Source organism: Panicum virgatum, chromosome 7N (genome assembly GCF_016808335.1).
Source record: "Panicum virgatum strain AP13 chromosome 7N, P.virgatum_v5, whole genome shotgun sequence".
NCBI lineage: Eukaryota > Viridiplantae > Streptophyta > Magnoliopsida > Poales > Poaceae > Panicum > Panicum virgatum.
This window is the reverse complement of record NC_053151.1, coordinates 40,471,524-40,752,839: the sequence shown is the minus strand read 5'-3', so window position 1 is coordinate 40,752,839 and position 281,316 is coordinate 40,471,524. Positions and strand designations below refer to the sequence as shown.

Genomic DNA, 281,316 nt, shown 5'->3' with positions numbered 1-281,316 from the left:
CCTACTCGCTAGCTCGAGTAGGTTTTGGATATCTTTTCGACATTTACGTCTTGGGCAACCCGATGGGGTTCGTACCTAATAGTTCTGTCTTAAGGATTACTCCAGTCCGTGTTTAGGACACCCTACTCGCTAGCTCGAGTAGGTTTTGGATATCTTTTCGACATTTACGTCTTGGACAACCCGACGGGGTTCGTACCTAATAGTTCTGTCTTAAGAATTACTCCAGTCCTTGGTTAAAGGACACCCTACTCGCTAGCTCGAGTAGGTTTTGGATATCCTCTCGACATTTATGTCTTGGGCAACTCGACGGGGTTCGTACCTAACAGTTCTGTCTCAAGGATTACTCCAGTCCTTGGTTAAAGGACACCCTACTCGCCGGCTCGAGTAGGTTTTGGATACTCCTTCGGCATTTTCGTCTTGGGCAACTCGACGGGGTTCGTACCCAATAGACTTGCCCAAAGAGTTACTCCAGTCCTCGGGTAGGACACCTTACTCGCCCTGCTCGAGTAAGTTTGGGATATTCCTAGAATATTTAGGTCTTGGTTAACTCGATGGAGTTCAATCCTAATAGTCTTACTTTAGAAATCAATCCAGTCCATGTATAGGACATACTACTCGATAAGATCGAGTACTCCGGGATATTTTCACAACAGTTGTATACTATCTGGGTGACCAAGCAAGGTCTATCATAACTGGTCAACTACGAAAATCCCTCAAGGAGTACGAATAAGTTCTTGATACTCTAAAATAGGCTGACAAGAGCCCCCTATTCACCTATCTATCAAGGAACATCTTTTCGCTCCAAAATACTCGATAAGAATTCTACCCCCGATTGGACAACAAAGTCTATATGAGTTTCGCTTTAACAAAGCATTTCCTTTAAAAAGAAAATTTTCTTTAAGCTACGACTTTTTGACACTTTTTTAAGTGCTTTTCCCACTTGGTTAATCCTGCGGGATTCAATCCTAACCGGTCAGCACTAGAATTCTGATTCAAAATCACACAAACTCGACCCCATTCGAGAATACCTTACCTCCTAAGGCATCTACGGATATAATTCCTCGTATCTACTATCATAACTGAGTAGGCGCGATGCGTCCAACACTCAGGACCTTCGAGTATAACTACTCGACACTTTAAAGGATTTCGCAATCCTACCACAGAATAAGTACTTAAACATCACACAAATATCTAATATTTGTCCAATAGTACTTCCGGCCCACATGCCAAATCAATTACATTCAAAGTTTAAGGAGACTCAGGCTACCTCAGGGACTCCACAATCTGGTTGGCCACCATGGAAGTTTCTTCCAAATACTGACTGAATTGTTCTTCAGTACAATCAGCTTTGGCGCCCTTCCCAAGTGCATCCAGACGAGTGGTTGGCCAATAAGATTTCACCAACCCGAGTACATGACCCACGTACTGACGGGTGGTTGTGGAGACATACCTTTCAAAGGCCTCGGGTACTTTACGAAGTTTTCCCGCCAGTGAGAGCGGTTCGTCTTTGTTCCCTTCCGGGATATCCATAACCTCGGCTATTTCTTGGGCAGCATCCCTGACTTCCCACAGCGCGACAAGCTCTTGTTGCATTGAGTCTCGGGACTCTGACAGCTCTTTCAGCTGCTTCATGACTCCCACCATCTCCTGATCACAACTCTCCTTGATCTTTTTGAGCTTTTCAATCTCATCTGTGTTTCGGTACATAAGAATCTTTACATCCAGTACAAAGATTTCCTGAATCTTTAAAGATTTTGCACAAGCTATGTACTCGATTAAAAGAAAATCTTATAAACACCAAATAGATCAACTAGTCAAACGCATAGTATATGCTAAAGACTAACCTTTCTTGGTTTGGGATAGCTTCTTTAGCTTCCCCTAGAGAGCAGTCTTCTCGAACGAGAGCGTCTTCACCCTCTCTCTCAGAGCATTCAACTCTGTATCTGTAACACCCTAGGTGTCTGCACAGTAGTTGTGTATATTTTATATGCATCATGTGCTTGAATTGCATGAAAAAGGACCTTTTTGTAAATATAAAGGTTATATGTGTAATTATGATTTTATGCAAGGTCCTTTCTATAGTTATTTTTGAATATAGCTTTTGTGGAGGGTGTTTTTGCAAAATTTCAGTGCATTTATTGCATGGCATCAAATTTTGCTTTTAAGTCTATATTTGAAGTGAATTTGCTTTGAAAAAGACAAAATTCCTAGAATTCAAAATCCCTCTTATGTTTTTAATTTTAGCTCTTGAATCTTTGGTCAAATAATTTTTTGCACAACATCAAAGTTGTAGATCTTGAAAAGTTGAACAACTTTCATGTTGGGCACTTTTTCATTTGAGCCCTATTTTAAAAGTTATCGCTGGTTTATAGACTAGTCCCTGGAATTTTCAGAAATTGCAAATGGATCCTTTTCCCCTTCCCCAGCTCCCTGCTCTGTTTCACGCCACCGCCGGGCAGGGCACCGACGCCGGCGCCGTGGAGAGCCTTCCCGGCCACCTTTTGCTTCGTGCTGGCGCCCACGCGTTGCTCCGGAGCTCTTCCCCCTCCTGTTGCCTCGCGCTGGAGCCCCCCCGGCCGTGCCACGCGCGCCGCCGAGCCCAGAAACGTCCGCGCCGCTGCCACCTCGTCGTCGCGGTGGAGAGCCCGCTGCAGAGGCCGCCGCCCTCCCCTCGCGCGTGCCCGAGCACTACAAATACCCCAGAAACCGATTCCTATCGCCCTTTTGCTCTCTCCTCGCTCCCACCCCGAACGCCGGCAAGGTTGACGCCGCCGCGGAGCCGCCTCACCGTAGCTCCTCCGCCCGCACTGACCCCCTAGCAAGCTCCGCTGTGAGCCCGCGCAACTCCCAGACCGCTTTCCCTCGCCCAACCCTCACCGGAGCACCCTCGCCGTCGGTTGCCTCCGCCGCCGACCCGCCCTGCTCCGTCGAGCCGCCGCCTCCGAGCCCCTCCCCGCACCCCAAGACCACCCTGTGGTGCGCCTTGAACCCGTGAAACTCCCACACCCCTTCACCCTCGCCGCCGGTGAGCCCCTCGCCGGGAAACGGCCGGTCAACCACCGCCTCCCCTCTCTGACCCGGCCCAGGGACCTCGGGTTGAAAGGAAAGAAAACCCAGGGGGTTATTTGAATAGGCCTAGACTCAGTTGAATAGTGCCACCAAGGACTCCTTTGTAATTTTTGCAGTGAACTTTGAAATTCCATAGAAATTCGTAGAAAATTCGTAAAATAGAAAAACTTGATGTTTTGGAATCCTTGAGAGTAGCTCTTTGCAGTAGAACCATAATATGGTAGGTGTTTGTTACAAGTTTTTGCTGTGTAATTAGTTTTGTGTCACTAGGTAAATAAAGACTAGTTACTTAATCTTTTTCTTATCTGATGATTGAAAGCTTGTCTTGCTCTGAAATTTTTATGGTAGTTTACACATATGACACTAGTGTTGTTATAAAAATTTCGTGCTCAGTTCTCATGTGTAGCTTTTTATTTGTTTTAATCCTTGTTTAGTAGACTTTATTTATGTTAAATAGTTTCTATTCTTGTTAAATCCTAAAAATATTCCTGAGTGTTCATCTGGAGTATCTTAGCTTGTACAGGAAGTTTGAGCTTCAGTTCATGGCTAGATCAGGAGCTAAAAATATATCTTTCTAATCTGTTGTCTATTTTGTTTATTTTCTCATAATTATTTCTGTGTAGATAAAATCATGAAAAATTCACAGTAGCTAAATAATCCCTGTGTAGACCTGTTGTTAAATTTTTCTAGGTGTTGTCTGAATGAGTGATTTGTTGTGAATAAATGGCTACATATTTTGGCATGATTTTTACAGGGTAGCTTAATCTGTTCATGTTCTGTTTAGGGTAAATTTTGATAAATTTATTTTTGTTTGTCCTTTGAGTTGTTTATTTATTTGCAAACCATGACTTACTTGTTATAGGAAATCACCCCCACGTGTTTTTGAAGTTAGTAAACTTCATTTGTGCTGTTGATCATGATGCCTTGTGTAGTTAGATTTGTTGTTTAACTACTCTATAAACGATTGCCCATGTGTGTTTATAATTCTGTTCTTGCATTACATATAGATACGACTACTTTGTCGGACGGGACGTACGAGCTGATCCCGGAGTCTGACGGAGGTGATCTCGAAGCTCAGGTGAACGCCGCTGAACTAACTGAAGCCCCGAACCAAAGTTCGGAAGAGCCTAGAACTGAAATAGTTAGCGACTACCGAGAAGGCAAGCCCCGGACATAACCTATATTTCAATTTATTATTACGTACTGTTATTTACTTGTGCATTTATAGTTCTTAGGATTTGAATTGAAACCCTAGATGCATGATCCTAGGAACCTATGTACTGAACACTAGAACTGAGTTCGACTACTTGCTAAGCTTATAGGACCGGTAAAAGTCGAGTGATTGCCTGTCACTCACGAGCTTTATAGGAATTGTTTGTTTACTTTCTGTTATCAATGTAAGGACGACAGACGGGGTTGTGTTCGATAACATGATCTTATGTGAGACCCCGTCTGTGTTGATGAACTTGTTAAGGTCGCGGTGTGTGGTAGCGGTGGTTAAGTTTTTGAAAGTACTAGCCACATGCCGTAAATATGGTACGCGGCAAGCCTAGTAGCCGATTGGACCGGGGAGTGGACATACCTCCCACTCTCTCTTAGGGATAGGTTTTATTTTATGTTGCGCAACACTACGACTTATAGGGACAAGGTTCAGCCTTGGAGCCCTGTAGTCGGGGAGAGTGGCACTATCCACAAGCCGGAAAGAAAGGTCAACGGTTGTTTGGAAACGACCCAACGGTGTTCCAAACGTGTGTGTTAGGTTTGTCTGGCCAGGTTGAATTTCGATTCAGAATCGTCCGCCTCTCACGATGAAATGAGACTGCTTGATCCCTTTGCCACACAGAGTAATAAGAGCAACAATATTATTTATCAATCTTGATGTTTGCTTAGTTTTCTACTATGATTGGATAGTAGTTGCTTACATAGAATGGTTAATCAACTAGAATCTTGAAAGCTAAAACTTGAAAGTAAGGACATACTCTTTATTGCTTTTCAGCAAAAGGAAAACCAGAGCCAAACAGAACCTTGCATAGTCTAGCTACAGTGGGTTAAGTAGACCCGTGGTCGGTTAAGTCTTGCTGAGTATTAAATACTCAGCCTTGCTATTGAAACCCTTTTTCAGGTATGAGTTTTGAGGATCAGATCGCTAGCTTGACCTATCCATGCTCTTTGCCTCCTGGCTGGTCCGTAGAGTGGGACACGTCTTCGACTGGCAATGACTATGACGAGTGATGCCATGCTTGGGCTAGCCTGGTATCCTTTTGCGACGTGTTGTAGCCATCGTGTTTTATCTTCCGCTGTCTAAACTCTGAACTTATAGTTATGTCTTGTATAACTGCTTTACTACGTTTGGTTTTGTAATAATGGTTTGAACTGGTTTGTAATCACTACTGAAACTGCCTGTGTTGTAAAATTTGTGGTTGTAATATCTCTGGACTCGCCTTCGTGCGGGGTATGCTTGTTCGATCCGAGAACCGGTGGTTGCATCGGGACGTTACCCGATAGACTAAGAATTGTTCCGTTTGAAGTGCGTTTGGGCTGGTGTTGCCTTTATGGTGATGGCCTGCGCACTTGAGCCGGGATAATTTAGGCGGTTCTGCCACAGTATCGTCCTGGGCTTGGCCACTCTCCCACCCCAGTGCTTTCTGCAAAAATAAAAAAGATCAGTATATTACTCGATCTACACTAAAGTATTCGAAGTATTCGACTACTTACCTCCAGTAGCTTGAAAGCAAGCTCCACCTTCCCGATAAGACCTGGGAAGTACTCGCCCGCACTTCAGACACAACCCTTTTGGGCACATCTTCAATCTTCCCTACAGTATTCCCTGTATTTTGGGAATCTAGAGGAACAATATGCTACTTAATTAAATTAAGAGCAGAGAAAAGATACTTTTTTAATACAAGATGGCATAAGTTTACCTGCAGGGGTTTCCTCAGGCAGCTTATCGTTGCCTCCCTCAGGAAGCTTCTCACCATCATCCTCCTCCTCTGGAAGTTTGTCGCTTCCACCATCCTCTGGGAGCTTCTCATCATTCCTCTCGGTGTCCGGCAATGGAGAATCACGAAGCATGGAATTCACTATGTCTTCAGTCTCATGAGCACTCATATCAGGAGTACTCGGAGGCTTCTCCATCGCCGATTTGGGGGCTGAGTCGTCCTCAGCATCTTTTCCCAAGACCGTATTGCTGAAAAGAAAAAGTAGTTATAAACTACTTGATATATAGGCAAATCCTACAATTACAAGTTTCGAGGAACTTACGTAGGAGCTCTTTTCAGAGCTAGCCTCTTGATGCCAAATTTGCGGGCAGGCTTCACAATTAGGGCCTGCTTACCCGCATCACCGGCTTTATCTATATTGGAACTACTCGCCGGATGAGTAGTCCCAGTCCCCTTTGACGAGTCCATTATAGTGCAAGGGACGGTTTGTCCCACCATAGCATCATCCCCAGATGCTGAGGTCCGTGGCATCTTAGCCACCGGACTTAAAAAGAAAAATTCAAATCACAACTAGCAAATCGAAGACGAAAGTACTCGATTGCAATTAACTAACCACTTACCTGTCGCTAGCAGTTTGGGAGGAGCTACGACGCTTCCTCACCACTGACCGAGCACCCTTTGAGTGCCCGGTCTGGGTATCTGTACTTGGAGTAGGGCTTAGCTCCCTGTCACTCCTCTCCTTAGCCGCCTCTTCGTCTGCACAACCAAGGATAGACATCAGCACTGTTCATATGCAAATCCATATAAACATATTAGAACTTGGTTGATAGATTGAAAAGCGCATGGAAGGATATAAGGGCGAACAAATGCCTGGCGGTGAAGGACTACTCTTAAAGCGCTCCACATCCTCCTACAGAAAGCAAATTCTATCAGAATCACACTAAGGTAAAGTACTCGATTACTATACATCGACTACTCTTATCTGGTACCTGCTTCGGAGGATTCGCGGCTGAAAATGTTTTAGGAACAAAAGGAACTTTCTTTACATCCCTTTGCAGTTGCTGAACTCAACTAAATACCTCCTCATCCGAGATCTCTTCCTCCCAGTATCTTGATGAGTCAGATGTTCTCTAATACTGGAAACCAAGTGTTTCCCGAGCCTGCAGCGGCTGGATTCTTCTCTTCAACTAGTCGAACATGACTGCTTCTCCAGTCACATTCTTTTGCCTAAGGTTGGCAATGCGCGTGAGTAGCTCAGGAATTTGGCTCGGTTCCTTATTCCATTCAGGCCACTGAATCGGAGGGCTTGGAGTAATCGATGGGACACTTTCCCATTGGTTTTCTACATAGAACCACCTAGGTTTCCAGTCGATTACTTTATTGCTAAGCTTATAGGGGTTGTAAACTTTGTCTTTCCCCTGTCTAAACTGAAGACCCGCACCGCCAACTACATCTAAAACGTAGGAATCTGGCTGCGGTTTCAAGTGGAAAAAGAATTGAAAGAGCTCAAAATGGGGCTCGATGCCCGAAAAAGCTTCGCAGAAATGTACGAAGATTGAAATGTGAACAAAGGAATTGGGGGTCAAGTGATGAAGCTGGATCCTGTAATAGCACAGGAGCCCAGAAATGAAAAAAGAACAAAGAAACCCCAATTCCCATTCTAGATAAGATGCAAAAGCAACAATTTCCCCCGTATTTTCATACGGATGATCTTTGCCCAAGGCAGGACGCCATTGGACAACAGATCTGGGAACCAAAAGACCAGCCGAAACTAAAGTTTCTAGGTCAGCTTCGGAGCACTTACTTGTGTTCCATCCTTCTTCATGGGCTGGCTCTGCAGCCGCACCCTTCCCCTTGCTTGACTTCTTGGGTGCCATTCGAAAATCCACAGAACGATTCACGCGCATACACTAACGGAAATCCTAAGGCGAAGTTGAGAAGCAAGGAGAAGCAAGAAATGTAGATATGGGGGCTGGAAGGCAAGAACACATCTAACAACGAAAGTGAATGGCAGCCGGTGGGGTAAAACCAAGTTACCGTTTCATTTTATAATGGCGGTGGTAGCAAAGTAAAAACACCCAACAGGCCAACAGTCCATTGCAAATCGTGGAAAAAATGGGATTTTCTGAGACATTCCTTTTTCTAAGATTACATTCTGAAAAAAAAACACTCACATCTCTAGTCAACTACTCGACTATTCTTTTCCTCGACTGAGATTACATTCCAGAACAAGGAAAAGTACTCGACACAGTACAACTACTCGATATTACAACTTGAATACTTTTTCTTAACTAACTTTACAACGACTCGGGTCTACATGCACACTTCTTGGCTTCCTGAGATGCCTGCTGCAGCTAGATTGGCCCAAGGCCGTGACAAAGTACAAATTTGTTATTCCCACTAAGGGAATAATGATATTCGTATACTGGGAGAAAAGTTTCAAGAGTATGGAGGCATATTACAGTAATCGCCTCGCAAGTCCTCTTGTAGCATCTTGCGGAGAAATTTCTCCTTTTTCCAGAATATGTTATGACAAGATTAAGCTTTCCTGCTAGAGATGTCAGTTCTTGGGCACCCAGAAACAGGTAACCCCAAAAGAACGACATATATACCTACAACCAGTCCACAGAGAACTTGCCTCATTGGAAGATGCAAGTACATGATGTCCAGAATGGATCCGATGAGGGCATGGGAGTGGTAGAATGAGGTAGCAGGGACTTTTCTTGTCACTCGCAAGTTCTCTTCTAGCATCTTTTGCTGGAAAGAATTACACAAACTTCAGGAGGGCGAGAGCAAGAACACCAAGGATAAGCCATAGTTGCTACACGTTGGTGCTTCTGGCAAGGGCCTCTTTCCCCCTTTTTATAGTCACAAGGGACACTATTGGAAGACAACCCATGACGCTATAGTTGCAACATTCACGGATGCATTCAAGGACGCAATAATGTAGATTCTCCATACAGTAACGTCCCACGTGAGCACACAGTAAATAGCCGTAAATCCCGGGTTTTATGTCTGAAGTTATTTTGGGTGCAATCAGCATGTCGAGGAAAAGGACATCTTGGTAAGGATTGTCCAAATGATAACTCTTCTAAATAAAAATTGGTCAACAATGTACTTCCATACTGTAGGAGGCCTTCAAATGGTGTTGGTGCCGGTAGGATGATGAGTTCATCAATTACTCGCCCAAGAGCCATTTGGGTTCCCAAATCTTTGTTGACTAACCTCCGTGGACCCAATGTGGCTTGGGTACCAAAATGTGCTTGAAAGAATCAACAGGTACTCAAAGATGCATTGAGGACTTGGCAAACCTAAGAAAAGCTTCACTCCAACATCATTGTCCAAAAGATCATCTAGAAAATCGCCAAGTTCAACTCAAACCGATCCATCAATCCAATGCATCTCCGGTAACAAGTATCTTCTTCCTAGCTAATCAAGTTCCAATATCTGAAATTGCTTAGTGTGGTTTCAAATAGAAGAATTGTTTAGCATCCTTTGTAAATTCGGGTTATCTATGCAAATATCAATTGTGATGCTCTTAACAAGCTCTGTGGTGGAGCTAGTGCTTTAGTAACATTATAGGAGAATCTACAAGTGTTGAAGACTCAAGAAATGTTAAGAATTCATGGATTACACTAAGTCAAGAAAGTTTGGTAAACCCGGAAGTTCCGAATTTTACAACCCGGAAGTTCTGGATTTCTAAAGAAATCACAGTCGAGGAATATCTGCAGAAAGACATTGGTCTTGACTTGACTTTTAGGACTGTGAGCTCATTCTTGAATTACTCAATGTTTTAGATACAATCTTTGATTAAATTTGACCAGGATATGAAATGAGTCTCCTCAAATGTCATTATTGATCACAAGTGCATATCTCAAGAATTCTATCCTTGATGCACTTATTTAGGGGAGCTTATTTCATATTTTGTGTCTTGCCACTAACCTTGCTTTCAAGTCTTCATGCGTATAGAAAGACATATATAAATGTTAGGAAGGACCATTTGCTTTATCATGAGTTTGCCACTTGACTTCAAGGTCACCAATCCAACTTAAAAAAGGTGTATCTAAACTCAGAATTGGATTGATTATCGCTTTGTGTGGCTGCTCTCCATAATATGGCTTAAGTTCCTCATTTGGTCTTAATTGGTCAAAAGGTGCACATGTACTTGTCTTCCATATATATGTGTGCATTATTCACCTTTGAGGAACTTAGTCCATGTTATGAGGCTTTACTGCTTGGCGACTCATTGCCTTCCACATTTCAAGAGTCATCAAGCACAAGGCTAGGGCTTGTACTACTAATGTGATTTACTTGGACTTCTAAGTTTTTCATGATTAATCGAAAGAAAATAGTTCAAGTTATATTTATGATGATTATGTGCAAGCCATGCATGTGAGATCCTTCTCTTGTGAAGGACATGAAATCTAAAGGGCCAAGGTATGTTTTTATTTGGGTCAAGTATTTAGAATTTGCATCTAGGCCCTCTACATGCTAGTGTGTGCATGTTTTGTATCAAGTAATTCCAAGTCATTTAGTGTACCTTTAGATATTTGGTTGATACCTTCTTTTAAGTTGACTTAGTGTCAAGAGAACTAAAATATTGTGAGGTATGAGCCAAATATGCTAAGAACGGTGCTTGACTTGAGTTACTAGATACATGAGTGTTATAGGATAGATCTTTCGAAAACCAACTAGTATGCTAGGTGTGTGCTTTTTGGAAAACTCTTGGTTCTTGGTCTTTGTGACCATGTGAAGTTGCCTTGTGGTTATAGTTACTCTTGTTTGATTGTTGGCTAACCACAAGCAACAAGACTCTCTCAAGTTCATAGGATCTATTCCAATCTCATCTCAAGGGCTATACCTTTGGAAATGCTATCCCTCATCAAATTCAAGCCTAGGTTCCTATTTTCAAATGGATATCTAAGACAAAGGAACCAAAATATCGAAATCCTTCTCTTGTCAAGGTCCTCTCATCTAGAAATCAAACTCTATCAACACCTTTTGAGATATTTTTGCCCAAATGTGAAAAAGTCTGGATTCTCTGAGTTTCAGCTCGGATACTCTGGATTTTTGTCCGGATTCTCTAGAGTTTACCCAGGTACAGCAGTAAACCCGAAAGTTCCGCGTTTGTATCCCGGAAATTCTGGATTTAGTGGGTAAAAATATTCACCACCAAAGTTCTGAGAAATTTCCATTGATAAAAGGGTTCCAAAAATATTATGGATGTCTAAGAAGTTGGAACTCACATTATCTCGGGCAAATACACTCAAAATCAAGCCAAGTCAGTGGGGTTAAGTGAAACCCGGAAGTTCCGGTTTCCAAACCCGGAAGTTCCGGATTTCAACCAGTATTTCCCTATTCAACCCGTGACTTATCCTTTCACCCCTCATTCTCTCTCCTACTCACTGCCCGACACAAACACTGTTCGGGAGAGGCAATTTTGGGGCGATTCGGCGATTTGATCAAGGATTCCAAGGATTGAAGGGCGGCTCTTGGTGATTCCAATCCAGAGGTTCCGGATCCACCCTCCGGAATCGATTTCAAACCCTTCCCACCATGAGCAACGGTACAAAATCAATCTTTTTGCCCGATCTCTTTACCTAGGATTGATCTGTTCGATTCCTTTGGTAGAACATCTACATTTAGACCATAGATGATACCCCCAGCAAAATATTCAAGTTTCCATGGTCGTATTAGGATCTGTCACATTCTAGGGTTTTCTGGGCAAATCCGGAAGTTCCGGATTTCATACCCGGAAGTTCCGAATTCATCCAGAGAGCTGAAAACCAGTTTTGTCATTCTCAGTTTCATTTGCTCAAAATCACTCCTGTACTAAATTCAAAGTTCCTCCATTGTTCATAGATAACTCAGATGAGGAAAGGTTTGTGTTAAGGAGAAGGAGCAAAAATCCAAATGTCCCTATGAGAACTAGAAGCTCTTTGAGGCAGTATCCAAGAGGGATTTTACACATTGCAGATGAGCCTGAAATTCAAGAAGAGAACAACACATCTAGTGATGATGGGGAGGAAAGTGATCCAAACTATCAGGAATCACCTCCCCATGGGACAAAAAAAAAGTGGTAGGCAAATGAGGGGCAGCAGCAGCAGTGGTGGCCATGGAGTTGGCAGTGGTAGTGCTCAACCCGATGAAGAAGAGGAAGAGGAACAAGAGGTACAGCAGTCCGGTCAGCCACTCTTTGTGACTGGAGTAATGTTGAGAAAGCCAAGTGTTCCCCATGATTATATCATGATTGATTATATGAAGAGGGGGATGACAGACAAAGTAAGAAAAGAAAAATTGAAGAATCCCTTGCGTGCTAAGAAACGAAGAAGTGTTGATTATAGATTTCAAACCAAGTTCCATCAAGACTTCTATGTGAGTGCAATATACAAAGTGGCACGCTCTCAATTTATGGATTGGCCGAAACTTGAGAGTATGGATGTAACACCCCGTGTGTTATTTACCTATAATTAGAATTAATCATGTGGTTAACATCATCGTAAGCACCATCAAGGCTTAATGGAGCATCATGTGTATGTGAGTTTTTATTTGAAATTTAAATTGATGCTTGTTTGAGTGAATGCTTGTGAAGAAAGTTTAAAATTTTCTACACAACTTGGCCCCCAAAACTTTTATTCAAATACTAGATTTCAAATGTTGATTTAAAAATATTTTTGCAAAATTTTGTGACTTCTCAACTGAGACACAAAATTCTAGGAATTTCCAAAAGTAGTCTCATTGTTCTTTTTGTTGCGACCAAATTTCAAAAGCTTTTCGAGTGATTCTTGATGCATTGTGTTCTTGTGGATTTTATCTATTTCCTGTAAAAATTTGGTGAATTTTTGAACCCAGGAACATCTCCGTTTTGAATTTCAAACTTGTTTTCTTTTTTTCTCCTCGCCCGGGCCCACCCGTCAGCCTCCTCCTCTCCTCTTCCCTGCTCTGCTTCGGCGCGCCGCTCGCGTCGCCACGCCGTCGGCCAACCTCGCGTTACGCTCCGGCCATCCTCGCGAGCCGTGTCGTCCTCTCGCTCTCTCCTCGCCTTAAAGACCAGCCCGGGCTTATCCTCCGCGAACCCCCTCAAACCCTAGCTCCCAAACCGCCATGGCCACGCCACCCCGAGCTCTGTCGCCGCCGCGGTTCGCCGTCTCCGGCGAGTGCCGCCTCGATTCCTCGCATAGGAAGCTTCCACTCGTCGTCCTCCTTCAATTCCCCTCCTCACTCGGCCCCTTCCCTCACCGCGCAGCGCCGCCGCCGCTCGCCTCGGTCCGCCGCCGCCCAACGCCGTTGCGCCGCCCGTCCGTCACTGCTTCCCGTCTGCGCCGCCGTCGGTGAGGTTCACTGCCTCCTCCTCTTCGCCGTGCGCGCCTTCCCCGGCCTGCTCCGGCCTCGCCTCGCCGCGCCGCCTCGCGCCGCCGCCGCCATGTCCACGCCCACGCGCGGGTCAAGGCGCGTGCCTTGCTTTGACCCAGCTGGGTGGGCCGCTGGCCCATGGGCCCCACCTGTCGGCCTCAGGGCTCGCTGGCTGTGGGTGCTTCTAGCAATTTTGCTAGGATTTGTGATATTTATTTTGCCTGCAAACTTGAAAAATGTGTAGAAAAATCGTACTGATCTCGGAAAAATGCGAAACTTGTTTTGTTGGATTCGTATCGCTGAGATCTACTTAGGAAAAATGTTGTTTTGTATGTTTCACTGCTGTTTGTTAGGGTTTTAGTGTGTTTCCGTTTAATCTATTTGAAAACGGTTTAGGGTAGAACTTCTTGCTGGAACGTGATAAAATGGCAAAACCCGTTTTGTTAGCCCTGAGTTCATGCCTAGTTTCTATGATATTTTTTTCTTAGATTTGTTTAGATAAATTTGCATGTCTTTTCCGTTTTATCTTATTTTGAATTGCTGAAAACTAATATATTTATGATTATTTATAGCAAAAATATTTAACCTACTAGCTATTCAATGTTTTTATGAGGTATTGTTTTAATCATGGATAATGACTGTTTAAGCTTGTTTATTTAATATCTGCATTTCTGGATGTTCAAAAATTATGAAATTTATGCAGTAGTGTACTCTTCGCATGCTTAGTGCACCGTGAAAATTTGGTGCCCAGAAGTTATGTGCATATTTGTAAATATGTTTTTGTTCTGTTTGTCTTGCTAGGGTTAAAATTAAATGTTTTCTGTTGTCAATAAATGTTGGCAAAATATTGTTGCACGCCTTGTCAATAACTCATCATGCTGGTAAATTTTGGTTACCAGTTTTAGGCGGCAAGTCATGACTCTTGATAATTAAATAATTTGTCCTAATTATTCTTTCTTACTTTATATCCTTGCATAGCCTTTTTTGAGCAAGCTAGTAATGCTTTTTGTAGGAAACACTTCAGGCTAAAATACTTGAATGAACTCTCATGTTGTAGCACCAACCCAGTTTGCCTTTTGAGTGTGTATGTGGTGCTTGCTCGATAAATGATTGCCCAGTCATGTCTTTCCTTTAATTGCATTGCAATTGCATCATTGCATATCATCTAGGTACGCTAAATGTGCGACACGTGGAACCGTAGGGCAATGTTGAAGCCGAGCCAGAAGATGGTCCACGGATGGACCAATCCAGAAGACGGAAGGACCGACTGGAGTGCATGCTTGGACTGGGATGATGTCAAGCCGGTGCAAGGCTACAAGCTAATTAATTGACCTTGTGTCAAACCAAGGCAAGCCCCGGAGCATAACCCCTAATTTGAGTATTCAATGTTTATTTAAGTATTTGTGCATTTACGTTTTTAGGAGTTGTATGGAACCCTAGTATGCATGTTTCTCCCTAGGTACCTATGAGTCTATACTAGTATACAGGTGTCGTTAGTATTGCCATGCTTAACTAGGATCCGGTAGAAGTCGAGTGATTGCTGTCACTCGCGAGCTATAGGTTTCTGTTACTTATGGCAACGTGGCTTGAGAATGAATCAATGAGAAAAGAGAAATGGAGACAGGGCGGAGATGATTTTGGTTTTGGATATGGAATGGAGGGAAAGTAAGCCTCCGCCTGTGTCGATTGAGGACCGTACCGTTGTTGGCCCTGTTGACCGAGTTTGAACAGTACTAACCACATGCCGGAAGTAGGAGGTAGTCGAAACCGGTATGCTAATTACCTGATTTGCAACGATACTTTGAATCGCGACCTGCTACTCTGGGAGTGGAATGATGGCGGATGTTGGAGTGTATGTCGCCTCCTGGTTCTCTGGGAGTTCGCTGTGAGGGGCCCTTCACCCGGGTTTTGGTAGGCGTGAATCAGACGTCGGGGTAATGATGGGAACAGTTGACGCGTGTGGCCCGGCGTGGTTTGCATGTGTCGTGTGAGTTAGATCCACCTTGCAAGGTTAAATCGGATCGATTCGCCGTCTCTCTCGGTTAAGAGAACCTTGGTCACTGCGTCACAACGTAGTAAAAGATTGAATTGAGATTGGAAAGTTGAGATTATGAGATATGACTGTGGTACTCTAAAAAGATAATGTGATCAACCATGCGTGCTCTAGATATTCAGACAAACCTAGTTGGTATTTGTATGATAAATTTGAGCTAAAATATTAAAAGTAAGGATCCACTATTAGTAGCTTTTCAGCAAAACAAACCCAGAGCCAAAAGCCTGCAAGTCTAGGAGTCGGCTAAGTATATACCATAGCCGGGTAAGCCTTGCTGAGTATTAGTATACTCAGGGTTTGTTGTTACCCTGTTTTCAGGTATTTATTGTTGGTGGAAGCTGACCAAGATTCACGTCGGTGGGCTCGATGTGACATCCTCCCGACTTCGTAGATCTCGTGGTTTTCAAACTGAACTTCCTTTCTAAATTTCCGCTGCACTTTTAACTCTGATAACTTTTATTTAAACTTAATTGTAATACTTTGCTTTGTAAACTTAATTTTGAGAACTTTAGTCTGCTTGTAATCATCTGTGCTCGCCTTCGGGTGAGACTTCCGGTGTTTTCGATCCTTAACCCAGCAGGCTGCCGGATTACACCGTTTTAAGTGCGCGGTGGCTTGATTAATACTTAAAATAATAGTTAGCGCACTTAAACCGGTTTAATTTGGGCGGTTCTGCTACAGCTGGTATCAGAGGAGAAACGCACTGGGGATGATTACTTGTATGCTTAATTAAGTTTAAAACTAACTTTTTGGCTTGCAAAATGTTCGGTTTCGAAAGTTTGACGCTAGTTGCGCTAAGGAATGAGATAGATAGCTCGTATGCCCTATCTAGGTTTTATTAGTTATGGTGGCATCTATATATCTATTTTATTCCAGCACTTCCAGCATTTACTTTTTGTTAAACCTTACTTTTGTGCACAACTGTTATTCTGTAACGACGCACCTACGCTGAGGTAAGCAAGGTGAGCATTCTTGGTAGTCCTATAGATTAGCTCACGTGTTTCATACGTGTGCAGGTCCCGTATGATGAGCATACGAGGAGGTGATAAGGTTCAATTCAAACAAGCCTGTCGCTATCTGCCGCCTGATATGGAGTGCGGATTTCCTACCATGTGATTGTAATCACGGCCATCTCGTAAGGCAATGTTACGAGGTGAAGACCTGTTATGTGGTTAGACATAACCGTGTACCTTGGGACACGTGTACCCTTGGGTGTTCCGTAAGGCGATTTGTACGGGAAGTGAATACGTTGCCCCGGTAACGTATGAAGCGCTGCCCATTCAGCGTCGAACGTTTGGGTGCCATCTCTATAGTGGATGGTAATGTATGTGTGAATATGTGGGAAACTGCATATGCGTTACCTGTGTGGCGTAGGACACATGGGGACCGTTCGTGTGTGCTGGCACGAAGGGTCCAGAAATGGAATTGTATATCTCTTTATATCTTGTGTTTGTCTGCAGGTACACTAACCACGTTACGTAAACTTTGAACGTAAGAACGACTAGTATATATAGGGAAAGTACGTATCTGTGCCACCGGTTGTCCCCGTATGCCTAGTTATTGGCAATTGTTTCATGAGGAACGATAGAACGTGCATGCATCATAACATATCTTGAGTTTGTGTGAGTGTCATGCTTGTTGCGTTGGTTTACCGAAATGTGTTGCTTGCACCTAATTCTCCACCTAGATTTTGTATTGTTAGAAGTAAGACCCATGCAATCTGCTAGTCTGACCTTGGTTGAGAAGATCTTCCTCAGTGGCTTTGGATCATGTGAGAACCTTGCCAGTAAATCTTAACTTGTCATTCTAATCAACGTCTTGATCCATGTCTTGGACCTATTCCAACAAAACCACTGTTACTTTCCGTGGCTAAGCCTTGATTTTGCCAACAAAGTCCTTCAATCCATCATTCAACGACCGGCCTATCATCGGTGTCGTAATCTATATTGTTGGCTATTTTGATTCTAACACCGGAACATTGTACATTCCATTCTTGCTCAGTAGTTTTGGATAAATTAAAAAGGTTCATGGCAAAATAACTTTTTGAATATAGTCATTGCAACAATCATGCATCACATCCTTTCACATCATTGGTCACTGCATATTGTTGCATCGTCGGGAATCCATAGACGGACCAACGGGTGTGCGTTCGAGTACAGTTTCGGGTGGTCTTCGGTTTCCATAACCTATCATATCGCTGTTGGCACTATTGGATTGCTACTTTTGATTTCTTGTGGTGGTGTTTAATCACATAACCCTGATGCCGCGACGGAACCTAGGGCCTCATGTGTGCTGCAGCCACATGATTGAGCCACTAGGAGCGCGCTGGTGTCTAGGTATGTGTGACATAACTCACTGCGATCCCTTTTTATGCAATCTTACTAGTGTCCTATCTGTTGATCCTTCCTCGAGGGTATAGAGCTAACAAGGTATTCGTCACGAGAGAACAGTTACGGGGTATGAATCATGTGCATCATCAACTCATGCATGTGCGCATCATGCTTATGCATCTCATACATGCATACATCAAGAGCATTGTCATCCTTGCATCATGGTGTATGCATCATTGGGCTAGCATCATGGCAATTGCATTGTGTCATATGCATCATTTCGCTCGTGCATGGAACACTCCATCCTTGTGTTGCACCATCATCGCAATTATACATCTCAACAGTGCATCATGGTCATGGTTATATATCGAGCATTGCACTCTGAGTTGGAGCATTTTGTCATTATCCCTTGATTGCATCGATATAAATGGGCATGTTTTGCAACTAGCATCATGCAAATCATTCAGGTAATAAACTCTGAGCAGGGAGGTTCCAAACACCACTCGTAAATCAATCTCTCATACTATTCTCACTTGCTATCCATAAGTCTTGTGATAAATGTAGCCGACATTTGTCGTCCTCATGTTGTGATCTTAGCACTATGAGAACTTGATCACCTTGTCTCATCATTATTCTTTGTTTGGTTTGATCTTTCCCTTCTTGATCGGAAAACCTTACATCACTCAGTTGTCCAATCTAGTTGAAGGGTCGTGTACAAATCGAGTTCGGTGTTTTCTTAAAAGTATCATCGTCATCAGGAGCCGTCCCTGGCTGCACACAAGGAGGAAGTTCCTCTCGCCTTAGTGGCAAAATCCTAGTTCTGGAATGCGTTCGTAATCTTTTGAGTTCCATAAATGACCCTGATCAAGGTTTGCAACTAGAAAATCTTATATGCAGTGCTAGTTACGGTTGTTTGTGCTGCAAAAATCCAGTATCTATGCATCGTGTAGACCTTTTGTTGACCCGACAACCTAGTTAAGTTTTCTCAAATACTCATCTATATCTGTAGTAGGCTCATGTGCCTACTGGTCAAATCCTACCAAACAATCATGGTTGAACCTCTCTGTCGCTTATTCTAAAGAGGATCTAGTGCAAGGTTAATCTCTTTTTGTGCCTTGGCCTCAAAATCTTTCCCTCATAAATCATGTCATTGCTTTATCAGCCAAGTCTCTAAATGGTGTATCGGTTTGTTCCATAGGTCCTGTTTGTTTTCCTTATAATTTCCGCAAGACTATGAAGGTTCATTGGGCTTGATCTCGTATTGCTGGCCAACTGGACCGCATCTCATATTGGTTGTCAATCTGGCGATCTCTTGTTGGACCCAACTATATGTGAAGCTAAAGCAAGAGTCTTATGCCCTGTAGCTTTTGGCGTTTAAATTTTTGTTGCTATCATGTCATAACTGGATCACCTCTTTGCTATCCCTATTTTTTTTCGTAATGTCCGTCCATGCATGATCTATCGATGCTACATGGGAATTTTCATTGGTGGTATCTCTGTAAGGGTGTCATGAATAACGACTGACGGTGTTGCAATGAAACCCAGAGCCTCCTCTGAGCAATCGACAAGTGGTTGTGCTATTTGGCATGCGCTGGTATCGAGAATGATAGTCATGATCCCTTATGCACCTACATCGGTGTGCTATCTACTCGTGAGCCATACTCACATCTATTTCTATTGTCTGTCTGGAGATCTATATATCGGACCCCAAATCGAGTAAGTCCTTCTTCCGAAGTTGCGAAGAGGATAATCTTAGAAGGAAATGGTAATGGGTGTAAATGTCAGAAGACTGCAAGAGGTGGTAGACAAGGGATCCTAGTTAATCTGCCGAGATGATCAGGCAGCATATGCCATCACCGTTGGAGCAAGAGGGCATATAATGCGTAAAGTTGGAGAAGTTACCAGTCGGACAAAATCGTGGGAGATATCGAGTTTCTTACACTTTGCTTCTTATACTTTCTTTAAGTTCTCAAACCTTATCTGCAACGACTTCTACAATCAACATCGATCTTCTCTGATGTGACTGTTTCCTGCCACTTTTGGTGGTTGATCTGTTCCTTTATCCTTGGAAGTCTTTCGTTCTGAATCTCGGGACAAGATTCTTTTAAGGGGGTAGGGTTGTAACACCCCGTGTGTTATTTACCAGTAATTAGGATTAATCATGTGGTTAACATCATCGTAAGCACCATCAAGGCTTAATGGAGCATCATGTGTATGTGAGTTTTTATTTGAAATTTAAATTGATGCTTGTTTGAGTGAATGCTTGTGAAGAAAGTTTAAAATTTTCTACACAACTTGGCCCCCAAAACTTTTATTCAAATACTAGATTTCAAATGTTGATTTAAAAATATTTTTGCAGAATTTTGTGAATTTTCAACTGAGACACAAAATTCTAGGAATTTCCAAAAGTAGTCTCTTTGTTCTTTTGTTGCGACCAAATTTCAAAAGCTTTTCGAGTGATTCTTGATGCATTGTGTTCTTGTGGATTTTATCTATTTCCTGTAAAAATTTGGTGAATTTTTGAACCCAGGAACATCTCCGTTTTGAATTTCAAACTTGTTTTCTTTTTTTCTCCTCGCCCGGGCCCACCCGTTAGCCTCCTCCTCTCCTCTTCCCTGCTCTGCTTCGGCGCGCCGCTCGCGTCGCCACGCCGCCGGCCAACCTCGCGCCACGCTCCGGCCATCCTCGCGAGCCGTGTCGTCCTCTCGCTCTCTCCTCGCCTTAAAGACCAGCCCGGCCTTATCCTCCGCGAACCCCCTCAAACCCTAGCTCCCAAACCGCCATGGCCACGCCACCCCGAGCTCTGTCGCCGCCGCGGTTCGCCGTCTCCGGCGAGCGCTGCCTCGATTCCTCGCATAGGAAGCTTCCACTCGTCGTCCTCCTTCAATTCCCCTCCTCACTCGGCCCCTTCCCTCACCGCGCAGCGCCGCCGCCGCTCGCCTCGGTCCGCCGCCGCCCAACGCCGTTGCGCCGCCCGTCCGTCACTGCTTCCCGTCTGCGCCGCCGTCGGTGAGGTTCACTGCCTCCTCCTCTTCGCCGTGCGCGCCTTCCCCGGCCTGCTCCGGCCTCGCCTCGCCGCGCCGCCTCGCGCCGCCGCCGCCATGTCCACGCCCACGCGCGGGTCAAGGCGCGTGCCTTGCTTTGACCCAGCTGGGTGGGCCGCTGGCCCATGGGCCCCACCTGTCGGCCTCAGGGCTCGCTGGCTGTGGGTGCTTCTAGCAATTTTGCTAGGATTTGTGATATTTATTTTGCCTGCAAACTTGAAAAATGTGTAGAAAAATCGTACTGATCTCGGAAAAATGCGAAACTTGTTTTGTTGGATTCAGTATCGCTGAGATCTACTTAGGAAAAATGTTGTTTTGTATGTTTCACTGCTGTTTGTTAGGGTTTTAGTGTGTTTCCGTTTAATCTATTTGAAAACGGTTTAGGGTAGAACTTCTTGCTGGAACGTGATAAAATGGCAAAACCCGTTTTGTTAGCCCTGAGTTCATGCCTAGTTTCTATGATATTTTTTTCTTAGATTTGTTTAGATAAATTTGCATGTCTTTTCCGTTTTATCTTATTTTGAATTGCTGAAAACTAATATATTTATGATTATTTATAGCAAAAATATTTAACCTACTAGCTATTCAATGTTTTTATGATGTATTGTTTTAATCATGGATAATGACTGTTTAAGCTTGTTTATTTAATATCTGCATTTCTGGATGTTCAAAAATTATGAAATTTATGCAGTAGTGTACTCTTCGCATGCTTAGTGCACCGTGAAAATTTGGTGCCCAGAAGTTATGTGCATATTTGTAAATATGTTTTTGTTCTGTTTGTCTTGCTAGGGTTAAAATTAAATGTTTTCTGTTGTCAATAAATGTTGGCAAAATATTGTTGCACGCCTTGTCAATAACTCATCATGCTGGTAAATTTTGGTTACCAGTTTTAGGCGGCAAGTCATGAATCTTGATAATTAAATAATTTGTCCTAATTATTCTTTCTTACTTTATATCCTTGCATAGCCTTTTTTGAGCAAGCTAGTAATGCTTTTTGTAGGAAACACTTCAGGCTAAAATACTTGAATGAACTCTCATGTTGTAGCACCAACCCAGTTTGCCTGTTGAGTGTGTATGTGGTGCTTGCTCGATAAATGATTGCCCAAGTCATGTCTTTCCTTTAATTGCATTGCAATTGCATCATTGCATATCATCTAGGTACGCTAAATGTGCGACACGTGGAACCGTAGGGCAATGTTGAAGCCGAGCCAGAAGATGGTCCACAGATGGACCAATCCAGAAGACGGAAGGACCGACTGGAGTGCATGCTTGGACTGGGATGATGTCAAGCCGGTGCAAGGCTACAAGCTAACTTAATTGACCTTGTGTCAAACCAAGGCAAGCCCCGGAGCATAACCCCTAATTTGAGTATTCAATGTTTATTTAAGTATTTGTGCATTTACGTTTTTAGGAGTTGTATGGAACCCTAGTATGCATGTTTCTCCCTAGGTACCTATGAGTCTATACTAGTATACAGGTGTTGTTAGTATTGCCATGCTTAACTAGGATCCGGTAGAAGTCGAGTGATTGCTGTCACTCGCGAGCTATAGGTTTCTGTTACTTATGGCAACGTGGCTAGAGAATGAATCAATGAGAAAAGAGAAATGGAGACCGGGCGGAGGTGATTTTAGTTTTGGATATGGAATGGAGGGAAAGTAAGCCTCTGCCTGTGTCGATTGAGGACCGTACCGTTGTTGGCCCTGTTGACCGAGTTTGAACAGTACTAACCACATGCCGGAAGTAGGAGGTAGTCGAAACCGGTAAGCTAATTACCTGATTTGCAACGATACTTTGAATCGCGACCTGCTACTCTGGGAGTGGAATGATGGCGGGTGTTGGAGTGTATGTCGCCTCCGGGTTCTCTGGGAGTTCGCTGTGAGGGGCCCTTCACCCGGGTTTTGGTAGGCGTGAATCAGACGTCGGGGTAATGATGGGAACAGTTGACGCGTGTGGCCCGGCGTGGTTTGCATGTGTCGTGTGAGTTAGATCCACCTTGCAAGGTTAAATCGGATCGATTCGCCGTCTCTCTCGGTTAAGAGAACCTTGGTCACTGCGTCACAACGTAGTAAAAGATTGAATTGAGATTGGAAAGTTGAGATTATGAGATATGACTGTGGTACTCTAAAAAGATAATGTGATCAACCATGCGTGCTCTAGATATTCAGACAAACCTAGTTGGTATTTGTATGATAAATTTGAGCTAAAATATTAAAAGTAAGGATCCACTATTAGTAGCTTTTCAGCAAAACAAACCCAGAGCCAAAAGCCTGCATGTCTAGGAGTCGGCTAAGTATATACCATAGCCGGGTAAGCCTTGCTGAGTATTAGTATACTCAGGGTTTGTTGTTACCCTGTTTTCAAGTACTTATTGTTGGTGGAAGCTGACCAAGATTCACGTCGGTGGGCTCGATGTGACATCCTCCCGACTTCGTAGATCTCGTGATTTTCAAACTGAACTTCCTTTCTAAATTTCCGCTGCACTTTTAACTCTGATAACTTTTATTTAAACTTAATTGTAATACTTTGCTTTGTAAACTTAATTTTGAGAACTTTAGTCTGCTTGTAATCATCTGTGCTCGCCTTCGGGTGAGACTTCCAGTGTTTTAGATCCTTAACCCAGCAGGCTGCCGGATTACACCGTTTTAAGTGCGCGGTGGCTTGATTAATACTTAAAATAATAGTTAGTGCACTTAAGCCGGTTTAATTTGGGCGGTTCTGCTACAATGGAGATCCAATCTTTAATGAGATCATTAGTGCATGCAAGGCTAATCACATATATAAAATCATGGCATTTCAATATGATTGGAATATTGAAGTGATTGCCCAATTTTATACCACTTGCTATTTTGAGACACGTGATGATATGAGATGGGTCCATTGGATGACAGAGGGCAAATGATATAAAATTAATTATGTTGATTTTGCAGCCATGTTTGGATTTGGGAGAGCTGATGCAGAAAGAGTTAGAATTCATCTTAGCTCACCTCTACCCAAAGAAGAAATGAAGAACATGTACTTGCCTGGCAGGGAGTCAGAGTTTGGGAGGGCTAAAGGGCTAATTCCATTCTATGCATATCTTAACAAGTTCTTTAGGAAGACACTTGCTCCTAGAGAGGGTGATGCTCACAACATATCATCATATGGAAAGAATTTGCTATTTGCTTTAACTCCTAGTGAGCCGGAGTTCAGTGTGTTTGATTACATATGGGAGGAAATCAAGTCCATTTCTGAATCCCCTCAAAAGACCAACAAAAGATTTGAGTGTGATTACATACATCCTCCTGTTGATGTCAAGAAGGATTCACACCCCAGACCCACTCTTGCTGAAATTATGGCATCTAGAGAGCAAGCTGCAGCTCAAGGTGAAGATGATGCAGCCCCACATGCTACTACACACACTCCTAGTGCACCATATGCAACTACTCGCTCCTATTCTAGGCATGGTGGCTCTAGAGCTCAAAATTGGGAAAAGACTCCCTCTCCAATTAGAAAAATGGTCAATCTAATTTTTGGAATGTGCAAGTCCACAAATGATGTGGTGCACAAGGAGAGGGAAAGGAGGAAGAAAGACACCTTGAGGCTCAAGAAAATGCGAGAGGCAATATTGCCAAATGATCCTCCCTCACCCATTGGCTCAGAAGGACAGTAAAGTGAGCCTGAAACTATGGAGCAAATGAATGCTAGATATCAGCAAGAAAATTATTGGGGGCAGCTCTATGGTAGTGGGACAACTTCTTATGTTAATCCTACCTTTGTGGACCCCTCGACTGCTCCTTTCGTGCCACATGCAGCTCAGTTTCCACCTCCACCTCCTCCATATGTTGCACCATCCTATGGATTCGATGCTTTTGGTGCTTGGATGTTTGACCAATATGTTGGTGATGCCGGCCAAGAATCTAGTGGGCAAGGTGGAAGACAAGACGATGAGGATGATGATCAGCAGTAGAAGCTCCAGAAGAACTCCCCGGAGACCCTTCTTGGTGATGGATGACAAAGGGGGAGAGATTGTCGAGATTAAAGTTTCCACTCAGATTTCAGAGTTTCTGGTCAGGCAAACCCGGAGGTTCCGGGTTTCCAAATCCGGAAGTTCCGAATTTAGGTGTGGGATGCCACATGCCATGTAATAAATTCGTCTTAGCTCATGTGGACTTGAGAACAAATTGTAATGTGTGCTATTGTGTGGTGAACCATGTTTAGATGCCTTAAATTAAGATGTGATGCTTGTTAGTGTGATAAAAATAAAATGTGTTGAAATGGTGATTTGTTGTTTTCAGGCCAGTTCTGCCTGGCAAATCCGGAGGTTCCGGGTTTGGGCAGACAGAACTGACTTGCTTCTGTTATCTTGCTGTTGTGTGAGATACTTGTCATGTGCATCAGTTATTATATGTTCACACATGTATTTTGCACTCCACGGATGCTAAGATTTAGGGGGAGCTCTTTGGTTTCTTGTGAATATGTGCAAAAGGGCATTTGAGGCCAAATTGGTTCAATTCCATTCAATACACATAGTAAGGGGGAGCTCATACTAAATCTGAGAATTCAAAACTTCAATTGATTATATTTTTTTAAGCTTTAATCGGTGTTGTCATCAATCACCAAAAAGGGGAGATTGAAAGTGGATCTAGGCCCCTAGTGTGTTTTGGTGGATTGATTGACACCACGATTAAAGGACTAACCATCTTGTTGAGTATATGAGCAGAAATTGATTATCATATTCATTATATATATGTGATGTAATGTATCAATGTTCAAGACAAGGGCTCATGTGACAAGATAAATGCTATGACATGATCTAGTATGATTATGATAACAAGTAATGAGTTTTGTGTGAATTGGGATATGTGTTATTGATGAAGAATTCAATCCCATATCTAAATGAATCTTGTTGAAGTATGTGGTACTCAAAATGACAAGTCAAGATATTGTGAATGAGACAAGGTTGTATGCTTAGGCATAGTCTCACATTTAGAGAAACTTGTCATAAAAAATGCATAAGATATTTGATGATCAAGCAAGTACGAAAGAAATGATTTTCATTATAATGGCAAAATCAATGTGAGTTCAAGAGGGCTCTTGAGAATAAATGGATGGGATCGAAAGGCGAGTTTCTAGAGGCTATGTAAGCAATGGCTTGGCATGAGCAAGGAAATCGATAATGATCAAATCCAAAAACTCCAAGAGACAAGGAGAATTTCACATTGAGAAGCATCATTCATTAGAGAAGAAAAATAGTTTGAGAATCAAAATGGATTTCATTGTTGAAGAAAAATAGCTTGAGAATCAAAATGGATTTCATTGTTGAGGTTAATGTGATATAAGCATATATAAAGCTATATGTGATGCAAGGATGTAGAGTTGGAATTCAGAAATGTGTTTCTAGGTACTATGCTTGGAGAAGGGCAATTGTAGTTGTGCCGAGAAACCAATGCTAGGGTGACGAAACGTTCTTTGGATTCAACTTGAAGAATCTTGGTCATGTATGGTGTTTATATTGGCAAGTATCAATCTTTCTAGAATGTTATTGTGAAGAGGGTGACTTGAACTAGTAGTGGATTTCATTCTAAGATAAAGGTTCAATGTCACTAGCTTAAGGAAGATATGCTCAAAGTAAAGAAGCCAAGTTGGATGCAATCCTCAGATTGTGATTGATCAACGCATGACATAAGATGAAAATGAGAAGCTCAAGAAGTTGAAATGTAATTTATCTTTGATCTTGAGTTTAGGTATGCCGTACAATCAAGAGGGATGCATCACAATGGTCTTTGGTTTAGTCTCAGTGCTCAAATAATCCAAGTGAGTTGTGAGAGACACAAAAGGCCTCAAGTGCACATTTGACTGTTCTGCCATTGCAAATCCGGAGTTCCGGGTTTGCAATCCGGAAGTTCCGGATTTGGCACACATGGCACTAATGGCTAGTTGGTTTGAAAACCCGGAGGTTCCGGGTTATAGAATCCGGAAGTTCTGGGTTCTAACTGTCACATAACGGCTAGTTTTATTGGGACTGACTATTTATACCCCTTAGCCCCTCTTTGGTAGGCTGCTGTTCCAGGCATTAGTCTGTGGATTGCTGGTCGTCCCAAGAAACTTGGTAGTCATAGTTGAGCTCTCCCTAATATATTTTTGTGAGATTGTGTGATTAGAGTATATCCTTGTGTTGGCTTGAGAGAGTGAATGCTTGAGAGCACTAGAGAGCACAGCAAACCTTGAGCACTTGAGTTTAGTCGAGATTTGTGTGATTCGCATTTGTTAATCTTGGAGGTGAAGCCTTCTAGACAGCTAGGTGTCGCCGGCTACTCCGAAGATTGTGGTGAGCAACGGCAAGTTTGTTGCAGTATCGATCTTGTGCCACGAGGACGTATGGTTATATAGTGAAAGGAGGAGATAGCTTGACCTTGGGGTCGATATAACCTACTCAACAGAGACTAGGATTCACACGTGGGTGCACGGGGTGAATCTGAACTTCGGTTAAACAAATCGTTGTGTTCATTGCATTTACATTTGTTTTGTGGATTTGAGGAGCTCTCCATTAGACACTTGTGTCTTGGAGAGTTTGTTGTTTTGTGTGTGCAGGATCTGTGTGAACCTGCTCAAGGAACTTCACTGAGCAGACTCTATAATTGGGGTTTGAATTTATATTTATTTACTGGCACTACTTTTATTATGTTCACTCTATTCTGAGTGAACTCAGAATTTTCAGATTTTTAACAAATCCGGAAGTTTCGAGTTCACTCCGGATTTGGAACCCGGAAGTTCCGAGTTTGACAGACAGTGAATTTTATCCGCTGCATTTGAGTGAAAATTTATAGGTGTGTCTATTCACCCCCTTAGGCGGCATTATGGTCCTTTCATCTCTATTCATCACAAAAAAACAAAGAGTATTTTAGGAATTTTACATTTAGCATTGATTTGCGTGTTTGGTTTTAAAATTGTATTTATTTTGGGACAAGCCGAGTATTTCCCTTAGAATAATGCCAGAACATTCTAAGGGCATGTTTGGGACCGTGACCCACAAAATCGCGAGGCTTATAAGCCATAAGCGAGCCAGAGCACGCTTCTGCGATTTTGCCGCGCGTAGTTCAATGTTCCGTGTTTTGCTGCGACGGCGGCGGGAAGAAGCGCGTTAGACGCAACCCGTTCGGCGGGATTGTTCTGCTTCTTCTGCTCAAAAACATCGCGGACACCGAACCAAACAGGCCCTAAGTCCAAATGGCCATCTGGTCTCGCCTCCAAACTGGCCCCCATTCTCTTCCCTCCAGCCAGCCGCGATGCTCCCTCCGGTCACCATCCCTGCCCATCCGCCTCCGCCGTCGAAGTCCACGACAACCTCCAGCCCGGAGCAGCAGCAGGAGCCGCCGCCGCCGCCGCCGCCTGCTCCTCCTTCCGGCGTTGAGTCCGAGGCGCCGCCGAAGAGGCGGAAGGTGGAGGAGGTGGGGTTTCAACGCTCGCCGTACTACACGATCAGAGAAACCGTCGCAAATCTCCGCGGCTGCTTCCTTCAGGTCCCCACTCAAAACCCTAACGTCCTGAGTTCCATTCAACGATAGCAGCAGCAGTAGCCGCTAGCTAGCTAGCACGATCATATTCTTAATTCAGCGCATGTAGGAACTAGGAATGTTTATGCTTGCGATGTTTCAGGGTCGAGCAGTAGAGGACTGGAGGTTATATTGTGCTTGTGAATGAAATTGCGGAATATCCTGTCGACGCTTGAACTGAAATTTCTGTGCTGAGGTGCATGATTCATACTAGTCCTTAGGCGGGTGCTCTTTGTTGTTGAATTTAATGGTCTGATGACAAGTACGTGCTGATACAAAATGGAAATTGAAGCTCACGGGATGGATGTGGTTTTAAGTTATCAGGCTGGTTCACCATGTTTAACGTGCTGGAATGTTTTTGTCTGCCATGTTTCAAGATATAGCACTGGTGATAGTATTGTGCCTCTGAATGGAGTTATGTGAGTTTCTATTGATTCTTGAACAGAAAACTGTTTGCTGAGTTCATAATAGTTTTTTGGGTGGCGTTTTCCTAAAAGTGAAAAATTATGGTATGATGGGGACAAAGTACATACTGAAAAAAAACTGAAGTAAGAGTTCAAGAAATGGATGTGGTGTGGGTCTGCTAAGTAATCAGGTTAGCGTCTGTGTGCCTTTCAATGTTGATATGTGGTATTGTGCTACAAACTTTTTTTAAGAAATATATTAGTGCCTTTTGCCAATAAGAATATCTGATATATCTAATGATTTTTTGCTTGTCATGTCATTGGTTATGAGTAAAACATTAATCAGTTCTAAAATTGATGTGTGTAAATTGTAATGAAGGTTTGCCAAGGAACAGAGTCCCAAAAGAAAGATGCTGCTGTTGAGATCTTGAAAGGTAAGTGATTGACTGTAGACATTCGCCTGCGAATGTTCAAGGCCGGGATTTTCCTTAATCTAAAAAAAGTGTGATTGGTCCATCGTACTGGAACAATATGTGGAATTTCCCAGTGTATTTTAGTGATCATGTTCTGCACTAAAGATAGGGTTATGGAAGAAGATTTTGAACCTTAACCATTTTCTGTAGTCTATCATCATTTTATAGAAAACCATATTTCTCTGTGTGGGTAGTAACATAATTATGGCAGCCTCAGGCGCTATGGCAGTTTTCAGTTCTTCTCAAATGTGTGCAGGCAAATATGCAATCCTCAGTGTGGTTAACCCATCCGAGACTATTAGTATGTTACATTTGATTTCTTATCTACCATGTAAAATATATTATTGCTTTCGAAAGCCAGCCACCTGAGTAACTGTGTTTCTCACATTTATTGTATTTTGCATTTGGTACGTATGGAGTTCTTTAATTATGTGATCTACTCAGCAGCAGCGATCATTTGAAACGAGCTGGTATGTATTGTAACCTAAATGCAAAAGAAAGAATATAACTCTGTATTAAATAATCAGTTAAGGGAAATACACAAATCAGAAGCTTCCTTTTGAAATGCATATGTAAAGGCCAGCAATAATGCCCCTTGTCTTGCGATCTATGTATACCTCTTTGATTATCTGGGTCGTATATTTGAGTGATTTTACACATGGTTTTTTTTCCCATACATATGTGTGCATACAAATTCTTGAGATAATTAAATTTAACTTGTCTGCCTTGTGCTCTTCTTTTGTCTTACAGAGATGAAAGATGTCATGGAATTATCCAAGAAAGCACGGCTTGAACTTTCCTCTGCTGCTGAGCCTGTGAAATCGTGCGACCAACCTGCAGCCAGAGCTCCCGAGGATAAGCCTGCTGGAAATGTTCCATCTGCAGAGAAGAGTCAAGTTCCTCGAACAAGCCTGGCTGGAAATTTCGTGCACAGTACAGGTGGGGATGTACCGATGAAGCCTGATAACTCAGACACTGCACCACATAAATTGCTAGTGGAGACGAAAAAGAGGCTCAGACCAAGTAAGACAACATATCATACAGTGCAGCAGGGTGGACTCCCGCAAGGGTCTTATGTCATCGGTGGATCTCCCATTGGCTGGAATTTTCTCATGTGGCCTGGATGCAAAGCAGTCTACTACGGTTTGACCAAAGCAGAGTGGTTGGTCCGTCGATCTGCAAGATGAAGTTCCATCCTCCTGTCCCAGCAATCTAACCGCTACTTTCATCTTAGATCTTCAGAGGATAACATAGTAGCTGATGCTGTGATTATAAGTAGTAGTATAGAACTGAATAGTACATGACACTGCAGGAAGCTAACCTCTTGAACCAGATCATGGCGAGGTACTGAGATGTATCGGCACTCGGCATCGATACCCTTTTGGAATGTTTTTCTTTTGCTGCACATCAATGCAATCAGATGTACAGAGAATTTTGGTTGTAAACTGAAGGAGCCAAGTGGCCATGACATAGTTTCCGCTCAGAAGTGGATATGAGGAAGAACTTAAGCATATGACAGCGCATTATATGTTCCCTTTTTGTTAATGCGACTCCCTGCTCTATGTGATTATGTTTCCTCCATTTCTGTATCTTGCTAATCATGCTTAACCTGTTGACCGTATTATGAAAGCTTGTGCTGCAGCTGCAGGCTTGTACTGTTCAAGTGCAGCAATGCCACTGCATGAGTTTTTCTTTCTGATTTTTCTGAGAGGAAGGTTATCTACTTCGGCTTGCATCAAACGTTTAATTGCAAAAACACTGAAAAATTTATGTAATTTCGAACCATTGAGAACCTGCATGCTTCTCCTTCTTAAAATATATAGCAGTGCTCTCGCAATCCCTTCAAAAAAAAACTGAAAATTTCAGGATAAACAGGAAACCTTCGCTCCCCTTGTCAAAGAAGACAGGGGGACCAAAGCCCACCTCGGGCTTCAATTCTCGCGCTGCTCGGTGTTGACGGAAGCAACGCTTTTCGGGCAAGGAAACGGTCCGGCAGCGTCCCAGCTCACGATTGGGCCCTCGCAGCATCTGCCAAAACAAGAAGCCCAGTGGCGCCATGCGGAGGTTCCAGAGACATCTGAGCCGCGACGACGTCAGGCTTCTTTAACCCGGGCGCAGGCGAAAAACGCCTATTTAACCGTGCGCCCGGCTCAACCCCCGTCTCCTCCCTGCTTCCCATTTCCACCCAACGCGAGCCAAAAGCCTCGCTGCCCCCACGCCGCCCCTCCTCGCCCCGGAGGCGACCCCCGGCGTTCCCCGCTGCAACCGGCAGCCGTGCCGCGGTTCTGATCTCCCGCCGCCTCCGCCCCGTGCCTGTCCCGGCCTCGGGCGCCACTGCCGCTCCCGCGGACGGCCCGGACCGCACCGCCCCTCGGCGACTTCTGATCCAGCCGCGTCGCGCGACAGCTCGCCGGGCTAGTCCGATCCCCGCGGCCGCCGCGGGACGAGGCGTCTCCGCTCCCCGAGGTGAGGTCCCGAAACGGTGGCTCGAATTCCGTTGGTCCCGATGGTTGCTTTGCCGCCGGGGCGTTCCAGATTCGCCCCGCGGTCCGCAACGAAACCCTAGATGCGCCATTCCTTGCGTCGCGTCTGGGGAGGGATTTGAGTGATTAGATGCCTGGGCTATGGTTTGAGCCCCTTCGCACAGGAATTTTAGGGTCAACCGATGCCGCTTCGATCTGTATTTGGTCCCAATTGGATGCTTGGCCGTTTCAACTTGGGCATTGTCAGAAAGATTCATGGCGATCTCTGCAAACTTATGGAAGTTGTATTTCTCATATTCAGGGGATTCGGGGATTTTGAGGCTGATACGACGGGATCCTGGTGATAATGAGGGGCTACGAATACGAGACCAATGTAAGCTCTACTTTTTACACTTCATTTGTTAAGTCTCGACCACTTATGATCCTTAAAAACGCTATAAATCACAGTTCAAGTAGTGTGGCATGGGAATGTTGGGTTAGTTAACTGAATGGAGAAAAACTGAGGTTGTTAAGTCTCATTTGTGATTTGCTCTGAGGTGGAAAGTAGTAATTGTAATAAAACAAAAAGGGGAACCATAGTATTGAAAATCTTGAAAAATCTGTGCAAATGATGATAATTATCATGCAGGGTTACCATCGAGCAGTGGAGGATGAATATGAAGATGAGTATTATGATCAAGATGAGTACGAGGAGGATGGTTCAGGTGTTGGGGATGAGTATGTTGAGGAGGAAGAACCTCTAGAGGGACAGAAGGAGATCCTTGAGTTGAGAGAACGGCTAAAGGAGCAGATAAGAAGAAAGGCAAAGGCTGCTGCGGCCACCGCAGCTGGCCGTTCTTCTTCTTCACATGATAGAGTTCCTCTAACCAGGGATAACAAGTAAGTTTTATGTAACTATTTAACATTCATCAGCAGCATTTTCTTCTTTGTTTTTTTTCATTAAAAACACACTCTTTGAGTGCATGTCATCCTGAAAATTCAGACTTGCATGGTATATAGTTGTTCCCTTCTGAAATGTCTCCTATCACAGAACTGAAAGTTTCCATATACTATTGATCATTATACTCTTTTGTGAGTTGCATGCCACTGGGGAAATTCATGTTTCACTTAGCTATTATTTGTTTTTGTAGTGTGGTTGTGATGTTGGTGAACCCATTTTCATGGCATGCACCAATCAATATTTGATGAATAAGGGGGACCTTTAGACACACTATGCATATCCATATCCTACCTTACTGTTGTTGTATGGTGTTCTTCTATGTGTATAATATCTTTTTTTTTGTGTAGATTTGGCTCTTTCTTTGGACCATCTAAGCCGGTGATTTCTCGACGAGTGATTGAAGAAAGAAAGTCATTGAAAGAACTGCATAGCACAGTCTCAAGAGATCCAAGGCCTTCTGTAGTACATGTAGTATAATGCCCATTCATGTAATTCTGATTAGGTGCTGAAACAACATTAAATGACCATTTTTTTTCCTTTTGTAGAGGGATATGCCATCCTCCTCTAAAGTTCAAAATAGAGTAAATGGACATCAGCATAAACCAAAGATAGTTAATGAGGTATAAATAATTTATATTCACGGCATTGTTTGCATGTTTGCTACACTGAGCCTGAAATAATGTATTCACAACATAGCAGCTGCAATTTGCAGGTAAAGAAGAAGGCTGAAGCTCTTAAGGATAACCGGGATTATTCATTTCTACTCTCAGATGATGCTGACCTTTCGTCCTCTCCAAAGGAGAAACCTTCAGCTAGATCTTCCTTGTCTCAAAAGGCTGGTAAGAAAAGTTTGAACTTTAATTTCATTAAACAAGGTCTACCCTGTTTCTGTGACAGGGAATGCTGATTGTTGGTTTCTTGATATTGAAGACCGCGAGGTGATGCATTCAGCCGCAAAGAGCAAGGCACCAACAAGTCAATCTGCACGGCTATCAAATGGATATGGATCTAAGAACACATTGTCAACCCAAAGACATGCTGAAGGTAGGGTAGATTCCACAAGAAAGGAGGCTTTCTCAAATAGGGAAAGGGTGGTTTCACGTGACAGTGAGAGGATGCATGGTATTGTTAGAAATGGATCCAACCAGGCAAGTACTAGCAAAATTACAAGCCAAAAGCTTCCAACCAAGGGTCCTATTGCTAATAGGCATCTCTCAAAGGATTTGAATGATCCAGCTCTGAGGAAGGGCAGTGTAGCCTCGAGGCATGAGATTGACAGGCCAAAATCCTCGCAAAGTCAGAGGATGCAGTCAGCTGTTCAGAGACCACAGCTTTCTTCCCATGGTCAGAGGCCACATCAATCGGTGCAGCAGAGGCCACAACCGTCATTGCCGAATAGAAGACCACAGCAGGTGTCGCAGGGTCGGAAGCCACAACAATCATTGCAGAGTCAAAAGACGCAGCAGTCATTGCAGAGTCAAAGACCGCAGCAGTCTTTACATGTTCAGAAATTGCAATCTTCACAAACTCACAGACCTCAGTTGCAAAATAACAGGTCTCAGTCTATGCAAGGGCAAAGGCCTCTTTCTTCGCAGGGTCAATACTCGGAGCAAAGAAGAGTTCAGGCAAATGATAGAGTAAAACAAGTAGAAAGGCAAATTCGACCTCCTTCGAAACCCATGGTAATATTTATTTGCAGGAAACAAATGGTTACGTCTGTTTTATGTTTAATGCTATGCTACACATATTTCTTCTATATGTATGAACACTTATTTGGCCAGGGTAGCTGATGTTTGTCATTTGTTTCTTTATTTTGTCTATCTCCGCAGCCATCTCGGCCTATCTCTTCCAATGGAATACGTGATGATCATGCAAAGAGAAAGCAAGTGGCGAAAAGAAGATTTGATGAAGATGAAGATGAAGATGAGGAGAACCCTTTTGCCATTATCAGAAATATGTTCGGGTATTGTCCTTGATAAAGTTCTTTCATATTGTTCGTTTGGGTCAGTTATATTGAGTGTCACCCTCTATAAAAGTATGTTTTACTAAACATGGTTGTCAAACTGAGCAAACCAAGCATTATTTGACAGCAATGGCTGTTCCAAACATTGCTTAAAGATAATTGGATTCTAATTTTTGGCTTTGACTGCAGGTATGATCCTAGAAAATATGTTGGCAGAGATGAGGATGATAGTGACATGGAAGCAGATTTTGCTACTATAGAGAGGGAAGAGAAAAGAAGGTATTGATTTTCTGTCTTAGTTTATCCAGTCGTACAAATTGAAGAAAAGTGTAACATGGTTATTTCTGTGGCAAACTGGCAATATATCGAATATGGTTGTATGCTTTATGCTTAAATTTTGCACTGCCAGCACAGATGATTAAAGATAATTTTTGGTATCATAGTGAGCCATTAGGTGGTTCTGTGGGCTCAACCGTCATCTATTCGATTACATGCTAGGGTTATTCCTGTGCAGTGTGTACTCACGGACTAGACACACTTATGGCATATGCATTGTTACGCATTCCTTGAGGTTTCCCTGGCTGAACGTCCTCTTTCTTGTATCTGATTTCAATTTTGATTGATATTGCTTCCTTTTCAGTGCAAGGATTGCTAGGCAGGAGGACGATGAGCAACTCCGCCTGATTGAGGAGGAAGAGAGACATGAGCAGGAGAGGAAGAGGCGAAAGATGGCGGCACGGGGTCGATAGTAACCGAGAGTGGCTCCTATACACTTCACCTTTGGACATCACTCGGAGGCCTTGTCGCCTGAAGACAAGCCATGGTCAATCAGACCGCCACTTGGCGGGCAATTCTGATGGACTGGTGCGTTGCAAACAACAACCTCAAGCGTTGCCGTGAGGATTCACAGGAAACAAATCAATCAAGAAAACCGGCAGGTGAGCAACGCAGGGCGTCTTGGCAAAATGTTAGTCGTAGTGGTTCCTGAACCTGACATGGACCTTATCTAAACTCAGCGTCCCATCGAATTGGACTGCATGATTTCTTCTGACCACACTGATTCATCTTGTGAGCCTCCAAAGGATGCCTAATTCAAATTGTTGAATTTGTTTGGGTGTAGCAGTTGTGTAATAAACGATATGTTCCAATTCAAATACAAATTTTGCACATCAGGTCAGCCGAGCATTTGCTTTTCTGGCAGCCTACTCTGGAGATGAGGGGAATGAGGGTGCTGCCTCTGGTGTCTCCCGGTCTGGTCGAGAGCCAATCAGATGCTTCGAGCTGTTTCCTTTGCGGAACGCCTCCGGGACTCGAATACGGAGACCTGCAGGCTACATTGATGAGCGACGGAGGTGTTAAGAGTTGTTGTTCGTCTCCAATAAGGTTTGGCTGACGACAGCAAGGAAGCTGCAGAATAAAAAGGTCACGGCCCGATAAGGACTCCCGACGTATCTCTCCTGCCGTCGTCAACCTCGAAGCCTCACGTACGGGTCACGAGTCGAGTCGCCGACATGGCAGGCGTAGTGGAGAGACCGAGCGGAGGGGGAGACGACGCGGAAGGCAACTACCCGGTGGGGTTCCGGTTCAAGCCGACGCTCCGGGAGCTCGTGGAGTTCTACCTCCTCCCCAAGCTGCTGGACAAGCCGACCGTGCCCAACGACGCCGTCATCGAGGCGGACGCGTACGAGTGCCACCCGGAGATACTCACCAGTAAGCATCTATCACCTGACCTGACCCCCACTGCTAATCCTCGGCCGTCCTCCTCCTAGTCCAGCAATGCAGCACCTGCGTACACTTTCACACTTTGCCTATGGGATATTGTGCTGATCACACGGCGCGTACTACGCAGGAAGGTACGAGGAGAGGGGCGCGGACGACAACTGGTACTTCCTGTCGCCGAGGAACCGCAGGTACCCCGGAGGGGACAGGCCGTCGCGGCGCACGGCCGACAACCGCGGCCGGTGGAAGCCGTCGACGGGCCAGTCGAAGCCGGGGGCCAAGGCGAACAAGGGTCCCAGGAAGAACCTCAGCGTCGGCGCGATCGAGTTCACCGAGAACACCCTCGCCTACTACGTGGGCGAGGCCAAGAACGAGAACGAGACCAAGACCAAGTGGCTGATGCACGAGCTGACCGTCCCGGAGCTCGACAAGGAGAAAGCTCCCGAGAGCGCGGCCGCTGAACAGCCCAGAGACAACATGCTGGTCAGTTCTCTCGGGGACGAGTCTAGTACTCTACTTTACACTTCTGCAATTTTGAAGTTCTCTTTCCCCGGTCTTTCAAAATAAAAGAGTTTGGGTTTTCTTTCTCCCCTTCAAATTTCTTGTTTGCATCTAATGGATGTCTTGACTTGAGACTAGCTTTATCCTTGCAGTTGAACAGGTACGTCATGTGTAGGATTTACAAGAGCCCGTTGAAAAAATGGAGAGAGGCCGAGGACGAGGAGGGCAGCACCAGCTCCGCCTCCGCCCCCGCGTGCGACGAGCCGGCGCCAACTTCGTTGCAGCCCGGGCCGGCGCCGGAGACCGTCGCGGAGACATCCTCGGCGCGGGCGACGTCGAGCAAGAGCGCGGGCAAGAGGCAAGCCGTGGAGCAGCCGAGCGGGCACGCCGCCAACGCGCCGAACAAGCGGGCTTCGTCCCAGCGGAGGATGCCAGTAATGCCACCGGGACCGCCACGGCCCACGACGCACGCGAACGGCGGCGGCATGCGAGTGCCGCCGGCCGGAGCCGGAGCAGCAGGCTACTACCACAGCGTACCAGGGCTGCCCCCGCTGCTGCAATGGCCGCCGCCGCCGATGTACAACAGCATGCAGGGACCAGTGCAGCTGCAGCGGCCGCCGTTGACGTACGTGCCCAACGGGCAGAGGCCGCCGGTGTTGAGGTTATGCCCGCCGCACCGGGCCGCCGCTGCAGCCGCCCCCAACTCTGTTGGTCGGACGGTGATGATGCGTCCACCGAACCTAGCAGCCAGCCAGCCGAACCGGCCGCCGCCGCCCTTCCCGCGCCCACCACCAGGGCAGCAGCTGCGGTCGCAGCAGCAGATGGAGGACATGAAAGCGCACGAAGAGCGAGTGCTGTGGCAGCTGCTAGCTGAACTGAAATCACCGCGAGGCAGCGCGTCTTTCGCAGGGCAGCAACATGTCAGGCCGACGGCGTCCACGCAGCCAGCATGCTTCGACGAGAGTGCCAATCTCCGTCATCCTGCGGGAGCAGAAGCCATGGTCCCTCGCACCCAGTTTCCTGCGCCTCACAACTTCTACCCTTGCAGCGGCTTCAAGCAGCAGCAGCAGCAATCTAGTAGTCCGGCGGCTATCCCAGCTGCCACTGTCCCTCCTGGCGCCGCTGGGCCAGTTAATGTAGAGGCGACGCCGGCGGCTGCCGACGCGCCCGGTAAGCTGTCGGTGCCAGGAGATGCGAACGAAGAAAGCGCCAAGGGAGACTGCTACGGCTATGGCAATCAACTTTTTGAAGATTTCTTCGCCGATTTGGCCCCTCTGAAGAATTGAAGATATTGGGGATGTCTATATCACATCCGGACTTTTTTTTTCCTTCTCCAATTTTTTTTTTTTGAAAATGCTATGTATCCCCTCAAATAAAGCCAGATTTGAGGCTTTGCGCGTCGCTCAGATGTCTCCACTTATCTTCCTCTGTATCCTTTCTTTAAAAAGAATATTTCATTCTAGTCACCAATATTCTCTATACTATTCTCAGTTTTCCACACCCATCATGCTCTGTATCTCTATATACCACCTGCTACGGAACCCACGCACGCGTCTGTTTTTTCTCTTTTTTAATTTCACTTGACACCCTCCCCTCTCCATTCTCTCTCTCCCCGTCCTCTCCTCCGCCGGGCCCTCCCCTCCCTTCCTCTCCCTCTTCGGCGGATGCCCCTCTCCGGCGGGGGGCCCCTCCCCTGCTCGATGGGCTGCTGCGGCCGCGGGGCGCGCAGGCGGGCGGAGACCGCGGTGCGCGGCCGGGCGAGAAAGCCGGGCAAGTGGGTCCGACCTCAAGCTCCCTCCTCCCTCCGCAGCGAGTAGATCTGACCTCGAGCTTCGCCAGCGTCGAGCTCGGCAGCCTGGAGCTCCGCCGGTGTCGAGCTCCGCCGCGCCGAGCTTGGGCGGATCTGGGCATGAGCTCGAACTCGAGCGGTTCTGCTCTCTCTCTCTCCCGCCGCTTCCGTTCGACGGCGCAAGGCGCCGTCGGCCGGGCAGTTGGAATGGCGCGGGCCCACGCCACAGCCGCGCGTAGTGGATGTTCGCTACATGCGCTAGATTTGGCGTGCGCGAGCTCCTAAGCTACGATAGCGGGAGCGGTACCGGAGACCGCTGCCTCGTTTTCCTCTATGCGCGTACTGGAGGAACGTTTAGCATTCCCCAGTGCGAACAGCCTCATGCGCTCAGCTCACGGTCGCTTGCACGTGCTCGTGCTCGTGCCAAGTGCCAACTGCCGACACACATGCGCTCAGCTCACGGTCGCTTGCACGTGCTCGTGCTCGTGCCAACTGCCGACACACATGCGCTCAGCTCACGGTCGCTTGCACGTGCTCGTGCCAACTGCCGACACAGTGGCTCAAGGTAGATGATTGTAGTTGTAGCTTCCAAACTAAAAGGAGCCTGTACAGTGTCTCATAGAAGGTTGTTGTTCTTGAAACTGTTCGACGGCGAGCAACAGAAACATGCACGCCCTGTAGCAGAAAGAGAATCGTGCAGGCAACTGCCTTTTCGCGCTCCCGTCCAGACGCAAACGCCCCGCGGCCTGGCTGGCTTGCGCGGCACAGGTCGGCCGCTGGGCCGAGTCTGATCTGACGCCGACGGGGCAGGGCACCGGCGGCGGCGGCGGGCGGAGGATAGCGCGCGGCTGCCTGCGCCCGGGACGATCCGGACGGAGCCACCCTGGAGTTTCCCGGTGTCCCCTGCTGCGCAAGACGCCACCAAAGATATCACGTCGCAGCCGCCGTGATCGGCCGGAACTCCGCCTCGGCCCCTTGGCGCTTTCCATCAGCGATCACCTCGCCGTCATCGTTTTGTCTGTCTCGGGAAACGGCTCTCGATCCGACCGAGCAGCACGTGACAACAAGGCTCGGAGCAGAGATCGCGAGGCGTGCCCAGTGGAATCGCCGGGAGCCACGGGAGAAATCGAGGCACGCGGCGGGAGCGTGTGTGGGGTGGGGGCAAGGGCAGCGACGGGCGACGGCGACAATCTCCCGTTCCGTAGCGAAGCCGGCGCGCGGCGGCGGCGGTTGACCGGCGGAACGCCGGGCCAAACGCAAACGCGACAGCGCAACGTTCATGATCATGATGATGCTGATGATGTCGAAGGATTGTACTCGGTGATTGGTGGTGATGCACTTTTGCAGTCACTTTCCCTGAGGTCCAAGTCCGAGACTACTCCAAACCTACTCCGTCGATCTTTCACGGAGCCATGGCGTCTGCAACTGCAGCAGTGCACTGTGCACACAAAGTCAGCTTACATTCCCTTACGACGAGTCGCTCGGACGATAGCGAACATTACTAGATCGTGCTCATCTCAAAGCAAGAACGACTAATAATTCAGATTCCCCAAATGATGAACAATTATGCGATAGATAGAAGCAGATCAGAAGCACAGCAAGGGATGAGCTTGTTTTCTAGCTAGAACTGTACGTCATCGGTTGCGTGGCCACTTCCCTGACCTGTTCCGTTTGAGCCTGCGCTGCAGAGGATCACACCGGCCGGCCGTCGTTCGTCACCGATGACGAACGCGGGCCGCCTGCGCCGTCGCTGCCGAGCTACGATGAGGTTTCTATGAAGAAAAAGAAAGGACGCGCACCCCTTGGAACAAGGGATCCGTTTGGTTTGTCCCTAGAAAATCCAGAAAGCACTTTGACCACTTATTAGGGGTGTTATATAAAGATAATTTACAAAACCAACTTCAGAACCCCTGCGCTAGAAATCCTGAAGAATCTAACGAGGTCTCTGATCGCGTAATTAGAGAATAGTTACTGTAGCATCACTGTAACCAATCATGATTAATTACTGCTATTAGATTCGTCGCGAAAATTTACACTCATTTCTAAAAGATTTTGCAAATAGACTTCATTCTAAACTTAATACATAGAAAATTCCCCGTTATAGAAACTCTACAACGGAAACCAAACAGGACCAAGATCCCAGCGGAGCTGAAGCCACCATGACAGCGAGCCATGCACTACTTGGTCTGATTTGTCAACCTGAATGCTACGGATTGGTCACTCACTCACTCGAGAGTCGAGATCGAGCATTGTTCAAGAGTTATCCCCTGCGATCCGGTGACGATATTTCCGATGGAAATTGCAGCTGCAGCCGCATCCCGAAGGTTGGCTTCCAGAAATGCTGCGGCGTGTGTCTATATATAGCCCATCGGTCTACAAAAATTCTACGCCACTGGAACTGGAAGTACACCTGCACTGCACATACAGATAGTCTGAACTCCGACAGGCCCCCCATGGCAGTTGACGCGCTGGAATCGGTTGCCGTGGTGGCCGTGCCGTTCCCGGCGCAGGGCCACCTGAACCAGCTGCTCCACCTGTCGCTGCTGCTCGCATCGCGGGGGCTCGCCGTGCACTACGCGGCGCCGCCGCCGCACGTCCGCCAGGCGCGCGAGCGCGTCCACGGCTGGGACCCCAGGGCCCTCGGCTCCATCGAGTTCCACGACCTCGACGTCCCGGCGTACGACTCCCCGGCCCCGGACCCGGTGGCGGCCTCGCCGTTCCCGAACCACCTCATGCCCATGTTCGAGGTCTTCGCGACCGCGGCGCGCGCCCCGCTCGCGGCGCTCCTCGGGCGCCTGTCCACCACCTACCGCCGCGTGGCCGTCGTGTACGACCGCCTCAACGCCTTCGCCGCCACGGAGGCGGCGCGGCTGGGCAACGGCGAGGCGTTCGGGCTGCAGTGCGTGGCCATGTCGTACAACGTCGGCTGGCTGGACCCGGGGCACCGGCTCCTGAGTGACTACGGCCTCCAGTTCCTCCCCGTCGACGCCTGCATGTCTAAGGAGTTCGTGGATTTCATCCTCCAGGTGGAGCAGGACGAGCAGGGCGCGCCCATCGCCGGCGTGGTCATGAACACGTGCCGCGTCCTGGAGGGCGAGTTCATCGACGTGGTTGCCGCGCAGCCGCCGTTCCAGGGCCAGAGGCTTTTCGGGGTCGGGCCGCTGAACCCACTGCTCGACGCGGACGCCCGGACGCCGGGGCGGGCACGACACGCGTGCCTGGAGTGGCTCGACGAGCAGCCGCCGGCGTCCGTGCTCTACGTCTCCTTCGGCACGACGTCGTATCTCCACGCCGAGCAAGTCGCCGAGCTTGCGGCGGCGCTTAAGGGCAGCAAGCAACGGTTCATCTGGGTCCTCCGCGACGCCGACAGCGCCAACATATTCGCCGAGTCCGGCGAGAGCCGGCACGCCAAGTTCCTGTCCGAGTTCACCAAGGAAACCGAGGGGGCGGGGCTGGTGATCACCGAGTGGGCGCCGCAGCTGGAGATCCTGGCGCACGGCGCGACGGCGGCGTTCTTGAGCCACTGCGGATGGAACTCGACCATGGAGAGCCTGAGCCACGGGAAGCCGGTGCTCGCGTGGCCCATGCACTCCGACCAGCCATGGGACTCGGAGCTTCTGTGCAAGTACCTCAAGGCCGGCCTCCTCGTGAGGCCCTGGGAGAAGCACGGTGACATCGTGCCGGCAGAGGCCATCCAGAAGGTCATCGAGGAGGCAATGCTGTCAGACAGCGGGATGGCGGTGCGGCAACGGGCCAAGGAGCTAGGGGAGGAGCTCCGCGCTTCGGTTGCGCACGGTGGGAATTCGCGCAAGGATCTCGATGACTTCATAGCGTACATCGCGAGGTGAATGTGTGACCTTCGACGCATGTGGGGGCAACAACTTCACATAGGGTGGTTTGAACAGCCCAAGGGATTTTCAAATATCTTACTACTATTTGGAGAGACTTCTTTTGAAGCCTTCACGTGAAGCCTCCGGCTTCTTTCTAGGCCTTCATGTAAAATCACATAGGATTCTATGTGGATGCTTTAGAAAAAGAGAAATTCTAGCGGTGGATTCTAGGTGGACGTCAATCAATAATGGTAATCATCATTAATAATAATAGCATTTGAGTTTACTTTGTTTTATACAATTAACCACCTGTGCTATTATAAAGAATTAGTCTAAGATCACCCCCTATATCTATATCTTAGTTACCCACATCTGTTATTATAGAAAAAATAGATCTGGCATGATTTAGATCATATATCAATATTTTAATTATCCACATCTACCCTTACAGAAAAAAATTACATCCAACCTAATTTAGATCTTTCAAAAATTTAAGTTTATAAAATAGTACCAGTTATATATCTACCCTAAATATCCTTCTTAATCTCTTCTCCTTATTTATCAAAGAATCTATTCCAAAAAACTCATCAAAAAATATATATACATCTGTCTATGTACTGTCGTCCTTCCCAAAAAAAAATTGAGCAACATGCTATGGTTCTGGCCTAGATGATTGACACTAAAATAGAGCTGGGCTTACTAGCATATTAGTCATGATTGTGATGTTTACAAATTAAAATATATTTACTCATAAAAGAGTCAAAAATATATTTAAATTCTATCTATTTTGGTGTCTAAATAAAACTATATTTGTGTATCCCTTCATTCCGAATTATGTCATTTCAGTTTGTTCTAAGGTTTACTTTTCTATATGTTTGATCAAATTCATAGAAAAAATTTCATAAATATTATTAAACTAGGTTCACCGTATAAACTAAAATATATCTTGGGATATATGTTTCCATAAACTTAATCAAACTTAGGTGATTTTTCTTTAGAATAAAAATAAAATAAACTATAATTTAAAATAGAGGAACTTTAAATTACTTGCCTCTTGTTGCACGATCCACTATACAACATTTATAAGATGTAGTGGTTAACATGAACCTTTTTGTGACTTGTGACTTGTCAGTGGCGGTTTCTAACGAATCCTGAGCTGACCCATCAACATTCTTCCATCTCAACCTTTATTTCCATCATCATGTTAAAGTGTTTTCAGCTTGCTCCCTTCTTGTGGATTCTTGTCCTACTTCTCTTTGCTTTTAATCATATGCTTATTGGACTAATCCACTTCCCACACTGTCCCCTAGCATCCACCCTTCCTAATCCAGGGCCCATGGACTCAGGTCAAATGTATGCCCCCAATATCGTGGCCCATACCCTAATGGCGTCCCTAGCCTTCAACGATCCCCGCCAATGGTGAGCATTATCACAAGAGGTGATGATCCGGAGTTCCAGAGTACGAATTCGACATATGGTGAGAACCGAAATTCAAATATATTGTTGGTAGCATATTTAGTTCTTTGGCGTGTCCAATCTTTTTGGACAGTTTTTTCTACGGAGTTAATATTGATATGGGCAGTGAAGATCTGGAATGACTATATATCGCGCGTGTGATGATTCAAGGATCCATCGCCTAAAGCTGATTAGTGGACCGACGAGATTGATTTCCGCCCAATAACATTTTTGATGGTAGCATGTAGCAAGCAGGTTTGCTATCCATATCCATATATATGTGCATGTGTGGTACATACTTAGAGTATATACGGACGCATGCATCCATGCATGATGCAAATTTACTATGAATTATTTGTTTTTATTCTTCTTTTTTCCTTCCTTTTTCTTTCTTATTATTTTGTTGCTTGTAGTTTTTATTTTTTCTTTCGTCTTCTACTGTGCATGAAGGCTGGTCATTGTCAGTGTACTATTTTTATTTTTCCTTTCTCCTTCTCTCTTCCTCTATCTCCTATTTCTTATTCCTTTTCATATAACCAATGAAAATCTTTCATTTTTTCTTCCATTATTTGTTTTCTCTCTTTAAACATATTTTTCTTCTATTTTATTTTTTGCCTTTTATTTTCAGCTTTCTTCCTTTGTATTTTCGGTTGACATTTTTTGGATTATATTTTTTATTTTTTTCCTTCATTTATTTTGTATCCTAATTTGTTGTGTGAGCTCATATGATTCATTTTTAAATTTATTTTTTCTAAATTTAATATAAAATTATATGTTTAAGCACTACAACACTTAGTATGTTTTATTAGTAGTTAGTATATTTTTTTCACAAGCATATTTAGCATCTCGATCCATTCCAAATTTGATATTACTTAGTATATTCTTTTCACATGAAGATTTATTTCTTTGTATTGTAGATTTATAAATTTATGTTATTATATATATATACATATTTGATTGTATTGTAGATGTATTTATCTTCATGTAAAATTATTTTTCTGCATGTAACCAATTTGTCTGCAACTCTAAATTATCTATTCATTTTTCAGATTAAATTATTCCATACTTTGACTCATTTGTTCGTGATATTCATTTATCATTACTATTCTATATAATCAAATGTTCACGATGTTTAATGTTTTGTTCGTTGTACATTATTATTTGTATGTTATGTTTAAATATTTTATTCGTAAAAATAATTATTTGTTCCCCTTATTCAGAATTAATTATTCTGTATTAAAAAATATTGTTTGAAAAATATCGTGCAAATATAGTCAAGTGTGGTTTTGTTTTGAAGATCTTGCCATAAAAAAGATAATGATGTAATTCAAATCTAATTTGGATACCTGTTTAGTAGTTATAGTTTTTTGTTTTGGATTTTGCATGCATATGGAATGACATCATGATCATTGTTTTTTCTGCATGCATGCATTCAATCTCTCCCTTTCAGTAGCTGCTAACCTCTGCAAACAGTCCGTGTCACTATATTACTAGGTTTACACCCCATCTAATCGGTTAAATTAATATTTTCAGGTGATGGTTGATGGAATTGTGGCCTACGGTGACATATAGCCACGCCCATGACGAACCCCACGGTCCACAGATTTTACGCTCTGTTTAGTTCGCGAAAAGTTTTAAATTTTAGTACTTAGTAATTTTGTTGTTATTTGGTAATTAATGTTTAATTATGAATTAATTAGACTTAAAATTTTTATCTCGTGCTAATCAGTTAAACCAGTTATTTTTCTCAACTGCATTTAATGCTCCATGTATGTGTCCAAAGATTCGATGTGATAGATACTGTAGAAATTTTTTTGGAAACTAAACAGGACCTTAGTCCGAAAAATCCTACTCCTGCAGATCTTCCTTGCAGAAAGATCATTGGACAACAGCACAAAAATTGGACCGTTCGTTTGTCTTTATGGGTGGGTGTGGCGCTTGAAAGTTTGTCTACGACCACAATGATACTCCAAAAAGTGAAGAGTTTGCTGTCTTATCGCTTCCTCTGTTCACTGCTGCTGGACAGTAAAGTTCAGATCTTCAGAATATCAGACGTGTTGGCTGGCTATTGCCAATTGGCAAAGATGTGGTAATCGCAGGGGAATCTTCTTCCGCCATGTCGATGAATGGCTCACCGCCGAATGCTGTGTACTACGGGCCTTTTGGCACGGCTCTGTCCGGACGGGCTCCGGCTTCTTGCTACAGTAATAAGCACTGTGCTCCACTGTAGATTGAAGCGGGGGCTCCGGCTCCTTGCTACAGCCAACGCGGGGGGGTTGAAGCCGCCAAAGCCACAAATGTCTGGCTTCTCCGGCTTCAGTGAACAGTGTCTACAGTACTTCAACAGTGCGGGAGCCGGAGCTGGCCTGAGCCGTGCCAAACGAGGCCTACATATACCCTGCCACTCTTCTGCTCATCTGCACGACAGAGCAACACACAAAGACAATGATGGCGGAAGGTAGCGGAGTGGACCCAGTCGCCGTGGTGGCGGTGCCGTTCCCGGCGCAGGGCCACCTGAACCAGCTCCTGCACCTGTCGCTGCGGCTCGCGTCGCGGGGCCTGCCCGTGCACTACGCGGCGCCCGCGGCGCAGGTCCGCCAGGCCCGGGAGCGCGTGCAGGGCTGGGACGAGGCCGCCCTCGGCTCCGTCGAGTTCCACGAGCTCGGCATCTCCGAGTACGCCTGCCCGCCGCCCGACCCCGCCGCACCGTCGCCGTTCCCCTCGCACCTCATGCCGCTGTTCGAGGCCTACACCGCCGGCGCGCACGCCCCGCTCGCGGCCCTCCCCGCCAGGCTCTCCGCCTCCCACCGCCGCGTCGTCGTCGTGCACGACCGGATCAACGCGTACGCCGGCGAGGAGGCCGCGCGGCTGCCCAACGGCGAGGAGTTCGGGCTGCACTGCCTGGCCGCGTCGATGCTGGTCGGCGAGATGGACGCTGGGCTCCGGCTCCTGCGCGAGCGCGGCCTGGTGTTCCACGCCGCCGGCGCGTGCGCACCGAGGGAGTTCTTGGAGTACGTCGTCAACCGCGCGAGGCCGTCGAGAGAGATCACGCCTGGCGCGGGCATCCTCGGGAACACATGCCGCCCGCTTGAGGGCGAGTTCATGGACATCGTTGCTGACCACCTGGCCGCCGACGGCAAGAGGTGTTTCGCCGTCGGGCCGTTAAATCCACTGCTCCACGGGGACGCGCGGAAGCAGAGCAAGCCGCGGCACGAGAGCCTGGACTGGCTGGACAAGCAGCCGCCGGCGTCGGTCCTCTACGTGTCCTTCGGCACAACATCGACGCTGCGGACGGAGCAGGTCGCAGAGCTTGCAGCCGCTCTGCGTGACTGCAACCAGCGGTTCATCTGGGTGCTGCGCGACGCCGACCGCGGCAACGAATCCGCGGACCACGATGAGAAGCACAGCAGGCACGCGGAGCTGCTGCCCATGTTCACAGAGCAGACGCAAGGGAGGGGCCTGGTGATCACCGGGTGGGCGCCGCAGCTTGAGATCCTCGCGCACGACGCCACGGCGGCGTTTATGAGCCACTGCGGCTGGAACTCGACCGTGGAGAGCTTAAGCCACGGGAAGCCTATACTGGCGTGGCCCATGCACGGCGACCAGCCATGGGACGCAGAGCTGGTGTGCAACTACCTCAGGGCCGGCATCCTCGTTCGCCCCTGGGAGAAGCACAGTGAGGTGACTCCGGCAGAGGCCATCAGGCAAGTCATCGAGGCTGCCATGCTTTCTGACGAAGGAATGGCTGTGCAGCAGCGAGCAAAGGTGCTCGGAGAGGCCGTCCGTGCTTCCCTGGCTGACGGTGGTTCATCGCGCAAACACCTGGATGATTTCATTGCTCATATCACAAAGTAATTAATTGGTAGTTTTCATAGATAAAAGATAAATCGGTCTCTATATTCATCTGGTGGATATATACAGCTATGGTTACTAGAGTTCATAAATCCTAAACCTCAAATGAGAACACTAAAACACAAGAAAGAAAATTCTAAAACAAAAACAATAAGAAAATTAGAAGATTAAACTTCAATTTTCTTCGCTCCTATTTCATCCTCGCATAGTCTTTACGCAACACCAAATTGATGCCATTGAAAAATCAATTGGTAGTTCAAAGAAATTAAATTTTATCAAATATTTAAAACCTTTACCGCAGGTTTTTACTGCTAGGCGGCCGATTCATGTAGTAACAGTCTCATCTGCTCAACTTGTTCAGGTATAAACTAGGCAATTGTACCCGTGGATTGCTATGGATAAAATTAGTAGAAGTATCGGATATGTACTATTGGTGCATGTGCGTTAATACAAGGATCTACGTGATCGAGTCATGGATGAAGATGGTTGGTCTCTCAAATATGGGATGAACTAAGATCCACCTGTCAATAATACGAGACGGATCAAACTAAACGGACCAAACCAAAAATTTAAGTCGAAAATGTTGCTCACTTTAGATTTAGAAATAAGTATAGGTATAGATCATGGCAGAATTTCCAATAGAAACAGCTGAGCATATTTGGTTTCCTTGCTCAATCCTCACTAAGCCAAGACAAAATGGTCAGGAGTCCGGCGTACCTAGCCAGGGCATGCGAGCTCATCCTAGAGATGGCCACGCAGACACTGGCGCACTGCGCACTGCCCACTGCCCACCGCCCTTCTCCAGCGTGTTGACATGTAAAATTGGCACATTCAGCTTTGCTGGATAATTTGGGCAAACCGATCATACCGTTATGAAAATCGGTCAAATCGATATGAAGGATATTGCCAAATCATAAATTGGCCTGCACCATTGTGTAGATCTCATCGAGATGATTGAAATGCACTCGACGATTGAAATACATATATAGAATATTCAATTTAGAGTCTGGATGAGGAAGTTATGCCTCTAGAATAACATGCACCTTGATCAGACCGGTCAAGCCGATACAGGGACAGTCAGACTGGTTGGAGGACCGGTCAAATCAGTCCAAACAGCCCAATCCGAGTTAGGAGTTGTATTTTGATACGAGATTTGTGAAGGTTTTGACTCCTAATGGATACAGACATCCCCACCCTTATATATATATGAAAGGCCACGGCTGATTGAGGGTATCCCAATCGAATCAATACATTTACCCTACTTTTTATCTCCAAATCCTAGCTTTTCCAACCTCATCTGCTGTTCTTCATGCGTCTCCGCGGCGTTTGAAGGCGTTCTGAGTGACCAACCGACTTAGCCGATTTTAGAGCAACTCTAGTTCCACTAGCTCTGATGAGATCCTTCCTGAGCTCTTGGATCTAGGTTTTTGTGGCGTCTCTATTCCAACCGGTCTGCAGCACCGGTCTGACCAGCATGCACAGGATCTTGCTGGTGAGGATCGTTTGCGATTCGCCCATGCTAGCTTTTTGTGTGTTGACCAGATTTGTGTTAATACAACCATAGTGTCGCGGCATATCTGGACAAGCGTGCAAGGCTAGGACGACTGACGAGGCCACCTCGGCTCCAACGAGTTCCACGAGCTCGGCATCTTCGGGTATAGACCTGATCATGGGCCACCCGACCCGATAAAATTGATCCAACCCGACCGAACAAAAACTGACCCGACCCGACCCGACCCGATCAAGTGATGGATCGGGTACGGACTAAAATATTTGACCCGAAACTCAAAAAAAAACCGATCCAACCCGAAAATTACACACAAAAATATGGGCCAATCCGACCCAACCCAACTCGACCATGTCATGGGTCAGGCATGGGCCAATATTTTTTGACCCGAATTCCAAAGTGATCCAACCCGAACCAGATCCGACCCGACAGATGATCAGGTCTATTCGGGTATGCCTGCTCACCGCCCGACCCCACCACTCCATCGCCGTTTCCCTCGCACCTCATACCCCTGTTCGAGGCCAACACTGCCGGGACGGGCGCCAGGATCGTGACGCTCCTCGCCAGGTTCATTGACGAAGCTAGAGTAAAATGAAGAGGGTGCTCCGTCCGAGTGGCGGTGGCAGCCTGCCGAGCCAAAGCTAGCTCAGCTCACCCCATCCTGCCCCTCTCTTCCCTCTGCCCTCCTCCTCCGAGCCCCAAACTAAAGTCGCGAAGGCTGCCTCGCCGTCGGTCGCTGGGGCCAGATCCGGCTTCCCCCACACCAGATCTGGAGTTCCCCGGTGTGGATCCTGCCATCCTCGGCAAGGATCGTTGGTGATATGTGCCGCGCTGAAGTCCGGTACGGAGCCGCAACTGCAGTCGCCGGAGATGGTGTTGCTGGTTTCGGCGCACGTCTTGGTCGAAGCCATCGGTGGTGGCTGACGTGTTTCTACCTTGGTGGTGAGCCATGCCAACATGTGGGTGCTATGCCAACAGTTGCCGAGGCAGTCACTACGGCTGGTGGTGGGCCGTGCCCTCGCTGCCTGGTTGCCGCTCGATGTGTTGGGCGCTGCTGCCCCACTGGTCGTGCTTATTTTTTTTAGTGCTAGGCAAATGTAGCCGAGAACCGAATCAAAATGACCAAGAACCGGGACCAAGAAAATTTTATTATAGTTTCGTTTCATGTTCTAAGGAATTGAAATTACTCGATTTCTTCATTCTTAGGCTCGGTTAACTGAAGAACTGAGCCCATACCAAATTTAGCTCAGTTAAGCCCAATATAATAGGCCCGAATACAAACCCTAGTAACCTGTAACCCCCTGAGCCAGTGCCCGCTGCATCCCCCCATCCCTTGAGCGCCCACGCCTCGACAGACAACACATCGCGACCACTCCGGCACGTGTCGGTGTCCAGACCCGGGGGGCCTGGCACTAACTAGTAAAGATGCTGCGTGTTCCAATCCTAGATGGTTGATGCAAGAGGTAACACAGTAACGCACGGGTTTATCCTGGTTCCGGCCGCGAAGCCATACGTCCAGCAGGGGTGTGCGAGTGCACTGTATTATCTTGCACCGAAGTGTCTATAGTAGGGGGTAAAAGCGAGGCGAGAGAGGGAGGGAAGCTCCCAAGTCTCTGCTAAGTGATTGAGGCAAGTGCCAATATTGGGAGAGCGAATGGGTGAAACGAAAGGAGTTGGTCGTATGAGTGTGGATGTGTGTCCCTAGATGAAGGTGCCCATCTCCTCCTTTTATAGACACAAGGAGGGGCGGGGTACATGTACGAGGAGGTCAGAAGTCGTCGGCTTCTCCCCGAATCGGGGGTGTGCAGTGGTCGATCTCTGTCGGAAGTACACTGTGTCGCACTGGAGGGCATGGCGCCGAGTGTGGCAGTCGTCCTGGATGGATCCCTGATCTTGCGGAGATCACGCCGGCGTCCTGATAGCTCCTGTGGGCGTCGTGGTGGTCGCTGTGGAGGGTACCATCCTCCATGCATGACGTGGCAGGGCGCCGAGGGCCCTGCGGGCGGGAGTCTTGCTCCGGTCAAGACCTGAGCCACGTTCGAGGGTCGCGCCCATGCCGGTCGAGGGTTCTGCAGCAGAGAAAGTATGAGGAGTAGGCAGCACAGTGGTAGGAGCAGTGCCAGGCACGTCTGCACAGGGCGTCGCAGGTTCCCACAGTGTTGCGACAGTGCCGGGGGTGGCGGAGCAGTGACCGGAGTTGGCGGACGGGACTCCGGTCACAGCTGCTGTGCGGCATGGTGGCCTGACGCCGTCTGACCCGTGCTCTGCGGTGGAGTGGTTGGCATTTAATGCCCCTGTCATTTGTGCAGGTGAGCAGATGGGTTACTAGTTCCGTCTGCCAAGGGGTGGCCTCGAGCGAGACGGAGTTAGCTCGCCCTCGAGGGTAGGTCCGCTACCCTCGAGCGAGGCGGAGCTGCGGTGCGCTGTCGAGGGCCTCGGCGGGGAGGCCTCGAGCGAAGCGCAGATTGCTTCGCGGGTTCGAGGGGGCCTCGGATGGGCTGTACCACGGAGCGGGGCTGTGGGCTAAGTGCGAATTGGGCCCTTTCGGGATCTGGAGAGGATCTGAGCTTGGAAGAGTTGGAGGAACTCCATGGTATCCCGGTGTAGAGCGACGATAGAGTTGTCATCATTGGCGACTTCTTTCTCTCCAGGATCGCCGTCGAGTAGTCCTTCTTTCCCTTCAAATCGGAGGAAGACTGTCGCCTTGGTTCGCCATGACCGTAGAATACGGCGTGGCGGTAGGCATTGCAGGCCCGTTTGCCCAATTGTGTTTTGCGTTTTCGAGGGCGGTTTAGACCCTAATTAGAGTGCTCCTGATTATGGTATCCGACAGTAGCCCCCGAGCCTTTGTAGGGATGAGCATCAGCCCTGCAGAGGCTTGATCCCACGAAGCTGCGGCTCGGATACTGTCCGTGGGGGTTTAGTTCCTCGAATGTGCAAAGTTTCCTCCATGTGTGAAGCTAGAGGAGTTTAGTTCTGGATCGGAGTTCGCCGACAGAGAAACGGCGGTAGGGCGCACGGCATACCTCAAGCACCATGGCGTCGCCACTGGGAGGGTTTGGGCTGGTTTGTGGAGCACGATAGACACGAGGAGAAGGCAGAGGCCCGATCCCTCAAAGCGGTGACTCGGATGCGAGATTGTGGGTTTTGATCCCCGAATGCGTGAAGCTTCCTCCGCGGGGGAGCATCAGCGCACCCGCGGACGTAGCCCCCGAGGCCTTGGAGGAGTGCTAGCACTCGTCCAAGGGCTATAGACGTTGCATTGCATAGTTGATCGGGTGGGGCGACCGCTCAGCTTTCCTTTCAGCCGGCCTCGGCATTCTTTTCAGCCGGCTTCGGTGTTCTTTGAGCTGGTAAGACGGCCTCGGCCCTATTTGGACCAGCCCGAATGACTTACTGAGCTACAAGGGGGGGTTTGTTCGTCACCCGGAACTTTCACGATCGGCGGCAGCCGATTTATCCAGGGATGCGGCCTTAGCCGTGGCGTGCGAGGAGCCCCCAAGCCCTGGCCTATGTGAAGGCATTCAGGGGAACCTTCGACTTAGTGTTACGACCCTCGTCGCCCTTCCGCAGGGAGGAGGGGTGATGAAGCGTCCCCTCATACGAGGTGACTTGAATGTGATACAAATACCAGTCCCATGAGACTGATACACATTTATTACATCAGATGGTACATCACCGTACAATCCTCCGAGGAGGTGGACACTCGAGACAGACAATAACAAGAAGTAAAAAGGCTATGGTGATACACCAAAGCATGACCCACATGGGATCCAGCTCGGGCACAGAGTATCGTGCCAGCGGAAGCATCCTGAACATGGCTAACACCACAGGCAAAGTTGGGGTTCGGACGCAACCTCTACTCGATGTCTTCAACAGCGTAGTCCGGATCTTCCTTTGAAGAAAACCACAAATATATATCGGATGAGTACAAAAGTACTCAACAAGTCCAACCCCATCCACGGAGGGGGTAACACAGATATGCGCAGGATAAATCAAGGATAGGGCTGAGGTTTATTTGCGGTAAAGCTAGATTTTACACATGCCGGGGTTTAGTTTTGAAAAATGTTTTCTTAAAGCAGTTTCTCACTTAACCGAATAATGAGTGGGGTTGATCCTACACAAAGGATCCAAGTTTAAATGATACCAGACTCCCCATCCGCAGTAGCTCACGGCACAACTATCGGACACCTTTCCAAAACAAATCACACCGTGAAAACATCCCTCCCAAGAGTCTAGTTGTGTGACCAAACTGTAACCCGCTCAATACCGTGAGCACGACTATTCGAATAGGTTTTAAACTCTGTAGAGGTGTGCAACTTTACCCACAAGTGGGGTATCACAGCACGATCACCTTAGTGTCGATGCAGATCCCATCAAAGCCATTATCCGCCTTAGCTAGATCAGACTAGCCAACACGGGCTCCACCAAGGGGCCATTGACCTGACACCGAGGTTTAACCGGGGCATAAGTCACCATGACCTTATCCCTTCTCCTTGGTCACCCGTTGCTCTCAGCTCTCCTGATGGCTATCAGACTAACTAGTGGGATTTATGCTAAGCCGTTGCCACATACAACGGTCGAGTGGTTTACACGATAGTTGAGTCAGGCAAGATGACACATCAACTCGGTTCTTAATTGTGACAGGATGGCTATCTCCCAACCTCCTTGCTCTACCACAATGGTACGAGCCTCCAACGCATGACAATCCACCCAGGGAATGCCATTCATCCATCCCATCTTAACATTTTATTCTTTATAACCCAATCTCCCTTTTCTCAATACTCACGCATTTTCCTTTTTATAAAGCATGTTGCAACCATTTTAGAGTGTAGTAAAATGAGTACCGGGTCCTAAGCGGCGCTCTAGCAGCGATCAACATCCAAATAGAATAAATCATATTTAGACATTAATCTAGGTGGTCAAGGAATCGGTATAACAAATCAAGGGGTGGCTATCCAACCATGTTTTCAGCAGTAAAACATATGCAATTTTGTAAAACAGGCCAATTGGTTGTGTTTATAAAACTGGGTTGAAATATGCAATCAAAGGATGAGATTGAACTTGCCGTCTTCAAAGCCTTCAGGGAGGTCCTGATCGAGGTACTGTCCTTCGGGTTCGGGGTCGCAGTACTGGTCCTCGGACTCTTGCTCGTGGTACTGCTCGTCGACGGGGTCTCCCTCGTTCACACCGTGATTTACGGCGCACACAAACAAACACACAATAAATAAAAAGAAATAAATGTTTTATCGTCGAGCTCGAATCAGAAGAAATTAAGATATGGAGATAGGTATAATATTTTTGGGTGGTTCTCTAATGGCATGGCCAAAATTATGTTAGAAATGGCGTGGTAAATTTCGAGGCAAACAGAGGATTTTTGGTGCATGAAATGATAGGCCGAAGAGTAGTTTAGGGGTTAGATAAGGATCCGGGGGCCTATTTGTAATTATTTCTGGGAGTGACAGGACTTGAATAGAATTTTGGAAAAGGTTCTGGCTACTCTGGAAATTAGGCAGGGACCTACTCATAAATATTTTATATAGTGGAGGGGCTTATTCATTAAAAGAAATAAGAGAGGGCTTCTTTGTAATTATTTTTGGGATGGCAAGGACTTGATTGGAATTTTAGAAAAATATCCGGGCTACTCTAAAAAGGGGCAGGGGTCTATCTGGAATTATGTTTATATGGTGGGAGGGATAATTATTAAAAATAGAAAAAAAAGAGGTCTTCTTTTGCAAAAGAGTTAAAAGAGTGGGAGGGCCTTTCTAAAAAAAGAGGAAAAGAGGAGGGGCCACGGGCAAAAATGCCCTTCTTCCTCCTCTCGCCATGGGAAACAGAGGAGGGGGGCCATGGGGCGGCGACGCCCAGGCCGGCGGCCCTGGGGCACGGCGACAGTCGGGGGGTGGGGCAAAACGGAGAGGGGAGCGAGGGGAAGTGATTCCCCCTCTCACCTCGGGCGGGGGCGGCGCTAGGAGGCGGGGCGACGGCGACCGGCGAAGGCGGAGGCGGGCGGAGCTGCGCGTGGCGGTGGCACTGCAGGGCCGGGGAGGGGGCTAGGGGCGGCGGTGGTGGTCGTGGAGCTTGAGGGCGATGTGGAGGGCCTATTTATAGGCCGGGCGGAGCAAGGATGGGGTAGGGCCGTGGTGGTTGGCTGGCCGGCGAGGCAGAGGAGGGGGCCCGGCCGGCGCAAGGGAGTGGTACGGCGGTGTCGATCAGAGAGCTTAGCGTGCGGCGCATGGGGGAGAAAGGAGGAGGAGGGAGAAGGAAGAAAGGGAAGGAGGGAGAAAAAGAAAAGAGAAAAGGACAAAAAAGAAAAAGGAAAAAGGGAAAAAGAAAAATGAAGAGAGAGAGAGAGAGTGGTCGGCGGGATTCGCGGCGGCGGTCGACACACACGCACGGTGGCTTCAGTCGGAAGCGACTCGCACGCGGAACGAGGAAAAGGGGAACACAAGGACGATGATTGAATTCGGGTGTCGAATCGGTGGATTATCGGAAAAAGATTTCGGGGAATCAGGAGCTTGGATAGGAAAGAATTTTGGAATGATTTGAGCTTAGCGGCGAAAAGATTTTTGAAAAATAAAATTTTTAGCGGGTGATTTAATTGGGCGTATCTTCGGGATGTCACAAACCAACCCACTTAAAATGAATCTCGTCCTCGAGATTCGACTGAGTCCTGAACAGATGGGGATATTCTTTCTTTAACGCATCTTCGCGTTCCCACGTAGCTTCTCCTACACCGTGTCTGCTCTATTGCACTCTGCAAATTCGTACTTCTGAGTTTCTTGTTCTTTTTGTGACAGTGTCCAGAATTTTGACAGGCACTTCTTGATACCGAAGATCCTTTTTGCAGGTCGATTGTTTCCACTGGTACTATTTTTTCTTCAGGAACCCTCAAGCACTTTCTGAGTTGAGACACATGAAATACCGGATGTATATCTGACATTCCTCGGGCAGTTGAATACGGTAGGCTACCGCTCCAACTCTTTTAACTACTCGGTAAGGTCCAATATACCGAGGGGCTAATTTTCCTCGGGTAGTTGAATACTCGAATCGGAGAGACCTTAAGGTATACAAAATCACCAATTTCAAAACATAATTCTCTTCTTTGCTTGTCTGCATAACTCTTCTGCAGTGATTGAGCTGCTTTTAGCTTCTCTCTAATCTCAGGCACACGGTCTTCTGCCTCTTTTATGAGAGCTGGTCCGGTTAGTGTACGTTCTCCTACTTCTGACCACATCAAAGGGGTTCTACACTTTCTTCCATTAAGAGCCTCAAAAGGCGACATGCCCAAGCTTGCTTGGTAGCTGTTGTTGTATGAAAACTCAGCATAGGGCAAACTCTGTTCCCAATCCTTACCATAGGTAAGGTCGCAAGCTCTTAGCATATCCTCCATAATTTGGTTTACCCTTTCAGTCTGTCCATCAGTCTGCGGGTGATAGGCCGAACTAAAATCCAACTTTGTGCCCATGGCTTTATGCAAGCTTTTCCAAAACTTAGAGGTAAATTGGGTCCCTCTATCTGAAATGATTTTGCTAGGCACACCATGCAACTTTACTATATTATTCACATAGAGCTGGGCTAGCTTTTCTCCTTCATAGTTGGTCCATACGGGTAGGAAGTGAGCGACTTTGGTGAGCCGGTCCACTATTACCCAAATGGAATCATAACCTCTTTGGGTCTTGGGCAATCCTACCACAAAATCCATTCCTATCTCGTCCCATTTCCAAACTAGGATGGGTAGGGGTTGTAGTAATCCTGCTGGCTTCTGATGCTCAGCTTTGATCCTTTGACATGTGTCGCAATGGGTCACGAACTAGGCAACGTCTGACTTCATTCCATTCCACCAATACTTTTGTTTTAAATCCAAATACATTTTGGTGGACCCTAGGTGAATAGAATATGCCGAGTTATGAGCCTCATCCATGATCATTTGCCGGAAGTCCCCTTCTTTGGGCACACAGATTCTATTCTTGTACCACAAGGTTCCTTCTTCGTCTACTCGGAAATCCGGTGCTTTGTTTTCTCCGGTATGTTTGCGGATTCTCATTAAATCCTTGTCTGATCCTTGGGCTTTTCTGATTCTGTCCTCTAGGGCGGGTCGGACACTCAGCTTGTGGCTGGTGCCTCGAGGGACAATGTGCACATTCAATCGTGTCATTTTCTCTTGCAGATGGGCATCCTTGGGTCCATAAGATTTCCGGCTTAAGGCATCGTCTACCACATTAGCTTTGCCGGGGTGGTAATGGATTTCCAGATTATAATCCTTAACCAATTCCAGCCACCTTCTTTGCCTTAAATTCAAATCTGGTTGGGTGAAAATGTACTTCAGACTCTTATGGTCAGTGTAGATCTCACACTTATTCTCGATCAGATAATGTCTCCAGATTTTGAGGGCATGCACTACGGCTGCGAATTCCAAATCATGTGTTGGGTAATTCTGCTCATGAGGCCTGAGTTGGTGGGAAGCATATGCAACCACTTTCCCATCTTGCATAAGGACACACCCTAAACCTTGTCGGGATGCATCACAATAGACTACGAAGTCCCGATGGATATCCGGTAGGGTCAGCACTGGGGCGGTCGTCAACCTTCTCTTCAATTCTTGGAAGCTCCTTTCACAGGACTCTGTCCAAACAAACTTCTTTTCCTTCTTAAGCAGCTCCGTCATGGGCCAGGCGATTTTCGAGAATCCTTCAATAAATCTCCGATAATACCCAGCTAGACCAAGAAAGCTTCTGATTTCACTAACATTGGTTGGCTGCTGCCAATTGGAAACTGCCTCAACCTTCTCGAGGTCAACTGCTACTCCTTCTGCGGTCAGAATATGACCAAGAAAGGCTACTTTCTCAAGCCAAAATTCACACTTGCTGAACTTGGCATATAGCTTATGTGCTCTTAGCTTTTCCAGGACCACTCTAAGGTGTTGCTCATGCTCTTCAGCACTTTTGGAGTAAATGAGTATGTCGTCAATAAAGACTACGACAAACTTATCCAACTCGTCCATAAATACCTTGTTCATGAGGTTCATGAAATATGCAGGCGCATTAGTGAGTCCAAATGACATCACAGTAAACTCAAACTGCCCATAACGGGTGACAAAAGTTGTCTTTGAGATGTCACTTTCCTTAATCTTGAGCTGATAATATCCTGACCTCAGATCAATCTTGGAGAAGTACTTGGCTTCATTTAGCTGATCAAAAAGACCATCTATCCTGGGAGGGGGTACTTATTCTTGATGGTAACCTCATTCAGTGCACGGTAATCTACACATAATCTCATATTCCCATCCTTTTTCTTGAAAAATAGGACTGGGGCTCCCCACGGGGATGAACTAGGACTAATAAAACCACTTCGTTGTAACTCTTCTAGTTGTTTCTTCAGCTCTGCTAGTTCTGAGGCTGCCATCCTATAAGGTCTCTTGGCAATAGGAGGGGTTCCGGGGATAAGTTCTATGACAAACTCTATATCTCTGTCTAGTGGCATTCCGGGGAGTTCTTTCGGAAAAACATCAAGGTACTCATTCACAACTGGAACTCCTTCTATGGATTTCCCATCCATACTAAAAACCATTTGCATGGTCCACTTCCTCGAGTATGGTAGGTCACTTGCATCTCATCTGAGTTGGTTAGGTGTACTACCTTGTCAGCACAACCTATGAGGCCATTGTGTAGGCTTAACCAGTCCATTCCAAGAATCACGTCTATTCCCTTAGACATAAGTACTACTAGGTCTGCTAGAAATTCTACCCCACTTAAAATGATCCTTACCCATAAACAACCTAGTTGACACTTGATGTCACCTCCAGGCGTCCGGATTAATAGGGGTGTTTTTAGTAGTACCGTAGATATTTTATGCTTATCCACGAAGCTTGATGATATGAATAAGTGTGATGCTCCAGAATCAAATAATATTGTTGCCAGAGTTGAGCTGACTAGAAACTCACCAAGTACCACTCCTTGTGCACCCTGAGCCTCCTGTGCGTTGATGTGGTTGACGCGGGCTCGTCCATAAGGCTGCTGGATGTTGTTGTTGCCCTTGTTGTTGCTGCCGACGGGGACACGGTTGGCTCCGGATACAGGTGGCCTAGGTCCATTCACCGAGTTGGAGAAGGCTGATGCAGCAGGCTTGTTTTTGGCATATGGGCAGTTGGCAATGTAATGTCCTGTCTCACGGCAGTTGAAACTGGCCCTAGCATTATTGTTGGTGGTGGTGACTTGGCTGGCATTGTTCTGCGGGGCTTTCATGGTGTTCTGGCTCCAAAACTGTGTGTTAGGGGCCTGGGGGCCTGTCACTTGGGACTGGGTCCTATACTGCATTGGGGCCTGAGATCCTCGTGCAGTATAGCTGGAGCTTGTTGGTCTCTGGAAGCGGTTCTGCTGGCGGGCCTTACTTTCCAGGAACTTACGCTTGTTTTGTTTCCTTTCTTCAGCTTTGGCCCTTTCTGTGAGAATGGCCATGTTCATCAGAGTATTGAAGTCCGGGTATATCTGAGGAGTAAGTAAGGTCCGGAGTTCTGGGCTTAATCCCTTCTTGAACATGTCTTACTTATTTTCATCCTTATCCACATCCTCTGGTGCATAGCGGGCAAGTTCCATGAACTGGTAGGTGTATTCTTCCACAGACATGCTCCCTTGCTGCAGTGTGCAGAACTCATCCGCCTTGCGCTTCATGGTGGCTACGGGGATATGGTAGCGACGGAACTCTTTCACAAATTCGTTCCAAGTGATGGTGGTGGCATCTTCAGCAGTGGCACAGTAATTCTCCCACCAAGCTAAGGCAGTTCCTATGAGTTGGTGAGCTGCCAGAAAAACTTTGTCTCGGTCTTGGCATTCGAATGGCTCGAGCTTCCTTTCGATCACACAAAGCCAGTCATCTGCCTCCAAGGGGTTGCTGGATTCGGCAAAGGTGGGCGGCTTGGTTCTCAGGAAAGTTGTCAGCTTGTCATTCATGGTCTGCTCTCGTGGCCGCTTATTGACGATGGCATTGGCCAGGACTTCCAGTATGAGGGTCTGATTGTTTATCGCCTGTGCCAGGTCCCCGACATGTGGAGGTGGTGACAGTGGCACTTCTCCTTGGTTCTAGTTCACTTCCTGTTCTCTGAGAGGGTCCTGTCCGTGCCCATTTTGCGGTCCTCCTGCGCCAGGGGCTGCAAAGTTCCGACTGTGGGAAGCTCTTGGACCGTGTCGGAAAGCCATCTGTAGATTGGATAGAGTCTTTGTGAGACTGGGATTAGGATTAAGTGATGTTTAAGTTATTTAGTTCGTATTTTTGAAAAGGCAGAATCCACCTCCTGCCGAAGCACACCAGCTAACAGCAAACTCACAGACTAGCAAGCAACAAGCACAAACAACTTCATTACTGCAAGGGGGGCTACAACACTGGGGCAAGGCCAAAATGCGTAGTACACGTCTGGGTACACAACTCCAAAAGAAGGGGGGCACAATTCTAACTTCGGACCACACGGCTTCATCCCTTGACGGTCACTAGCACTTAGGCAGACTCATTGGCTTGAGTGGGTTCTCTCCTTGGAAGAGAACTCACATCCTCCAGGGGAATGAGCAGTTGTTGTCGGTCGAAACCCACCGGTGAGCAGCGACGGGCAACACGAAGAGCCGGGAGGTTGCTGGGGCACTGGCAGGCACTGCTCCCTCGTCGACGGCCCGCAATTCCGTCACGCGCCCGGAGGTTTTGTGGAAAACCGGGCGTGCCACCTGACCTATACCCGACCAGGAGGGTGCAAACGTGCTCCGAACAATTTCCTGTATACAAAGACACGTGTAAATGTAAGTCCGAGCCGTGGTCGGCTCCCCGGAACGACTCTTGCATCGGCTTTAAAGAGCCGATCGAGTCCCGGTGTCAGATTGGATCTGTAACCATCCAGATTTCAATGAAATAAGCAAATAACTGTAAAGCTGCTTCAATTAAATCTAACTAATCTAATCCACGATGGTAAAAGCTTCACTGCTAGATCGGAACATCCTACACGTGACTAGGCCTAATAAACATAACAGATAACTAAACCACAACCCGAACAGAGGCCTAAGAACTAGCAAGAGCCGATTCCCGGAACAATCCCTATCAAGGCTAAGATAAAGCATCTACTACGCCACCTGGATCATCCAATCCGTTTGCAAGGCCTAACCTAGCAGATATTACGCAAACTCTTAAGAAAAGAGCAAACCGCAACAGATTAGATCTACTGGATATAAAAGAAGCAGGGTGTTGCCTCTGTGCGACTAATTCTATGCGACAAGAACTAGCATGAGATTGAAACGTAACGGCACAGAGACAACATGATATTCGCAGATGATAAGCGATAAAGCACAACAGATCTACTAAAAGCCATGCTACGAAGATCAGGATAACTAGCATTACTCACCATAAAAAACGCTTCAGTACGAGTAATACCAAGGTAAAAGCAAGAACTACACCGCCCTGATCAGCAAGAAGCGATCAGGGCAGCATGGCACTTACTTGGATGAAAACCCTAGGATTAGGGGTGGAGATGCGCCGAGAGTTGTTGTTTGCGAGTCGTGATGACGCTCTCCTTACGAATAACAAAGGATACATATTTATAGTCCGGAGACTTGGGAAACAATCTAAACTAATCTTGTCCCGATTGGACTCTATCTCTTACCTTAAACTAAATCTAAGGATACACGGCCAATGTGGCCCATATGCTCACGCAGGAGCCGATTTACAAGTCTTCTTGATCTTCTGCTTTAAGCCCATCGTGCTTTCGGCCCATAAATTAACCCTGTTAATTTATGGCGATAACACATGCCCCCTGGTTTTGGCAATGATAGTTCCAAAACCAATCCGTCGCTTCATCTCCCCGTTAATGCTCATTAAACATACTGCAACCACCAAGGAAGACGCAACGTCTCTGCAACTGGCCCATCATAGAATGTGAAACTGCCGATCCATCTTCTACCTTTTCACTATTTAATCTCACCCGAATCGGCTCTTCTCCACAGCAAACTCCTTCTTCCTCCCAAAGCCAGTAACGCAAAAAAAAACCACCCCAATCCTCCAGCAGCCATGGCCATCTCTTCTTCCTCTGGCTCCAACTCATTCGGAGACTCTTCTTCTTCTTCCTCTTCCCCTTCTTCTTCTTCCTCCCTCTCGGCTTCCTCCATCGACTCTATCCCAGAGAGCCGAGAGCCGACCCCCGAGTGGGACCCAACAGCGGCCTACGAGGCACTGGCTCCTCTGCACTGGGACGCAGAGGAGTTCGACTTCGGGGTCGCCTCCGAGGAGGACGAGCCCATGACTGAAGGAGAAGAAGACCCCCAGTTCCTCTTCCAAGAGGAACTGGAGAGCAGTGAAGACGACGCCTTCTCCTGGGAAGGAGCCGACTTCTCCGAAGAAATCGGCTCGTCTTCCAGCGATGATACGGCGGCAGGAGGAAATCCCCACCAGTTCCTCAAAGCCCCCACAGAGGGAAGCGAAGAGGGAAGCAGCAGCAGCAGCGGGCGAAGCAGCAGCAGTGCCGAGGATGATGGCAGCAGCGACGATGACGACGACGGCGGAGACGCACCGTCACGAAGCCCGAAGCGCCGTAGGTGTTCAGACACCTACGACTGGTAGATGTAGGTAGCATCATAGGATCATAAAGCCGAAGGATTGATTCCTTTGTAGCAATCGGCTTTCCTTGTAATGAACTTTCCGTTAATGAAATCAAGTTCCTTCAATTTCGTGTCTTCATCTATCTTCCCAAAAGCCGATGGCAACGCATCAGGCTTCCATAAATATCCAAGAGCCGACGAAATTCAAACTAGAAGCAACCCGCAGAAGAATAATACTTCCAGTCTGAACCGAACTCGACGAACCCTCAAATTCGAGTGTAATTCGAAAACCAAGCTCTACAAATCCGAGCAAGAACTCTCCAAGCAGCTGGAATTCAAATCAAAGCCCACAGCAAGCAAACCCTAAGTCGACAGATCTGTATCATGACAGATTCTGCAACTCGGACGACAAGCTCTGCAACCGATGATACGGCAATCTGCGGCCTGAAGGTAACTTCCGGCCCAAACCTTTAATTTTCTTCAGCTTACCAAGTTTCTGAAACTGAAACTCTAAAACATGACACCATACGCATATTTCTGAACTTCTGAACTTCAGGTGTCAGACATCCTTTTGCCGCATCCCTCTAATCCAAAATCTTTCTGTCTTGGCCCACAAACCCATGAAACCCCCATAGATTTGATCTCTTGTGAAGCAAATAGGATTCCTTTTGTGAGTCAAAACATCGATTTGAACCTCTGGGCCGACTGCTTAAGAGCCTGGCCTAATCCACCTGAGAGCTGGATTACATGGTACAACAGAGTAGCAAAAGCTCACATGCCCTTATGGCAGGATTTGAATATAGCCGATGCACTTAGTCTATCACTGTCACCCCTTGACAAAGATGAAAATCTTCTGAAAACCATCGGCTATTTCTGGTCTGATGCTCTGAATTGTTTCCTCTTTGGTCATGGACCCATGACCCCTACTCTGCTGGATGTTACCATGATCACTGGACTAGACATTAGCTCTCCTAATCCTGCTGCTCACAAAATGTCAGAAGTCCCCTTCAAACTTTCTTCCAAAGTCAACTGCACAAACTGGGGTACTTACATGAGTCAGCACATGAAAACAAAAGGTCCAGTGACTGAGAAGGAACACACAGCCTTCTTAAATCTTTGGCTAGAGCACTTCATCTTCTGTGGCCCTTCTTTAGCTCCAACTAAGAACTATCTCCCTTTGGCCTATCCACCTGGCCCATGATAATCACACCGGCCTAGGCAAACTCTTCCTTGGAGAAATTTATAGATATCTCCATTTGATGACATCTAACTTGCTCAATCACAAGAAACTGAGAACTGGAGGCCCTTGTGGTTTATTCAGTTGTGGGCACAACTGTACTTCCAACATCATATTCCCGACTTCCAAGGCCTGACCAAGAACTCTTTCCCCGATGAAAGTGGCAAATCAATCAGATGTACTAGTTACGGCCAAGCTTTGTTCAGTCTCCCTGGCAGTAAATTGAATTCAACAGATGCAGCAAACTGGTTCAGAATCTTCTACAAAGGACTATATAATCCCCTATATTTCCCATTTACCGAATCTGAATCTTTTGAGAACCCAACTGCCTTCAGACTAGATAGCTTTGCCGATGACGACAGCACTCGGCATCTGTATTCTTTGATGATTCGACCTAGCTTCCTTCCTGTTGGCATCAGCACCTATAATAGAATTATCAAGCCAGGCTATGAATCTTACCAGCCAGTCATAGCAGCTCGGCAATTTGGCCTAGGACAGGTCCCTCCCCACTTCCATATTCACCACTTGGTGGAGAGCAGAGCCGATCTGCCTGATGGTCTCACCAGTTCAAGATGCTACAGCATGTTTGATGACCTCCGAATCCCAATACCAGCTGATCTGTCCTTTATCTCTTCATCAATCGGCTTTGATACTTGGTGGAACATGTGGAGAACTCATGTCTTCAGAAAAGCTTTAGGTCCTCGACTGCAGCAAATCGATCCTGAATATGTAATCCCCGAGGAAGAGGTACTGAATTTATGTACTTTATTCCTCCTGAGTCCTCTATCCCTTCCTCTTGGCTAATCCTGCTCATCCTGTTAGCAGCAGCAAGATGGTCCAGAACCCATGACCAGTACTGGGGAGCCATTTCACTTCCTTCCAACTGCTCCTGATGTACTCTTCTGCAAAGGATCACCACCAATGAAGAAAGTGATAATGACTGTTCAGCCGGACTTACTTCAGTTGGCTTTCAAACGAAGACAAGCTTCTGCAGTAGTTGCCCCCCCCGAGTCTTGACCAAGAAAAGGAAGATGATCACAAGGCGAGTGATCAAGAAACCAGTACCAACTTCTCCGAGTCCATCAGAGTCCAACACCAGCCAGGTAACTCATCTTTCTAAAACCCCCTTTTCTTTATTTTGTATACGTATACTCCGGTTGACTGTAGTTCTATGTTCAGGATGCAGCTGAAGACATCCCCAATCCGGATCAACATGAGATGGCTGCAACTCCTGATGCACTGTCGGATGCAAGCGAGGAACAAACCGATGCAGCAGATGCTCTTGACGTCAACACCAGCTTCGATAGGACGATTGCTCCTGAACCATCCAACACTTCTTCTTCTTCAGAACAGGTAACATTACAAAACCAATTCTGAACCAGCCGATAACTCCATAAATGCATCTTGCACTAACTCTAGATATGCCCATAGAGTTTTGATATTTCAGGTTTGCTTTCCTTTGACCCTGCATCAATGGGCCTGACTACCCCTAGAGCAGAAACATCTTCTCTGCAACAATCGGCTAAGTTGGCGCATCAGCTTCAACTTATCAAGGATCTTCTATCTGCTCCGATCACTGCTCTAGTTAATGACTCCAGCAAGACAAAGGACATCTTTGAGCAAATAGAATCCCAACTCCCAGAGCCATTGCAAATTAAGCTCTGGTCAGCCAGAAATCTTCCATTCTTTCGGATAGAAGTCAGTAAAGCACAAGAAAGGATGAAAGCACGTCGTTCTCAAGCTTCTCTAAAAGCCGATATTACCCAAAAGTGCAAGGCCCTCAACCAGAAGAAGGCAACTCTAGATATCAAAGCTGACATGTCTGCCAACATGAATCGACTCGACCTCCTGAAGAAAGAACTGGCGGTACTCGAAGAAAAGGTCCGCACCACCAAAGAACTCATCCAGGCCGAGGAAACCTCCATTGCAAACTCCAAGCAAGAAACCCAGGAAATAGCCAAGCAGATACAAGCAGAGTTTGCAGAAATCAGCACCTTGAGTCGGCAGATAGTCATAGGCGATGACAAGGATGACGAAGCAATTATAGCACGAGCAGACACTGTCCGAACTGAAGCCATCCATGCCATAGAAGAGTTCCTGAACCAGTAGATAGGCTCAAGAGAGAATTAGCACTGCCTGTTAACTTGAGACTTGTAACTGTTCTTTAAAAATATCTTAAGTCGATGGTCACACATCGGCTGTTCGCTTTTCATATATTTCACTAGCCAACTCAAAGTGTTGGCCTGTCATGATTTTCTTTTTTTTTACTGGCCAACTCAACGTGTTGGCCTTTCATGACTCTTTTTTTTTGCGGCCAACTCAACGTGTTGGCCTGTCGTGATATAGCCAGATGGATGTCATCGGCTTTTATTACTCGCCTTCCCACATGCTCGGGAAATACCTCTTGAGATGCTGACCATTGACAGCAACAGGAAACTTGACGCCGTCCAATTCCTCGAGCATGTATGTATTCCCAGGCAAAACCTGATCAACCTTGTACGGCCTATGCCAAGTTGGAGACCATTTACCAAACTTTTTGTCTTTAGTTCCCAATGGCAATACCGCCTCCCAAACCAAATCTCCAACTCAGAAATCCTTAGGCTTGACCTTCTTGTTGTATGCACGGGCAACTTTAGCTTTGTTCTCTTTGATTTTTTCCAGTGACCAAAGCCTTAGCTCTGTCAGGTCCTCCACATTATCGTTCATCAAGGCTGCATACTGTTCGGCAGATAGATCATTCTGAAACTCAACACGCCTTGATCCAGCCGTGATTTCCCATGGTAGCACAGCGTCCTGGCCGTAGACTAGATGGTACGGCGACGTCTTGGTGGACCCATGACACGAAATACGATATGCCCACAAAGCTTCTGATAACACCTCATGCCAGCGCCTCGGATATTCATCGATCTTTCTCTTTATGAGCTTGATAAGGCTCTGGTTAGATGCTTCAGCCTGTCCATTAGCTTGGGCATAATACGGAGATGATCTGATCAGCTTAATCCCCATGTCATCGGCAAACTTTCTGAACTCCTCTGATATAAAGACCGATCCTCCATCGGTCGTAATGGTCTGAGGGATCCCAAATCTATGAATGATGTGTTCTTTGACAAAGCTAATCACATCTCTCGATGCTACTGACCTCATGGGCACTGCCTCTACCCACTTTGTGAAATAATCTGTGGCAGCTAGGACCCATTGGTGACCCTTGCTAGACGACGGGTTGATCTGTCCAATCATGTCCATGCCCAACCTCTGAATGGCCAGGGTTTGATGATAGGATTCATCACTGATGCTGGCACTATCTGAATTTTGCCAAACTTCTGGCATGCCTGACATCCCTTGTAATATTTGAAACAATCTTCAAGCATAGTGGGCCAGTAATAACCCGATCACCTAATCAGCCATTTCATCTTATGAGCCGATTGGTGCGTACCGCAGGCTCCTTCATGAACCTCATGCAAGAGCTCCTGTAGAACATGTCATCCCCTATCAGAACGTACCTCAAGGCCTTGAGTCTTATCCTTCTGGGTGCCCCCCGAGCCGAATCCTTCAAGTAATTGAAGATATCGGCTCTCCAGTCTCCAGGTTCCAGAAACTGAACCTCCACATCGACTCCATCGGCTGTTTCCTTGTAGCCAAAAGCCATTTGTGCCAAATCATTGGCTTCGTTATTCAAAGTCATGCGTATCCAGTGGAAATTGATGTACCTGAATCATGACATCAACTCACGGCACTGCATCCATTTCGAGAAAAGAGCCTCGCTCTCACATCTATATTCCTCCGTGAGCTGAGAAATCACCAACTTTGAATCCCCAAAAATTTCCACCGCTTCTGCTCCAGCTTCGAGGAGTAGTTCCATCCCTTTGCGAACGGCTTCATATTCTACCAAATTATTGGTGCATGGGGCAGTCATTTTGATGGAAAAGGAATAAGTCGCCCCACGAGGCGAGACCAACAGAATTCCCACACCGCACCCATCATCACAAGCCGATCCATCAAAGAACATAGCCCAAGCACGAATAAATACCGCAGCAATATCAGTGCTGATCCTGTCCGCAACAAGATCCGCCAGTGCTTGTCCCTTGACTGCTTTTGCAGGCTGATATCGGATATCGAACTCTGACAATGCAAACATCTATTTTCCAAGTCGGCCTTTCAGGACAGGAGCCGACAGCATGTGCTTTATGACATCCGATTTGCATATAACAATTGTTTCCGCCGAGAGCAAAATATGACAAAGCTTTGTACATGTAAAGTATAAGCAAAGGCAAAGCTTATCGATTTCAGGGTACCTGGTCTCGGCGTCTAACATGCGTCTGCTGAGGTAGAAAACCACCCTCTCCTGGCCGTCATGCTTCTGAACCAACACCGAAGCAATAGAAGTGTCACCCACGGACAGGTACACATAAAACGGCCTATCATGCTGAGGAGGAACCAATACTGGAGGCTTTGACAAATATTCCTTGATTTCATCGAAAGCTTGTTGCTGTTCTACCCCCCAGCGAAACTCATCATCGGATTTGATCTTCACTAAACCCATAAACGGCTCAATGCGTCCAGACATATTAGAAATAAATTGCCTGACAAAGTTAATTTTACCGATGAGTTTCTGTAACTCTTTCTTCGTAGTAGGTGGTTTCATCGTCCTCACAGCTTCTTGACTCTTCAGGCCGATCTCGATTCCCCGTTCATGCACCAGGAATCCCAGAAATTGACCGGCCGATACACCGAAGGCACACTTCTTTGGGTTCATTTTGAGTCCAAACCTTCGAGTCCGTTCTAAAACTTGGCGCAGATCTTCTAGATGCCCCCCCAGCCGATTTGGACTTGACCACGACATCATCAATGTAGATTTCTACCAATCTGCCGATGAGATCATGGAAAATGTAATTCATGGCACGTTGGTACGTTGCACCGGCATTCTTCAGTCCAAAGGTCATAACCAAATACTCGAACAAGCCAACTGCGCCTGGTACTCTGAACGCGGTCTTGTTCACGTCTTCCGGGGCCATGAAGATCTGGTTGTAATCGGCATTACCGTCCATGAAACTCATCATTTTGTGGCCAGCAGCGGCGTTGATCAATGTCTCTGCAACAGGCATCGGGTATTCATCCTTCGGAGTTGCTCTGTTGAGATCTCTAAAATCGACGCAAACACGCCATCGGCCATCTTTCTTTTGCACCGGCACCACACTGGAGATCCATTCTGCATACCGGCATGGCCTGATGAACCCAGCATCCAACATCTTCTCTATTTCTTTCTTGACTTCCTCTAGGACTTCGGCCTTCATCTGACATGCTGGTTGCTGAAACGGCTGAAACCCCTTCTTGAGCGAGAGCCGATGCTCGACGATGCTTCTATCCAGACCGGGCATTTCAGTGTAGTCCCATGCAAAACAGTCCCGGTACTCTTTCAGTAATGCAATCATCTCCTCACGCAAAGATCCGGATCCAACTTCTTGCTGATAAATGTCGGCCGTGGCTTATCCCCAGGACCGATATCAATTTCTTCCAAATCGTCAGCCGACGTGAACCCGTATCCTAATTTACCGTCGTCTGAAAAACCAGCTGCGAACGCAGGCGAGTCTCCGTTGTCTACAAGATCAGCGGCAAACACAGGGAGATGACAAGAAAAATTATTTGGCCAACCGCACGGGCTGGCCGCTTCTATACTTCTATTATCACTCAGAGCCAAATAGTCAACGAGTGGCCAACTGCCAGAGCAGGCCATCATGTGTACACGATGTAACAATTCCGACCACAAACAGAATTTTTCTATTTTGTGGGGCCGATCGCTGGGACCGGTCTCTCTATTAGCTTGCCAGGATGTATCTACTCTGTGAGGCCAGTGGATAAGACCAGCCTCAGTCCGTTTTTTTCGCCTCGATCCGATCACAGTCTTCCAGGGCGATCCCTGAGATCGGCTCTTGTCCTTCCGCATCCCAGGCATTCATATCTGCGAGGGAATCCTCACTGGAATCATCTGCCTGGACCACCTCGACTTCATCGCCATCCCATTGAACAAGATACTGATGCATTGTGGAAGGGATACAGCAGTTGGCGTGGATCCAATCCCTCCCAAGCAATACCGTATATGTACTCTTGCTGTTGACGATGAAGAATGAAGTCGGGATCGTCTTGCGGCCAACTGTCAGCTCCACGTTAAGAACTCCCAATGCTTCTGATGGTTGTCCGTTGAAGTCATTGAGCATCACATTGGTCTTGATCAGATCAGCAGAAGAACGACCCAATCGGCGTAGCACAGAGTACGGCATCAAGTTGACTGCAGCGCCAGTGTCGACCAACATCCTATTCACAGGCTTTCCGTTGATGAGGCCCTTGAGATACAACCCCTTCAGGTGCTTGTAGCTTTTCTCCTTGGGCTTCTCGAAGATGATTGGCCGCGGGCCGAGATCCAGCTGCGCGATAGCCAATTCTTCCGGTTGGGGTGCTCGAAACTCCGACGGGAGCACGAACACCATGTTTACGTCAGTCGATGGCTTCTCATCGGCTTTTTTCTGCCTGGGGTGCCACTCTTTTCTTGGAGGGCGCTTTTCCTCCTTTCTCGGTCGCCTGACCTGCTCCGCGAGATCCGAACACGCTTTCCTTAGTACGTCAAGATACTTTGCTTCAGCCTCTTCCAGATTGCGCAAGCGCTGTACTCTGCGCTTCTGCGAGCGATTGAGCCCATCATGACACCACCGTGGGCGATGGTACCTGTCTTCTTCTTCTTCTTGCTCGGAATCACCCTTGGTTGGCCTCTTCATATGGTCATCATGATGTGTTCCGGGCCCTAAGCGCCGGAACACTGATGTCTTGTCCTGCTGGTGTCCTCGAGGCCTGCACTCCAAGCAATCATCTATAGTAGGTAATCGGCTCATGCCGGAATTCCAACAGTACCTGAAGAACGGGCAATGCCAGTGGTCGCGTATAGCCTGGCGCCTCCCCAATGTCCTTCCTGAGCGGTGCTCGTACTCATCTTCTTCCGATTCATATCGGCGTCGCAATTGGTACTGGTACTGGTATTTTTCCAGAAGTCGATTAGAAGCTGGAAGCTGATTGCGGATGTGGCGCACCTGCTCTTCAGTCACGTGCCGCTGCTCCAGCTCACGTTCATCTTGCGGCCGTTTGCCAGAAGCAGCCTCTCTCCCCTGCCTATCATGGCGGCGCATGGGTCCCACCATGTTGATCTGGAATGCCAAGTCCTGGCCCTTGGATCCAAAAGCTGACAGCCCCACCACGTTAGCTTGTGGGAAGGGCTTGGTATCAACCTTCATCGTGTGTTGAGCCAGGATTAATCGGCCTTGCTCGATAGCCGATTGTATCTGTCGACGTAGCTCCTTGCACTCACCCGTGGAATGAGTGAACGAGTGGTGCCATTTGCAGTACAGTCTTCCCTGCAGCACTTGGGCCGTTGGCAACTTGTGATTCTCTGGGAGCTTCAGCTGTTTTTCTTTGAGGAGTAGATCAAATATCTGCTCCGCCTTGGTCACGTTGAAGTCGAAGTCCTTCACAAGTCCCTGCTGTTTGACCCACTTGCACGGGACAGGGTTTGCCCCCCGAGTCCACTCTACCACGGCTACTTCTTGCTCCTCGCCAGAGTCGTCAGATTCTTCAGCTTGTGCCATGTTTACATGGCGCTTGAACTTGTCCTGGTACAGCTCAGGATGGTAATGCTCGTATGCTGTAAGCTTCTGCACCAGGTGCGCCAGAGACGTGAACTCCAACTGAAAAGCTGCATCCTTGATCGGCTTAGCAAGTCCCAGGACAGCCAGATCGACTGCCTCCTTCTCTGTGATGCGCGACGAGTAGCATCGGTTCTTGACTTCTCTGAAGCGCTGTATGTACTCCGACACGGTCTCTCCTCGCTTTTGCCTGACCTGGGCGAGGTCGGCAATTCCGGCTTCAGCAGCCTCCGAATGGTACTGGGTATGGAATTGATCTTCAAGCTGCCTCCAAGTCCGAATTGAATCCGGAGCCAGTAATGCATACCATCCGAAAGCTGGGCCTGTCAGGGATTGGCCGAAGAACCGGACCCTTAATGGATCCGACACTGAAATCATCCCAAGCTGCGTTAAGTATCGGCTCACATGCTCGATGGAGCTGGCTTCCTCTGACCCGTTGAACTTGGTGAACTCAGGAAGCCGATACTTAGGTGGCAATGGGATCAAGTCATAGTCGCCTGGATACGGCTTGGAATAGCCGATTGCTTTCCTCTTGGGCAGGATGCCGAACTGGTCTCTCAGTATTGCACTGACCTGCTCCACACTAAGAACTCCTGGGGCCGATGGCTCAACACTCGGCCCAGTAGCGTACTTTGCCAGCCACGCTTGTTTCTCTACGTCTACTCCAGAAGCTCCTGGGTTCGCCATCTGCACCGAGCGTGCTAGACTGACGCTGTCAGGGATGTAGGCGCACGTGTAACCGTGCGGGATCTCTTTGGGTGACTCGGTGAGGAACTGGCCTTCCCCAGGATCACCGCCGATCTTGTGGACGACGTAGATCGGCGAGCTCTGTGGTCTGGGAGCTGCAAATGAGAATGGCAGTTGCGGCCTAGAATGCAGTGCAGCTTCCTCTGTGTGACTCCCCAGGGTTGGCCCCGATGGAGAGTACTGGTTCTTGATTATCTCCTGGATGACGCGATGCGCCATGCGCTCAAGCTCGTTCATCAGGCTCTGAGAATGCCGATGAAGCGAATGGGCCACCATGTAGTTCATCTCCTGACGTAGGGCTCTGGTACTCTCTTCAGATGGTACAGACAGATCTACATTGTCAAGAGCGCCTTCTGGTGAGAACCCCTTCCACCTGATGTCATGGTTGTGAGTCTTCTCAAAAGAGCCGATGAGATCGGCTTCCAGCAGAGCTTTGATCTCGTCATACTTCTTCTTGTGTTCAGGAGGAATTTCTTCATATGTGACTGGCTTGGGAGCAGGTTCTTGATCTTGAGCTCCGGTCATTGTTGCAGTGGCTGTTGTTGCCGAGAAGAGTGGTCCCACCGGGCGTGCCAGAATGTGTTGTCGGTCGAAACCCACCGGCGAGCAGCGATGGGCAACACGAAGAGCCGGGAGGTTGCTGGGGCGCTGGTAGGCACTGCTCCCTCATCGACGGCCCGCAATTCCGTCACGCGCCCGGAGGTTTTGTGGAAAACCGGGCGTGCCACCTGACCTGTACCCGATCAGGAGGGTGCAAACGTGCTCCGAACAGTTTCCTGCATACAAAGACACGTGTAAATGTAAGTCCGAGCCGAGGTCGGCTCCCCGGGACGACTCTTGCATCGGCTTTAAAGAGCCGATCGAGTCCCAGTGTCAGATTGGATCTGTAACCATCCAGATTTCAATGAAATAAGCAAATAACTGTAAAGCTGCTTCAATTAAATCTAACTAATCTAATCCATGATGGTAAAAGCTTCACTGCAAGATCGGAACATCCTACACGTGACTAGGCCTAATAAATGTAACAGATAACTAAACCACAACCCGAACAGAGGCCTAAGAACTAGCAAGAGCCGATTCCCGGAACAATCCCTATCAAGGCTAAGATAAAGCATCTATTACGCCACCGGATCATCCAATCCGTTTGCAAGGCCTAACCTAGCAGATATTACGCAAACTCTTAAGAAAAGAGCAAACCACAACAGATTAGATCTATTGGATATAAAAGAAGTAGGGTGTTGCCTCTGTGCGACTAATTCTATGCGACAAGAACTAGCATGAGATTGAAACGTAACGGCACAGAGACAACATGATATTCACAGATGATAAGCGATAAAGCACAACAGATCTACTAAAAGCCATGCTACGAACATCAGGATAACTAGCATTACTCGCCATCAAAAACGCTTCAGTACGAGTAATACCAAGGTAAAAGCAAGAACTACACTGCCCTGATCGCAAGAAGCGATCAGGGCAGCATGGCACTTACTTGGATGAAAACCCTAGGATTAGGGGTGGCGATGCGCCGAGAGTTGTTGTTTGCGAGTCGTGATGATGCTCTCCTTACGAATAACAAAGGATACATATTTATAGTCCGGAGACTTGGGAAACAATCTAAACTAATCTTGTCCCAATTGGACTCTATCTCTAACCTTAAACTAAATCTAAGGATACACGGCCAATGTGGCCCATATGCTCACGCAGGAGCCGATTTACAAGTCTTCTTGATCTTCTGCTTTAAGCCCATCGTGCTTTCGGCAAATAAATTAACCCTGTTAATTTATGGCGATAACAGCAGTCCTTGCTCACCGTTCTCTAGGTCTCCGTTTTCCAGGGGTTGCTCGGTAGCTTCTCCTTCAACGGCGGCAGTAGGCCATTCAGGGTTCTCGGGTGGGGCTTGTGGGGTCCCAAAAAGTGATCCCCATCCCATGATGGGCGTCCCAAGTAGGACATGGGTTTCTCCAATTACCGGGACTGGCGTTCCACTTTTGGTCCATTCTTGTATACGCAGGTCCCGGGCCTGCCTGAGGCTCTCTTGGGCAACCACTTCACTACTGACCGCGGCTGCGGCTCTTGACTCGGCTTGAGCCACCCGGATTTGATGCATCCTTATCGCGAGCTCTGCTTGCTCGGCCCGATGGGTCTGCTCCCTTAGGATGCTGGCTTGCTTGTCAAAGAGCTGATCCAAGGAGGCTAGGTAAGTAGCCACTTGGTACAGGGGTCCTCTTCATGGCGGCGCCATTTCAGGCTTCTCATGCGAGCCTCCCAAACTAGGGTTCTGATGGCTAGAGGAAAGATCCTCATTGGTGTGGGGGCGAGATGTCCCTCGAAAATCCGGCACAGATATCGGAGCGCCTTTCTGACGACCAAGGGATAGGTGTCTTGGTACCTAAAACCCGGTGGTGGTCACTCGCCATGGCTGGAGGTCGGGGTAGCGGTCACTTTTGGCGATGACCAGGATCACCCTATAGCGAAGGGTACCATGGTGCTCGTACTCCTTGTTGTCATACCTTGGGTGTTCCGAAACACCAAGACTCTCCAGGGCATTGATCAAAAGGCTGGGGAGGCCAGGTGCAGCTTGGCAAATGCCCTGGGTCCATCCTTCCTCGGCCATCTAAAAAACAGAGATAGGATGAGCAAGCTTTGCACAAACACTTTGATACAAAAGGGGATAGACGGTCTTTATTTCATCACAGAGTTGGGTACATGATTCATGGATATGCTATTAAGATAGCGGTTCTAGCCTAGACATACTACTCTCTACTCATTGGGATGCTTCCTCAAACCAGGTGCGACGCTTCTTTGGTGGAAGGCAGTGCTCTTCATCTTCGGTCTGAGTACCCTTATCCTAATGGGTTTCTTCGGGTTCTTCCTCTATCCACCCATCTACTCATCCGTGTGCCTCGTGGTCTTGCCATTGGGCTTGGAGAGCGGCTAGGGAATACTCGGCTCGTACGGCTCTTGTCCGTTATTCCTCCATTTCTTGGGTTGGCTTTTCTGCCCTATGAATTTGGTGCTTTAGTTGTGTCGCCTGTTCGCAGTAGAGCTCATCCAGGCCGGTGAAGTAGATGGATAGGTGGGAGACCGTATCTTCTAGGTCTTCTTCTTCTCTCCCGAGTCCTCTCATCCGGGCAATCTATGAGCATCCTCTTCCTCCAGTAGGCGGGAAAATTTCCATAGGAGTCCGCTAAAGATGATGCTTGTAGACCACACACAGGCGTCGCAGGGCTTTTCAGGCAGCCTTTCGGTAGGTATCTGGGAAGCGAAAGCCAGTGGCGGAGATGAACCAAGGGTCCACGTCAGGGTAGCGGGTGCTTTTTCCCACGAAGATCATCATGTCGCCCCGAAGAGTGCCCCTGGAGTCATACTCCCGGTAGACGTACTCTGGTGGGTTCACAACTCCGACGCGTTCCAGGCTGAGTAGCAATAACTTAGGAAGGCCAGGCTCTGCGTAGCAGATTCCGTTACTCCATCCGTTGTCAGCCATCTGGAACAGGCAAGAGTCAATGGTGAGTGTTTGTGTGGGAAAAAGGCTTAAACAAGGAAAGTTCTAATGTGGAAAAGCTTAGAAAAAGGGTTTCGATCCTAGGGTCACGTCCTACGGCCAACTTACGGCTCTGATACCACCTGAAGCGTTCCCTCATAAGAGGTGACTTGAATGTGATACAAATATCAGTCCCAGGAGGCTGATACACATTTATTACATCAGATGGTACATCACCGTACAATCCTCCGAGGAGGTGGACACTCGAGACAGACAATAATAAGAAGTAAAAAGGCTACGGTGATACACCAAAGCACGACCCACATGGGATCCAGCTTGGGCTCAGAGTATCGCGCTAGTGGAAGCATCCTGAACAGGGCCAACACCACAGGCAAGGTTGGGGTTTGGACGCAACCTCTACTCGATGTCTTCAACAGCGTAGTCCGGATCTTCCTCTGAAGAAAGCCACAAATATATATCGGGTGAGTACAAAAGTACTCAACAAGTCCAACCCTATCCACAGAGGGGGGGGGGGGGGTAACACAGATATGTGCAGGATAAATCAAGGATAGGGGTGAGGTTTATTTACGGTAAAGCTAGATTTTACACATGCCGGGGTTTAGTTTTGAAAAAGATTTTCTTAAAGCAGTTTCTCACTTAACCGAATAATGAGTGGGGTTGATCCTACACAAAGGATCCAAGTTTAAATGCTACTGGACTCCCCATCCGCAGTAGCTCACGGCACAACTACCGGACACATTTCTAAAACAACTCACACAGTGAAAACATCCCTCCCAAGAGTCTAGTTGTGTGACCTAACCGTAACCCGCTCAATACCGTGAGCACGACTATTCGAATAGGTTTTACACTCTGCAGAGGTGTGCAACTTTACCCACAAGTGGGGTATCACAGCACGATCACCTTACTGTCGGTGCAGATCCCATCAAATCCATTACCCACCTTAGCTAGATTAGACTAGCCAACACGGGCTCCACCAAGGGGCCATTGACCTGACATCGAGGTTTAACCGGGGCATAAGTCACCACGACCTTATCCCTTCTCCTTGGTCACCCGTTGCATGGCCGGAATTATGTTAGAAATGGCGTGGTAAAGTTTCGGTGCAAACGGAGGATTTTTTGCGCATGAAATGATAGGCCGAAGAGGAGTTTAGGGGTTAGATAAGGATCCGGGGGCCTATTTGTAATTATTTCTGGGAGTGACAGGACTTGAATAGAATTTTGGAAAAGGTTCGGGCTACTCTGGAAATTAGGCAGGGACCTACTCATAAATATTTTATATAGTGGAGGGCTTATTCATTAAAAGAAATAAGAGAGGGCTTCTTTGTAATTATTTTTGGGATGGCAAGGACTTGATTGGAATTTTAGAAAAATATCCGGGCTACTCTAAAAAGGGGCAGGCCAGCCTAGCCTCCCTGAGCCCCGGAAAACCTCCCAGTGGATCACGCATGTTGCGTGGAGTCCTCCAGACCCAAAAACGGGTCGATTTGACCCCCGGACGGCCAGGTTTGGCCAAGTCCGGCGAGCCTAGCGCCCCGCCGCCACGAGCAGGGTCGCCGGCGGTGACACGCCGCCGCCCCCACGCGCCCAAACCCTCCCAGCCGCCCGATCTCGAACGGACGGCCTAGATTAGATCTGGGACTGAGCCACCATGAGCCGTTAGATCCAGATCCAGCGGTCTGAAGCCACGCGTACCGGTTCACCCTGGTTCTTTTGTTAAAGAGCCCCTTGGTTTCTTAGGAATCAACCCGCAGTCCATCGCTGGTGAAAAGTAATTCCAGATCTGCCCTTTCTTTTACGTCTTAGCCCCTGAGCTTCTTTAATTTTGAACCCGCCGTCCAGCCTGGTAGTTTTTGCGAGTTAGACCCTGGAATTAGTGTTTTATTGCGTTTTAGTCCTCGGTTTTAGCAGAAAAGCCCCTGGAACTCCAGTTTTCTTACAAATAAGCCCCTGAACCTTGTTTTAGGCCTAGTTTATGCGTTTTAGCTCCGTTTTTAGCGTTCTTTATATCCACGCGATCGTTGTAACGCGTAGAATAGTTCTAGAATAGTTTTGTGCGCTGTTTTCATGTATTGATGTACTGTTTCTTAGCTTTTTGTTAGTGTTTGCTCGTATGCTTATTTTTTGTGCATTGTTTTGGCCATGTGTTCGTGAGTAGACGTTGATCCATCTGAGGAGCCTCAGTACCAGTACCCGGAGCAGCCGTCTTCGGATCAGTTTGAGCAGCAGCAGGAGCAGTACGAGGAAGGCAAGTGTAACATGAACAACCTATCACTTTTAATTACAATTTCATACTGCATTTTAATACTGTATGCCTATAAGGATTTCCTAGCCACTTTACATCCTTTATATATACCTTTGGGTTGCATTTTGGTTAGTTGTGCTAGGTTGCTGCGCTATAACACACTCTGGTCCTTTTTAATTAATTTGATTAATGTTTTACTTGAACTTAATTCTGAGAGTGGCACTCTGTGTGGCTTGAGTGGCTCACTTCTCGTTAAAAGATGTTTTTTTTAGAAACATGGTTTAGGGGGCCAGCACGGTGCTTACTGCCTGGTTGGCCACTCTCCATAAGGACCGGTTCATAGAGCGACAACCTGGGACAACAGCGCTACCACAAGGCTAGAATGGGATAGACTTGGCGTAATAACTAGATCTTTTTGGTTTGGAGTAACTTACCTGCGGGGCAAGAGTAGTAAGCTTCAATGGTCCCTGCTCCTCCGGCTTGGTCTGTGCTTGGATTGCGCTCCTGTGCTTGTACCCCCGGAGGTGGGCCCCATCGTCGCCGACCTAACTCTCGCGGTTACGCCTTACCAACGAGATTCTTTTTAAAGGCCTCGTAGTGAGTCGCTGGCCATCTCACCTAAGGAAGTGTGATGAACAACTGGCGTAGCTCACGACTTGTGGGTAAAGATGTGCAACCTCTGCAGAGTGTAAAACTGGTATACTAGCCGTGCTCACGGTTATGAGCGGCCCAGATCCTCCTTTTGATTAGTGAAGTTATCTCCTTCCGACGAGGGAGGTGCTTCTCGGGGTTACCTTGGTGGCTTGGTCGTGGTTTGGTTCTCAGTAGTAGTATAATTTAATTCTGATTAATGACTATGTAACTGGGTTAATGGTAATTCATCCATTCGTAGTAAATAGCTTAAATAAAATTTTGCCAACACTTAAAAGCTAATGCAGTTGAGTCAGCCAACCTTAGAGCCTCATAGTTTGTGTTATACTTGTTGAGTACAAGTTGTGTACTCACTCTTGCCTCTTCTCTACTTTTTCCTCTTGGCTACGCTACTGCTGCTCAGTTCCTGCCGACACGAGGGAGTTCGTCCAGCGCTACCAGGACTACGAGGACTTCTAGGTGCTTCGTCTCCCAGTCGACGTCCCTGTGGCGCCCTGCTTCAGCTTCGGAGAGCTTTATCGTATTTTGAACTTCGCTTCCGCTGTATCAGACATTTTGTCATTATTGTAATAAATAACATTCGTATTTCGATTTATTATATCTTTTTACGTGATATGTGCTATGATATACTGTTCATTCTGTTGTATATACGTGTGACTTGATCCTGGCACGTATATGATTGCTCGGTTTATGTTCTTTTATAAACCGGGTGTTACAGAGTGGTATCAGAGCCATATCGACTGTAGGACGAAGCCTAGATAGAACTGGTCGAGTTTTAGGACTTCTTCTCACCAATCCTTGCCTGCTGAGACTATTTTACTATTATACCCCTTGACTTCTATGACTTTTACCCTTCTGCCTTGATTTTTCTCTCTGAAGAATAGTTTTCGTAGATTTGGCCTGAATCAGTCATCTGACTACCATGAGTATTAGCTAGGTGACCCTTTCATAATAATACGATAGCACGTTCTGCGACGCGTTGTGTTAGTCGAGTCTTTTGCTAAACTCGGCTAAGTCATGAAAATTGTCTGCTTGTTATTATGCTACATGCTTGATTTGGATTTTTGGAATGATTGCATAGTTTTGTAGTATAAATTTGTTTAAAGGAAATCACTCAGATGTTAAAGTTAACTGATTAATAAAATGACTTAGATCGTTGGGGGTAAAACCGTCAACTCTATCCTGTCTACTTTATCATGGCTGAGTCTTTTTCCGCTAAGAGTTATCATATCCATCTGAGTTTATCCCTGCAAAATCCTTACTCGTGAATTCTTTTGTTCAAATCAGATGGTGAACACCAGGAGCACCGGTTCCGGTTCTGGCCAGCAGCAGGGTCAGAACAACCAGGGTACTGGGATCCCGATGCCGCCGCCTTTGACTCCGGAGCAGTACTTCCAGCTCCAGATGCAGATGATGGCTACCCTGAACAACACCGTTCAGGCTCTTCAGCACGCTCACACTCAGCCTCCGCCTCCTCCACCGCCGCAGCCTCGCGACAGGCGTGCTGAGTTTCTGAGGGGTCACCCGCCGACGTTCTCTCACACGTCCGACCCTCTTCAGGCTGACGACTGGCTCCGTGCAGTGGAGCGTCAGCTGGACATCGCCCAGTGCGATGACCGTGAGCGCGTCTTGTACGCAGCAGGACAGCTGCGAGGTGCAGCTTTGGACTGGTGGGAGTCCCACCCAGTTCACGACCGCGAGGCTCTCACCTGGCTCCAGTTCAGGGAGTGTTTCCGCAGCCACAACGTCCCCGCGGGCGTTATGAAGATGAAGCAGAAGGAGTTCCTTGCACTGAAGCAGGTAATCTTAAGTATAATCATTCAGCGTTTTCTTTTGAGCTTATGCCCCTTGTTCTATCCTTATGAATCTTGAGTTAATCTTGAGATATCTATCTGTCTTTGTGAATTCAGGGGACTATGTCGGTCACGGAGTATCGTGATCGTTTTCTTCAGTTGGCACGCTACGCCCCTGCCGAGGTTGCGGATGACCGCAAGAAGCAGGAGCACTTCATGGAGGGTCTTGAGGACTACCTCCAGTACGCGCTGCTCAACCTCCGCTTCGACGACTTCAACCATCTGGTTGACAGTGCGCTCAACACTGAGCGTAAGCACCTGGAGATGGAGGACAAGAAGAGGAAGGTTGTTCCCGTTGCTTCCGGCAGCAACACTCGTCCTCGACTCCAGCAGCCCCAGCAGTACCAGCCTCAGTACCGGCCTCCTCAGCAGTACCAGCAGAGGCCACCGCAGCAGTACCCGCCTCGACAGCAGCAGGCAGGTCAGGGCCCGAGGTTACCGGCACCTCCGGCTCGTGCAGCTCCACCAGCACCGCAGGCTCCACGTCCGGCAGCTCCTACCGGACAGCAGGCTCAGGGACCTCCTCGCACCTGCTTTCACTGCGGCCAGCCGGGGCACTACGCCAACGCTTGCCCCCGGAAGGCGCAGGCGGGACAGCAGGGGCGCCCAGCTCAGCCCAGGGCGCCAGCACAGGGCAGGGTGAACCACGTGACGGCCGAGTCAGCGGCCGAGGCTCCCAACGTGGTTATTGGTACGTTCATGGTTAATTCATATCCAGCTACAGTGCTTTTTGATACTGGTGCTACGCATTCCTTCATTACTCAGTCTTTTGTCGAGCATCATGGTATTCATACTAGCACATTAAAGAGGTGCCTGTTAGTATCTTCACCGGGAGGACAGTTGAGGTCTCACACTTACTGCCCGAGAGTCAGTGTTTCTTTGAGGGGAGTAGAGTTCTGTACTGATCTGATGGTGCTAGACACCAAGGGCATTGATGTCATTCTGGGAATGGAGACTCTGGCCAAATGGGGAGTTCGTATAGATTGTGCTCAGAGGACAGTCTTGTTATCAGCTTCCAGTGGCCAAGAGGTTGTTATCAGTGCAGTAGAGCCTTCGGGATTTCATCATCAGATGGAGGCTAGACCCACGGACGGTATTCGCGTGGTGTCTGAATTCCCGGATGTCTTTCCGGATGATTTGCCAGGTATGCCGCCTGAACGCGCCCTTGAGTTTTGTATTGATCTCTTGCCTGGCACAGCTCCTATTGCAAAGCGGCCCTACCGTATGGCACCTATAGAGCATGAAGAAGTTAAGAAGACTATTGATGAGTTGCTAGCCAAGGGTTATATCCGTCGCAGCTTCTCTCCTTGGGCTTTTCCATTGTTGCTGGTAGATAAGAAGGATGGCTCGAAGAGGATGTGTGTGGATTATCGGGAGCTGAATGCAGTTACTATCAAGAACAAGCATACACTGCCCCGTATTGAGGATCTCTTCGATTTGCTTCGAGGTGCTCGTATATTCTCGAAGATTGATCTTCGTTCGGGATATTTTCAGCTGAGGATCCGTCCTGGGGATATTCCGAAGACGGCATTCACCTGCAAGTACGGGCTATATGAGTATACAGTCATGTCCTTCGGCTTGACTAATGCCCCGGCTTTCTTCATGCATCTGATGAACATGGTCTTCATGGATTATCTGGATGTCTTCGTGGTGATTTTCATTGATGATATTCTGATCTTCTCCAAGACAGAAGAAGAGCACGAGGAGCATCTGAGACTCGTATTGCAGAGGCTGAGAGAGCATCAGTTGTATGCCAAGTTCAGCAAGTGCGAGTTCTGGATTGACGAGGTTCCATTCCTCGGTCATGTTATCTCTCAGGGAGGCATTGCTGTTGATCCGAGCAAGGTGAAAGATGTGCTCGAGTGGGAGACACCGCAGACAGTAAAGGAAGTCAGGTCTTTCTTGGGCTTAGCAGGATATTATCGGAGGTTCATTGAGAATTTCTCCAAGATCGCGAAGCCTTTGACTTCTTTGCTGGAGAAGAATGTGGCTTTTGTATGGACTGATGAGCGTCAGATGGCCTTTGATGAGCTGAAGAAAAGGTTGACTACGGCGCCAGTCCTGACTCTGCCAGACCAGACGAAGAGGTTCACCGTATATTGTGATGCTTCGAAGGATGGTCTTGGGTGTGTTCTGATGCAGGAGGGCAGAGTGATAGCTTATGCTTCACGGCAGCTACGCCGGCATGAGCTGAATTATCCTACTCATGATCTTGAGTTAGCCGCAGTTGTGCATGCTCTGAAGATTTGGAGGCATTACTTGTATGGGCAGCGATGTGATATCTACACTGATCACAAGAGCCTCAAGTATATTTTCACGCAGAATGAGCTGAACATGCGGCAGAGAAGATGGCTAGAGTTAGTCAAGGACTATGACCTGGAGATTCACTATCATCCGGGCAAGGCCAATGTTGTAGCAGATGCTTTGAGCAGAAGGAGTTATGTCAACATGGCCGTGGCTTTCCAGATGCCTCCAGGGTTATGCGAGGAGTTCGAGCAGTTGAGTCTGGGCTTCTTGCATCATACCTCTAGTGCAGCTTTTGAGGCAGTACCGACTCTAGAGTCAGAGATCAGGCAGCATCAGAAAGATGATGAGAAGCTGCAGGAGATTCGTGAGTTGCTCAAGAAGGGCAAGGCTCCTCATTTCAGAGAGGATGATCAGGGTACCTTGTGGTACAAGAACCGGATCTGTGTTCCAGATGTGAACGATCTTCGGAAGTTGATTCTGAGTGAGGCCCATGATACAGCTTACTCTATTCATCCGGGCAGCACGAAGATGTACTATGATCTGAAGGAACGCTTCTGGTGGTATGGGATGAAGCGTTCGGTGGCAGAGTACGTGGCTATTTGTGACACCTGTCAGCGTGTCAAGGCTGAGCATCAGAGGCCAGCAGGTCTATTGCAGCCTTTGAAGATTCCAGAGTGGAAATGGGAAGAAATCACTATGGACTTCATTGTTGGATTGCCTCGTACTCAGAAAGGGTACAACTCCATTTGGGTAGTAGTGGATCGTCTGACGAAGGTTGCTCACTTCATTCCAGTGAACACTACTTACTCCGGTGCTAGACTTGCAGAGTTGTACATCTCTCGGATTGTCTGCTTGCATGGTGTGCCGAAGAAGATTATATCTGACAGAGGATCTCAGTTCACTTCTCGTTTTTGGGAGCAGCTCCATGATTCGTTGGATACGAAGCTGCGTTTCAGTACGGCTTATCACCCTCAGACAGATGGGCAGACAGAGAGAACCAACCAAGTGTTGGAGGATATGCTGAGAGCTTGTGCCATTCAGTATGGTACTAGTTGGGATAAGTGCCTGTCATTTGCTGAGTTCTCATATAACAACAGCTATCAGGCCAGTCTAAAGAAGTCCCCATTTGAGGCATTGTATGGCAGAAAGTGCAGGACTCCTCTCTATTGGGATCAGATCGGTGAGAAGCAGCTCTTTGGCCCTGAGATCATAGATGATGCAGAGCAGATGGTTCAGGCTGTGCGAGAAAATCTGAGGATTGCACAGAGCAGGCAGAAGAGCTATGCTGATGGCAAACGGAGAGACCTGACTTTCAGTGTCGGTGATTATGTGTATCTGAAGGTGTCTCCGATGAGAGGAATCCGCAGATTTAATGTCAAAGGGAAGTTAGCACCTCGTTATGTGGGGCCATTCAAGGTGCTAGAGCGGAAAGGCGAAGTTGCTTATCGCCTGGAGTTACCTCTCAGCCTCTCAGGAGTTCATGATGTCTTTCATATATCTCAGCTGAAGAGGTGTTTGCGAGTACCCGAGGAGCAGGCACCCCTGGATGGAGTAGATGTCCAGGAGGATCTGACTTATACTGAGCATCCGGTGAAGATTCTGGAGACATCCGAGAGGGTTACTCGGAACAAGCGCATCAAAATGTGCAGAGTTCAGTGGAGTCATCACAGTGAAGCTGAGGCTACATGGGAGCGAGAAGATGAGTTGAAGAAGACATATCCAGATCTCTTTGCTAGCCAGCCCAGCTAAATCTCGGGGACGAGATTTCTTTAAGGGGGTAGGGTATGTAACACCCTAACTTTAAATTTCAGCATTTATTAATAAATTAATTGGCTTTAGTTAAATTTTCTAAGGTTTATTGTGTTTAGTTGGCATTTAATCTAATTTTTGTTCCTTAATTAATTAAAATTTATCATAGGTTTAAATTTTTGTTGCATTCATGCTGGTGCATAATTTTATTTGAGTGTGGTTTGAATTCAAATTCAAATTTGAATTCAAACTTTGTTTGAATTAGATTATGAAATGAGAAGAATAGGAAATAGGAAAGGAAATTAGAAAGCCCAAAACCCAGAAAGTCCAAAACCCAGTCAAAACCCGGCCCGTTCCTCCCCCTCCCTTCCCGCGAGGCCCAGCGAGCCCGGCCGCTTCCACGGCCCAGCTTGCGACCCGGTCCGCCCCGCGGCCTGCCTCCGCCCCACGGCCTGCCTCCGCCCCGGCTTGGCCCACACCTCAGCCCAGTGGAGCCAACCCCCCACAGCCCGTTTCGCTCCGCCTCGGCCCAGCCCAACCCGCAACGGCCCATGCCTCCGCCGCTGACCAGCCAGCCCCACGAGTCATCCCCCTCTCTCCTCCTTCCTTTCCCCGCTCCGCGCAACCGCGCCCGGGATCACCGGCGAGCTCGCCGGGATCCCTATCCCGCCGCAATCCCCGCCCGGCCTCCTTCTTAACCCCAGCCGCACCCCCCTGCGCCCCATCTCCACCCCGCCGCCACCCCGAAAACCCCAAGCCGCGCCGCCGTGCTTCCGGAGTCGGAGCAGAGCTCCCCTGCGCCGCCGGTGAGCCCTCTGCCGCCCCGTTTTCTTGCCGCCGGTGCCGCTCCGGTCCTGTTAACCCATCTGCCGGCCTCGCAGGCTCGCCAGGAGTCGATCCGCGGAGTCCAGACGCCCGGAGAACGGCCGCCGAACCCCGCCCGCGACCACCGTCCCCGCTCCGCCGCCGGTCAGCCTCGCCATCGACTTCGCCCGGCCCGTTTCCTTCGTTTCCGAGCCTGGTGAGCACCAGCCACTCCTCCCTATCCTTTTGGCGCTAGAATCTGGTAGTTGTAGCCCCGAGGTACCCCGAATCGGCCTGCGCCGGCGAGCACCGCCGCTCAGCTCCGCCCCGCGCCATGGCGAGCCCCAGCCTAGCCTCCCTGAGCCCCGGAAAACCTCCCAGTGGATCACGCATGTTGCGTGGAGTCCTCCAGACCCAAAAACGGGTCGATTTGACCCCCGGACGGCCAGGTTTGGCCAAGTCCGGCGAGCCTAGCGCCCCGCCGCCACGAGCAGGGTCGCCGGCGGTGACACGCCGCCGCCCCCACGCGCCCAAACCCTCCCAGCCGCCCGATCTCGAACGGACGGCCTAGATTAGATCTGGGACTGAACCACCATGAGCCGTTAGATCCAGATCCAGCGGTCTGAAGCCACGCGTACCGGTTCACCCTGGTTCTTTTGTTAAAGAGCCCCTTGGTTTCTTAGGAATCAACCCGCAGTCCATCGCTGGTGAAAAGTAATTCCAGATCTGCCCTTTCTTTTACGTCTTAGCCCCTGAGCTTCTTTAATTTTGAACCCGCCGTCCAGCCTGGTAGTTTTTGCGAGTTAGACCCTGGAATTAGTGTTTTATTGCGTTTTAGTCCTCGGTTTTAGCAGAAAAGCCCCTGGAACTCCAGTTTTCTTACAAATAAGCCCCTGAACCTTGTTTTAGGCCTAGTTTATGCGTTTTAGCTCCGTTTTTAGCGTTCTTTATATCCACGCGATCGTTGTAACGCGTAGAATAGTTCTAGAATAGTTTTGTGCGCTGTTTTCATGTATTGATGTACTGTTTCTTAGCTTTTTGTTAGTGTTTGCTCGTATGCTTATTTTTTGTGCATTGTTTTGGCCATGTGTTCGTGAGTAGACGTTGATCCATCTGAGGAGCCTCAGTACCAGTACCCGGAGCAGCCGTCTTCGGATCAGTTTGAGCAGCAGCAGGAGCAGTACGAGGAAGGCAAGTGTAACATGAACAACCTATCACTTTTAATTACAATTTCATACTGCATTTTAATACTGTATGCCTATAAGGATTTCCTAGCCACTTTACATCCTTTATATATACCTTTGGGTTGCATTCTGGTTAGTTGTGCTAGGTTGCTGCGCTATAACACACTCTGGTCCTTTTTAATTAATTTGATTAATGTTTTACTTGAACTTAATTCTGAGAGTGGCACTCTGTGTGGCTTGAGTGGCTCACTTCTCGTTAAAAGATGTTTTTTTAGAAACATGGTTTAGGGGGCCAGCACGGTGCTTACTGCCTGGTTGGCCACTCTCCATAAGGACCGGTTCATAGAGCGACAACCTGGGACAACAGCGCTACCACAAGGCTAGAATGGGATAGACTTGGCGTAATAACTAGATCTTTTTGGTTTGGAGTAACTTACCTGCGGGGCAAGAGTAGTAAGCTTCAATGGTCCCTGCTCCTCCGGCTTGGTCTGTGCTTGGATTGCGCTCCTGTGCTTGTACCCCCGGAGGTGGGCCCCATCGTCGCCGACCTAACTCTCGCGGTTACGCCTTACCAACGAGATTCTTTTTAAAGGCCTCGTAGTGAGTCGCTGGCCATCTCACCTAAGGAAGTGTGATGAACAACTGGCGTAGCTCACGACTTGTGGGTAAAGATGTGCAACCTCTGCAGAGTGTAAAACTGGTATACTAGCCGTGCTCACGGTTATGAGCGGCCCAGATCCTCCTTTTGATTAGTGAAGTTATCTCCTTCCGACGAGGGAGGTGCTTCTCGGGGTTACCTTGGTGGCTTGGTCGTGGTTTGGTTCTCAGTAGTAGTATAATTTAATTCTGATTAATGACTATGTAACTGGGTTAATGGTAATTCATCCATTCGTAGTAAATAGCTTAAATAAAATTTTGCCAACACTTAAAAGCTAATGCAGTTGAGTCAGCCAACCTTAGAGCCTCATAGTTTGTGTTATACTTGTTGAGTACAAGTTGTGTACTCACTCTTGCCTCTTCTCTACTTTTTCCTCTTGGCTACGCTACTGCTGCTCAGTTCCTGCCGACACGAGGGAGTTCGTCCAGCGCTACCAGGACTACGAGGACTTCTAGGTGCTTCGTCTCCCAGTCGACGTCCCTGTGGCGCCCTGCTTCAGCTTCGGAGAGCTTTATCGTATTTTGAACTTCGCTTCCGCTGTATCAGACATTTTGTCATTATTGTAATAAATAACATTCGTATTTCGATTTATTATATCTTTTTACGTGATATGTGCTATGATATACTGTTCATTCTGTTGTATATACGTGTGACTTGATCCTGGCACGTATATGATTGCTCGGTTTATGTTCTTTTATAAACCGGGTGTTACAGCCGGTGAGGCAGAGGAGGAGGCCTGGCCGGCGCAAGGGGGGGTACGGCGGCGTCGAGCAGAGAGCTCGGCGTACGGCGCGTGGGGGAGAAAGGAGGGGGAGGGAGAAGGAAAAAAGGGAAGGACAAAGAAAGGGAAGGAGAGAGAGAAAGAGAGAGAGAGCGGTCGGCCGGATTCGCGGCAGCGGTCGACGCACACGCACGACGACTTCTGTCGGAAGCGACTCGCACGCAGAACGAGGAAAAGGGGAACACAAGGACGAGGATTGAATTCGGGTGTCGGATCGGCGGATTATCGGAAAAAGATTTCGGGGAATCAGGAGCTTGGACATGAAAGAATTTTGGAATGATTTGAGCTTAGCGACGAAAAAGATTTTAGAAAAACAAAATTTTTAGCGGGTAATTTAATTGGGCGTATTTTCGAGATGTCACAGGTGAAGCGCGCCAGGCTACCCATGCCCGGGCCACGAGCCATGGTTGCTTCGGTGAGCTGTTAGCCGGTGGTTCAAGCGGACGTCTGTGCCCCGTTCGATAAGGGTCGGCTCGTGGTCCGTGAACACATCACATAAAAGCGCTCGCAATGGTTCGCTAGGCAGGGCTCGAAACCATTAGATAGGGTCCGAGGGCTCGATGCTCTCCCTCGATAGGATCCCCCTGCTAGGCACCCTCGGCCGGCCTTGAACACTGCATAGGACATCTCGAACTCCACGTTCGAGGGTAGCTTGTACGGCACGTCCATGCAGTCCATGACTCTAGTGATCTGGGGCACCTATCGAACCCTCGGCAGGCCAGGCTTCGAAACCCTGATCAGTAAGGCCTCAGAATAAAGTTCCTTCGATGGTAAGGAACCCCAGGAGGGAATATTCCGTCATAGTCTGTGAATGGCGCGGGGTCGCGGGTCGTGCGCGAGTCTCCCGCTGATCGTGGGCGACGTGGACCGGCGTGTGTAGTGTGGGTGCGCCTTTTCAGGCAACAGCCACGGGTAGATGGAGCGGCGTGGGTGGTGTCTGGCCGATGGGACGGTGCTACAGTGCCTCCGCCCACATCGATTACCGCATCGTGCGAGTTATTACGCGTGCGCGTGGGGGGTTTCTCAGGCGCGGGGCCCAGTTGTCGGTGGCTGCGAAATCTACCGCAATTAATGCGGCAGGTCTGGGGCCGCTGTGGGGAATCCGCCCGGCGTAGAGATAAAAGATAGAGAGGGGGGATTGGTTCAGCTCACCTTGCCATTTGCTTTCGCCTTCCCCGCCTCCTCTGCTTCCCCTGCATCGGTGCCCAAAGCCAAGAAGCGAGAGGAAGAAGAGGAAAAAGTGGAGAGATTGCACCTTCCCCTTGCTCGAGTCTTTCCCCATCCTCCCTTAGTCGACGAGATGGCACCGCTTGCCGATCCGGCACCGTGGGGGAGCTCCACCGCCGACGCTACGTTCCTAGAGACGCTGGTCGCCAATGGGCTCTTGGCGCCGAACACCGACGCGTTGCGGCCGGTGTGGATCACCCCGACGCCGAAGAATAGGGAGCTAAAGCCCCCGAGCGGCTACGTCGTAAGCCTTGCACGGCTACACGAGCGGGGGTTTGGCGTCCCTGCCGGCCGATTCGTCCGCGCGCTCTGCCACCACTACAAAGTGGAGCTGCACAACTTTGTCCCCAGTTCCTTTTCACAGGCGGCGGTCTTTGTTGCTGTCTGCGAGGGCTATCTGGGGGTGGAGGCGCACTGGGAGCTATGGAAGCACCTGTTCCGCGGGGAGCTCTACACCGAGCGTGCTCAGCAAGGGCCGAGGAGAGCCGCCCACATTGGTGGCCTCACACTTCAAGTGCGTGAGAAGAGACGGGATCTGTACATCCCCTGCAGGATGACGATGAACAACGCCGGGTGGGGCCGAGGGTGGTTCTACCTGCGCAATGACGGCGGGCAGCTCCCGGCGTACACCGGCAAGATCACGAGGGAGAAGCCGGACGAGTGGGGGTATGGGGTACCCCACGATCGCCAGGCTAGGCTTGGGGTCTTCACCGACGCGCTGTGGTACTAGCGGGCAAGAGGCTGACGGTGACCGCAGTCATTGCAAATTTCCACCGGCAGAGGGTGCTCCCTCTCATGGAGAGGAGGCTGGCGATCTTCAAGCTGACTCCCGAGGCCATGGCTGAGGGTTCGAGGATGTCGAATGGGCTACTCTCCCTCGACGCTACTGCCCAGAGGGAAAAGAGCGCGGTGGCGCACTTCTCCTCCGACCCCGGGGACCTCTGGAAGGTCAAGATGCGCCCCGAGGAGGGGTACATCAGTCTGGTGAGTTCGGCTTTCGATTGTTGTTGATTTCGTGATGTTGATCTGGGTCGTGCTTGCAGGGACTAAGCCATAAAGGATATGTCTCGAAGCCCCCGCTCCCCGAGGTCCGCGAAGCGAACCGCCTGCGCGCACAGGCGGAAAAGAAGAGGAAGGATGACGCGAAGGAGACCGCCCCCAGGAACAGGCTGAGGAGGGAAGCCCACGAGAAGGAGACCACGCCCGAGTCATCCCCAGATGCGAGTTCCTCGTGCAGCGGGGTCGACTTCTCGTAGTCCGAGGACTTTGAGACGGGGACAGCCAGAAGCTCTCTGCCGGTCTAGCAATGGACCGGCGTCGAGGCCTCGGCGCTGGCACTAGGCGAGAGAAGGCTCGCACCGGCAACGATTGAGAGGAGGCCCGGGTTGGTGGCGGGCAGGAGGTCGCCCTCGCCGGGGGCGGGCAGGTGGACACTCGCGTCGGCGGTGGGAGAGACAACACCTGTGGCAGCGGCAGCGACGGTCGGGCGGACGTCAGCATCCGCGACATCGGCGGGCGGCAGGACGTCCGTGGCGAGCACGGAGACCATCGGGCAAACAGCCCCGAGGGTTCAGGCTAGTTCGAGGGCGACGCCCCAAGCCTTTCGTCAGGAAGCGGCAGAGTGCCGCGAGCCCAGAGGAGCGGCACGGGCAAGCGCAAGCTGAGCGCCCTATCGAGGTAAATAGTTTTATGTTTCGTCCTTCGCGTTTATCGTTCAATCCTTCGGTTTTTGCTAATCTTCCCTGCTTGATCCAGCCATAAGGCCGCTACCCCGGACGCAGCCCCGCTTGCACCATCCATGGTCCACAAGTCGGGGGCGAGCGCTACGCCATGTTTGGCGGCGCAGCCCCCGACTGGGGGGCTTAGACGCTAGAGGCGGCTGCCGCGAAGCTCCGGGAGGCGCTGGCCCGGGGAGCCAGAGGGTCCGGGCGCAGATGGGTTCGAGCGACGCCGGCCAGGGCAGCACAATAGTGGCTACTCAGTTGAGCATCGAGGAAGTGGCCGGCCGGGGCAGCACAGAGGGTGATGCCCGGCCGGATGCTGAAGACGAAACTGGCCGAGGCGGCACAGAAGACGCCGCCCCGCTGGGAGCCGGGGACGATGCCGGCCGAGGCGACGCAGATGACGCCGCCCGACCAGAAGCTGGGGAAGGAGAGACTGGAGGGGATGCATCGGAGCACCCCGCCAGCCGGACAGAGGGAGAGGTCCTCGCCCTTGAGCCCACGGGGGCCGGGGACGAGGGTGCCGTAGCGGCGGCAATGGCGTAGACGGCGCCGGTGGTGGAGGTACCGACAGAAGAGATGCCAGGGGCGGTGAAGCCATCGGTGATGGAGACGCCAGTGGAGAACCCCTAGGAGGCCACCGTCGCCGCTACTGCCGTCGCGTCTGCATCCGAGGGTGACCTCAACACCTGGCAGCCCAGGAGGCCCGTGCGTGAGGGAACCTGGGCGATGGTCCAGCCTGGAATCCCCCCGGCATTTGACTGCAATGAGGGGACGGAGATCGAGGCTTGGGAGGGCTATGACCAAGCCAACTATGACATCAAGCGCGCCCTCGCGTTTTCCTTGGACATCCACCGAGGGTTCCATCTTCAAGTCGGCAACGTAAGTGTTTGTCCTGCAGCTTGTCCCTTTGTGTTTTTGTGGTTTCTTGCTCACGCCTTTCCACTTACAGTGGCTGAAGCGGATGTCGCGGGACAAAAGTGACGAGCTGGCCCACCAGTTCACCAGGGTGTACTGGCTTGAGCAAGACAATGCCCGCCTGCTTACGCAGATAGGCGAAGTCAACGCACTGGTGGATGACTTGGAGGAGCGGGGCTACGTGCGGGAGGAGGAGCTCGCCCAAGCCCGCCGCGAGCATGACACGCAGAGAGCCGCTGCTGAGCATAAGGCCCAGGAGGTCGAGGCGCAAGCGGCCGAGCTGCGGTGGAATACGGCGGCGCTGGAGCAGAAGGACAGGGCGCTCGAGGCGAAGGAGGCCGAGCTCCAGTGCAAGGAGGCTGAGCTCCAGGGCAAGGAGGCTGAGCTCCAAGGCAAGGAGGCGGACGTCACGACGCTCACCGAGACCCTCGTGCAAAATGACATTGTCCTCGAGGCACGGGAAGTGGCCGTTCGAGACGCAGAGGCTGCCCTCAGAGAGAAGGAGGCCTCCTTGTCCGTGCTCCAGGAGAAGGCGGACGCCGCGCGAGCCCGGCTGGAGAAGGAGCAGGAGCATACCGAGGGTAAGTATCTGGAATTTGCTCAAAGTTAATTCTTATTTTGCCGAAACCTATCTTCGTTTTCTTGTTCAGCGCTGAAGAAGGCGGTGGCGGAGGAGACCGTGGCGAAGGATGCCCTCTGGTTCGCGCTCACGTCAATGCAAGATGAACATGAGGACCTGGAGAGGACCACCGTGGCCGTATGCCAGGAACTCGAGGGGGAGGGAGGCTCATCCGGGAGCTCGGTGTCCAGTCGCCGATTGCTGGGCGGTCTGGTGGCCGAGCGTCTCAAGAGCGCCTTCCGCCTCGGTGTTCAAAGGACCCTCGCCGTGGCGTCAATGCACTATGTCATGGATCTCGATCGGGTGGCGATGGAATACGTCATTATTCCCTGGCATCGAGGGAGATGATACGGTGGCTGCTAAGGAGCAGGCCGCGCCGCCGCCGAGGGCCTCGCCTCCGCCTTGCCGGGCACGTCTGCACAAGGCGTCGCAGGTTCCCACAGTGTCGCAATAGTGCCGGGGGTGGCGGAGCAGTGATCGGAGTTGGCAGACGGGACTCCGGTCACAACTGCTATGTGGCATGGTGGCCTGATGCCGTCTGACCCGCACTCTGCGGTGGAGTGGTTGGCATTTAATGCCCCTGTCAGCCGTGCAGGTGAGCAGATGGGTTACTAGTTCCGTCTGCCGATGGGTTGCCTCGAGCGAGGTGGAGATGCGGTGCGTTGTTGAGGGCCTCGGCGGGGAGGCCTCGAGCGAAGCGGAGATCGCTCCGCGGGTTCGAGGGGGCCTCGGATGGGCCGTACCGCGGAGCGGGGCTGTGGGCTAAGTGTGAATTGGGCCCTTTCGGGATCGGGAGAGGATCTGGGCTGTGGAAGAGTTGGAGGAACTCCATGGTATTTCGGTGTAGAGCGATGACACAGTTGTCATCATTGGTGACTTCTTCCTCTCCAGTATCACCGTCGAGTAGTCCTTTCCCTACGGATCGGAGGAAGACTGTTCACCTTGGTTCGCCATGACCGTAGAATACGGCGTGGCGGTAGGCATTGCGGACCCGTTTGCCCAATTGTGTTTTGCGTTTTCGAGAGCAGTTTAGTCCCTAATTAGGGTGCCCTAATTATGATACCCGACAGCACGCCGCTCACAACACCCATCGCCGTCGGTCCTCACCTCAGCCCACTGTTTGGCTCCATTGCTCGTGTCCCGGTGTCTGGCACCCGCCCCACATCCGGCTCCCGCCAGGTCGCCGGTTCCTACCCCCCGCTCGACGTCCGGCTCCGGTACCCACGTCCTGGCCACTACGCCTGCGTTCGGCCTGCCTCTGCCCCGCCAGGCCGCCAACCACCCGACGCCCGCGACCGGCCGCCGCCCCGCCAGGCAGCCATCGCCTGCATTCCAGCGTCCGGCCCTCGCCCCACATCCGGCTCCCGCTGAGGCCAGGCCACCACCGCACGGCCCCCGCCCAACCGCCCCTGCCCCCAACTCTGACCGGCTATAGCGTGCCTGGTCCCTGCTGCATCCCAGCGCCAGCGCAGCCCCTGAAATCTCGGTTCCCTATATTTGAACCTGAACTAAACCAAACTAACCGAAACTGAACTTACTCGGTTCCTGACTATGAAAAGAACCAACAACAACAACAACAACAACATAGCCTTTTTCCCAAGCAAGTTGGGGTAGGCTAGAGATGAAACCCGAAAGAAAAAGTTCAAGGTTCAGGCACATTGATAGCTAGTCTCCAAGCGCTCCTATCCAAAGCTATCTCTTTAGAGATATTCCAATCCTTAAGGTCTCTCTTAACCAACTCATCCAGCGTCAGTTTAGGTCTACCTCTACCCCTCTTTACATTATCGACCCGCTCAAGAACCCCATTACGCACCGGCGCCTCAGGAGGCCTTCGTTGGACATGTCCAAACCATCTCAACCGATGCTGAGTAAGTTTCTCCTCAATTGGTGCCACCCCGACCCTATCTCGAATAACTTCGTTCCGGACTCTATCCCTCCTTGTGTGCCCGCAAAACCACCGCAACATCCGCATCTCTGTTACACTCAGTTGCTGCACATGTCGCCTTTTCGTAGGCCAACATTCAGCACCGTATAACATCGCCAGACGAATTGCTGTCCTATAGAATTTGTCTTTTAGCTTTTGTGGCACCCTCTTGTCACAAAGGATGCCAGAAGCTTGCCGCCATTTCAACCAGCCAGCTGAAATTCTATGCCTAACATCTTCATCAATGTCGCCATCCTTTTGTAGCACCGATCCTAAATACCGAAAAGTATCCTTCTGGACCACCACTTGCCCATCTAGACTAACGTCTCCCCCCTCATGCCTAGTCGCGCTGAAATCGCACATCATGTACTCGGTCTTGGTCCTACTAAGTCTGAACCCTTTCGACTCTAACGTGCGTCTCCACAGCTCTAACTTCCTATTAACCCCTGCCCTACTCTCGTCAACTAGCACCACATCATCAGCAAAGAGCATACACCAAGGGATCTCACCTTGTATATCCCTTGTGACCTCATCCATCACTAAAGCAAATAAATAAGGGCTCAATGCTGACCCCTGGTGTAGGCCTATGTTGATAGGAAAGTCAGTGGTGTTGCCATCACATGCCCGGACAAACGTCGTCGCATCCTTGTACATATCCTTAATGAGGGTAATGTACTTAGTTGGGACTTTGTGCTTCTCCAAAGCCCACCACATGACATTTCTCGGTACTTTGTCATATGCCTTCTCAAGGTCAATGAAGACCATGTGCAAGTCCTTCTTCTGCTCCCTATATCTCTCCATCAATTGTCGTATTAAGAAAATCGCCTCCATGGTTGACCTACCAGGCATGAACCCAAATTGGTTTTGGGTCACACTTGTCACTCTTCTTAGGCGATGCTCGATAACTCTCTCCCAAAGCTTCATCGTATGGCTCATCAGCTTAATCCCACGGTAGTTAGTACAACTTTGAACATCGCCCTTGTTTTTGAAGATAGGTACTAATATACTTCTCCTCCATTCTTCCGGCATCTTGTTTGACCTAAAAATGAGATTAAAAAGCTTAGTTAACCATACTATTGCTCTATCTCCTAGGCATCTCCACACCTCAACGGGAATACCATCAGGGCCCAGCGCTTTACCTCTCTTTATTCTCTTCAAAGTCTCCCCGATCTCTACCTCCTGAATTCTCCTCACAAAACGTATGTTGGTATCGTCAAAAGAGTCATCTAACTCAAGTGTAGGGCTCTCACTCTCCCCATTAAACAACTTGTCGAAGTACTCTCTCCATCTATCCATGATCTCCTCATCCTTCACTAGCAGTCGATCTGTCCCATCCTTAATGCATTTGATTTGGTTGATGTCCCTTGTCTTCCGCTCGCGGATCCTAGCCATCCTATAAATGTCCTTCTCCCCTTCTTTCGTGCTTAGCCGCTGATACAGGTCATCATACGCCTTACCCTTTGCTACACTCACAGCTCGCTTTGCAACCCTCTTCGCTAAATTATAACCCTCGATGTTGGCTGCACTCTTGTCAAGGTGGAGGTGCTTGAAACACTCCTTCTTCTCCTTAATAGCCCTCTGCACCTCGTCGTTCCACCACCAGGTGTCTTTCCCCTCCTGTTTGCCTCCCCTACTCACGCCAAACACCTCTGAGGCCACCTTCCGAACATATGTTGCCATCTTTAGCCACATGTCATCTGTGTCTTCTCCTTCTTCCCAAGACCCCTCACCTAGCATCCTTTCCTTAAACGCTTTTGCCGCTTCCCCTCTAAGCTTCCACCACTTTGTTCTCGCAATCTTGGCACATTTGTCCCGGAGGACACGTACCCGAAGACGAAAGTCCGCCACCACAAGCTTGTGTTGAGGGACAACACACTCCCCAGGTATCACCTTACAATCTAAGCAATCACGTCTATCCTCCCTCCTAGTAAGGATAAAGTCGATCTGGCTCAAGTGTTTTCCACTACGAAACGTCACAAGATGGGATTCCCTCTTCTTAAACACGGTATTCGCTATCAACAAGTCGTAGGCTAACGCGAAGTTCAACACATCCTCCCCCTCTTGACTCCTGCTACCATACCCAAAACCCTCGTGCACTCGCTCGAACCCTACATTAGTCGCACCCACATGGCCGTTGAGATCTCCTCCTATGAAGAGTTTCTCGCTGGTAGGCACGGTACTAACCATGCTATCTAGATCTTCCCAGAACTGCATCTTGGTACACTCACTAAGGCCTACCTGAGGGGCATGGGCACTGATCACATTCAAAACCGAATCTCCAACTACCAACCGGATTAGGATAATCCGGTCGCCTTGCCTTCTAACCTCTACGACTCCATCCTTAAGGCTCCTATCAATCAAGATGCCTACACCATTCCTACCCGGAGTTGCTCCCGTGTACCAAAGCTTGAAGCCAGTATCCTCAACCCCCTTCGCCTTTTGGCCCTTCCATTTAGTCTCCTGAACGCATAGAATATTTACACGCCTCCTAATTGCTACATCAACTAGCTCTCGCAACTTACCTGTTAGGGACCCTACGTTCCAGCTACCTATACGAATCCTAGTTGGCTCGGCTAGCTTCCTTACCCTTCGCACCCGTCGAGGGAAGTGCGAAGACCCTTGCTCATTTTTCACTACACCCGGGCGTAGATGTAGCGCTGCCATTCAGGTGACGACCCGACCCTTGCTCACTTATCATCGTACCCAGGTCATGATACGACGCGCCCTTGGGGGGATGGCGACCCGGCCCTTGCCCATTTATCACCACACCCGGGTTCCGATGTAGCACGTCGCTAAGAGGGTTACGCCCCAACGAGTTTCTTGTGGGTTTCAAATCCATTAGAGTGGCATTTTTTATGCTGGTTTGCCAAAACCTAACGCAACCCTCCTCCTTTACCCGGGCTTGGGACCGGCTATGTTGAGACGACTCAGGAGAGAGAGTCTTCCAGTCAACATAGGCGGAGTTTGACTATGAAAAGAACCAAATGGCTCCTATTTTCTCGGAACCAAACTTCTATGAGAACCTGATCGGTTCAGTTCTAATTGAATGCCCTAGGCTAGTTTAGCAGCCCTGTGGTGGTGGTGGTGGCATCCGGCGATTCCTTTAGTTTTGGGGAGGGAGCGGGGTGAAGGCAAAATCCTAGGGTCTGCTTTGCAGGCCAATGACGGTGACACCCTCGGGCACCACTTACCTTCTTGAAGGCATCATTCTCTTCCCCTCTTCCCTCCTCTCCGGTGTGCTTTCAGGGTGAAAATCTTGACCTTGATGGTTGGACGACAATGGCGCCTTTGGGGTCACTCCCTCCCTTGTGGTGTTGTCATGGAAGCTCTGCTAATTGTCGTTAGGATCGTTTCCTTTCACCAGTCCTTTTCACCTAATCCTGGCGGTGGTCATCTGCTATCCTCGGGGATCCCCTGCATCTACAATTGCCTTCACTTTGTTTCGTCCGCATTGTCCGGGTCGCATACTCATCTTCTGTAGCGGATGCTTTGCCGCTACCATCATGTCGGCGGGTGGATACTTTGCCACCTTTGTTATGTTGTTCGGGAAATGCTTTGCCACCATGTTTCAGTTGTTTGGGTGGATGCTTTGCCACCTTCGTTGCAGGCCTTGTGCGCCCTTGACAATGTTGTATCCTTTAGCAGATCGGTTGTATGGTTGTGTCTAGGTTTGTTTGTGGGTTCGAGTGTGTTTCCTCCCCTGTTGTTCTTGCTGCTCTTGTTTGGTGTTGAGATCGCCTGCCACTAGCAGCTTGGTGGTGTTGTGTAACTGTCTTAATAGCCTCTGTCTATTAAAGTTTGTAATGGTCGTTTTGCTTTTCTCTTAATGAAATACGTGCTTGACACTTTCGTGAAAAAAGAGGGTGATGTGGTATAAAAGAGCAATAATGATTAAAGAGTTGTATGCATGTCTGAATTTTGGATAGAATTTTATCGAGTATTTTCAAACCTTTAGCCATATCTTCTAAAGGTTGAACCGACCCTAAGATCCAACACCAACATTAGCCATACTAGTGGCGGCCGGAAGAATAATCCGCCACCGCTAGTAGTATCACCAATGGCCGGAAAGACGATTCCACTGAAGGGGGAAAAGGTCCTATTCATCCTCAAAGAGGACTAGGACAACTTACCTCATCTCTCTATTAAGGACATGCTACTACTGGAGAGAACAACATATCTCCTGGAGGAGATCCATTACAAGATAGAAATCCGGATCGAAAATATCGAAACAACCATTCAAACTCTAGTCTGATTATTTTTTAGAAAAGAAAAAATAGAAAAGATCCAAGAGAGTCTGGCTAGGAGGCCGGAAGTGAGGAGAAACGGGGCCAAAGGCGGCAGCGGGGAACTCGGCGGCCAGCGCGAGGCTGGATTATGCTCGAGTCGCTCGTCCCGAAGCGAGTAGTTCCTTCTGAATGCCTATGCCAGAGTAGCCAAAATGCAATTCGCTTTCTTCGGCTGGCTGTGCCAGGTAGCTAGTGCTAATTTGTTGTAAGAGAAAAGTACTGCTGACTGGATGGTGGCTGATGGCTAATGTTGATTTGGTTTGAGAGAACAGCCAGCTGATCAGCCAGCTGATAAGAGTGATTGGTAACCACCCTACTCACATGTCAAGGCACATATTAAACTACGCGCACGTACGTACGTACGATCACAGATGGATACCGATTCTGATTCTCTTCTAAGCTCGATTAGTTTGCATGCATCTACCCCTACCTTTTCTTAAATAAAAAATACGTCGCGTGCTCCACGTGGTTAGTTGGTGATGTGACCGAAGGAAAACATCTACATGGAGGCATTCGTCGCGTAACTATCTTCCAGGACGCCAGCATATGCAACGTGTATGTGAATGTTTGCATTCATAAGAATAAATAGTTTGTTCTCCTATGTACTATTTCTTTTAAAAATAAAGTCCATTTTTGACCAGGGAACTATCGACAACGTCTGGATTTGGCAATGCAACTCTAAAACCATATATCTGTAGCCACCCAAATCTCAAAACCGTTCACATTTAACCATCGGACTATTTGGATGAGTACTTTTGCTGATGCAGACGCCACGTGGTAGTAGGGCCCATTTGTCAGCATTCCTCTCTATTTCTTCTCCTCTCCCTCTCTCTCTCTCCCTTCTCATATCCCTATCCTCTCACCCTGCGCCGTCTGCCACCCTCCCCCAGCGCACCTCTCCAGCTCGCCGGGGCGTTGGTGCTAGCCCGTGGCGGAGCTCCAGCTCGCCCGAGCGTTGGCGCCCCTGCTCCTCCTTGCGCCTTCACGCGGGCCAACTGCAGTGCCCCTGCACCTCCTTGCGCCTTCACGCGGGGCGACTGCACTGCCCCTGCACCTCCATACGCATGGCCGGCGAGGCACCCCGCTCTTCAGTCCTCCATCCCAGCCGCTCGAGCCCCGCTCCTCGACGCATCGTCCATCGCCGGCCAAATCGAGCCCCGTCACGTCCATTCTAGACACCCCAAGCTCGAGCACGGTTTGCTACTGGCGAAATGGTGCCGCACCGCCCTTTCCCCAAATTTGCCGACCTTTGCAGGGAGCTCGAGTGCTCCGGTGCGTGAACGAGAGAGGCTGGCCGGGAGAGGGGGGAGAGAGAAGAGTTCTCCACAGGCAGCATGGGCACTTGGAGAAGCGTGATGAGGCGGTGCGGTGGCACGAAGCGCGTTGTCCTTGACGGCGCTAGCTTGAGCGACCATGGCGTGCGGCAGCAGGAGTTTTGGCAGTGGTGGTGGTTTCCACCACCGCAGGCTTCACCCGTGTCGCGTCCACGCCCGGTGAGGCCAGATGGCACGTGTCCATGACATCCTGCGCCTCGGTGGCGAGCATCCGCACGTAGGGTGCGGCGAGGAGCACGAGTGCGTCGACCACGGCCAGTGGGGAGTGGTTGTAGAGGGTGGGGAAGAGCCGGCCCCTACCCTGGTGTAACACCCCTGTGTTAATCGTCTCGCTAATCATGAGTTAACTCGCTAAGTGTGGACTCAAATTCGTCGTTAACGCTAATCGTGTTTGCATAGTAAACATCTACTTAGCTATGTTCGATCTCGTTTTTGTCCTTGATCGGAGCTTCGAATCAACTTTCGCCCAAAACGAAAGTTGTAGATCTTCTTTTTCTCTACGACTTTTGTTTTGGCCAAATTTCATGTTCCCATATGAAATTTGGAGTTTCAACTGTTCAAATTCGAGCCAAAATCATTCAAACGAGTAAACAGTGCTTCTCCTGCTCGTCACTGTGAACCCGACGCCCATACCGCCGCTGTGGTCGCCGGCGAGCGCGTCCACGCGTCGGCAATCGCGCCCTGGCGCCGCTCTTCTCCTCTCACGGACGCCTCGAAGCTTCCCGGGCCGTCCTAATCCTCCTTCCTCCTTCCTCTGAGCTAGGTCGAGCTCGAGCGAGCAGAACTGAGCGAAATCGCCGTCGCTCGTCGCTCCGGCCAACCCTCGCCGCCCCACCTCAATCCGTCGCACTCCGAGCTGCGCGACCTCGCCCCGAAGCTCCTCCATCCCTCCACGAGCGCGGCCGTGCCCTACCCCGGCCGAAGTCAAGCCCAGACGTCGTCCGCCATTGCTGCCCTCGTCAAGCTCCGCCCCGAGCTTCGCCCCTCACGTCGAGCTACCTCTTCCGGCCATCCTCCACCTCAAATCGAACCCTGGTGAGCTCAATCGCGGCATCCTCCTACTCTCCGACGCTTTCCCCACCCGAATACACTCTGCGCCACCGCCGTTTGGCCGCCGCGCCGCCGCGAACGCGCTGGGCGCCGCCTGTGTGCGCCGCCGGGGCTCCTTGCTCCCGCCCGCGGCCACCTACCGTGCGCCCCTAGGCCTCTTGGCTTCCCTGAGGCTCACGCCGCCCGCTCCCGCCGCCGCCGTGTGCCGCAGTGGCCGGAACGCCGCCGCGCCGCCGCTCCGAGCCGCGCACGCCGCCGCCAGTGCACGCTGCGGGGCCGCTCCTGCGCATGCCCGCCTGCGTCGCCGCGAGCCCTAGGGTCGCCTGGGGCCACTGGCCCTCACCGCACCGCCGCGCCGCCGGCCGACCCCGCCGCCGGCGGGGAGCCCCCGCGCCGCCCCGCCCCTGCCTCGGCGCCATCGCGGGCTGCTGCGCGCCCGAGCCCCTCCCTCTGCGCCTCCCCGCGCGAGCCCTGCCCCACCGCCCAGCGCTGGCTGCGACCGGGCCGCGCCGCTCCGCCGGCCGGGCTCCGCCGGCGGGAGCCGGTGTCGCGCCGCCGCTGGCCCGCCTTGGCCGCGCGCCCCTCCCCGTGCGGGCGAAACAGAGGAGTGGGGGCGGGCTGGGCCACTGGCAAGTGGGCCCGGCTGTCAGCCCCTTTCCCCCTTTTATGTTTTTTTTAGTTATTTAGTTGTATTGGCTGAAACCTTCCAAAAAGTGTAGAAATTTGTAGAAAAATCCAAAAATTGCAAACCCAATTTTGTTAGGTTTCTAAAATCACAAGCTTCTGAGGAAAAATACTTGTGCATGTGAAATACCACTTTTGCTCTGCTGAAAAATTCAGTTTGCGTTTAAGGTAGTTTATTTTGTACCACTTTTTCTGTTGCTCTAAAAATTATGGGAAATTCGCAGTGGATTACTCATTTCATGTTTAGTCCACTGTAAAAGTTTCATGGCTTGTTGCTATGCGCTTTTGGGTAGATCTATTTGTACTTCGTTTGCTTGCTAGGGTTAGTTAATTGTTTCATGCATGCAAAGCAAATTCCTGTTAATCCATGCTAACCTAAGTCGTTTTAGTAGTTGTTTTCGAAGGAAACACTTCAGGCTAAATGTTTAAACTTTGTTTTCGCATCATAAGCTCTTATGCATTACTCTGTATCCTAACTGTTGCATGGCATATTTTATTCGTGTAGACGCCACGAACGACGCTGTCCACGAGCTAGTTGCTGAGCCGGTCCAGGAGCCACGAGCAGGAGCGCAGCAGGAGGACGCCGTTGAGCACACCCCCGGAGACCTAGTTAACCCCGCTGACCTGCAAGGCAAGCCCCGGAGCATAACCATAATTTAAAATTATTCAATGTTTATTTAAGTATTGTGCATTTATGTCTAGGAGTTGAATGGAACCATAGTATGCATGTTTTCCCTAGGTACCGTGGGCCTATACTAGTATGCAGGTGTCGATAGAAATGCTTTGCTAAATAGGATTTCGGTAGAAGTCGAGTGATTGCTGTCACTCGCGAGTTTAGGATCTTGATCCCTTAGCTTTGGCTTGGAAATTTGTTGATGAGTAAAAAGAATTGGAGACCGGGCGGGAATGAGTTGGATTAGGTGAGAAAATGAACTCCCGCCTGTGTCGATTGAGGACCGTACCGTTGTTGGCCCTGATGACCGAGTTTGAACAGTACTAACCACATACCGGAAGTAGGAGGTAGTCGAAACCGGTAAGCTGTGTACCACATTACAGCGGTGATTTGAATTCCGCCATGCTACGCTGGGCGTGGGAGTTGGCGGGTGTTGGATAGGATGCCGCCTCCGGGTTCTCCGGGAGTTCACCGCGAGGGGCCCATCACCTGGGTTTTAGCAGGCGTAGTTCAGATGCCGTGGTAATGTGGGAACAGTTGACGCGCATGGCCCGGCGGGGCTTACATGTGTCGTGTGAGTTAGGTCCACCTTGCAAGGTTAAATCGGATCGATTCGCCGTCTCTCTCGGTTAAGAGAACCTTGGTCACTGCGTCACATCGTAGTAAGAAGTGGAATAAGTATTGAAAGGTAGCGATGGCATGCTTTACCTGTTGTTCTGAAGAATTAATCTAATCTACCATGTGTGCTCTAGATGATTAGGCAAACTTAGTTAATACTTGAGATACTAAACGGAGCTAAAATATTGAAAGTAAGGATTCACTTCTAGCAGCTTTTCAGCAAAAGAACTTCAGAGCCAAAAAGCTTTGCATGTCTAGGTAATGGGCTAAGTATACCCAGAGTCGGGTAAGCCTTGCTGAGTATTAGTATACTCAGGGTTGTTGTTGTAACCCTTCTGAGCAGGTTGTGTCCCTGCGGACTTCGAGGAGATCTGTGCGTCCTGGATTGGACAGCCGCTTCCTCCAGGTTGGACCGTCGAGTGGGCCCCGTCTTCCCCGTGAAGATTGGGCAGGTTAGCGTCACATCGGTGGGCAGGATGTGGAGCTCACCTTTTATCGTCGTCGTAGCTATCGTATTGTATTTCGAACTCAGTTTTAAACTTCCGCTGTGTTTTAAACTCTGTCGCTTGTTTTAAGACTTTTATGTAAAACCTGTGTTGTAAATTAATTTGAAAATTTCTGTATGCTGGTAACACCTGTGCTCGTCTTCGTACGGGTCTAAGTGCAATTGTGATCCTGGAGTACAGTAGTTTAATCGGGATTTTACCCGACAGCCTGTCAGGTTACACCGTTTTAAGTGCACAGTAACTTGATTAAGTATTAAGATGATGGTTAGTGCATTTAAGCCGGTTTAATTTGGACGGTGCTGCTACACCTGGCCCCCTGATCGCGTCGCGGAGAAGGATAGCTGCATGCGGTGTTGCTTGAAGGTGCGAAGGAACTCGATGAGGCTATGACCGTCTACCATGGTGCGGCTGGGGAGCGATCGGTGGTTCGGCGGCGACGCACGTCGATGGTGCTGAAGAGAGAGAGGAGAGGGGGAGAAGAATGAAAGGAGAGGGGAGCGGTGGCCGGTGCAAGAAAGAGAGGAGCGAATAGCAGAGGAGACAAAGGTACTAACAGTTGGGCCTTACCGCCACGTGGCGTCCACATTAGTAAAACCACTCATCGAAACCCCCGATGGTCAAATATGAACTGTTTTGAGAGAGTTGGATGGTTGCGGATGTCTGGTTTTAGAGTTGCATTACTAAATCCGAACGCTGGCCAAAAATGGACTCTACTTATGATTTAATAGTCAATAGATAGATGACGTGCCTGATATCAAGTTATTTCATCAATTTTAATATTTCTGATTAAGTCTCTCTAAGATTAAGAGAATGGGCCGTTCAAAAAAAGAAGATTAAGAGAATGGGTGAGAGTGGGTACGTGTGTGTATGTGTCTACATCCATATTGTATTTTGAGAAAATAAATTAAGTGTTTTCTAAATATCTGATCGATGTAATGTGCTAATTAAACCGCTTTTCACCATAGCTTCATACTTTCACGACGATCAGGTGCCCAGATCAAATGGGCAAGTAAGACCAACAGCTTACCTAAATTTTATTCTTTATATTCTCATTTAGCTAGTTATTTATCTAACATCTACTCTCTATATTGCTGTGAACTCCAAGAGACTAGGCAACTCACTAGCAAATTTGACTCGGGCCCGCTACTTTCCTGCCGTGAGCTTGCTTCTTGTGAGCAGCCATGGCAGCTGCTCCACTGTATCTCGACGCCGGCCACCGCAAGGCACCTTCCGATGATTTCAACGCCACCACTAGCACCTCCAGCCCCAACTCCCTCTCCCTAGCCCCTTCTTTCCCCCTCCCGGGCCTCCCACCACGCTGCCCACAGGCACAGCCATGGCGCCGCCGCCATGGTCGCCGCCATCCGCAGCCCGGCCACCTTCCGGGCCAATTAACCGCAAAAATAGGTTCCGTGCACCTAGTAGAAGCTCCCCCCACGCATCAATTCCGATCGAAATTGGCTCACTTGGAAACCCCCAAATCCGGTTCCTCTTCTTCCCCATGACCGGGCACCTCCGACTGGTTCGACCGACGACGCTGCGCCCACCTCCAGCTTCGGAGCAGGGCTCGCGCGAGGGCGGGAGGGTGCGCGGGAGAGCTGGAGGGCCAACCGCGAGCGCGGGATTTGCAGATGGCGAGTCGGGAGCCACGACAAAGATAGCAAGCGAGGACCGTGGGATGCCAAAGCAGATAGCCAGTCAATCCGGATGGAGAGGCTGTTGGATCCTAATTCTAAACTTTTACCTACTCAAAACCTTTTACTACTCAAAACCTTTTATAGAGTCTCTTGGAGATGCTCTAACCACTGCCTATACTCTATACTCAGGATAGGAAAATGGTCGCTGCTGCTATCCTGGTGCTGCGTTCGTCAGGTCGGAACAAAAGAGTAGAGACAGCATCGTACCTACCAAGTGAACCCATCTTCGCCGCCGGCCTTACATATTTCATCGCCTGGTTGGTGTGGCCGGACCGAAGCTTTGAAGCGAGTCGCCGCCTGGACCTGTTCGCCGCAGTAGGAGCAGAAAGTCAGAGAACAAAGCCACCAACCCACCTCGATGGAGTCGACTGTCGCCGTCGCCGTCGTCCCGTTCCCGGCGCAGGGCCACCTGAACCAGCTGCTCCACCTGGCGCTGCACCTCGCCTTGCGCGGCCTGCCCGTACACTTCGCGGCACCCGCGGAGCACGTCCGCCAGGCCAAGGCGCGCCTGCACGGCTGGGGCGCCGGCGCCCTCCGCGGCATCGAGTTCCACGAGCTCGCCATCTCCGAGTACGACTCCCCGCCCCCCGACCCTGCCGCGGACTCGCCCTACCCCTCCCACCTCCTGCCCCTGTTCGAGGCGTTCGTCGCCGACGCGCCCGCTGCGGTCTCGGCCCTCCTCCGCAGGATCTCCGCCTCCCACCGCCGTGTCGTCGTCCTGTACGACATCATCAACGCCTTCGCCGCGGAGGAGGCCACGCGGCTGCCCAACAGCGAGGGGTTCGCGTTCCACTGCACCGCCGCGTCTATCCTCGCCAGGGGGTTGGATTTGGATGGAGGGCTCCAGCTGCGGATGAGCGATGTGCACGGCTTCGCCGACATTCCACCCCAAGGCTTCGTGCCCGACAAGCACCTGGAGTTCATCGGCAAGCAGGCCAGAAGCCACCAGACGGTCCCGTCCAGCGCCGGCGTCATCATGAACACGTCCCGCGCGTTAGAGGGTGAGTTCATCGACTTCGTGACCGAGCGGCTCGGCGCCGCCAGCAAGAAGGTCTTCTCGATCGGGCCGCTGAACCCGGTGCTGGATGCGAACGCGCCCGAGCAGGTAGCAGAGCGGCACTGGTGCCTCGACTGGCTCGACAAGCAGCCGGCCGCGTCCGTGCTCTACGTGTCGTTCGGCTCGGTATCCTCGCTGCGCGGCGAGCAGATCGAGGAGCTCGCGGCGGCGCTGCGCGACAGCAAGCAGCGGTTCATCTGGGTTCTGCGCGACGCCGACCGCGGCAACGTGTTCGCGGCCTCCGGCGAGAGCCGGCCCGCCAAGTTCCTGTCCGAGTTCACCAAGCAAACAGAGGGAACAGGGCTGCTGATCACCGACTGGGCGCCGCAGCTGGAGATCCTAGCCCACCCCGCCACGGCAGCGTTCCTGAGCCACTGCGGGTGGAACTCCACGATGGAGAGCATGAGCTACGGGAAGCCCATCCTGGCGTGGCCCATGCACTCCGACCAGCCGTGGGACGCGGAGCTGGTGTGCAAGTACCTTAAGACCGGCTTCCTGGTGAGGCCATGTGAGAAGCACGCCGAGGTGATTCCAGCGGCAGCCATACGGGAGGTGATCGAGAAGATGGTCTCTGAGGAAGGGCTCGCGGTGCGGCAGCGTGCAGTGGCGCTCGGTGAGGCCGTCCGTGCGTCCGCGGCTGCGGGTGGGTCATCCCAAAAGGACCTTGAGGACTTCATTGCTCACATCACAAGGTAAGAGATCCAAGAATGCAGGAACAATTGGTGTATCAATTTGTATTTCAGTTCTATTTTCTTCCTGAAAATAAGTTGGAGAGTGTTTTGTACAAGTGGTAAGTAGAAAAAAAAATTATTGTACCAAATAAATTTGAGCTCCCGGTTTCAAATGGCAATGTGTGCGGCAGTGTGATACAACATCGCTGTCAATCCAACGTGGCCGGCGACAAATGTGGCAATCGTTAAGGGGAACGTATCTGGTGCAAACCAAGGATCTTGTGCAAACCTACTAAAAAAAGTTTTAAAAAATTCTGAAAAAAATCATGAATGTGCTTCTCAGCTTACCTCATCTATATACAAAATTTTATGGTCAAATTCATCTTACTCTAAAAGTTACAAAAAAGACAAATTTTCTGACAACAATAATGGTTCAAATGCATCTCAAATTTGTCTTTTTTGTAACTTCTAGAGTAAGACGAATTTGACCATGAAATTTTATATATAGATGATGTAATCTAAGAAGCACATTCATGATTTTTTTCAGAATTTTTTGAAACTTTGTTTAGTAGGTTTGCACAGATTTACACAAGGTTCTTAGTTTGCACTACATACGTTGCCATCGTTAAGGGCGGAACATTACCAAATCAAACTACTAGTAGTCCAAACGTAGGGTGGAACTCCACTTTCCAACGACGACGACCAAATCAAACATTACCCAAACGTATACACTGGTGCTCTAGTAGTCCAGTTTCGTCAGATAGTGAATTTTCTCCAAAAAAATTAAAATAAAATTGGAAGCTTCGAACCAGGGGTAGAAACCACCCCCCAACTATCTCAACTCGCTCATGCCTGAAACCGGAGCAACTGTAGTATTTTCAACAACTATCCTCAAAGGAGTTACGCTGTCTACTCATCAACGAGTAGCACTTGAGGGTCACCTGCAAAGCTCCGTCTCAAGTTCGGATTTGTGAAGCGCACAATAACTTTCACGCAACCTTGTGAAATGGAACCATTGTTTCTTCAATGATTGGATGGCCATGAGATGCCATTTCCTCCGTGCAACAGGGTGGTTGTCACGAATGATCAAACAGTATTGGCTTATAGGCATGTACTTTTTCCTAAAGTTTGGTTTCCTATCTCTGAGACCAAACTAACTTTGAAAGAAACTTTTTCTTCTCTTAATGAAATACATGCTCAAATACGGTCGTAAAAAAAAGACAGTATTAGCAGATGGTTCACGTGAAGTCCAATCCATTATCTGATGGTTACCAACAATAGGCATATCGTTCCGGATGTTGGTTCCGACCAGGCCGGGATTATTGGTAACCAGCTGCGTCTGCCACTACCCACCCTACTCACATGTCACGGCATAAATTAAACTGTTCGCACGTACAGATGGAGTGCTGATTCTCTTCTAAGCTCATGGCATAAATTACCAACAATCCATTCTCCACTTTGAGAAAAAGGAAAATGGCATCTGCTGCCACCATGGGCGTATGAGTGTAGCGTTCGTGACGTCGCAACCGGCAACAAAGGTACCTACCGTGAGCAGAGAACCCATCTTCACAGCTATAGTTAGCCAAACGGCCAGGCCCGATGGGCTGGCACTGGCATTGACCGAAAAAGCACGGCCCGAGAACAGTCCGGCCCGTGACCGATCGGGCTAGTGCTAAGCCCGTGCCAAGCCCAGTGTCGTGCCTGGGCCGCATTCGTAGCAAGCGGCCCGAGCACGGGCACGGCCCAATTAATGAGCCGGCACGAAAGCGGCCCGTTTAACAGCCCAAAACCCATATAAACGTAAACCCTAGTCTCCACTTCCTTCTCTCTCTCCACTCCCTCCTCTCCCTCGCGCGCGCCGCCAACCGGAGTGCTGCTCGGCTGCTCCCAAGGGCCGCCGTCGCACACGGCCGCAGCGCTGTTCCCCCGGCCGCCTCCTGCGCTGGTCACCGCTTCCTGGGCACCGCCGTCGCCGGTCATCCCCACCTCCCCGGCCACCGCCATCACCCCCGGACGCCGCCGTCGCTGGTCGTCCCTGCCTCCCTAGCCACCGCCGCGCCGTCGGACGCCACCTGCGCCGGTCTTCCCCGCCTCCCCGGCCACTACCGCCGCCCCCGCCCCTCCGGCCTGTCGTGCCGGCGTGCCCAGGGGCACGGCACGGCACGCCGGCACCCTCGTAGGACCGTGCCTCGCCGTGCTCGGACGGCCCGTTTGGCCATGCATATTCACAGCCCACGCCATTAGCATTGTAGACAATATGTCAGCCATTAGCATTGCAAAGAATCCTGTCCTACACTCCAGAACCAAGCATATAGACATCCGATTCCATTTCCTGCGAGACAACCATGAGAGAGGACACATAGACTTGTTCCATGTCCCTTCAGAGAGGCAAACCGCAGATATTCTCACCAAACCGCTTGAGCATGACACTTTTGCACGCTTGCGAGGGGAGCTTGGGGTTTGTTACCCCTTTTGATCGCTGACTTTTGCTTTGGTTAGCTTGGTAGGTCTTTGTTTTGCTTCTCTTTGTTTTTCTAGGTTTGGTAGTTGCATTGTGCATATGCATTGTACATGTTTGCATTTTGCATTGTCTCACTTGCACTAGCATTCTTGTATACATTGCTATGATCTTCTAGTGCCTGCTAGTGTGAGTTGATAAATTTGATCATGTATAGCTTGCTCCACTGTGTAAATGACATCATCTGAGTTAAGCTATTTTGTTTTGAAAATCTGAAAACATGATCACCCTGCTTTGGCTACTAGCATGTTAGGGTGTATTGATGTGCTTTGCTATCTTATTCATGCTAGTATAGCCTTCTGTTCAGCAATTCACACTTGAAATGATCTAAATTTGATAAAATTGCTTGAACTGTTCTTGAAATGGATTGAAAAGATCCAGGTGGGATTGCTTGTCACACTGATCGAGCTTTCGGGACGGCTCACTTTGCACTTGTGAGAACCCGGGCAAGACTGTGCATGACTTCACGGCACCCGCGGAGCACGTCCGCCAGGCCAAGGTGATTTTCTGAATGTGTTCAGAGCTATTAGAGATGTTGGCAACTTGGTATGGGCCGTGCTGGTCACATAATCAGGGAGATCAAGACGACGGTCTCTAAATTTAAAGCAGCTGAAGTCAATCATGACGGCTGTGCTTCTAAAGGCGATGCCCACACCTTATTTAGAAGTTCTATCTATGATTCCCCCCGGAAGGAGGCTGATGTGGCTCCTCTCACCACCAGAGGGAGTTTGTAATTCTTATGCACCTGCTGCTTAGGGCATGTTTAGTTCCCAAAATTTTTTGCTAAAAATTTTTGGGCCACCCTTTGAATATATGGATGGAGTATTAAATGTAATTGAAACGAAAAATTAATTGTATAGTTTGGATGTACACAACAAGACAAATCTTTTGAGACTAATTAGTACATGATTAGCCATAAGTGCTACAGTACCTCACTTTTAATAATGACTGATTAATTAGTCTCAGAAGATTTGTCTCGCGGTTTCTAGGCGAATTATGAAATTAGTTTTTTTATTAGTGTCTGAAAATCCTTTCGGACATCTGGTCAAACATCCGATGCAATACCTAAAGCAAAAAATTTTGCCAACTAAACACATCCTTAGTCTTGCAGGTATGGTGTAATAAAATAATTGTAATGCTAAGAGCATAACGTCCGATAGATTGGACACCCTTCTCACAAGCGTTGCATGCAGCGCGCGGGGCGGGATGGCGCGGCAACGGCAGAACGTGACTGGGGTGGCACGTAGCCCGGCGGCGGAGGCGGCGGCGGGGCGCGGTGCAGCGACGGCGGTGGGGCGTGGCGGAGCGGCGCTCGGCGGGATGGCGGCCGGGGGGGCATGGCAGCGGTGATGCGCAGCAGCGGCTGTGGTGCAACCTGGGCCGACAGCGACACCTTCCTCCGCCCCAGTTGCCGCTCCCACTCGTCAGTGGTAAGCCACGCCGACCGTCGAAAGAGCTCCTGGCGGCAACCATGGTGGGTAGCTCCGGAGGTTGAAGAGGAGCGAAGGCTGTCGTGAGCACCTGGTGGTCATGCTGCAACATGTATTTTATGATGTTGCAATAGAAATTTTGAAATTTTGCAAGTGTTACATGTGAATGTTGTATATGTTTTTACGTTGTTGCAAGTGTTTTATTTGAATGTTGCATCTTCAATGAGAGATTTAAATATTTTTTGCAATATATGAAACAAATGTTGCGGCGAGTTTTTTTCAACGGATGGTTAACAATTTTTTTTTTCAATATTTTTTGATATTGCAAATGAGGAATGAGAGTACTCTATCCTGCTTGTGATGAGTGAATTGTCAACCGTGCGGTGTGATTGTGCGCTTGGTCTTTGGATTGCAGGTACACGGGCGTCGAGTGTCGACGGGGAGCTGCCGTGGAGGGGCTGTGGCCGATGGACCGTGCGGTGGACGGCGGTGAAGGGCAGCCGGGACCGGAGCTCGGACCGGGCGGCAGCTGTGGCGTCCACTCCTGGATCGAGGGCGCAAGCGGCGACGGAAGGCGGGTTTCTTGGTTTGCGCCATAAAACCAAGGAGGCGGACGGCGGTTGAAGACGCCAAGTCATGGAGGCACGGGCGTCGGTCTCGGGACTGACGGAGGCGACGGGCGTCGACGGCGTATAGGGCCTCGCTGCGGGCGAGGAGGTGACGGCCGTCGGGCGGCGTCTAGGGCCGTCAGAAGGCCGAGGCGGGAACGGCGTCTAGGGCCACGGCGCGGAGGCGGGAATCTTCCCGCGCGTGAGGTTTTGGCGGTTTTCTCAAAACCGGCCACCTACCCGGGTTTCGCGGACCCTCCAAAACCGCGGACTGGATCTCCATCAAGACGGCGGCATCGCGGAGAAGACTTCGTTTCGAAGAAAGAACCTCGGCCATCGGATGAGATCGTGTACAGGGGTGCTGCAGGCCAACCGGTCTGACCGGTCCCTGGCACCGGTCTGACCGGTCTAACCAACCGGTCTGACCGGTCCAGCGTACCGGTCTGACCGGTCTAACCAACCGGTCTGACCGGTCCAGCGTACCGGTCTGACCGGTCCCGCGGGTATAAATACCCCTTCACTTGTGTTAGGTTGATTGCGGCTTTTGTAATCTGTTCGTGGACTCTCTGTTTCTCCAGGCCGCCGCCCCTGCGTCTCCCTCCCTCTGTTCCTCTCGTTTGAGTTGATTTTGTCCATGGATTGTTGAAACCTTGTAAGGGATTTGATTGGGAAAGGAGGCCCTATCCTCCTCGTGCCCTCTGGGCTTTTGATTCGATTCAATCCCCTGGTTTTGTGCCTTGTGCAATGGATTTTCGATTTCATTTTTGGCACACTTGATTGAGAGGAGGCTACGAGTTCTTAGCTGTGATTCCCGTGCATCTAGCCCTGTCCTACACCCTCTGGAATCACGAGCTCTTTCGAATTCGAGTTCTTGAGTTTTAGAGAAAACCCCAACCCTTTTGATCTCATCTCGAATTCTCAAGAATCATTGATCTTTAGGACGAGATCTTTTGGGGATATGTTCACGGGGTAGGGGCGAAGCAATCCCCCAAGTTTCACCGATTTTCGTGGTCGTTTGCTCGAGATTCAACGTTTGAATCCAATTTCTCGGGGGTTTTCTGGGTGCTACCGGTCAGACCGGTAGGCACGACCGGTTAGACCGGTCCAGCGCACCGGTCAGATCGGTCCAGCGCACCGGTCAGACCGGTCCAGGCAGATCAGTTCTGCAATTTTCCCGATTCGCTTCCGTTTTGCTTCGTGGTTTCGCTCGCTCGTTCGAGGCCTCTTGTGTTGGGTTAGCTTTTCAATAGCTACTCCAAACTTTGGTCAGAACGCTTGAGGGCTTGGGCGATTTTGGGACATAGGCCGACAATTCGAATTTCGAAGAAATTTTGATCGGCTCCCATTCACCCCCCCCCTCTGGTCGCCGGCTTCGGTCCCACAATTGGTATCAGAGCTTGGTTGAGGTTTTCAGTACCTTAACCGGTTCGAAAACCACTCGGCGACCATGGCGAGTCTTGGTAAGATCCTGGTGTTTTCCGGCGAGGATTATGCCTACTGGAAGGTTCGCATGAGAGCCTTCCTGCAGAGCATGGGAGCCGATGTCTGGGAGATTACCACGAACCAGCTTTACGAGGTGCTTGCTGTTCGGACCACACCTCTTCAGGTGACCCAGCACGAGGCTAACGCCAAGTCCGTCAATGCCTTGTTCGCTGGCGTTTCTCGTGCGGAGTTCTCACGCGTCCAGGGTTTTCAGGAAGCCCACAAAATTTGGACGTGTCTTGAGAACTACCACGAGGGTACACCTCAGGTGAAGGCCAGACTGTTCGAGACTCACCGGCGTGAGTACGAGAACTTCACACAGGAGCCGGGTGAGAGCATTGACCTGATGTTCAGTCGTTTTCAGTCGATTGTGAACAAGGTCAATGCGAACAGATCTCCTGGTGCCCTTGAGTACACAGAGCACGAGAAGGCTCTCAAGTTGCTCTACGCGCTTGACCGCTCTGTGTGGGATCTCAAGGTGAACACGATCATTGAGTCTGCTGACTATGAGACTCTGACCGTGAACGAGCTTTTCAGCAAGCTCAAGGCCACGGAGGTGGATAACCAGACACGAGCCAAGCTCAATGGTGCCCCTCCTTCCAAGAGCGTCGCTCTTGTGACTGGCCCGGGTGGATCGGGCTCTAACGCTAACTCTGCTCTTGGCTTTTCTCTTGCCTCTTTGCCTTCTGTTTCAGATGAGCAGCTGGGCGACGACGACTTGTGCCTTCTCATCAGCAAGTTCTAGCACGTCTACCACAACAGGCAGAGGAAGAAGAACCCCGGGTGCTACAAGTGCGGCGATCTGAACCACTTCATCGCCGATTGCCCCAAGAAGTCCGCCGGTGGCCAGAACAACTCCTTCGACTACTACCGCCACCGCGACCGTGACAAGGGAGGCTCCAACAAGGAGCGTCGGCACCACACGCACCGCAGTCGTGACCGGGGAGGACGCTTCGACAAGGAGTCGCTCAAGAAGCGCTTCCAGTACAAGGCCAAGAAGCGGGAGAAGGCCTTCCTAGCGCAGCTCAGCGACCTCGACAAGAGCTCCGACACCGACCGCTCTTCTTCACCGACCTCCGACGACGACGACAAGAAAAAGAAGAAGTGGGACAAGGAAGCCACCGGCTTCATCGGTCTTTGCTTGGCGGCCTGTCGGCGCAAGAGCTTCTGCACCATGGCGGGCGAAGCCGATGGTGCTCGTGCGTCTTCGGGTGGACATGCTACACCGACGCACTCCAGCTCTTCTCCTGGATCCGAGAGCGATTCAGAGGTAAACTCCACGATCGACCTGCTTGTTACAGAGGTTAGGGAGTTGTATGCCACTCTCGACAACCAGAAGAGGCTGCTTAAGGAAGCAGCTAGAGAGCGTAGAAAGCTTAGGGCTGAGCTGGCTTGTGCTAGGGAGAAATCTAGTGAGGATGAGTGCGCTGGCCGCATATCTCACATGAACGATCTTGTTGCTCTCCGTGCCAAGCATGATGAGAACGTCGCGAACTTAGATGTTGCAAAGACTTCGCTTGCTGACGTGTCTCATGAGCTCGCTAAGGCCAAGCATGAACTAGAACTGGTTAAGGATGCTCCTATTGTTAGCGATGTGCTTGAATGCGAGGAGTGTCCTATCTTTAAGTCTGATCTAGCTTCGTTGCAGTCTAAGTTTGCTACTGTTGTGTGCGAGCTAGAGGAGATGAAGTCTAGGCCAGTTTTGCTTGGCGCTTGTAAGCTTTGTCCCACGCTTAGGTCGGAGCTAGAGGAGAAAAACGCTTTGATCAAGTCTTTTGGAAAGACTAAGGTCATAGAGTCTAGCCCACCTATTGACTGCTCTGTTTGCCCTGATTTGATTGCTGATATGGATAGTCTTGCGGTAGAGAAAGCCAACTTGGAGAATGAGAATACCTATCTTAGGGCGATTCTGAGTTGGGTTTCTGATGATCAAGCAGTTCAAGCGTGGTGATGGGTTTAGGGTCGGTTACACGTACACGAAGTCAGACTTTGACAAGTTGTACGGTAAGATTGACAAGGCTGCTGGAAACACTGCTAGCACGAGCACGCAGCCTTCGCTTGTTGACCCCGCGGATGGTGTGCTTAAAGAACCACCGAAAGCACCTCCGCAGAAGCAGGTTTGGGTTCCAAAGCCCAATGCGCTGAGGAACCCCCTCGACACGCTCCCTGCTGCCACAGCCCAGGTTGCCCAGAAGAAGAGGGCTGCTCCTCCTCGTCCGCAGGCTAGGCCTCCACCTCCCAAGCGTGAGGTGAGGTACCACTACGAGTTCTGTGACAGGGAAGGTCACCTGGAGGAGTTTTGCTTCAGGAGGAAGCGGGCTGTGAGGAGAGAGCAGGAGAGACAGAACGCGGACATGTACTCTGCTCGGGTGCATGGTCCTTCTCAGCGTGGTGATAGGCGAGATGCTAGGGCGCGCCGTGTAGGTGGAGGTCAGGGAGACGGTGGTGGTTACCGTGCTCCAGCTGGTGGTCACTTTGCCGGTCGTGCTCCTGGTCGTTTTCAGTACGGCTATGGACCACAGGACCGAGGCTTTGGAGGAGGTTTTGAGGCTCCATGCTTTCCTCGCGGTGGTGTTCGTCAGTCACGCGGTAGACGGGACGGGGGATACGCTTTGTCTGGTTTTGCTAACCCTTCTGTAGAGCAAATGGCTCGACACTGGTTTGCTTCTCACTTTGCTAACCCCAGTGTTGAGACATTTGCTCACCCTTTGTCTCATTACTGATGTGCAGGTCGGAGGCTTGGAGAACAGGTGGATCATGGACTCCGGTTGTTCGTGCCACATGACCGGAAATGACAAATGGTTCTCCAGCCTCACCCCGATGCACTCAAAGGAGTACATTGTGTTCGGGGATAATGGAAGAGGAAAGGTACGTGGACTTGGCGTTGTTCGAGTTTCTGATCGCTTTACCCCGAGAGAAGTTGCTTTGGTTTCGAATCTTGGTTTTAATTTCCTCTCTGTCTCGCAACTTCTTGATGAGGGGTTTGAGGTTCGCTTCAAGGAGGGCTGTTCGCGTGTTTTGGATTCCAGGGGAGATTTGGTTTGCCGGATTGCACCTCACGATCGAGTTTTCTTGGTTGACTTCTCTGGAACTCCTTTTGGCCCTTCTCATTGCTTGATGGCTGGTCCTTCTTCTAATTTATGGAAGTGGCATAGGAGACTAGGACATTTGAGCTTCGATTTGTTGTCGAGACTGAGCTCACTTGGCCTGATCCGAGGATTGCCCAAATTGAAGTTTGAGAAGAACCTTGTTTGCCATCCTTGTCGTCACGGTAAGATGATTGCCGCTTCACATCCGCCTGTTAATCAGGTGATGACCTCTCACACTGGAGAGTTGCTACACATGGACACTGTCGGTCCTTCCAGGGTGATGTCTGTTGGCGGGAAGTGGTACGTGCTTGTGATTGTGGACGATTTTTCTCGCTATTCTTGGGCCTTTTTCATGAGAACCAAGGATGAGGCTTTCGAGTTTGTTCGAGACTTGATCTTGAGGTTGAAAAACGAGCTACCCCAGGCCATGCGAGCGATCCGCTCTGACAATGGCACAGAATTCAAAAACGCTCGTTTTGATGTCTTTTGCAGTGATCAAGGTCTTGAACACCAGTATTCTTCTCCCTACACTCCACAGCAGAATGGAGTTGTAGAGCGGAAGAATCGGACGCTGGTTGAGATGGCGAGGACGATGCTCGATGAGCATAGGACTCCTCGCAAATACTGGGCTGAGGCGGTTAACACCGCTTGTTACGTGTCCAACCGCATTTTCTTGCGTGCTTTCATGCACAGGACTTCTTATGAGTTGCGGTTTGGACGCCAGCCCCGTGTTGACCATCTCAGAGTTTTCGGTTGCCGGTGCTTTGTGCTGAAAGATGGAAATCTTGATAAATTTGAGTCTCGCTCGTCTGACGGTATTTTTCTCGGTTATGCTTCTCACTCTAGAGCGTACCGTGTGCTGATTATTGATACTAACATCGTCAGAGAGACTTGTGAAGTCACTTTCGACGAGACTGCACCGTGCAATTCTTCTGTCTTTGAAGTTGCAGGAGATGATGAGCTCGGCACCTCCATCTTTGAAGATGAGGAGGAAGAAGCTGCAGATGGCGAGGCTGAGGCTACCACGCGTGCTGTGGACCCAGCTATCTCTGCTACGAGCTCGGACGATGACGACGGCCCCGACCCGACTACGTCTACTTCCCGGGGGCTGTTCGAGGAGGTGACTCAGGCTACACCAGCTGCACCTGAGGAGGCACCAGCTTTTGTTGAGGAGGAGGCGACTTCGACACGGGAAGCACCGCGACATATTCAGCATCGCCATCCGCCTCAACAGATGCTAGGTGATCTCAACGAGCGAGTCACCAGGTCCAAGGTAACAAGTATCGCTGGCTTTGCTCATTCAGCGTTTGTTGCCTCTTTTGAGCCCAAAGATATTGGACACGCTCTTTCTGATTCTAATTGGGTCAATGCCATGCATGAGGAACTTGAAAATTTTGAAAGAAACCAAGTTTGGGTCTTAGTCGAGCCTCCACCTGCTTGTAATCCCATCGGAACGAAGTGGGTGTTCAAAAACAAGCAGGGTGAGGATGGTTTGGTTGTTCGAAACAAGGCTCGTCTTGTTGCCCAGGGGTTTTGCCAAAAAGAGGGTATTGATTTTGAGGAAACCTTTGCTCCTGTTGCTCGTTTGGAGGCTATTCGAATCTTTCTTGCATTTGCTGCTTCCAAGGGTTTTAAGGTTTTCCAAATGGATGTTAAATCTGCCTTCTTTAATGGTTTTATCGAAGAAGAGGTTTATGTAAAGCAACCCCCTGGTTTTGAAAATTCCAAGTTTCCAAACCGTGTTTATAAACTTCAGAAAGCTCTTTACGGTTTGAAACAGGCACCTAGAGCTTGGTATGATAGATTGAAAACCTTTTTGCTGGCTCAGGGCTTTAAAATGGGATGTGTTGATAAAACCTTGTTCCTCATGTGATCTGGCACTGATTTTCTTTTAGTTCAGATATACGTGGATGATATTATCTTTGGTGGCTCTTCTCACGCTCTTGTCTCCAAGTTTTCTGAGCAGATGTCCAGGGAGTTCGAGATGAGCATGATGGGTGAGTTGCAGTTCTTCCTCGGGCTGCAGATCAAGCAAACTCCTCAGGGCACTTTTGTCCATCAAGCCAAGTACACTAGAGACTTGCTGCGAAAGTTCGACATGAGTGACTTGTCTCCTCAGCCGACTCCGATCAGTACATCTACGGCGCTTGATGAGGACTTGGATGGTGAGGCGGTGGACCAGAAGGAGTACAGGAGCATGATCGGCTCGCTCCTGTACCTGACGGCGACGCGACCAGACATCCAGTTCGGCGTCTGCCTTTGTGCGCGCTACCAGGCTTCTCCACGCACCTCCCACAGGCAGGTGGTGAAACGCATCTTCAGGTATCTGAAATTCACCCCTGAATTTGGTCTTTGGTATTCTGCAGATTCTTCTCTGGTTTTAGTGGGCTTTTCTGATGCCGATTTCGGTGGGTGTCGGTTGGATCGCAAGTCGACATCCGGCACTTGTCAATTTCTCGGTACATCTTTGGTGTCTTGGTCCTCTCGCAAGCAGGCTAGCGTAGCGCTTTCTTCCACAGAAGCTGAGTATGTTGCCGCTGCTAGCTGCTGCTCCCAGATACTTTGGATGAAACAAACCTTGCAGGATTATGGCTTGAGTTTTGGTAGGGTTCCCATCTTTGTAGACAATATGTTAGCCATTAGCATTGCAAAGAACCCTGTCCTACACTCCAGAACCAAGCATATAGACATCTGATTCCATTTCCTGCGAGACAACCATGAGAGAGGACACATAGACTTGTTCCATGTCCCTTCAGATAGGCAAACCGCAGATATTCTCACCAAACCGCTTGAGCATGGCACTTTTGCTCGTTTGCGAGGGGAGCTTGGGGTTTGTTACCCCTTTTGATCTCTGACTTTTGCTTTGGTTAGCTTGGTAGGTCTTTGTTTTGCTTCTCTTTGTTTTTCTAGGTTTGGTAGTTGCATTGTGCATATGCATTGTACATGTTTGCATTTTGCATTTTCTCACTTGCACTAGCATTCTTGTATACATTGCTATGATCTTCTAGTGTCTGCTAGTGTGAGTTGATAAATTTGATCATGTATAGCTTGCTCCACTGTGTAAATGACATCATCTGAGTTAAGCTATTTTGTTTTGAAAATCTGAAAACATGATCACCCTGCTTTGGCTACTAGCATGTTAGGGTGTATTGATGTGCTTTGCTATCTTATTCATGCTAGTATAGCCTTCTGTTCAGCAATTCACACTTGAAATGATCTAAATTTGATAAAATTGCTTGAACTGTTCTTGAAATGGATTGAAAAGATCCAGGTGGGATTGCTTGTCGCACTGATCGAGCTTTCGGGACGGCTCACTTTGCACTTGTGAGAACCCGGGCAAGACTGTGCATGACTTCACGGCACCCGCGGAGCACGTCCGCCAGGCCAAGGTGATTTTCTGAATGCGTCCGCCACGTCCGCGGAGCACGGGCGTCGGGTGGCGTCTAGGGCCGTCAGAAGGCCGAGGCGGGAACGGCGTCTAGGGCCACGGCGCGGAGGCGGGAATCTTCCCGCGCGTGAGGTTTTGGCGGTTTTCTCAAAACCGGCCACCTACCCGGGTTTCGCGGACCCTCCAAAACCGCGGACTGGATCTCCATCAAGACGGCGGCATCGCGGAGAAGACTTCGTTTCGAAGAAAGAACCTCGGCCGTCGGATGAGATCGTGTACAGGGGTGCTGCAGGCCAACCGGTCTGACCGGTCCCTGGCACCGGTCTGACCGGTCTAACCAACCGGTCTGACCGGTCCAGCGTACCGGTCTGACCGGTCCCGCGGGTATAAATACCCCTTCACTTGTGTTAGGTTGATTGCGGCTTTTGTAATCTGTTCGTGGACTCTCTGTTTCTCCAGGCCGCCGCCCCTGCGTCTCTCTCCCTCTGTTCCTTTCGTTTGAGTTGATTTTGTCCATGGATTGTTGAAACCTTGTAAGGGATTTGATTGAGAAAGGAGACCCTATCCTCGTCGTGCCCTCTGGGCTTTTGATTCGATTCAATCCCCTGGTTTTGTGCCTTGTGCAATGGATTTTCGATTTCGTTTTTGGCACACTTGATTGAGAGGAGGCTACGAGTTCTTAGCTGTGATTCCCGTGCATCTAGCCATGTCCTACACCCTCTGGAATCACGAGCTCTTTCGAATTCGAGTTCTTGAGTTTTAGAGAAAACCCCAACCCTTTTGATATTATCTCGAATTCTCAAGAATCGTTGATCTTTAGGACGAGATCTTTTGGGGATATGTTCACGGGGTAGGGGCGAAGCAATCCCTCAAGTTTCACCGATTTTCGTGGTCGTTTGCTCGAGATTCAACGTTTGAATCCAATTTCTCGGGGGTTTTCTGGGTGCTACCGGTCAGACCGGTAGGCACGACCGGTTAGACCGGTCCAGCGCACCGGTCAAATCGGTCCAGCGCACCGGTCAGACCGGTCCAGGCAGATCAGTTCTGCAATTTTCCCGATTCGCTTCCGTTTTGTTTCGTGGTTTCGCTCGCTCGTTCGAGGCCTCTTGTGTTGGGTTAGCTTTTCAATAGCTACTCCAAACTTTGGTCAGAACGCTTGAGGGCTTGGGCGATTTTGGGACATAGGCCGACGATTCGAATTTCGAAGAAATTTTGATCGGCTCCCATTCACCCCCCTCTGGTCGCCGGCTTCGGTCCCACAGCAAATGATGATTATTTATGTTGTAGACGTCTATTTTCTATATTGCGAACGTTATTCTTTGATGTTGCGACAGACTAAAGGAGCGTTCGATGGAAGTTTTTCATCGGTATTAATGAGATGATAGGACTGAGCTTAGCATGGACGTCGTGGGCGTGGGACTGCAACTTGGCGTTCCACTTCCACCGAGCGCAGGAATTTCCACGACAGCTGCAGCTGGGCGGGCTTCTAGTAGCCAGCAGGTCATGTCAATTCGCCGTATGGCACGGGAGGCGCGGACGAGTGATCACTTTCTGCCATGAGAAGAAAACGAGCAAACTCTTCTTCCACGTCGAAAGATACGTAAGCCTGTCTGCTCGTCAAGCGCGAACCATTCAGCGCAAGCCACAGCCAATCCATCTAGCTAGAGAAATCCCGACCGGCCTCCATGGAATCCGTCGCCGTCGTGGCGGTGCCGTTCCCGGCGCAGGGCCACCTGAACCAGCTCCTGCACCTGTCCCTGCAGCTCGCAGCGCGGGGGCTGCCTGTGCACTACGCGGCGCCGGCGGAGCACGTACGCCAGGCCCGCGCGCGCGTGCACGGCTGGGGCGACGACGCGATCCGCCGCGTCGAGTTCCACGAGCTCGCCATCTCCGAGTACGCCTCGCCGCCGCCGGACCCCGCCGCGGGGTCGCCCTTCCCGTCGCACCTCATGCCCCTGTGGGAGGCCTTCACCGCCAGCGCGCCCGCCCCGGTCGCGGCGCTCCTCCGCGAGGCCTCCGCCTCCCACCGCCGCGTCGTGGTCCTGTACGACCTCATGAACGGCTTCGTCGCCGAAGAGGCCGCGCGGCTGCCCAACGGCGAGGGGTACGGGCTGCACTGCACCGCCGTCTCGTCCATCATCGGGCGGGTGGAAGACGGGGGCAGGTTTCTGCGCGAGCGCGGGCTAGAGTACCTCCCCATCGACCGCTACGTGACGGAGGAGTTCATGGAGTACATCCTCAAACGGACGAGGGCGGACCAATCCATGATTGTCAGCGCCGGCTTGCTCGCCAACTCGTGCCGCGCGCTGGAGGGCGAGTTCATCGATTTTCTCGCCCAGCAAATGGCAGCCATCGGCAAGAAGGTGTTCGCCATCGGGCCTCTAAACCCGCTGCTGGACGCGGGCGCGCCCGAGCAGAGCAGCGGAATCCGGCACGGGTGCCTCCGATGGCTCGACGAACAGCCGCCGGAATCCGTGCTCTACGTGTCGTTTGGTTCCATGTCCTCGCTGCGCGGCGAGCAAATCGAGGAGCTCGCGGCGGCGCTGCGCGGCAGCAACCAGCGCTTCATCTGGGTCCTCCGCGACGCCGACCGTGCCAACGTGTTCGCGGACGACGGCGAGAGCCGGCACGCCAGGCTGCTCGCCGAGTTCACCAAGCAAATCGGTGGCAGAGGGTTGGTGATCACCGGGTGGGCGCCGCAGCTGGATATCCTGGCTCACCCTGCCACGGCGGCGTTCGTGAGCCACTGCGGGTGGAACTCGACGATGGAGAGCCTGAGCCACGGGAAGCCCATCCTGGCGTGGCCCATGCACTCCGACCAGCCCTGGGACGCGGAGCTCGTGTGCGGGTACCTCAAGGCCGGTTTCCTGGTCCGGCCATGCGAGAAGCACGCCGAGGTGATTCCGGCGGCGACCCTACAGCAGGTGATCGAGAGGATGATGGCCTCCGACGAAGGGCGCGCCGTGCGGCAGCGGGCCACGGATGTCGGCGAGGCCGTCCGCGAGTCCGTGGCTGCCGGCGGGTCACCCCAGAAGGATCTTGAGGACTTTGTTGCTCACATCACGAGGTGAAGAGTGAAATGTCAAGTCTCCTGTATTTGAATTCCAGCTGTATTTGCTTCTCCAAACCGAGAGGAGAGTGATGATCTGTGCCAGTGTAACATAAAAGCTTGCTTTGTCAAACCAACTCGAACTCCTGGTTTCAAACAAGCAGAATAGTGCGTCCCTCTGGATGCTTATCACATACTGTTCACCATTGCATCTCATCAGAAGATATGAGTTGGATCCTCCTGGATCCAAGTGATAGCCATGTGTGGTGCAGGATGTTAATTGTAGGCTTGTAGCATCCAAATTGTCCAGAACTGTTTGATCGAGTGTGAACCCCGCACACGACCACAAAAGCATTAGTTGTCTTTATTGAGTTGCATGGACCAAACAATTCAATCCAAAAATTTAAACTGATGGAGAGAGATGGGTAATTCACTTATATTCCAATAGTCTTGAGCGTATCTAGCAGTAATAATACTATCCTAATAATCTGCTAATGGAGGTGTTTCAATAATTCTTTCATGGTTATTGGGAGAGGTGATTTTGCAGTCTCTAATAACCTTGTCGAAGCCAACTGCTCTATTTTGGAATACTCCCTCCTTCCCTGTTTATAAGGCATACACGTATATCAAGATTCAAACTTTGTCATCTTTGACCAATAATTTGACTATTAAATTTTTATTTTTATAATGCAAATTTCATATGATTGGATTCATAATCAAATATATTTTACAATGATTATAAGTTTATAATCAAAAGTGATATAATATATGATAAATAAATGGTCAAAGTGTTATTTAGAAGACCGTGTCATGTTCCACCATGCCTTATAAACGGAGAAGGAGGGAGTAATTAGGATGTATTATTGATTTGTGTGAATAATTATTAGAAAAAGAATAAGATAAAAGAAATCTATTGTAGTACAGTTTTTACACAAAACTCTATCGATAAATAGTCGGATTGAGAAATGGAGGCCCGCTGGAGATGCTGGACGGCAACCACTGCTCCACAGGCAAGAGTCCAATACGAGACGTCGCATCATCCGGTGCCGCAATCATCGGTGGTGGCCGCGCCGGTCTTCACCAGCGATTGCTGCTCCACAGAAAATTAGCAGATAATGGCCGTGAGGACGCGAGTCACTGCAGCACGTACAGACCAATGCAAGCAACCTCGCAGCTTGAGACATATACATTGGTTGTATCATGTGTCTTGGAATGTAGCGGTTCGATCTACTCGAGCTGGATCCGGACCTCCATTGCGCCAGTTGTCATATTTACAGGACATCAATCTCAACCCATAGATAACATCAACATTTTCTTACTCTTAATTCAACGATCCTTCAACTCTATCACTATTTCTGACAGACTATTTCAACATTACACGAGGGTTAGATGTTTATTTATGGCTTGCTCCCCCACCTCACACAGATTTCCCCACACGTGATATATGTACTTCAACATTTTCTTACAGCTAATTCAACAGTTGGCGAATTCCGACTCAACATTTCAAATAGGCTAATTCAGAATTTACGAGGGTGGGATATTACATTAGCTTGTGCAAATGTTGACTCAAGGTTCGCGGACTGTTAAAACAGTTATAATAAAATATTGAAGCATGTAATAGGTGTGAAAAAAATTTGAATGAGGTGGGAGAGAAACTCATAGATATATACCTGACCTATGTGGAATGATGAACCAACCTATTCAAAATATTGACACATCTATATCTATTTCTAAAGCAAATAAAATTTTCATATAAATTTTGAGTTTGGTCCATCTTATGTTATTAATAAGTGGGCCTAAGTCCATTACGTATTCGAGTTGGACCAGCCATCCATTCATCCAACGACTCCATCACGTATATTCCTATAAATTAGTGCAGGTATGTGTAAAAAAAAACTAAGTGATAGTGGCGGGAAGTTAGATACGTGTAATTATTGAATTAGATGGATTTAATGGGCTATACATGACTTATCAATTTTGCGAAAGATGGATGCGAAGTCCTGCACATGGCTCGACTCCATTGCCTAATCAGTGAGCTATAATCTCCGGTTGCATGTATCTTACTATTACTATTAGGAGGCCCATTTTGAAACCTCCATGTGAAGTCAATCCTAGGTGGACACTTAAAAATAGAAAAATCCTAGAAATTCTCACAACAAACAGAAACATTTAGCTATAAATTCGATAACTCTAATCATAATATTCATTGGATCTCTTATCTTTTCTAAAAATTACCCACCTCTATTATTATAAAAATAGAGTAAAGTAACCCCTAAACATATATCTAAATTGCCCACTTCTGCCATTATAAAAAAAATCTAAAGTAACTCGTAATCTTCAAGTAAATTACCCGCCTATACCATTATAAAAATAATGCAAATACCCCTCTAAATTTACATATAAATCATCCAATTAGTTATTCTTAAAAGTTAAAGTGCCCCCTAAATCTAAATTTAAATTGTATAATTATAACAAAATATTAAAATGTACCAATATAAAATTCCAAATTGTTATTTCTATTATTATTAATATATTATTTATAAAAAATACTATTCACGATATGTGTCACCATGTATTCATGTATGATGGAAGAGATAAGAATATCATTCACAAATAAATAGTTCAATTATATATATATATATATATATATATATATATATATATCAAACATGAATAGGGGTGTGATGCACAATGAAATTTATTGCAACTAGATAATAGTAAATTTGTATTTTAAAGTTTATGTTAGAATATTTAATAGATGAAAGAGGACGTAAGATAGATAATTATAAGTATTAGCTATAAATCTTATTTTTATAATAATTCTAATTAAAGCACATGTTGATAGGCTAGTTAACCAACCAACAAAGGGCGTACGGCTGAAGGCATGGAAATAAAGCCTCACGCCATAAAACTGAACGAAAAATAGAAGCTTGAAGTGACGGCTCCACCATCTAGGCAGCTTCCAGCTCAGATTGAGTCAAATGCGAGATGCAAATGTTCAATCGTTCTGGAAGCTTCAATTGGTTACTTGTCAGAATTTGGCGAGGTCATTTTCTACACCTGATCGAGACGACTATCCTGCATTCCTGCGAACCAACGGAAGGCATGAACGTGTTGAGGAAAAGAAGCAACTGAGAGAGCAGGGAAAGCTCCACGCACACCGCAATCCACACCACACCGTAGGTCACCGCCGCTGCTTCTTGTGGGTTACTGATGATTAGTCATCGCAGATTCTACAGCCTGGTAAAAAGATCTTCGAAACTGCACGTAAGGTTGCCCTTTGGTCAAGTTCGTTCTGAGTATATACATGCCAGCGAGCCAGACCATTCAAGAAGGCATGGCCATGGCATGCTCGAGTCGAATCTGAAATCTCCATGGAATCCGTCGCCGTCGTGGCGGTGCCGTTCCCGGCGCAGGGCCACCTCAACGGGATGCTGCACTTGTCGCTGCAGCTCGCGTCGCGGGGGCTCCCCGTGCACTACGCGGCACCCGTTGCCCACGTCCGCCAGGCGCGCGCGCGCGTGCACGGCTGGGGCGAGGACGCCCTCCGCCGCGTCGAGTTCCACGAGTTCGACGTCCCCGCGCACGCCGCCCCGCCGCCGGACCCGGCCGCGCCCTCGCCGTTCCCGTCCCACCTCATCCCCATGGCCGAGGCCTTCGCCGCGGGCGCGCGCGCCCCGGTCGGCGGACTGCTCCGGAGGATCTCCGCGGGCTCCCGCCGCGTGGTCGTCCTGTACGACCGCCTCAGCTCCTTCGCCGCGCCCGCGGCGGCGGAGATCCCGAACGGCGAGGCGTACTGCCTGCAGTGCGTGGCCGCATCCTTCGACGCGGCGTGGACGGACGCCGGGCGGCGGCTCCTGCGCGCGATCGGGCTCGACGCCCCGCCTCCGGCCGCCTGCTTGCCGAGGGAGCTCGTCGAGTACATCGTCAGGACGCAAGGAGACGGACAGAGTCCGGCCTTCGCCGGAGTGATCATGAACACGTGCCGAGCGATCGAGGGATCGGAGCTCATCGACGTGGTGGCCAGTGATCCGGAGTACCGCGGCAAGAACGTTTTCGTTGTCGGACCCATGAACCCGCTGCTCGATGCGACCGCACGGGTACCGGGAGGGCCGACGACGCGGCACCGGTGCCTGGATTGGCTGGACGAGCAGCCGCCGGCGTCGGTGCTGTACGTGTCGTTCGGCACGACGTCGTCGCTCGCTGCGGAGCAAGTCGCGGAGCTCGCCGCGGCGCTGCGCGACAGCAAGCAGCGGTTCGTGTGGGTTCTGCGCGATGCCGATCGCGGCGTGGTGGTGCGTGAGGAAGCCGTGGAGAGCCGGCACGCCAGGTTCCTGTCCGAGTTCTCCGAACAAATCCGAGGCACGGGGTTGGTGATCACGACGTGGGCGCCGCAGCTGGAGATCCTGGCTCACGGCGCCACGGCAGCGTTCATGAGCCACTGCGGCTGGAACTCCGCCATGGAGAGCCTGAGCCATGGCAAGCCGATGCTCGCCTGGCCCATGCACTCCGACCAGCCGCTAGTGGCGGAGCTCGTGTGCAAACACCTCAAGGTAGCCCTGCTAATGGGTTGGGTTGAAATGAGTTTTATGGGGCGGGTTTTGAAATAGAGTGTGTTTGGATGATTTAAAATGTGTTGTATTAGTTAATGGGGTGGGTCGGGGCGGGTTCTATATAAATGCGGGTTGAGGCGGGTTGGGGTGGGTTGAAATGGATATTTTTTACAAAATAGTATAACTATATATAAATGTGGGTCCCACGTGAGAGCTGGACTCTGAAATTAAAACCACGTGTTTATATCAGAAAATTTTATCGAAATTGACTGAATTTTGTTGGAGATGACTGACTGGCAGCTATTTTGTGCAAACCAGTGTGGCTAGAACTACCTGTGGGCCCCACATGAAGAGCCGGACCCTGGAATTAAAACCTCGCGTTCACACTATAAAATTTTATCGAAATTAACTAAAATTTGTTGGAGATGACTCAGTGCGGGAGAAGACCAATGCACTCGGCGAGTCCATCCGTGCTTCAGTCGCCGAGGGCGGATCATCGCGGAAGGACCTCGACAACTTCATTACTTACATAACAAGATGAAACGTGTCTTGTATTTTTGAAGTTTGATTTGAGGGTTTTTTTTTTTTGGATGAATCGAAGTCGTGAGGGATATTGAAAATATCTTTTGTCTTCTGTTAGTTGTAACTATGTTTGGCAAGAATTGAACTGTTATGGTGGATCCATAATTTGTATGTTCTCGTGCCGAGTCACTATAAACATTTTCGAAATTTAACAGACCTGGTGTCGAGTTGATATTTCGTTATGTTCAGCTGATTTGTCAGCCAGCCAGTCATTACTGTTTTTCTCTCACACCAAATCAGCAACACACACCAGCTAGCAGTATTTTTCTCTTACAACAAATCAGCACCAGCTACCAGCCACAGCCATCCGAACAATCTTTCTTGATGGCTAAAATTTGTATTCGCATTTAATGAAGAACATATGCTCATCTAAAAAGCAATATATTCTTTTGAACATTTATTAATAGAACTACTCCCTATATTCCAAAATATAGGTTATTTTAATTTTATTCTATATCAAACTATCTTGACCTGCATATACAACATGAAGTGTCTTCGTTAAATCAAATATAAAATACTATCTTATTAGTGCATTTAACCAGTATTATAGATGTTGATATACTTCTATAAATTTAGTTACTGTAACTAAATACAAAACTAAGACGACTAAAACGGAAAGAAAGCATGTATCAGTTTGATTTGGACCAAAGATTACTCCAGGCCCGGCCCACAGGACTGGTTGGCCTGAATTTACTTTTGAGATGTCTGGTCCGGACTCTGTGAGTCTTTGTGACTCTTGAAAAGTCAACTGATTTTTTGTGCTGGGCCAATTTGCGATCTGTTTTTCGTCTTCTTGTCTGCCTTCTGTAGAAGACTTCAATTATTGTTTGTTTTGACTGTTGGATTGTGAATCACGTCAGTTGCAAGTATCAACAGCTGTTTTACGTTGCAAGTTAACAGCAGACGGACTAGCATTGTGTCAAGCTGAAGCCTGAAGAAATGGCAGGCCAATGTGTTTGCTCCCCGAAAATGCAATCACCACAGGCACACCACGACAATATTTTCGATAAAGCATAAAGCAGAACTAACCGGTATACATCATCGGAATCCATTCAAAGGGAATATACGAATACACATGCAATGGAAATTGAGCGGGTACTGCAGCAGAGCACTACTTTATTAATACAATATCATTGTAAATTTTAGCGCTCAGAGGAATACAGTTTTAGCGCTCAGATGGTTTAAGAGCTCCCAAGCAGCTTCTTGATGTCCTTCTGCAGAGATTGGAGAAAAATGTTAGAATGGTCTCAAGATAACATATTGGTTATGTTTATATAACAAATGTAAAATGGGGCGTTGGAGGTTTACCTCAATGCTCAGAGGGGAAGTGGTCGGCGCATAGCGATCCACAACACGCCCCTCCTTGTCAACCAAGAACTTGGAAAAGTTCCACTTGATGCTGTCACCAAACAGGCCACCCTTGCTAGACTTCAGGAACTTGTAGAGGGGCGTGGCATTGTTACCGTTGACGTCAACCTGATAAGAAGAGCTTGGGCTCAGTACAACTCCACAAGAAATAATATTCTACATGGATAGAGGATCATAACTAATACCAGCACATCAACCTGTTAAAGCAGATGAATGTATGTTTTTCAAACTTTTTTTGCATCAAGATAGGTATATCTTACAATGTGTTACTTTAGTTGAGGAGAAACATCGTAGAACTTTTACCTTGTCAAAGATGGGGTACTCGGCCTTGAAGCGTGTGCAGGCAAATTGGACAATCTCCTCATTGGTGCCAGGCTCCTGCCCACCAAACTGGTTGCATGGAAAAGCCAGAATCTCAAAGCCTACAAACCACAAAATTGGTAATTGTACCCAGTTATCACTGAACAGCACCACCGACAACTGAAAATTGTTTAAATTGCTGAACAACCAACAGTTGGACAAAATAAATCATAGTCCATATTGCCATGAGAACAGATAAGCAACACAAGACAAAGAATACACAAAGGCAATAGATTAAGGACACACCTTGGTCCTTGTACTTCTCATAGAGCTGGGCCAGCTCGGTGTAGTTGGAGTTAGTTAATCCACTGAAATAATCAGTCACAGTACAACAATTAGCAGTGTACATATATTGTCAGCCAATAAGCCAAGCATAGATGTCTACATCAGACAATGAAATGAGTAAGCACAGACAGACATTATTTATTTATTTATTTTACAGAATATATCGAGTAGGCACAAATCACATCAACAACCTTACTGGCACAAATTTGCAACGGACCAAACAATTACAATAGTCACACCCAGTTCTAGTTACTATGTGCCAAAGTCGAGTATTACAGAGCAAGGCGAGGTTATGCAGATGGGTCATACCACTGGGATGCGACGTTGACGATGAGGAGAACCTTGCCCTTGTAGGTGCTGAGGTCAACGTCCTTCCCGCTTGCATCCTGCACACAGCACCAGGCAAAACGCATCCGTTAGACTCTTGCTCCAAAATCGGAAGCCGCGGCATCTACTGTTCACGAAATTCAGCAAAACAGCTAGATCCGCAGCAAAATTCACGCCGCACGAATCGGGATTCGAGAGTCACTGGAACCCCAGGAGTAAGCACAGCAAGCGGGCCCGGTCGGGCAAGCTAAGCAGCCAAGCAGGCGATCCGTGTGAAAAATTTACAGGCTCCTATCACCTCTGGAACCTACGCGCAGAAGCGTTTTGGGGGAGGGGAGAGGGCGACGAGACGAACGGGGCTGACCTTGACGGTGAAGTCGTGGACGGAGGTGGCGGACGACGCGGCGGCCATGCTGGGGCGAGGGGCGGGCGGCGTCGGCGGCGAAGAAGAAGAGCTCAGCTGGGTCGGGGAGAAACGGCGGCCAGGCGGTAGCGTGCAGACGAAGCCGAGAGCGGATAGTGGGCCGAGACGAGACGTCACCGGCTCGGGGGATTTATACCGGCCAGGCCCACGGGGAGTTGGGGGGTTGGATGGGATGACCGACGCTGTGACGACGAGTGTGAAGTGTGAACGCAGCAGCAGCAGCGTGCGACCCACGCGGAATCGCGGAGGGGGAGGAGGGAGAGCTCTCGGTGGCGCCGCGTCTGCCGCGCGCCCGCGCCCGCGGCCGGGAGCCCGCCGCGTGTGGACGGAATCGTGGTGCGCTGGTCAACCCTCGCGGCTGCGGCTGCACTGCACCCTCCGATGGGTACGGCCGGGATCGAACGGTATCGGATTGGTCACGGCGGCTGCGGGCTCCGGTTGCTCAGTCGCTGGGCCGTGGGCCGGCGAACCTGCAAGGAAGGGCGGGCTTGTTTCTGTGCTCTCCTGCAGCCCGCGTTCGCACGGGTTGGAACTAGTGTGAAAAGCGAGACCGAGAAAGTCGCGGCAGCCTTCAAAAAGCGCTCAGGAAGCACCCGGCCTTTTGGGCCCGTGCGCTTGTTGCTCCCCCTCAATTAAAAAAAACCATTATAAAAAAAATTAAAAAAAACTTGTTGCTCCCATGCGGCCGTGCCCCGTGCGCGTGTTTAGGTGATGAAAATTTTTGGGTTTAGGTACTGTAGCATTTTCGTTGTTATTTGGTAATTAATATCTAATTATAGACTAATGAGGTTTAAAAAATTCATCTTGTCATTTCCAGTTAAACTGTATAATTAGTTATTTTTTCAACTGCATTTAATGCTCCATGTGTCCGAAGAATCGATATGACAAGTACTATAGGTAATTTTTTGGTTGCGCCGCATGGGAGAATCACAGGTCTCCCCTTGTGGCTGTCAAAGTGCCAAGGACTGCGAATTCGTGGAACACCGATACGCTCTGACGCAGATGCTGGCGTCGGCTGCTGTAGCTCGCTCCTCCGAAGGAGAAGCGGCGCATCATGCCTGAGGATGTTTCGAGAACCTTCTGACTTTCTGTTGTGTTGGTCTGTTGGACCTCCGACGCGTGACGGACGCATGACGCCGCCGCCGGCAGTGTGTATACAGGGAGCGTTTAGTTCCTAAAATAAAAAATTTTTGGTGTCTCGTCGTTGTTTGACCAGATGTCGGGAAGGCTTTTCGAACACTAATTAAAAAACTAATTTCAAAACTCACTTGGAAACCGCGAGACGAATATTTTGAGGCCTTTGACCGCATCATTAGCACATGTGGGTTACTGTAGCACTTATGGCTAATCATGCCCTAATTAGGCTCAAAAGATTCGTCTCGTCGTGTACATCCAAAATGTGTAATTAGTTTTATTATTTAATTACATTTAGTGCTTCATACATGTGTTTTAAAGGGGAGGTGAAAATTTTTGGGAACTAAACGGGCCCACAGTACATGAGTGCTTGCATCTGCATGGTCGTTCAATTCTGGTCGCCGCTGATTTCAAAAAAAAGAAAAATCTGGTCGCCGCAACGCAATGCAACCAACCGGGTGCGCCGTGATCATCGGCTCGGAGGGCAAGAAAAGGGCACTGAGCTTTTCTGGGTTTGATTGCTTGCTGGGTAATGGGCCTAGCACTTCCAGCCAGTGAGCCACTCAGTCACGCGCATTATTTTACCACCTTATCAGGATTTCTTTCTGTTGCATGCGAGTGCTGCTGCTGTTGTGCTGCTTGTGCCATCATTAAAGTAGTTGGCGCCTTGCTTAATCGCTTTGTAACGAACCTTGGCCCTTGGCCGGAGGGAGGAAAACGACAGTGTGTAAAGCAACAACTGCCTTTCGACCTTTAGCAGCATCGAGGCGCCAAGCTTCTCTGCTTTTGGGTTGAATATGATCCCATTGGCATCTCGATCTGACAACATTGGCATCAGGACAGAACGTTTACCGGTTCACAGCATCAGTGCGTGTGCGTGTCAATCATGAGATTATATATTCAGGCTTCCTTTTCTTTTTTCTTTTTTGAACGAACCGTTTCGATCACTTTCTCGTCTTCCAAATTATAACAGTCAGCTGGTATCATCACGATGCAGATGTACGCACACCACAGTTCACCTATATTCAACTCCAACGTGTAGTATAACCCTATAATATATACACCGTACTACCTAATATATACTCCCTTCGTTCATTTTGTTTTTTCTAGATGCATAATTTTTGCTATGCATCTTAATATATATCATGCCTAGGTGCATAGTAAAATCAGTGTATCTAGAAAAACCAAAACAACCAATAATTTGGGATCCAGGGAGCTTGTTTCGGGCAATGTTAGCATCCCTTGTCATTCCACCAGGATCTTACACTATCTACGTTCCCTTTTCTTTTCTTTTCTTGGCATACGCTATATCCTCGTCGTTCCTGTGTCATCAACTGCTAACAATCTTTGGACTCTTGTAGTACCTCAGTAGCAGGGACCAACAGACGACACTGACAGACGAGGCTGCCATTGCGGCGCCGGCAACCCACGGCGGCAAGCGGAACCCAGTGGACGGGAACAGCACCCCTGCAGCAATTGGTATGCCAATTACGTTGTAGCCGAGCGCCCAGACGTAGTTCATCCGTATGCGGAAAAAGGTTTTCTTGGACAGATCGATGGCAGTGATCACATCCTCCAGGTTGCTCTTCATGAGGACAATGTCGGCAGCTTCAATGGCGACATCTGTTCCTGCGCCGATCGCCAGCCCCACGTCAGCTGACACGAGTGCTGGGGAGTCATTGATTCCATCACCAACCATCGCCACAGTTCGTCCAGACAGCTGCAAGAGTTTAGTTTTTAGGGCAGCAAATAACTGATCACCTAAATATAAGAGCAAGAAAGTGACAAAATAAGGCACGCAATAGCTCACCTGAAGCTCCTTCACCATCTCAGCCTTCTGCTCTGGTTTCGCTTCAGCAATGATCTTTTCGATCCCAACCTCTTTGCTGATAGCATTAGCTGTCCCCCAGTTGTCACCGGTCACCATTATACTCTCGACATTCATGGACTTGAGGTACGATATCACTTCATGGGCATTTGGTTTGATCGGGTCAGACACAGATATTATGCCCACAACTTCTCGATCCATAGCCACAATAATCCCTGTCCTTGCCCTCTCCTCTTCTTCCATGAGTATTTCCAAAGCTTCTGAGGGAATATCAATGACGGATGACAACATAAAGCTCTTGTTGCCCACAATGATACTCTTGTCACTAACTTCTGCCTTGACACCATGCCCAGTTACTGAAATGAAATTTCTTGCTTCAGGCCAAATGTGGGTTTCTTCTGGATGCAACTTTTTTGCATGCTCCACTATCGCTTTCGCCAGTGGGTGCTCACTGTTTATCTAAACGAGATAAGAATCCATGAAATCACAAAATGAAGATGAGAGAAAAAGGGAATAATTTTAAACTTATGGAAAAATTAAGCAAAAAAATGATAAGAAACATAAGAGTTGTAGAACATACCTCTGCTGCTGCAGCATAGTCATAGAATTCACGCAAGACCGTGTTTTTGAGAAGCCTTGTGTCAACAACGACAGGCTTCCCAATGGTTAGTGTCCCTGTCTTATCAAAAACGATGCAGTCGACCTATGAAGTACCATGATTTAATATTTATGAACAACTCAATGATTTTTCTGTAAACATGTAAGTCCACACACAATAGATGACATTATTCCATACCTTCTGTGCACTCTCCAGAGCCTGCCCACCCTTGATCAGAACGCCCTGCGAGGCACCAACTCCAGTTGCAACCATCACGGCAGTTGGAGTTGCAAGTCCTAGGGCGCAAGGACAGGCAATCACCATAACCGATATCCCAAACTGAAGAGCTAGCTGAAAACTATCCATGGATGGTGGTAGCCATGAGTTAGGGTAGCTATGGAGCCTCCCGGCCACGAACCATGCGAGCCAAGTAAGCAAAGAAAAAAGAATCACCTGAAAGCACGAAGCTGAATGTTCAGCATTTTTTTCATAAGAGTAGACCATAGATTGGATCAATATAATGTAAATGGCCTTACCAGGGGGACAAAGACTCTAGATATCTGATCAGCAAACTTCTGGACAGGAGCTTTTGCCATTTGCGCTGACTCAACTAGCCTTACAATCTGTGCCAGTGCACTCTCTGACCCGACAAATGTTGCCCGTACATGGAGCACACCATTCTCATTCACCGTCCCTCCAATTACAGTGTCACCCTTCCTCTTTGCTACTGGTCGTGATTCTCCAGTAATCATGCTTTCATTCACATGGCTCTGGCCCCATATAACAAAGCCATCAGAAGCAACTTTTCCACCTGGGACTACTTTAATAACATCATTTTTCTGGATCAATCTGCTGTCAATCTCTTTCTCTCCTACCACATTCCCTTCATGGTCATGTATCAACAGTATTGCAGTTTCCGGTGCAAGATCCATCAGCTTGGCGATAGCTTCGGAGGTCTTTCCTTTTGCCAAGATCTCAAGGTACTTTCCAAGAAGGATAAATGATATCAGCATGGAACTAGTCTCAAAGAAATCAGTTGACATGTAATTCGCAGAGGTAGCTGCTCGAAGAACCGAGTAAACTGAGTAGAAGTAAGCTGTGTTCGTCCCTAGAGCAATAAGCACATCCATGTTCGGTGAGCCACGGCACATTGCTTTGTAAGCACCAGCATAGAATTTGCGACCAATAACAAATTGGACTGGTGTTGATAAAATCCACCGCAATAGTTCACCAGTGCTCATCATGTTGAAAACCTTTCTTTCCAGTCCAGCCTTCAACCAAGGGATGTACATGAACACCATGGAGGTGAGAAAAACTGGAATGGTGAATATTAAGCTCCACAAGAAAGACTGCCTGTATTGTTTGATTTCCACATACCTATGCTGGTCCCTTCCATCTGCTTCCAGATATATTGATGCATTGACAAGACCAGATGTAGCTGACTTGATGACCTCGATGAGGTCCCGGGGACCTGTCTGTTCAGGCTTGTATGAGATGGTGACCTTGTGTAATTTAGTGTCGATTTTAATGTTTTCCACACCAGGAAGAGCCTGTACAGAGCTTTTCACGATCATTAACGACCTCTCATCGAGAACACCATCCATTTTGAGGTCAATCCTGCTCCGATCTTCTCCTGTGGTGACTAGTATCGCTTCAAAGCCAGTTTCTTCCACTACTTGGATTAGCTGGCCAGCAGAAACAATCCTGCGATCATAACGGATCTCTGCCTCTTCAGTAGCAAGTGCAACTGAAGCTCTTTGAACTCCAGGGGAAGCTTGCAAGACAAATTGAACTGTGCTTGTGCAATACTTGCAGGCCATTCCTTTTATATGTAGCCTGCATAGTAGAATGTTCTTTTCCATGACTTCCTCATCAATCAACTTAGCTTCAAAACCAACATCCTCGATGGCTTCTGTAATTATGTTCTCCTGTCCAGAAGGTTTACATGATCATAATCTATAAATAAATATGTTGGAAACAAGAATTAAAATGACATGTGCTCATTCTGGAAACAAGAATTAAAATGACTTGTCTTCATTCTCTATAAAAACATGACAAAAAAAACTCTAACCAATCTAAAGCTAAAATTTGAATGGTTTTCTATTAACCGTTCATCACTAAACACAAATAACAGAGCGATCAGAGAATTTCCATGTATGACGATATTGTCTGGATCAACTGGGAGGTATGAGCTTGGATATTGAATAATTCAAACGAACTGCAAAAATACAACTTTTCTGTAGTGTGTAAAGGGAAACATGCCAAGAAGGGGCATTCACAAGCCGATCTATCACCTATAAATGTTGGGTATACTTGCGCATCCACTACGTATAATATTAATAAATGTTGTGTTTTTTCAATCACCTCCCAAAGTTCAGGTTCGTCTTGTTAGGCCAGGCTTTTTCAGGCATGTAATGACCATGATGTTTTGAATTGGTTTATTTAGTAGGACAAAGTTTGCAAATGGATGCTATTTGTTGTAAATGTATTAGCTTTGCATAGTCATCACTCATCAATCATAAAACTATACCTGATCATGGGCCGCCCGACCCGATAAACCCGACCCGACTAACCCGATCAACATGTGGGTTGGGCTCAGGCTGAAATTTTCGACCCGACGCAAAACTCGGGCTGGGTGCAGGCCAAATTTTTTTTACCCGAAACCCGACCCGACCCGAAATTTGTATGCGAAAAATCGGGTTTGACCCAACCATGTGTTGGATCGGGCATGGTTAGGTTCGGGCAAAAAAATCCAACCTGATGGTTGGGTCGGGCCTGGTTCGGGCTGACAAAAACACACCAGGTTTCTATTTGACCCGACCCGAACCCGACCCGACCCGATAAATGAGTGTACATAAAACTGTCTTTAGTTTTCAGGAACCTAACAGTTTTACAAAAAGGGTATTCCTTTTCCGATTCTCAATAATTAAAAGGTGATATTGGTAAAGGAGGTACTATCCAAGGAAGTGCGCAGATACTAGATCATGCACAGATATTGGTCCAGGCTACAAAGAGAGAAGTTTCTGTTCTAAGTGGGTTCATGAAAGCAATACTAAATATAGCTTGGTGATACCTTAAGTCAAAACCAAAAGAGGTTTTGTACCTACATTTGTTAAGAAAAGAATTTCTTCATACATGCTAATGTTGAGTCCATCTTTTTTGTATTTTTTTTATCCTACAGAATCTGTGCCATGAAACATCTTAAGATCTGGGCACCAGAGATGAAAACTGTAGTACTAGTTTTCTAGTTAAAATATTTTCATCTTAAAAACGTCCAATGAAACAGAATCGAGTTACTATTCAACATCTTAGTCACTATATTTTATCCATAAATGGGACAATATATCTTATTCATTATATTAGTATAGTTGTTACTGGTTGAAGTTACAGTATGCAGAAAGAATAGGCAGCATCCAAATCATAGAAACCATCCAATAAAATAGTGTGTGAATAAGCAATCATCAGGTTGAAATATGAGATAAAACTTTTTGTAGTCCTACAGGGGCAATCACATGAAGTGTTTCCCATCATGCATAGCAAGAGCTGTGCATGCTGCATGAAAATGACTTCCATTAATAGAAAAATCATTCATTGTAATGATTTCAAGATTCTAGTGAAATGAGAAGCGGTGTGCCTACCAAGTTGATATTCTTTTTTAAAAAATAAGTTATCAAGCGATACTGATGGCAGACAAGATTGAGATTATGTATGCCAAATGTGCAATTGATGAAAGCAGGTAATTATGGGAAATGTGAGAATCAAATTATAAATGAATAATTGAATCTTGCTCCAAACTAAACGGTTTAATAATCAATTAGGTACTTGGTGTACCTAGTAGAATACCGAGTGAACAGATCAACAATATGAACTTTGAAATGGAATGCAGAGGGAATGAAGTAGCAGACACAAATTCAACAAGGAAAAATCAATAATATGCATCAGCGTTCCATGAGGTGCAGAAAATTAGGGGGAAAGAAAAGATGAAAGCTATATATATGCAACTCAATTTTTGATAGACACCTTAGCTTATGTTGGGAATTATGATCTTCTGGGAGATGTCATGTAGGGCTTCAATTCTAATTTGATTGAAGGCAGCCCGCACTTGTTGCTGAAAACTTGCCAGCGATACGCATACGCAGAACCACCATGTACATCAGAAGCAAAGCTGTCTTCCTGTCCTTAGGAAGCAAATAAATGCGAAGGAGGAAGTACTCTTATTCACAGTCCATTTCGTATCAATTATTAACTTGAAGCATCAATTAAGGCCACAAAAATCCTTTGTCAAGTAACACTACACGTCTCAGCATTTTGCAATAGCATATTTTTTTCCTTAAGACAAATCTCTTACGGGTGAGCTGATTTCAAATGTCTCGAGCAAGGACCACGAAGCCCACGTCAGCGAGTGCGGATCGTGATTGGGAAAAGGAAACACTGCCCAGATGCCCATAGGCCATAGCAACTACCGAGCTACACGTTTGAAACTGTATCTTTAATGAACAAAAAGATGTTTCTTCAGAAAAGTGTTTCCACAGGACAATCTAAAGCTCTGCATTACTGTAAACGTCGCATAAACAGTTTTTCAGAAGAAGAAAAACACCACATAAACAAGATCCATCAGCGTGCCCGGAGCTCACCGAGACGAAGACCGGGTAGAAGACGACCTGCGCGCGGCCCCCGAGGACGTCGACGGCGGCGTTGAGGATGCCCGGGAGCCGCTTCACGGCCTTCTCCACCGACCCCGCGCACGCGGCGCACGTCATCCCGGACACGGAGAACACCGCCACCTTCTCCTCCCCCTCCTCGCTCCCCGCACCCCCCGCGGCCTCCAGATCGCCTCCTCCTCCTTCGCCGCCCCCGCCGTCGCCAGCAACCGCCGCCCCCTTCGGCCGCCGCGGCATTGACGGGTACCGTGGCCGCAGGGCGAGGAGGCGGCTCACCTCGGAGCCGCCGCCGTGGAAGCAGGACAGGAGCAGGCCTCGCGTAGTCGCCCCCATTGCCGCCGCGCGATCAGTCCACTGCTTAATTATAAGCTTGGGGATTTGGTAGGTGTCAGGTGGGGCGATTTGGTTTTGAACCGTGCCGGATTTATAACGGCGGCGAGCCGCCCAGCGCGGGGTGGCGGATCGTGCTGTGTATGAGAGAGGAAATGCTGGTGACGAACTGCTACGCGTACGCAACACCGGTTCCGGAAACGCACTCGTTTCTTCCGTATCCAACTGGTGAACATTATATTGGTCTCGATTAATTCCGGTAATGTGATGAGCTGAAAGTGCAGCTGACTCGGCATCCACCGCTGCGGCGTTTTAGTAGGCAGCGCTGGCTCGCACAAAGCTGAACGATAATATTCTAATATCATAATGAGATGCTATTACCACTTAACGTGGTCTTAGACGCCACTAAAGTAAGTACGGATAAAAAGCGAAAACAAACCGGTAACAACAGGTACGTTAGCACTCTAATTTTAATATTTTTCTCAGCCACCAGAATGCAATGCAATGCATGCTTTGATGGATGGTAAAAAGTGCATGAGAAACTAGACAATATCTTTGTCGAATAGAAGGGAGTTGGGATTTCACTCGAGTGATAGATACACGGGGGAAACGAGATGGGGTCAATAGCGATCTTGAAGCTGGAACAAGCTCCCTATTTTATTGGTCATTGCCATACGTTTATGCTCTTTGTTGTCATGATCATAATATGATTGGAGTGTTACATAAATCAGAATGTGTTTACGCTACCAGCACAGTACAGCATCGTAAGCTCACTACAGCAGTTGAATTTTTTTTTTTTTGAGATACAACTATAGCAATTGATGATTGAGTTCTGTTTCGCAAGAGCCTCAACAAACTGGTATCATAGCCTAGTGAGAGATCTGTCAGCTCAGGGGCGGAGACAAGGGGGGGCGGGCAGGGGTCTGGCCCCCCCTATGATCCCCAAATTTACACTACAAATTTAAATTTTGATTAATTTTTTATATATATTTGTATGGTCGCACCCCCCTAACAATGAAAAAATCACCATCCTGGCTCCGCCCCTGTGTCAGCTCGAAGACAGGCGGCCCATCGGTTTCCGGGGCTCTCTTCGTCTCCAACAGCAAGGCAGCGAAATGGAAATCCAAAATTCAAAATACAGAATCGTGCGGAACTTGTTTGGAAGCTGGACACGTGAAGCTTCTCCGGATTCCAAAGAATCGGATTCCACCAAGTATTTGTTCAGCGACAAAAAAATAATAGAACATTTAGCCGCGAGGAAAAAAAACGAACCGAATTCCATCTGCTGGCGTTGGGGGCCAGATCAGACCATCGCCTCAGCATCAAGACCTCTTTCTGTTGCAAGTGTGTTTCAGTGTCTGTTGTGCCATTAAAGAAGTTAGCAACTGGTTAGGCAACTAATGTCGCCCACAACAGGAAAGAAAAGCAACCGTGAAGAGTGAACGAACGTCCTAGCTCCAGCATCACCAAAGCACCAGCCTCCCTGCTTTCGACGGTCGAGTCTGATCCCATTAACGTGCACCTCCATGATCTGATGACCATGACCCCTCCGTCCAAGATGTTCGATTCAACAAGCATCGCAGACGTTCTTCATGAGTCTTCCGCATGTCATATTTGGAGACTGGAGACACAAATTCTGTTTCCATCATCAACTCATCATGTTCATATTGACAGATCATGGCTTTTATCTAAAATAAGATACTTACATAGATGACTGGATCGACCAACACATCCATACATCTTTTTCTCAGTTCCAAGAAGTACACAAGTCAATAGCTATATACACCATGCAACCATGAACCATGGGCATGTCCATACAATGGACATGATCCAGAATTTTGCCTTGTGATCGATTATCCTTACACAAGTAACGCATATGTACAGCTTAGTTTACGCAACTTCAATTCCAGGAAGTCCTTACTAAGCACGGCTACTCATTAATATCTAGAGTTTATTTCACGCTAATGCTGCTCTATCTGGTCGCTCCTGTGTCATCAATTGGCAAACGTCTTTGGACTTTTGTAGTACCTCAGCAGCAGGGACCAACAGACGACACTGACGGATGAAGCTGCCATTGCAGCGCCGGCAACCCATGGAGGCAGGCGGAACCGGAACGATGGGAAGAGCACCCCCGCAGCTATCGGTATGCCGATGATGTTGTAGCCGAGAGCCCAGACATAGTTCATTCGAATGCGGAAGAACGTCTTCCTGGAGAGATCGATAGCAGTAACCACATCCTCCAAGTTGCTCTTCATGAGGACGATGTCAGCCGCTTCAATGGCGACATCTGTTCCTGCGCCAATCGCCAGACCTACATCAGCTGACACAAGTGCTGGGGAGTCGTTTATTCCATCACCAACCATTGCCACGGTTTTTCCAGACAACTGCAGGAATTAAGATGCGAGGACAGTAAATAACTTAATGTTTGCAAGAGGAAAGCAAGAAAGCTATGATAGAAAGCAGAAAATAGTTGACCTGAAGTTCCTTCACCTTCTCAGCCTTCTGCTCTGGTTTTGCTTCAGCAATGATCTTTTCTATGCCGACCTCTTTGCCAATGGCATTAGCAGTCCCCCAGTTATCCCCAGTCACCATTATGCTCTCCACATTCATGGATTTGAGGTATGATATCACGTCATTGGCGTTTGGTTTTATAGGATCAGATACAGAGATTATGCCCACAACTTCCTGATCCATAGCCACAATAATGGCTGTTTGTGCTTTCTCCTCTTCTTCTGTGAGTATTTCCAAAGCTTCCAACGGGATGTCAATGCTTGATGACAGCATAAAGCTCTTGTTCCCGACAATAAGAATATTATCACTAATGTTGGCCTTGACACCATGTCCAGGTACTGAAATAAAATCTCTTGCTTCAGGCCAGATGTGGTTTTCTTCAGAGTGCAACTTCTTGGCATGCTCCACTATTGCCTTTGCCAGTGGGTGCTCACTGTTGTCCTGAATAAGACAAGTAATTCATAGAATTTGAAAAGTGTCACTGCAAAGCACTAAATGTTATTTCATTCAAAATGATGACAAGAATAGTAGAGTTGAAGAACATACCTCTGCTGCAGCAACATAATCATAGAATTCACGCAAGACCATGTTTTTGAGAAGCCTGGTATTGACAACAACAGGTTTCCCAATAGTCAGTGTTCCCGTTTTATCAAATACGATGCAGTCCACCTATGAAATGTCATATAAATAAGTATCGTTATCAGTTTGTCACCAATTCGAAAGCACTGTTTTAAACAAATCTATCCAAATGAGGAAGACAATTTTTCATACCTTATGTGCACTCTCGAGAGCTTGCCCACCCTTGATCAAAACACCTTGTGAGGCGCCGACTCCAGTTGCAACCATTACCGCAGTTGGAGTTGCAAGCCCTAAGGCACAAGGACAAGCAATCACCATAACGGATATTCCAAACTGAAGGGCAAGTTGAAAGCTATCCATGGAAGATGGTATCCATGAGCGAGGATAACCATGGAATCTCCCAGCTAAGAACCACACAAGCCAAGTAAGTACGGAGAGTACAATAACCTGCAAGCATGAAGAAGGTTATTCATCATGGTATAATAACGCATTTATCTTATTGCAATGATGTAACTGAACTTACTAATGGGACAAAGACTCTCGATATCTGATCAGCAAACTTCTGGACAGGAGCTTTTGCCATTTGTGCTGATTCTACAAGTCTTACAATCTGTGCCAGCGCACTCTCGGATCCAACAAATGTTGCCCGAACATGGAGCACACCATTCTCATTGACCGTACCTCCAATTACGGTGTCACCTTTCCTCTTTGCCACGGGCCTTGATTCTCCAGTGATCATACTTTCATTCACATGGCTTTGGCCCCATATAACAAAGCCATCAGAAGCAACTTTCCCACCAGGGACTACTTTGATAACATCATTTTTCTGAATCAATCTGCTGTCAATCTCATTCTCTCCTACAACATTCCCTTCATGGTCATGTATTAATAGTGTTGCAGTTTCCGGTGCAAGATCCATCAGCTTGGCGATAGCCTCAGAGGTCTTCCCTTTTGCCAAGATCTCAAGGTACTTACCAAGGAGGATAAATGATATGAGCATGGAACTTGTCTCGAAAAAATCATTTGACATGTAATTCTCAGAGGTAGCTGCTCGAAGAACTGAGTAAACTGAGTAAAAGTAAGCAGTGTTTGTCCCTAGAGCAATGAGAACATCCATGTTCGGCGAGCCATGGCACATTGCCTTGTAAGCACCAGTATAAAACTTGCGGCCAATTATAAATTGGACCGGTGTTGACAAGATCCACCGCAATAGTTCACCAATGCTCATCATGTTGACAACTTTTTTGTCAAGACCATCCTTCGTCCCAGGAATGTACATGAATACCATGGAGGTGAGAAACACTGGGATAGTGAACACTAAGCTCCACAAGAAAGATTGCTTGTATCGATTGATTTCCCCATACCTGTGATGCTCCCTTCCTTCTGCTTCTGGATATATTGATGCAGTAACATCACCAGATGTGGCTGACTCAATGACTTCAATGAGGTCCCTGGGTCCTGTCTGGTCAGGCTTGTATGATATGGTGATCTTGTGGAGTTCAGTGTCAACTTTTATGTCTTCCACACCAGGAAGAGCTTGGATAGAGCTTTCTAGTATCATTATTAACCTCTCATTGAGAACACCATCTATTTTGAGGTCTATCCTGCTCCTATCTTCTCCTGTAGTGATCAAGACTGCTTCAAATCCAGTCTCTTCAACTGCCTGGATAAGTTGGTTAGCAGCAACAATCCTGCGATCATAACGGATCTCTGCCTCTTCAGTAGCCAATGCAACTGAAGCTCTTTGAACCCCAGGAAAAGCTTGCAAGGCAGATTCCACTGTATTTGTGCAAGAAGTGCAGGTCATTCCTTTTATATGCAGCCTGCATACTAGAATGTTCTTTTCCCTGACCTCCTCATTAATCAGCTTAGCTTCAAAACCAACATCCTCAATGGCTTCCCTAATTTTCTCCTCCTGTCAAAATCCATAAATGAACATGACATCTGAATATGTAGGAAACAAAGGTAAAACAACATGGGCACATAGACAGTACAGTTTTAAAACATGGCATAAACAATGAATGTGATTTGTGTTTTAAATGGTTTTCAGCCATTCAGGTTTGCCATAAATAATTTATTAACTATTGGCCAATATATGCAATGAGCAAATGGAGCAGAGAGTTAGTTATTTTTCTGATATAGTTTATTAAGGATAAGTTTCATAAAACAGATTTTATAAGGATTTTAAGGAAACAATATTTATTATGTTGTCATTCAGTTAAAAGGAGTATACAGATCACCTCGCTTTGATTGCACTAATAAAAAAGAGACTTACTTCATGTGTTGCTTGGTTATATATCAATCATGCCACTACGTATCTCTAACGTGCACATGCGGCCACCATATATCAGTTGAGTTTGTTGAGAACATGGACAGGGATAAATAGTTTTGGACGAAATAGGTAGGAGTAGTTTTCCGCAAAATTGATAGTTTGAGTCTTAGCGGTACAGATTTTCTTATGCTGGTTTTATCATCTCTTACCAAAACAAGGTTTTAGGTTGCTAGGCTATAGACATTGTTAAAAAAAAATTCTAGTTTTGATGAAATTTGACATTCAAACAACACAAAGGGCAGTGGTATTGCCATGATTAGATCTGATCAACTGAAAGTCCGAAACTGATGACTGCGTTCTCAGAAAAAAAATGGGATAAGGACTAATGTTATTGTTTTTATTGAGTGTTAAATATGTAAAAGATAAACTTATATGACTATTCCTGAGTATGTAAATAAATAATTAAATATGCAAAAAAAAAACAATATTCGCAGGTTGACCTGCCACCTGTTCATGGCAGCCACCCAGCCAACAAAGTGATGGACAAATAAAAGGGTTTCTTAAATATTATCTCAGTATCATATTTTCTACATATAGTTTTCCCATAAGTGGAATTATTATATCTTTGACGACACCTAATGTGCCAATATCAGTGTAACAAAAACTGATTTAAGTTTAGTGATTGTGAATTGTCACCAACAAAATCATAGATGCATGAATGCATCCAATAAAATAGTGTGTGAGAAAGCAACCACTAGGTTGAAATATGAGATGAAAATGTTTCCTGCTCCTGCAGTGGCAACCAATGAACCATCCCTCCTCATGAATTTAGAACAAATACGCTTATACTGCAGGAAAAAGACCACCAGTAATAAAAGAAATTCCCCATTTTGCCCTTTCAATATCAATATACAAGTGAAAGGGATATGTCTTGCTCCCAAAGTCAAAAGCTATTTTAATGGGGGACAAGATTGCAATTTTGCATCCCCAAATGGGCCACTGATGAAAGAAAGTAACTTTGGGATGAGAAACGTGCATGGCAAACTATTCTTGAGTATGACAGTTTATTCCTACCTGAAAAATATAATAATCAGTTGGGAATATCAGAAGGAACACACCAAATTAACAGATCAATGACTACAAACTATGAAACAAAGTAAGAGATATAGCTTAACAAAAAGAGGAACTGTGATATGTATCAATATTCAGTGGTGTGTGGCATGTGTTGTGCATGATCGAATTCTTCTTAACGCAATTTCAAAAATGAATGCTTCACACAAGCTCATCGAATGAAGGATACTCTGAAGACACCCTTCCTAGCTTGGTCTAATAGTTTGACTTAGTTGTCTCTCTTCTTTTGCTCTTTGTCGCCCTGTACAGTTTTCTTTTATTCAAAAGCTCTTCCCCAATTTTGTTGGGCAACTTTCTCTGTAATTATTTTCTCTCTTTTAAAATTAATAAAATTTACATGGGGGACTCCCTCGCTGTGTTCATGTTCAAAAAAAAATGAAACATGGTTCTCCTGTGTATTCGTGAAAAAATAAAAGATCGATTATATGTGAATAACTGGGGCCATGAGGATGCAGTATGAACCCCAATTTTGATGCACAAATTAGTTATTAATTAAATTTTGGACTATCCTTGTAGCTGTTGTTTGTTTTGTTGTCTTTCGGAGGTTGTTGTTTGCCAAATCTTGGGTCTTCTTCTTTATTAATATAATCATCAGCTCTCCCGCTTGATTCATTTCAAACAAAAAGAAAATTCGGACTATCTTATGGGAGTGTCATGCAAATTAGCATTTAGCAATCGCCTCGCAAAGGCATACTTGGTAGATCTTTCCTTCCAATTTCTGTTTAGGAGCAAAAGCTCACTGCATGTGATATTTCAATATTTGTAATTGAATACTGGTAAACCGTAAGCAGGGACCACCATTTTTTTATTTTCTTAAGAGAAAATCCAACTCAAAACAGCTGCAGCCCTGTGCATTGTGCACATCATGATATTCACAGCAAAACATATTACCGGGTTTCCAATGGGGTAACCATGTTTAAGGGTCACAGCACTCGAAAGATGCACATCATAAGCAGAGCTGCCTACCTGACCCTTTCAAACCACTCAAAAACTAATGTTTCTCTGTCCCAAGAAGAGTACAATTGTAGTTTTTTTTTCAGACCGATTAGTACTACTGTAAAATTCTGTTAAAAAACTGCTACTATAAAATGACCTTTATTCCCTATTAAAATGACGCGTCCATCTAATTAGGCGTCAACTGTTTGAAAATTATATGGTGAACTGACTCTGTAAATGTCCAATTCTACAGCTGTATATTTAATTTAATCAGAATTATATTGTCAACAAACAGTTCTCCATGTTGTATATCAAAATCATATAGTAAAGTAACTAGATGAAGAGTCAAATCTAAAGTTCCGTGTCACATCAAGATTATGTACTATGTAACTAAAAATTCAGCTCAAATGTTTTCGCAGAAGTACCTAAAATCTTATGCCTTTGCCTGTCTATATGTCTGCATATAATTTGTAATTTTATATTTAACAAAAAATAGATATCGCAAATGCCCAATATTGAAGGCTTCTCTGCATAGGCCTGTACCTTCTTCTGGGATTCTCGCGCTAGTGATACAGTATAAAAGAACAAAATATAGTGAAGAATCCTAATCTGTGTCGCACGTTACATGAAAGTCATACAGTGAACTGAATGAGGTGTACTAACTTAGAGCTCTGCACGTTACATCAAAATTGTTAGAGTATATTGAGCCCATGTATAGAGGCCCATATATAGGAACTATATATCCCACCATTCTCGGGTTTGGAGGAATACAAGCCATTATTCTCTCATATCCTCTCTCTTTCATGGTATCAGCCTCCCTCTAGCCACCGCCGCCGCCATGGCTGGCTGGCCACCGGCGCCTCCTTTTCTTCCTCCCTTTGCTGCTGCTGTTCCCTTTCCCACCGCCGCCGCTGGCCCCATAGCCACCGGCCGGCCCTTCCCCTCTCCTCTTTCCCTCCTCTACCTGCTACTGGCCGCTGCCCAGCTGCGCCTACGGGCGTCGCCGGGGCCTCCTCTGGCGCGCCCAGATCCGCTGCGCCGGGCGTGTGGTCGCCGGCCGCCGCCCCTTCTTCTTCTGCTCTGTGGTCGCTGGCTGCGCAGGTCGCTGCTGCTGTGCCGGCGCCGCCGACGCGCGTGGCAGGGCCCGCGCGCCGCGCCGCCGCCGGATCCTGCGGCCTGGGCTGCCGCCGCCGCCCCCTGGGCCGCCGTCGCCGCCCACAGCGCCGCGCCCGCGCCACCCGTGGCCGCGCCCACGGTGCCCGCGTCGTCCGCCACCAGCCTCGCGGCCGCCCTGCAGGACCTCGAGGCCAAGCTCGCGCAGGCCGCCGCGCACTCCGCGCAGGCCGCGCGGACGCCCGTGGCTGCGCCCGCGGTGCCATTGCCCGCGATGCCCGCGCCCATGGCGCCCGCAGCGCCCGTGCCTACATTCGGTATGCCCCCCGCGGACGCGCCGTTCACCGCCGCCGCCTTCCGCGGGCAGCCCGGAGCTGCTACGGCCGACGACGCTCTCGCCGCGGCCCTCCTCGCCGCCAAGTCTGAGGCTTCGACGGCTCAGGAGCGGGTCCCGATGTGGCCGTTTCAGGGTCAGGGGGGGCCTCGTCCTCAGCCCCCGCCGGCGGCCATGCTCGCCGCTGCTGCTCCCCTGTTCGCGTCGTCCTGGACCCCGCCCGCTCCACCCAGCCAGCAGCCGGCCTGGCCTGGGGGGTGGGACCAGTCCGCACTGGCGCAGTCCTTCAGCGCCATGCGGCGGACGCCGCCGGTCAGCACCGAGTGGATCGCCGACTCGGGTGCCTCCTTCCACACCACCCCAGATGCCGGTATCCTCTCTTCTATCTGACCCCCACACCCCTCTTGTCCTTCTTCCATCATGGTTGGTGACGGGTCTTGCCTTCCTGTCACTGCCGTGGGTTCTGCTCCTGTTTCTTTTCTTCTTCCCAATGTCCTTGTTACTCCTCAGATGGTTCATAACCTTCTTTCCATTCGTCAGTTTACAGCTGACAATTCTTGTTCCATCGAGTTTGATTCTTCTGGCCTCACTGTCAAGGATTCGGCCTCCCGGCGTCCGCTACTCCGGTGTGACAGCACGGGCCACTTTACACCCTTCGCCTTCCTCTTCCGCTGCACCATTTTCGCCTTCTTCTTCGTCTGCCGCTTTTGCCGCGACGCCGTCTTCCACGACCTGGCTCCGCCGTCTTGGTCACCTAGGCCGCGACGTTCTGGCTCAGCTCAGTCGTAGTACAGATGTTCCTTGTACCACGGCTCCTGCTGAGCACCTCTGTCATGCGTGCCAGCTTAGTCGTCATGTTCGACTTCCTTTTATTCTTCTTCTTCGCATGCTGCGCATGCCTTTGATTTTGTTCACTGTGACCTGTGGACCTCTCCTGTTCTCAGCCTTTCTGGCTACAAATACTATCTGGTGGTGGTCGATGATTTCTCACACTACTCTTGGATTTTTCCCTTGCGCGCCAAGTCTGAGACCTTCCCCACCCTCCTCCACTTCTTTGCCTGGGTGTCCACTCAGTTCGTCCTCACCATTAAGGCCGTCCAGTGTGACAACGGGCGTGAGTTCGATAACTCCACCTCCCGTTCCTTCTTCCTCTCTCGGGGTGTTCAGCTGCGTATGTCTTGTCCGTATACCTCTCCTCAGAACGGCAAGGCTGAGTGGATGATTCGCACGACGAACGACGTCGTGCGCACCCTTCTGATCCAGGCTTCTCTGCCCCCGCGTTTCTGAGCGGAGAGCCTCCACACCGCCACCTACTTGCTTAACCGCCTTCCATCCACTGCTTCTCCTACTCCCACTCCACACCACGCTCTTTTCGGTACCCCTCCTCGCTACGACCACCTTCGGGTCATCGGGTGTGCATGTTACCCTAACACCTCCGCCACTGCTCCTCACAAGCTAGCGCCCCGCTCGACTCGGTATGTGTTCTTTGGTTACTCCCCTGACCACAAGGGGTACCGATGTTTTGACCTCACTTCTCACCGCGTCCTGATCTCCCGACAGAGACTGTCTACTGCTCTCAGCCAGCGGGATTTGTGGACTCGAGTCGTCCGGATATGGTCTGCCGGCTCAACAAGTCTCTATATGGTCTGAAGCAGGCTCCTCAGGCTTGGTACTCTCGGTTCGCCACGTTCTTGCTGACATTGGGGTTCACCGAGGCCAAGTCTGATATGTCTCTCTTCATCTACCGCCGTGGGGATGAGACTGCATATCTGCTGCTCTATGTCGATGATATTGTGCTCACCGCCTCCAGTCAGCGATTGCTTCAGAGTGTCATTTCCTCTCTGCAGCAGCAGTTTGCTATGAAGGATCTGGGTTAGCTCCACCACTTCTGGGCGTCACTGTTGAGCCTCGCCCGTCTGTCTTTCTCCTTCACCAGCGGCAGTACGCACTTGATATTCTGGAGCGGGCTGGGATGACTGATTGCAAGCCCTGCTCCACTCCTGTCAACACTCAGGCGAAGCTGTCTGCTGATCTGGGTGATCCGGTTGCTGATCCTACTTCCTACCGGAGTCTGGCCGGCGCTTTGCAGTACCTCACCTTCACCAGGCCGGACCTCACCTACGCTGTTCAGCAAGTCTGTCTCCAGATGCATGATCCCCGGGAGTCACACTTTGCTGCGCTGAAGCGTCTCCTCCGGTACGTCCGTGGCACTATGGACCTCGACCTGGTGCTTCACCGCTCGTCCTCTGCTGAGCTGGTGGTCTACACCGACGCTGGCTACCCAGACACCCGTCGCTCCACTTCCGGCTACGCTGTCTTCCTGGGCGGCAACCTGGTCTCCTGGTCGTCCAAGCGGCAGCCGGTTGTCTCCCGCTCCAGTGCCGAGGCGGAGTATCGGGCTGTCGCTAACGACGTGGCGGAGACGTCCTGGTTACGACAGCTCTTGGCGGAGCTCCACAGACCGCTCGCCAAGAGCACGCTCGTCTACTGCGACAACATCAGCGCCGTGTATCTCTCCACCAACCCCGTCCAGCATCAGCGGACGAAGCATGTGGAGATCGACCTACACTTCGTGCGCGACAGAGCCGCAATCAGCGATGTTCGGGTACTCCATGTCCCGACTACCTCCCAGTTTGCTGACATCTTCACCAAGGGGCTGCCCTCCTCGACCTTCTCGGAGTTTCGATCCAGCCTCAACGTAGCCGGTGGCTAGTTGTGGCTGCCGGGGGGGTGTTTGCCCTTGTACTCTCTTGTTGTCCAGTCTTGAACACCGATGCGTCGGTAGTTCAGACTGCGGGGGTGTTAGCTTTCTTGTTGTCCAGTCTTGAACACCGCTGCGCCGGTAGTTCAGACTGCGGGGAGGTGTTGGAGTATATTGAGCCCATGTATAGAGGCCTATCTAGAGGCACATGTATAGAAACTATATATTCCACCCTTTTATAGGGTTTTGAGGAATACAAGTCATTATTCTCTCATATCCTCTCTCTTTCAAAAATTGCATAACCAGAATAATTATCGGTCAAATTTGAGATACAAGTATAGGAATTGAAAGAACACAAAGACTTGAAATTAAAGACATGACCAATTTTTTAGCTCAAAATAGAGGCTTGATGTTCATATGATGGTATACGTTTATTATTCATGGCCACTTTTGGATTTTTGTTAGTGGTGATATCGATCCTATGGCTCAATATACTGTAAAGGTTAATATAATCTTGATTGCCAAAAACAATTGGTCAAAAAAATGCAGAAAAAATATCAACCAGACAATTTTTTTTCGTTTCGAAAGAAACTATATCATTTGGAAACAGCTCATACAGAAAAAAAATGAATATAAAGTAACACGCGAATCGACCAGGGGACCCGATACTCACCGAGACGAAGGCCGGGTAGAAGACGACCTGCGCGCGGCCTCCGAGGACGTCGACGGCGGCGTCGTGGATGCCCGGGAGGCGCTTGACGGCCTTCTCCACCGACCCCGCACACGCGGAGCACGTCATTCCGGTCACCGCGAACACAGCCACCTTCTCCTCCTCCTTCTCCGCCGCCCCCTTCGCGGCCTCCAGGTCGCCGCCGCTTCCTCCGGCTTCACTCGCGTCACCGGTGACCGCAACCGTCCTAGGGCGCCGCGGCATGGACGGGTACCGCGGCCGCAGCGCGAGGTGGCGGCTCACCTCGGCGCCGCCGCCGTGGAAGCACGAGAGGAAGAGGGCTCGGGTGCTCGCCGCCATTTTTACCGCCCACGCGGTGCGATGACTCCGGTTTGGAGATCGCTTTTGGGTTTGGTTCTCTTTGGTTTGCGAAATTGTTCGGGGAGAGTGTGATTTGGATTTGGTTTAAACCTGTTTGGTTCTCTTTGGTTTGCGAGATTGTTCGGGGAGTGTGAATTGGTTTAAACCTGCCCGCATTTATAGGAGAGTCGAGCAGGGCGGTCATGGCATCGGCTCGTGGTAGTGGAAACCAGGTCAGGCTGGCGTTGGAGACTTGGAGTATTTTAAACTCCGCAAACCACGGGAAAAACAGCTGACTGCTAAGCTATTACGCGACGTCAAGTTGAGAAACGCACACTTTTTTTTGTTCCATGTTCACCTTGTGAATAACGCAGCCTAGCGGTTTCAATTGATTTTCGATTCTTGTACGATTCAATTGGTTTTTGGTTGGAATCAAAAGTATTTCAGACGTTTTCTTGAGAAAATATTTGTATTTTTTTATCAATAATAGTGCATACCACTTCAGCAGATGTTATGCTCTATAAGCCTAAATAGTCCAGCATGTCAGTGGTGATCAAAATGATGATTTTGTGTCCTGAAAAATGTAAAATGTAGTATAAACGAAAGAACAAAAGGGAGGAAAGTGTATCTCTCTACTGTTATAGCTATAAGTGTGAAATAAAGTTCATGGTGATGCTTCTATCCACTCTCTTTTTACTCTCTCGTTCCTGAAATGTAAGACTTTTGACCAAGTTTATTAAAAATATAATATTTCAAATATCAAATGAAAATAATTATAATATTATAAAATATATTTTTTATAATTAGTCAAACTTAAACTACTTTAATTTAGAATAAATAAAAATATTTTATATTTTAGGATGAAGGGAGTATGATGGTATGATACGTTTTTCTTATCCTAGAAATCATATATATTTAAATAATGGGGACTAATAAGCAGTAACTATTCGTACAGTTATATTGAATGTTTGGCACAAATCTAAAACAAAAGTATAAAAAAAATTGATGTTAGTGATTGCCGTTGTACGCCAGCTCATCATATACACTGTTCTTTTGAAAAAGAATACGCAAGATTTTTATTTAAAAAAAAGAATACGCAAGAGAAGTGCATGCGGCATGCCGTTGTATTGAGAAGAAGGCAGCCGCGTGCGCGTGTACGTACTCGGATTGGGTTGGGCCTATGCGTGGGCTGGGTTGCAACGTTCTATGGCCTTCTTGCGTCAGGCTGGAAAGATCTGGAAGAAGCGATGCCCATGAGTTGCGGTCAGCAGGTTCTCCAAATTCCAAATGATGCGTGGAATGCCGGATGACACGAACATAATTTTTAGTAAAAATCTGACTTCGATTTGCTTGAATAGCAAGCATACGCAGGGTGGCACGTCTAAATCCACAAAACAAAAGCAAAGTCAAATCGAATTTGAGTTGAATTAGCAGGGCAGGCGAGGAATAAAATGGAACTGGAGCGGCCACATTCGCAAAATTAAAACGAATGAAGTCAAATCAAATTTGCTTAAAGAAAACCTGCTAGGTGCCGGTTCTACCTGAACAGCCAGTAATAGTCTAGTGATCAACGCAGCGAAAACGAGCGCTGATGGGAGACATAGGCTTTTTTTTATTTAGCACATGACGTGTGCTTTTTTATAATATAACAGAAAAATATAAGATTATCCCTCCGTTAGGCTGATCAATCAAAACCAGCCGAGCTAGCTGGGGTGGAATGACAGTTGGGGGATGAAAGGAGGCCGACGTGTCACCGAATGACTGGGCAGCCAGAACCACCCGGCTGGGCTGGTTTCCCAGCCATCCGAATGGGCCGTATGTTCCTAGAAGACTATAATTAGACAAAACTAAAGAAAAATAACTACTAACATGCGAGTCGAATTTGGACATCGACATCGCACCACACAGACAACCCTAGAAGGTTGGATTGGGTAGCACACCACCAAAACCACTTCACATCACCATCCCTCTAGCACAAATGCACCACCGTCACCAAGGCGAAGACTTACAGAGGATAATCTATTGTCACCGCCACCGCCGTCGTTGCCGACGATGTCCCACACCGGATGCTACTGTTATACAGAGTTAGCTGTTGTGGTCCGCTGTAAGCTGTGTAGCTACCAATCCATCGAGTCTGCTTGCGCCTTCTCACAAAGTTGCCCTACACCAGACCAACACCCACCGAGCAGGGCTGGCCACCATAGATCGTTGCAAGCTAACAAATCGATACCCAAATAGTTGTCTCTGGCCATCCATTAGTCACACAACGTCCATCAGATCTGATTGAACATTTTTGGAGTCCAAGCCACCTAGTCGCCTTGTTGAAGAAGCAGAAATGTCGCACGGGACCTCTGGCAACCAAAAAACACCATTGCACGGTCACTTCAGCAAGGCACCTATGCCTCCTCCCAACTCCTACCACGCTGCCCTCTGCCAACTTCGTGGTCACCAGGCACACGATGCGGCCAAACCGTCGCCCTCAAACGCTAAGCAGAGATCCTGCCCTCTCAACACCGCGGCAACATCTGGTTCTTGGCCGCCATCCACCACCGCGTACACCCACCCCCTCAAGTCCAAGACTTGGTGTCTGCCCACTGTACCACTTGGCCTCATTCAGCAAGGCTGGGGTCTAGCACCAATACGGCTGAACGCTATGTGTGACTGCTCGCCGCCAAACCAACCAGTGAAGGCTCCAACACACTGCAAACAAAAGGGAACTCCAAAGGCGGCGTCTTCAGGATGAACATGATGCTACGATGTGCTAACGCCGCCCGCCCGAGCTGGGAAGGTTTTCACTCGGAGAATCCACCATCAAAGCGAGAATGGTGCCTTGACAAAGTCCTCAGCATGAATACGCCACCCAAGGCGTTACCATTGTCGGCTTAGCGAACTACTGAGCCGGATTTCTCCCGGCACCCACATGCCTGTAGCCGCCACAAGCCCAGATCACTGACAACCATGGCCGCCACCACCAACCTCACCTCCCAGACTGCCTGTTGCTGCCACCATGCGAGCATCACTGAGCGACCCACACGGCCACACACTGCTGCCATGAGACCAACTCCACGTCCCCGCACGCGGCCTCCGCTCCTCACAAGCTCCGCAACCGCCTTGCTGTGGGCGCCGCCGAGAGTGCATGGCCAGCCCCACCGCGCTGGTGCGAGGCCGGTAGGCTGCCTCCCTAGTTAGCCTTGCCACACCAGCGCCCGCAGACACCATGCTGCCAAGCCACCTCTATTATCTACGCTGTCGCACCGCCTCTACACGCAGCCACCACCGTGGTCACGCCGAAGCCGTCACTACAACGCCGTCGCATTGCCTCCAAGCGCAGCTGCCACACACTGCACGGTCGTGCCAGGAGCCACCGCCACACGCCCATCATCGGGTGTTGATGATCCAGCACAGTGTCATCACCCCCGCGCCTAGAAGCAGTTACTGTCGGCGGATCCGGCCCGGCGTCCCTCGTCGGTGCCGCCACGAGCCGCCTGAATCGGTCGCCCGCCTAAATGCGAAGTGGTACAAGGCTGCCCCGTCACCATCGTCCTTGTGTGCCGCATGGACTTCCGATGACTGGCTTGGGCGGCGGCGCGGCGAAAGGGAGGAGGGAGGGGTGGCGGCGGTGGCACACCTGCCCGTGTCGCCCGGTGGGGAGCGACGCAGGGGTTAGGACTTATTTGGATGTGCTAAAGTTGGATGGTAAACTTTAGCATATTCATACTTTTGCTAAAATTTTTAAGTTTTATCTAAAGTTTAGCCTACTCTATTAGCAATCTATTATCTTATTATTTGGCCAACAAACGGATCCTCCACGTTCGCTCTCAAGGCCTAGAAATTCCCACGTTAGTCGGAAGAAAATAGAAAAATAAAAATTACCCACCACTGCCATTATGATAAAAATTAGTCTAAAATACTCCTTTGGCTAATTAAAAATCACACGCCAATGTTATTATGAAAAGTTAAATATAAAATACCAATTAGCTATGTATCAGTTACAAATATATTCTATTAATAAAAACAAAAGCTAACAAAAAATCAATCAAAATAAAAACAAAAATAAGAATAATTATATGCATAATATTATTAAAGCTTAACAAATCAAATTGTTATTACAGGTAGATCATATTTGAATTGTTTTAACCAACAATAAGACATAATTTAGGATAATGAATAGGGTGGTGTATGGTAAAAAAAAGTATAATATTTAAGTAAGGATATAACGATATAAGAATTTTGAATTTTCAATACTAGCCGCGCAAATGCGCGGGCTGTACGCCTAATTCTATTTGGATGGACTAGCGTTAAATTTTAACACTTTTGCACATTAGCACTTGGATCCAAACGCCCCTCTAATCGTTGTTTCAAGAGAAGAACCATCTCAAGTTTCCATTTAAAATCTGCGAGATTCAAATGCGGGCAACTGTCCGTGTCACGGAAGTCAAATCCAGATAACTAGCTATATATATAATCCTGCCGCGGTTGCGTAGTAGCTTAGCGTTGTTTTTACTTCGCGGATGTCACCAGTGCTGGGTTAATAACCTGGCGTAATCATCAATCCAGCTTACGACAGCCTCGTTTAACAGCCGGTTTGTTTAAGTTGCTGCAGTGGCAACCTCTATACAGGGTCGGAGCCAGAAATACATGCGCTGGATTATCTGAATTTTAGTCAAATCCTAGTATAGTTTAGGTATAAAATATGTAAAAAATTATTTAAGATAAATTTTGCTGGATCCGTGCTGCAGTACGCCATAGGACCTGGATCCTCCCCTACCTCTATCTTCCAAAGGCAGAACGTCGATGAATCACGCGCGATCGGTAGACGGCACAGCTGGAACCGTGAGGTGTAGCAGCTGCAGTTCAGAATGGAGCTACACGGCATTGCCGTCCAGGTGCATGCGATGCCGTACGTACGTGTAGCATGCGATGCCGTACGTACGTGTAGCTCCATTCTGAACCAAGTGCCGGTTCCACCTGGACCTGGAAGGCTAGAAGTCAAATCAGATTGCTTAAACAAAACCTGCTAGGTTCCGGTTCTACCTAGACCTGGAAGTTGGATCACATTTGCTTAATAAACAAAACCTGCTAGGTGCCGGTTCTACCTGGAGCTAGACAGACAGTAATAATATATTGAAGAACGCAGTGAAAAACGATCGCTGATGGGAGACCTTATTGTTGCTTCAAATTTTCAATAGAAGAACGAACCATGCATCTCGAACTGCCATTTAAAATCCGGCGAGATTCAAATGGGGTTGCGGTCGTCGTCCCAAAGTCAAATTCAGATAACTAACTACGTAACCCGGTTGTTGCGGTTGCGTGGTAACTTACGCGATGTTTTTACGCCGCGGATGTCACGACTCACGAGTCCTGGGTTAAAAAACTGCTGCAATCATCATAGTCCAGCTTACGACAACCTCGTTTTTACCAGCCGATTTGTTTTGATTGTTGCTGCAGTGGCAAGCCCTATCTTCCAAAATCCAAACACGAGAGATCAGGATGGAGAAGTTTAAAACAACAAATGCCACGCATGCGAGCGAGCGTCGTTTTCCACTGTCGTACTCCATTACAGCATCAGGACATCGATCAGCAACCAAAAAAAATGAAAACCAGAAAACTGTCAGCTTCAACTTGTTGAGTGATCCAGCCAGCATCTGGGCTTACGTCTGTACTCTGCAGATGGATTTCCCCCGGCTCCTCAGTTGCAGGAACAACCTATCGCGCACCATCTCACGTATTTTATTTTGGCATTTGGTGTTACTTTGTCAGATCTCATGTATATATTTTTCACTGAAGATGACCTGCAAGTTTCAAACTCCTCAATCATAGTAGCTAACGGAACCGTATGCATGAGGCCTTCATATAGTTAGAGCATCTCCAAAAGTGCCTAAAAAATAGAATCCAAAAAAATCAGTTTTGAGACATTGCCAAAAGTTATTGGGAGCTAAAAAAATGTCATCCACCAACAGTTCCCAAAAATTGACTCCAAAAATAGATTTATTTCTTCCACGTCATAATTCACTCGTTAATTTTTATACAGGATCCACCAAATGTCCAAATGCAACGCTCGTGCTATACTTACTTGATGAAGCTAAAAGACATTCCAATAAAAAAAGGAAAAATAACCGTGACCAAGCCCCCTACTGCTGTGAAAAAAGAGGATAGTGTTTCCTACTTCTACTTGATCTCCATCACCTATTCACCTGAATAATCAGGAGGACACCAAGGAAAAAAAAACACCACCATGGTCTCCACCGAAGAAAAGTGACGTGGTCACGCAGGCAAGGTCGACGCCCAGCTGCAAACCGCCACGAAGCAGCCGAGGAGCGCGTGAATCGCGCGGATTGGGCGCGCTAGCGAGGGAGGCAAATCCAGCTCCGTCCAGGGAATACCTTACCAACGGTAAGGTATTTATCAGTGGAGCCCGGTAGCGATAATCAATACAGATTATCGTTGATATTGGCTTCGATTATCATGATAATCACGATTATCGCTAAAATCGGCTTCGATTATGAGTCGATAATCGTTGATTATCGAACGATAATGCAATCCCTGGCTCCGTCTGCCGCTGGTTTTGGGCGTGCGAATAAATTGGACACCGTTTTAGGCTACTGTTGGAGCTGAATTTTTCTCATTTCTTCCCAAAACTAGTTTATATGACTTTATTTTGGGCACTCTTGGAGATGCTCTTAGTGAGTCGCATTTTTGGTGGTTGTTGACTTGACAAGCATCAGCTCCCATACGTGTAATCCAAATTCCGTATCGCTTGGATGGCAGGATGCGAAACCGGGGCCCAGGCCAGGTTCACTGAATCTCGATACCATCATTGAGAAAAACAGTCTATCCCAAAAGCCTTTCCTCTTCTCATTGTTTTGTATCTGAACCGGGCAACCGGCCGTAGGCCGCCATTGGTACCAACTTCGGTGACGTTTCTCTTGAAGAAGGCCGCGTATACGTGCGGGGGAAACAAACGCAAGGTGATGCTGATACGTTGGTAGCCTCGCCGTCGTTGTCTGAACCGTGAAGTCCGCTCCAAAAGCGAGGGGCACAAGTGGAAGATGAATACTCGACCGGTGCCAGCACCGGTGGCAAAGGGATCTATCCATCTTAGTTAGCATGGTGATCGGTTGCTGCTTGCTCGTTCTAGAATTTCAAGATCCATCGTGGAAAGTCAAGGAGACTGCTCTCTGATAATTGGCAGTCTATATAACCTGAAGGTGGACCGCGGATGATCAGCACACGTCAAAATCAGCCTATAGAACGCAATTCTCTAGATCTTATAGCACGTTTAGCGGCGACTCAATCTGGAAGGGAAGCACAAATTCTTCGCTTGGCTGTTGGCGCAGCAATTGAAGATTCTCACGCCTGATAAGCTAATGGCGAGGAATTGGCCATGCAATCCAACCTGCGCACTTTGTGACCAAGCACGAGAGACAGGAAAACATCATATTCTTCACTGCAGTTTTGCACATGAGGTGCGGTATAGAAATTTACGGGTGCAATAGGTGCACCTCCAACCTTCTTTGATTCAAATATTTGTACTATTTTTCGAAAATAGAACCTTATTTTGGAGAAGTAGTATAAATTTGAATTAAAAAGGTTTGGAGGTGCACCTAAATGTCACTAATTTATACACCTACAGAAATTCTTTATGGTATGGTGGTCTGATTCAACATCCAAATACAGACCTGGAGCTAGAAGACTGGTGGAACACCTCGCTTGCTGGTTTACCAAAGGCGTTACGAAGGCCCAAAGCAGCGGTCCTCATATACACAGCATGGATCATCTGGAAACAGTGGCAGAGTCAGAATTAAAATCTACCTATGCCGAATTTACTACTAATAATTTGTTTAAAGAAATACATACATGTGACAAAAGGTTACAATGCAATAAAACATAGACATTGTCATCAAATATGCATAAATGTACTACTGATTAGTTTATGAGTCGCAATTGTGTGAAAGTTTCAAGCATTGGTAAGTAAAGATTGGATAAATATATTCTACTAGCATTAAGTATGGCTAGATAGCACATACGGGCTGCCGCCACGTCTCGCCATACTGGTGACTCCACCGCTGTCTTAAAAGCAAGGAATCGCCGGGTGTTCAACAACCTGATGGCATCACCGGCCTAGATTAAAGAAGAGATCAAGCGGGAGATCGGGTTGCGCAAAAGACCTCATGGAGAGGGAGAGCGGGTGGAGGCTATTTTTAGTCATGACTAGAACATTAGGCGCGCGATGCGCGCCCTACCCTTTAAACAATCAAATATAAGTAAAATGAAGGTATAAAGATGTGATAAATACATGCATGTTATAATGCTTTAGGATAAATCCAACACAAAATCACAGCTTATGGTAATAAATACATCGTTAATATGTTAAAATTTGAGCAACTTGGGTCCACTATCCGTCATAGGTGTCTACCCAGCATTGTAGTGGTTGTATCTTACCTTCAACATTATGCACTGCTTAACTCAAACACAAGTTTTACATATCGCATCATGTTTTTTTGAGTGGCATATCACATCATGTTGAATTGCAGGAACCATCATGGGTTCCCGACTAAGTGCTGCGGAAGATGAATAGAAATCGTGCCATCACAATGTTTACTCTGTTTTTAGTCACTACCTAGTACTATTTGCTTCCATAAATGCAATACGATAGCACCACAAAAAGGTAACTATCACCCATATAGGATCAAAATGATGAACTGGGTAGCAGGTTCATGAGCATATCCGAGGGTGCCGGCTGGCAGTGACGGAGCTAGCATTGAAACCGGGGGGGGGGGGGGGGGGGGGGGGGGGGGTAGTGCTACAGTGATCATGGTAACGCTGGACTAATTGGAACACTTGCTGGACCATTGGTTGTAGTACGTGTAGATGTGTAATGTGATTTTGTGTCGGCCTCAACCCTGTGAATGACAGGCCGTTGTGTTGTTGGGTCAGTGTCTACCAACTCCTCATTGTTTTTCCTGGACCAAGGGGGGGGCCATGGCCCAGTTTCGCCTCCACAGCGCTCCGCCACTGCCGGCCGGCGCACGTCGATATGCTTGAGCATGAGCTCAATCACGAGCATGTTGTCGCGCCGCCCTCTTGCCACCAGCTGGGACCGACCCACGGCGACACATCCCCGTGGCCGCCACTCCAGGCTGCAGCGGCCCGTGCTGCGTTTGGGCTGGGCTGTCACGTCTGCCCAAGCACCGACTCTTTTTCTTCACACACACATGGATGTCACGTAGACCATTCAAATTTTGAAATGGCAGACAAATTGAGGGTAAAGGTGCTTGAATCCAATTCCTAAGTAGAATAAACAATACGAAAAATGGCAGGCACTCGCAAGAAAGGAGTTAATTCAACTACCTGTGAATATAATATAAGAAAAATAACAATGGCGCATGAATCCTCCTGCGCTGTTCGAGAAAAAAAAACAATGGCGCATGAAAAAGAATGGAAAATGCAGGACAACAAAGAACCCAAGTACATGCTATCTACTATCAATTGAAGGGTACTTGGCCTATTTAAATCATTAGATGTAAGCAAGCTAGGATCCAGCACAATACATTAATAGATACTTGATTTCATCAATCTTTTATGCCATGTACAACTTAATATAATGCATATTGATGATAGAGGAAAGCAAAGAGCTAAGTAAAATAAAATTAAAGAATCGTGCATTTTTAGAACGTACACGGTGCTCAGAAAATTCAAATTTATCATACTGAAATGCATATACTATCAGTAACTCTGGTCACTGAACTTTCTATTTTGAAAATGTTACTGAGATAGTGTTTGGAGTGAAGAATACAGCTAACTCATTTCTCTATAAGTTCACTGTAAAGATATATAGTAAAAATCATTAGCAATTCTGGCAAAAAAAGAAACCACCTGTTCATCACCAAGTCAAGTGAATGGTTTTCAAATTGCTTGTTGTGCACACATATTTCCTCAAGAGTAAATCCACATTTTGAGAATAAGTCAATCAGATATTCATCTGAAAATAGATGCATCAAAGATTTTTTTAATGAATGTATGATTACCCAAGGGAAGGCATAGGTTACACGAAGGGGGAGAAAGAAAACCAAAATAAAAGAGGCAAGCTGCATATAACGGACACTTTGGTAGGATTATAGGAAATGGGGACATAGAATGAGAATTCAATTATAGGGGTATGGTTTTAAATAAAAAGTAAGCTAGCTCCTGTGTTTTAAGCATGTTAATAACAAGTCCATCTGAAAATAACATAGCAATAAGCAGGCTTATACTTTTGACTATTTCCAAACATTCTCCTTCAATACGTGATTCTGAATGCTATACAAATATACACAGCCAAGAGCAAAAGAAGAATAGGATTTTTCGAAGTCACAAAATTCTAATATCAAGATCTCAAGAAACACATAAGAGAATAAACCTGTGCAAGGTCCCCAAAGGCATAGTCCCGAAAGAGAACACAGCCACCATGCTGGCACAGAAGACAGCAGTTCAGTTCCCTCGATCAACGGCAACTTCTGAGAAATGAAAGGTTAAGACCTAAAAGTAAAAGTAGTACTTTTATGGTTCAACCTGCCCAAGCACCAGCGTCGGCCGGACCGCGCTGTAGCGGCATCCAAGCTCAAGGCGTGCACAACGCTCATCAGCTTTTCCCAATCTACACAGGAACTACAGACGAATTTAGCGTAGGATAGATAATCTAGATCATCACAATATGCCTCTACCTCAAGCTTTCTTATTATTACTGGATCATGTTACTCATCCTATTCAATCTAAAAGGATTAACTGAAAGCATACCAATCATTAAGAATAGTGAAGATCCATTACTTATAAAGGTACAGCTAAAAAAGATACCTTGAAAACAATGGTGTGTGCATAAGCCATCATCAAGAGAATCCTTCTGTGGAAGTTACACCTGCAGGTGAAAGTGGTTGGAATATTTAGCAACTCACAACAGCAGAGCCTTATATCCCAAGTAAACGTAATTATAAAATCAGGAACTGAAGATAGGGACAGAATTTAGCACTTCGTCGAGAAAGGCATAACAACAAAAACTTTAGCCTTTTACTGAAAATAAACACATATTGACACTTCTTGGTTGAAGGTAATTCAGGTTATCTATCAAATTTATCCATATTTCATTCATTAATTAGATTGCTGCACTATGGTCAAAAGAAAAAAATGTCCAACACTCGGAAGGAAAGTAGCCGACTTGGTTGAAGGTAATTCAGGTTATCTATCAACCGCAGTTCATGATGCCCATCCTAGTACTCTGCCCCTTCTCAAGCTTAAGTTCAAATGGGTCAGTTCAGTACATGGAAAATGAATGTCATCACTGCATATGGCAAAGTGAGTAAGAAAAGAGTAGAGAGATCATCACTGCATATGCAAAATGCCTCAGATCAGTAAAAAAAACAGACGGATGGATTGTAGCTGCAGTGCAAAATAATAAAAAAAGTGCAGAAAACCAGATATTATACATAATAAATGGATCAGAGGAGCACCATCATAAGTTCAGGGATAAAGAAATGTAGCATGGCACAGATCCAGACCTACAATGCACATTTGAGAAAGAAAAGTGAGATGGGCATAACTGCCCAGGGATGTCACGAGATCCTGTGGCAAAAAAAATGGAGAGAAGGATAGGGATTATGTGGAATCATTTGTGGCGTGATAAGGGGTCGGGGATTTGCGGAAATCACTTGATTGTTTGCAAAAGCACATCTACAACCGAGCACCCTCTGAAAACCAATGATAAATCTCACGGATTTGGGGTTTAGGGGAAATTACTTGCCTGTTTCTTGCGCATTAAACCAGTCGATTACCATATGCGCAGATCCACATCCCATGGAGCCATGGACGTGGTGAGAAGCAAGGGGCCAAGGGCTGCGGCGGCGGCGAAAGGGAGGACGCGGAGGTTTGGGCAGCCGGTCCAGCTCGCCAGCCGCCAGCTCCGTCTCTGCGCGTGGCTCCCTCGTCTTCTTCTCCCGCCGCAGCGCGACCTTGAGGCCCTCGTCCCGCGCCGCCGCCCACGGCACCACCCGGGATTTCCACTTCTCCGCCGCTTCCCGGGCCCGCTCCTGCAGCTCGATTTGGAGGTGGAACAGGACGGCGGCATCGGCATCGTTACGAGCGGGGACGGGCGCGGCGGGTCGGAGAGCTCGAGGGAGCGGACGCGGCGGATAGGATGGCGCAGCGAGTGCGACTGCCGGGGACGCGGGCGGTGAGGGGATTGACGGCCGCCTTGCCGCCGGTGTTTCTCGCCGGTGCCGGCTTGGGGCTATGGTCGTGGGGCTTGTTGAGAGCAGCTGCCTCGTCGGAGATGGAGGCACCGCGGCGGCAGACTGGCTCCGCCCCAGCCGCGGGACCCCGCTACGCTCCGGCCGCATCGACCCGTGGCGACGGCCACGGCCATTCCACCCCGGCTGTGTCGACCCGACGAGACGGCCCCGCTCCACCCCGGCAGCGTCAGCCCGCGGCGTCGGCCTGGCTCCGCCCTGGCGCGGCGGCCCAGCTCCAGATCTGCGAGAGAGAGAGCCGGAGGGGCGTGAGAAGGGGAGGGGAGGCGGCAGCGGGGGGAGAGAGAGGGCGGCGGGGAGGTGTATGGTCGGGAGAATGAGTCCAAACTCGGATGGGTCGGACCTTTTTTTTAGTGTTTGGACGGAGACAGCAAGGGACGGAGCGGACCCAAGAGAGGTATATTCGGTAGATATTCGGGTTAGCTCTGTCCCACGAAATTCGGCGGACGAGTTCGCTCCGCTCCGCTCTCACGCGGCGTCTCTCTCCCGTCTCTCCTCTTTGCTGCCCCGTGCCCCATCTCTCTCCGTGCGGCCGGGCAGGGAACCGCGGGGGCCGGAGCTGCAGCTCGCCGGCGTGGCGCGGACGACGGCAGCGCGCGGGCGGGGGGCGTCGCGGGGGCCGGGGCTCGCCGAGCGACGCGGACGCGGGAGCGGGAGCACGGACGCCGGCGGCGCGCGGCGGGGGGCGCTCGCGGGGGGCGGAGTTCGCCGACTGCTCATGCGGCCACGGCACCGGCGACGGCCACGGCGGAGGAGGCCATGGCGGCGGCGGCGCGAGGGCGGGGCCGTGGTCGGCCGGCTGGCGGAGGCCGCGGATGGGGCCGGCGGGCCGAGAGCGCGGCGGCCGGCGGCAAGACAGGGCCGGCAGGCGAGGTGGGGGCGGCAAGGTGGGCAGGCGCTCGGGCTGAGGAAGAAGGAAATTGAGAGAAAAAAAAGAAAAAGAAAAGGGTGAGAGGAAAAAAATAAAAAGAAAAAATGAGAGCTTGACAGATGGGGTCCATTGGTTGCAAGTGGGACCCTCACTAACGGTGTTATCATGCCATCCAACCCGTATTCCCAGTTCCTTCAACCAAACATGGAATGGGTTCACTCCGTCCTCAAAATTAGAAGTGCAACCAAACAATGGATGGGTTGGCTCCGTCCTCAAAATCCGGGTTGGATCCAACCCAACCCAGTGATCCCGCAACCAAACACACGGTTAGTGTTCGGGTTGGGGGAGGGGTCAGCTGGGTGGTGGGAGGGGGTGTTTGAAAAACAACTTCGGGTGGTTTCTGCAAAAATGATAGCATCATCGATTTTTTCTCTTCTTCATGTGGAAATAAATTTTAGTGCGAGGGTCTATTTGTAAAACATATGCATGCAGTTACTATACAGATTTGTCATGTTGGATTGGATTGTGATTCCAGCAAAACCAGAGGGCTTTTTTGCAAAATATCCGAAGCCGTGGCTGATCGGCACGCGTCCAGTTTTGCCCGTGGAACGCGGGGAGAGAAGTGCAGAGCAGAGGTTTTAACCATTCCGATTAGATGTCTTTTATGGTTCGGTTCTGTTCTGTTCTGTCTGTTGAGTTCTTTGAGTTTTCTAGTTTATGTATATGTAATCAGATTTTATATGAACTTGCTTGCTTCCTCTCTTAAATAATATAACAGTGCTCCTGCTGTTTTCTTAAAAAAATAAATGGCAGTCTGTTTGTTTTATTGAAGCACACATCGGCCGTGTTTGGTTACAGATGAAATTTTTCGTGCACGTTTTTCGAAAAGAGAATCTCCTATGCGTGGAGTACTAAATGAAGTTTATTTGCAAAACCTTTTCAGGAACGAGTGTAACTTTTCGCGATGAATCTAATGACTGTAATTAATTGATGATTAGCTACAGCGATGCTACAGTAACCTTGCTCTAATCGCGCGGTCAAAGACCTCATTAGATTCGGCTCGCGATTTACACGGGGGTTATGGAGGTGATTTTGTAATTAGACTTCATTTGATACTCTAAATTAGTGGTCAAAGATAGAAAAAAATTCCATCAAATCTAACCAAACACGGCCATCGATAGATGGTGGTGTCTCTACTGGTCGATTGTGCAAGGTTGGCAAAGTAACGGGCTAACCGGCTAACGGACAGTAGCGAGAGGAGAAGCTCACCTCCTACATGGTCGGTCCGTCGCCGCCACGAGCGACAGCCCCTGAGGAGGACAGAGCCTCTCTCGGGGAGACGGAGGCCGGCGGTCACCCGTGAGGCCATGACCGCCGGCGCCAGGGCCGGTAGGCCACTGGTGTCTGCTGCCAACAACTTGGGCCCTGTTTAGTTCCAATTTATTTTTAAAATTCCACATCACATCATATTTTTAGACACATGCATGAAGTATTAAATGCAGTTTAAAAAATAATTAACTGCACAGTTTAGCTGAAAATAATGAGATGAATTTTATGTGCTTAATTAATACATGATTGGACGCTAATTATTAAATAAAAATAAAAGTGCTACAGTAGCCAAACTAAAAAAATTTCGCGAACTAAACAAGCCCCTGGTCGGTGCCCGTGGATTCTCCTATTCCTTTTCCCCATGACGAATCTGAGATCGATCTGCCGATCTCAGCTGAGTATTTGGAAGCCTACACTACACTTGTGTTTTTTTTTAATTAAGGGGAAGCCTACACTCCACTGGCAGCTCTCGGTTCCTTCAAAAAATGTGAGGAACACTGAATGTTCAGCTCTAATTAAATCACCCTTGGGCTTTGGCCTCACACAGCAAGCGGGCTCTGACGGGCCGTGTGAATTCGAGTGGGTTAAACCAGTATTATATGACTTAGTTAGGGTTTATTTTCGGCCGGCCGGTCTGACCGGTGCTTGGACCGGTCTGACCGGTAGGGGTCCGGACAGTCCGGCCATTTATCCGGATACTCCGGGTTTGTAGTGGTCTAGACGCTCCGGGTTTAAGTTCGGATTCTCCGAGCTTGGGAGTCCGGATATTATGAGAATACGTCCTGATAACCCGGATTTAGGGTTCAGAGTCTCACCTAGTCACGACCGGTCTGACCGGTAGTAGTAGGGCTGGCAGGCGTAGTTGTATGTAAATCGTAGTATCTATACTCGTTTGATAGTTATTTTGTGATTGTAAAATTATAATTGCATTACTTATTTCATGAGCATTTAATTGTCATGTCATATGCATTCATATAGAACCGTGGTGAGCACATCGTCTACGAATGGATCGTGAAGCCCAGGATCAGAAGCAAGACTGGGAAGGAACCCGTGAAGACCCGGCCCAATGGTCAAAAGGGCCCAAGGCCTTGCTAGAATTAACACTAACTTAGTGTTACCCTCAGGCAAGCCCCGGTGCATATCCTATTATTTCAAAATTATGACACCTATATATGTCTCTATTAATTGTGCATTAAGTTTAGGAATTGTTTGAAACCTTAGTTGCATGATCCCTAGATTTTCCTGGGCCTTATACAGGTATGAATAGGTCGTTAGCACTGTTATGCTTAATAGGGCTCGATAGAAGTCGAGTGATAATTCTGTCACTTGCGAGATATAGGATGTCTTTATATTATAGTATATGAATTATTATATTCAAGATGAAAGGTATGGGATGGGAGACCGGATGGGGGAAGGTGTAGCCCCATCTATGTCGATTAAGGACGTTCCGTTGTCGGCTATGCTGATCGGGGATTGAATTGTACTAGCCGCATGCCGGGAGTAGGAGGCAGTCGAAACCGGTAAGCCGAGTACTGCTTTGCTTCGAAAGTACAGGAACCCCCACCCAACTCCTGGGGCGAGTCGAGTAGTCGCGGAGAATTGGGGATGCATATGTTTACTTTTGGTGGTCTCACGTTGAGCTCGGCTGACCATATGTCGTTGGGCTGGTTCCTGTAGTTCGAGGCGGGGAGGGTAAAGGTTGGTGCGTGGGGTCTGACGGGGCTTTTGCGTGCCGTGTTGGTTAGGTCCACCTTGCAAGGTTAAATTGGATTGATTCGCCGTGTCTTGCGGTCATGAGAGCCTTGATCTCTTGGTCACATCGTAGCAAGGAAATGAATTAAAAGAGATGAGATGCGGGTTGATATTATCTAATTATTGAATTGTTCACCATGATTGCTGTAGAATTGCAAATCATAGAGGATTAGTAAATTGTTTACTTTATATTGAAGCTAAAACATGGAAAAATAAGAATTCACTTGTAATTGCTTCTTTTCCGCAAAACCAACCACTAGCCAAAAAACTTGCATGTCTAGAATATGTGGGCTAAGTATACCCAATAGACGGGTAAGTCTTGCTGAGTATTAGTTGCTCAGGGTTTGTTGTTTACCCTATTTCAGGTTTAGGAGCTAACTAGGTGTCATATCGGTGGGCTCAATGTGGCGCCTTGTCTTCACGTCTCGGTAGTTCTCGATTTATTTAGTTTGTTTTGTTTATTCTCTAGTAAAAATATTATGTAAGTTATATTCTCTTTCGCTACTATCTTTTCTTTTGTAAATACTAAATTTAAAGTTGTTTTGTAAAAGGCTTTATATTATTTACTATTGTTATAATAATTTATCATGCTGGTACCGCCTGTGCTCGCCATAGTGCGGGACTTCTGGTGTGTTTCGGTTGGCCTGTGGGTTGGAAACAACCTGTCAAGTTACACTTAATTAAGCTAATACGCCAGATGATAGCGGTTACGCTTAATTAAGCGTTTTAACTCGACGGGCCGTCACATTAGCCTTGCGGCGCCCGCAGACACCATGCTGCCAAGCCACCTCTATTCTCTACGCTGTCGTACCGCCTCTACACGCACCCCCCACCGTGGTCACGCCGAAGCCGTCACTACAACGCCGTCGCATTGCCTCCAAGCGCAGCTGCCACACACTGCACGGTCGTGCCAGGAGCCACCGCCACACGCCCATCATCGGGTGTTGATGGTCCAGCACTGTGTCATCACCCCCGCGCCTAGAAGCAGTTACTGTCGGCGGATCCGGCCCGGCGTCCCTCGTCGGTGCCGCCACGAGCCGCCTGAATCGGTCGCCCGCCTAAACGCGAAGTGGTACAAGGCTGCCCCGTCACCATCGTCCTTGCGTGCCGCATGGACTTCCACTGACTGGCTCGGGCGGCGGGGCGGCAAAAGGGAGGAGGGAGGGGTGGCGGCGGTGGCACACCTGCCTGTGTCGCCCAGTGGGGAGCGACGCAGGGGTTAGGACTTATTTGGATGTGCTAAAGTGATGCTAAATTTTAGCATATTCATACTTTTGCTAAAAATTTTAAGTTTTATCTAAAGTTTAGCCTACTCTATTAACAATCTATTATCTTATTATTTAGCCAACAAACGGATCCTCCACGTTCGCTCTCAAGACCTAGAAATTTCCACGTTAGTCGGAGGAAAATAAAAAAAATAAAAATTACCCACCACTGCCATTATGATAAAAATTAGTCTAAAATACTCCTTTGCCTAATTAAAAATCACCCACCAATATCATTATGAAAAGTTAAATATAAAATACCAATTAGCTATGTATCTGTTACAAATATATTCTATTAATAAAAACAAAAGCTAACAAAAAATCAATCAAAATAAAACAAAAATAAGAATAATTATATGCATAATATTATTAAAGCTCAACAAATCAAATTGTTATTACAGGTAGATCATATTTGAATTGTTTTAACCAACAATAAGACATAATTTAGGATAATGAATAGGGTGATTTATGGTAAAAAATAGTATAATATTTAAGTAAGAATATAACGATATAAGAATTTTGAATTTTCAATACTAGCCGCGCAAATGCGCAGGCTGTACGTCTAGTTCTATTTGGATGGACTAGCGCTAAATTTTAACACTTTTGCACATTAGCACTTGGATCCAAACGCCCCTCTAATCGTTGTTTCAAGAGAAGAACCATCTCAAGTTTGCATTTAAAATCTGCGAGATTCAAATGCGGGCAACTGTCCGTGTCACGGAAGTCAAATCCAGATAACTAGCTATATACTCCCTCCTTCCCCGTTTATAAGGCATACACGTATATCAAGATTCAAATTTTCTCATCTTTGACCAATAATTTGACTATTAAATTTTTATTTTTATAATGCAAATTTCATATGATTGGATTCATAATCAAACATAGTTTACAATGATTATAAGTTTATAATCAAAAGTGATATAATATATGATAAATAAATGGTCAAAGTATTTTTTAGAAGACCGTGTCATATTCCACCATGCCTTATAAACGGGGAAGGAGGGAGTATATAATCTTGCCGCGGTTGCGTATAACTAGCTATATATTCTCACGCCTGATAAGCTAATGGCGAGGAATTGGCCATGCAATCCAACCTGCGCACTTTGTGACCAAGCACGAGAGACAGGAAAACATCATATTCTTCACTGCAGTTTTGCACATGAGGTGCGGTATAGAAATTTACGGGTGCAATAGGTGCACCTCCAACCTTCTTTGATTCAAATATTTGTACTATTTTTCGAAAATAGAACCTTATTTTGGAGAAGTAGTATAAATTTGAATTAAAAAGGTTTGGAGGTGCACCTAAATGTCACTAATTTATACACCTACAGAAATTCTTTATGGTATGGTGGTCTGATTCAACATCCAAATACAGACCTGGAGCTAGAAGACTGGTGGAACACCTCGCTTGCTGGTTTACCAAAGGCGTTACGAAGGCCCAAAGCAGCGGTCCTCATATACACAGCATGGATCATCTGGAAACAGTGGCAGAGTCAGAATTAAAATCTACCTATGCCGAATTTACTACTAATAATTTGTTTAAAGAAATACATACATGTGACAAAAGGTTACAATGCAATAAAACATAGACATTGTCATCAAATATGCATAAATGTACTACTGATTAGTTTATGAGTCGCAATTGTGTGAAAGTTTCAAGCATTGGTAAGTAAAGATTGGATAAATATATTCTACTAGCATTAAGTATGGCTAGATAGCACATACGGGCTGCCGCCACGTCTCGCCATACTGGTGACTCCACCGCTGTCTTAAAAGCAAGGAATCGCCGGGTGTTCAACAACCTGATGGCATCACCGGCCTAGATTAAAGAAGAGATCAAGCGGGAGATCGGGTTGCGCAAAAGACCTCATGGAGAGGGAGAGCGGGTGGAGGCTATTTTTAGTCATGACTAGAACATTAGGCGCGCGATGCGCGCCCTATCCTTTAAACAATCAAATATAAGTAAAATGAAGGTATAAAGATGTGATAAATACATGCATGTTATAATGCTTTAGGATAAATCCAACACAAAATCACAGCTTATGGTAATAAATACATCGTTAATATGTTAAAATTTGAGCAACTTGGGTCCACTATCCGTCATAGGTGTCTACCCAGCATTGTAGTGGTTGTATCTTACCTTCAACATTATGCACTGCTTAACTCAAACACAAGTTTTACATATCGCATCATGTTTTTTTGAGTGGCATATCACATCATGTTGAATTGCAGGAACCATCATGGGTTCCCGACTAAGTGCTGCGGAAGATGAATAGAAATCGTGCCATCACAATGTTTACTCTGTTTTTAGTCACTACCTAGTACTATTTGCTTCCATAAATGCAATACGATAGCACCACAAAAAGGTAACTATCATCCATATTGGATCAAAATGATGAACTGGGTAGCAGGTTCATGACCATATCCGAGGGTGCCGGCCGGCAGTGGCGGAGCTAGCATTGAACCGGGGGGGGGGGGTGGGGTTGTGCTACAGTGATCATGGTAATGCTGGACTAATTGGAACACTTGCTGGACCATTGGTTGTAGTACGTGTACATGTGTAAATGTGATTTCGTGTCGGCCTCAACCCTGTGAATGACAGGCCGTTGTGTTGTTGGGTCAGTGTCTACCAACTCCTCATTGTTTTTCCTGGACCAAGGGGGGGCCATGGCCCAGTTTCGCCTCCACAGCGCTCCGCCACTGCCGGCCGGCGCACGTCGATGTGCTTGAGCTTGAGCTCAATCAGGAGCATGTTGCCGCGCCGCCCTCTTGCCACCAGCTGGGACCGACCCACGGCGACGCATCCCCGTGGCCGCCACTCCAGGCTGCAGCGGCCCGTGCTGCATTTGGGCTGGGCTGTCGCGCCTGCCCAAGCACCGACTCTTTTTCTTCACACACACATGGATGTCACGTAGACCATTCAAATTTTGAACGGCAGACAAATTGAGGGTAAAGGTGCTTGAATCCAATTCCTATGTAGAATAAACAATACGAAAAATGGCAGGCACTAGCAAGAAAGGAGTTAATTCAACTACCTGTGAATATAATATAAGAAAAATAGCAATGGCGCATGAATCCTCCTGCGCTGTTCGAGAAAAAAAACAATGGCGCATGAAAAAGACTGGCAAATGCAGGACAACAAAGAACCCAAGTACATGCTATCTACCATCAATTGAAGGGTACTTGGCCTATTTAAATCATTAGATGTAAGCAAGCTAGGATCCAGCACAATACATTAATAGATACTTGATTTCATCAATCTTTTATGCCATGTACAACTTAATATAATGCATATTGATGATAGAGGAAAGCAAAGAGCTAAGTAAAAGAAAATTAAAGAATCATGCATTTTTAGAACTTACACGGGTGCTCAGAAAATTCAAATTTATCATACTGAAATGCATATACTATCAGTAACTCTGGTCACTGAACTTTCTATTTTGAAAATGTTACTGAGATAGTGTTTGGAGTGAAGAATACAGCTAACTCATTTCTCTATAAGTTCACTGTAAAGATATATAGTAAAAAATCATTAGCAATGCTGGCAAAAAAAGAAACCACCTGTTCATCACCAAGTCAAGTGAATGGTTTTCAAATTGCTTGTTGTGCACACATATTTCCTCAAGAGTAAATCCACATTTTGAGAATAAGTCAATCAGATATTCATCTGAAAATAGATGCATCAAAGATTTTTTTAATGAATGTATGATTACCCAAGGGAAGGCATAGGTTACATGAAGGGGAAGAAAGAAAACCAAAATAAAAGAGGCAAGCTGCATATAACGGACACCTTGGTAGGATTATAGGAAATGGGGACATAGAATGAGAATTCAATTATAGGGGCATGGTTTTAAATAAAAAGTAAGCTAGCTCCTGTGCTTTAAGCATGTTAATAACAAGTCCATCTGAAAATAACATAGCAATAAGCAGGCTTATACTTTTGACTATTTCCAAACATTCTCCTTCAATACGTGATTCTGAATGCTATACAAATATACACAGCCAAGAGCAAAAGAAGAATAGGATTTTTCGAAGTCACAAAATTCTAATATCAAGATCTCAAGAAACACATAAGAGAATAAACCTGTGCAAGGTCCCCAAAGGCATAGTCCCGAAAGAGAACACAGCCACCATGCTGGCACAGAAGACAGCCGTTCAGTTCCCTCGATCAACGGCAACTTCTGAGTTAGTGTTCGGGTTGGGGGAGGGGTCGGCTGGGTGGTGGGAGGGGGTGTTTGAAAAACAACTTCGGGTGGTTTCTGCAAAAAATGATAGCATCATCGATTTTTCTCTTCTTCATGTGGAAATAAATTTTAGTGCGAGAGTCTATTTGTAAAACATATGCACGCAGTTACTACATAGATTTGGCATGTTGGACTGGATTGTGATTCCAGCAAAACCTGAGGGCTTTTTTGCAAAATATCCAAAGCCGCGGCTGATCGGCACGCTTCCAGTTTTGCCCGTGGAACGCGGGGAGAGAAGTGTAGAGCAGGAGGTTTTAACCATTCGGTTCTGTTCTGTGTGTTGAGTTCTTTGAGTTTTCTAGTTTATGTATATGTAATCAGGTTTTATATGAACTTGCTTGCTTCCTCTCTTAAATAATATAACAGTGCTCCTGCTGTTTTCTTAAAAAAAATAAATGGCAGTCTGTTTGTTTTATTGAAGCACACATCGATAGATGGTGGTGTCTCTACTGGTCGATTGTGCAAGGTTGGCAAAGTAACGGGCTAACCGGCTGGACAGTAGCGAGAGGAGAAGCTCACCTCGGTCGGTCCGTCGCCGCCACGAGCGACAGCCCGTGAGGAGGACAGAGCCTCTCTAGGGGAGACGGAGGCCGGCGGTCACCCGTGAGGCAATGACCGCCGGTGCCAGTGCCGGTAAGCCACTAGGGTCTGCTGCCAACAACCTGGGCCTGTTTAGTTCCCAAAAATTTTCAAGATTTCCCGTCACATCATATTTTTAGACACATACATAAAATATTAAATATAATTTAAAAAAATAACTAATTACATAATTTAGTTGAAAATGATGAGATGAATCTTTTGAGCTTAATTAATACATAATTGGATGCTAATTATCAAATTAAAATAAAAATACTACAGTAGCCAAACTCAAAAAATTTCGCGAACTAAACACGCCCCTGATCGGTGCCCGTGCATTCTCCTATTCCTTTTCCCCATGAAGAATCTGCCGATCTCAGCTGAGTATTTGGAAGCCTACACTACACTTGTGTTTTTTTTATTAAGGGGAAGCCTACACTACACTGGCAGCTCTCGGTTCCTTAAAAAAATGTGAGGAACACTGAATGTTCAGCTCTAATTAAATCACCCTTGGGCTTTGGCCTCACACAGCAAGCGGGCTCTGACGGGCCGTGTGAATTCGAGTGGGTTGGGCCTCTGATGGACCGTGTCTTTCGCGTGGGCTTCGCACCCCAACACACAACACTACTGAAGCGAAGCAGGAAGCACGCCGGAGTTCTGTTCTGCAGCAGTCGCCGTCCTCGGCCTCCCCTTCCTCACCTTGGCGCCTAGCGAGGACCAGGAGATTCATCCGGACCTCGATTGCTTCCTTCTGCTGCCGGTAAGGAATCCCTGCTTTCCTCGGATTGACTGTTCTAGGGGCCAATTTTGCTCTGCAACTAATGAATTAACTCTTCTGTGCTGCGGCCAATCAAACCCCAAATCCTTGTGCTCGGACGTATATCCCAATCCGCCAGTTTGTTGCGTGGTGGACTGCTAATATCTATTTGCTTTCCAAGACAACTGATGCGGTTGTAGCTTACTAGGTCCGAAGTCCGATGGGAAGCAGGGACGGCAGCGGCGTCAGCACAGGAGGCCAGGATTATGCCGCTGACATCGATTCCATCAGGGAGGCGCAGGCCCGCATTACGCCGCACGTGCACAGGACGCCCGTTCTGTCCTCGACATCAATCGATGCCGTAGCGGGGAAGCAGCTGTTCTTCAAGTGCGAGTGCTTCCAGAAGGCGTGAGTAGGATTACTGCCCCATGTGTTTGGTACTGCACCGCCTTTTTTTTTTAACTTTTCTGAGCAAACGGTATTGTGATGATTGTTTCTGTGGGAATATATATTGTGCTGAGCAGTGGCGCATTCAAGATCCGTGGTGCTTCGAATTCGATATTTGCGCTTGATGATGAGCAGGCATCAAAGGGTGTGGTGACACATAGCAGGTTTGGTGCTAGCCTCAATGTTTTGTTTGCAACTTTTGCAGACATCTGCAGAATAGAATGGTATTGACAGGTTTCTTCACAGTGGGAACCATGCCGCTGCCGTGGCTTTAGCTGCAAAGCTGCGTGGCATACCTGCACACATTGTCATACCAAAGAATGCACCAGCATGTAAGGTCGACAACGTTAGGCGGTATGGTGGTAATATTATCTGGAGTGATGTCAGCATTGAGTCGCGAGAATCTGTTTGTAAAAGAGTCCAGGAGGAGACTGGTGCTGTTCTAGTTCATCCCTTCAATAATAAGTACACTATCAGGTAAGTTTGGGCTTTGGGCTATGAATTTTTTTTAAATAAAGCTATGAAATGGTATTCTGATTTAGTTCTTATGCGGGAACAAGTGGGAAGAAGCACACCTGAAGAGCCCAGTAGATGATGAGTAAGTCATAGCTTAAGGCACTCTCCAAAGCTAGCAGTATTGTATAAGCTGCACATGTAATCCTGTGATGTCACCCATGACCTATATTAGTATATGAGGTCAGCAGTGACATGTAGTTTCCTTAACTAGTAAGAGCAACTCCAACAGATTGATCTTCCCCTTTCCTCTTTCTCACCATATAGGGAAATCTCATTTCTCAATTTCAACATATATGGAAGAAGTACTCTAGCATATTGATTTTCCCCCTTTCTATATGGAAAGGGAGATGTGATGTCTCCCCTTTCTATTGGGGATTGGAGAGAAATTATTGGGGATTGAGAAAAAATAAAGAGGAAAGGGAGATGGAAAATCAATCTGCTGGAGTAGATTTTTTTAACATCAATCCCCTATATTGAGAAAAAGTGGAAAGGAGAAAGGGGAAGATCAATCTGTTGGAGTTGCTCTAAGTATATCTGTTGTACACAGCAGAAGTAGCAGTAGTCAACTTAGATTTTACCACTTCAGGCAAGTAGTAAGTCTACCGACTTGTACCAGTATAAATCTGCCTCTTTGGGCTAGCAATGAAGTAAGCATTCTGCTTCTATACTATCATTTGGCATCAGAGCTAAAAAATTCTGAGAGACCTGTGCTCCTTGCCGTGTTGCTTTCTTCCCTGTCTTGCTGCTGAGAGAGTGAGGTGCCATGTCTTCAGCTCCAAGCGATGCCCGGCTCCGCACCTATCGCCGCCGTTCCCCTTCTCCACCACACCGGCGTGGCAGAACGCAGAGACAGACCAGAGAGGTGGTTGTCCAGCGCGTCGTGAAGGAAGTCAGCGGCACCCCTTACCCGTAGCTCACTCGCACAAACTATGAGGACTGGAGCCTCTTGATGCGGGTGAAGCTGGAGGCCAGAGGGTTATGGGATGCGGTGGAGCATGGTGATGCTGATCGGCAGGAAGACCGGATGGCGGTAGATGCCATCCTCTCTGCTGTGCCAGCGGAGATGATCCGCCCGCTGGCCAGCAAGCACACAACAAAGGAAGCTTGGGAGGCGATCAAGTCAATCCATGTTGGCTCTGACCGTGCAAGGAAGATGACCCTGCAGCGCCTCCGCCGCGAGTGGGAGCTGCTCTCCTTCCGCGACGGCGAGCAGGTTGACGACTTCGCCCTACGCCTCTACGGGGTGATGAGCTCGCTCTCCATTTATGGTGAGCAAGTCTCGGAGCAGAACGCCGTCGAGAAGCTGCTTCGAGTGGTTCCAAACAAGTATGCGCAGATAGCCCTGTCTATCATGACGCTACTTGACACCGACACACTCACCATTGAGGAGGTGACCGGGCGCTTGAAGATGGTGAATGAGCGCCCTGCAGCAACCTCTTCCTCGGTGGAACAACCTCAAGCGAGAGGCAAGCTGTACCTCACTGAGGAGCAGTGGGAGGCACGCTGGAAGGAACGCAACTCCGGCGAGGGGTCTTCAGCTGGAGGCTGCAGGACCAGCCACACCGGCTATCACCGACCGCCACGCAAGCAAAAGAAGCAAGGTGGCTCAGGAGGAAACAGGGCGCCCCGCCGCGATTCCTCTCGCGATCCACCACGCGATCAGAGGTAGTCCTATCGGTGCCTCAACTGCGGCAAAAACGGCCATTGGGCCAAGGATTGCCGCAAGCCTCGCAGGGAACGGGCCAATCTTGCCGAAGAGGAAGACGATGGCCCAGCGCTGCTCATGGTGGAGGTCTGCGCACCGCCGGAACAGAGCACTTTGTTGTGCTGTTCCAGAACAGAGGAGGGAGATGTTGCTTCACCAAAACAGAGCACTTTGCTCTGCTGTTCCAGACCAGAGAAAGGGGGCTCTACTTCGCCAAAACAGAGCACCCCTACTCTGTTTGAAGTCCATCTGGAGGAGCCACGCGCCCAACTCCACCTCAACTCTGATGGCGACCGCCATGCTGATAAGTGGTACCTTGATACCGGTGCAACGAACCACATGACCGGCCGGCGAGATGTCTTCTCCGAGCTTGACCAAAACATCACCGGCACGGTCCGCTTTGGCGATGGTTCGCTGGTGACCATTGAGGGCCAAGGCACGGTCGTCTTCTCCACCTCCAGCGGCGAGCAGCAAGCTCTGACAGGCGTCTACTTCATCCCGCGCCTGAAGAGCAACCTCATCAGCGTTGGGCAGCTTGATGAGAGTGACGCCACGGTGGAGATCAAGCGTGGGGTCATGTGCATTTGGGATCAGCATCAGCGGCTACTGGCCAGGATCGAGCGGGGCTGCAATCGGCTCTACACCCTGCACCTCGACATCGACAGGCCTCTATCCCTTGCTGCCCGCGCCAACGACAACGCCTGGAAGTGGCACGAACGCTTCGGCCACATCAACTTCAACGCCCTGCAGCAGTTGGCGAAGAAGCAGATGGTCTACGGCCTGCCAGCGATCGAGCACACAGATCAGTTCTGCGACACTTGCGTCCTCACCAAGCAGAAGCGGATGCCATTCCCTGCTCAGGCGAAGTTCCGCGCTGAGCACGCCCTCGACTTGGTTCATGGCGACATCTGTGGCCCCGTCAGGCCTGCAACTCCCGGCGGCAAGAAGTATTTCTTGCTGCTGGTCGACGATTATAGCCGTCGTTTCATGTGGCTGCTTCTACTGGAAGCGAAGAGCGACGCACCAGCAACCATAAAAAGGTCCCAGGCTGAAGCAGAACTTGAAAGCGGGAGGAAATTGAAGATCCTACACATTGACTATGGTGGGGAGTTCACCTCCCTCGAGTTCGGTGACTACTGCGCGGCGAAGGGGGTGCAGCGCCATCACTCGGCGCCATACTCGCCGCAGCAGAATGGCATTGTGGAGCGGCGCAATCAGACCGTCATGGCGACGGCGCGTAGCCTGCTCAAGCAACGCAGCATGCCCGCCAAGTTTTGGGGAGAAGCCGTGTCAACAGCCGTGTTCCTCTTGAACCGAGCGCCAACCAAGGCGCTCAATGGCAAAACGCCATATGAGGCATGGTACGGCAAGAAGCCGGCCGTAAGCTTTCTCCGCACCTTCGGGTGCTTGGCGTTCATGAAGAAGACGCGGCCTCATCAGTCCAAGCTGGAAGATCGCAGCACTGCTGTTGTCTTCATCGGCTACGAAGCTGGAACCAAGGCATACAGGGTGTTTGACCCTGTGTCCCAGCACGTCCACATCACAAGAGACGTGGTGTTCGACGAGAAGAGGGGCTAGGACTGGAGCAAGGTGGAAGAATCAGCAGATGGCGAGTGGCGGACCCAGGAGTTCACTGTCGAGTCAACCACCATGCTGTATAATGCTCTAGCACCTGCTGCTCCAACACCAATAGCAGCAGCATCACCGACTCCAACTGATGGGGGTGCAGAGCAAACAGCTCATACACCACCACCAGCGCCATCTGCAGAACCTACTGCAGAACAAGCTCCGGTGGAATTCGCCACACCACCACCTGATGCTGAAGACCAGCTTGATGCAGAGCACAGCGACACGCCTGTGCGCTTCCGCCGCCTGGACAATGGCCTCGGCGATGACGCACCACTGCCCGGCATGGCGGAGCGTGAGCTGGCTGAAGGTGAGCTGCACATGGTTTCATCACTGGAACCTGCATCCTTTGCTGAAGCAGAGAAGAAGTTGGAGTGGCAGCAAGCAATGAATGAAGAAATCAGGGCAGTCGAGGAGAACAAGACATGGCGGCTTGTTGAACTCCCACCAGGACATCGGCCAATTGGGCTCCGGTGGGTTTACAAGGTGAAGAAGGACGCTGCTGGCAACATTGTTCGCCACAAGGCCCGGCTCGTCGCCAAGGGATATGTGCAGCGCGCCGGCATTGACTTCGATGAAGTGTTTGCGCCGGTAGCCCGACTTGAGTCTGTTCGGCTCTTGGTCGCTACAGCTGCACACGCCGGCTGGTCACTCCACCACCTCGACATCAAGTCGGCTTTCCTCAATGGCGAGCTCCGAGAAGAGGTCTACGTCGAGCAGCCACCGGGCTTCACCATCAAAGGCAAGGAACACCTTGTCTATCGGCTGGACAAGGCCTTGTATGGCCTACGCCAAGCACCACGCGCATGGAACATCAAACTTGATGCCAGCCTGTTGGAACTCGGTGTCAAGCAGTGTGCCACTGAACATGGCATATACACACGTGGCTGCAGAGATCAAAGGCTCCTAATTGGGGTCTATGTGGATGATCTCATCATTACCGGCAGCAATCCAAGGGAGATTGAAAGATTCAAGGCAGAGATGAAGGCAAAATTCAAGATGAGTGACTTGGGACTGCTCTCCTTCTACCTTGGCATTGAAGTGAAACAGGAGAAGGACAAGATCACCATATCTCTGTCTGCCTATGCTGCCAAGATCCTCACTGCTGGTGGAATGCAAGGCTGCAATCCCTGCATAGTGCCCATGGAGCCACGGTTCAAGCTGAGCAAGGTTAGCTCAGCACCTGCAGCAGATGCAACCTTGTATAGAAGCATTGTGGGGAGCCTGCGCTACCTCACACACACTCGACCTGACATCAGCTTTGTTGTGGGCTATGTCACTCGCTTCATGGAAGCCCCAACAGCAGAGCACCTTGCTGCTGTAAAGCGCATTCTGCGCTACCTAGCAGGAACTCTGTCCTATGGGCTCCAGTACAAGAAGGAAGAAGAAAAGAAGAACATGAAGCTGGTCGGCTACACTGATAGTGATATGGCTGGTGACATTGACACTCGCAAGAGCACGAGTGGCTGCATCTTCTTCCTCGGCAGCTGTCCTATCAGCTGGTACTCGCTGAAACAGCGAGTTGTGGCACTCTCCTCATGTGAGGCAGAGTACATTGCAGCCACATCTGCTGCCTGCCAAGGCATTTGGCTGTCAAGGCTGCTTGGGGAGCTCCAAGATGAAGAACCTGCTCCCTTTGAGCTAAGGATGGACAACAAAGCAGCAATCGAGCTGTGCAAGAATCCTGTCTTCCATGAGCGCAGCAAACACATCGACACAAGATACCACTTCATCAGGGACTGTGTTGATCAAGGGAAGACAAGGGTGAGCTACATCAACACTAAAGATCAGCTAGCTGACATCCTAACCAAGGCATTGGGAAGGATCCAATTTGAAGAGCTGCGCAGCAAAATTGGCATGATCAAGATTGCAAAACTAGAAGAAGCCAAGACTTAGGGGGTGATTGATGAGTAAGTCTTAGCTTAAGGCACTCTCCAAAGCTAGCAGCATTGTATAAGCTGCACATGTAATCCTGTGATGTCACCCATGACCTATATTAGTATATGAGGTCAGCAGTGACATGTAGTTTCCTTAATTAGTAAGTATATCTGCTGTACACAGCAGAAGTAGTAGTCAACTTAGATTTTACCACTTCAGGCAAGTAGTAAGTCTACCGACTTGTACCAGTATAAATCTGCCTCTTTGGGCTAGCAATGAAGTAAGCATTCTGCTTCTATACTATCAGTAGAACAGTGTGTTATGTATTACATTCAGGAATAATGAATTGCTCCCGGAAATGAGTTTATTGATTCTCTTTCATTTGGTTGGACTGTATGGGCGATGTGGAGATTATGCCCATTTCTAAACACTAGAGTTGCTTCTGTATATAATTTATATTTGTTTCACAACGGTTTAGACATTTCTTCTGGTAATGAATTTTAAGTGGATTTAGTGTGTCACTTGTCTTCAGTTCTTTCTCAGTTAGTTCTTATCCTAAATCCTAAGAAACTGTTGTGATGTGCAAGAAATCAGTTTGGGATTTGGAACTGTAGGTGCGATGCACTCAAATGGCTAAGATTATGAGCAATTTTCGTAAGGACGTAGCGTGTAGGTTTAGCAGTCTGTTGGAACATCTTCGTGTTTCTGGATTCCATATCCTGATATCCTCGTATAATAATGAGGACCATGATTGTCCATGTATGAAGAGTTTTATCAGATGCTTACTTCAGTATCTATGGGTTTCTTCTAGTGAAGTGATCACAAAAACGATTGGAGTTACTTGATACTTAGTGCATTATGAACTTATCACATCAACCCAATTTTTTATTTTTCCTGTTGGGCCATGTGGCCTAAGTGAATATCAACCGATCTTTCTTTTAATCCTTTTAGATAAAAAGGAAGACCCTGCTCGTACAGAAGATTACAGGTTTTAAGAAAAATGTGGGCAGGGAAATGAAGGAACTGGGGCATAAGCTTACTGGTGCACTCATACACAAAAGGAAGCAAAATGAAATGAAAGGCTACTTGGCCCCTAAGACCTGACACTAACTACTGCTATTAATTGAACCATTTTTGGATCAGCCTGCTTTCTCATGTTCTGTTTTTGTGTATTGCCAACATGCGCTCTTAATGCTTGGACATCTGTGATGATTTTCCAGTGGTCAGGGTACAGTATCTCTTGAGCTTCTAGAGCAAGTCCCTGAAATTGACACAATAATTGTTCCCATTAGTGGTATGTACTACATTAACTTCTTCACGAATGGCACTATTTTCATTTTCGGCACTACATAATTTTTTGGCTGAACTACAGGTGGTGGTTTAATTTCTGGTGTGGCCCTTGCTGCAAAGGCCATAAACCCTTCAATACGTATTCTGGCAGCAGAGCCAAAAGGTGCTGATGATTCTGCCCAGTCCAAGGCTGCTGGAAAGATCATCACATTGCCTTCCACAAACACCATTGCTGATGGACTACGAGCTTTTCTTGGTGACTTGACATGGTAAAGCAATTTGCATTGAACATACTTACATCATGTTTTCACACTTTGGTTCTTTGAACCTTCCTACAACATCCATCCTTTATCTTGACATGTACTATGCTTGCTTGATAAGTTGATTGAAATGTTGGATAATATGTTTTCCTCGAAGATTTTGTGAATTAATGTCCTGAACATGTACTATGCTTGCTTGATAAGTTGATTGAAATGTTGGATAATATGTTTTCCTGGAAATTTGAGAAAAAGTTGTTTTCCGGGAAGATTTTGTGAATTAATGTCCTGAAATGATTTGCAACGCTGCCAATACTCAATGTTTTGAAGTTATGGTAGAGATATACTATTGGCATATTGGGTAAAATTTCCAGTTATGCTTTGAGTTAATGATGCTGCTTTTTTGCCGAGCATGTGAGTTAATGATACTGACAAGTACTATATCTAACCTCAATGTCTGAAATGTAGCCCAGAGCACTTCTGAACTCAGCATTCTATCTCGTTTTATGGAATTTGGTAAATCTGATCTCTATTTTGTAGGCCTGTGGTGCGTGACTTGGTGGATGATATCATCGTAGTGGATGACAATGCCATTGTGGACGCCATGAAAATGTGCTACGAGATCCTGAAGGTAGCTGTTGAGCCCAGTGGTGCAATTGGCCTTGCCGCTGTTATGTCTGACGAGTTCAAGCAAAGCTCTGCTTGGCATGAGAGCAGCAAGATAGGGATCATCGTTTCTGGAGGTAATGTCGACCTCGGTGTTCTTTGGGAGTCGCTGTACAAACGATGATTGGAGTTGGACCAAAAATGTACAAGGCGAGACGCTGTAACATATACATTGATTTAAAACAGGATTCTTTCTTGTCGGTTAAGTTATTACTTGTACAAAACATTATGCCGTACAATTTATATGTTTGTTAGCGAGGAGACGGTTTGTGTCTTTTGGGTTTCATCTCTAGCCTACCCCAACTCGCTTGGGACAAAAGGTTTTGTTGTTGTTGTTGTTGTTGTTGTTAGTGAGGAGACGGTGCAGCCATTTGTTTGAGTGACCGATAATTTGATTTTGGACTTGGTTCGGTCCAGCAGGTCTTCAAGTTCAGCAGCTTCCCACTATGTTTTCTTCAAATCGACCCCCCTGGTTCAAACGTGTTTGGAGAAATTGGTGGATGAATTTGAATGATCTACATCTGGCGGTAGTGAGAAATTGGACTGCAGATAAAGGATCCTTTTTGTGGAAGGACTTATTACATCTAAGTGACAAGTTCAGGGGTGTGGGCAGTTGTTTTGTGGGAAATGGCACAACTGTTTTATTTTGGTTAGATTAGATGTTTGGAATGGACATTATCTACAGGAAAAATTGCCAAGGCTCTTCTTGATGGGGGCGGGGACCTAGGGTCCCCAGTGGGCCCACCTTAAATGGCACCAGCTCAGCATCCCATTAGGCGCACTCCAGCAAAGCCCACGAGGGGCACCGATGGATGCCAACCTCCGGGCCCGACCTAGCCAATTGCTGATCCTTTGGAGAGGGACAAGTGGAGGCCTCTTGACCAAGGACCCGCCGAGTCCGCTCTGTATCGCGCGGTCCGAGCCGTGCGCACCAAGAACTCTGCTTGGTACAACAGGCGTGCCGATCAAGCCAGCTCCCGTTCATCCGTACACGCCGCCCAGTCCTGCCGCACGCCACACAAGCACGATCAACAGGGCCCCCTGACATGGACACAGTGCAGGCTGTGCAGCCTACTCGGCCTAATGGATGGGGGATGGAAGAGGGCATCAACGAGCTCCGCCCCGCACGCCGTAATGATGACTCCCCCTGACGCCATGCCATTACGCCAGGGATCGTGACAAGGCAAGGCCGCCTGACCGTGTCAGGACACCCCTCAACGGGCGTGTCGTCCTCGGGTAAGAAGCACGAGGGGAAGGACGTGCGGCGCCAATACGGACGGAGGCACCCATACGGACGGACAGGGGAGAAGACGACCGCCGAGCCCCGACCGAGCACCGAAGCCACTCCGGCTGACCAAGATGGGACAACAGCTTGACAACCCGTCGCCCAAGAAAACCGACCAGACACAGCCTCTCCACTCCCGACCGACCGAGCGGGACCCGCCGACTGACGAAGACGAAGGACCCCGGCAGACCAAGATATCACGATAAAAATATGTAAATTGGGGGGGGTCCACCTTGAAGTATAAAAGGGGAAGCCCCTCACGTAGGAGGGAGAGTTCGAGAGAACAGTCCACTGCTTGAAAGCTTGTAAGCTCCTCTCCAACTTTGAGCACATGAGCTCAAGCAATAGAGCAAGAGAATCACCCTCATACTGGACGTAGGGCATTTTCCGGCCCGAACCAGTCTAAACCATCGAGTCATTGTGTGTTAGAACATTCCGATCCAACGCACGAGACACTAGCAATCGAGTAGTTTGTTTGTCGGCCATATTCTGAGCCGACACTTCTCGTTTGCCAAAAGTCAAAAAATTTGTGTGGCTGCATTCCTATCAGCATATGGCCTGACAAGTCATTTTTACCCCCCCCCCCCTATTTGAACTAGCTCATCTGACCTGACTAGTCATTTTTATACCCCCTATTTGTGGCTGCATTCCTATCAGAATTACAAGGAATTATACAAGGTATACAACTAAGAGAAGGGGGCAAAGACCAATGGCATTACATTTGGGGTGCACAAAAATATACTTCAAAGAGTTTTTACAATCATGCTTACAAAAGACTTCAACCTCCAAGATCCTTTCTCTGGATCTGGAATTCAAGATGTTGTAACAAACTGAGAGTATTCTCATGGCTGCTTCTAATGGACAAGCTAAACACCGGAAATTTATTAAAAAGGAAGAAATTCAAAATTGAAGGGAACAACTATAGATGTGTCCTATGTGCCTCCCATAGAGAAGAAACAACTATACATTTATTCTTCACATGCCCCTTTGCAACTAGCTGTTGGTAGGAAATTGGAATCCAGTGGCAGTATGGAATTCCTTTCTTTCAAATGCTGGAGATAGCCAAACATAACTTCAATGGTAGCTTCTTCATGGAAATCTTCATTATTGCAGCCTGGCAAATCTTGAAGCAAAGAAATGGACTCATTTTCGAAACAGTCCAGTCAGCATCAACAGGTGGAAAAATAACTTTGTGGATGAATACTTCAATCAAGCTCACAGGATGGAGTCCCTTAAAATACATTTCCTTACTTGGGTCAACTCTTCTGTGTAGTTTTCTTGAACATAGACTTCTTTCTTGCAGTCTCTCAGCTTCTTTCTACAGCACATCAAAGTGTTTGTAAATAGGTGTTGTGTCATGTTGTGACATACCCTTTCTTTTTTAAATAAATTTCTTCACAGTGGGGGCCTCCTTCTCCCTTGCTGTGTTTCCGGTTAAAAAAAAAAGAAATTGGACTCGCTTGGACTGATCTACGTCTGGCAGTAGTGAGAAATCCGCGTTCCAATATAAAACACGAATCTTAAAGCACCCCTCCCACCGAAAACCCCTCGTCCCCTCCCTTCCGACCTTCCTGCTCACACCCTTCCCCCACTCCCCTCCCGCCGCCGCCGCCGCCGAGGAAGACACCGGCTGTAGCAAGCAAGCGCGAGAGAGGCAGCCGTAGACACATATGGCGAACAAGCGGCAGCGAGAGGCGCGGAAGCGCTTCCGGGAGGCGAACCCGGACCTCTTCCCTCCGCAGCCGGCCCCTTCTGCCGACGGTTCCAAGAAGAAGAGCAAGAAGAACAAGAAGAGCATGTTCAAGAAGGACAAGAAGGGCGGCACCGGGAGGTCGAAGCACCCGCTGCGGGTTCCCGGGATGCGGCCGGGGGAGTGCTGCTTCATCTGCAAGTCCACCGACCACGTCGCCAAGGCCTGCCCCGAGAAGGTCCTCTGGGACAAGAACAAGGTACGAACCCACTAGTGCCTTCTGAAAACGATGTATTCGGTACCTCCGTTGTGTAGGGTATTTTATTTTAGAGTAAAGTGCATCATCGGTTCATAAACTTGTTCGACTATGTCATTCCGGTTCCTAAACTCGTAAATCGATCGTTTAGGTCCTCAAATTTGTTTGGTTGTGTCATTCCGCTCCCTAAACTTAAAAACCTATTATTTAGATCCTCAAACTTGTCCAGCCGTGTCATCCCAGTTCCTAAATTTTGTTTTGAGTCACATCTAAATCCAAACCGGACGATCTAAAACCTCTATATTAAAAAATAATTTATAATTTTTTCATATGCACTCGAATGAAGACAAACTTTATATCAATATTGTATCTCTCGACGCGATCTACAACTTTGCAGTTGAAAAGGTTTTGAATTAAAATTGTTTAGAGTCCCAAAATTTAATTTTAACTTTTAAATTTCAAAATCTGCAAACTTGCAACAATATTTTGAGACCCTAAACAGTTTTAATTCAAAAATATTTCAACTATAAAATTGTAGATTACGTCGAGGGCTACCATTTTGATATAAAGTTTATCTTCATTCAAATTCATATGAAAAAGTTATGAATTACTTTTTGATATATAAATTTTAGATCGCCTTGTTTTGACCCATATAAGACTCAAAATCAAGTTTAGGGACCGGAATGACATGATTGAACAAATTTGAGGATGTAAATTTTTTATTTTCTAGTTTAGGGACCGGGATGACACAGTAGAACAAGTTTATGGACCGAGATGACACAAATGGACAAGTTTGAATACCTGAACGGTCGATTTGTGAGTTTAGGGACCGGGATGACACAGCGACACAAGTTTAGGGACCGGTGATGGACTTTACTCTTTTTTTTAAGAGAAAAGGTTCCCCCCGCTTTATTTCATGAAACAAAGCGTAACATAGTTCAGATGGTTCAACCTCGCTTAAGCGAGTTCAACAATTCTCAATCGACGGTACAGAACGGGTATTCGAGGGAGCCACATGAAAACTGATGGCATCACTCACAACCTCCCCCTCCCCAACGTCCACCGCATCGCTGGAGCCCAGCTGGGACGGCCACAATGGTGTAGGGTAATTTCAAATTGCTAAAGATGCCATGGACGCTGAATAATGTAGCCGGCATAGGATGTAAAAGTGATACATCCATTTTGTTTAAGGTTGCTCAATTTCTTGTAGCATGCCGTTGCTTGGTTAGGTTTTCGTCGGGCAAGGAGTGACACTGTACAGCTACTGATACTATCCTTGCTTGCCAGATGTGAATTCATTACTTAATTTTTTGAGCAAACATGTGCTGGTTTGATCAATGTTTACATGATGGACTGGCAGCTCCCCGCTTTGAAATTCTCTTGCTAATGAACTGTACTCAGTGTCAATTAGTTATTTTTTGGAAAAGTCCAAATTACTCCCCTCAAGTATAACCAAAGTCTGAATAACCCCCTAAACTATGTTTTGGTTCCTTTTACCCCTTAAACTATGTCATTTGGTTCATTTTACCCCTTAACGGAATTTGTTCTTTTTATTCCACCACATATAAGTTGAATCTTAATTTAAAATTTTGCATGGTGGTAGTGGATATCACAATGCATTTTAATAAAATGTATTATGAATTTTTCATCAATATGTTTTATATAATTTGAATTTCAAGAATGAATTTATTAGTAAATATCTTACTCTATCAAATAATGATGAAAAAAATGATGATATATTTTTCTAAAATATGTTATGATGTCCGCTATCATCCTGTAAAAAACCAACTTAAGATTCCACTTGTGTGTGGAGAAACAAAAAAGAGAAATTCCATCAAGGGGTAAATTGTACCAAATGATATAGTTTAGGGGGTAAAATAAACTAAAAACATAGTTTGGGGGGTTATTTGGACTTTGGTCATAGTTCAGGGTAGTAATTTGGACTTTTTCCTTTTTTTATGTTCCATTTAGTTGATTGGTTTGCATTTGACTTCTACTTTTGCAATGATCAATTTTGCTTGCTTTTAGCCATCTAATAATACTATGTTCGGTTCAGATTTGCTTGCTCTGCAGGGAGCGGGGCCATAGTCTGAAGAACTGTCCTGAGAAAAACGAGGGGAATTTAAAGAAATTTTGCTATAACTGTGGTGAATCTGGACATTCTCTTTCCAAATGCCCCAAGCCAATTGAAAATGGTAATCCTCATACATCCATCTGAGACATCTTCTGGTACTTTGTACCTGCCAGCAGTGTTATCATTACCTATGTGGTTTACTCATTTAACACAATTTTATATAAAGGAGGTACAAAGTTTGCAAGCTGCTTTGTCTGCAAACAGCAAGGGCATTTGAGCAAGGATTGTCCTGAAAACAAGCATGGCATTTATCCAAAGGTATTTCACCATAAACCATCTCAGTTCTCCTGGTGTTGCAAATGCAAGATACTGAAATCAGAACACATATGCATTTTGTAACTAGAATATATTGGAAACAATGTGTTGTGCCTGGCAGAAAATGTTTTACAGTTTTATATTTTTATGTACTAGTTAGGCCATCTTGATCTCCTCTACGCTTTAAATGAAAAGAAAGTTTTTTCTTCTTATTTTGGATATTCACGCACCATGCAAATAAATAGATAGTCCTTCAAATTGTTGGCGCATATAGATGAATAGCACGGTAGCAGGGTAACAAACCCTAGTTCGCCCTCCCTTGGAGGCTCTGAACTCTTTGAGGTTTATTATCTGCTTAATTGTCTCATGCGCCAGCTCCCCCTTTATATAGAGCCGGCCCTAACAAACCAAACTAACAATTCTGAATAATACGAATTACAACAAATAAAACATAAATGTGCCTAGCCACTAGTAGAAGCCGCCTTCTTGTTACGTCGCTGGAACTTGTGACCGAAGAATCGGTCCACAACACTTCCCTCCCCGTAAGAAAACAGCTTGTCCTCAAGCTGGAAATCCGGATGAGACTCCTTGAACTGCTCCAATGGCTCCCATGTGGCGTCAGCATCAGACTGGCCTTGCCACTGAACCAGTCAATCCCATGATGAACGGGATGGTCTTGCGCGGAGAACAGCTGCCGGCGCAGGAACAGCTCGGCCATGGATGATGGGTGGAAGAGGCACCGTAGTGGATGGCGAGTCTCCAGTGGACTTCTTGAGGAACACCACGTGGAACACATCATGCAGGCGGGACTTGGGTGGGAGCTGAAGACGGTAGGCTACCGTGCCGACGCGCTGTAGGATCTGAAACGGGCCGTAGTAGCACGGCGAGAGCTTGGAGGAGGAAGCTCCTTTCACTGATGCTGCTGCCCGATGGTGGAGGCGAAGCCAGACCCACTCGCCCACCTCGAACTCAACTCGCCAATGAGTCTTGTCGTGATACTCCTTCATGTAATCCTGAGCCTAGAGCAAGCACTCCCTGATGTCGGCCAAGAACACGTCGCGTTCCTGGAGCTGGCGGTCCAGAGCGACCACCCTTGCCACGCCAGGCTCATAAGACAGCAGTGTCGGAGGAGGTCTGCCATAGACCACCTGGAACGGTGTCGTCTGGAGGGCGGACTGGTACGATGAGTTGTAGCAATATTCCGCCCACGGAAGCCAACGCAGCCAGCTGCGAGGACGATCACCTGCGAGACAGCGAAGGTAGACGCCCAAAATGCGGTTAGTAACCTCCGATTGGCCGTCCGTCTGTGGTCGGAACGCCGAGCTGAGGCGGAGCTTGACGCCGGCGAGCGTGAAGAGCTCCGTCCACAGCTTGCTCGTGAAGACCGGGTCCCGATCGCTCACAATAGAGCAAGGGAGACCATGGAGCCGTAGATCTGGTCGAAGAAGACCCGGGCGATGGATGTAGCAGTGTAGGGGTGGCCGACCGCAATGAAGTGGGCGTATTTGGAGAAGCGGTCGACGACGGTGAGGACGACGGACTTCCCTCCAACGCGTGGAAAGCCCTCGACGAAGTCCATGGTGATGTCGGACCAGACCGAGCTCGGGACGTCGAGGGGCTGAAGAAGACCGGCAGGGTGTAGATGTTCGGTCTTGTTGCACTGGCAAACCTCGCAGCCCTTGACGTAGTCGCGGACGAGACGACTTGCGTGCGGGTTGTAGAACGAGGTGCGGAGGCGGTGCAGCATCTTTTGGGCGCCCTCATGGCCCAGCCCGTGCGCCGTGGCGAGAAGTTGGGGCCACAACGAAGATGTCGACGGGACGAACACGCGGCCGCGGTGCATGACGAAGCCGTCCACCATGGACCAGGCGGCGCCGGCCGTGCCATCCGCGATCTCGCGCCACTTGTCGACGATATCTTGTAGTGTCTGCCTCCCGTCTGAAGTCATCGAAGATGGCGAACTCCGGGGCGGACAGCGCTAGCGCATGAGCACTGTCCGAGTCCTCGTCGCGGCGAGATAGCGCATCTGCCACCGCGTTCTGGCGACCAGGCCTGTAGATCACAGAGAACATATAGCCAAAAAGCTTACTAACCCATGTGTGCTGCGGAATAGTCGAGAGGCGCTGGCCGAGGAGATGCTTCAAGCTGCAGTGGTCGGTTCGGATGGTGAACGACCGCGTCTAGAGGTATGGCCTCCAGTGGCGAACGGCCTGGACAAGGCCGATTAGTTCCCGTTCGTACGCGGCTAGCTTGGCGTGCTGCGGCGCCACGGTGCGGCTGAAGAAGGTTCCCTTCGCCCTGGTGGAGGACCGCGCCGAACCCGGAACCTGAGGCGTCGCAGTCGACGATGAACTCCTCATTGAAGTCCGGTAGCTGAAGCACAGGTGCGGACGTCAGGGCGGCCTTGAGAGCGTTGAAGGCCGCCGTGGCGTCGTCCGACCAGCGGAACGCCTCCTTGAGGAGGGCGGTCAGGGGCGCCGCGATGATCCCGTAGTTGTGGATGAAGCGCCGGTAGTAACCCGTGAGGCCAAGAAAGCCTCGCAGTGCTTTGATGGTCCTGGGGATTGGCCATGCCTTGACAGCATCAATCTTTGACTCATCCATGGCCACGCCTGAGCCGGTGATCACGTGCCCGAGGTAGGCGACGTTGCGCTGCGCGAAGAGGCACTTGGAACGCTTGAGCACCAAGCTGTGCTCACGCAAGACGGTGAAGACCGCGCGCAGATGCTGAAGGTGCTCGGCCCATGTCTTGTTGTAGATCAATATGTCGTCAAAGAAAACAAGAACACACCGGCGCAGGAAGGGGCGGAGGACCTCATTCATGAGTGCCTGAAACGCAGATGGCGCGTTGGTGAGGCCGAAAGGCATTACGAGGAACTCGTAATGGCCATGGTGAGTGCGGAACGCCGTCTTGGCGATGTCGTCGTCGAACATCCGCACTTGGAAGTAGCCACTGCGCAGATCAAGCTTGGTGAAGTATGTCGCGCCGTGGAGCTCGTCCAGAAGCTCCTCCACGATCGGAATCGGGAACATGTCCCGAATGGTCTTGGCGTTCAACGCCCTGTAGTCGACGCAGAATCGCCAGGTACTGTCCTTCTTGCGCACCAAAAGGGCGGGGGCGGAGAACGCCGAGGTACTTGGCCTGATGATGCCTTGTTCGAGCATCTCTTGACACTGGAGTTCGATCTCATCCTTCAGTAGTTGGGGATAGCGGTATGGGCGTACCGCCACAGGTGCGGTGTCGGGGGCGAGGTGGATCCGGTGATCCAGATGGCGCAGAGGGGGCAGGCCAGTCGGTTCGGCAAACAGGTCGTTGAACTCTTGCAGAAGACGTTCCAGGAGATCCACCGTGGCCAGCGCGGACAGCTTGCATGATGGCGTTGCGCCGACGCCAAGCCAACGAACTCGGTGGGAGTCACGCCAGAATGTCATGGTTTTCAACTTGAAATCCCACAGCACCGGTCCTAGAGTGCGCAGCCATTGGCACCCCAGGACGAGCTCGTATCCTGCCAAGGGGATGACGTAGATGTCGACGCAGAAGTCTTCGCCGGCGATGGAGAACGCCGTGTTAGGACAGACGCCGGCGGAGGCCACGCGTTCGCCGTTAGCGACGCCGACCGTGAGGCCAAGACGCGGCGTCGGCTGTGGTGGTAGACATGAAGCAGTGTGTCGAGCCCGAGTCGACGAGGGCGACGAGCGGCTCCTGGGACACCGTGATGTCCACCAGCATGGTGTCGCCCATGGAGATGCCGGTCATGGCGTGGATGGACACTTCTGGAGAGCCGTCGGTGTCCGAGTTGGGGTCAGCTTCATCGTCTTCCATGTCCATGAAGTAGATGCCCCGCATGGGACATTGCTTGAGGTGCTCCTTGCTGAATTTCGCCGGTCAGTTGAAACACAGGCCCTCGAGGCGGCGTTGGGCCATCTCATCCGGCGAGAGACGGCGAGGACGAGTAGATGGTGCGGCCGGCTTGGGCAAAGTATTTGCCGGAGCCGTAGATGTCGATAAGGTGGCCGCCGACTTGGTTGGACGCGCCGGGGTACGGGGGCATCAGTCGTGATCTGGAGACAGCGTTCGTACGAACGCGCCAGCGCCATGGCGTCCTCCAGTGTGGTCAGCGCATGCATCTCGACGTCGGTGCTCATCGGTTGTAGCAGGCCGGCCGTGAACAGATCGATCTGTTGCTTTTCGGTGACGTCTTCGTAGCGGGCCAAAAGCTTGAGGAATTGGTCGACGTACTCGTCGACAGATCCAGTACGGCGGCAATGGGAGAGCTCGCCGAGCGGATTGCTGCGGAGGGGTGGCCCGAAGCGCTTCTGGATGCCGTCGACGAATGCTTTCCATTCCGGAACGCCGTGATTCTTCTCCCAGCGGTAGTACCACTGGCTGGCTACACCTTGTAGGTAGAACGAGGCCGTCCAAACCTTCTGATCCTCCGGTGTGCCGTGTGCTCGGAAGAACTGTTCTCCCTTGTGGATCCAAGTGACGGGGTCTTCGGATCCATCGTACTTGGGGAAGCGGAGTTTGTGGACAGGTGGGGAAGGGCCGCGATCGAAGCCGCCTCCAGATGCGTCCTGGTCGAAGCGTCCCTGCTTGTCCAGCAATTGTGTCTGGACGTTCTTGATCGAGGTCGACAGATGAGCGTAGTCCTGACAAACTGCGGAGACCTCCGTGTCAACTTTCTTGCCAAGATCGCCCATCATCTTGATCATCTTGTCGACGGCCTCCTCAAAGACCGCCTTGGTGATTGGCTGATCATCGTCTTCGGGCATGGTGGTGGTGGCGCCGGGTGAGGGAAGCTCTGCCCGACGGCTGGCTGTGGAGTTGGCGCAGTGAAGGGTTTGGTTAGGGTTTTGCGGTGGGCTGAGGGAAGGCGCAAGATCAAAGGCAACTGATACCAAGATGTTGGCGCATATAGATGAATAGCACGGTAGCAGGGTAACAAACCCTAGTTCGCCCTCCCTTGGAGGCTCTGAACTCTTTGAGGTTTATTATCTGCTTAATTGTCTCATGCACCAGCTCCCCCTTTATATAGAGCCGGCCCTAACAAACCAAACTAACAATTCTGAATAATACGAATTACAGCAAATAAAACATAAATGTGCCTAGCCACTAGTAGAAGCCGCCTTCTTGTTACGTCGCTGGAACTTGTGACCGAAGAATCGGTCCACAACACAAATATATGGCAAACAATTGAAGTTGCTAATTCCAGGGGCTTTAGGTTTTTTATTGCAATTTATCCTATGAGCCTCTAAAACAGTAATTTAGCTTGAACTTATCTATACATTTAACTTTGAAGGCTGTCCTTGTCAAATCCAGATATACTGAACTGCTTCTACTCTTGATGGAATTTTGAGTTTCTCTAACTAGCTCCCAAGTCTATTCCTCCTGGTGATCCTCCACAAGCCTATCTAACGAAAACAATGTGTTGAGACTTCAATCTTCTTTGATGTCAAAATGTTCTATTGTTTTTTTAGTACTGTTGAGATTCTTTTTTTGTTCTTTATTTTGTTAAGGTTTGGCTTCCATGCATTTGAATCTAAACTCCATATATTTGTTAGGGTGGTTGTTGTAAGATATGCGGTGAAGTTACACACTTGGCCAAGCATTGTCCGAATAAAGGGAAACATGATTTGATGTCCTTCAGAGACGATGGTAAGCAGCTCATTGGTCATCAACTTTATATATTTGCAATATATCATAGTTTAGACAAAATCTCAAAACTTGGAGTGCTGACCAGCATGTGACTGATCTATATATTTAACCTACCTTTAGTTATGGAAAAAGTCCAAATTACTCCCCTCAAGTATAACCAAAGTCTGAATAACCCCCTAAACTATGTTTTGGTTCCTTTTACCCCTTAAACTGTCATTTGGTTCATTTTACCCCTTAACGGAATTTGTTCTTTTTATTCCACCACATATAAGTTGAATCTTAATTTAAAATTTTGCATGGTGGTAGTGGATATCACAATGCATTTTAATAAAATGTATTATGAATTTTTCATCAATATGTTTTATATAATTTGAATTTCAAGAATGAATTTATTAGTAAATATCTTACTCTATCAAATAATGATGAAAAAAATGATGATATATTTTTCTAAAATATGTTATGATGTCCGCTATCATCCTGTAAAAAACCAACTTAAGATTCCACTTGTGTGTGGAGAAACAAAAAAGAGAAATTCCATCGAGGGGTAAATTGTACCAAATGATATAGTTTAGGGGGTAAAATAAACTAAAACATAGTTTGGGGGGTTATTTGGACTTTGGTCATAGTTCAGGGTAGTAATTTGGACTTTTTCCTTTAGTTATTATCCAGTCTCCATGGTAACCAGCTAGGTATTTCTGCAGGGTGCATACACCATATTCTTGCCTGGTGTTTTTTAACATGAAATTATTTTACTGTTTCTTTGGGATGTTGATTTTGCGAAAGGAATATACAGTTATTTTACCTGTAGAAGAGTGTCAAAAAGATAAAAGGAAAGTATGCATATGTAGACTCTGCATCATGTGACTATGTAAGGATGGGTGAAATGTTGCTTTTTACTTGACGATATCTGGCTTGCTTATGCCGACGTCTGAGATAAATTCTGCTTACTATAGTTTGAGATGGTTAGTAATATGATGCATGGACCTATGCTGTAGTTGTCCAGTACAGGAATAACTAGGGGTGCCAAGTTATAACCATTAGGTGCCCCTCCAACCCTCTCTAGTTCAAAATTTTGTACTAATTCTCCAAAATCATATCTCAATTTGGAAAACTAGTACAAAATTTTGAACTAGAGAGGGTTGGAGGTGCACCTAAGGGTCACCCATTTGCACCCCTAGGAATAACTATTTACTGCTGCATTTGGCCTGCTTATTTTCAGATGTCAACATGGCAGAACACCATCAGGAAGGCCCTGTCGTTCACCATGGTGGAGACGACCTTGAAGACGATTTCATTGAAGAAGAAGAACCGAAACCCGTCAAATCAAAAAAAGCAAAGCAATCTGGTTCAAAGTCGGCGGGAAATGATGAGAAGAACGTGAACCTAAAGGCAAAAGCTAAACAGGCCCCAAAAGTTGTAAAATTCTTTGGTTGAGGAATGAAAATTTTGTAGCTTACGATGCAGAAGATCCTTCTGGACAACTTGTACTGTGCGGTCATGGTTGCTTAACTGTCGATGAGAATTTATCTGCCAACCACGTGCAGTTTGAAATTTATCAGTTTGGTACCTGTGACTGTCCTCAGTGTTCCTCTAATTGATTTTGCTGGGACTGGCATATGCTTATTTGAAACTAACATTGAAATTATACTCTGAGGATTCACTTAGTTTTAACATCCATCAGAGTCCAGTTTTAGTTTTACAGATTTCGTTGCCCCTATTGCCTGAAGAACGGGAGATATTTCTGTGGCAGCTTGTGCATTCTGTCGATTAATTCTGCAGCTGCAGTGGGGGTGAATCTGATCTGAGATAATCAGCCATGTATGTTACCGTGCTGTCACTGGTCAAGATTAGTTAGTCTTCCACATGTTTCGGTCGCAACGATGGATGGGTGGTGGTGGCGCGCATGCTGGACTCGCGCGCCGCGCACCAAGGAGGGGACGTGCTTGGTCAAACGCGCCCTCTCCTCCGAACGTGGCGGCATGGCAAGATCCCCGCCTCCTATATTTCGCCCTCCTCTCCGTCACACAGGCCTTGGAAATCTTGCGTCCGCCCGCGCCACCGCCGCCGCGCACCGCTCCTCGCCACCGTCGAGCCCGGCTGTGGAAACGAGACAAACCCGTTGACCATGGTGAGACGACATCATCGAGCACCTAATGCTCCCGTAGCAGATCAATGCCGTCTTGATTTCTTATTAGTGAATAATGTTGTATATTATTTGTTGTGTAACCGTACGTGTTTGGCCTTTGTGTTGTCCCAAAAAAAAACCAAAAAAATTGATAATGCAAGGCGAACTCGGCGTCGGGGATGGCCGTGAACGATGAGTGCAAGCTCAAATTCCAGGAGCTCAAGTCCAAGCGGAGCTTCCGGTTCATCACGTTCAAGATCGACGAGCACACACAGCAGGTGGTGGTGGACAGGCTGGGGAAGCCGGGCGACACCTACGACGACTTCACCGCCTCCATGCCCGACAGCGAGTGCCGCTACGCCGTCTTCGACTTCGACTTCACCACCGACGAGAACTGCCAGAAGAGCAAGATCTTCTTCATCTCCTGGTAATCATCATACCATACCGGTTTATTACATTGCCGATGACCAGCCAGCAATGCCGGCGGCGAACACGCAGTGGAAAGGATCCACGGCTCATCGATCTGCACGCACGCACGCAGGTCCCCGGACACGTCGAGGGTGAGGAGCAAGATGCTGTACGCGAGCTCCAAGGACCGGTTCAAGCGGGAGCTGGACGGCATCCAGGTGGAGCTGCAGGCCACCGACCCCAGCGAGATGAGCATGGACATCGTCAAGGCGCGAGCCCTCTGAGGAGAAGCCGCATGCATGCCCCGGGCGCATAAATGCCGGTGGCCTCGGCATGCCTGCCTGCAGCATGTACCCGTGTGCCGTTCACGCACCGCACCGCCGGTGGTGCCAGTGTTCTCTGTTACTCCCTGTAAACTACTCTGCTAGATCGTTTTCCTTCCCTGTCCAAAGATTTAGACACGGCATGTCGAGATAATCCTTCCTGTGTTGCTGCTGCCGAGGGTACATGTATGTCTACAGCTGCTCTGCTATGTGGGTGAGACTCCGTGTAGGCTGTGCCATTTCGAAGAGAACTATTGCAAGATGAGAGTTTTGTTGCCTTTATCTCCGTTGCAATATAATGTTATTGACGGGAGCTGCGCTCACATGGGATCTATTGCAAGACGAGATTTTTGTTGCCTTTTTATCTCCGGTGCAACATAATTTATTGACACGAGCTGCGCTCACGAGAAATGATACCGTGTTTAACAATTATAGACTAAGAATTTTTTGCAGATGCTTTTCAGAGGGACAAATTGGCTCTGTTACAGCACATTGATGACCGAAGGAAGTAGCTACTCGGAGCATGCCAACTTATAGAGTCTTTATGCAATTCTTCATGTCCCATGAATGGTCCTTCATTTTGCGTATTGGTCATTAATTTTAAGCATGGTGTATTTTAAACTCTAAGTATGTGATCATAATAATTGCGGATTAATGCCTCTCTCTGGATGGGTTTGAAGTCGGAACTTTTTTCGTAATCTCTATTGTGGAGCAAAGTGAAAGAGAGAATGAATGGAGTGAATGGATGTGTGTGTTTCCATTGATTGATTGTGCTTATATACAAGACTAAGACTAAGAGACACCATCCTAAGGGATATGTCCCTTTGGGATGACCCCTTCAAGGCACCCTTTGGGGTGGAAGTTCCCCAAGTGGGATTTACCTACCAATTACAGAATTAGATAAATAATTACATATTGATCACTAATTAATCTATTTTTCTTCTAACAATCTCAAAATGTTTGGTCGGTCCGAAACATTGTAGATTTAAAAAGTGGGTGAGGTAATTAGCAAAGCTTTAACATTTTTAATTAGATAGCTTTGATTGTCGGGGCATGAGAATTTTAGTGGGGCGAGGAAGATAATATGAGAGCCTTCGCATTGAGCTGTGGCTGACCCCGCCAATTCATCGACTTGCTAAAATTTTGGTGCGGAACCACAGTGTCATATTGAAAGAGGGGACACCAGTTGACATCTTATTATCATCAAAGAGTCATGAGGAGCATTTTTCTACTTCTAAAATATTAGGGAAATTTTCAGAAAAAGAACACAGAGTGAACTCCTCTGCCTTGCAACTTGGGTCTTGGGATGGGAGCCGGTGGTGCAAACAAATGCTCTTGTTACTACCAGTCTACCAAGACTCCAAGAGCATCCAAATCAATTTCGCATCGTTTCCTATGTCCATATGCGACTTGAATGCTCCTTGGAGTAGCACTGTAGTATACAAATGCAGAAACGAGGAACGATTCCTCACAGTACACAAAAAGTGCTTCATAATTCCTTAAAAAAGGTGCTTCATATGCAGCAAAACTTAGTGTAGATTATTTATCCTTTTTTCTATTCTGCTGCCACTGCCGCCCCCCCCCCCCCCCCCCCCCCCCCGCCCACGAGCTGCACTGTCCCATCCCACGCCCCCATAATTTGCACTGAATTGTGCTCAAAATTTCACCGGTAAAAAGACGGGACGCATTGCCCCGGTGGCCCGCCCGGTCGTTGCATGCTGTGAATTTGCTCCCCACTTGACAATGGCGTAGCCCGGCCGAGGCTGCAGTAGTTGACTAAGATCGAGAGCCCCGGATGGCCGGAACTCTCAAGTCTCAACAGATCGCACGCAGCCTTTGAAGAAGCAGTGCTAGCTGCTTTCACATGAGCACGAAGCACGGTGCAAGCCTCTTTTCTTAATCTTTTGAGCTGTGGCGGGTCTAGCAGATCGGTCAGGTAAAGCTGCTGCTGCCGCCTGCTGGCCGTGTCTCTTTCAGCTCACCGATCTGCATGCCGAAGTGGTCGGTCGATTGTGCTTAGTTCATGAAATTTTTTGAGTTTGGGTACTATAGCACTTTCATTGTTATTTGATAATTAATATCTAATTATAAACTAATTAGATTTAAAAGATTCATCTCGTCATTTCTAATTGAACTGTGTAATTAGTTATTTTTAACTACATTTAACTCTTCATGCATGTCTGAAGATTCGATATAACGGGTACTGTAAACATAGCCTCGCAGCATATGAACCCAACCCACATGGCAATATGCAGTACGCTCGTACTACACGCAGATCATGCTCCTAGTGTCAGGTTGTGCTGTTTGCAAATCACGATCATCTGATGGGTTAATTATCGGATGCGCTTTCCCTTTCATTCGCTTGAAAGTAGCTAGCCACCACCAGCTCCTTTTTATGGGACGACCGGGCCCCTGCGTTGCTACTACTACATTGATGAAGCCTGGTCTTTGGACTGAACGATGCTTTTGAAATATTGTTGTGTTGATTGGACTTTCACTTTTGTTATAAAGGGCTTGTCGTAACCTCTAAGCATCCATGGAGACGGCAGTAGGACCCGTAGAGATAGATACCTATGGGTTCCATGGGCGACGATGGCATCCGAGTGCGGGTACAAAATCTTGCTGTCGAGGTGCCCATCGGGTACTCAAAATGTATCATTGATCCATCCCTCTGATTTTTGCCTGTGTGATGTGATCTCCAGGTTTGCACAATATTTGTACTCGTATCGTATTCTTTTTTTCTTGTCTGTGCGTAGCTTTTTCTTTTTCCTGTCTATGCGTGGTCGTCTAAGTCTGATGTAGGTATCGTTGTGTTCGCTTGGCTATGGCTGGTGGCTGGTGCTGATTTGTTATGATAGAACAGTACTGCTGACTGGCTGGTAGCTGGTGGCTAGTACTGATTTAGTATGAGAGAACAGTATAGCTGGCTGGTTGGCTAACAAGTCAAACGAACAGAGCGAACGTAAGCATTGTTAAATGTTGCTACTTCTTTTTGTGTGACTGTATGAACTGAGTTTGTGAGCCAATGACTTCACCGGATGTGTACTGTGAGATGTTTGCTAGCTCTCCTAACTCCTTCGGTAGTTCGGTGTTTGGTGCTAATTTCACACTCTTGACGGTTAGGGGCTTTGGGACACGACAGGCACTTGCTCCATCCGGCACCTAACCTTGGTTCGTCACTGTACCTAGACAAAATAAGCTGGATAACGAGGGTAGTACAATTGTACTTAGTGTTGTTTAGAAAATTTCGGACATATTACTAGTAGTGAAAATAACCATGTTACCTCTAATTTAACTATAATAGTTGTAATTGAAAACCTCGCTATTTATTTGATTCCCTAGCACTCAACAGAAAAGTAGCATCTACTTAACCATTTTTCTTGATATTTGATATTGCTGTAATTGTTTGTACTTTACTATAATTTAAAAAAAATATTTTTTGTGGGATAAAATTTGAAGATTAAACGAATACTTATTTTGGGACAAAGGGAAAGGGAGTACATCTCTTGACAAGACAAAACTTCTTGTGCTAAGTTTGGAGTTGCTCCTGATCGTGTTTAGACGTGCGTGTAGGCGAGCACGAGTCCGTTTTTTTTTTTGAACAAAGAGCACGAGTCCGTATGCGCCACTCAAAGAAGCTGTCTGTACACTTGGAAAAGGCCAGCTGTTTAGTGACTGACAGGTGGGCCAGACCCGCATCTCGCCCTAAAGTTCCCTCGACGGGCGTCCAAAGCCCCAAACCCGCGGGGTCATTAGTTGGCGAGTGTGCGCCGTGGCAGCATTGCACCAAATGAGCGTTGCAAGCAGGAAGCAGCGCATGTACACTAGTAGTTTGAAGTAGTGAATATACATTTGACTTCTATTCTACCTTCTACTCTATTCTTTTTCATTTTTCGGGACAACGGATGTGTGGGTGAGTGAATGGGCGGGGCCTCGATTTCACATACATATACATGTAGAACTAGTAAGACTAAGATTTGGTAAAAAAAAGAAATGCAGAACAATTCTTTAATGTCTTAAATTTAGTCATACAGATTTCACATACATATGCATGTAGAACTAGTAAGACTAAGGTTTGGTAAAAAGAAGATGCAGAAGCAATTATGGGTTCTATCAATGAAGATGCAATTATGGTTAAAAAAAGATAACGATGTTGGATGAAAAACATGAATGGGCCATCAGTTTTTTTTTGTTTATTCCATGTTGCAGAACGACAGCCAATCAAATCTTTATTTTACCCTCCTGTATGGCTAAACATTGTGCTAGCACATTAATAACTTTCAAATATAAAAAATTATGAAACTTTTTACTAGCATATTAATAACTTTGTAGGTCCAAAAAAATTTAAAATTTGAACTATGAACTTTGTAGTAGCACACTAATAAGCTTTGTAGTCCCAAAAATTTTGAAATCTATATATGTAAACTTAGTAGTAGTACAGTAATTAAAATTTTTTAGTTCCCCAAAAACTTTGAAATCTGAAACTATGAACTTTGAACTAGGAAACAAAGAAACTTTTTAGTCCCAAAAACTTCGAAGTATGAAACCATGTTCTTTAAATATGGGGTTGTCCCAAAAATTATTAGCTCCAAAAATCTTCTATTAACCCATTTTAAATTATGTACTCCCAGATCCAAAACTTTAATTCAAACCTTACACTCTAAATTCAGAAACTTTCTACTAATATATTTTCAAACTTTCTACACGAGACTCTACAACTTTGTAATTTCAAAACTTTGTACACTAAATTTCAAAACTTTCTACAATTAAATTTAAAAATCTATACTATTAGATACAAAACTTTATACATGGATATTTGAAATCTTTTAAAAATAGATATAGAACATTTTAGATAAAAACTTTCTGCTAAAATAAAAAATTAACACTAAATTTAATAACTTTGGGCTTGTAAATTTTTTTAGTAAAATAAACTCTAAACTTTGCATCTCAAAATTAGAAAACTTTCTACTAACATGTTATAAACTTTGTATTCTCATGAATACAACTTTACTCTTCAAAAAATATGAAACTTTGTGACAAAACATTTAAAACTTTATCCTTTTACATCTAATACTTCGTAACTAAAAACCTTTGCATTTCCATATTGGGAACTTTGTTCTAGCCTCTCAAAAACTTTGTATCTCTTGGTTCTAAAACTTTATCTTAAAAACGTTACAACCCTAAACATTAGAACACATGAACTTTACAAATATAACATTACTGACTTTGTACTCCAAACTCTAAAATTTTGTAATTACAACAAATTTAGCATTCAAATTTAGAGATTTCATACCAGTGTATTTTCAAACACATATGTATAGAATTTTTTTCATAGCAACCAATGTGCCTTGATCTCACCTGAATGCTTAAGTGTTGTGGTCCAAATCTTGTTTGAGAGCTATCAATGAGCCTTTGCCTGACCTGCGCAAAATGAGAGTTTAGTAAGCTTCTTATTAATGTGGACACATCATCATCACAGAACTCACAAAAAAAAACTAAGATTCAACTAATGGGGAGAAAAATAATATACCTGCATGATTGGAGAAAAGGACAGTGTGTTTAGTAAAAATGAAAGATCACCTAAGTCTGTGTTTAGTATAAACCTTTTATTCTAATCTTTACATTCTATATTCAGGGAATTGCTGCTTGCACATTTCAAAAATATTGTTCTTATGAAAAAAACTTTGTAATTTCAAACTTTGCACTATGAATATATGAAACTATGTACTACCAAATTGTAAACTATGCACTCCATGCTACAAAAATTTACATATATTTGAAGTTCTACATATGGCGCTTTATAGTAGAATCTTGAAAGTTTTTGCCTCTTATATGAAAAACTTTTATAGAATACCTAGCTTCGAACGCACATATTTGAAAATTTAATACTCGTATTTGTGAAAAAACTATGAAGCATATAAAACATCACATGTCCAAACTTATATAGTTCCATGCTAAAACTCTAAACTGACTACTTGAAAACTTTGAATGAAAATATTGAGAATTTTCAAATTATGTTTATAAAAACTTTGGATAAATGATTACAAACGTAATGAATATATCAAGGCATGAAATAAAAATTTTGAACCCCTCAATTCACAGCACTAACTAACTTGTATGCCTAACAAAAAAGAGTTCCATGTCATAATGTGAAGTTTTTTTTTGGAAGGAGGCACAACTTTGGGCAGATATATTAAAAACTTTGTACCTAGAGGTGTAAAACTTTGAAATTAGTGTACAATAGCTTCCAGCAGATATATATTTTGACATAAACTAATTTATTTTAGGACCCTCATCACAGACCGGAGATTAGATACCCTTTCACTTGCTCTGGAACTTTTGAAAATGAAGTAGACGGTGGAATCCGAAGCAGCATTGAAGCAGAATTTGGAAAACGATAGTGAATAAGGACGCATGTCCCGTTTGCTGCCAACGGTCCTGGCGCACGCGCGCTCTATAACAACTAGGTGAATTCCCCGCGCATTGCTGCGGGAATATTTGGACCATATCAAAAAAAATGCTGGAACAATTGTTGAGTGAGTACCCAGATATAAAGAGGGCCATGCATACATCTCAAGAAGTGAAAGATGGATCTCTTTAGTACTATGTTGAATATAGAAAGAAAATCAGTGACAAAATAATTAGAATTTAGGTGAAACCTTAAAGTTGTTCATTGCAGAAAGGCATGCTAATAAATTAGACACTGAATGTAAAGAAAAAAATAAGTAAGAGGTCAATTAAATGCTAGCATATGAAATTTGTAACTTTATGTAATGCTACCTTATGAAAAAGAGAGCTGGTTCTCGTGCTCTAGAGATACAACTTGCCAATTTAGAAAATAAGAATTTCAGGCAAACAATGGTTTTTTTAATGTAGCTGCATCAACATAAGGAGGGTTATCACATGATTAAAAAATTTCCCAACCAAAATTACAATAAGGATAGATGAAGAACTACATACATTGGAAAGAATTGTCGTTGGAATATTTAGATGGATAACCTGGGTATAAGGAACAACATCAATGCAGTAGATCGAGTATGTTATGACGTGGCCATGGAAGAAAAGTTGTTGCTCCTGCAGGCCTGCTGAATCGACCAAGCGAGCGTACATGAATTCCATCATCAAGACCATTGGAGAATTGGGGAATGATGAAAGGGTCTAAAGGTTGATCAGATTGATCTTAGGCGCATATGCTAGGAGAACATAGAAGCACATCGATAATTATATGCTACTATGATTCTTAGTAGCTGCGACATGTGGTTTTACTGAAAATTGGAATGGATGAGAAGCTGAAGAGACATGTATGGTGGCTGACTATTTGATTCGTTGTCCACGGAAGGCACCCAAGGGACAAATGATGTGAGTGGGAAGAAGAGCATTTTGTGCCCTTTAATTGTTGGTAGGCAGCACGTCAAGGCACCAAGGAGTGAGAACATGGATGATTGATGAAGTACTAATGCCGTTAGTGCCATTAGCTGTGGTGGTCTTTTGATCTGCCAAGGTGCCGAGTAAAAAAGAGAGGAGGCTCTTAATCTGCCAAAGGTGCCGAGTAAAGAAAGGAGCTGAGAAAACAATCGGATGGTTAAAATAATATGGATGATATGAGGTTTGAGAAATCTTACTGTTTAGATTTAACTGATGATATGGTTTCACGTGGTTGCAGCAAAATTAGAATTAATAATATTTAGTGGTTCCATCTATATAGAATATTTCTATATAGATTTCGCCAAACCCGCCCGCCGCACCAACGCGAGACGCGCCGAGGCACACGGGCGAGAACGCGAACGAGAGCCGCGGCCCGGGAAACCCAGCACCCACCGCCGCGCCACGTCTTCTCCCCTCCTGACTCCTGAGCTGTGTGACCTCTTCCCTCCCTCTCTCCCCCCACGGTCAAGTTCATCATCCAGTTCCGTCCGCCTCTCGGATCTCGCCGTGCACCGCCGCTAATCGCCTAATCCCACCCACCTGCTCTCGCGCATTTGCACCGAACGCCCCGCGGATCCCCGCCCAGATCCGCGCGCGCGCCGCGCACGGCCATTTCCCGCCTCGATTCCAGTCCCCGCCGCGCGTAATCGCCCCCGCCCGCTGTTTCACTTCCGTTGACCGATTCCCGCCCGCATTTCCACCCCGGGGCTCTGCTCGGATTTGGGTTTCATGGAGTAAAGTCCTAGCAATGGCGGAGGACGCGCGCGAGTCGTCCGATTCCTCCCCGCCGCCGCCAGCGCCACCGACACCGCCGCGGGAGGAGGGCTCCGCGGAGCAGTTCGAGGCCGTGGCGCCCGCCGCCGAGGAGGAGGCCGCGTCGGATCCGGGGATGGGTACCAGCACGCCGGCCACGCCCGCGACGCCCTACGAGCCGTCCCCGCGGCCGAGGAGGCCGCCGGGGGTGCCGGCCGACGCGCCGCAGGAGGTGGTGCGGGCGGTGGAGGCCGCGATCGCGGGCGGGCCGGACCTCCTCCGCGAGGCGGTCTCCCAGGAGCAGGGCGAGCTGGCGCACTCCGTCGTCGACGTGCTGCTCGGCACCATGGGCGGCGCGGACGAGGCTTGCGACGCCACCGGCACAGGCGCTCCCCCGAGTGTCATGTCCAACGCGCGCGCCGCCGTCGCCGCCGCCGAGCTCCTGCCTCACCTCCCCTGCGACGGCGAGCCGTCCCCGCGCACTCGTATTGTCGCGGGCCTGCACGCCGCGCTCCGTGCCTGCACTCGGAACCGTGCCATGTGCTCTTCCGCCGGCCTCCTGGCTACCCTCCTCGAGTCTGCAGAGAAGCTGCTCGTCGAAATGGATCCGGGTAGTAGCTGGGACGGGACACCGCTGCTTCAGTGCATTCAGTTGTTGGGTGGGCACTCGCTTAGTGTCAAGGACTTGCATTCCTGGCTTGGTTTGGTAAGGAAGGCACTTGGAACGAGCTGGGCCACGCCACTGATGCTGGCGCTTGAGAAGGCCATGGGGAGTGAGGAAACAAGAGGTCCTGCTGCAACATTTGAGTTTGACGGGGAGAGCTCTGGTCTGCTTGGCCCTGGTGACAGCAGGTGGCCCTTCTTAAATGGATATGGGTTCGCCACTTGGATCTATATAGAATCATTTTCGGATACGCTTAGCACAGCAACAGCTGCAGCGGCCATTGCTGCCGCTGCCGCTGCAACATCTGGAAAATCATCAGCAATGTCAGCTGCTGCAGCAGCCAGTGCCCTTGCAGGAGAAGGAACAGCACACATGCCCCGGCTTTTCAGCTTTCTCTCTTCAGATAATCAGGGTGTAGAAGCATATTTTCATGGCCAGTTCTTGGTGGTGGAGAGTGTGGGTGGGAGGGGTAAGAAAGCTTCTTTGCACTTCACTCATGCATTCAAGCCTCAGTGTTGGTATTTTGTTGGGTTGGAGCACACAAATAAGCATGGTTTGCTTGGGAAGGGTGAAAGTGAATTGAGGCTGTATGTTGATGGTAGCCTATATGAGAGCCGTCCTTTTGAGTTCCCGCGTATCTCGAAACCACTTGCGTTTTGCTGCATTGGGACAAATTCACCGCCAACTATTGCAGGCCTGCAGAGGCGGCGGCGGCAATGCCCATTGTTTGCTGAAATGGGGCCTGTCTACATCTTCAAGGAACCAATTGGGCCAGACAGAATGAGACGTCTTGCATCACGAGGAGGTGATACACTGCCCAGTTTTGGAAATGGTGCAGGCTTGCCATGGAAGGCAACTAATGACCATGTTAAGAGTATGGCAGAAGAGAGCTTTGCACTTAACAATGAGATGGGGGCAAGCTTGCATCTTCTCTACCATCCTAGTCTGCTCACTGGGCGGTTCTGCCCTGATGCCTCACCTTCTGGTTCATCAGGTTCTATCTTCCCCCACCCCCTCCCTCTGTACTTAGTGTTGACTATAGTCGTTTTCCTGCTCCCGCACTAGTCCCCCATGTTATACCTTTGCCTTCCAAATCCCACAATCCCCACAACAAATATTTTAAAGGAGAGAACAACTACTCCATCCGTCCCAAATTATTAGTCGTTTTGGCTTTTCTAGATTCATAGATTTTGCTACGCATCTAGATATGTATTATGTCTAGGTGCATAGCAAATTGTATGAATCTAGAAAAGACAATACGACTAATAATTTGGGACAGAGGGAGTACTGAAAATCACTGAATCGTTTAGGAGGTGTTTGGATCCAAGAGGCTGAACTTTAGCCCACTTATGTAAATGCCAAATGTAGTACTAAACATGAGCTAATTGTTAATCTAATTACATAGATGATAGCTAATTGGTCGTTAGAGTCCATTAGCCCTAGATTAGCTCTCATTAGCCCATGTTTAGCCCCATTAGCACATCTAGGGCTAAACTTTAGCACCCCTGTATTAGAACATCCAAACAGCCCCTTAATAGGACTGCCCTTCTGTTCAATCATCCATACCATTTTCATTTTGCAAGGCCATTTAGACAAGGCATACTGAATTTCTTGTTGCTCCAGCTACCTCTGAATGCCATAGGGGGTCATGCTCAGTCACACTCAAATAGATGAATTATTGACTAGTGCCTTTTTGTGTTGCATTTTAGGCACTCATCGAAGGCCTGCAGAGGTTCTTGGATTGGTTCATGTTTCATCTCGTGTGCGCCCTGCAGAATCTTTATGGGCCTTGGCTTATGGGGGCCCAATGGCTTTACTTCCACTAACCATAAGCAATGTGCTGATGGACAGCCTTGAGCCTACACCTGGTGACCTATCATTGTCGTTTGCCACTGTTTCCCTTTCTGCTCCAGTTTTCAGGATTATTTCCCTAGCTATTCAACACCCTGGAAATAATGAAGAATTATGCCGGGCATTTGCACCAGAGCTTTTATCACGTGTTTTACATTATCTGTTGCAAGCTCTTTCGAAGCTGGAAAGTGGAGAAGAGGCACTGACTGATGAGGAGCTTGTTGCTGCAATTGTATCTTTGTGCCAGTCTCAAAGAAACAATCATGAACTTAAAGTGCAGCTTTTCAGCAGTTTGCTGTTGGACCTAAAGCTGTGGAGTTCATGCCGTTATGGTTTACAAAAGAAGCTTCTCTCCTCTCTTGCTGACATGGTATTTACAGAATCTGCTTGCATGCGAGATGCAAAAGCGATGCAAATGCTTCTTGATGGCTGCAGAAGGTGTTACTGGGCGATTCAGGAACCAGATTCAATTGATAACTTTGCACTTACTGGAACAAAGAGATCTCTGGGTGAAGTGAATGCTCTAGTTGATGAACTTTTGGTTGTTATCGAATTGATGCTAGGAGCAGCATCTTCAACAGCAGTCTCAGATGATGTCCGCTGTTTGATTGGATTTATTGTTGAGTGCCCTCAGCCTAATCAGGTACTTGGGACTTTGGATTACTAGACAAACTCTATCAAGCTTCCACCAATGTTTTATTTTTTTTGTTCCATCTGGGTCATGAATAATCTGAATAGAAAATGCATAAGTCTTCTGCGTCTTATGTTGCAAGCCTAACATATTTTATATCAAATGATGTTGAATCAATCAAGTGCAACTGGGTGGTGTATAACTGTAATACATTGGTAATTATAATGTCATCTTGAACCCTGATGCACGTTTTACCATACAGCATGAGAAGTAGGTGAAATGTTTAGGAACCAATGTATATACACAGAAAGAGGATGACACCGTGACATAATGGAGATAGAAACTCTAGGAGGGGGCAGCAGGATGCTGTGGTTGAGGAATGGGGACAGTTGAGTTTACTGCCAATGCATAAAATTCCCAAATTATGGTGGTGGCTTCTTAGTAGTGTGCTGCTTCTGCTCTGTCTAAGCCCATGCCCATGAGATATGATGTTAACCATGACGACAGCAGCAGCAACAAAGGGTATAGCCCCAAGCAAGTTTGAGTTGTCTATTTCGTCTCGTTAGGAGTATCCGAGTTTTTATTGTCTCGTCAAACTTATGATAAGCCTCCTCTTTTACTGGCCTATGGACTAAGTATATTGAGATAACATAGGCAGAGTTTTATTAACCACTAAAAATTTGACAATCGTGTTACCTGTTTTTCTTAAAGCTTGTCTAGAAATCTTTTGCTCTAAGTATTTATTTTATATGTGTTACCTATTCTATGACTATGAAGGAGATCCTTATCTAGCAGCTTTAGTGGTGATCTAGTGATGAGTTGGTTCTTAGTCATGTGCTTATTGGCAGGTTGCAAGGGTGTTGCATCTCATCTATAGGTTGATTGTACAGCCTAACATCTCTAGAGCCAACATGTTTTCTCAATCCTTCATCTCTACTGGTGGTGTGGAAGCAGTTCTTGTTCTTTTACAACGGGAAGCTAAAACTGGTAACAAAAATATTTTGGATGATTCTGGTGCAAATTTGTGTGAAAATGATGTACACAGGGATGGAAGTTCCAACAGAAAAGCTGATAGTGCTGACACAAGATGCCAGGTTAATGAAACTCAATCAGCTGAGCATCATGAAATGATCTTCCATGAAGAAGCCATTGAACATGAAGCCACAAATGTAAATGATATGCTGGACTCACATATTGGAAGTAAGGTACCTGGTTCTGAGAATGGGCTCTTGAAGAATCTGGGTGGCATTAGCTTTTCAATTACTTCTGATAATGTCCGGAATAATGTTTACAATGCTGACAAAGGTGATGGCATTGTTGTGGGCATTATTCACATTCTCGGTGCTCTAGTGGCATCAGGTCACCTTAAATTTGATTCTGGTGCTGCAAGTCCAAATATACCTGGTGATAGTCAGGCCACCCTTAATGAAGAAGGAAATCCTGTGTCAGAAGATAGATTGCCGTTGTTACTTTTTGCATTGCAGAAAGTATTCCAAGCAGCCCCAAGGAGGCTTATGACTGCAAATGTCTATATGGCTTTAATTTCTGCTGCGGTATGGTTTATTTTCTTGAATGCTACATAATTAGATATGATTATTTACCCAAACTGATTGGATTCATGTGATTAACCGAAGTTTGTTGCTCTTGGTTCCTGTCTCTACTTTCAGCCCCCTTGTGAAGTACAATAAACCCTTTTCTTAACATCGTGGCCCTACTAATGATGCTTCAAATAAAAATGATAGAAAATAAAAAAAAGAATTTAATGATGTGTTCTTCAATGGTCATCCAAATAAAATTAGCAGGAATGCTAAATTAACTCTACCTAATTGACTGTCTGGAACCATAACAATCTTCATTTGGTTTTTGTTACATGTGGTTCGGTATTTTTGCTCACTTGATTTGTATCGGCACAAGTACACCACAACTTTTCAAGTTTAATAATATTAGCCTTTTTGTTGATCAACTATTGACCAATTGTTTACAGTTGCCTTTACGGTTTAAAATAAAATTTATAGCTTTGACTTTGCAAAGTTCTTAATGCAGATTAATGTTTCATCAGTTGATGAAAGTCTTAATCTCTATGATTCTGGTCACCGTTTCGAACATATCCAACTTTTATTGGTCCTACTCCGCTCACTTCCATATGCATCTAGGGCATTCCAAGCTTGTGCTATGCAGGTGTGTTTTCGTTGACTTACAGTGAATTGTTACATGATTTGTATCCCTCCATTTTCAGATCTTTGACACCATTTGTTTTTGCTCAAACTTTGACCAATAATATTTATTAAAGTAATTAGTCAAGTAATGTGAAATGAGTACCACTAGGTCTGTCATCAAAGTTACTTTAAACATGCGTTATATGTTATGGACATAAGTTGTCGGGTACCACAATTAGGGACACCCTAATTGGGGTACTCAGACCGCTTCAAAACGCAAACACATGTTAAGCGACTGAGCCCATGAAGTCCCACGGCCTCCTTCCAAATCTGGAAGAAAGGAAAGGACTCAAAGAAGCCCAGCATGTGGATCATTCGCACCCCTCTCAGGCCCGCCGGGCAATCTCCGCCTCGCTCGAGGGTAGCGAATCTACCCTCGAGCAGGTAACGCATCTCCGCCTCGCTCGAGGGCTCCCCTCGGGACCCTCGATCGCGCAATGCATCTCCGCCTCGCTCGAGGGTAGCGAACTACCCTCGAGCGGGAAGCTCATCTCCGCCTCGCTCGAGGGTAGCAAGCCCACCCTCGAGCGGGTCACTCATCTCCGCCTCGCTCGAGGGCTCCCCTCGGGACCCTCGACCGCGCAACGCATCTCCGCCTCGCTCGAGGCCACCCTTCAACACAAGGGACGAACGGCCCCGCCGCCCAACCGCTCGCCATACGGAGGCATTTAATGCCCATCACTCTTCCACAGTGCTCAGGACGGGCGGCGTCGGGCCGCCATTCCCACAGTAGCTGTGACAGGAGTCCCATCCATCACCTCCGGTCACTGCTCCGCCATCCCGGACGCTGTGGCGGTACTGTGGAACCTGCGACGCGGGACAAGACGCGCTCAGCACAGTTCCCGTCACTATTCTGCCAACTCCGGCCGTCCGGACTCTGCCTCATCATACGCATGGCCTCGGGCCCACCTCCTGCTCGGGAGGGGGTCCGGTGGCGCCATGGGCCCCTCGAGGAGGGATGTCCATCACCCACAGCCGGAGTCCCGGACCCCCCTCGAGGGGTCCGGGACCTCCACGTGTCTTCCAGACTTCCTGGTGCGCGCGCCTGCACTCCGTCCAGGGGGTTCAGGACCGCCGCGTGCCCCACCCCCGCTGGTGCACGCAAGACTTTGACCTGCGGGGCCCACCGAACGCCACCGCGCCACATACGGAAGACTGTACCTCCAGCAGCGACGACCACGCCGCTCGCAAGGACTGGCAGGACGCCGGCACGATCTCCGCAAGACCAAGGACGATATCCACGACAGCTGCCACGCCCAACGCCATGCCCCACAGTGTACTTTCTACAGTATCCGACCACTGTACCCCGCGATTCGGGGAAAACGACGACTTCCACGCCCCCACTCATGTGCGCCGCCCCTCCTTGTGACTATAAAAGGAGGAGGCGGGCTACCTTTAGACGGGACGCTCAGACGCTCCCAGAGGTGATCCATCATCACTTGCGCTCCGGCATCCCTATTTGCCACGTTCAACCCCTCTTCTAGCAGAGACTTGGGAGCTTCCCTCCCTCTCTCGCCTCGCTTGTATCCCCTACTACAAGCCCTCCGGGTGCAAGATAATACAGTGCCCTCGCACACCCCCTTTGCTGGACGTACGGCCCCACGGCCGGAACCAGGATAAACAGTGCGTTACTGAGTTGTCTCTTGCATCATCATCTGGGACGAGGAAACACGCAGCATTTACTAATTGGAATTCAGGCCCCCGGGTCGGGACACCGACATAAGTACTTTTGATATTCCCATAAGTACTTGACTCTTTCAAAAAGTCGAAATTGCTTTGTTATTCCTATATGCTGTGTATAATTTTGCCTTTTCACTTTGTAATATCTTATTTTCGACTAGCAGATAGAGAAAGCTACCATTTTCAAAATTGTGCTGTATTTAGCCAGCTTCATTTGCATTCTTAAACTAGTCCCAGTCTAAATTTTGGAATCTTTGAATCACGTGCAAGTTTGGGTTTGGCTTACATCTGGATGGCATACATAAATCAAATCTATAATCCTTGCTGTCATGCATGATGCATGTCAATAAGACAATAATAGTCAACCAAATCAGACATCTGCATGTCAATAAGACAATAATAGTCAACCAAATCAGACATCTGTGCTTCTTGCATAGGTTAAGAACATCTGACACCATATAGCCAAACACCTGCATGTTTATTTTCATTTATACTGGGCTATATGTTTATACACTCTTTGTTATTTACAGACTAAGACTTGTATCGTTTTGATTTATCAGTTTTTTAGATCTTGTTTACTTGTGACATCAAAATTCTTTCTACGTCGTTTCAGGATCTTCTGTTTTTGGCTTGCAGTCATCCGGATAATAGAACCACGATTACTTCAATTGCAGAGTGGCCAGAATGGATTTTGCAGGTTTTGATTTCTAATCATGAGGTTAGTGTCACAAGCCTTTTATTTTATTTTCTAATGAGAATTATGTTCAGGTGAAACAGCACATAAACTGCATTATGTCATTTCCTCGTATTTTTAATTTGACTTTTACTATAGATGGGAGCTAAGAAAAAAGCTGATGGTGTCAGCATGAGTGAGATTGAAGACCTCATACACAATTTCCTGATTATCATGCTGGAGCATTCAATGCGACAAAAAGATGGGTGGAAGGCAAGATAATTTTTTAAGCAGAATATTCTCAGTAACATACATGTGTTGTAGTGTTGCAGCCATCGCATATCCCTTATCTGTTAATAGGTTTATGATGGTTGTAGCATGGCCAAATCCATTGAATTATAATAAGATCTTATTTTGTTTCTGTCCATACAACTATTTAGGATGTGGAGGCAACAATTCATTGTGCAGAGTGGCTCTCAATGGTTGGAGGATCTAGCACTGGAGACCAAAGAATCAGGTAGCCCCTTCACTCTTGGGTAACTTGTTCAAGAATGATTCAAGAAATTTATTCTAAGATATCTGCACTCAGAAGCCTAGGATTTAATTCTCATACTCCAAAACCAACACTATTATTTTCTCTGCACTATTTTTACCCTTTTTGGTTATTGGGATTTTTTCCTTGCTTTTTTACGGCAACCTTCTGCACCTATTCTTTTTAAGGCGTGAAGAATCATTACCTATTTTCAAAAGGAGATTACTGGGTGACCTGCTTGATTTTTCTGCCAGGGAGCTTCAAGTTCAGGTAATTCTCCTTTTCTTGACATGATCTGCCTGCTGAGCATGGATCTTTTATTTAAATGATATGGACAGTTGTATCTTATATCTTTTACTTATTTCTGTAGGAGAGAATAATGGCTTGTATTCTTCCAAATCTTAGAAGGGTGGGATATATAGATCCTATACATGGGCCTCTATACATAGACTCACATATACACTAACACCCCCCCGCAGTCTGAACTACCGGCGCAGCGGTGTTCAAGACTGGACAAGAAGAGATCACAAATAGAGTACAATGAGCAAATACCCCCCCGCAGCCACAACTAGCCACCGGCTACGTTGAGGCTGGAGCGAAACTCCGAGAAGGTCGAGGAGGGCAGCCCCTTGGTGAAGATGTCAGCAAACTGGGAGGTAGTCGGGACATGGAGTACCCGAACATCGCCGATGGCGACTCTGTCGCGCACGAAGTGTAGGTCGATCTCCACATGCTTCGTCCGCTGATGCTGGACGGGGTTGGTAGAGAGATACACGGAGCTGACGTTGTCGCAGTAGACGAGCGTGCTCTTGGCGAGCGGGCTGTGGAGCTCTGCCAAGAGCTGTCGTAGCCAGGATGCCTCCGCCACGCCGTTAGCAACAGCACGGTACTCCGCCTCAGCACTGGAGTGGGAGACAACCGGCTGCCGCTTGGACGACCAGGAGACCAGGTTGCCACCCAGGAAGACGGCGTAGCCGGAAGTGGAGCGACGAGTGTCCGGGCAGCTAGCCCAGTCAGCGTCGGTGTAGACCACCAGCTCAGCAGAGGACGAGCGGTGAAGCACCAGATCGAGGTCCACAGTGCCACGAACGTAGCGGAGGAGACGCTTCATCGCAGCAAGGTGTGACTCCTGGGGATCATGCATATGGAGACAGACCTGCTGAACAGCGTAGGTGAGGTCCGGCCTGCTAAGCGCCAGCCAGACTCCGGTAGGTAGTAGGATCAGCCACCGGATCGCCTAGATCAGCAGACAGCTTTGCCTGAGTGTCGACAGGAGTGGAGCAGGGCTTGCAATCAGTCATTCCAGCCCGCTCCAGAATATCGAGTGCATACTGCCGCTGGTGAAGGAGAAGATCAGACGGGCGAGGCTCAACAGTGACGCCCAAGAAGTGGTGGAGCTGATCCAGATCCTTCATGGCAAACTCCTGCTGCAGAGAGGAGGTGACACTCTGAAGTAACTGCTGACTGGAGGCTGTGAGCACAATGTCATTGACATAGAGTAGCAGATATGCAGTCTCATCCCCACGGCGGTAGATGAAGAGAGACGTGTCAGCCTTGATCGCGGTGAACCCCAATGTCAGCAAGAACGTGGCGAACCGAGAGTACTAAGCCCGAGGAGCCTGCTTCAGACCATAGAGAGACTTGTTGAGCCGGCAGACCATATCCAGATGACTCGAGTCCACAAATCCCGCTGGCTGAGAGCAGTAGACAGTCTCTGACAGAGTGCCGTGAAAAAACACATTCTTCATGTCCAGATGGTGCACAGGCCAGGAGCGCGAGAGGACCTTGCGCACAGTAGCAGGCTTCACCACTGGGCTGAAGGTCTCATCATAGTCCACACCAGGTCGCTGAGTGAACCCCCGGATAACCCAGCGAGCCTTGTACCGCTCCAGTGTGCCATCAGCCCAACGCTTATGCGTCCAGATCCACTTGCCAGTCACCACATTGCAACCAGACGGACGCGGCACGAGGTCCCACGTCTGGTTGGCAAGAAGAGCCGCGTACTCTTCCATCGCGCGATGCCAATGAGGATCCGCCAAGGCGTCGCGGACAGAGGAGGGTACCGGAGAGACCCGCGGTTCTCCCTCGGTGGCGGAGGGAGTCGCGGCCTGAGACGCCATCCGCCGAGTCACCATGGGATGGATATGCCGAGGATCCCGATGGACGACGGGCGGGTGGTACACCGCCGGCTCGGCTCGAGAGGGAGCCGGTGGAGGCGGCGGCGGCGACGGCTCCGGTGGAGGAGTCACAGGAGCCTCCGGAGCAGGAGGCGGCGCAGGTGTCGGCACCGAACAACGCCGGTACACCTGCATCGGCTCAGCATACCGCGTGGCGCCGAACGACGCCGGTACACCTGCACCGGCTGAGCGTACCGCGCAGTTGCATGGGAAGGCACCGGGGCCGCGAGTGGCGCAGCAGGAGACACCGGGCCCGCGCGTGGCGCAATAGGAGACACCGGGTCCACGCGCGGCACGATCAGAGGTCTGGGGGCCGCGCGTGGCGCGACCGCGGGCACCGGGGTCGCGCTCGGCGCAATAGGGATCACCGGGAACGGTGCCGGTGTACCGGGAAAACCTGCAGGGAAAGAACAGACAGGTAACGGTGGCTGAACCACCGGGTCAGTCGGAAATAGAGACTCCAGCTCGGGGTCAGGAGAAGGTGTGGAGGAGTAGGGGAAATCCGACTCGTTAAAGATGACGTGTCGGGAGATCAGGACGCGGCGAGAGGTGAGGTCAAGGCATCGGTACCCCTTGTGGTCAGGGGAGTAACCAAGGAACACACAACGAGTCGAGCGGGGCGCCAGCTTGTGAGGAGCAGTGGCGGAGGTGTTAGGGTAACACGCACACCCGAAGACCCGAAGGTGGTCGTAGCGAGCGTGGTGTGGAGTGGGAGCAGGAGAAGAAGTGGACGGAAGACGGTTGAGCAAGTAGGTGGCGGTGTGGAGGCTCTCAGCCCAGAAGCACGGGGGCAGAGGCCTGGATCAGAAGGGTGCGCACGACGTTCGTCTTGCGAATCATCCGCTCAGCCTTGCCGTTCTGAGGAGAGGTATACGGACAAGACATACGCAGCTGAACACCCCGTGAGAGGAAGAAAGAACGGGAGGTGGAGTTGTCGAACTCCCGCCCGTTGTCACACTGGACGGCCTTAACGGTGAGGCCGAACTGAGTGGACACCCAGGCAAAGAAGTGGAGGAGGGCGGGGAAGGTCTCAGACTTGGCTCGCAAAGGAAACGTCCAAGAGTAGTGCGAGAAATCATCGACCACCACTAGATAGTACTTACAGCCAGAAAGGCTAAGAACAGGAGAGGTCCACAGGTCACAGTGAACGAGATCAAATGCATGCGTCGCATGCGAAGAAAAAGAAGAAAAAGGGAGCCGAACATGACGACCGAGCTGGCACGCATGGCAGAGGGGCTCAGCAGGAGCCCCAGTACCAGGAACATCGGTACTACGACTGAGCTGAGCCAGAACGTCGCGGCCAGGGTGACCAAGACGGCGGTGCCAGGTGGTGGAAGATGGCGTCGCGGCAAAGGCGGCAGACCAAGACGGCCAGGGCGAATAAGAAGGCTAGAGTGGTGCAGCGGAAGAAGGAAGGCGAAGGGTGTAAAGAGGCCCCGTGCTGTCACACCGGAGTAGCGGACGCCGGGAGGCCGGATCCTTTACAGTGAGGCCAGAAGAATCAAACTCGATGGAACAAGAATTGTCAGCTGTAAACTGACGAATGGAAAGAAGGTTATGAACCATCTGAAGAGTAACAAGGACATTAGGAAGACGAAAGGAGCCAAGAGCAGAACCCACGGCGGTGACAGGAAGGCAAGACCCGTCACCAACCATGATGGAAGAAGGACAAGAGGGGTGTGGGGGTCGGACAGAAGAGAGGATACCGGCATGTGGGGTGGTGTGGAAGGAGGCACCCGAGTCGGCGATCCAATCGGTGCTGACCGGCGGCGTCCGCCCCATGGCGCTGAAGGATGGAGCGGGCGGGGTCCAGAACGGCGCGAACAGGGGAGCGGCGGCGGCGAGCATGGCCGCCGGCTGGGGCTGAGGACGAGCCCCCCCGACCCTGAAACGGCCACATCGGGATGCGCCCTGGCCATGGGGCACTGAAGGATTGCCAGGGCGTACCTCCAGGGCCAGGAGCCGGAGTCGGGGTCGGAGTGCCCCGACGGCTTCCACCAGTACCACCACCACGTCCGCCCCGACGACGACGCCCGCGGCCTCCCCCACTCCCGGTCTGGCCGGTGAGGAGCACTAAGGAGGGGGTCGGTCCGGGATCCAGATCCAGAGGGCGGAGCCTGGTGGGTCTTGGCGGCGAGGAGGGCCGCGGCGAGAGCAGCTTCGGCCGTAGCAGCGCCTGCGGCGATCGGCTGCCCGCTGAAGGCGGCGGCGGCGGCGAACGGTGCGTCCCCGGCGGGCATCCCGAACGCAGGCCACACGGCGGCGAGGGAGGCAGCGGCCCGCGCAGGGTCCCTAGGCGCGACGGCCTGCGCGGCGGCGAGGGAGGCGGCGGCCCGCGCGGCGGGCGCGACGGCCTGTGCGGCGGCGAGGGAGGAGGCGGCGCGCGCGGCGGCGCGCTCGTAGGCCGCGGGCGCGGGCGTGGGCGCAGGCCCACCCTGGAGCAGAGGAGGCGCCGGCGCGGGCATCGCCGAAGAGGAAGGCATCCGCGCCAGCTGCCAGGGTACCGGAGAGGGCGTCTCCAAAGAGGAAGGCTGCCGCGTCGTCCGCACCGGTGGATGGGGTAAGGAGGACTGCGGCAAGCCCTGGAGTAGAGGAGCGCTGCTGCTCTGCTCGGAGGCCGCGCATGGCCACGGCGCGGAGGGCGGCCACGCGCCCAGGCCGGCGTGGGCCAAAGCAGGGGCGGTGGCGGCGGCCCAGGGTGCGGCGGCAGCGGCCCAGGAGGCGGCCCATGCGGGCACGGGCGGGGGCGCGTGCAGAGCAGCGGCCTCGGCGCCAGCCTCGGGCCAGGGCGCTCCATGGGGCGTGGCAGGCGCTAGGGGCGCGGCGGTGGGCGGCCTGGGCAGAGCCGCGGCTGCGGGCGGCGCTCCAGGAGGCGCGGCGCCGGACGGTTCGGGCCCCTCGGGCGGCAGCAGGCGCGGATCGGGCCCGTCCCCGGCCTCGGCGGCCGCAGCCCCTGTTCCGGTGGCCTCGGCGCCCGCAGGGAGGGGCGCGAGGGCCGCCAGGACGGCGGCAGAGGAACTCACGGCGGCGGCGGCGGCCGCGGCCGCGGTGCCCAGGGCGGCGGCGGATCGGGCCGCGGCCCCTGCTTCGGCGGCGGCGGATCGGGGCGGCCGGCCCCAGGCAGCGGTGGCGCTCGGCACAGGGGAGGAGGGGGCAAGCTTGGGAGAGGAGGCGGCGGCACCCAGGATAGGGGAGACGGCGCCCAGAGCAGAAACAGAGGAGGGGATAGGAGGGAAGGAGGAGAGGGGAGGGAAGGAGAGAAGCCCTGGCGGCGGCGGCTAGAGGAGGAAGAGAAGGCTAGCTGATACTATGTAGGAGAGAATAATGGCTTGTATTCCTCCAAACCCTAGAAGGGTGGGATGTATAGATCCTATACATGGGCCTCTAGATGTGCCTCTATACATGGGCTCACATATACACCAACAGTTTCTACTTTCTGTAGTTAGTTTTCTCCTTATCATGCTCATGCATTGAACTGTTGATTTTCTTTATCTCTCTTCTAAAAAAGTGCTGTTGATAATAATTGGGGGCAATAGGAATACATTCAGAAGTTTTGTAGATTATGGTTATGGGCGATTCTTATGACCGAATTAGTAGAGTTGGTAGCTTTGACTATGTTCCCTACTCCCTTTGCACAAGAATATAACATGTTGACACCTAGAAGCAATAGCACTGCTATGTAACGACATTTATGTTGTCGGCGACACCTGACTACATTTTCTGTTTTTAGCTGATTGATACTGGACTGTCATTGTAATACTTGTACTACAATCCTGAATGGTTTACATTATATCATCTTAACACAGGTTGTTGCAATGCAATAGTTTTGCCCCAAGTTATGCGGAAATTTTTTTTGTAATGTTTTTCTTTTGCCTGTATGTAAAGCAGACTGAAGTAATTGCAGCGGCTGCAGCTGGTGTTGCAGCTGAGGGTTTGTCTCCTGAAGAAGCAAAAATTCAAGCTGAGAATGCTGCTCATCTCTCTGTAGCACTAGCGGAGAATGCAATAGTTAGTCTGATGCTTGTAGAAGATCATCTGAGGTCACAAGGTCAACATTTTTGCACATCCCTTACAGGTGATAGCATCGTATCTTCCGCCTCAATGGCTTCATTGGCTGCCAGTCGGTCCAATTCTTTGGGCACAGCTGGTAAAGAACCTGCTGCTGGGGCCTCAAGATGGTCATCTTTGTCCAGTGATGCTGGTGGCCTTCCGCTAGATGTATGTAATACGCCATGGCTATATGTAATTACATTTCATCATTTATTAGCATTGTTTTGATGAACTAATTACTTGGCTGTCCTAACCACTCTTCAAATTTGAGCAGTTATATGTGCACTGTATTCATTTTGCATTTGCTTGTTTGTGTTTGAGAGGAAAAACAGTTTACTATTTTCTTCTAACTATTGCTTAAAGTCATTAGCCTACCCCAACTTGCTTGGGACAAAAGGCTATGCTGCTGTGTTGTATTGCTAAAAGTCATTGCAAAATGTGTCACTGTCTGTCATGATTTCAGTCTTGTTCCATGTTCCTAGCTTACTATTACCAATTTATCATTATCATTATATGGGTAATAATGCCTGAATATTTCACTAGAGCGGTTATTTACCTTAGTTGCCAGGGTACTTGGTTCTATTAGTTCATTATATTAGGTGAGAACAAATTATTGGTATGATAAATGCTGGTCTCTAGGGGTTGGAGTTGGTGCTTGATTAACATGCTAATACCATTCCTGCTACTTCCTTAAAGAGAAATCCTGCAATAAAGTTCTAAACACATAAATGTGACAGTGTGAAATACCTCCAAATTGAAGGTGCTATTGGATGATCTAATTCCTGGATCCAATAAAAGCTTTTAATTGTACATATCTTAGTATCTAGTGAAAACTAAAAATAATTAACTGTTGACTGTTCCTAAATAGCTTATATTAATATTGTTGAAGTATAAGTGAATTGCCCACCTTTTTCCATCAGCTTAAGCTTTTGGGTTGAATTGGTTGGTGCATGCAACTCAATAAATAGACTATTGCCAACAGATTGTTGAATTTTATCTTAAGAATGCTCTGCATTTTTGTATGTTGCTATGATTGAAGCAGTTGCTTACTTCTATGGCTGACGCAAATGGACAAATACCTGCTGCCGTGATGGAACGTCTTACTGCAGCAACAGCAGCTGAGCCATATGAATCTGTCAAGCATGCATTTGTGTCTTATGGGAGCTGCATAGCGGATCTTGGAGAAAGTTGGAAGTACAGAAGCCGTTTGTGGTATGGTGTAGGCATTCCACCCAAATCTGATATATTTGGCGGTGGTGGAAGTGGTTGGGAAACTTGGAAATCTGTTCTAGAGAGGACTCAAATGGGATTTGGATTGAATTTCCACTTGTGAAGAAATCAGTTGCAGTGCTGCAGGCACTTCTGTTAGATGAATCTGGACTTGGTGGTGGACTTGGTATTGGAGGGGGATCTGGCCCTGGTATGGGGGTTATGACTGCCCTCTATCAGTTGCTAGATAGCGACCAACCATTTCTTTGCATGCTCAGAATGGTTCTTGTTTCGATGAGGGAGGATGACAATGGTGAAGTTGATGCTTTTACGAAAGACGTTAGCATAAAGGATGTAGCATCAGAAGGTATGAGTCCTCAGGCTGGAAGCATGATGCCATTTGATGGTAACAGTTACTCATCTCCGAGGAAACCTCGGTCTGCACTTCTTTGGAGGTAACTTCATCATTTAGCAAAGTCAGATTCACTGCTCTCTTCTTTTGGCTGAATTAATAAATTACATTTAACTGTAAACTGCTTATAGTTTCTCAAAAAAAGTGTTAATGCTGCTTGTTAGGAGTTGAACATTTGTTATAATTTAGTAAAGATCAGAACTCAGTGGTAGTAAGTACTTCATATATTATGTTGAAAGTATAAGTGAACTGCCCATGTTTCCCCATTAGCTAGGCTTTTAGGTGCAACTGTTCAATGTATGCAGATCTATATGGTATTAGGGCGAGAGGTCTTGAACTCTTGATCTTCGCCAGCACAATTTAATAAAAGAATCTTTTGCCCTCTCCTATTCCACTTCCTAAGCCCTGAGGGAGCCTCCACATGGGAGAGTGTCGAGTATAGTAAATTGCCAACCTTTTTCCTTAAGCTTTCGGGTGCAATTGGTTTATGCATGCAGCTCAGCATATTACGTGATAACATCTAGGTGTTCTTTCAGTCTATTATGGCTGGTCATTCTTCTTATTTCATGGGTTATGACTGCAGTGTCCTTGGCCCTATCTTGAATATGCCAATTGCAGAGTCTAAGAGACAGAGAGTTTTGGTTGCTTCCTCTATTCTCTATTCAGAGGTGAGTTTCTTTTGCATTTTCACCTAAGCGTGTAGTTTATCTCATAATGAATTAAAGGTGATGCCCCTGAGTGGACTGACATACTGAACATTGCTTCTGCCTTTTTCTAACATTTTTCTTCATGCAAGTGCTTTTCTTATTCTGGAATTTGTTGGCGATCAAATGTGCCTTAACAAGTTTTGAAATATTTTTTTCATCCCCACCCACCCTTCCAGCCCCTCACTTGTGTAAAATCGATCACTATGAAACCATATTTTGCGGGACCTACAGAAATAGTATTTTCCTAGTTTATTTAGATTGATATCCCATGTCCTAGTCTGCTTCATATCTTCCTAACAAAAGGTAGTCTTAGTCTTGTTCAGAAATCAGTTAATCAAGAATCGGTCTTAAAAAAAGGGATTTGCCTACCAAACTTGGCTATGATCAGATCATCTTCTCAATGGGAGAAGCCTGTAGATTAGAGGGCGATCAGCCCTTATCTCAATGTGTAATCTGGTATAATAGTAGTGTTTATCTTCGGTATGGCAATATTATCTGCTAACATGCACAAATGCATGCTCATGCCTCCACCTTCCTCTTCCCTCCCTCCTGTTTTGATGTTTGATTTTGTTTACTTTTCAATGTTCACAATACTTTTCAAGTCAAGATTTTCATGTTGGACAAAACTGGAAGTTATTCTTGACCTCTCCTAGTTTCCTTGTCTTTTTATGCTATATATGCAAATGATTTTGAACAATATCTTATCTTTGCTCATCCAAATACTAGCATCATTATTGAGTCAATGATGAGGTAGTAAATAAATGGACGTACCGTGCTTATCATTTATGCTTCTCATGCTTTGTTAATCATATTTTAGCAATTATATTTCTATTTCTACTAGTAGGGATATAAATAAGGTATTATTTGTTGGTCACTAGAGTTTGTGCTATCTTACATTTGATGCAGGTATGGCATGCTATTGGCAGGGACAGGAAACCTCTAAGGAAACAGTACATTGAGCTGATTTTACCACCATTTGTAGCCATCCTTAGAAGATGGCGGCCTCTTTTGGCTGGTATTCATGAGCTTACTTCTTCAGATGGTCAAAATCCACTGATTGCTGATGATCGTGCTTTGGCAGCAGATGCATTACCCATTGAGGTACTAGTTACTTCTCCCTGCCAATCATAACTGGAGACAGTGCTATTGCTTAATTCTGTACTGATGACATTCTGATACTACTGTACTTTCAGTGTGCAGTGTGCTTATTTTACCCATATTTTGTCTTTAAACTAGGAAAAGCTGCAAATCTGAAAAAATATTTATCTTTTGCTATAGAATTATGAAAGACGATAGTTGGGTTGGTTTTAATCACCTGTAACTAACTACAGGCTGGTAGCTTTAACTTAATGAGGCGCTCCGTGTGTTTCTTTGTTTGATGTTTGAGGGGTGAAAAATGTTCTGTATGGTATAGGTTTTCTAGGAAATACATGGCTACATCGGGCCTGTTTGGAATGCATGCGAGGATATCAAAGGGAGCAGTTAATTTTGTCATGGTAATCCGGGAAAAAGTTCCTGCATCACAAATTGAACCTTAATTAATAGTAATGCTACGTGTTACAAGATTAAAATCTCTTTGTCTATTGCTCGCTAGGTTTAAAGAGGGTTTTTTAAGGGACATCCACATTTGATGTGGTCGCAAATGACACAAAGCTTTGTTGGGGTATATGGTCATCTTGTGCAATCCCTAATAAGTGGGCACATGTATAAAATATCAAGGGGAAAAGAATGGAGGGAGAATGATTTACATGTTCACCTAATCTGGTAATTTGAGCATTGTTGTGAAACCCAGAAGCTAATAATTATTTGTATGCTTCAAGTCACAACTTCTGATGTTTGGTCTAATCTGCTAATAATCAATTAATCATGCATGCTTTACTTTGTGCTTCTTGTTAAACATAGTATTTATTGTTGTGGACATTGATACTTAAACTGATCTCTGTATCCAAATATTCCGGATGTACATTATGTTATTTACATGACAATCCTTGTGAAGAACTTTTAGAAAAAAAATTGGTTATTGGTCTTGTTTTGTTTAAAGATTAGTGACTTAATACAATATGTTACCATGTCTTCTTCTCTAGAGAATTCCCTATTGATTGGAAATCTTTTTGTTTCATTTCTTTGAGATCAGGCTGCACTTTTGATGGTATCACCTGGTTGGGCTGCTGCTTTTGCATCACCACCAGTTGCGATGGCATTGGCCATGATGGCTGCTGGTGCTTCAGGGACAGAAACAAGAACACCTCCTAGGAATACCTTGAATAGGCGTGACACATCATTGCCTGAGCGCAAAGCAGCAGCAAAACTACAGACTTTCTCAAGTTTCCAGAAGCCTATCGAAACAACAACTAACAAGCCTGGGTCCACCCCGAAGGACAAAGCAGCAGCAAAAGCTGCTGCGCTGGCCGCAGCTCGTGACCTTGAACGAACTGCTAAGATTGGTTCAAGAAGGGGCCTTAGTGCTGTAGCAATGGCAACATCAGGACAACGGAGGAGTTCAGGTGATATCGAGCGTGCAAAGAGGTGGAATACTTCAGAAGCTATGAGTGCTGCTTGGATGGAATGCCTGCAATCAGCTGATTCCAAGTCAGTTGCAGGAAGAGATTTTTCAGCCCTTTCATACAAATATGTCGCAGTTCTTGTTTCATGTTTAGCCTTAGCACGAAACCTACAACGGGTTGAGGTAAACTGACTTGGAACTCTTAGTGATTGTTATTTATACAGTTTTCTATATGTTCATAAACTTGGGAACATGCAGATGGAGAGGCAAACACTAGTTGATGTGTTAAATCGGCATCGTGCATCAACTGGACTTCGAGCATGGCGGCACCTTCTTCATTGCCTAACAGAGATGGGTAGACTATATGGACCTTTTGGACAACCACTGTGCACTCCTGTTCGTGTATGTACTACTGATAATAATTTATTTTTATTCTCTGTTTTCCTGCGCTGTTTCATCTTCATGGAAACAGTACAATGTTGACCGGTACAATCCGAACTAGGCGAGTTGCTCAGTAAAATGCTCTACATATGAGAACCCATGTGATGTTTCTACTGGTTATATTCAATAACCATTTTCCCTACTCTGTGTTGCAGATTTTCTGGAAATTAGATTTTACCGAAAGCTCTTCAAGGATGAGAAGATTTATGAAAAGAAACTACAAGGGATCTGATCATCTAGGCGCAGCTGCTGATTATGAGGACAGGAGGCTTCTTAGTGCTGCTCAATCAAATGAATGCAACTCCGAGGATGCTAATTCTTCACTAACAAACTCACTTCCATCATCTGCTTCTGTAATCATGGCTGATGCAATGTCAATGGATGAAAGAAATGTGGAAAATGAGCAGCTCGAAACCGACACTACTCACAGCAGTGTTGATGATAATCAGCTTCAGCATTCCTCAGCAGCAGATCAACAATCAGTAAAAGGATCAGTAGGTTCAAGAAGTTCTGACATTTGTGCTGATCGGAATTTGGTTAGATCTACAGTTATTGCTCCCAGTTATGTGCCAAGTGAAGCTGATGAGAGAATTATTGTTGAACTCTCATCCTTGATGGTGCGACCATTGAAAGTTGTCCGAGGAACCTTCCAAGTAAGTATTAATCAGTCGTGAAGCTTACTTGTGTCATGAGCAATTCTTGAAAGTTCACAGCTGAGTTTGATTTTTCATGTGTTGACTTATAGGCATGGTTGATGGAGAGAATAATGGATGTATTCCTCCAACCCTAGAAGGGTGGGTATATATAAATCCTATATATGGGCCTCTAGATGGGCCTCTATACACATGGGCTCAATATACACCAACACCCCCCGCAGTCTGAACTACCGACACAGCGGTGTTCAAGACTGGGCAACAAGAAAGCCAACACCCCCCGCAGTCTGAACAACCGGCGCAGCGGTGTTCAAGACTGGACAAGAAGAGAGTACAAGAGAGTACAAAGGGCTAATACTTCCCGCAGCCACAACTAGCCACCGGCTACGTTGAGGCTGGAGTGAAACTCCGAGAAGGTCGAGGAGGGCAGCCCCTTGGTGAAGATGTCAGCAAACTGGGAGGTAGTCGGAACATGGAGTACCCGAACATCGCTGATGGCGACTCTGTCGCGCACGAAGTGCAGGTTAATCTCCACATGCTTCGTCCGCTGATGCTGAACGGGGTTGTTGGAGAGATACACGGCGCTGACGTCGTCGCAGTAGACGAGCGTGCTCTTGGCGAGCGGGCTGTGGAGCTCCGCCAAGAGCTGTCGTAGCCAGGACGCCTCCGTCACACCGTTAACGACAGCCCGGTACTCCGCCTCAGCACTGGAGCGGGAGACAACTGGCTGCCGCTTGGATGACCAAGAGACCAGGTTGCCGCCCAGGAAGACGGCGTAGCCGGAGGTGGAGCGACGAGTGTCCGGGCAGCCAGCCCAGTCAGCGTCGGTGTAGACCACCAGCTCCGCAGAGGACGAGCGGTGAAGCACCAGGCCGAGGTCCACTGTGCCATGGATGTAGCGGAGGAGACGCTTCAGCGCAGCAAGGTGTGACTCCCGGGGATCATGCATATGGAGACAGACCTGCTGGACAAGCGTAGGTGAGGTCCGGCCTGGTGAAGGTGAGGTACTGCAACGCGCCAGCCAGACTCCGGTAGGCCGTAGGATCAGCCACCGGATCACCCAGATCAGCAAACAGCTTCGCCTGAGTGTCGACTGGAGTGGAGCAGGGCTTGCAATCAGTCATCCCAGCCTGCTCCAGGATATCAAGTGCGTACTGCCGCTGGTGAAGGAGAAGGCCAGACGGGCGAGGCTCAACAGTGACGCCCAAGAAGTGGTGGAGCTGACCAAGATCCTTCATAGCGAACTCCTATTGCAGAGAGGAAATGACACTCTGAAGCAACTGCTGACTGGAGGCTGTGAGCATAATGTCATCGACATAGAGCAGCAGATATGCAGTCTCATCCCCACGGCGGTAGACGAAGAGAGACGTGTCAGACTTGGCCTCGGTGAACCCCAATGTCAGCAAGAACGTGGCGAACCGAGAGTACCAAGCCCGAGGAGCCTGCATCAGTCCATAGAGAGACTTGTTGAGCCGGCAGACCATATCCGGACGACTCGAGTCCACAAATCCCGCTGGCTGAGAGTAGTAGACAATCTCTGACAGAGTGCCGTGAAGAAACACATTCTTCACTTCCAGCTGGTGCACAGGCCAAGAGCGCGAGAGCGCAAGCGAGAGCACCGTGCGCACTGTAGCAGGCTTCACGACTGGGCTGAAGGTCTCATCATAGTCCACACTAGGCCGCTGAGTGAACCCCCGGAGAACCCAGCGAGCCTTGTAGCGCTCCAGTGTGCCATCAGCCCGACGCTTATGCGTCCAGATCCACTTGTCAGTCACCACATTGCAACCAGACGGACGCGGCACGAGGTCCCACGTCTGGTTGGCAAGAAGAGCCGCGTACTCCTCTTCCATCACGCGACGCCAGTGAGGATCTGCCAAGGCGTCGCGGACAGCGGAGAGAGTCGCGGCCTGAGACGCCATCCGCCGAATCACCATGGGATGGATATGCCGAGGATCCCGATGGATGACTGGCGGGTGATACACCTCCGGCTCTGCTCGAGAGGGAGCCGGAGGAGGCGGCGGCGGCGACGGCTCCGGCGTCGGCGTCGCAGGAGCCTCCGGAGCAGGAGGCGGCGCCGGTGTCGACGCCGAACGACGCCGGTACACCTGCACCGGCTCAGCGTACCGCTGCGGTGCCGGGGTCGGCGCCGAGTGACACTGGTACACCAGCACTGGCTGAGCGTACCGCGCAGGTGCAGGGGAAGGCACCGGGGCCGCGCGTAGCGCAGCGGGAGACACCGGGTCCGCGCGCGGCACGACCGGAGGTCCGGGGGCCGCTCGTGGCGCGACCGCGGGCACCGGGGCCGCGCTCGGCGCAGCAGGGATCACCGGAAGCGGTGCCGGTGTGCCGGAAAAACCTGCAGGAAAAGGACAGACAGGTAACTGTGGCTGAACCACCGGGTCAGTCGAAAACAGAGACTCCAGCTCGGGGTCAGGAGAAGGTGTGGAGGAGGTGGAGTAGGGGAAATCCGACTCATCAAAGACGACGTGTCGGGAGATCAGAACGCGGCGAGAGGTGAGGTCAAAGCATCGGTACCCCTTGTGGTCAGGGGAGTACCCGAGGAACACACGAGTCGAGTGGGGCGCCAGCTTGTGATAAGCGGTGGCGGAGGTATTAGGGTAACACGCACACCCGAAGACCTGAAGGTGGTCGTAGTGAGGATGGGTACCGAAGGGAGCGTGGTGTGGAGTGGGAGCAGGAGAAGCAGTGGACGGAAGGCGGTTGAGCAGGTAGGTGGCGGTGTGGAGGCTCTCAGCCTAGAAGCGCGGGGGTAGAGAAGCCTGGATCAGAAGAGTGCGCATGACGTCATTCGTCGTGCGAATCATCCGCTCGGCCTTGCCATTCTGAGGAGAGGTATACGTACAAGACATACGAAGCTGAACACCCCGAGAGAGGAAGAAAAAGCGGGAGGTGGAGTTATCGAACTCCCGCCCGTTGTCACACTGAACGGCCTTAACGGTGAGGCCGAACTGAGTGGACACCCAGGCAAAGAAGTGAAGGAGGGTGGGGAAGGTCTCAGACTTGGCGCGTAAAGGGAAAGTCCAAGAGTAATGAGAAAAATCATCAACAATGACCAGATAATATTTATAGCCAGACATGCTGAGTACAGGAGATGTCCACAGGTCACAGTGAATCAGATCAAAAGCATGCGCAGCATGCGAAGAAGAAGAAGAAAGGAAGTCTAACATGACGACCTAACTGGCACGCATGACAGAGGTGCTCAGCAGGAGCCCTCGTACATGGAACATCGGTACTACGGCTGAGCTGAGCCAAAACGTCGCGACCGGGGTGACCAAGCCGGCGGTGCCAGGTGGTGGAAGAAGGCGTCACGGCAAAAGCAGTAGACGAAGAAGCCGAAGGCGAGGCAGCGGAAGCAGGAAGCCAAAGAGTGTAAAGGGGCCCCGGCCTATCACATCGGAGGAGCGGACGCTGGGAAGCCGAATCCTTCACAGTAAGACCGGAAGAGTCAAATTCGATAGAACAGGAGTTGGCAGCAGTAAACTGGCGAATAGAAAGAAGGTTGTGAACCATTTGAGGAGCAATAAGAACATTAGGAAGACGAGGAGTAGAACCCACGGCGGTGACAGAAAGACAAGACCCATCACCAACCTTGATAGAAGAAGGAAAAGAGGGGTGTGGGGGTCGGACAGAAGAGAGGATACCGGCATCAGGAGTGGTGTGGAACGAGGAACCCGAGTCGGCGATCCACTCGGTGCTGGCCGGCGGCGTCAGTCCCATGGTGCTGAAGGACTGCGCCAGAGCAGCCTGGTCTCACCCCCCAGGCCAAGTCGGCTGCTGGCTGGGCTGAGCGGGTGGGGTCCAGGATGGCGCGAAGAGTGGAGCAACGCTAGTGAACATGGTCGCCGGCTGGAGCTGAGGACGAGGCCCCACTCCCGGACCCTGAAACTGGCACATCGAGATGCGCCCTGACCATGGGTTGCTGAAGGATGGCCAGGGCGTACCTCTAGGGGTAGGAGCGGGAGTCGGAGCCGGAGTCGGCGCACCCCGACGGCCCCCACCGGTATCGGTACCCCCAGAAGCAGGGCCACCAGTGCCATCAGGGCCACCACCACCACGTCCCCCCCACCGGCGACGTCCACGGCCACCCCCACCTCCGGCCTGCCCGGCGGGAGCAGCACCAAGGAGGGAGGTGGCAGGAGCAGCTGAGGAGGCCGGTGGAGCAGCAACGAGGGCGGCGGGGGTGGGCGAGGACGATCCGGGCGCGAGACCCCTGGTGATCTCCTCGAGGGCGAGGTCGTCCCGGACCTGCAGGAAGGTGGGGAAGGGCCTCTGGCGGGCGATCCAGCTCTTCAGGTGGTCGTAGGTGCTGCTCAAGCCCCGTAGGAGCTCTGTTCTCAAGGCGGTAAGGCGGACGCCTAGCAAGGTGGGGCGGCTGGACGCCTAGGCGAGCAAGGCGCAAATCGGTGGACGGCGCATGGACGCCTAGGCGTCGCCTAGGCGACGCCTTGAGAACAGAGCGCAGGACATTGAGCACCAAGACCGGATCGGACACCGGATCCCCGAGGTCGTTAAGAGCATCGGCCATGCCCTTCATCCGCCGGCAGTACTCACCGACGGGTAGGTCCCCCTGCACGAAGGTGCGGAAGGTGGCGTCGAGCTAGAGGGCGCGGTACTCGGCGTTGCCGAGGAACTGCCCCTCGAGCGCCACCCAGGCCTGCCGCGCGGTGCCGCCGTGGGTCCTGACGAGGTCCTGAAGATCTAGGGAGATGGTCCCGAAGATCCAGGACATGGAGACGCTGTCGAGGCGCAGCCACGCCACGTCCTGCGCCTCGATCGGCGTGTCGAGGACATGGTCGTCGAGGGCGTAGCGGCGGAGGGCGAGCAGGACCTGTTCCCTCCAGCGTCCATAGGAGGACATCGGGTCGAGGGTGACGGTGACCAGGGCCCTGATGTTCTGGACGCCGGCGGCCTGGAGGTGGAGCTGGGCGACCATGAGGTCGGTCAGGTCGTACCGGGCTCCAGATCCAGCGGGTGGGGCCTGGCGGGAGGAAGAGGCGCCGGGCTCGGGGTCGAGGGGCCGCCGGAGGTGACGCGGAGGAAGTGCTCCGCCTCGGCAACCCGGAGAGCGGAGGCGTCGGCTGCGGCTCGTTCACGCTCCCAGGCGAGGGCAGCCGCGCGGATCCGCTCCTGGGCCGCCGAAGCCTCCGACTTGGCGGCGAGGAGGGCCACGGCGAGAGCGGCGTCGGCCTGCTGCCCCCGGAGGGCGGCGGCGGCGAGTGGCGCATCCTCGGGCGCCATCCAGAGGCCAGACCATGCGGCACCGGGCGCTGCATCGACGACGGGCTGCTTGCCCGCAACGACAGCGGCGCGGTGGGCCGCAGCGGCGGCGGCTGGATCGGCGCCCGCGGCCTGCAGCAGCTGCGCTGCGGTCTGCAGGGCGGCCGGATCGGCGCCCGCGGCTTGCAGCAGCTGCGCTGCGGCCCGCAGGGCGGCCGGATCGACGGCGGCGCGCTGCTGGGGCCCCGCAGTCCCGGCGCCCGCGCCAGCGGTTGCTGCGGCAGCGGCGGCGTCGAGCTGCAGGGGGCCCAGGGCGGCAGGTGGCTGCTGCCGCGGCCCCTGCGGCGGTGCAGGGGGCGGCAGCGGCCCCTGTGGCGGCGGCCCCTGCGGCGCCTGGAGCAGAGGAGCCGCGGCGCCCGCGGCGGCGTCCGCGACCAGCACCCCCTCGAGGAGGACCAGCGCGGCGGCGGGAAAGCCGGGCGGCGGCGGCCGGGCTCCGGCGGCCCAGGCGCCCAGATCTGCGTGAGCGGGAGCAGAGGAGGGAGATGAAGAGGAGAGGGGAGGGAAGGAGGAGAGGTGCAGCGGCGGCTGGTGGTGCTGGCTGCTAGATGTGGGAGGGGAGAAAGGAACCCTAACCCTATGCTAATGATACCATGATGGAGAGAATAATGGATGTATTCCTCCAACCCTAGAAGGGTGGGTATATATAAATCCTATACATGGGCCTCTATACACATGAGCTCAATATACACCAACAGTTGTCATTGGCGTGTTCTCAAAGATTTCATATTTTTAAATATCTGATTTCCATTATTAAGGCTATCAGTTTATGACAATTAGCAAATTGCATACTTCAGCTTCAGTACAGCATATTGCATACATTGTCAGGAAAAATTACTGATGTCTGACATAGGCCACACCTAAGGTGAATTGGTACAGAAAATCATGCCCAAAGATGCAATTTCTTCTTCTTTTTTTGCCATTCCAATGTTATGTAGTATGTTACAGTGAACCATTGTAGTTCTAGTGCAATAGTATGCAATTCTGTAAAAATGTCTTGGTGAATTATTACAAATGTCTCAACAACTTTAGCAAGATGTCATTTTAGGCCACTGCATTAAGTTAATTTTATTACGGCGTTATCTTTATCCTGGTTACTGAAGTATTCTGCAAAGTAGTTAAAATGTTCTGGTGGTTACTTGCTGATACATGTACTAAAATTAACATCTTATTTGAGCTGAAAATGCAAAAGGACCCATGTACATTGTCTGGCATACTGGTGACATTGCATGAGTCTTTTTTCGTAACATTTTATTTATGTACTTTTTTAACTGCAATAATTTTAGGTGTCACAATATTCTAGTTGAAATACTTAAAGAACCTCTACATTTCAGGTTTTCAGTAACTATAGGGTACAGTGAACCACTGTAATTCTATTTAAATAGAAGAACCTGGATTAGGAACCGAACAATATTCTTTGGTTTCTGGACTCTTTAGAATGAAAATCTACAGGGTCCCTTTCTAATATGATGTGGCATTGAATTCATGGTCAATGTTGACATTTTTTTCTTCTCTTGTACGAATAAATAATGTTAATAATACTTATCACTTTTCTAGCAATGGCTTAAAATGCTTCGTACTTCTTTGATTCAGTGTATTCTGTGAAACTATCTTTGCTACTTATCATGATATATGTTATATTCTGTTCTTCAGGTCGTGCAAAATTCGTAATATTTCTATTATCTTGTGATTTGTTTGCCTAGCTGCCATTTCGTATCAAGCCTTGTTGGAACTGTTTGGTTTAATATTTTACTAATGATTGATCGTTCTTTTTCATCTTCAACTTTATCTGCTAATGGATGTCATCCCCCCCCCCCTTTTATAATTTTGTTTCCAGGTAACTTCAAAGAGGATTAACTTTATAATTGATGAGCGTTCAAGTGACAGTAGCGTTGATGCTGCTGCATCTACTAGTGGGCAATGCGATCAACAAGATAAAGATCGAAGCTGGTTGATCTCATCACTTCATCAGATATATAGTAGACGGTAAAACGTTACTTTCTCATCTGTGGTACTGTTATAAATTGTTTTCTGATCCACCATCTAATGCTTATATCAGTTCTGTTGGGGAAAAATTGTTTTGCTATTGAGATGAATGAACTACACTCTGTGTTTGTAATATATTACCTTACCATATGGTTTATTCCATGTGTTGTTCGCTCATTTTATGGGTCGAAATGACTTGTGCAGATACTTGCTACGGCGAAGTGCTTTGGAATTATTCATGGTAGATAGGTCAAATTTCTTTTTTGACTTTGGGGTACATCCTTAATGAAACACTACTTCATAATTTTAATTACTTACATGCCACATCTGAATAACTATATGTCTACTCAATGTAGGACATTGATGCACGTAAAAATGCTTATCGGGCGATTGTTCACGCCAAACCTCCTAACTTGAATGACATCTTTCTAGCTACCCAGGTTTGTGTTCGGAGTAACTAATATCTAGCATTACAATATGCAACAATAGGCAATCATGTGACCCTTTTTATTTCAGAGAGCTGAGCAGATTCTTAAAAGAACCCAGTTGATGGAGCGCTGGGCTAATTGGGAGGTATACAGACATTGTCCTATGCAGTTTGTTGGTAGGTTTGATATCTAACTATGTCCAATTTGTTCAGATTAGCAATTTTGAGTACTTGATGGAACTAAATACACTGGCTGGGCGCAGTTACAATGATATTACTCAGGTCAGTATCGTGCACAATTTGTATTTCTGGTTGAATCAGGTGAGTTGTCATTCTAATATTCTTTTTATCTGCTTGTGCAGTACCCTGTTTTTCCCTGGATAGTAGCAGATTACAAATCCAGTGTGTTGAATCTGGATGATCCTTCGACGTATAGAGATCTTTCAAAGGTTGTCATGTACCCATTTGGCGATTTGTTGCTCCTGTCTTTTGCTAATCACTAACCATAGCAGGTATTATTTGATGCAGCCAATTGGAGCATTAAACCCTGAACGTCTAAAGAAGTTCCAAGAACGGTACTCTACATTTGAGGATCCAATCATCCCAAAGTTTCATTACGGTTCACATTACTCCAGCGCTGGCACGGTATATTTCTTAATAAAGATGAATCCAGTGTTTACTTAGAATACTGACTATGCAAAGTATGCATTATGCTGTGCAGAAGTACTTTGAGCTGTATTTTAATTCTTTATAGAGTTCCCAACATTCTTGTGCTTGATCAATTTGTAAATTGTAATAAGCATAAGGGTCTACAAGTTATATGTGTGTAGTATCAATATATAGCTGTGAGTTCGCCCTTTGTCTAACTTTGATGTGTTGCAATTCTCCTTGTTGATATTGTTCTAATACTTAGAAAACAAAAGGTGTCTCCATTTCTCGCTCAACTACCGTGGCTTGCAATTTTGATATTTGATTATTGTCCAGTGCATACTTGATTGTTGTAATGTTTGATTTGTATATTGACTAGTGACTACTATTATTCCTTGCAGGTCTTGTATTACCTTTTCAGAGTGGAGCCTTTTACAACACTGTCGATACAACTACAAGGCGGCAAATTTGACCATGCTGATCGCATGTTTTCAGATCTTTCTGGTACATGGGATAGTGTTCTCGAAGACATGAGCGATGTAAAAGAGCTAGTAAGTCTACCAACAAGTGTCTGCGGTACTTTCCATGGATGCTTACTGGTTAGTGCATAAATTAAGTGTAGATTGTAGCAATCTAATTATCTGATGGTATTCATCTAGGTACCTGAGATGTTTTACCTTCCTGAGGTATTTACCAACATAAACTGTATCGACTTTGGGACAACTCAACTTGGAGGAAAGCTAGGTAATTGCATTTAAACTTATGTCAACTATACAGTTGAATACACAAATACGTTATGCAATTCTGGGTACCATTGCAGATTCTGTACAATTGCCTCCCTGGGCTGAGAACCATGTGGATTTTGTCCATAAACACCGGAAGGCTCTTGAGAGTGAGCATGTCTCTGCTCATTTGCATGAATGGATTGATCTTATATTTGGGTACGCTCTATGTTATTCTAGCTGTACCATGCTCTCTGTCTCTGTTCATTTGCATTAGTGGGCTGATTTAATATTTGGGTTCGCTCCATGTTATTCTAGTTCTACCACTTTTTTGCGTGCTTGCAGTTTCACAGACATACCCTAACTATGATGTAGGTGTATGCCATGGATGTTTTGCCCTATATTTGATGAACTCTAATGAGTTGCATGTACAATAATATCTTGAGTTGGATAGATTACGTACAACAATGAGATATTCTATATTGGAACTTTTGTCTTTGTCAGCATCTTTTCGCCCATCAATAGACTTGGCTGCTTTCGTATTTCTTGGCTCCTAAGTTAGATAAAATGATCCGGATGGATTATTCTTGGCTTTAGCAATTCATCAATGAATTTCTTGCTTGTAGCATCCATCAATAAGATGTCATGCGTCCTTTTTTATGGGTATTCTAAGTGGCCAGTTCTTATGTTCTCTTCACCATGTCTCACATACATCACCTTTTCATTGTTGACGCTGGCCAGTTCTTATGTTCTTCACCCTGTCTCACATACATTACCTTTTCATTGTTGACGACTCCCTTTTGCAGTTATAAACAGAGGGGAAAAGAAGCCATAATGGCCAACAATGTATTCTTCTACATCACATATGAGGGAACTGTTGTCATTGACAAAATTACAGACCCAGTAAGTAGCAGGTTGCATGAGCTAGTGTACATGTTTTTGAGTAGCTTTTGTCTAGCTTTTCATGTTTTATCGGAAATTCTTTAGGTGGAACGGAGAGCTACACAAGATCAAATAGCTTATTTTGGACAGATGCCATCTCAACTTCTGACTGTCCCTCACATGAAGAGGAAACCATTGGCAGAGGTCTTGCAACTACAGGTAATTTTACAATACTCCCTCTGTTTTAAAATATATGATGTTTAGGACAAGCTAGTTACATTTAAATTTAAGTATTGTTGTTGTTTAGCCCGTCATTAGTTGTGTTAGGGTTCTAGACTGACAACTGGTGTGAACTGGTATGTCAATGGCAATTAAGCAACTAATATATATATATATATATATATATATATATATATATATATATATATATATATATATATATATATATATATATATATATATATATATGAAAATAAACTCCAGGATTCAGCCTATGGCACCCAAGTTTACTTAAGGTATGGAATGAAGATTTATATGGCTGGGAACCACTAGCATACCATCGTAGTGACTCCATTGGAAGAGCATTAAGGCACAATTTCACCAGTGAAGCTGGTTTCCTCATGTGAATTGTTTATGGCAATGGGATTAGTCTTGTATTCCTTAGTTGATAGTTGGATTAGTATGCACAGAGAACTAACCATATCACTCGAGGTAATCTATTAAATCAGGGATGGAAGCCCAAAATGCTTTGGATGTATAGGGGTAGTAAACCAGGGTTAAAATTGGTCCAGAAACTGATCTTGATTACATTCTAGTTTTCTAAATGAAAAAAAAAATCTTTATCAACCTAGGTGGAACTAGGTGTCATTGTAAATAAGGAATAGGCACCTAAATTTTGAGTTGGTGAGGACTCGAACATAGGTGTAAGAGATGTACGATGGTTGATTTATTGAACATATATGAATCTAACGTAATTTCTAAAGATACAAAAAAGGGCGTACCCAGTGTCGTAGGCTTCCCGCACTGTGCGGGGTCTGGGGAAGGGTTGTCCATTATCTAAAGATACAATTATTTTAAAATTTATTGTCCATTATCTCTATTTCCTTTGTCATTCTTCATGATAGAGAAACATTTCTGGTAGCTCCTATGCTGCATAAGTAACCACTAAATATATAATATAGTACTTAAGTGTTCTTGTACTGTCATACACTCTACTTCATATTCATAGTATAATAGGTTATGTGGCTCATTAATATTTGGCAGGGCTTGACCCTTTAATCTACTGTGCAGACAATATTCCGGAATCCAAATGAACTTAAACCCTATATGCTTCCACATTCAGATCGTTGCAATGTTCCTGCCAGTGCTATGCTTGTATCAAACGACTCTATTGTAGTTGTAGATGTAAATGTTCCAGCAGCTCGTGTGGCTCTTCACCATTGGCAGCCTAATACTCCAGATGGTCAAGGGACACCTTTCCTTTTCCATCATGGTAGAAATGCTGCAAATTCAACCAGTGGCGCACTCATGCGCATTTTCAAAGGATCTGCTGGTTCTGCAGAAGATTATGAGTTCCCAAGGGCTATAGCATTTCCTGCTTCTGCAATCCGCAGTTCAGCAGTTGTTGCTGTCACATGTGACAAAGAGACAATTACTGGTGATTATTTCTTTCTTCTTACTATCTCTGTAGATTTCTTTTTGTATATTTACTTCGTAACATACGTGATGATCTACTTTGCTCTTCATTCTTTTTTTTTCTCATCTCACTTTTTGTGATGACCCTACTTTGCCCGACTGCCTCAGCACACTGTTGTACTTCTGGAATTCATGAAAGCATTGCAGTGTTCTGCCATAATATTCCAAATTTAAACTAAGTCCACAGAAGAAACATTGTAGGATGTACAATGACTCACAGTGCTAATTTAGTTTTATGCATCTTATTAGATTGTATGTTGAAACTGTGACTTGTCAGGGGATTGAGCAACTCTCCTACATAAATTAAAGTATTGGGTTATCTGTTAAGACTTTTAGGCTGGCAGTCCACACTCAACAACATCATCATGCTTTGGCTATATAACTTATTCTGAACTTGCATATCATCTTGATGGAGTGTGATATGGTAGTTACAAGCTAGTTCAATTATTTTGTAACCATTCCTTAAATCTGCTTATAATTCTAAGTACTGTTTTGCTCAATGATAGGTGGACATGTTGATGGTTCATTGAAGTTGATATCTCCAGATGGAGCAAAGGCGATTGAAACTGCTTCTGGACATCTTGCTCCTGTGACATGCCTTGCACTGTCACCTGATAGCAACTACCTTGTGACAGGGTCTAGAGATACCACAGTTATACTCTGGAGGATTCATCGGACAGGCTCCTCACATAAGAAGAATGCTACAGAACCTCCACCGACTACACCATCGACACCGCGCAGTCCTCTATCCAGCAGTGCTAGCAGCCTCTCAGAAACAAAGAGACGTCGAATCGAAGGTCCTATGCATGTAATGAGAGGGCATCTTGGGGAAGTAACCTGCTGTTCTGTTAGCCCTGACTTGGGACTTGTTGCTTCCTCATCAAACACATCAGGCGTTCTTCTACATTCCTTGCGCACGGGCCGGCTAATGAGGAGGCTTGATGTTGCTCAGGCACATGCAATATGCTTATCTTCTCAAGGAATCATTTTGGTCTGGAATGGATCACAGAAAACATTATCTACCTTCAATGTCAACGGACTCCCTATCACTACCTCAGTTCTATTACCTTTCTCTGGACAAATTAGTTGCATGGAGATTTCTACTGACGGCCATTTTGCTTTAATTGGAACATCTTTGTTCAACAACTACAAGTGTGGTGAGAGTACTGAAACTGGGCATCATGAACTTGGACCCAGTGGCAAGGATGATATATCAAAAATTTCAGAACAATCTCAAACTGAGCAATCTGTTCATGTGCCTTCAATCTGCTTTATTGATTTGCATAAACTTAAGGTTGGCATTAAGAACTTGGATTCGCCTTCATTGTTATCCTTTGTGCTATATTCACCAGATGTGTTTTCAGGTTTTTCATACACTGAAGCTGGCAAAGGGCCAGGACATCACAGCAATTGCTATGAACAAAGAGAACACAAATCTTCTAGTTTCTACTGCTGATAAGCAGCTAATAGTCTTCACTGATCCTGCTGTAAGTATTGTCAGTTCCTAATTAACTATAAATTATGCTTGATCAAATCCATCTAATTATTTCCCATATTAGCTGAATATATGAATAAAAAAATTACTGGATTTAAATACAATTAGTGATATTGCCAAGTTTCAAATCACTTTAAACTTGCTTCATAATAGATTTGATTGTATTGCAGTTGAGCTTGAAGGTAGTGGATCAGATGCTACGTCTTGGTTGGGAAGGTGACGGGCTACTTCAGCAATGACCTATGGCAAAAAATTGATGTCCAGCAGATCATTGCCTACTTCAAGATTTTTCGTTTATTAGTTATCATAGACAGTAGTAAAGTAATGAAAGAGAAGGCGTGGGACACGCCATTTGTACAAAATCGAGGAGGGTTAGAATGGTTGTGCAAAGGCTAGGTCATATACTCCGTATCCAACAGGTAATTTAGATGAGGAAACCAACGGACGTAGTACTTAGAGGTGATGTAGGGTGTAAAAATCTCAAATGATTTATAGAATGGGTGAATAGTAATTCTACACAGTTTTGCTACGCATTCTTTCGTTGGTCTGTCACTGTGTCGTACAGTGCTTATCTGCAGTGTCCCTGTAACACTTTATATACGTGAATGTTCGAATCTGTTATGACTTGGCAGCAGCCACCAAATGTTGAAATGGTTGATCGAAAAATTTCATTGCCAACATGGTGTATCTAATGAACCCGCAACGGCACACTCTATCATATAGCTTATGCCTTTGTATAAGTGTGGACTGGTCCCGGTTCTTGAAATGTTCCCTTGGTGTTTTTGAGGGATTCTGGAAAGCTCGTATATTTGGCTGTTCGTAATTTTGAACCGATTGGATTTCATCTACCTTTCAATTGTCTAGACTAAGGGAGGCTGGAACGTCCTCTCCTGTTTGACGTTTGATGAGTATCGATCCCTATTATCGCACGTCGTTTGTTTTCCTCGGTACATCAGTGACTGCTAGCCAGATACGATTCAAATGTCTGCTTCAAATTTGCTATATAGATGCAAGATGCGTCGCATCAACCTAACGGATGCTCCACAGTTAACCTATCGAGTGTACAGTACAAACTGTGATAAAAAAATCATCGTTCGATTTGTCGTATGGGATTCACAAGAACTTTGTACGACACGTATCAACTCAACTAGCAATAGGTTGAACAGGCTAGTGGTTTGCAAACATCCCGGCTTGAAAAGGTGCCTGAAGCAAAACTAAACCGTCTTTCATAAAATCTCTGGATTTTGCTTCAATTGAAAAACAAGACTTGGTAAATTCACATGCTGGATTTTTGGATTTTTCAACAATGTCCCAACGATTTCAACTGCAGTGCAGATGAGATGAGATGAGATGGTTGCAACGGGGAAATCAGCTTCTATTGGGTCCTCCTGATCTTTGAAAATGTACCAGTCTCAGAAAAGTAGGTACTTTGAGTTCCACCACCAAGCGGGTTCCCTTGCGCCTGTGGATTTGACAACTCTATTCCCTGCGCAGGGGAAAATTAACATTAGACGTGAAAGCAGGGAGATTTCACGTACTTAATCTTCAAAATTAAACAGTTAGCTCCCAAATCTGTAAGATGTTGAATGCATCCCTAGAGTGGCCAAGCAATAAAGTACAAGGTGCTCTAACACAATCATGGTACATAATATATCCCACTAAACTACACAGCACCTGATCTTGAAGAGAGAAGGGGACCATCAAACATGTAAGGTAGTAGCATAGCGTAGAACTAGTTACATAACTAAACGATGAAGGGTTCATTAGATGCTTCAATGAACTGAATATGAGCTATCCAGCATTCCAGCAGGTAACCAAGATGGAAGACGAAAACTGTTTCACTACCCTTTACAGTGTCCCGAAACATATGCGGGTCAAACAGATCCACAACACAACTCAAGAAACAGGATTCTCACCTGAACTGGTGTAAATGCCAAACTAGATGTCAATCCTGAAGTTGCACCGCTGCTACCATAGCTCTTCTCCTTGAATCTGATGTCAGAAGGCAATATACAATCAAGTGAGGTTCAGCACAGGATACTGTGAAAGAAACATTTCAAATACAAGCAGATATTGTGCATAAAGTAACACATGTATGAGTACATGATAATTCTCCCTCTGTTTTTTTACAAGGCATATTTCATTTAGTTTTGAAGGCTTTGATCGATAAAAGCTCTTCATTCATCTGATACAAAATTATAATTGAAAAGTATTTTTTATTATAAATATAGTGGCATCAATTTTGTGTCATAAAAAATATGTATTAATAGAACAATTGTTGGCCAAAGGCTTGTCCTAACAAAACGAAACACACCTTGCCAGTTCAAACAGAGGGAGTAGTCCACACTAGGCTACTGGAATTGTTGTTTGTTACATAAAATGCATGCATTGTCTAACTTGAAAAAGATTTGTGTAAAGAACCACCTGACAATGAGGATGGGATGTGGCGATGCATTAAATTATCAAGAAAGCTTTGTGAATCAGAAAGAAAACTATAACAAGTAGAAATGTACAAAAGCTATACTTCTTACAGCATACCTTTATATAATTATTTATGAAAATATAGTAGCAAGGCACCTCATGCATCTTCATATATCTTAGAAAGGAGGATACCAGAATCCAGTGTTTTTGTAAATTTTCTCCATATGGACTTAATACAGAAGATCAGAAGGAACATTTTTGCATTGGATACCATCTCATTTAGGTGTTGTAGAATAGTGATGTGTTTATTGATATAATATAATACCATAAAATTTAAAAATAACAAATGGGAGCAAAATATCATAATCAATAAAGAACAAAGGTAACATACTTCTTGGCCACTTTAGCGGCAAGTTTGCTTTGTCCAGCTGAGACACGCAGCTTGCCACTTCCTGCCTGTCCGAGCATGCCATAACCTTCCCCCAAGCCATCACCTGATACAACAGCAAAATGTGATTATGTCAATCAGGTAGCTGTCGTCCAGTGTGAATGCTGAAATTATACGATAAATGACATAAACTACATGGTGTAAATGCTAACTGACCTAAAGAGCTCTCCTCTGGAATCCCAAATTGCATCCGGTTTGCAAGCTTCATCATATCAGTTTGCGCATATCTGCACAATCAAGTTTCACATATGAGAAAGAAACACTTGATTAAATTTAAAAGTATGCATGCTATTTCCACATGGAAGCTTAGAGCAGTTTACCTTTCTTTCATTTTACGAAGCCGACGACCCCCTCCCTTCCCTTTAGGTTCAGAGTCCGGAACGGGAAGTGGCTTTGGAAGCTTTGCAGGAGGCGGTTCTTGCCACTTCTCAATCTTCTTACGAATTTCTTCTAATAAGTTCCGTCCAGCTTTTCCAGTTGGATCACCTCTAATTGAATCAATCCTTGCTGCTAGAGTTGACTTTGCAGCAATAAGCTTGCAAGCACTAGTCCTCAGAGCTGGAGATGTGCTCTGAAATACTTCAGTTTGTTCAAGATAGCCAACTCGAAACTGAGATGTGGCAGTAGAAAATCCAGCAAGATTTTTCCTCTTTGCACCAAGTAACTGAACATTACAAGCAGGCATTTTTGCAAGTGCTCCCAGACCACCAGCAGTACCCATCAGTTTTGAGGCAACAGCACTGCCAACAATGGCAGAAAGGTTCGGTGCAATGTAACCCATTCTACTCTCTACAAAATCAAGCACTTTCTTCTTTGCGGCATCGAGCGTAAGGGCTCTGTCACAAGCTTCAACTGTTTTTTCCAAATTTTCCTCTGAAAGAGGCTTCCCACTTGTTGTTGATGCTGTCACTGAGACAACCATTATAATTGCAGAAGGTAAAAGCCCTTCCAGATCTACAAGTGTTAAGTCCATCTCATTTCCAATCTTTTTGACAACACGGGCATAATCAATCGGATGATGAACAAGGGACTCCAGTTCAGGAAACTTCAACCTATACTTGTCACTTATGAAATTATGGATTATGGTTATCTCATTCTCAATATCTACTGATAAAGCATTGCAGTCCACAATAAGCTGGGACTCTGGATCCTCCTCCAGGATGGAACCTTGATTGGAGAAGTCAGTGCCTTTCTGATGTGCATCTTCAACTTTCTACAAATAATAACGAAGATGTCTAGTGTCATACAGTGGATAATAAGACTTCTGCCACATACATACTTGGACATTGTAGGATCATTTTTTTTTATATAAACCATTGCACCATTAATCAAAGCTATTTATCAACACTCCAGACACATGCGTGAATGCTTGGACAGGATGCATGTTAAACAAGTTGTAAACAATGCTCTGGTGCAGAAGATTGTGCAACCTAATATATTGTCCATTTTCTATCGAACCATATTAATGCAGTATTTATGTTCGCAATGAAAATAAATCACAAACAAGATACATATAAAAAAGAAAGGCATGCTCGAGAAATTTGGGATGATTTTTACGCACTTGCATTATGTCATTATAGCGTTGCGTCTTCTGCAACTTTGAGACACTATCCAGATCATCGTAATTAAGAGACTCAAGGTCAGGCATATCATCATCACCGTCATCCTCCATACCAGCTGCCTCAGCATTGTCTTCTTCCTGAAAATTTTTACAATAGGTCAGCAAAACCTAAAAAAAACGCAATTGAAAACTCAGTTATGAAATAGAGATCAATTCATCTTCGGGAAAAATTGAAATCAACTCACAGGATAGCCTTCATTGTCTGACAGTTCATCAAGATCCGCTAGAAAAGAATCGGCAAGGCTCGCCTGTGAAGTGGTACCATACGAGATAAATAAAATGAATAACACTAAAACATAAGCTTGTGATTAAAAAGCCTGAATATTGCAGAAGATACTCAACAGGAGATAAAATGAACTCACCATGATTCTGGTGTAAGTTGTTCTAGCTGCAGCAAGAGCTCACGTAGCCTTTCACCCTTCTTTATTGATCGAATCGAGCAGCTCAACCTAATTTGTAACAGCAGGTTAAGGAGTGTCAGGTATTGTAATGAGGTACAATGGTACTAAAGTAGGAGTATTATGGAATGAACATGGGCTAATATGAAGGCTAGAACAAATGAATTAGCAGATAGAAGGGGATGGGGGGACGGCGGCTCGGTCTCTTAATGATGCACGGAGAGACCATGTGCTCGAACTCTGAACGGCGCAGGACAGCCACGGGACGAGCCGCAGGGTGAGATCCGGCCAGAGGAGGCGAAATATGGCCGGGGGGGAGGCGCAGATAGAGCCGCGCCCGACCGGCCCCGTCTCAACGCGTGCTCTCGTCCAGCGGCGAAGCCAGAGGGAGGGAGGAGAGGCGCTGCGCGGAGATGATGGCAGCGCGAGTGTAAGCGAATATAGCATGGAGATAATAGATGATTAGGGTGTAAAGTACGGACCCGGTACGGTAAGGTAAGGATGTCGCGGTATATGGTAACAACTCTGTCAGGAACTCTGTCAGGAGATCCTTGCCTATCCTAATCTACAGACATTCTAGGACACACCTACACAGGTGTGGCGCCCAGCCCGAATGGCTAGTAGCCTGGCTAACCAAGAGGCTCGTGGGCCAGCCTATACATGTCTCGCTAACACGCCCCGCAGTTTGATCATCTGCAACGCGAACGTTTAGACTGGACCTGAACTCCGTAACCACCAAAGACGGAAGTCTCTTGGTGAAGATGTCAGCGTACTGAGATGATGTAGGAACATGCATTACGCGGACATCACCAACAACAACACGCTTCCGCACGAAGTGAAGATCAATCTCAATGTGCTTGGTGCACTGATGTTGGACGGGATTGCTGGACATGTAGACGGCGTTGATGTTGTCGCAGTAGACCAATGAAGCGTGCTGAGGCGGGGCATGAAGCTCAAGGAGAACCTGACGCAGCCAGGTGGCTTCGGCAACACCGTTTGCCACAGCACGATACTCAGCTTTTGCACTGGATGTAGACACTGTGTTCTGCCTCTTCAACGACCAGTAGACCAAGTTGTCCCCGAGAAATACCGCATAACCCGATGTGGATTTGTGAGTATCTGGACAGCCTGCCCAGTCAGCATCAGAGTACACAGTCAGCTCGCTCTGTGAAGATGGCCGAAGAAGAAGCCCCAGGTGCAAAGTCCCCTTGATGTAGCGGAGGATACACTTGAGAGCAGCAAGGTGTGGCTCGCGCGGATCATACATGTGCAAGCAAATCTGCTGAACTGAGTAAGCGATATCCGGTCTAGTGAAGATGAGATACTGAAGTGCCCCTGCAAGGCTCTGGAACTCTGAAGCGTCCTGAACAGGTGGTCCGTCAGCCGCCAGTTTGGGTTTGGTGTCCACGGGAGTAGAGCACGGCTTACACTCGGTCATGCCAGCGCGCTCCAAGATATCCAGCATGTACTGCCGCTGAGAGAGAAGAAGACCCGGGCCACAGCGTCTGACATGCATCCCCAGAAAGTGGTGCAGCTCACCAAGGTCCTTCATGCTAAACTCCTGTTATAAGGCCTGAATAGTCTGCTGGAGAAGAGCTGATGAGGAAGCAGTGAGGACGATGTCATCCATGTAGAGGAGCAAATATATAGTGTCAGTGCCGCGGTGGTAGACAAACAGAGAGGTGTCTGACTTGGCCTCGACAAATCCCAAACTGAGTAGATAGGCTGCGAAGCGACTGTACCAAGCACGGGGAGCCTGCTTCAACCCATAGAGCGATCTGTTGAGCTGACAGACGTAGTCAGGATGAACAGTGTGCTCAAAACCAGCTGGTTGTCCATAGTAGACTGTCTCAGAGAGCGTGCCATGGAGGAAGGCGTTTCTCAGCGTAATGGGAACGGGTTCCCCATAACTCCGGACTCATGCGGGATTAAGAAGAATGGGCCCGCTGGCCACGTCAGCAGGCAACGTCAGACAGGGGCGGCCAAGGGACCCACCACGACGTCCACGCCCAGTAATGGCCGTCCACCCAGAGCGGGCTGGGCCAGGGCCTGGCCCAGCGCGCTGAATCCGGTGGGACGGTTCCTTCCCCTCGAAGACACCCGCCTGGTAAAAATATATTTTTACTAGGCGGTTACAGCGCCTCACCTCCGGGCTCTGTGTAGAGCCCGAGAGGCCGCGCGGCTTCCCCGAAAAAACATCATAATTACGGGGATGCCGCGCGCTCAGAAGATAACACAATAGGCGGCGGACAGCTTATCTCTGAGTTGCCCGTCCCATCGACTTGAAGATGGGCGGTGGCTAGGACTGTAACACCTCCGGTGTTTAGCACTTTTTAAACATGCCATTAACATCAAATGACACAGTAAACCCTATTTTGGTGATTACTTAAAAGCCGAGTTCCGTTTAAATACACCAAAAAGTCAACTCTCGCACCTTTGCTCAAACGAACTTTTGCCCAAAACAAAAGTTGTAGAGTTTGACAAGATAAACAACTTTCGTGTTCAAAGTTTTTCAAGTTACAACATGAAATTTGGAGTTAACCCCGAAAAACACGCGAGATCATTAAACTTGAATTCAAATTTTAAACTTCCAAATCATCGCTCAAATGAAGTTTTTCCTGAAAGGAAAGTTGTAGGAAATTTAATTTTGAACAACTTTCGTGTTCAAAATTTTTCGAGTTTCATTTGAAAATCTTGAGTTTGGACTAAGTCAAACGGTTGACCTTTATTTTCTCTCTCCACTCACTTTCTCTCTCCTTTCTCTCTCTCCCTCGCTGACCCTCCCCTCTCTGCGCGCGCAGGCACTTGAGCGCGCCGCGCGTGCCATCGCTGCACCGCTGCCGCGAGCCGCTGCGCCTGCTGCCGCCGCGCTGCCTCGTCGCGCCGCTGACGCCCCACCCCACTTGAGCGCGCACGCCGTCCTCGCTGCGCCCTGCTCGGCTTCGTGGCGCTCCACGACGCCGCCATCGCGACAACCGCGCACGCCGTCCTCGCTGCGCCCTGCTCGGCTTCGTGGCGCTCCACGACGCCGCCATCGCGACAACCGCGCACGTCGTGGTGCACCCCCGCGGCCGGCCTTCAAGACCATGCCAGCCGCTGCTGCCACCGCGCTGCGGTGCCCCGACCTCCTTCCTGCGCCACTGAGCTGGCCATCAATGCCGCTCGGCGAGTACGCCACCGCACGCCGCGCACGCGCCGACGTCGCTCTACTTCTACCCCCACTGCCGAGCTTTCCCCCTGCAGCCCTCTCCTCCCCAGTTTGCGTCGCCACCCCACGTTCCCGCTCCTCCCCTCTCCATTCCACCCCAAACCAAGCTCCCCCTCCGCTCCCCGCGCCCTGGAACGCCGCCGCCCACGCCATTGCCGCCGCCGAGCACCACCTCACCGCGGAGCCCCTTTCCCCGCCCCTCCTCGCCTCCAATGGACCCCCTAGATAGCTTCTACTCGCCTCCATGAAGCTCCCAGACCCGCTCGCCTCCGCCCCGGACCGCCGGAGCGCCGCCGCCCGCTACAGCCGCCGCCGCCGCTCCCTGTTCGCCGTGGCCGGCCCTCCACAAGCCACCCCGACCCCGATTCGACCCACCACGGGGTAGCTCTCGGTCCCCTCTCCCTTTTCCCCGCATCTCCCCCACCTCCAGCGAGCTCCCTCGCCGGGAAACGGGCCGCCGCCGCCTCCTCTGTCTCCTACCTCCGGCCAGGGACCCCGGCGTAGTTAGTTTTAGATTTCCAGTGGGTTTTGTGAAAGTTCCAGGGGCCCCTTTGCAAATCTGAGTTTTTGTTTTCTAGTTTTTTCAGTGAACTTGTAAAATCGATGTAAATTTGTAGAAAAATCGGAAAAATTCAAACTCAACTGTTCTGAGTTCCTTGTGACTAGATATACAACTTTTGTTACATGCACTTTTTCATTTGCTCAATAGTTTTTGCTCTAATTAAAATACAACGAAAATATACCTTTGGTTAGATCTCAAGTTACAAGCATGAGCTGTTAGCCATTTTTGGTCAGTGGGGTTACATGTTAGATGAATAGCCTTGTGTAAAAGTTTCGTAGACAGTTGGCATGCCTAGCTATCAGTTTATTTAAATCTTGATGTATGCCTATGATAGATAGTTTTATTTATCCAAGTTGTTATGATATGTTTCATACATTCAAACTTTTACAGTACTTGTATTTTAGTTCCCAGAGTCTACAGAAAAAGTTTGAGAATTTTTACTTAAGTCAATCTGGACCAAATGATTTATGGAGAGGATAGATACATTAAATCATTAAAAATATTTATGTACATGAAAAATTCTAATAATTTTTATAGGGGTTCAATTTGAGTATATAATTATGCTGGTAAAAGATGAAGCTCTAGAACTTGCTATAACAATCTGTAGAATTTAATTTTGATCCATGCAGAGGTGCATTGTACTATTTTTCATGCCCTGTACAATGCCTATTTAATTGTGAAAAATTTATGGAATATTCATATTTAGGTAGAAAACACCAAGTTAAAATTTCATTACCATTACTTGCATAGTTTGACCTGTAAAATTCATTTTTGTTTCTAGCAGTAGCTGTTTGTTTTATTTTTTCATGGTTAATAGGCTGCAGGAAATGGGCTGAAAATTTCACAGTAGGCAAGTTACTCAGATATGTACCTTGCATAAAAAATTCAAACCCAGAATCTCTATGTAACTTTAATTATGATAAGGACATGCTTAACCTAGTAATAAATGAGAAAAATCATTTCTTTTGATGCATAGGGAGAAAAGGTAAAATCCACCCTAGTTACTTTGTGAAGTCAGATATAATGATTATTACTCTATAACTGATTGCCCAAAATGATGTAACAGAATATTTTGCAAATCATCTTAAGTTGTGTTGGATTACAACTCTATAGTGAAGAATTGAATAAATCATTATCACTAAAGTAACTCACGCATATGCATTTCATATAGATTCGACTACTCTCCCAGACGGTACATACGAGCTGGTGCTGGAGTCCGAGAGTGAGCAGCGTGAAGCTCAAGTGAATCTAACTGAAGTCACTGAAGACCTGAACCAGAGTTCAGAAGAGCCCAAGGCTAGCTCCGCTCCGGAAGGCAAGCCCCGGAGCATGTCCTACCTATTTTAATTTATGCAACTATTCATATTCCTATTTATTTGTGCATTTAAGTTGCAGGAATTGATTGGAACCTTAGTTGCATGATCCTAGGTACCTATGCTTGAACACTAGTATGTGTAGGTCGCTAGTTGGCTATGCTAATGGTTCGGTAGAAGTCGAGTGATTTCCTGTCACTCGCGAGCTCATAGGAGTTGAATGCTTACTACACACTGCAATATAAGGTTTACGGGCGGGGTTGTTGTACTCGTGATACCCCGTCTGTTTAGCGAAAATGGATAAGGCCGCGGTGTGTGGTAGTGGTGGTTAAGCGTTTGAACGTACTAACCACATGCCGAGAATATGGTAATCGGTAAACTTAAGTACCTGATGGAACCGGCCGTGGAACATACTCCCCACTGTCTGGTCTATGGTCACGCACGGGTGCAGGGCACCCTAGGGCGGTGCGCCTGTTCCATGCCCGGGGAAAAAGGGGAAAAGTCGCGTGGGTGATTGCATTCCCCATGCGTGTGTTTAGGTCTGCCTGGCCAGGTTAACAAATTCGATTCGAATCGTCCGTCTCTCACGGATATTGAGACTGCTTAACCCTTTTGCCACATAGAGTAAGAAGTGGAACAATGATGATGAGAAATATGATTGAATGATGAAAAATAATTGTTTTTCACCATGCATGCTTTAGGGTAGATGCTAATGTAGAATGGTTAATCAAACTAGAACTTGAAAGCTAAAATTGGAAAATAAGGACTTACTCTTTATTGCTTTTCGGCAAAGACACACCCCTCAAGCCAAAAGCCTTGCATGTCTAGTTAGAGGGCTATTTATATCCTAGTCGGGTAAGCCTTACTGAGTATTAGTATACTCAGCCTTGCTTGTGGCTCCACTTTGTTTTCAGGTGATACTTTTGAAGATCAGATAGCTAGTTTGACTTGGCCGTGTGTTTTACCGCCTGATTGGTCGGTAGAGTGGGATACGACTCCGGCCAACGATGACAATGCCGAGTGATGTCATGTACGGGCTTCATCATGACATCATGTATCATCGTTTAGAACTCGTTTTATTTCCGCTGCAGTGAACTCTGAACTGCTTTCAATTCGAACTTCAATTACCTTTCAGAGATTTCAAAACTGGTTTGTAATAAGTAAGTAAAGACTCTGTAATGTAATGTATCTGTGAAATATTGTACTCTCTGGACTCACCTTCGTGTGGGTTGCATGTAAGCTTTGGGTTCGATCGAAGCTCAGGTGGATTCTTCGGGACTTTACCCGACAGCACTGCCGAATTTCTCCGCTTGAAGTGCGTGTTAGCCGGGATTATCTTTAAGATGATTGTTAGCGCACTTGAGCCGGATTAATTAGGGCGGTACTGCCACAGGGACCCACTCCCATTTACCACGCCCCGTCACGGTAAAGACCGGGGTCACCCCGTGCGGGGCCCCCGGATTGACTAGGGTCGCCCCGGACTAGGAGGGTCCGCCGAACGACCCCGAAAGCCACCACATGGCCGGGCTCACACCATCCCGGGCGCCCCCCGGAGACGCCCGGGAGCACGCAGAATGCCCCGGAACGCTACGGGATGAAAAGGGTCTGCCGGCCAGTGTCTGCGACCACCCCGGGGTCTCCCTGGGTAGCCCCGGACGACTCTGACAATGGTGGGACCCCAAGTGGCTACTGTGGTGGACCCGACAAGACTCCTGCCCGCCTGACAAGGGCAGTACAACCTGGATGACGGCGCCCTCCATACAAAGAGTGTGTTCACACTAGTTAGAGAGCAACAGAGAAGGTAGAAATAGTCTATAAATAGAAAGGTCCCAAGACATGTGAAGGGATTGATCTTTTCGGGACCCATCTAGTACACAGGTTCTGGGCTTGGACTTTCCACCTCAGGATCATCAAAGAACCAATCACCACATACACACAGAACGTCGGGTATTACGCCTCCGGGCGGCCTGAACCTATCTAAATCGACTGTCTTAAACTCGCTTCCTTAGGGGAAGATCTTGCACGGTTTGTACCCCTGGCCGAATCTCTAAACGGGGGTTACCAGTAATCCCTGCTAGCGGTACCGTGAGCTGACGCGCCAGGTAGGGGGTATAGCGCGTAAGATCACCTTTCTGTGAAGCTCGATCTCGTAAAAATCCATGGCAAACCGCTCTGACCGATCGGACGGCGAGAGCGGCAACGAACGAGCGCATCCCCGCCGCGGACTCTCCAGTGCTCCCCCACGTCTGGGGGCTGGGGGCTCGTCAACCACGATCACGCCCGTTCGCCGGCCGGTGTCGCGTGTCACTACGCCACCACGACTCGACACCCCTGGGACCGAGTCCGGCGGGACGACGGCAACCAACACCCGCGTCACCCACTTTCGTGTGGAGGCAGGAGGCCGGGCGACGCTTTGAGGGCGATCCTTGGCTCACAACCGACTCAGCCGCGTGAGCATTGCCCCTGGGGAAGCTCTCGTCGCGGCACGCGCTCTGCTCCGCCACCCTCCCTTGAGGGTGGGGGGCAGGCACCCCTAAGAGGGAATAGCTGGACGAGTTGGCCAGCCTGGTGCGGAAAGCCGCTCTAGGCCCTAAAGCGCAGAGTCCTAGCGTCCCGCGTGGGGTACTCACGGCGCGGCGTCAGCGATCGGCTACCAGCGCTGGAGGAACCCCCGATCTCCACTCTCACCTTAACACGGTGAGGGCTGGTGAAGACGCCCATACCGCCCTGGAGACGGCATGGAAGAGGAGGCGCCATGCCGCCGATGAGCAAGCGTCTTCTGCTGTGCCTACGGGCAACGGCACCACCTCCGACGACGACACCGGCCCGTACGGGGCTGGATGCCAGGCATTCACGACGAACTTGAGGCGGGTCAATTGGCCCACCAAGTTCCGGCCGGATCTGTCCGAAAAATACGACGGCACCATCGACCCAGAGGAATTCCTCCAGATCTACACCACGGCTATCCAGGCGGCTGTGGGAGGCCCCCAGGTCATGGCGAACTACTTCCATGTCGCCCTCCGAGGCACGGCCCGCTCGTGGCTGATGAATCTCCCGCCAGGATACGCCAGGTCCTGGGAGAGCTGTGCGAGCAGTTCGTCACCAACTTCTCCGGATCGTTCACGCCACCCGGGACGCGCGGCGATCTCCTCACCGTTCGGCAACGCAAGGGCGAGACGCTGCGACAGTATATCCAGTGTTTTAGGCAGGTACGCAACACCATCCCCCACATCTCACCGACCGCCGCCATCATGGCGTTCAGCGAAGGAGTCACCAACAAGTGGTTGGTAGGCAAGATGGAAACCCACAACATGGAAATTGTATCCGAGCTATTCGCTTTGGCGGACAAGTATGCTCGGGAGGCCGAGGCGCACGCCAAGGTCGAGCGCCGGGGCGCCCCGGAGGAGACTCCGGCGCATGACGGCCCCAAGCCCAACGCCAAGGCGAACAAGCGGAAAGCTGCTGCCATCCTGGCCATGGAAGGGCACCCAAGGCAGCCACCCAGGGGGAACCTCACGGGTGGCGACAGGAAGCCTGCCCCTCCCCGCCAGGACGGCGACAAATGGTGTGAGCTACACTCCACCGACCGGCACGACCTCACCGAATGCCGGCTCGTCAAGGACCTCACGGCCCGGGGCCAGCGGGGCCACGACGATCGTCAACACGACGACCGCGATGATCAGGACGACCGCGACCAAGCTGGCACATGCGGTGCTGGCTTGGGCTTCCAGGAGCCGCAACATGCGGTCGCCACCATCTTCGGCGGGGCAAGTGCGCCGCTGTCCCGGAGGAGGGCCAAGCTCCACTGGAGGGAGGTTTGCGCGGCGTCCCCGGCGCCTGGGGGCTCCCAACCTCTCAAGTGGCCGAGCACTCCCCTCACCTTCGACCGAAGCGACCACCCCTGAAACACGGCGGGCGTGGGCCTCCTCCCGGTCGTCGTGATGCCCACCATCTGCAACATCTGGGTCGGGAGGACCCTGATGGATGGCGGAGCAGGTCTGAATCTGCTGTCGCCAGAGGTGTTCCGCAGAATGCAGATCGGGGAACGCAAGCTCACCCCCTCTGCCCCTTTCTGTGGAGTGACCGACGGGAAGACTGTCCTGCTGGGGCAGATCGAGCTGCCCGTCACGTTCGGCGGGAGGGACAACTTCCGCACGGAGAACATCACGTTCGACGTGGTGCATTTCGACCTCCCCTACAACACCATACTTGGGCGCCTCGCGCTCGCCAAGTTCATGGTCGCGGTCCACTGCGCCTACAACACCCTCAAGCTCCCCGGTCCGACCGGGGTTATCTCCATCAAGGCCGACGTGAAGGGTTCGGTGCATTGTGTCGAGCGGCTCTACGAGGCGGTGGCGACCACATCCTCCGACAACGTGGAACACCCCGAGACGTTCGGCCCTCCGTCGACAAAGCCACGCCTATCTCCCGATGGCCATACCCCCATCAGGGAGAACACCCTAACAGGGGCAGAACCGGAGGGCAAATAGGAAGGCGCGCCTGTCACTTTCCTCCTGGGGGATAGCAACGAACCCACTCAGGATCCCTCTGACGTACCCAGGGTTCCCAGGAAGGTGATTGGGCCCAGTCTCGCCGCATGCCCAGGAGCACGGCTGGGTCAACCAAGGACCCGGCGCCGAGCCCCACAGGGGCGAAAATGCACCCACACACCCTTCGGGCTCAAGAACGCTGGCTCAACATACCAACGAGCCATGGGCGTCAACCTACAGAACTTCTAGTCCCGCAGTGCTACAATGCACGAGGAAGGGACCCGGCACCCGGCGCCCTCCTCAAGGGACCTGTCGGAAGTTTTCGATAATCTGCGCATCAACCAGTGACAGTGGCGCATTATGGCAACCCCCCCTCCCTCATCGGAAACCCGGCACTGCGCCAACTCCAAACATGCGAAGGGACGAACAAAACTCCCACCCACGTGGGAAAGAAAAATCTCCTTCCATGTATCGGACCAGCCCAGCGTGCCTATGCGGTACCGGCAAGGGTGAGGCGTGGGGCGCCTAATACCAGGAAAACAAAATCTCTGTAAGTTTGGTACTTAGACAGGGGAGAATCTTCACGCTCCGGCATAAGGGCCAAACAACCAGAGGTCACCTCGGGTAATTTGGCACGGGGGCTCCTTCCTACCTATATACCATTTCGCTTCATAAAGCATATTTGAAACTCCTTGCAAAATTCAAAACTCTCCACGTCCCGGTTCGTAGAACGCCCAGTATCATGAAAGAGGACTCTCCTGGTCGGGTAGGCACGCTGATCGCGGGGCTCACAGGCTCTTCCCCGGCCAACTCCGACTCCCTGCCTGGTCCCAGGACCTCGGGATCAGTTGCCCGCCGGGAACCCTACGCCCCCATCACCTCCTCGCGCTGGGAAGCTCCGGAGTAATGAAACATGCAAACCACCCCGGGACATGGATTCCTTATTCCTTTTAACAAATAAAGGCAAAAGGATATGAATAAAGTTTCTTCCACGAACAACAAAGGCCAGAAATCAGAGCAGGACGTAAGCCCGAAAGAGCAAGACTGTCATAGGAGGTCATCTGTAAGGGACACCGACCAATGATTGAAGGAAAAAGTTCTGCACCTAGGCATGAGGACCAAGCAACCCAGGGTCACTCCGGGAAGCTCGGCCTGGGGGCTCCCTCCTACCCCTCCTACCTAGGTACCACCTTGGTTCATCAGCTACAATAAACGTACTTTGAATTCCTTGCAAATTCAAAAACTTTAGCGTCTCGCCGTGTGGGACACCAAGCTTCATGAAAGAAGGATGTTCTCAGCCGAGTCGGCATGCTGGCTGCGGGGCTCACAGGCTCTTCCCGGCCAACTTCGACTCCTTGCTTGGTCTCCGGACCCCGGGATCAGTTGCCTGCCAGAAACCTACGCCCTCACCATCTCCTCGCGCTGAGAAACTCCGGATTAGTGAACAGGCAACTACCCCGGGACGCAAACGTTTTCCGGATTAACTACAGTAACAAGTGAAGTTTTCCACACACAAAAGGTCAAAACAGACCGGCATGAAGCTGCCGCAAAAAACTTCATGGTCCGTCGGGAGTACCACGCCACGGCCGGAGTGGGGCTACAGTGAGGCCAAGGTGGCCTCACCCACCGGACCGCGAGTAGAAGGGGCAGCGGGGCCAATCCGCTACCCCGGGGTGCAGGAAGAGATGAGAGCATATGCTCTCGCGCACCCCGGGCTAGCAGATTGGAGCAACTGCTGAAAGCAGTCGCCCCCGACGAAGGCGCTGCCGGAGGCTCTTGAGTCTTGACGACCTCCGCGCAGCCAACGAAGCGAGTGACACCCTCCCGCCGGGCGTCATTGGAGGAAATGGCGGCACTGGGGAGGATGAGAAAGGCTCCGAGCACCTCGTCTGAGCCAGCAGCATAAACTAGCCCAGCCCCAGTGCCAACACCAGCAGCAACAGCCAGCTCCATCATTCAGCTGGAGACCGCCAGCTGATGAGGAAGATGAGGATCCCTCGCTGGCCGACGGTGACCTCCAACGGATGGTGGCTGGTTGGGGACTAGCAGTCCCTGAGGAGGAAGACGTCAAGCCGGCGACGCGGTGGAGCAGCAGCTCCCTCATCTGGACGCGCTGCAGATCCCGGCGGCAGTAGGCAGCAAGCACAAATGCTCTGAGAAAGAGCACTCGCAGTCACTTCCTCCTCTTCCCGGGAAACAAGCCCCCCTTCGACCCCTCTCGAGTCAGAGGGGTGCTGCAAAGGGGAGCCTCCCGGGCTACTGCCGAGGAACTCGGAGGACCGAGGAACTCGGAGGACCGCCTCCTCCGCGCTTCGAGAGCGCCGTGGGTGCCCAGGCCCTCTAAATAAATTTATTTAAAAACTAGATTAAAAGATCTATCTAATGGTATTAATTATATATCATAAATATTAATATTTTTTATATAAAATTAATCAAAATAATTTCTCGAGAAGCGAAAACGACAGTTATTTATGGACGGAAGAAGTACAATACAAACTGGGATTCACAGGGACTATGTACGACACGTATCAACTCAACTAGCAATAGGTTGAACAGGCTAGTGGTTTGCAAACATCCCGGCTTGAAAAGGTGCCTGAAGCAAAACTAAGCCGTGTTTCATAAAATCTCTGGATTTTGCTTCAATTGAAAAACAAGACTTTGGTACATTCACATGCTGGATTTTTGGATTTTTCAACAATGTCCCAACGATTTCAACAACTGCAGTGCAGATGAGATGAGATGGTTGCAACGGGGAAATCAGCTTCTATTGGGTCCTCCGGATCTTTGAAAATGTACCGGTCTCAGAAAAGTAGGTACTTTGAGTTCCACCTCCAAGCGGGTTCCCTTGGGCCTGTGGATTTGACAACTCTATTCCCTGCGCAGGGGAAAATTAACATTAGACGTGAAAGCAGGGAGATTTCACGTACTTAATCTTCAAAATTAAACAGTTAGCTCCCAAATCTGTAAGATGTTGAATGCATCCCTAGAGTGGCCAAGCAATAAAGTACAAGGTGCTCTAACACAATCATGGTACATAATGTATCCCACTAAACTACACAGCACCTGATCTTGAAGAGAGAAGGGGACCATCAAACATGTAAGGTAGTAGCATAGCGTAGAACTAGTTACATAACTAAACGATGAAGGGTTCATTAGATGCTTCAATGAACTGAATATAAGAGCTATCCAGCATTCCAGCAGGTAACCAAGATGGAAGACCAAAACTGTTTCACTAGCCTTTTCAGTGTCCCGAAACATATGCGAGTCAAACAGATCCACAACACAACTCAAGAAACAGGATTCTCACCTGAACTGGTGTAAATGCCAAACTAGATGTCAATCCTGAAGTTGCACCGCTGCTACCATAGCTCTTCTCCTTGAATCTGATGTCAGAAGGCAATATACAATCAAGTGAGGTTGCAGCACAGGATACTGTGAAAGAAACATTTCAAATACAAGCAGATATTGTGCATAAAGTAACACATGTATGAGTACATGATAATTCTCCCTCTGTTTTTTTTACAAGGCATATTTCATTTAGTTTTGAAGGCTTTGATCGATAAAAGCTCTTCATTCATGTGATACAAAATTATAATTGAAAAGTATTTTTTAATATGAATATAGTGGCATCAATTTTATCATAAAAAATATGTATTAGTAGAACAATTGTTGGCCAAAGGCTTGTCCTAACAAAACGAAACACACCTTGCCAGTTCAAACAGAGGGAGTAGTCCCTACTAGGCTACTGGAATTGTTGTTTGTTACACAGAATGCATGCATTGTCTAACTTGAATAAAATTTGTGTAAAGAACCACCTGACAATGAGGATGGGATGTGGCGATGCATTAAATTATCAAGAAAGCTTTGTTAACAGAAAGAAAACTATAACAAATAGAAATGTACAAAAGCTATACTTCTTACAGTGTGCCTTTATATAATTATTTATGAAAATATAGTAGCAAGGCACCTCATGCATCTTCATATATCTTAGAAAGGAGGATACCAGAATCCAGTGTTTTTGTAAATTTTCTCCATATGGACTTAAAACAGAAGATCAGAAGGAACATTTTTGCATTGGATACCATCTCATTTAGGTGTTGTAGAATAGTGATGTGTTTATTGATATAATATAATACCATAAAATTTAAAAATAACAAATCGGTGCAAAATATCATAATCAATAAAGAACAAAGGTAACATACTTCTTCGCCACTTTAGCAGCAAGTTTGTTTTGTCCAGCTGAGACACGCAGCTTGCCACTTCCTGCCTGTCCGAGCATGCCATAACCTTCCCCCAAGCCATCACCTGATACAACAGCAAAATGTGATTATGTCAATCAGGTAGCTGTCGTTCAGGTGTGAATGCTGAAATTATACGATAAATGACATAAACTACATGGTGTAAATGCGAACTGACCTAAAGAGCTCTCCTCTGGAATCCCAAATTGCATCCGGTTTGCAAGCTTCATCATATCAGTTTGCGCATATCTGCACAATCAAGTTTCACATATGAGAAAGAAACACTTGATTAAATTTAAAAGTATGCATGCTATTTCCACATGGAAGCTTAGAGCAGTTTACCTTTCTTTCATTTTACGAAGCCGACGACCCCCTCTCTTCTTTTTAGGTTCAGAGTCCGGAACGGGAAGTGGCTTTGGAAGCTTTGCAGGAGGTGGTTCTTGCCACTTCTCAATCTTCTTACGAATTTCTTCTAATAAGTTCCGTCCAGCTTTTCCAGTTGGATCACCTCTAATTGAATCAATCCTTGCTGCTAGAGTTGACTTTGCAGCAATAAGCCTGCAAGCCCTAGTCCTCAGAGCTGGAGGTGTGCTCTGAAATACTTCAGTTTGTTCAAGATAGCCAACTCGAAACTGAGATGTGGCAGTAGAAAATCCAGCAAGATTTTTCCTCTTTGCACCAAGTAACTGAACATTACAAGCAGGCATTTTTGCAAGTGCTCCCAGACCACCAGCAGTACCCATCAGTTTTGAGGCAACAGCACTGCCAACAATGGCAGAAAGGTTCGGTGCAATGTAACCCATTCTACTCTCTACAAAATCAAGCACTTTCTTCTTTGCGGCATCGAGCGTAAGGGCTCTGTCACAAGCTTCAACTGTTTTTTTCAAATTTTCCTCAGAAAGAGGCTTTCCACTTGTTGTTGATGCTGTCACTGAGACAACCATTATAATTGCAGAAGGTAAAAGCCCTTCCAGATCTACAAGTGTTAAGTCCATCTCATTTCCAATCTTTTTGACAACACGGGCATAATCAATCGGATGATGAACGAGGGACTCCAGTTCAGGAAACTTCAACCTATACTTGTCACGTATGAAATTATGGATTATGATTATCTCATTCTCAATATCTACTGATAAAGCATTGCAGTCCACAATAAGCTGGTACTCTGGATCCTCCTCCAGGATGGAACCTTGATTGGAGAAGTCAGTGCTTTTCTGAAGTGCATCTTCAACTTTCTACAAATAATAACGAAGATGCCTAGTGTCATACAGTGGATAATAAGACTTCTGCCACATACATACTTGGACATTGTAGGATCTTTATACAAACCATTGCACCATTAATCAAAGCTATTTATCAACACTCCAGACACATGCGTGAATGCTTGGACAGGATGCATGTTAAACAAGTTGTAAACAATGCTCTGGTGCAGAAGATTGTGCAACCTAATATATTGTCCATTTTCTATCGAACCATATTAATGCAGTATTTATTTTCGCAATGAAAATAAATCACAAACAAGATACATATAAGAAAGAAAGGCATGCTCGAGAAATTGGGGATGATTTTTACGCACTTGCATTATGTCATTATAGCGTTGCGTCTTCTGCAACTTTGAGACACTATCCAGATCATCGTAATTAAGAGACTCAAGGTCAGGCATATCATCATCACCGTCATCCTCCATACCAGCTGCCTCAGCATTGTCTTCTTCCTGAAAATTTTTACAATAGGTCAGCAAAACCTAAAAAAAACGCAATTGAAAACTCAGTTACATGAAATAGAGATCAATTCATCTTTGAGAAAAATTGAAATCAACTCACAGGATAGCCTTCATTGTCTGACAGTTCATCAAGATCCGCTAGAAAAGAATCGGCAAGGCTCGCCTGTGAAGTGGTACCATACGAGATAAATAAAATGACTAACAATAAAACATAAGTTTGTGATTAAAAAGCCTGAATATTGCAGAAGATACTCAACAGGAGATAAAATGAACTCACCATGATTCTGGTGTAAGTTGTTCTAGCTGCAGCAAGAGCTCACGTAGCCTTTCACCCTTCTTTATTGATTGAATCGAGCAGCTCAACCTAATTTGTAACAGCAGGTTAAGGAGTGTCAGGTATTGTAATGAGGTACAAAGGTACTAAAGTAGGAGTATTGTGGAATGAACATGGGCTAATATGAAGGCTAGAACAAATGAATTAGCAGATAGCAGGGGATGGGGGGATGGCGGCTCGGTCTCTTAATGATGCACGGAGAGACCATGTGCTCAAACTCTGAACAGCGCAGGACAGCCACGGGACGAGCCGCAGGGTGAGATCCGGCCAGAGGAGGACGAAATATGGCCGGGGGAGAGGCGCAGATAGAGCCGCGCCCAACCGGCCCCGTCTCGATGCGCGCTCTCGTCCAGCGGCGAAGCCAGAGGGAGGGAGGGAGCAGAGGCGCTGCGCGGAGATGACGGCGGCGCGAGAAGTTAAGGGAACAGCGGCGCAGGGGCGGCGCGGGAGAGCTTGATCGGCTGGCGGGCCCAGGATTTAAGTTTTGGGTATTCGAAATTTTTGAAGGGTGAAAAATTTTTAGGCAGCCAAAGGTATATATTCATAGCATATAATTAATTATCAAAATTGCATCATTTACCATAATTTGAAATTGTCCGACACAGAGATAATAGATGTAATAAACGATCAACATATCCAAGTTGCAACATGTATAAATAGAGGATAAACTAGCAAAATGATAAGAAATCTTATAAATTTCAATCTACAGGTTAACTTTTGGATCCTTAATGCCTTGAAAATAAGAGATGATGTCCTGACCCTTAGCTTGCAAGAAGAATTCCCTTTCAATAAATGTGAACAAGCAACCATTCAACAATTGTCACAAAATAACAAGTAATTATCACTCATCAGTGCTCCATGTCCATACTAACCTCTATTTTTTCAGAATCGCAGAGGTGAGATCGCGAGAGAGGAAAAGGAAGAGTCGAACTGCCGAAGAGGAGGAAGACTGCCAAGCGCGGGTCCTGCTCCAACCGCTGTCGCACGCCGCTGCTGCCCGCTGCTACTTGCTAGGCCGCCACCGCGCCGCGTGCCGCCGCTGGCCCCGACCCGGCCGGCATGCCACTAGACCACCGCCGCTGCCCAGTTGAGCTGGCCGCTTGGCGCCTGGCCCCTGCCGCGCCGCCGCTAGCCGCTGACGCTAGGGTTAGCCTGTTAGCCGGCGTCAGGAGGAGAAGAGAACGGAGCAGGTCTGGTCGTGGTCGGATGGATGGGGAACGGGGAAAGGACTCGGGGTTGATGGGAGCTAGGGAGGGGGAGGAGTTGGGCCACAGTAACTGGGCCTGGAGCAGGTGGATATTGGGCCAATTGAGCCCAAGTTGCACAATGTAGTTGAAATGACTGTTTTGTGGTGGTATTTTTGTATTTTAGATACATACACATGTTATACACTATGTATATAATTTTTTTGCCAAAATTTTTTGGGTAATACCCATGAATACATATGGGGCCCGCCCCCTCCAGGTGCTCCAACGAGCCTCGGGCGCCAGCGAGCATGCGGGCGGCGCGGTCCCGAGCGACGGCGGCAAGCGAGCGAGGAAGAGGCTGGGCGGATTGGGTTCGATGCCAACGGGTGTGACCGCGCCCCGGGACGAACTCACTAGAGTAAGACAGCTAAGCGAGCTAGGGTTTACTTACCAACAACGGAAGAAGCCAGTCACGAGTTTTCGCTCCACCCTTGGCGTGACGCCTCTCCACGAGAGTAGGGGCAAGACGGAAGAACTCCTCCCGTCGCCGGCGGCGAGGGAGGGTTGGCGTCGGTGTCGAGAACGATGGGCGCACAGAAAAAAAAAATGCGAGGAGTGGAAACCACGAAATTTGGATTTCGGCGGAAATCAGAGCAGGCCCGTCCGCTTGCTGGGCTGGACCGGCCTTCCGGCCAGACCTTGAAAAGCCCAGGCAGAGCTCACTAAATTGTAGTAGGGGGAGTATTTTAGTTATCTTTAGGTTAATTTTTTAATAACCGAATAAAATTATCCCACTGCATATTTTTTGTTAAAAAATGGATCGCTCTTTTTACGAAACCACCCAGTGTTTTTTTGGAAAGTAGATCAGCAACCAGTTTTCGAAAAGTAGATCAGCGACCCGTGGCTCATGCGGATTATTATTTATTTGTTAGTATTACGTTATTAGACAAACGAAATCCCTGACGGGACGCCTTGTGTCGTGCCATCCTGCGTTGCTCGCGCATCAGTGTCGATCCTCTTGTTAGAAATAATTAGCGTGTGATTAACACGTGGCTTATTTAGTAAATCCCGTCATTAGCGGTTTCTAATGACGGGGAGCGTCTGTACGTAAAGCGCTGTTCGGAAGGGGTCTGTCCCTTCCCGAACCGGTGCGCCGATGTCCCCTGAGTACATATAAATACTTGTAATCATCAACAAGAGAATCATTATATCCAAACCAAGTTTACTTTTAACACGTTATCAGCACGCACCGCTCTCTCGCCGGTTTGGATCTGGACGAGAACGACGAACAGGGGGAGGCCCTGTGGCCTCAACCATCCGAAGGTGAGTACAATGGCGGCCAAGAACTCACCCGTGAATCTTCTTGTTCGTGCCTTCTGCGATGTTCTTCGTCAAGTGCGAGGTCGCCCTGTTCTTGGACTTCATCGCCGAGGATGTCCTGCACGCTGGAACCACCGCGGCGCCCGCGTCCAGAATACAGGAGCGCATCTCTCACGCCGCGGCAACTGGCACCCTCATGACGGAAACCGCCTCGCCGCACCTCTGTGCGTCGGAGGACTTCGCCGTGGTAGTTGCCGTCTTCATGCCATGCGCGTTGGCGGCTGTCGTCCACCCCTGAACCGCGACGTGGCCGGACCAAGCACCTTGCGCCGGGCATCGCCGCCGCCGGCGCGTCCGTCGCCAGGCCGCGATGCCAGCTCCGCCTCCTCTACATCTGGCCACGACCCCGACGCCACAGCGCCAAGTCGCCGCCCCTGCAACGCCGCCACGCTCACCTCCGGGCTTCGATGGGCACAGCGCCTTCACCAGCGGCGGCGGCAGCAGCACAGTGCTGACACAGAGCTTGGGGTCCAAAATTGGAGTAATTAAGATTTAAAGAATTAAGATGACACAGAGCTGATCACCATGGATGGCAGTCCCAATCCAAATACTTGCGACAAAGTTAACTGGAAACAGCATCACAGGCGTTCAAGTACAAGTGCTACAAATGAACACTTTTAATAGCTTGAAGAAACAATGACACTTCCCAAAGACTAGTAGATAATAAAACATTGAATACTGAGCTATGCATCTAAAGTTCAACAACAGCATGGCACCAGCGGCAAGGCTCAACAACATGAAGCTCTACCATGGAAGGAACTTTAGGCTCAATGTATGTCCTGATAGCCAAGAGTCCTCGTTGAGCTTCCCTGAGAACATCAATGGGCAGTGGGGAGCACTTGAGACTTCTGTGAGCAGGCACAGAACACTTAATACGGCTCTGATAGGTCTCCAGCGTAAGGCGTTCAAGGGATACCTAAGATGAGAAAGTAAAAAAGAATTGTAGTATTGTTTCCACTGTGATATAGCTATTAAAATCAGAGATATGAAGAGCAACTTACATCCAAGAACAGTGTCACCAAGGAAGGACAAGCATCAAGGAAAGAAACTAGAGAAAAATAATCATAAGCCGGAGTAAACATCCTTGCAACAAAAGCAAGACTTAGCTTCTTGAGGTGGAGAAACTTGCTGTGCGACATTGGCGTATTGACCATCTGCATAAAGATGTTAGTTATATATTACTCCAAGGTAAGACTGCTTGAGGTAGGATTCATGATAGCCCAGTTAAATCTTTTAAGAATATACCTCACTTGTCGAATTTATAGTAGCAACTTTAAGGTTTGGCATGCTGGATGGAAGTGCAACACAAGCATAATGAAGTGCACCCGAGAAGAGCAAATATATGTACTCCATTTTCAATGCTTTTCCAATTGAGAGTTGAATTTGCCCTCCAACGTAAAAGAAGCTGAATATATTTGGAGCTTTGTTGTTTATCACTTTCAGACTGCAACAGGAAACAACCTCTAGGCACCTGAGCCACCGCAGCATGCAAGGGATCTTCAAGCAAACTATCTCATCACAATACCTGATTGCCAACTGCTCCAACGCAAAAGAATTGCATAGAAGGTACCCTAACTCATCCCCGGTAAAAGAGACAACATGAAGCTGCACTTTAGTCAAGCTTTTAAAGAAAGGAAGTTCCGGTGTGGGCCGGAAGGAGCAACCACTAAGATGGAGATGCTGAATTGAGTCACCACTCCCATTAGACAAAAGAGAGCATGAGAAATTGTATGTTTTCATCATTGGCACTGTAAGTGCAAGTTCTTCAATTCCTGGTGTAACAGCAGTCAGAAGCCAGCGGTTGAGATGACAAGAATCGCTGGCAGTGCAATATCCACTCATGTCAATCACAAGTTTCTTGACACCAATGCCCGAGTGATTTTTCAGGATGTGGTCAACTTTGCTAGAAAAATCTCTAGCAATTTCGTCATTTCCACAGGCCTTTTTATTCATACCCAGTGTTGTACCACAGAAAATAAGGTTGGGATGGCATCTCCAAGATTGTAGAAAAGCATGAGAGACACACGCAGCTTGGGCAGCATCTCGCATTGGCATCAGGGAATGTATATGACAGCCAGATGTCCTGCATGCAAAAGCATGGAAGAGAAGTTCAGCATCACAACTATAATAAAGGCAAATGGAAGCTTACAAAACACTGCCAGTGGCCAGACCTGATTAGTTAGACACTACAAAAATCTATAAAAAAAAATGTCTACCCAAATCAGGCATTTTCCCAACTTACTGGTTTCTTTGCATACATAAACAGGAGGTCCATGCAATTGTGTAATATTGATCAACTTTGACTGCGCTAGAGTAAGAAACACGATATAAACCTTAATAACTGAATTTATAGGATAATCAATTGAGCAGGTCAGATAAAAGGACTGCCAAGCTACAACTACAAAGGTATACAGGTCTAAGTTACAATTGTAGATAACATGCCGTACTTGTTAAGACATCAAGGGAGTGGAACTTAATGATGCCACAAAAACACAAGTTATAACCTACCACTTGTTTTTAGATTGTAAATTATAAGGAACTTATAGATGATGTAACAGAAAGTGCTCTTGTTGAAGGCAAGTTATGAGGCCCATTTGGAAGACAGAAGATGGTTGCAGCATTATTATAATCAGGAGCAAACACCATCTGTTGTTGAAAGGTATTATGCGCAGTTGGTAAAAAGCGAGGTTTGGTTCACTGGCATGTTACTTGCGCTAAGCCTACAATTAGCAAAATGGCATAGCGTACCTCTGGAAGGTTTGGTATCTGTATGTCAAGTTCACCACCCTGAGAATCATTATCACGCTGACAGGGCGAGGCCTTTATTTTGTCCCGTGAAGCAACCAATCCATCTGGAGCACAGCATACATTGTTATGAATAATTCAGAATGAGGCACAAAGCAGGAACACCAACACACACTGAAAAGATCACTTTTTTCAACTTTTAGCACCACCAAAACCTTAAAGATAAGCTGCAGGAGAGACCGGGGGGGGGGGGGGGGGGGGGGGGTCGTCATGCAGATCGTAGCAGCCTCCCTCCCTTCCCTCGAGTTTAACCGATCTAGCTGAAGCAAGAGGAACAATACTGTGCAGGCCTACCAGCCACTGCGGTCAACGCAATGTCTGGACTCATATCGGATCTTACTTGATATACTAAAGAAACGTATTATGAAATCAACTGAATACTACTAGTAACATTATTTGAACGAGATAGCGTATATTGGTATTCCTATAGAAATCTACTCCCATAAAAAAAGGCTTTTTTCCTGCCATGCGAACATCGAAAGTACGAGGAGATGGGTGGAAAACCTTTAGCCTACCCAAACAGGGAAAAGATAGGATTTTTATCAATAAATCAAGAAAAAAAGACCGAGAAGAGGAGAGGCTTACTAGTTGCTTGAGCTCGCCGTCGCCGGCTGTCCTGCTGCCGCTCCATGGACATGTGCTGCATGAGATCCACAAGCCCCATGCGTACCTAGATCTCTCCCTTCCTCGCTCCCTCCAGTGGAATTTCAATCTAAATCCAGACCCGCCGCACGGCGGTCTCTCTCTCTCTCCCTCTTCCTCTCCCTCTCCCTCTCTCTCTCCTTGCCACAAATCCCCTCCAGCCTCCGGCGTCTCCCTTCCGCAGTGAAGGAGGGCTGTTTATTTATTTGAGGGAGGGGAATAGGGGATATGGGATTGCACTGAGATTCTGCAAGAGTTTTATTCGGATTGTGAGGGAGGGCAATTACAAATCCAATCCCGCCGGCGCCAACCCTTTCCGAAATTTTCGTCTGGAACGACCGAGGTCACCATGGCGGCACGACGAGGCGCGGCCCCCTTCTTCAACAGTGACGGCAGCGGCGGTCTGCAGCACCAGGCCACGGCGGCACGGAGCGGATTCGACCCCATCTTCGAATCCGGCGCGGAAGCCGGCGGATCCGCCACCCGTGCACCACCGGCGCAGGCCCCCGCTCGCTGGAACTCGACGACGGCGGCGAATCGGAGGCCATGCCTCATCCGCACATGGGTAAATGTTCCCCATGGCGAGGCTGCCCGGCGTCTCCCCAACGGCGTCAACCACCAGGAGCAGGCCTCCTCCTCCACCTCGGAGGAGTACACGCCGGCGTAGGCCGGCACTACTGCGCGGAGGAGCAGGTGACCAGGGGGAGCGGCGGTATGAGCACATGGCGGCGGCGGCGGCTGGGCAAAGAAGCAACGAAACTAAGGCCTTGTTTGTCATGCTTCCTAGCGCTAGGAACAGTACCGTTAATTACGGTATCAAATAAAACCAGTTTACAAAACCAACTTCAGAATCCTCGCGCTAGTGACCCTGAAGAATCTAATGAGGTCTTTGACTGCGCGATTAGAGGATGGTTACTGTAGCATCACTGTAGCTAATTATCGATTAATTACTGTCATTAGATTCGTCGCGAAAAGTTACACTCATTCCTAAAAAAAATTTGCAAATAGACTTCATTTAGTGCTTCATGTATGCGAGATTCTTTTTTCGGGATGTGTGCGTGCTAGAATCCTAACTTTGCCAAACAAGGCATAACCCTACAAGCCGACTGCCCCTTTTGTTCCATTACTGCTGCTGGACCGATTGGCCACTGTTGGGCCAAACAAGCCGATTTTCACCTGCTCCATTGCGCCACACACATGGGCCTTATCCGTGTCCTTGCATATATACAGATATGCTAACCCCTGTTGTGTATAGTAATTTACTATAATTCATGAATAAGTCCCCAGAGTTATTAACATTAGCAGTTTCATCCTTAGCAGAGTTGCAGTGTACAACATAATTTCGTTGTCACCATCGGGTTTTCAATGTATTTACAGAACCCGCACTGTGTAACTCTACCATTTGTGAACTGCACCCTGAAATGATGGGATATTGCAAGCTTTATGTGTTTGTTCTCATACATTTCATATTACTTGCAATTTTCTTTGAGTTATTTTCATATATTAAGCCATATAATAGTTTATATTCATGTGCTTATTAGAATAAATAATTCATAAAACGACCATATGACAACATCTTGAAATAAGTAAATGCAAAACTCAAGTGATTACCTCATTTTTATTTGAATATATTTGTCTATAATTTGAACAAATTTAAGTTTTGGATAAATGGTTAAATTAGCAAAATACGATGGAGTCCATAATTGATATTGGCCATACACAAGGTAGCGTGACTATATGCTACTGCGAGATCTACTCTATGTCTAAATACATAGAGATTATCTTCAACGTGCGTACCCAATATCACTATTTGGATAAATATGGGCATATAATTGCTATACTTCATAATTAATATTGGCCATACACAAGGTAGCATGATATATATGCTGCTGCGAGATCTACTCTTTGTCTAGTACATCGAGATTATCTTCAACGTGCGTACCCAATATTAAGATATGGAAAATGATATGAGGTCTACACATATATTTGTGATTACCCAAACCACAATTCATTTCTAAATATGAGGTCCACACTAACATACAAATATCAACTTGTTTAAAATCTTTTTGCATTTACCATTATAATTATTACACATAACCATGATGATTTCTCATTTGCACTCGGTGTAAATTAATTAAATCTATGGTTTAAACCATGTAGATACAATGACCACCAAAGAGTTAACTAAACTCGCACTTGATGGACACAATTATCCAGCATGGTCATCGTACATGAAGATCATTCTCTCGTCTCGAGGATTAATTCAAGTTCTTAACGAACCTGAAGCAGGAGACCCAAATATCACAGGAAAAATGAGAATTGGTGTTCTACTATTGCTAAGGCATTATATTCACCCTGATATTAAGGCTCGGTACTTGATGGAAGAAAATTCAAAAGTTTTTGTGGAATGCACTCAAAGCACGGTATGAAAAGCAAAAACAACTAGTCTGGCCTGAGGCCAGTTATGAATGGAATAATTTACGTCTTCAAGATTTTAAAACAATTGAAGAGTATAATCATGTCGTTCATACAATTTGTTGCAAGTTGAAATTTTGCAAAAAAGAACCTGATGATGCAGCAAAGACAGAAAAGACTCTATCTACTATGCTTCCCGCGGACAGGGTTTTACAGCACCAATACCGTGCAATGAACTTTCAAGTTTACACTGAACTTATACATATCTTAACTCAGACAGAGAAATATGATGAACTACTTTTAAAGAATCATCATAAGCTCCCGATAGGAGCAAAACCTCTACCTGAAGTTCATCATAATGTTCATAATACAAAGAAGTTTAATGGTCATCTGCGCCATTCTATGGATTTCAAAGGGAAACGCAAGTTTCCAAAGAAAAAGAAGTACAATGCCAAAAATCAGGATAATGATAATTCAAAGCCTAAGTTCGACAAATCCAAGACTTATTACAAATGTGGTTGTTACAAGCATGAGGCAAAGTATTGTCGTACTCCAAAGCACTTAGTAGACCTATATCTCAAGTCTGTGGGTCGTGAACGCAAGAGTCAAGGACCAATATATGAAGCTCACTTCAATCTTCAATCAGACTTTTCTAAGGAGGCCAGTTGTTCAAAGCAAGTTGCAAAAGAACCCAGCAACAACGAGACTAATAATGAGTCAGGCGACCTCAATGAGAACACAGAGAACATGGTCGTAGAGTTCACTTCAAACGATGTGTTTGGAGACATGGACTAAATTCAACATTTCATTGATCTTAGAATATTTGATGTCCTTATAAATGTTGTAATAATTAAAATTGTTGTCATACTTTTACATTGAATAAATGTAATAATGTATTCTTATATCAAGCACACTTGATATTTAATGTTATAAGTATGTATTCTATATATCTAAAAAGAATTCCTGATTTAAATTCTTCATTCTATATATAGTTTGGACGGGAGTCAATTCAATGGAGGAAGAAATGTGTCTGGTGGATAGTTACACCACGAATACTATACTTAGGGAAATAAAATATTTCCAAACTCTTACTAAACAAGAGGGAAATGCTTTAATAATCGCCGGGCGCGATGCAATGATAGTGGGCTCTGGTCGTGCTACTATCATACTCCCTATGGGTACACAAATTGTAATCGAGGAAGCTTTATTATATCCTGATTCAACTCGTACCTTACTAAGTTATAGAGATATCCGAAAAAGCAGGTTTCATGTTGAAACACACGAAGAGAGTAAAGAAGAATATCTTCTCTTTACTAAAGACACTGGATATGGCAAATAAATTATTGAGAAAATTCCTTCTTTTCCATGTGGATTGTACTATACTTACATCAAATCCGTAAAGCATGTTGCATATAAAGTAATTTTCCAAAATGTTAACACATTTCAAACATGGCATGATCGCCTTGGTCATCCCGGTATAGGGATGATGCGGAAAATTATTTGTAATTCAATTGGTCATAATTTAAATAAAGAAAAATTCCATCGATCCTCATATTTTGTATGCACTGCATGTGCAGAAGAGAAGTTAATTTTAAGACCATCACATCTTAAGATTAAAAATGAAGCACTTAAATTCCTTGAACGCATTCAAGGTGATATATGTGGTCCCATTCAACCATTATCTGGACCGTTCAGGTATTTCATGGTTCTCATCGACGCATCTACAAGATGGTCCCATGTGTGTCTTTTATCGATATGAAACCATGCATTTGCTAAGATAATTGCTCAAATTATCAAGTTACAAGAAAACTATCATGAACATCGGATTCAATCTATTCGCATGGACAACGCTGCTGAATTTACCTCAAGAGCCTTTAATGATTATTGTGTGGCATTAGGTATTCAGGTTCAGCACTCAGTTCCATATGTCCATACTCAAAATGGTTTAGCAGAATCACTTATAAAGAGGATAAAGCTTATTGCAAGACCAATGTTGATGAATTGCAAGTTACCAACTACGTGTTGGGGTCATGCAGTCTTACACGCTGCTGATTTGATTCAATTGCGTCCAACTGCTTATCATGAGAATTCCCCCTTAGAGTTAGTGCGTGGAAATCAACCAAATATTTCCCATATGCGTAAGTTCGGTTGTGCTACATACGTATCGATATCACCACTGCAGCGTACAACCATGGGCCCTCACAGGAAGTTGGGGATCTATGTGGGATATCAATCTCCATCGATCATAAAATATCTCGAGCCCCTGACAGGGGATTTGTTCACGGCTCGGTACGCTGATTGTATTTTTTATGAGGAGCATTTCCCGGCATTAGGGGGAGACACAAAGTACCAAAATGTGTGTCGGGAAATCAATTGGAATACAATCGACTCAGTGAATTCTTTCTTGCGAAGGGATACACTATTAGTGATGATTCATCATGTGTGTTCATTAAGAAATCCGATACGGGATTTTACATCATTTCTGTGTATGTTGATGATCTTAATATCATTGGTAACATACAAGATATAAATGAAGCACGGAATCATCTAACAGAGGAATTCGAGATGAAAGATTTGGGTCAAACCAAATTTTGTTTGGGTTTACAACTTGAACATCTTCCTACGGGAATTTTTGTACATCAAGCTGCTTATATCCAGAAAATATTGGAGAAATTCAATATGAACAAATCATATCCATCAAAGACACCTATAATTGTACGGTCACTTGATATGAAAAAGGATCAATTTAGACCAAGAGATGATGGAGAAGAATCATTGGGACCTGAGGTTCCTTATCTCAGTGCCATTGGAGCGCTAATATATCTTGCAAATAGCACCCGGCCGGATATCGTTTTTGCAGTGAATTTACTAGCTAGACATAGTGCTGCTCCTACCAAATGTCATTGAACAGAAGTTAAGAATATCTTTCGATATCTCAATGGTACAAAAGATCTTAGGCTTTTCTTTCAAAGAAATGCAGATTTAAATATGATTGGATACACTGATGCTGACTATTTATCTGATCCACATAATGCCAGATCCCAGACAGGCTATGTATTTCTACATTGTGGAACAGGCATATCTTGGAAATCTTTCAAACAAATATTAGTGGCTACATCCACGACTATTATCTATGAAGATAATATGGCTTGTGTTGCACAGATGGATATAGGTTATATAAAGAGCAATATAACTAAGCATATTGCACCAAAATTATTCTACCCTCATCAGTTGAAACAAAATGGAGAAATTGACATTTTGCAAATTAAATCTTGTGATAATCTCGCTGATTTGTTTACAAAGTCTTTACCAACATCAATTTTTCAAAAATTGGTACGTGGAATTGGTGTGCGACGATTACGAGATTTACAAGATTTAGGGGGAGAATCAAATTAAACCTAATCAAGCCTCATATTGTACTTTTTTCCTATATGAGTTTTTAGTTCAATTTCTCATAGAGGTTTTTAATGAGACAATATCAACACAAGGACATATATCTATCTCTGATTTTACCCACAGGGGTTTTTAAAGAGATACCAAAGATATATTAATCTTTCTCACATTTTTCCCACTGGGTTTTAGAAGAAAGAGATTACATATATGCTATATTATTTTTCTCCTCATTTTCCTATCAGATTTAAGGAGTTTTTCATGGCATATGAAAAGACGATATGATTTCTCCTCACATTTTTCCTATAAGGTTTTTGGAGGAATTTTTCCTATTATTTTGGATATTCTCAAGAACAAAGAACAAGGATTACATGAAGCATACTTGAAACTAATTAATCAAGGGGGAGTGTTAGAAATAATTAGCATGTGATTAATTAGTTAATCACGTGATTAACACGTGGCTTATTTAGTAAATCCCGTCATTAGCGGTTTCTAATGACGGGGAGCGTCTGTACGTAAAGCGCCTGTTCGGAAGGGGTCTGTCCCATCCCGAACCGGTGCGCCGATGTCCCCTGGGTACATATAAATATTTGTAATCACTGTTCATGAGATCAACAAGAGAATCATTACATCCAAACCAAATTTACTTTAACACCTCTGTTTCACGGATGGGACGAGAAGGCTGAATCCAGTTAGCCGCGAGCTGCCCGTTGGTCGGCCCGCAAGTCGGGCGTCGGTCGCGATCACGGCGCGGCGCCGGACAAATCCTTCGCCCCTGCACAACAAAGCGAAGAAAGCGCCAGCGCGCCGCGCCTGCCACCGGCTGCCTGCCTTGGTGAGCCAGCACCCGCCCCCGCCCCCGCCCCCGCCCTCCCGTCCCGTCGAAACAAGCCGAGACGAGACCGCGACGTCGCCGGCCGCGGCCGCCACGAGCCCGGAGGGGATCCGCCCGCCAAGAGAAACGGGTACCGAACTCGCGCGCTCTCCTCTCGTCCAGGAGTTGCCCCCCCGGGTCGCCCTCCGCGCCGCGCTCGTGAACGAGACGAGACGTGCGCCCACGGAACGCCTAGAAAACTTGTGGCCGCGGGCAGGGGCAGCTGCTGTCCGCGCTGCCGTGGCGGTTCGACCGCGGGGAGAGAGGCGCTGGGACCGGGAGCACGTATCCGCTCCGCGCACGCGATCCACTCCGGATTATCGGTGGCCGGTTGCACGTAGGCACAGGTCGCGTCGCGTCGGCGGCGTGTCATCGCTGTGCCCGTGTCGCCTCGCCGGGCCCTAGAATATTCAGCTGCGGTGGCCTAGGTAGTCTTGCGTGCCGTGATAACAGGCCGTCAAGTTCTCCGGATAACCTCATCAGACTCCTCTCTATGTATGAGCCTGATTGGTTGGATGTCAAACTCTTGCCATGCCAACATTTTGACTAGGCAAAAGTTGCCAAATTTTTTTGGGCAGCACTTGGTTTGCTGCCAAGAGTTGCCAATATCTCACATTTTGCTTACCAAAATGTTGGGAAGTTTTTTGCCTATATTTTGGCTTGCCAAAATTTAGGTAACAAACTAATCAGGCCCTATATCTCTTTTTTTTTATGGCGACTCCTCTCCATCTCGTAGCACCATGTGTTCCACAAGTTTTGTTTTTCTTTTTGCCAAGGTTCATGTTTTTTATTTGAAGCTGTAGTAGCAAAATAGGGTTACCTTCAAAATTGGGGTTCTCCCTCTTACTTGTCTGGATAATCGACCGGCAATTAGAGTCGTGCTACTACCCCTCGCCTCTCCCATCCGTACGCAAATAGGCGAGAAAGCTGTTCTTCCTCCTCCGTTTGCCCGTTTACTATTCTCTCTCGCTCCCAACAATGGCGCTCCATGGCCTTTCTAGACGCCGGACCAAGGTACCTCTCCCTCCCTGCTCATCTCATCTCATCACCGATTGCTCCTCCGTCCCCTTGGACGCTTGCCATTACACCCATTAGCCCTCCCCCATGCTCCTCGCTCGATTCTCCTCATCCATCCGCTCACGAGCAGGCACGTCATCACGGCTCTGGCGCATCCATCAAGAGATGTTCCTCGCGGCAAGGTTCGTTTTCAAGTTTCTTTTTTTTTCTTTTCTTTTTTTGCCACATTCCCTGCTACCCAATGATTGAAATTTACCTGATATTTATCATGGCTCCGTCGATTTTACCTGCGTTCAATTCGTTGGAGCTAGTTTCAAAAAAAAAAAGACATCGAAGGTTGGTACGGTAGCTGCGATTCGGCCTTAGAATAAACGGCACAGGCGCGGCAGCCATGGCGAGGGCCCTACAGCTGTGGGGCTTAAGCACAAGATCCGGTTAGGAGACGTTTAGCTCCGGGAATATCCGGCCCCAGGAGAATATCCGCTGCCTACTCTCCATCATCTATTCCTGGCTTTCAACTGGGCCAGCAAAATCTGCCGGATGGGCAAGATTACGTGCGTGGGATCACCAGCCGGTGCGAATAAGGATTAAGAAAGGGGCAGCCTTTCTTTGCTTGATTTCACGCCGTCACAACAACCGTTGTACGAATCACTAGTTCAAAGTTCGCCCACGTAGGATAATAGGACCTTCGAAGAAGAAGAAGAAAAGAATAAGAGCAGTTTATCTAGTGGTGAAGTACAGGTTGCTAGTTGTTACATTCTTTGAGATAGTACCGTGGGAGCATAGAAAAATGTTGTGCAAACCATGACAAAAAGTTGGGATTTTCGTAGCTTATAGATGCAAAACCAACATTGTAGTTTCTTCAAAGAAAAAACCCAACATAATGAGTACCTGTTGTAAAAAAATGGCATTAGAATCTCCGTTTCAAAAAAAAAAATCTCAGGCTCGGCGCCAGAGGACCAGTGGACCACAGTAGAGTAAACAATCTGACCGCAGAAGAGGATCGTGGGTGTCACCTCACCGGGGACTGACCTGAACCAGAGGTAAGTGGCCTGGTTCACCACGGCCAGGCAAAAGGCCTCCTTGGAATTTCCCCACCTATAAGACCCGCAACTCCTTGGAAGACACGGCCGAGGCTCCTCTGCCCTCCGCACCCCACACACGCCTCCCTCGCGTCGCGTCGAGGCTCCGCGCGGCCAGGAACAGCTGCTGCTCCTTCGGAAGACGTCGAGGACAGCGGCGGCCGGCGCTTCTTCTCATAGTTTGAAGGTGGGATAGCAATCTTTCTATGCCGTGTTCGTGCTGTCCCGTTCCTTCCCCAGGCTCATGCTGTCAGTTACCGGAGAGATGAGCGCTAACGGATCGCCGGCTTTCTTCCCCTTGAGAGTTGGCGGCAACCTGATTTGATTCTTGCTTCCTTTCTTGGCTCTTCTGGCAAGGCTTTGGTTGCGTGATATATTAGTGTTCCTGATTTGAATGGTGGATTTGGCTTGCCTTTCCTGCTTTCTTGTTTAGTTCATGCCAATTGCCACTAGCTATTTCGCTTTCCCCATTGCGAAAAGTGCACTTCTTTCGTTCTTATTTGGCGATTGATTGTACGGAGGATTGGTACCTTAGGCTGTTATAGCAGCAAGCCTGATCAAATTCAGTTTTACTTTGATGTTCATGTCGATGTTTGACCCAAATCTAGGCCCTGTTATTGAGATTTTTCCTCCAATTTGCATTAAGTTTCTTCTGTCTATCAAGAGAGTTTTGTACTTTCAAGTTACGGCACATAAGTATTTTGATATACCTCACAAAACTATATTTGTATTGTTTTATATACTTATCTGATTGGGATTTGGGAGTGTTTGATAGTATTATCTGACTTCCCTGTGCAATTAGGATTATTTATTCGAGACTGTGAAAGCTTTGATTTTAGGTGTATGCTTATGCTGATTTCAAGGCCAGTTCAATTAATTGACTTGATAATTTAGAATTGATCTGCATTAATAATTTGGATTTCATTGTTGATATCGTACTATCCTCCACCTAATCATTTCCAAACTCCTTATAAAAAAAGTCATATTAAAACTGAAATACTTATGCAATAATTTGTTTGCGAAATGATGACCGACCTATTTTTCCTATTGTCATGGGATTATTACTTTGTATTACAAAATGTAATTGTCAATTCTTATGGTTTTATTATGGATGGTTCTGATGTCAGCTCTACTAACCTTTTTCAGGCAACACCTTCACCGGTAAGGCAATAGCATAATACTGGCCGGCCTTCTTCCTGGTGTGATCTATCTTTGCAGAAACCAATAATTAAGTTTCATTAATGGGCTCCTCAAGTCATCAAAAAGGCAGAATGTGTACCAAAAAGCCCTTGGGAATTCAACTTTTTGAGTGTGTCCAGGGAAGTCCTATCTCCTTCAGATCATGCCAGGCTCTTGTATTAGTATTGACGTTCTTATCATATGCCAGCTACCATGCCACTAGAAAAACTACAAGCATTGTTAAGAGTGTTCTTGATCCTAAGACAAACCTAGGTATATTGCACTGGCCCAGTCATCTCTATCTTCAAAATTTGAAAGGCTCTGAGAACAATACACTCTCTAGTGGCTGGGCTCCATTCAACGCCAAAGATGGTACTGCATTGCTTGGCGAGATTGACTTGGCTTTTCTTGGTGTATATGCAATTGGCATGTTCTTTGCTGGGCATTTGGGCGACCGGGTGGATCTGAGGATCCTTCTCACTATTGGAATGATAGGAACTGGATTGTTCACTGCTGCTTTTGGAGCCGGCTACTGGTTCAATATACACAGCTTCTACTACTTTCTGGGCATGCAGATGATGGCTGGCCTGTTTCAGTCATCTGGATGGCCTTCAGTAGTTGCAGTGGTTGGCAATTGGTTTGGGAAGAGCAAGAGGGGGCTGATAATGGGAATTTGGAATGCTCACACATCTGTAGGAAACATATCTGGCTCTCTGATTGCTGCTGCAATGTTGAAGTATGGATGGTCCTGGTCCTTTGCTGTGCCCGGTATCATGATCGCACTAGTCGGGCTCACGGTGTTCCTGTTGTTGCCTGTTAATCCTGATGTGATTGGAATTCAGGAGGATCTCCATTTGAAGGACTCTGAAAAGACTGACATGGACACCCCTTTGTTGGAGCGGCGCTCAGAAGCAAAAGAGAAGGCAGTTGGATTTATTGAGGCCTGGAGAATTCCTGGTGTAGCTCCTTTCGCTCTCTGCCTTTTCTTCTGCAAGCTTGTGGCCTATACGTTCCTGTATTGGCTTCCCTTTTATATCAGCCACACAGGTTCGTCAAGTTATATTTTTGCAGTTACCACAGGGTTTCTTTTTTGGCTTACACCAAATGAACCCTTTTTTGCACTATGATGATCACAAAGGATTATTTTGCATTTGAGTTACAAAACTTATAATATGATGTCGTCATTAGTTGACGAGTGCTTTAGATATTTCATAAGGTCCAAACAAATTAGCAATTGAAAACTGTAAGCTCTTCGTGATGTGCCTTTTATATATGTATGATGGCAAGCACTCAGCAGAACTGGAGCTGACATTTCTACAACCACAAGAAGTTATTAAAAGCATTCTCATTCTATTAATTAAGTACTGTAAGTTGCAACATGCACTTGTCCAGAGTAAGTTTATCTTAAGTTGGACTAGATTCCACTGGAATGCACAAGGCAAACTTGGTGCTCTTTGACCTGTTAGTAGAGAAAAGAAATGAATTATTGGCATGTTGCTTGTTTATTACTCTGCTTTGGTACTGCAAGGTATGAGTTAAACAAATCGTAAAAAAGGGACACGTGATGTGAATTTCATTGGGTATTGTGTGGCAGTATGCTGCTACCTGAATATTTAAATTCTTTAGTATGATGTTTATTCATAATGCCATCGGCGTGTTGATCATATAAAATTTGGTAGTTTTACTGCACTAAAATGCAGCTTCGTAGAACTGAAGCTCATCAGTATTGAATATTTTAACTGACATCGCAGATGTGTTCCGATTTTTCAGCCATTGGCGGTCAATACTTGTCAGACTCCTCGGCCGGCGTGTTGTCAACGCTGTTCGATGTGGGTGGCGTTGTAGGCGGCATCCTCGCCGGCCATATCTCCGACCACCTCGACGCCCGGGCGCTGACGGCCGCGAGCTTCACCTTCTCCGCGATCCCGGCGCTCTTCTTCTACCGCATCTACGGGAGCGTCTCGCTGACGTGGAACATCGTGCTCATGTTCATCACGGGGATGCTGGTGAACGGCCCCTACGCGCTGATCACGACGGCCGTGTCCGCGGACCTCGGCACGCACAGCTCCCTGAACGGCAACTCCCGGGCGCTGGCCACCGTGACGGCCATCATCGACGGCACGGGCTCCATCGGCGCGGCGGTGGGCCCGCTGCTGACGGGGTACATCTCCGCCAGGAGCTGGAGCGCCGTGTTCACGATGCTGATGGCGTCGGCGCTCGTCGCGGGGCTGCTGCTGACGAGGCTGGTGGTGGCGGAGGTGGTCGCCAAGATGGAGTCCCGGAGGGCGCCCGCCCACACTGCCGGCGACCTGCCCGTGTCCACCACCATCATGGATGAACCTTAGGCTGTCGTGGAGACTGGGAGAGCAGACCACCTCTGGTTTGACAAGAACTGTGGGATCTTGCTCATGGTCGGTGTGTCGTGGTTGTTGTGCGTCATGGTATATGTATATGGAATGACTGGCTGTGGTCGGCGATGAGGATGAAATGTGGTCGGGCTGCAGCGCGGGGAGTTTGCATCTCTTCTGCTCTTCTGTTGGAGCTGCACTGAACATCCACCGGCCATAGTCACACGATCTTTGTATAAGCAAATGCAACTCCAGAATTGAGTGCAGATGGTTCATCATCCATCCCCAAGAAAGCTGAACAAATATGAACATAGACGTGCATGAGGATGAATGGATGATGATCCTGGAGTTGAGATCGTACTTGTTCTGTTGTCGTCAAGTTCGCCGTTTTGGCTGGCTGCGGTAGTTTTTTTTTTTTATAAAAGCTGCGATAGTTTCTGGGATCTCACACTTGTACCTACCATTTGACGGACTGTCACTAAATGGAAGCTCAGTTTTCCGTCCTGTACTGCTACCCACCATCGCCGCGGTGATTTGACCGAAGCTCGCGTTATCGCAAAGAAAACGCGCTTCCGCTTCGCTTTGGATTGACACGGGCGACTGCGGACAATGTCTGATGGGCTTCCGTTTGGGCCCAAAGGGTTGAGTTGGACATTCGAAAACCAGGCCGTGCTAGTATTCAACAACAACAACAACATCCAAAAAAAAAACACCCTCTGCCACCAATGGGCCTGAACTTTGGAAAATTGCGTTTGGACACAGCAAAGAAGGCTCTGAATTTTTCGCGGGGCAAGAGTAACACCTGGGCCTAGGATCCCTTTTCTAAAAAAAAACTCCTTTCTGTAACCAATGGGCCAGGAATTCTCCCCCAAAGACCCTTCGAATAATCAGCAATCAGCACGCACATACATAATAGTAATCGTTGCGGGTTTCCAATCACACACTTTTTCTCGCACGCATTGACCCACCCCGCAACGAAAACAGCTAGGTCAACCGCGGTCGCTGCTAGTAGAAACGACACGGCACTCTCGCGGCCTCGCCACCGCGCGGCGCGGATCGGAGGTAGAGTAGAGGCCGACGGAACGGAACAGCCTTGCCCGTGAAGCCCGGCACGAATATGTTCGGGCATCGGATGCGGGGAGATGCCCACGGCAAAGCGCGGAGCTGGACACGCATTACCCACAAACCTTTTTGGCGTCTCGCCGTCTCTTTTCCGGCGAGGGGATTTGCAGCTCGTCCCCCCCCCCCCCACCCTGCTGCTACTTGTTTATTGATCACCCGGCCGGCCGGTCGATCCGGCTCCCCGCGCGATCTTATCCCGGCGCCGGCGACCCGGCGAAAGCAACCGATCCGGCGGGCGCACTGCCAATGCGATACTCGCAACCTCACCGGAGGTTGTTCTTCGTGCTCCAGCTAGCCTGCTACCAGCCGCTGCTTCAGACTGGCTGTATCTCGATCGAGAATTCAAAAGGGGGGAAAAGAAAGCCGTGTCGATCGATGGCTCCGGACGCTGGCTGGGCACGGCGGCGTGGGCGCCCATGCCGCTCGCGCTGGCCGCCGGGCTGCTTCCACATGATTGGACGCCGTACCGACACACCGGTCCTTGCTGTTCGGTGCAGTGGACGGGTGCGCGGGCCGGTACAGTGCGCCGGTACTGTTCCAGCTCCACCTCCTCACCTCACCTACTGGCTACTACTGATGGTTGGCCTGGGCCCTGGTGTCTGGTCCAAGCAATTGGGGATTCGGACAGGCCCCGTAAAGCGAGTGCCCGCGGAGTTCGTGCACGGCCTCTCCCTCCGCCTAGGCTGCTAGCTAGCCAGCCAGCACTACGAGCGGCCTACGGCGAGGCTACAGGTCGGAGTAGCAACGCTTTCGCTTCCGCTGCCGCTACGCTCCAACGAAGACACGGCTCGGCCGGTAGTCTGTCCGCACGTACGCCGGCCGGTGCGCCAGCCCAGCCGAGGCCCGAGAGCTCCCAACTTGCAAAACAACACGCCGCCGGGGCTCGATCACAGTTGAGTAGCACGCGCCAACAGGGTCCGGCTGAACAGCCTGATCGGCAGGCCTAGCTCTCGCCATCGGCCGCTCCTCCTCCTCCACATCCCCAAGCAGTGGCGCACGTACGCGCGCGCGCGGATCAGGCTCCCGGCGCCCTTATCCTGTCTGAGTTCCTGTTACGCGAGCGAGCCGGACCGGCCGCCGCCCACCCGGGGAATTCGGAAAAAGGGCGTGTGGTAAAACGATGGCGCGAGCAGGCAACTCGACCGGTGGTGGATATCACGCACGGCACGAGCGGCGGCGGCGGCGGCGTTTCTCACCCAAGGAAAAAATGGCCGGCGGAGGGCGGAGGGGCGGGGGCGAGGTGAGGTCGGTCTCCGCCGGCGCAAGACGCCAAGCGCCTCCGCACCAACTCCACGTCCTCGTCACCGGCGAGGACGATGGCAAAGGGCATGGTACGGGACGGAGCTGATCGGCAACGGCAAGCCAGCACAGGCGCTGCTGCGTTTGACCGGCGCGCGCGAAAGCAAAAGGCGATCGGGAAGGGGAAGCCGGCGACGGCGGCGTGACCGGGACCGGTTCGGTTTGTGTGGCGAGAGAACGAGAACGGGGACGGGCACTAGAACTCCACGGATCCTCACTTTTGCATCGGCTCTTATCACTCGCTTGCTTGCTTGCTGCAACCGTGTCGTGAACAAAAGTTCTCGCCATGAAAGAAGTTGATACTGTACATGGTAGAGGTTTTATAAAGTGGTGGTTATCTTTCAAAAAAGATAAAAAAAAAGTGGGGGTTGTACATATCACGTATGATGCGTCCAACTTTACGAAGGTTAGGGATTGACCTGTTTGCTATGCTTGGATTTCCAATCCATTTTGTGTATCCTCACCATACTTACTCCTATCCACTATACACAACTGCGCATACGTTCTCTTTAGCTAATGGCGCCATGTATACTAAATGCATCACGTACGCCTCGTGATGGTTTCTTTATTCCAAAAAGGCACGTTTCACTGATTGGGTCCTCCCAGTGCTCTTGGCCAGCAGTAAACAACCGGTCTACTTTGTAACAAACGGATATGTTCAGATCGGGACCACATGAAGTGAGTGACAGGAGAAGATCGAGATTGGTGGAGAGCGGTGTGTGTGTGTGCCATGTTCAGAAGTGCAGAGT

General features: G+C 47.9%; 18 protein-coding genes and 1 long non-coding RNA gene across 67 annotated transcripts; 11 read left to right on the top strand and 8 right to left on the bottom strand.

Moving 5' to 3' along the window:
- Window positions 1-27,976: 27,976 nt before the first annotated feature.
- Window positions 27,977-30,742, top strand: LOC120683345 (lysine-specific demethylase phf2-like). Of its 3 annotated transcripts, XM_039965420.1 has the most exons (3): window positions 27,977-28,287; window positions 29,104-29,158; window positions 29,948-30,742. In XM_039965420.1, the coding sequence occupies exons 1-3, from the start codon at window positions 28,054-28,056 to the stop codon at window positions 30,382-30,384; spliced, it is 726 nt and encodes a 241-aa protein (XP_039821354.1). In that variant the 5' UTR covers window positions 27,977-28,053; the 3' UTR covers window positions 30,385-30,742. The 3 variants fall into 3 exon arrangements, 1 of the variants encoding a protein (XP_039821354.1); XR_005678773.1 differs by having other exon boundaries at window positions 27,980-28,287; window positions 28,424-30,742; XR_005678774.1 differs by having other exon boundaries at window positions 28,148-28,915; window positions 29,104-30,742.
- A 612-nt stretch (window positions 30,743-31,354) lies between these two features.
- LOC120681511 (protein SPT2 homolog) lies at window positions 31,355-38,269 on the top strand. Of its 2 annotated transcripts, XM_039963023.1 has the most exons (11): window positions 31,355-31,663; window positions 31,982-32,053; window positions 32,309-32,559; window positions 32,968-33,088; window positions 33,166-33,240; window positions 33,320-34,302; window positions 34,450-34,583; window positions 34,773-34,862; window positions 35,224-36,293; window positions 36,433-36,785; window positions 36,956-38,269. In XM_039963023.1, exons 9-11 carry the CDS (start codon window positions 36,095-36,097, stop codon window positions 38,087-38,089), a joined length of 1,686 nt encoding a protein of 561 aa, XP_039818957.1. In that variant the 5' UTR covers window positions 31,355-31,663; window positions 31,982-32,053; window positions 32,309-32,559; window positions 32,968-33,088; window positions 33,166-33,240; window positions 33,320-34,302; window positions 34,450-34,583; window positions 34,773-34,862; window positions 35,224-36,094; the 3' UTR covers window positions 38,090-38,269. The 2 variants fall into 2 exon arrangements, with proteins under 2 accessions (XP_039818957.1, XP_039818956.1); XM_039963022.1 differs by lacking the exons at window positions 36,433-36,785; window positions 36,956-38,269 and having other exon boundaries at window positions 31,359-31,663; window positions 33,333-33,459; window positions 33,551-34,302; window positions 35,224-35,760.
- Window positions 38,270-40,885: 2,616 nt separating this feature from the next.
- LOC120683398 (cis-zeatin O-glucosyltransferase 1-like) lies at window positions 40,886-47,812 on the top strand. Its single transcript, XM_039965481.1, has 2 exons — window positions 40,886-42,430; window positions 47,150-47,812. The coding sequence occupies exons 1-2, from the start codon at window positions 41,046-41,048 to the stop codon at window positions 47,730-47,732; spliced, it is 1,968 nt and encodes a 655-aa protein (XP_039821415.1). The 5' UTR covers window positions 40,886-41,045; the 3' UTR covers window positions 47,733-47,812.
- A 57,712-nt stretch (window positions 47,813-105,524) lies between these two features.
- LOC120682890 (putative cis-zeatin O-glucosyltransferase) lies at window positions 105,525-107,304 on the top strand. The gene has a single exon (XM_039964913.1). The coding sequence runs from the start codon at window positions 105,762-105,764 to the stop codon at window positions 107,154-107,156; it is 1,395 nt and encodes a 464-aa protein (XP_039820847.1). The 5' UTR covers window positions 105,525-105,761; the 3' UTR covers window positions 107,157-107,304.
- Window positions 107,305-121,061: 13,757 nt separating this feature from the next.
- LOC120682892 (putative cis-zeatin O-glucosyltransferase) lies at window positions 121,062-122,955 on the top strand. The gene has a single exon (XM_039964914.1). It carries the CDS (start codon window positions 121,332-121,334, stop codon window positions 122,715-122,717), a length of 1,386 nt encoding a protein of 461 aa, XP_039820848.1. The 5' UTR covers window positions 121,062-121,331; the 3' UTR covers window positions 122,718-122,955.
- A 2,833-nt stretch (window positions 122,956-125,788) lies between these two features.
- LOC120680528 (putative cis-zeatin O-glucosyltransferase) lies at window positions 125,789-127,986 on the top strand. The gene is made up of 2 exons (XM_039962027.1): window positions 125,789-127,248; window positions 127,567-127,986. Exons 1-2 carry the CDS (start codon window positions 126,070-126,072, stop codon window positions 127,573-127,575), a joined length of 1,188 nt encoding a protein of 395 aa, XP_039817961.1. The 5' UTR covers window positions 125,789-126,069; the 3' UTR covers window positions 127,576-127,986.
- Window positions 127,987-128,813: 827 nt separating this feature from the next.
- LOC120681628 (probable phospholipid hydroperoxide glutathione peroxidase 6, mitochondrial) lies at window positions 128,814-130,715 on the bottom strand. Its single transcript, XM_039963209.1, has 6 exons — window positions 130,535-130,715; window positions 130,153-130,229; window positions 129,805-129,866; window positions 129,502-129,620; window positions 129,139-129,306; window positions 128,814-129,044 (listed from the first exon to the last, which is right to left on the bottom strand). Exons 1-6 carry the CDS (start codon window positions 130,580-130,582, stop codon window positions 129,012-129,014), a joined length of 507 nt encoding a protein of 168 aa, XP_039819143.1. The 5' UTR covers window positions 130,583-130,715; the 3' UTR covers window positions 128,814-129,011.
- A 2,013-nt stretch (window positions 130,716-132,728) lies between these two features.
- LOC120681627 (copper-transporting ATPase HMA5-like) lies at window positions 132,729-139,362 on the bottom strand. 3 transcript variants are annotated; one of them, XM_039963208.1, is made up of 7 exons: window positions 138,789-139,214; window positions 138,175-138,327; window positions 134,691-136,082; window positions 134,353-134,607; window positions 134,137-134,259; window positions 133,539-134,015; window positions 132,751-133,448 (listed from the first exon to the last, which is right to left on the bottom strand). In XM_039963208.1, the coding sequence occupies exons 3-7, from the start codon at window positions 136,014-136,016 to the stop codon at window positions 133,059-133,061; spliced, it is 2,571 nt and encodes an 856-aa protein (XP_039819142.1). In that variant the 5' UTR covers window positions 136,017-136,082; window positions 138,175-138,327; window positions 138,789-139,214; the 3' UTR covers window positions 132,751-133,058. The 3 variants fall into 3 exon arrangements, with proteins under 3 accessions (XP_039819141.1, XP_039819140.1, XP_039819142.1); XM_039963207.1 differs by lacking the exon at window positions 138,175-138,327 and having other exon boundaries at window positions 132,729-133,448; window positions 138,789-139,148; XM_039963206.1 differs by lacking the exon at window positions 138,175-138,327 and having other exon boundaries at window positions 132,729-134,015; window positions 138,789-139,362.
- Window positions 139,363-140,784: 1,422 nt separating this feature from the next.
- On the bottom strand, window positions 140,785-151,952 carry LOC120683342 (copper-transporting ATPase HMA5). The gene is made up of 6 exons (XM_039965417.1): window positions 151,396-151,952; window positions 142,759-144,150; window positions 142,428-142,682; window positions 142,203-142,325; window positions 141,621-142,097; window positions 140,785-141,529 (listed from the first exon to the last, which is right to left on the bottom strand). The coding sequence occupies exons 1-6, from the start codon at window positions 151,750-151,752 to the stop codon at window positions 141,140-141,142; spliced, it is 2,994 nt and encodes a 997-aa protein (XP_039821351.1). The 5' UTR covers window positions 151,753-151,952; the 3' UTR covers window positions 140,785-141,139.
- Window positions 151,953-158,927: 6,975 nt separating this feature from the next.
- On the bottom strand, window positions 158,928-164,331 carry LOC120681600 (chloroplastic group IIA intron splicing facilitator CRS1, chloroplastic-like). 37 transcript variants are annotated; one of them, XM_039963156.1, is made up of 7 exons: window positions 163,212-164,331; window positions 162,586-162,646; window positions 162,304-162,399; window positions 162,152-162,202; window positions 161,104-161,153; window positions 159,780-159,856; window positions 159,176-159,529 (listed from the first exon to the last, which is right to left on the bottom strand). In XM_039963156.1, coding segments are annotated over exons 1-7 (384 nt in total). In that variant the 5' UTR covers window positions 163,214-164,331; the 3' UTR covers window positions 159,176-159,482. The 37 variants fall into 37 exon arrangements, 10 of the variants coding, with proteins under 10 accessions (XP_039819086.1, XP_039819091.1, XP_039819087.1 ...); XM_039963152.1 differs by lacking the exon at window positions 159,780-159,856 and adding an exon at window positions 158,928-159,155 and having other exon boundaries at window positions 159,432-159,529; window positions 162,290-162,399; window positions 162,586-164,331; XM_039963157.1 differs by lacking the exon at window positions 159,780-159,856 and adding an exon at window positions 158,928-159,148 and having other exon boundaries at window positions 159,432-159,529; window positions 162,290-162,399; window positions 162,586-164,331.
- A 6,037-nt stretch (window positions 164,332-170,368) lies between these two features.
- Window positions 170,369-173,416, bottom strand: LOC120681603. Of its 2 annotated transcripts, XR_005677950.1 has the most exons (3): window positions 172,809-173,416; window positions 170,561-170,722; window positions 170,369-170,447 (listed from the first exon to the last, which is right to left on the bottom strand). It is a non-coding gene; the product is annotated as an uncharacterized LOC120681603 (long non-coding RNA). The 2 variants fall into 2 exon arrangements; XR_005677949.1 differs by having other exon boundaries at window positions 170,369-170,722; window positions 172,809-173,415.
- A 1,285-nt stretch (window positions 173,417-174,701) lies between these two features.
- On the top strand, window positions 174,702-183,495 carry LOC120683849 (serine racemase). 3 transcript variants are annotated; one of them, XM_039965948.1, is made up of 7 exons: window positions 174,702-174,827; window positions 175,033-175,232; window positions 175,349-175,435; window positions 175,518-175,748; window positions 182,217-182,290; window positions 182,369-182,555; window positions 183,084-183,495. In XM_039965948.1, exons 2-7 carry the CDS (start codon window positions 175,045-175,047, stop codon window positions 183,331-183,333), a joined length of 1,017 nt encoding a protein of 338 aa, XP_039821882.1. In that variant the 5' UTR covers window positions 174,702-174,827; window positions 175,033-175,044; the 3' UTR covers window positions 183,334-183,495. The 3 variants fall into 3 exon arrangements, with proteins under 3 accessions (XP_039821882.1, XP_039821883.1, XP_039821881.1); XM_039965949.1 differs by having other exon boundaries at window positions 174,709-174,827; window positions 175,025-175,232; XM_039965947.1 differs by having other exon boundaries at window positions 174,709-174,827; window positions 175,025-175,232; window positions 175,506-175,748.
- Window positions 183,496-186,034: 2,539 nt separating this feature from the next.
- Window positions 186,035-197,681, top strand: LOC120682627. The gene is made up of 7 exons (XM_039964599.1): window positions 186,035-186,443; window positions 188,497-188,635; window positions 188,741-188,832; window positions 194,392-194,485; window positions 195,705-195,802; window positions 196,772-197,037; window positions 197,152-197,681. The coding sequence occupies exons 1-7, from the start codon at window positions 186,165-186,167 to the stop codon at window positions 197,300-197,302; spliced, it is 1,119 nt and encodes a 372-aa protein (XP_039820533.1). The 5' UTR covers window positions 186,035-186,164; the 3' UTR covers window positions 197,303-197,681.
- Window positions 197,682-205,133: 7,452 nt separating this feature from the next.
- LOC120682981 (BEACH domain-containing protein C2-like) lies at window positions 205,134-239,749 on the top strand. Its single transcript, XM_039964988.1, is given in 32 exon segments — window positions 205,134-207,177; window positions 207,893-208,677; window positions 209,514-210,218; window positions 210,709-210,843; window positions 213,175-213,279; window positions 213,394-213,507; window positions 213,675-213,751; window positions 213,955-214,036; window positions 219,832-220,161; window positions 221,036-221,285; window positions 221,288-221,657; window positions 222,198-222,282; window positions 223,228-223,422; window positions 224,456-225,007; window positions 225,083-225,226; window positions 225,421-225,918; window positions 233,054-233,202; window positions 233,407-233,476; window positions 233,559-233,642; window positions 233,719-233,775; window positions 233,843-233,911; window positions 233,992-234,078; window positions 234,158-234,274; window positions 234,679-234,828; window positions 234,937-235,021; window positions 235,098-235,218; window positions 235,806-235,902; window positions 235,987-236,100; window positions 237,172-237,538; window positions 238,083-238,870; window positions 238,941-239,063; window positions 239,242-239,749. Coding segments are annotated over 32 exon segments (8,637 nt in total). The 5' UTR covers window positions 205,134-205,514; the 3' UTR covers window positions 239,311-239,749.
- A 401-nt stretch (window positions 239,750-240,150) lies between these two features.
- On the bottom strand, window positions 240,151-260,831 carry LOC120682982 (U4/U6 small nuclear ribonucleoprotein Prp31 homolog). Of its 2 annotated transcripts, XM_039964990.1 has the most exons (9): window positions 260,700-260,831; window positions 243,924-244,010; window positions 243,747-243,809; window positions 243,502-243,639; window positions 242,261-243,153; window positions 242,097-242,167; window positions 241,884-241,986; window positions 240,988-241,063; window positions 240,243-240,557 (listed from the first exon to the last, which is right to left on the bottom strand). In XM_039964990.1, the coding sequence occupies exons 2-9, from the start codon at window positions 243,924-243,926 to the stop codon at window positions 240,447-240,449; spliced, it is 1,458 nt and encodes a 485-aa protein (XP_039820924.1). In that variant the 5' UTR covers window positions 243,927-244,010; window positions 260,700-260,831; the 3' UTR covers window positions 240,243-240,446. The 2 variants fall into 2 exon arrangements, with proteins under 2 accessions (XP_039820923.1, XP_039820924.1); XM_039964989.1 differs by lacking the exon at window positions 260,700-260,831 and having other exon boundaries at window positions 240,151-240,557; window positions 243,924-244,397.
- LOC120681261 lies at window positions 252,984-253,532 on the top strand. The gene has a single exon (XM_039962773.1). The coding sequence runs from the start codon at window positions 252,984-252,986 to the stop codon at window positions 253,530-253,532; it is 549 nt and encodes a 182-aa protein (XP_039818707.1).
- LOC120682984 (U4/U6 small nuclear ribonucleoprotein Prp31 homolog) lies at window positions 255,983-261,483 on the bottom strand. 3 transcript variants are annotated; one of them, XM_039964993.1, is made up of 9 exons: window positions 261,466-261,483; window positions 259,771-259,857; window positions 259,594-259,656; window positions 259,347-259,484; window positions 258,113-259,005; window positions 257,949-258,019; window positions 257,735-257,837; window positions 256,840-256,915; window positions 255,983-256,407 (listed from the first exon to the last, which is right to left on the bottom strand). In XM_039964993.1, exons 2-9 carry the CDS (start codon window positions 259,771-259,773, stop codon window positions 256,297-256,299), a joined length of 1,458 nt encoding a protein of 485 aa, XP_039820927.1. In that variant the 5' UTR covers window positions 259,774-259,857; window positions 261,466-261,483; the 3' UTR covers window positions 255,983-256,296. The 3 variants fall into 3 exon arrangements, with proteins under 3 accessions (XP_039820927.1, XP_039820926.1, XP_039820925.1); XM_039964991.1 differs by lacking the exon at window positions 261,466-261,483 and adding an exon at window positions 260,700-261,019 and having other exon boundaries at window positions 255,984-256,407; XM_039964992.1 differs by lacking the exon at window positions 261,466-261,483 and having other exon boundaries at window positions 259,771-260,651.
- Window positions 261,484-262,911: 1,428 nt separating this feature from the next.
- LOC120682631 lies at window positions 262,912-266,598 on the bottom strand. 2 transcript variants are annotated; one of them, XM_039964604.1, is made up of 5 exons: window positions 265,785-266,598; window positions 265,143-265,246; window positions 264,350-264,477; window positions 263,396-263,548; window positions 262,912-263,310 (listed from the first exon to the last, which is right to left on the bottom strand). In XM_039964604.1, the coding sequence occupies exons 1-4, from the start codon at window positions 265,861-265,863 to the stop codon at window positions 263,497-263,499; spliced, it is 363 nt and encodes a 120-aa protein (XP_039820538.1). In that variant the 5' UTR covers window positions 265,864-266,598; the 3' UTR covers window positions 262,912-263,310; window positions 263,396-263,496. The 2 variants fall into 2 exon arrangements, with proteins under 2 accessions (XP_039820538.1, XP_039820537.1); XM_039964603.1 differs by having other exon boundaries at window positions 263,640-264,477; window positions 265,785-266,589.
- An 8,051-nt stretch (window positions 266,599-274,649) lies between these two features.
- Window positions 274,650-278,506, top strand: LOC120681878 (putative glycerol-3-phosphate transporter 1). The gene is made up of 3 exons (XM_039963530.1): window positions 274,650-274,806; window positions 275,766-276,845; window positions 277,569-278,506. Exons 2-3 carry the CDS (start codon window positions 275,861-275,863, stop codon window positions 278,141-278,143), a joined length of 1,560 nt encoding a protein of 519 aa, XP_039819464.1. The 5' UTR covers window positions 274,650-274,806; window positions 275,766-275,860; the 3' UTR covers window positions 278,144-278,506.
- Window positions 278,507-281,316: the final 2,810 nt, after the last annotated feature.

Coding starts and splice junctions, on each gene's coding strand:
- LOC120683345 (XM_039965420.1), top strand. CDS start 28,054: ATGCTCCCTCCGGTCACCATCCCTGCCCATCCGCCTCCGCCGTCGAAG. Junction 28,288..29,103: donor TCCGCGGCTGCTTCCTTCAG/GTCCCCACTCAA, acceptor ATTGTAATGAAG/GTTTGCCAAGGAACAGAGTC. Junction 29,159..29,947: donor TGCTGTTGAGATCTTGAAAG/GTAAGTGATTGA, acceptor TTTGTCTTACAG/AGATGAAAGATGTCATGGAA.
- LOC120681511 (XM_039963023.1), top strand. CDS start 36,095: ATGGCAGGCGTAGTGGAGAGACCGAGCGGAGGGGGAGACGACGCGGAA. Junction 36,294..36,432: donor CCACCCGGAGATACTCACCA/GTAAGCATCTAT, acceptor CGTACTACGCAG/GAAGGTACGAGGAGAGGGGC. Junction 36,786..36,955: donor AGCCCAGAGACAACATGCTG/GTCAGTTCTCTC, acceptor TTATCCTTGCAG/TTGAACAGGTACGTCATGTG.
- LOC120683398 (XM_039965481.1), top strand. CDS start 41,046: ATGGCAGTTGACGCGCTGGAATCGGTTGCCGTGGTGGCCGTGCCGTTC. Junction 42,431..47,149: donor GATGACTTCATAGCGTACAT/CGCGAGGTGAAT, acceptor CGTGTCCTTCGG/CACAACATCGACGCTGCGGA.
- LOC120682890 (XM_039964913.1), top strand. CDS start 105,762: ATGGAGTCGACTGTCGCCGTCGCCGTCGTCCCGTTCCCGGCGCAGGGC.
- LOC120682892 (XM_039964914.1), top strand. CDS start 121,332: ATGGAATCCGTCGCCGTCGTGGCGGTGCCGTTCCCGGCGCAGGGCCAC.
- LOC120680528 (XM_039962027.1), top strand. CDS start 126,070: ATGGAATCCGTCGCCGTCGTGGCGGTGCCGTTCCCGGCGCAGGGCCAC.
- LOC120681628 (XM_039963209.1), bottom strand. CDS start 130,582: ATGGCCGCCGCGTCGTCCGCCACCTCCGTCCACGACTTCACCGTCAAG. Junction 130,230..130,534: donor TCCACGACTTCACCGTCAAG/GTCAGCCCCGTT, acceptor TGCTGTGTGCAG/GATGCAAGCGGGAAGGACGT. Junction 129,621..129,804: donor TGAGAAGTACAAGGACCAAG/GTGTGTCCTTAA, acceptor TGTGGTTTGTAG/GCTTTGAGATTCTGGCTTTT.
- LOC120681627 (XM_039963206.1), bottom strand. CDS start 139,148: ATGGGGGCGACTACGCGAGGCCTGCTCCTGTCCTGCTTCCACGGCGGC. Junction 136,083..138,788: donor TCTACCCGGTCTTCGTCTCG/GTGAGCTCCGGG, acceptor CCTTCTGGACAG/GAGAACATAATTACAGAAGC. Junction 134,608..134,690: donor CTAGAGTCTTTGTCCCCCTG/GTAAGGCCATTT, acceptor TCGTGCTTTCAG/GTGATTCTTTTTTCTTTGCT.
- LOC120683342 (XM_039965417.1), bottom strand. CDS start 151,752: ATGGCGGCGAGCACCCGAGCCCTCTTCCTCTCGTGCTTCCACGGCGGC. Junction 142,098..142,202: donor ATTATGTTGCTGCAGCAGAG/GTATGTTCTTCA, acceptor TGTCTTATTCAG/GACAACAGTGAGCACCCACT. Junction 141,530..141,620: donor AGAAGGTGAAGGAACTTCAG/GTCAACTATTTT, acceptor TAATTCCTGCAG/TTGTCTGGAAAAACCGTGGC.
- LOC120681600 (XM_039963151.1), bottom strand. CDS start 164,120: ATGCGGCCGGAGCGTAGCGGGGTCCCGCGGCTGGGGCGGAGCCAGTCT. Junction 163,284..163,525: donor GTTTAATGCGCAAGAAACAG/GCAAGTAATTTC, acceptor TGTGCATTGTAG/GTCTGGATCTGTGCCATGCT.
- LOC120683849 (XM_039965947.1), top strand. CDS start 175,045: ATGGGAAGCAGGGACGGCAGCGGCGTCAGCACAGGAGGCCAGGATTAT. Junction 175,436..175,505: donor GGTGTGGTGACACATAGCAG/GTTTGGTGCTAG, acceptor TGGTATTGACAG/GTTTCTTCACAGTGGGAACC. Junction 175,749..182,216: donor AATAATAAGTACACTATCAG/GTAAGTTTGGGC, acceptor ATGATTTTCCAG/TGGTCAGGGTACAGTATCTC.
- LOC120682627 (XM_039964599.1), top strand. CDS start 186,165: ATGGCGAACAAGCGGCAGCGAGAGGCGCGGAAGCGCTTCCGGGAGGCG. Junction 186,444..188,496: donor TCCTCTGGGACAAGAACAAG/GTACGAACCCAC, acceptor TGTTCGGTTCAG/ATTTGCTTGCTCTGCAGGGA. Junction 195,803..196,771: donor AAGAAGAAGAACCGAAACCC/GTCAAATCAAAA, acceptor TGATAATGCAAG/GCGAACTCGGCGTCGGGGAT.
- LOC120682982 (XM_039964990.1), bottom strand. Junction 243,640..243,746: donor CAGACAATGAAGGCTATCCT/GTGAGTTGATTT, acceptor AAAAATTTTCAG/GAAGAAGACAATGCTGAGGC. Junction 240,558..240,987: donor TGGCATTTACACCAGTTCAG/GTGAGAATCCTG, acceptor TCCCCTGCGCAG/GGAATAGAGTTGTCAAATCC.
- LOC120681261 (XM_039962773.1), top strand. CDS start 252,984: ATGCCCACCATCTGCAACATCTGGGTCGGGAGGACCCTGATGGATGGC.
- LOC120682984 (XM_039964993.1), bottom strand. Junction 259,485..259,593: donor CAGACAATGAAGGCTATCCT/GTGAGTTGATTT, acceptor AAAAATTTTCAG/GAAGAAGACAATGCTGAGGC. Junction 256,916..257,734: donor GCTGCTAAAGTGGCGAAGAA/GTATGTTACCTT, acceptor TTCTGACATCAG/ATTCAAGGAGAAGAGCTATG.
- LOC120682631 (XM_039964603.1), bottom strand. CDS start 265,192: ATGATTCTCAGGGTGGTGAACTTGACATACAGATACCAAACCTTCCAG. Junction 264,478..265,142: donor AGATACCAAACCTTCCAGAG/GTACGCTATGCC, acceptor TTTTGCATGCAG/GACATCTGGCTGTCATATAC. Junction 263,549..263,639: donor CTATAAATTCGACAAGTGAG/GTATATTCTTAA, acceptor ATCTTTATGCAG/ATGGTCAATACGCCAATGTC.
- LOC120681878 (XM_039963530.1), top strand. CDS start 275,861: ATGGGCTCCTCAAGTCATCAAAAAGGCAGAATGTGTACCAAAAAGCCC. Junction 276,846..277,568: donor CTTTTATATCAGCCACACAG/GTTCGTCAAGTT, acceptor CCGATTTTTCAG/CCATTGGCGGTCAATACTTG.